General features: G+C 40.6%; 6 protein-coding genes and 1 long non-coding RNA gene across 9 annotated transcripts; 5 read left to right on the forward strand and 2 right to left on the reverse strand.

Moving 5' to 3' along the window:
* The first annotated feature begins 11,875 nt into the window (after positions 1-11,875).
* IFT56 (intraflagellar transport 56) lies at positions 11,876-61,494 on the forward strand. Its single transcript, XM_082778571.1, has 18 exons — positions 11,876-11,982; positions 12,077-12,214; positions 12,302-12,394; positions 19,814-19,928; positions 27,521-27,570; positions 29,233-29,378; positions 30,424-30,595; positions 30,991-31,065; positions 32,306-32,408; positions 33,813-33,868; positions 35,638-35,691; positions 36,125-36,188; positions 41,985-42,073; positions 49,975-50,058; positions 52,300-52,369; positions 54,931-55,037; positions 58,740-58,873; positions 60,212-61,494. The coding sequence occupies exons 1-18, from the start codon at positions 11,980-11,982 to the stop codon at positions 60,321-60,323; spliced, it is 1,665 nt and encodes a 554-aa protein (XP_082634697.1). The 5' UTR covers positions 11,876-11,979; the 3' UTR covers positions 60,324-61,494.
* Positions 61,495-73,344: 11,850 nt separating this feature from the next.
* Positions 73,345-128,018, forward strand: UBN2 (ubinuclein 2). Its single transcript, XM_082772068.1, has 17 exons — positions 73,345-74,305; positions 78,553-78,645; positions 84,400-84,501; positions 96,447-96,584; positions 97,652-97,764; positions 98,798-99,296; positions 102,636-102,706; positions 103,434-103,563; positions 104,894-105,012; positions 105,634-105,747; positions 106,700-106,843; positions 110,342-110,392; positions 110,906-110,948; positions 111,614-113,152; positions 116,563-116,809; positions 117,589-117,678; positions 118,775-128,018. Exons 1-17 carry the CDS (start codon positions 73,862-73,864, stop codon positions 118,822-118,824), a joined length of 3,987 nt encoding a protein of 1,328 aa, XP_082628194.1. The 5' UTR covers positions 73,345-73,861; the 3' UTR covers positions 118,825-128,018.
* Positions 128,019-128,691: 673 nt separating this feature from the next.
* On the forward strand, positions 128,692-129,297 carry FMC1 (formation of mitochondrial complex V assembly factor 1 homolog). Its single transcript, XM_082768446.1, has 2 exons — positions 128,692-128,933; positions 129,036-129,297. Exons 1-2 carry the CDS (start codon positions 128,796-128,798, stop codon positions 129,228-129,230), a joined length of 333 nt encoding a protein of 110 aa, XP_082624572.1. The 5' UTR covers positions 128,692-128,795; the 3' UTR covers positions 129,231-129,297.
* A 1,212-nt stretch (positions 129,298-130,509) lies between these two features.
* LOC309881888 (putative RNA-binding protein Luc7-like 2) lies at positions 130,510-163,998 on the forward strand. Of its 3 annotated transcripts, XM_082768414.1 has the most exons (11): positions 130,796-130,846; positions 138,459-138,529; positions 140,192-140,286; positions 150,529-150,627; positions 151,501-151,611; positions 152,252-152,395; positions 153,478-153,654; positions 155,868-155,959; positions 156,808-156,837; positions 157,718-157,912; positions 162,932-163,998. In XM_082768414.1, exons 4-11 carry the CDS (start codon positions 150,532-150,534, stop codon positions 163,122-163,124), a joined length of 1,038 nt encoding a protein of 345 aa, XP_082624540.1. In that variant the 5' UTR covers positions 130,796-130,846; positions 138,459-138,529; positions 140,192-140,286; positions 150,529-150,531; the 3' UTR covers positions 163,125-163,998. The 3 variants fall into 3 exon arrangements, with proteins under 3 accessions (XP_082624538.1, XP_082624539.1, XP_082624540.1); XM_082768412.1 differs by lacking the exon at positions 138,459-138,529 and having other exon boundaries at positions 130,510-130,846; XM_082768413.1 differs by lacking the exons at positions 138,459-138,529; positions 156,808-156,837 and having other exon boundaries at positions 130,511-130,846.
* Positions 163,999-175,110: 11,112 nt separating this feature from the next.
* Positions 175,111-178,550, reverse strand: LOC309880229 (cytoglobin-1-like; the record flags this gene model as incomplete). Its single annotated transcript, XM_082764857.1, has 3 exons — positions 175,111-175,239; positions 176,031-176,262; positions 178,456-178,550. 3 exons carry the CDS (start codon positions 178,548-178,550, stop codon positions 175,111-175,113), a joined length of 456 nt encoding a protein of 151 aa, XP_082620983.1.
* An 11,823-nt stretch (positions 178,551-190,373) lies between these two features.
* On the reverse strand, positions 190,374-195,499 carry LOC309874146 (heat shock 70 kDa protein 12A-like; the record flags this gene model as incomplete). Its single annotated transcript, XM_082752076.1, has 4 exons — positions 195,201-195,499; positions 192,783-193,007; positions 192,271-192,442; positions 190,374-191,419 (listed from the first exon to the last, which is right to left on the reverse strand). The coding sequence occupies exons 1-4, from the start codon at positions 195,480-195,482 to the stop codon at positions 190,374-190,376; spliced, it is 1,725 nt and encodes a 574-aa protein (XP_082608202.1). The 5' UTR covers positions 195,483-195,499.
* A 10,781-nt stretch (positions 195,500-206,280) lies between these two features.
* LOC309875047 lies at positions 206,281-209,444 on the forward strand. The gene is made up of 3 exons (XR_014316966.1): positions 206,281-206,381; positions 206,817-206,897; positions 208,252-209,444. It is a non-coding gene; the product is annotated as an uncharacterized lncRNA (long non-coding RNA).
* The last annotated feature ends 7,980 nt before the right edge of the window (positions 209,445-217,424 follow it).

Here is a 217,424-nt window from a genome sequence, read left to right on the forward strand (position 1 = left end):
ATCAATAGAATCTGATTCATTGGGTAAGAGAGACAAAGACGAGCTGTTGCACTGTGCTGTGAACATGAGAATTTCTGATACTATAGAACATCATGAGAGTGGAGAGAAGAAAAAGTAGATTAGTGAGTCTTATATGTAAAGCACAGAATTTGATGGGCCTGCCACAAACAAAAGCAAAGACTTCTGTAGGCCCAGGAAATAAGAAAGGTAAGACACCAATGCCCATCCAGTCATAGTACACTGGCTGCAGAATGAAGATAAAACCCCCAAGAACCCAGCCAATTTAATCCAAGGGAAAATTATTTCCTAATGTCTAATCCACCAGATCAGGAGCTTACAAGTGAAACAAACTAGCCAGATGCTTCAAAAAATCTTTCATCTCTCTTAAGGACACTGCTTCCTCTGTCTCCAGCTTCAACCATGAGGCAGGTCTCATACTTCAAAGATTAGTCATGAAGGGACATAGTTTAGAAACCTAGAAGTCAAATTATGCATGGAATGAGAAAAAAAATAAATAAATAAAATAAAAAGCCCTTTTTGACTTCTATAGGTGACTGTAGCATAAAACAAAAGCTTTAATTAGAAATACAGTCTTACAACAGAACTAGAAGTAATGGGAGCATAACAAAGGCAACGTAAATGACTGCCTTCCCATGAAAGAATGTGGTGACATGGAGAAGCAGAGCAAGAGATTAAAAACCAGGAAAAGATGAAAGATAGCCTCTCCTGACACCCCCTAGGATAAACCAGAATATTTATCTCAAAAACTTTAAAGAACATCTAGAACTACTTATTCTGTCTTAAGATTCCAGGTTTAATTAATTTCTAAGGAATACACTGCTAAAAAACTGGATCTGAATTCCTTGATGGATTATTCTATTATTCTGTGGTATCTGGGCATCAATTATTGTTATTAGCTTGTCAGAAAGGTCAAAAAAACCCCAGCATTAAATATGTTCACTATGTGTAAGTCAGTCTAAAAAGTCAGTTCTGAGGTGTACATTGGTAGCATTTGTAAAGCATTAACAGGTGATGGAAGTCTTCCCTTGAATCACTGAATACAAACCTGAAGTTCTTCACATATTCTGTCTTCAGAAGCACAAAGACATTTAACATTCAGGTAGCAAGGTCCTGCATTTATTTGTCTGAATAAATAAATACTGTTGATTCATTTATTGTTAATAACCGTAGTATCTATGCATATATTGCATAGCTGCAAAACATCATGACAATTCTATGTGAGTGTTTTTACAATCTGCGTGAGATTAGAAATACCAGCTTAAATTGTCTCACCAAATAACTGTATAACGTAATTTAGTGAAAAGCTATTGTTGGTTCCTGATTCTTTGGTGCTTTGTTATGCCCTCTGTTTTGCTGGATAATAAACAACCAGATTTTATTGGGTGTATTTGAAACAGATAATCAGCACTGACTTCCTGATCTAAACCTACTCTGAGTGATTCTCTCAGTCTTCTGGAATATTCACAGACATACAAAGAGTGGAACGGAAACCAGAAGAACAAAAACACCCACAGCGTTGTTCCTCAAGCTTTGTCAACCTGTATAAGATTACTCTCTACAGAATATTTTTCCAGTCCTATCTTATTGGTCGGAGTGAAAGGAATTTTCTCATTTCAATGATTTCTCTTTTACACAAGGTGCAAAACTCCTGAAAAAAATGGCAGTGATTGCTCAGCCTGGATATCTCAAAGTCCCTTTGTCTAGCAAGCTCATGCTGTAAAAGTGCAACTGTGTTCAGGATGAGGCACCAGCTATCTCCAATACCTTTGCCAAGTTCATTTTTTGGGCCTTTTCACTGGCTTGTAGTCTAATTTCATTTTTCCTTAAATGCAAATCACTATTTCCACTTGACCACTTGGAGAGGAGAAAATAGAATATATGGAATGGAAATTTCAGAGAACCCAGAAGAACCAAAAAAATACACAAAAGTATCAGCTACCACCAGTAACTCAAACTATTACTGTGAAAATTGGCACTAACAGCCTCAGTAAATCTGAAGACAAAGTAGACAGATTGCCAGCTCATCTTTCAGGTTTTTTTCTGTCCAAAAGACAACCAGTTTTCTAGCCACTATTTTGTGAAGAAGCATGCATTTTGATACAATTGTCTTTTTTTTTTTTCAGAATAAAGTATTTTGAGTGTCTCTTTAAATCAGTTTTTCATCTTTGCTGCAATTATCTGTATTTTCAATGTCACTTAATAATGATTGCTATGATCAATTTATCAACCCCACAATTTTACATTATTTTTTTTATTTTCTCCAGAATTGAGAACTTTGAGACTGCAAAATAATCTGAGGTTCCATTAAAATAACAGAGACTGCATCTCTATCAATGCATAATTGGGAAATGTGAAGAAAGGACGTTAAAAAAAAAAAAAAAAAAAAAAAAAAAAAACACTCTAAAAAGTCATATGAATAAAAAGAACAACAGATACATTTATATATTTATTTCTCAATTACTTTAAAACAGTGGGGGTTTTTTGTTTTGTTTCAGTGGACATGCTTACATTTTTGAATAACTAAGGTTGTCAATATTGTTTCCTTAAAATACAGAATTTGTAATACAGAATTTGTATAAGACAATCTACCTTGCAGCAGTGGCCATATTTAGCCAAATGAATAAATGTAGAAAACACTCAAACAGCATTGTTTTCAAGTTCTTCAGTGTTATCAAGGCTCATTCCTAAATTATTTTGATTGTCTAGGGCTTTAGCATCTTTTAACCCATCTTTAAAGGCATTTAGAAAATCATATCAAAAAAAGAAAATAGAGATGTTTCCATTTCTTTTTTTTTTTTTCTTTTCAGTGTTGTTAGAAGTTTGAGTCAAAAATTTGATTACAGACATTAAAGAAAATGCTACAGTACTGTCTGTGTTTATTTAATCCAGTTTGCCATAAGTCTAGTCTGCCTAGTATAAGGATGTCTTCTTTATTTTTCAATTTTTTTTTTTTTTTTTTTTTAATAGAGAAGAGCTAGGACATTAAATTATTTTTTTTTTTTCTATATTTTAAACAGTTGTTGACAATATTTCTACTATTTATATTTGGAATAAAGCAATGTTAATGATGAGAAACATAGCTGTAAAGCAGCTATGTTGACTTACAGAACTAAGCTTTTTTTTTTTTCTCATTGACTACACAAGAACATGGGAAAAAAAACCTTACTCTTTGGGACTGAAGTTATCTCCTGATAAATAACAAGCCTGTAAAACAGCAAATATGTGGGTCACGTGTTGCATGAACCTGATAACATGATAACACAGCATGCTCCTGATCCAGAACAAATACTGATAAGTAGAAATCCTAATTATATTGCCTTTTCCATGGGTTATCACAAGTTTAGGTCTGTCCTTGGAGTTCATAGCTGCTAACATAGATTAGAGTGGAATTATAGTACAGGTGCAAAGCACTGACTGTTCTCATCAGAAGCTACCAATCTAGTTTGAGGAAAAGTACAGACAAGGATAACAGAAGCTGTAATTGAGATTGCATCATATTAGAAGGAGCTTGGGTGGTGGCCCCGTTTTCCCATTGATCTATGTTGCCACATGCCAGAATATGAAGCTAAATATATCATATATCAAACACGTAGCTCAATGAAGAAAAGCTTCTTCCTCTTAACCCTTTCCCAACTCATACACAGTTTGAAGTGAATATTATTCAGCCATTTAACTTGTATTTTACTTAATCAAAGATTAAGAAGTCTTCCCTCTCAACTTCTGATTTTGCATTCTTTCTCTAAAGGACTGACCATCCCCTTCCTGTGAGTACCAGGCTCAATTGAGTCAGTCTTTTGTTGCTGTAAATCTGAATTACTCCAATCAGCAGCACAGGAGAAGAAAAATGAGATCTTGTGCAAAGATACAGCGGCAACTGGCATTAAATCAACTGAACAATCTCTGTTTTGATATTCAGTTTATCATATCAGGCATTCCTGCCAAACAAAAATGTTCTGTGGTATTAACTAATACAAGACATCAAACTCAGTGAAATATTGTCCTTTTTTAAGAGTAGAAAACCAAGGAGTTCTGACAATATTGTCCTTTTTTAAGAGTAGAAAACCAAGGAGTTCTGACAATTCAATCACAGACCAAACTTTGTCAGATAAAGACAGGATGACAGAATTTCCACTACTCATGAAAGAATTAGCAGGTGATCCTTGTGAAAAGAGCGACAATGCAGCTAAAGGCAGCTCTCAAAATCAGTGCTTCTGCCTGGGACCATTTTACCCAGATAGCTGAAAGCTCAAAAATGCAGTGATGACATTTAAAGTGAAATGTACAGTTCAGTAGAGTCAAACAATATTCTAATATTCACCACAGAAGAGCAAGCAGCCAAACGGAACCACGAAGCTGACCCTTAATGGACTTTATTTCTAGAGTGACAGGACATATTTTAATTTCATCATAAGAATTAGCCACTGTTCTAGGCACAGCAGGATACAGCTTTGTCAACTGACAAATGTAAGCTATCTGTTCTGTTTTACCTTACAAAGGTAAATGGCTCATATGTGTAATAATTTGTGTCTTGGACACATACTTAAGTTTCCTTAAGCTCTTTTTTATTATTATTAAATGTTTCACAGGTTTACACTGTGTGATGGGATGGAGTTATGAGATCTTCAAGCCAGTGCATCCCTATAAATCCATTTGGTAGTGGAGTACTGTGTAGATATTTCAGCCCGAGTCCTGGACCAGGAAAAGTGCATTTTCCAAGACATAGCACTTGCAATGGTTTTCTGACTTGGGTAAGTTGATGTTGATCCAGCTAATCATTCATTACATTTTCAGCTCTGAGACTGACTTGTGTTGGGGCAGTTTGGATCTGCACAATTTCCTGATTGCCATCTCTTAGTTCTGCATACCTAAACTTCCTAAGTGTGATGCTCAAATCCAATACAATATGGGGTGCTGAAAGAGCTGGCGGACATCATCGCGGAACCTCTCTCAATTATTTTTCAACGATCCTGGGAATTTGGAGAGGTCCCGGTAGACTGGAAGCTGGCAAATGTTGTGCCGATTTTCAAGAAGGGTCAGAAGGAAGACCCTAGCAATTACAGGCCTGTCAGTCTCACGTCAGTGCCTGGTAAAATCATGGAGAAGATGGTTCTCGAACTTATTGAGGCGCACCTGGGGGACAAAGCAGTCATTGGTCCCAGCCAGCATGGGTTTGTGAAGGGTAGGTCTTGCCTAACTAACCTGATTTCCTTTTATGATAAGATCACAAGGTGGACCAAGGGAAACCAGCTGATGTGATTTTTTTGGACTTCAGCAAGGCTTTTGACACGGTTTCCCATAGGATCCTACTGGACAAAATGTCCACCATACAGCTAAATAAAAACATCATACGATGGGTGAGCAATTGGCTAACGGGCAGGGCCCAAAGGGTTATGGTAAATGGGGCTGAGTCAGGCTGGCGGGCGGTCACCAGTGGGGTCCCTCAAGGCTCCATTTTAGGGCCGGTACTTTTCAATATTTTTATAAACGATCTGGATGTAGGAATAGAAGGTATTTTGAGCAAGTTTGCTGATGACACCAAACTTGGAGGAGTTGTGGACTCGAATGAGGGTGGAAAGGCCTTGCAGAGGGATCTGGATAGGTTGGAGAGCTGGGCGATCACCAACCGCATGAAGTTCAATAAGAGCAAGTGCTGGGTCCTGCACCTGGGACGGGGAAACCCTGGCTGCACGTACAGACTGGGCGATGAGACGCTGGAGAGCAGCCTAGAAGAGAGGGATCTGGGGGTCGTGGTAGACAGCAAGTTGAATATGAGCCAGCAGTGTGCCCTGGCAGCCAGGAGGGCCAACCGTGTCCTGGGGTGCATCAAGCACGGCATCGCTAGTAGGTCAAGGGAGGTGATTGTCCCGCTCTACTCTGCGCTGGTGCGGCCTCACCTCGAGTACTGTGTGCAGTTCTGGGCACCACAGTATAAAAAGGACATGAAACTGTTGGAGAGTGTCCAGAGGAGGGCTACGAAGATGGTGAAAGGCCTGGAGGGGAAGACGTACAAAGAACGGCTGAGATCACTGGGCCTGTTCAGCCTGGAGAAGAGGAGGCTGAGGGGAGACCTCATCACAGTCTACAACTTCCTCGTAAGGGGGTGTCGAGAGGCAGGAGACCTTTTCTCCATTAACACCAGTGACAGGACCCGTGGGAACGGGGTTAAGCTGAGGCAGGGGAAATTTAGGCTTGACGTCAGGAGGGGGTTCTTCACAGAGAGGGTGGTTGCACACTGGAACAGGCTCCCCAGGGAAGTGGTCACTGCACCGAGCCTGTCTGAATTTAAGAAGAGATTGGACTGTGCACTTAGTCACATGGTCTGAACTTTTGGGTAGACCTGTGCGGTGTCAAGAGTTGGACTTGATGATCCTTAAGGGTCCCTTCCAACTCAGGATATTCTATGATTCTATGATTCTATGATCAGCTTTTAAGTTACATTTACTAATTTGCGTGAATCTTCATGACAGGTTGGGTGCTGAAAGTATCAGGAACTTCTGAATGTGCAGCTCCCACAAGTCCATACAACCACAGACAGACATCAGTGGAAACTTAAGAAAGAGGTTCCCTTACCAAAATACAGTTCAAAATTACAGATCTTCACTTCACTGTTTGGAGTCTTTGATTCATATGACTGCTGTTTGCTGTCTTGTGGTAAGCAATAGAGACCTGACAAGAGCATTAAAATGCACCCATGATCTGTCATCTCTCTGCAGGCTAGTTTTTGCTGACAACTTACATATTTCACATTCTTTCATCATGGATAGTCTATTCAGGGCAGAATACGGTTCAGATGTTGCTGAATCCCCCAAAAATAAAAAAATTAAACAATAACAATAAAGAAGCAAATACTCTTCAAGCTCCTTGCTTTTATAGGAATCATTTTCCATTTACACATCTCAGGAGACTGCCTTTGTAGCTTTAGCAGGCGAATATTTCATTACTCTCACTTTTGCAAACCATTTCTCCTGAGATGCTGTCAGATGCATTTTCAAAGGTACAAGAGGCAGAACATGGTGAAGCATCATTATTGAAAAATCATGATCTTACCCAGACATTACAGAAACAGAAGCATGTGATTGTTGTTGGTACAAAGTCCACCTCACAACCTCTTGCTTTATTTAGCAGATGATTTTTTTCCACTTCTTGCCTTTCCTTTTTTCCCCTTTTATTTTTCTTTTCCTCCTTCCTCTTCTTTTCTTAAACCTCACTTTCTACTCTGTTTTTTTTTTTTTTAATTGTTGTTGTTGTTTTTTTGTTTGTTTGTTTGTTTTTTGTTTTAAATTAAAGCCATTACACTCTCTCGTGCTTATCTTGGGGTTTGATCACAGGTGTAGAACTGCCCTTTTACTGCTGTCAGTATAGGCCAATTCCCTCTCTCCCAGCAATTCTGTGTGGGAATAAACACGATCATTAATCATGCTACAGCTCACAGCTTCCAGCCTCCAAGATAATGCCACTAGCTAATACAATGGTGATGGCAAGAGCTGCATCAGTTTTCCAGCATTATTAATAGAGTAACTGAATTTATTGACTTGGTTATAACTATAAAGTGTCATCTTGGCATTTCATAGGAGGAAAATATTGTAATATCTGTACCCACTCTGATCTGCATCTTTGTAGTAAATGCCACACCAGACTTGCTACAAATATTTGATGCTAGTCAGAGTTCAGGATTAAACTACTTCAGTCCTCCCCCATAACTGACTTTAGTGTACAATAGTTTTGAATGGAGACTCCTACTGCTCTGAACAGACTTTAGACCACTCCTATATGCAGAGCGCCCACACCAAGCACCATAATGCCAAATTCTAGCATTTTACCCCCTACTTCCATTGACCCCACACAACATAAAGGTAGCAACTCTAGAAGTCAGGAAATAACTTAATTTTTGTGATGTGTTCAAACCCTTGGCCTACCTGTTAAGATGTGCAATTTGCAATTAGCAACCCTTCTGATGACAGTCTGTGATTTTGATTGACAGATAGTTGTGATTAGACTAGAAAATCACCAGCTATTGGGCTATCAGCATCCTGTATACACCTCAGTGTGTAAGCCAGCAGGGCTGGACACAAAATCACAGTCAAAGTCACCACCTCATCCTTTAATATTACTGTAGACCTCACACATGAGGGAATGATTTGACAGAGTCACATCTTTGCTTGCTGAGAACATGCTGGAAGAATTCTGTTTGAGTCATGCTGAATCAGCTAAGAAGGATCCTTGCTATTAAATGTAGCCTCCAGTTCTACTTTGTCTCCACTTTTATAATTGAAAAATAGACTGTAAGTCCAGTTAGAATAGATTTTTACTTTCCCATGTTGCAGGTGAGTTGAAGTTCAGTTGATACTAACCCATATGGAACACATTATCTTTTTGGAGGCAATGAAATTGCACAATAAAGAGGTGTGCTTGTATAAACAGTGCTTAGGGGAATTGCCTCCTGAAGCACAGCACCACTAAGGTCAGACTTCTCCCTTCTTAGTTCCCTCTGATGAGCAGAGAGCTTGCCACACAGAAACACCTCACATTTGTTCATGCTGCTTTCCACCGCCACAAAACATTTGGTCAAGAAAGTCCCCATGACAGTGCAGATAGATACTGGGACCCCACCAGTGCCATGCAAATAACAAGGAACTGGTTTGGCTGCTATTTTTATCTCACTTGACACCGTCCCCCTTGTGCCCACAGCTAAACCACAGGTACTGCATTTCTGTTAGCTCTCAGACATTACTCTGCTTTGGATTCACCATGTAAGAATTCAGGAAGCCACTGGGAAATGGCGGAAACCAGTGATGCAGTTGAGAGCTTTCTTTCATTTCTGTTAATATTTTGGCTGTATTTAGTATGTTGGTTCTTAGATCAGCACGATCTTGCAAAAGAATCTATATAAAAGATGATAGAAAGCAATGTAGTCGATACATACTTTCATTTTTATTTTTTTTAATAATAATCTTGTCTAATCATACTTGTGCTTGCATGGTTGTATTTCAGTCAAAAATATAATACCTCCAGCAGTGACATCTCTGCTCCTTCTGTTTCCCTTGTTTACCCAGTTTACTTTGTCATTTATATACTAAAAAAATATTAAATCAAAGTCTTCATTGTTTCCTAGCCTTCTGTACAGAACCAGAATGTTCCATGGCAGTACTGAAAATTACTGTGAGGTATTTACAAAAATTATTATTTTATTTCAGTTTGAAGTGAAGTACTTTGAGGCTTTGTTTAAGATCTGAAAGGAAAAAGACATCTTACAATATCCCTGTCAATCTACATGTTTTTCTTGATTTCATATGGTTTTGACGAGGAGATTCTTACACTTGCAAAGCTGTTCTGGCCTGCAGAACAATTATTTTATTTTATTTTATTTTATTTTATTTTATTTTATTTTATTTTATTTTATTTTATTTTATTTTATTTTATTTTATTTTTTCTGCTAGGGAATAGAAAATCCTAGACAACTGATAAGAGGATGGATATGTGTATTATAAAAATTAGTTTATATATACAATCTGGACAGCATAAAAAAAATAAAAAGCTTAAATCTCTGAAAAATAATTTCAGAATTATTTATGGAAAATGAATTTCCTCCTGATAAAGATAATACCTTACTTAATACAGAAGAGCTATGAAAGGAAGCCAAATCAGTGGTACCTAATCTTTATCACTTATTGACTAACTTGAAATTAATTTCTTACTTAAAAATCCTCTGTGGGAGAGTAGATTATATTCTTTCCTTTAGGAGAGAGGCCTGTGGTACGAAAACATATTCATAAGCAAGGGACATCAAGACAATGCTCCCAAGGATTCCGGTTGCAGCATAACTTCTCAGGGACAGTTGCAAGTACTGTATTTTTCAAGGGCCAAGCTGGTTTGAAGTGACTGGGAGAATGCAAACATAGGAACCATACTCTGAAGAAGTACACAGTTCTTTATTGCTGAACTAGGTTACAAATGGTTGCAGTGTGCCAGGATATATTTGTACCAAAACAAGCAAATAACAACAAAAGTCTCATTTCTTTCTGATGGACTGCAAAGTAATTTTTATTCTCAAGGAAACAGAAAAGCCAGAAATACCGATACTTCATTAAAACACTCCATGGACAGGTGTTTTGGGTAGTTGTCAACAGTAGCATAATTTATTGCTCCTCTTCACTGGAATTTCTAATGGTGCAATTAAGAAAGTATAAAAGAAGAAAGTCTGGTGAATTATATTGTGTGGTGTTCCTCTGTAATTAGAACAGATCTGTTCTATTTGCAGCAAACTGCAATGTCAGAAATGCTACAAGAAACAAGGTCACTACCAGGATTTTCCAAAGAGATCAAGTACTGTATATTGTTAAAATGTACACAACCTGCACACCTAACATTTTATATTATACTCTCAATTATCATGTTTATGGTAATATAGATGGAATGGCTACCATCTGGTAGTTTTTACCAGATCTGGTATTTTTTACCAGCTGGTAGTTTTTACAAAAAAATATAAACATCCATGTGTTATGACTTGTTGGCTACATAGCATCCTACCAAGAGAATATTACCAGCAACAATCCAGCAAACCATGATTCTTTATTGGAGCACATGAACAGCCCTGCTGAGTCAGCCAAAAGCTCCATCTGTGCTGGTGTCCCATTTCCAGCCCGAGGTTCCACCATGGGAGCTCCTGTTCAGTGTCTCCCTGACTGCTGAAGTTGGCCATGTGAGAGGATTCTAGCAACTAAAAATCCTATTTCTATTCTCTCTCCCTTTCATCATCTACAACCACCACAGGGCAGCAGGCACCAGACTTGTGCGCCACCTTCAGGGAAAGGCTCTTGTAAAGCTACTTGGTGGAAGTCTCATCACCACAAAAACAAAGAAGCACAGAAGAATAATGACAGGTGAGGAACCCCAAAAACCTCATTCACGTTGACCTAGCTCCTCCCAGGGCTGTCACAGGAGAGCAATCAGCCCATCAAGATCAACGGAAGAAGCTCTGTGGAGCACCTTACAGACTAAGGGGCAGTAGTGACTATAAGTGTATGAGACTCATCATGGGATGTCAGGGAAAAGCTTTCCGGGATTACACAAAATTTAGTATGGGATATTCAATAGGAGGAGTAAAGGTGGGAAAAGGGAGGGATCAAGGTGGTTTGGGAAGGAACCAGTATGGATGAATAAGGGGATAAAAGGGGCTGCCCATGTATAAAGAAAATGATGCATAATACACTTCTCTGGCTGTGCCCTGCATCTGATAGGCACAGTCTGTCTTGTCTTCATATTAAATTCCACTTCTAACTATCTTCTTGTACAAAGGGATTCTCTATTCTGTGTGCATGTGTGTGTATGGAGATTTTAGTGCCGGCAACTGGAATTAGACCACAAGTTGTTAGGGGTCCGTGTGTCCGGCATGCCAGCACCTGGAGACACTGAATGCATGCATATTGTGTAGGGGTGTCTGTCCATGTGTATTCACTAGTAAACATGGAGATGGTCTAACTGGCAAGGAGAACAAACGACCTGAGAGCCAAGTAGAGGAGTAGAGACCAGATACTAGAGAGGGTCTGCAAGATGATTATTGAAAGCACGAGGACCTCCAAGCCAAGCACTGGGGTGCCCATGAGGTGTGGGGGACAACCAGAAGACTCATTTACATGACCGTGCCTCTGTGCATGAGGCAACCGCAGCCCAGAGGATCAAAAAGCCAGCTCCTCCGGGCCTGCGGCGGGCGAGGCGGCTCCCTAGGCTGCCCCTCTTTTACCGGGGAGCCCCGGCGAGGGACCGGCCCCCCTCTGGCAGTGCCTCACCCGCACCCGCGGCGGCGGAACTGAGGGGGACGGCGTCCGCCTCCAGCCGGCGCCCGTTCGCCGGCCGCGCTCGGGCCTGCGCCTCCTTCCGCCCCGCCGTTACCGCGGCAACGGCAGCGGCAACGGCAACGGCGGCGGAGCGGGAAACGGGGAGCGCGGGCCCGGCGGCAGGATGGTGAGGGACGGGGCGGGCGGGGACGGGGGGGAGCCGGGCGGGGGGGGTACCCCCGGCCCTTCCCTGACCCGGCTCCGCTCCGCTCTCCGCCCAGATGCTCTCCCGGGCCAAGCCGGCCGTGGGGAGCGCCCCGGCGGCGGGAGACCGGCGGAGGAAGAAGGGGAAGAAGGTGCCGCAGCTGGAAGAGCTCCTGGCCCTCCGGGACTTCACCGGCGCCATCGCCTTGCTGGAGGTGACGGGTCTTGGTCGGGGAGGGTGAACGGCAGCCCCCCGGGGGCCCGGGCAAAGCGCTCACGTTCTTTCTTCTTCCTCTCCCAAGTTTAAACGGCACGTGGGGGAGCAGGAGGAGGACACCGACCTGTGGATCGGGTACTCTGCCTTCCATCTGGGCGACTACAAGAGAGCGCTGGAGGTAAGGGGAGGAGAGCTTGCTCCCCGAATAGGGAGTGGGGAACCTGGGCTGCGGGGATGACAGCAGGAGGATGTCCTGCACGGGGAACGGTCCTGCCAGCCAGCTAAATCACAGACATGTGGTAGGGAGGCAGTTTGGATTGGAAAAAGGTATTTGCCCATGAAAATAGACCTCGTGTAGTTATTTACTCGTATTTAATACTAGGCTCAGTAACCTAATTTGTCCCTTTTAATGTCATAGTTCATGTCCTCAATTTTCAATAAACTTTTTGCAATTAACTTTACACGATTTTGTTTTCAGGTTTAATTATGCCTTTGTCTTCATTGTGTACGTTATCTGTAATATACATAATTTTTTAATTGTCTGTAGAGGTTGATGTCTCTGGCTATTTGATGTACTTGATTGTTCTTCCGCATGTTTTCTTATATGAGACATATATATTTAATGGAATAAGACATTCTTATTCTCCAAAAGTTTTAAGTTACAAAGAGACATGTTGATTATTCAGACATGCATAAAATACCAATATTTGCACCATACAGTGTTGTTGTGTTACTTCTCGTGCATGAATCCATGTGTAATTCTTTCTCTTTCGTGTTGATTTCTGTCTCCAATGAAGCTCAGTTTGTTGGCAGTCAGTTTATTGTCAATGTCGCTGGAATCCTTTCCACAGTTGTGCCAGCATATTTCTCTACAGAAGTGTTAACAGATCTTGTTGCCTACTGTGCTTTGTAGCTTTGAGGGCTGGAATCAGTGTGCACCCCAGCACAGAGAGCGTTGTGGGGACTTGTGTGGTGGTACCCATAAGGCTGCATATAAGCTAGTGAACATTCAGAAACAACCCAGTCTGCCTGAGTGGTGGTTGTCTCATTGCTGCATTCCTACAGGTGTGAATTTCTGCACCCATACGAGGCTGTATTGCACTCTTTTAGTCCTATTTGTTTCGACCAATGTTAATTGGTGGAGATCTCCATTACAATTTGCTGTAAAGGTGTAACTATACTCTGAGAAAATATTTAACAGTCTTTTAACTTGCCTTCCCTGGGAGAAGTGTTAAAAACAGATGATTATTTGAAGTATTAACAAAACAATATAACCATGGTGAAATAGATTAAAAGACGAAATATCGTAATTGTTCTATAGATAACATTAGATGTTTAACTATAGTTAAACGTGATCACATGCACAAGATTAATGTGCAAGGCAGAAATGGAATTCTTATAGCTTCCAAGTTCACAATGCACTTTCCCCTTACTTTAAAAATTAAAAAGGAAACGTCTATTGGGAGAAGTTAGAACTGTTCACTGTAATTAAACTGATGGTATACATAGTATATAGAATGTATAGCAATAGTGTAGAACATAACATTAACTTAATATTCACGTTTAGAGTTGTCATTTAAAGATTTTGAATATAACAATCAGTGGCTTTACTTAGTTTATATCTAAATGTTAGGGTGTTAATAGGGAGTGGAAGTTTAAAAAGAGGAAAAAATGTTTGCATACAAACAAAGAATAGTTGGAATTTCTTCGAAATAAATTCTGCTCTTTGGAATACCTAGTAGGTGCTTATATAGCCAGAGCAGATTTTAAATGCTTCCTTCAATGAAAGAATAACAGTGTCATTTTTGTAGAAATTACATTGTCTGTGGTGTTTGATTCACCACTAGGTGATGCTATTGCTTCAAGCTTTTAAAAACTACAATCTGCTCTATTTTTCCATCTTCCCATCCTAGTAGGGGGAAAAAAAAGCCAACCATAAACCATGCATACAAACCTTTTTTAAGTGAGAGATCACAAGGCCTATCTTTTCTCCTTTATGATTGATTTTGGCACAGTGACAAATGCTAATATCTTTGTCACTTTGGTGTCATGTGGGAAATGAGCTTGTGTATCTCAGTCTAGTTTCTTTTGGGACTGAACATTGTGTTTGCAATTCCCAATGTTGTAGTGATCAAGGGAAAGAGTGTTGACTGTGGAGGCTGAATTCCCTTTCAGTTATCAGCTTCAAGGCTGCGGTGCAATGCTGTAGGCATTGGTGTATTCTCAAGGACAAATTCCTTGATTATCTGAACTCCTGGAGCATTCTGGAGTGTGCTGGGACCACAGTAAATGAGTCTGGAGAATTCTGAAGAATTTTCTAATCCTCATAGTTACATTACACACAGACCAAATGATTCACAATCCCAAATGCCTGCAAGTGACAACGTACATAGCCTGTGTCACTATAGTCCTAGTCCATAGTTTATATTCTTTATACCTGATGAGGCTCTTCAGAAATTCAGCTACTCAATATTCCTTTTATTTGTATTGATGCTTTCACGTGAGCTAGGCATGCTGGTTGCATGGCAACTTATGGAGAGGTTTGGGAATTGGGCTAAGGTGGCCTCCGTCACCTACTGGGAGAGGTGGGGAAAAAAGTGAAAAACAGACAGACCTGCAACCCCAAGAATACCTTCAGGGAGAATGGCAGCAATATTGAAAATGGCAGCACATTCAAATGTGGTTCTTTTCCTATCGTAGGCACACCAACTGTCAGTTTCTAGGCTGAACTCTAACTTAAGCCTGACTAACGTCACACTCCCCCATGTTAGCAGGTAGAAGCCTTTCTCAAAGGGTATACCACCAACACTTGTCTGGTGGGATCATCACTATTACTGTGCACCTGTTTACAAGTGACCCTGCACTGGACCCTTCTACCATTCACGGTGGCAGTTCCTCGCTGGGGACAGTCAGCTTCCTTCATACTCACAAACTGATTTTTTACTAACGGGGGGTGGCTAGAGACTTCTTGGCGTTATATGGCAACCAGGACCCCCCCTAGTCAATGAGAGGATCTAATTAGTTTTGTGGAGTCTTCCATCTCTTCTGTTCCTAATAGGGGAACCCCCCCATCTGTCTTTCTCACATGACTTGTTCGTAGCACTTATCCAGTGTCACCCGAGGACCAGCCAGAATCAGAACATCAGTCTGAATCCATTTCAGGGCTGCCTGTTATAAATTGAAGCATCCAGGACCTAAGAAAGGGAGCTGCTAGATATGATAATGCTTAGCCATTTCAGCCCGTCAGCTGCATGTGAGAGCAGAGCCTTCAATGCATTGTGAGATTTTGGCAGAAACAAACTACAGCAAGGGATTCAGGCAGGCTTTCCTATTGACTGCCTCCCTTCCAGCAGAGAATCAGGAGCTGCTCCACCTCTTTGCTTGGACAGGACCTCCTAGCTAACCTGACTTGACTCAGGATTGTTTCAGTCAAATAATGAAGCATGACAGGAACAGGAGTATAATAGGGTAATGGTTCACGCATGGGCAATATCTGGTTTTACTTGAGTGTTTCTGCTGGGACTATGAGAATACATGAACATGCATGCAATGTTCCTGGCAGCTGGAACTAGAAAGTGAAGGATGGATTTTTGGCTCTGGGAAGTTCTCTAGGCTTCTCTGTCATTACTATAATCAGGAAACAAGTATCTCCACACCTCCTTTGAGCACTTTTGAGGCAACTATAAGAGGCCCCTGTGTGTGAGCCTATTGAATAGCTCTTAGGACCAGCATTTATGAGCTTGGAGAATCCTGACCAGCAATGAGGCCAGCACAGTTCTGCTCTGCACCCTCAACATTGCCAGTAGGTGTCTGTAGTCATAGGCAATCTACCTGGCAGCCAGCTTCTTTGGAAAGGTACATTTGTCCCCTGCTAGGGGAGAGAGGTGGAAGGGAGTGGGGAACAAAAAAGCAAGAAGCTGTTATGGCCCTAGTTGGCAAAAATATGTCACAGGTTGACTGTTGGGAAGGCTGTTTGAGTGTGTTGGTTGGTTGGTGGTGTGTTGTTTTTTTCTGGCAAGGCAGATGAAAAGCTCCTGTGAAGTAGTTGTTGAGAGAATGTAACATTGAATGCCTTTTGTTGAGGGAAGGGGCAACAGCACATAGTCTAGGCTCATAGCCTAGAAGTACAGGGTAGAGAAGACTAATGGTCCTCATTTTTATTTATTGTGTTTCCATAGATTGACATTGGTACTGCTATAGCACTTTATTTATTGCTTGCCTTGACAGGCAAAGCCAGAAGATGACTTGTGTTTATGCATTTTGTCTTTTCTAATTAATCTCCCTGAAGCCATAGCCAAAAGAGACCTTTGGGTGCATTTAATCAGAATGGATTTTGAAAGATTCCAGATGGTCCCAATAAAGAGCAGGGGCCTGTCTCTGAGAGCTCTGTGACAGGCCTGTGTCAAGACTGAGCTGATCTCAGTAGGAAAGGCAGGCCTGTGTGTAAATGTTTGTTTGGTTTGTTTTTTAATCAATTAATTTATTGATTTATTTCAAAGTCTTCCTGAAGGACAGCTAGTGCCTGAGGACTAGGAAGACTGGGCTAGCATTCAAGGGCACACCTTACCAATAGCTTCTCTGTTTGGAAGTGCAGTTTGCTTTCACTTGGCAACAGAAAAAAATCTTTATGCTTGCACACTCTAAGCTTCATTGTTTTCAGCGTATGTCTGTTCTTGGAATTCTCTGCCCTTTGGGCATAGCTTATTTTCTGTAGTGATTTATATATATAAAATATGTGTCTTTGCCCCAGGGGAAGAAGACTTCCTCCCATAATGGCACAATCTGGTAGACTCTGACTTGGAAGGGGGAAATCCCAATTCATATGTTTGGAGGAAGAATACGGAGTCAGCAATGGGGTGTGTTGCTGGGAGGGATGAGAGGCTTATGCTGGTTGGGAATTATGGGGATTGCATTCTTTAAGCAGGTCTTGTGAGAACCTTGAATGACCTGGCCTGCTTTTGCCTTATTGGACATGACTGGATGGAGAGTGGGAGCATCAGCAGGAGGCACTTTCACTGGGCTGGTCCTTCCTAGTAATTTAACAGAAGCCTGAAGAGGAAAAAATAGCATCAAGGGATCTCCTTGGTTGTGTTTTTCGTACCTATTGTTATGCAGAGCAAAGATGTTTATATTTAGGAATGTTACTGGTAGCTGCAGTGATTTCTTGCTTCATTAAAAAAGTAGATTGAAAGATTTATCACTTAGTTTTTACTTTTTTTTTTTTCTCCACAAACAACAAGAAATGAAGCAATTTATGTAGCAGTATTAAGGGATATATAATGAACGTGGATGTGTAAGAAACATCAGAATATGGTATCCAGTGGCTTTCGATAGCTCTTGGCTGTAAATCTTCATATGAGAAAAGGTGAGGTTAGGCACACTTTAGTATATTTGCTCTAATTACAATTTTATGCATAAGGAAGTATTGAATGTGCCCAGTACTGACTTCAGTAGTCTCCAAACATTTCTGTTTGTGAACCTCTATCAGTAAAAAATTTTTGAGCACAAACATTTTGAGCACATATACAACATAACTGTTGTATATGTGTATTTATTATAAACTATATAAATGTACCAATGTACTATCAATACTAGCATTATTGATATGTACAGTACTACCATATTATGTAATTATAAAACATACACAAAAATAGAAATTAAAAAGATATAAATATGAACTAAACACTATTTTGGAAATACTCATTTTATTTGTTAATGATACAAAATATTTTCTTCCCACACCTCATTGGGTTATTGGGTTATTGCACCCTCACTTTGAAGATCACTTTTTAAATCTATATTGAGACACTACTTACAGATTTATAATAGGATATTTGACACTTGCTTCAGTAAGTATTCACAGAGATTTCCTGGGTGTTTTTGACTCCTCCTCTGACTGAAGGAGGAGTTAGGAAAGCATCAGAAAAGAGGGAGGAAAGGTTGGTTATGTTGATGGCATTGTAACTGTTACAACATTGACAAAATTCATGCTCCTGCAGTGAAGACTTATAATGTTGCTTGTCCCCATTGTCTGTTCCATCTCTCTAAACAAAAGAGGGCTGCTGAACATATCTTAGATTAAAATGTAATAGTTGTAAGAAGGACAATGAATTTAGGAATAAATTGGTTGATCTGAATAATCTAATTATATAGAATTATTTAGGTTGGAAAAGACCTCTAAGATCACCTAGTCCAACCTTTAACGTAGCACTGCCAAGTCCACCATTAAACCATGTCCCTAAGCTCCACATCTACACATTTTTTGAAGGCCTCCCCGGTTGGTGACTCTACTTCCTTGGGTAGCCTATTCCAATATTTCACAAACCTTTCAGTGAAATTATTTTTCCTAATATCCGACCTCAACCTCCCCTGGCACAACTTAAGGTAGTTTCCTCTTGTCTTACCACTTGGTGTCTGGGAGAAGACACTGATCACCACCTCATTATAGCTTCTCTTAAGGTAACTGTAGAGCCCGATAAAATCTCCCCGAGCCTCCTTTCTCCATCTGAAACAACCACTGCTCCTTCAGCTGCTCTTCATAAGACTTGTTTTCTAGACCCCTCACCAGCTTCATTGCCCTTCTGTGGACATACTCCAGCACCTCTATGGCCTTCTTGTAGTGAAGAGCCTAAAACTGAACATGGTATTTGAGGTGAGGCCTCACAAGAGCTGAGTACAGAGGGACAATCACTTCCCTAGTCCTGCTGGCCATAATATTCCTGATACAAGCCAGGTTGCTTGCTGTTGGCCCTCCTGGCCACCTGAGCACACTTCTGGCTCCTATTCAGCTGGCTATCAACCGATACCCCCAGGTCCCTTTCCACCACACAGCTTTCCAACCACTCATCTCCCAACCTGTAGCTCTGCTTGGGGTTGTTGTTCCCCAAGTGCAGGGCCTGACACTTAGCCTTGCTGAACCTCATACAGTTGGCCTCAGCCTATCCAGATCCTTCTGCAGCACCCTTCTACCCTTGAGCAGGTCAACACTCGCACACATCTTGTTGACCACAAAGTTACTGAGGGTGCACTCAATCCTCTTGCCCAGATTACTGATAAAGATTTTGAAGAGAACTGGCACCAGTACTGAGTCCTGGGGTACACCACTGTTGACCGGCCTCCAACTGGATTTAACCCCATTCACCACAACTCTTTGGGCCCAGCCACCCAGCCAATTTTTAACCCAATAAAGCATACACCCATACAAGATTAGAGCAACCAGCTTATTCAGGAGAATGCTGTGGGAAACAGTGTCAAAAGCCTTACTGAAGTCTAGGTAGACCATATCACAGCCTTTCTCTCATCCAGTGAGCACATCACTGTGTTGTAGATGGAGATCAGGTTCATAAAGCAGGACCTGCCTTTCATAAACCCGTGCTGACTGGGACTGATCACCTGTTGCCCTGTAGGTGCTGTGTGATGGCACTCTAGGTAATCTGCTCCATGAGCTTCCCCAGCACCAACATCAGACTGATATACTGTTAAATATATGTTGTTAAAAATTAAATACATTGTTAAATGATGGAAGAAAAAATGATATTTAATACACACCTATGCTTTTAAACAATTAAAAACACATCATCCCCCTCTTCTGTTACAGGAATATGAAGCCTTGACCAAAAAACCAGATTGCAATCCTGATGTTTGGGTAAACCTGGCATGTACCTACTTCTTCCTGGGGATGTATACACAAGCTGAACAAGCAGCCTTGAAAGGTGAGATGTATGTCTCTGATGGAAAGAACTATTTGTTGACTTGAACACTTAAAAGTGTTTTCCAGAGAAAGTATCTGGTGCTTTTTTTCAGAGGAATAAAGGATACTTTTGAGCTGTGTTTTTTGTTGTTGTTTTTTTCCATTCAACATGAGAGTTTTAATGCAGTTTGCTCCCTAAAAATAGCTTGGGCAGGTGGAGCAGCTGGAACTGAAAGAAGCATCTGGAAAGTAAGTTCTCTGTTTAATTTCTAAATACAAAACCCAGCATATGCTGACCAGCAGCAAAAAGTTACTCTTCTTTTGACTGATTCCATGTCTCTGAGCCAGTGCAGATGAAGCTAATTAGGATAGTGATACTATCAAAAAATAAGCATATGAGAGAATTCAGCATTCTCTTTTATGTGGACAAGAATTCTGTTTACGCAGTTTGAGTGACTTAGTAGGTGGTCTTACTGCCTTGTAGGTTAGATATTAGGGATCTGATTCTTCAAGACGTGGAGTTTGCTGCAGTCGCATTATTACGGTTCCACTCTAATCTGAACATGCATGGGATCATTGAAAAAAGAGAAATGGAAATTAGATTCCAAGGCAATTTTTACTGCCTAAAAATGTTTCTGCAGTTTAATTTTGTTACCCATCACTTTCCATTTATCTTAGTGATTTATATTGTTTCCCATTACCATTGTATCTCAGTGCTTTCTAAGTTGAATTAATAGTGATGTTCTCAGTCAGCTTCTGACTCTTGCCTTTTTAGGATAAGATTCTCAATGAGTCTTTCATTTTCTTTTTTGTTTCTTTCTTTAGTTTTCTAGTCTTGGGCTGAAAATAGTTAGAAAAGTGTATTTTCTGCTACTGTGGAGGAGCCCCTCCAAAGAGGACAGTTTTATGGCATTTTTTAGAAATAGTTAGATTCTGGTATCTCATTAAAGTCGTCTGAAAGAACATTCTGACCTTGATTCCCACAACTGAAAATGGTTTGTTTCCAAAAGTAAAGTTTCCTGCAGGGCTTTGTATTCTGTGTTGTTGATTTGTGATCTGTATTGTTCAAGAAGTGATCTGTGTTGTTTAAGAAGTGTGTAAAATTCTAGTATTCACAGGTAATAATTTTGTCTTTAAAGTACCACAAGCTTGAGGTTTGGGAGATTACAATCTAGGATTTGAACTAAAAATAACTGGACAATAGATCCTGAGGTTCACTATACCTAAACGATGGAGAAAGCAAGTGGCTGTGTCCAGTACCAGTTGGAGCCTGCTCATTGTCATCAGCTTCACATAGTGCGAATTACAGTAATCCATTCTAGAGATGACAGATGCACAGCTGGGCATGCATCTTTATTAGCTGTGAGCTGGAAGTGAGGAAGGTTAATGTTTCCCTGCCCCTCAGATCAGTTTAGCAGCATGGCGAGTGGTAAGGTACGTGGTGCGGTTAGTGATACTCTTAACCACTAACAGAAAAGGGCAGGAATATTAAGAAAGGAGTGCATGACACAGGGAAAGTAGCTGCAGGAGGGAACAGAAAATAGCTTAGTGCTAACACTGGCAATGTCAGTTCCTGATTTTTATGTAATTGTTTAAGTAGGGTAGCATGCCTGTTCTTGTAGTGAGATGCTAAGCCTTTCTCTTGAGTACTGTAATACTGATGCTTCCTGGCTACTTAAGCTTGGTGGGGAGGCAGTCCCAGCTGAAGATTTGTAATACTTGGAAGCTTTCAATGGAGAAAAGACAAGTGTTGTATATTCCCCTTTTTTCACTCCTGTCACTTTACGCTTTCCGACATTGTGGTTGAATCATTTTATTTTCACTCAAGATATATCGTCTTTCAGTGCTTTTAGGATTTTTCAGTTGCATCAGTGATGATTGTTAACAGCTAAAGCCATGGCATCTTGTGATTCCTTGTGTTGTTTTGCAAAGATCCAGAAGAAGCAAAATATTTTCTTGGGTAGTGGACACAACAGGTGATATCTCTAGAATATCGTTTATCCAGTACTGCCTTTAACACTGCCATCTGAATGACAGATATCATTTGTGTTGGGCTGCTTACCATTGCTGTTTCAGGATTATTGGACCTGAATTTGTGCATACTGTTTGCTGTTTATTGATGCAGTTGACATGTGAAGCCCCTGAAAGTGGCATGGTGCTAAAATAAATGAGGGAGAAATAATTTATTTTCAATTATAGTTCTGGATTTCTACAGTGTTGAAGTCTGCATGAAAGGGAACATAAATGTCAACTAGCTTTCTGGAATAGTTTTTCCACATAAAAATATAACTATCTAGAAATCAAATAGAAGTTCCTTCTTGCCACGTACTTTTGCTGCTGCTTAAGAAAATTGTTTGCTGTCTGAGGAAAAATATGCAGGACGTTTAAAAATTAGGAAATTAGGGTGAAAAGCCATGAGGTAATTATTGTATTTCACACAAGATAGATAGTTTGCATTCTCTTGTGGAGTGAGGTTTTGTGTTTACTTTATACTAAATGTGAAGTGTTCTCTCAGCTTGTCATTACTTAATTAAATCTTCTTGGTACATTCTCTCAGGAAAGAATAAATGTGTATATCAAAAGTCATATAAACCAGAATTGCTCCAACTATAACTTAAGAAGTATAACAAAAAGTCAGTAAAGAAGAATCCTTCTTTGAAGGTTTTTCATTATAGTTGTACTTCGTCTCCTCTAGGCTTTCTTCCAAATTCCTTTCCAATATTTCTAGCTTCTTCTTTTTCCCTGCTGTCCCTTTACATTATGGTTACTAATATTCCTGGTTTTGTGATGAAGGCAGAGTTACTTCAAGTCAGCTACTGTTGTTTTGTAGTCGTCCTGTAGCCAAGTTGCCAAGTGATGCTTTGTTTATTCCTTCTGCATCTGTGCTGTCATGCGTGGGTTGAACAAATGTTTTCCTTAGTGTGTGTGAGCCCATCCAGGCTTGGGAGAATGAGGCTGAAAGTCTTCATCTTGGCTTAATAAATAATAATTAATTGTTATTTTTTCATTATAAAACAAAATAGTTTTATGTGGCATTCCCAGGCCATGTGCCTTCAAGAAATAAATGACAAGGACCAGGAACTCAGCCTGGCACATTTGCCCAGAGAGCCTGGCAACCTAATCCTAGTATTTAAAAGCCTGTACTGTGCTCTCAGAAGCCATTGGCTAGCACTGCATTAAGAAAAATACAAGAACCAACAGTGTTCTGTTAAACCACAAAATATATGCCAGCAAATGTGATTTGCACATAAGTGGGGCTGCAGTTAAATCTGTTATGAAAAACAGTCTTTTTAGGATAAGCATGGAATTTTACAATTAAATTTAAGATTCATGCACAGACAGGGTTGTGTTGCTTAACCAGTCATGAGAGCATTCTTTTTGTTGTTGTTGTGTTTTTTTTTTTCTTTGTTTTTCCCTCCTTCTATTTTTTGATGGCAAAACTTTATAATTACTTTGCTTCTTCACAACTCTGTGTGTGTCAGCTCAGAATGTGGTTCAACTGAACAGTGAAACTTCTCCTTTCAGTCTCTACTGGAAGGAGCAGTATTGCACAAAAGCAGAACAGAGATGGGTTAGTAAGAACAGTGGCATTTTCCAAACCCATTTTGCTTATGCATGCACTAATGCTTGCCAGGTGTCAGATAGTTGTCACCAGTGAAAATGTACAGTTACAAGAGGGCATGGAAAAACTGCTGTGTTTTCTTTTTCTTTAGGCTGCATGTTCACCTATGTGCAAAATTATCTGCTTTCTGCTAGTATTGTATTTCCTGAGAACAGTAGTTCATTTTCATTGCATTTTAGCTGTATTTTTTGAAACAGCAGAGTTTGATATGTGGAACTTTCAAATTGCACAAGTGAAAATATCAGAAAATAGATATTTTAACTTTAAAAACTACTAATCTTATTTATTTTTTTTTGTTTTGCTTTCTAACACACAGTGGAATCTACTGAACGAATAATTTATTGTTTTTGTTTCAGTTATCTTCAAGTTACTCTGTTTAGGCACAACTGAGATGAAATGTGTATGTATTGCAAGTAACTGAGAATAGTTGAACTGACTTTTAAGTTTGAGAGAAAATAAAAATATTTTGGGAATGGGAAAATTTCAGAGAATTTCCTCTGCAGATTTCATGCAAGAAAATTTTGAACAGTTGAGCTATTCAAATATGTGAAAGTGTGAGCTTCGCTGTTGGACCGTGTTTTTTCCTCACATTTTTCCCTTACCCTTGCAATTTCCCTCCACCAACAAGACTGTGGTTCTGAGGCACAGAGAGTTTCATTCAGATGCTGTGTTCAGGTGAGCAAGGCATTCTTGCTGAGGAACAGTGGAAACAGGGTTTTCTCTGGTTTATACTTTCTGTGTTATCTGGGTGGAACTTTCTCAGAACTGTTCCATTCCTACCCACTCCCAGCTCTGTATGTTTAGGATGAGTTCAACACTTGTCAGCATGTGACGTGCTTCTGTAGAGTATGTGTAGGCATTATGCTTGCTAGATGGGTTTTGTTAGTGCTGAATGCGTGACCAACATTGCCTTACACCTTTACAAGAGGGCACAAATGCCAGATTGTTCTTGACTATGTTCCTCTTACTGCCTGTGGTAGTAACATGGAACCCACCAAGAGTCTGAGCTGACATTTCTGGAGAGTTTCACTTTTGTTTAAGAGTTAGTGAAGAAAAATGCCTTCACACTTATTGTGGTTGCTTATTATATTTTAACAAGTACTTCAAGTAGGTGTCCGTTCAATGTCAGCACATAAAAGACAGGCGAAGACTTTTAAGATCCACATCAACTATGACTTTAGTGCCTTGAACATCAGCACAGATCACAACAAAAAATCTAGCATAGAAATATTGGTGTGTTGTTAAACTAGAGAACCTGTCCAGCCCCTGCATGATGTCTTCAGGACAAGGCCAATACTAGACACTGGAGCAGGGTCCAGTTTATTGCACTGCAGCATTGTCATTATATTTGTTACGATCCTTAGATTGCTCAATGCTGAGTTAAACAGTCTCCTTCTTGAAAAAGTAGGATAGCAAAAGATGTTTGTGCTTCTTTGTGGCATTGATAGGTTGGTGACAATGAAATTTGATAGCAGCAAGTAGTAATAAAAGAACAAGCCTACTGTTCCTCAAAAAATCATCACCTCTGATGAGGCAGTTTTATCATTTCCTTCCCTTCTCCAGTGGTTGACAACAGCTATATCCGATACTTAGTACCAAAGTCTACCTGAAAATTAACGTGACCTTGTATATATGTCTCTCTGTCTTCCTCAAGAAATGCATTTGGCACTGAGAGAAAAGAAACTACTGATATTTAATGTTTCCATGGTTCTGCTTACTATATCAACAGGACTTCAACAGGACTACATTTTTTGGTTTATGTACCTCTTCTTACTTGGCTGGTATCAAGTAAAAGTTTCTTATTTTAAAGAATATCAAATGGATTGCATCATGGGATTTACAAAATAGGAGTTTTCATCCTCCTCCATATGCCCATGCATGCCACCAGAACTCTGTTTTTATCTTTTGCCTGTTTTTAGGTATAGGATTACATGGAGTAACTCTAGTTTTTGCCAAGAAGTAAATAATAATTTTAATGTCAGATCAAATGCCAGAATCAAGAGGGCAGCACTACAGTCACTGGTTGACCAGTGAAACAAGAATTCCTCGGATTCTTGAGGCAATGTCACTTGCAAGTCACTTGGAGTGGAATTAATGCTAAGACCTGTTCAGAAAAAGAAACAAAACCTACTCAAAGAAAAAAAAAAAAAAAAAAAAAAGGTTGTTGTCTGTACTGTTTGCACTGTGATTATACAATATGTTATTTTCAGTGTAAATTCCCCAGTCTGTCCTGCTTGTACTTTTGGAGTCTTTGATGACCGAATGTTTTGAGTTGTAAAAAGCAGATATGGTTGGTTTAAGTTTCACACAAAAGCACATGTGGGGTCCATGTGCAACCCTCTGAAACTTTGGTACTGAAACCTGTGAATTAATGCTGAGGCACATGGGGAGTTGCTGTGGTATCACTGCTGCCAACATTTTGAAGAACTTGTATTTAAATTAAGGTACTCTAACCTTCAAACTCAATGGACAAAATCATTTCTGGAATGTACTATGATGTCAATTATAATATTACTGCAGCTTACACAATATTGATTATAGATCAGAAAAACTTTCCATTCCTCAATAATTAGGCTAATGAGAATTCCCACATATATCGTAGATTGAAGACCATTTAGCTTCGTAACTACTTGATGCTCTATTAGTAATACTTTGCAAGACGTTTCGGCTTTGTGAGAACTCTCATACAACCTTTTCCTTTTGGTACTCCTCTGTTCTAGCAGTTCTTTAAAGGTAAAATTGACTGTCCTCTTTTTCTAGAATAGTTGGTACAGAGGAACACATTTTAATAAAACAGCTTGGAAAGGAGGAGTGGGAAGAAACAATTTCTGTGTCGAGCAGAAGTAGGTAGAGAACCTTACAGTGATGAGAACAGCCTGATTTTTATTTGGCATTATTCACTGGGTTACAGAGTTTCCTTATTATGTGGAGAACAAGTAAGTCTGGAAATCCCTCTCTAAACTGCTTTTCAAAAAATCTAATTTATTACCAGAAATTTCCATCTTTGAGAGGGAAGAGAAAGAGGTTTTGGTGGTTTGAGCCCTCTTTCATGGTTTAGGATGTCAGAAGAATTATAGCCTTGTGTTACAGGCCATTGCTTTGCTAACTCTGCACTTTCTTGGACTCATAAACACAGTAAGTAATTCTGCTTTTTGTAAAGATTCCATGTAAATCCTTTCTGTGGTACATGGGTTGCCAGCTGGTTGGTCTGAGCAAAAATGAGAGTGCATTAGCTGAGTAGGCTAAAAAAAATACAGGAAACAAGGGAAGGCTTTTTGGAAGATTGCTCACAAAAGAAGTTAATAGTTCTGTTGGCCAAGGACTTTTGTCACTCTCAGTGATGCACGAGGCTCTCTCTAGAGACTTAAAACTCCACAGTTAACATTTTGTGTCATATGAAGTGTATTAAATAGAATTCCTAAACCTGCTAGAGCAAGAAACTTTGTGAACTTCAGTGGCACTAGAGAGCCACTCCTCTCCATACATTAATTTGAATCTTATTTGCTCGGAGTACAGGATTCATTCATGCACCTTTTGTTCCTAAGGACAGAAATAATATTAGAGCTATGTATGCCAAAAGGCAGCAGCAATGGAATTTGCAATACCCTGAAAGTTGAAAAGATTCCTAGAATTATGAATCTCAATTTTCTTCAAATATTAAACATTGTAGAAAGAACTTCGGGTTTCTGTTGCTGCTTTCTTACTATATAAAAGATGCTGTGCTGTGTGTCACTTGTGCAAAAACACAGAATTAACCAGAAGGCCCTGCAGAGAAATGGTCATGTAATTCTTGAAGTTGTAAGTCTCATGGAAGGCAGAGGCCAATTAAAAAGTATTTTCATCAGGGATTTCAAACAAAATGGACAGGGAATGAAGATGGGAGGCAAGAAAGCATTGATTTTTGCAGGACTGTTGAGAAAGGGAGTTAATAAAAAAAAGATTTCCTATGTTGTTCTTTGCACAGATACTTACTTAATGAATCTTCCTTTCAGCACCTAAAAGTCGTCTCCAGAACCGTTTACTCTTTCACCTGGCACATAAGGTATAATGTCTTTTCTTCACTCACACTTCGTTTTGTTTTCTTTTCAATTTGGTAATGTGTAATTTATGCAGGCAACCTGGCCAAATAATTAAATATCTGTGGTGGCAGGAGAACAAAGGTTTTCCACAACCACCCCACTGTATTAAAATGTAGAGGAGAAAGTAAGTGTGAAAACAGGATCTCAGAATAATTGCCCTCGGCAAATATCTAAAGTCTTACCACCCATTTCATGTAAATCATAAAATAAGAACTCGATGGTATTTTTGATTACAAGGAACCTAGGATTTTAACAGAATCCCAAGTGTATAAGCCACTATTTTCTTTTTCTTTGAAGTATACCAAGATTTCCTAATGCAGCTGTGTTATACTTAGCAGTTTGACCAGAAAGGTCCATATGTTATTACTGGTCCTCTTAAGTTGTTCAGTATCCAAGAAGTAATACTGTTTATGGCATGAGATTTACTTTAATTTCAACAATTAAATGACTATTTCGCTTACCACACATAGCTGTCTTCCCTTAAATTTGGTTTCATGCCATCATGTATTATACCTAACAAGTAATAGGATACTGAAGAGACTGAGTTTTGGGTGGAAGAAAATACAAATACTGAGTGTTAGCTTTGATGCTAGATTCTCTTTACTTGAATCTCTGTAAGTTTATGGAAGTAATCTTTAAACGTTTTCGTAGTGGCATTGGCTCTTACAGATGCCTATGATAAAGAGAAACTGAATAATTCCTAGTTCGTATAGTTAGTATTTGGGAATAAAAGACTTTATGAAAGTATGAAGCACACTGCATTTAGTTCTGTTAAGCAGTTCTCTTGCCTTTAGACCAGAGTATCAATGTGTGACTGTCTCAAAAAGGGAGAAAGAGGATTCGAAGAAAAACAGAGCAGATAAATGTTTTAGATGAAGTTGAATAAGATATAATTTGTGTATAAGAGAAATTCATAATTCCTGCTGCTGAGATTAGCAGAACCAGCAAAGGGAAACACTGGAATAAGTGATTTGAGGAAAGTCATTGCTGAATAGCCTCAATTTTACTATTGTAATACAAGTATAAGATGATTGTTTAACTCTGGTGCTTGTTTTTACCCTTGTGTGTTTGTTATGCATTGAACGACAACACTTTTAAAAACAAAAGGTTTAGTTAAACTGGAATTTTAAAGCGATGATGAAAGTGAACTTGTTAGTGCTGTAAAGAAGTATTGTGAAGATTAATTCTTGCGTGTTGGGAAGGCTTGTGTTTTTCTGATGTTTATCCATGAGAAAAAAAGTTTTGGATCTATAAGCAGCAAACAATCAGCTGGATTGAATAGTAACTGTCAAATCTTGTGTTGTAAAATTCTGGTTATGGAATAATTAATTCAACTCTTCCCCTCTTATCCAGCAAGGCAAGTGACATGTAATTATGTCTAAGTCACACCTTAAAGGAAAATGTGTACTTAGTTTTAGCCTCATATTTATCTAGTTTCAGCTGGTCTGCCTTTTAATGTTTGGCTTTCTCCACCAGTCAAATTAACTTTGAAGTAACAGAGTTCTTCCAGATGTTAAAAATGAGTCACCTGCTACTTGCCAGCAAGGGCAAAACTAATCCAGCTAATTAACTTAAAACGTATTTCTCACTGAACTCTTCTGAGAATGTCACACCTTCTGTTTTAGTTCAGTGATGAGAAGAAATTGATGAGCTCTCACCAGAATCTGCAAGACATTACAGAAGATCAGCTTAGTTTGGCATCTATCCACTACATGCGGTCCCACTACCAAGAAGCTATTGATATCTACAAGCGCATTCTTCTTGATAATCGGTTGGCATCTCTTCTTTAAACCTTGCTGCAGTGTCTCTGGTTTTGTTGGTATTTAACTCCAGTTAGTTGCTTGCTTTCTGAAAGTAGGAATTTTCCCCAATTACCGTGCCCCTTTCCAAGTGCAAAATGTGCACAAGTTGCAGACCCCTCAATTTTGTTCATTGCAAATCATTGTTGAAAACTGCATGTTTAAGGAAGAAGTTAGTTCTCTATTGCTTTCTTTTAGTGATATTTTCTCGTAATTCATTCTGAGAGCCTTCTTTATTTTGTTACTTATTTCTTCTGAAATCACAAATGGTTATGTACCTGCTTTCTCTCTCATGTTCTTACTCTTTCTCTGATGACCAGCCTCATGACTCTTGCTTGTGATTGTTGATTCCTCTTTTGCTTGTAACCTTTCATATTGTCCACTTTTGACCTTGTGTCTGTCTGTATTATCCAATCGGTAAAATTCTTAGTGTTTATGTAGAGAACTCCTTACATTTCTTTTAGTCTGGAATTATTTCCATTCTACTTATCCTTCATCACACTGTTTTTTTCTATCATATTCTGCAACTTCTGAGTTCATAATTTAACAAGGAACAAAATGAATTCTTAAGTGGCTGGAAATATGGTTTAGTAAAATAGGAACTGCTGCCCCAGAATATATAGCTATCTTTTTGAAGTCCAATTCAGATCCATTCAGATATTTTCAGTTTTATGTCAGTATTAAATGTTTTTGCACATACTGCATAGAAAATCTTATTCTGCTGGGCCAAAAGTACAGTACTTAATTTCTGTGGATTTCCTTAGTGTGAATTACCACCTTTTCAAAGATTTGCAAACCAACAATTTTGCACGTAATTCTTTAAAGTTGCAATAGCTGACGTTGATAAAACTCATGTACATCTGTAACTGGATCTCTGCAATTTATATAACAATCTAGAGGTAGAAAAGTACCCAAAAAGCATTTCTCGGAAACCTCAATTTTGATGTGTTTGTAAAAGATGTATAGAATCTAGTAGATTTAAATGTTGTCTTTAATCCTCTTTCCTCTGCTCTGCAGGGAGTACCTGGCTCTGAATGTATATGTGGCCCTATGCTATTATAAACTGGACTACTACGATGTATCACAGGAAGTGCTAGCTGTTTATCTTCAGCAGGTTCCTGATAGCACCATTGCTCTTAACCTTAAGGCTTGTAACCATTTCCGACTTTACAATGGGAAGGCTGCTGAGGTATCTGTTGGACAGCCCTTGCTTGCCTTTGTTCAAGATCACTTAGACATTACTTTTCATTGTTATCTGTATTAATCAGTAATTTTGATAATGGCCTTTTATCGTGTCAGTGTGTCCTCTTAGAAATTCCATGTATTTCAGTTTCCCCGGTATTAAGCCACCTGTCCACATGCATGCACAGTGGTTTTAACAGTTTTCCTGGTCCACTTTTGACCTAGTATCTGTAAATATAACCCAGTTGGTAAAAAGAATCAAGTAGAATTGGGAAGGCACAAATCTTCCAGTGACCCAACACTGCTGGAGATGTTGTTGGATTTAGGACTAATATGAACTTTCATTTATGTTTGTGTGCTTTTTTGTTTTCTCATTAAACTTCTTGATGTATGTAAATCCAGGCAGAGCTCAAGAACTTGACAGACAGTGCCTCATCATCTTTTGAGTTTGGCAAGGAACTCATTAAGCACAATCTGGTGAGTAATGTATTTCCTGGATTTCGTATGGTCTGCTGTCATTTGTAGAGCTTTTCCTGATGACTTGTGAAAGGGAATATTTTGTGAACTGCAAACCTCTGAATCTCCACTGCAATATTAGTCCCATTCCAGAAAACCTACCTGCATAATCAATGTGCCCTCAAGTGTTTTTCTTTTTGTTTTGTTTTGTTTTGTTTTTTTCCCCTGGCATTCTTTCCTTGTCAGTTTGAGATGGTGTCATGTAAATAAGAATGTTGTTGCTTTTACCCCAAAGGCATATCAGAATAATTTATGGCCTGTAAGAATACCCTTGCAAAATTATTTTGTGAAGCCTAGTCAATAAAGATACTATAGAAGCAAGCAAGAGTGCATGCCTCTGAACTGTTATTTATGCAAATACAGTATCAGTGGAATTCAGATAATTGAGGAAAATGGTCTTTATCTAAAAAGTACTTTACAAGGAGTTCATAGGGAAAAAGATACTGATACAAGCCAAAGTATTTGTGTATTCTTTACTAAGAGTCACTAATCACCTGCTAGTGTTCCCCACAATGGTATTACTGGCACTAGCTGTTATTTAATGATGGCCGGTTGCTTGTTTTATCATTTTTCAAGAACAGTCATAACAAGCTAACTCTTTGTTGTTTGTTTATTTGTTTGTTGTTTTGTTTTCTTTGTTTGTTCTTGTTTGCACCAAGAGTTAAAACTGATTTCAGAAGTTAACATTCTTTATTTTGAGTGTTGGTCTTTTTGTCAGGAGGTTATTGAATCAGTATATTAGATTTTGTTGTAAGAACAGTCATGTAAGATTGAAGTATAAAGCATTGAGTGTTCTTGATTATTTTAGGATCTTACAGCATTCTATACAGATGTAAAGTTGTTAGCCTGTTTTTTTGTATACATGAATACATCATAAGCAAATTAGAATTTTGTACGTGTTCTCCTCACTTTTATTCGAGGACATATTCTTAAAAATGTGTTATGTATCACTGCCTTGAGCTGCTAAAAATGGAAATCAGTTAATCTCAGCTGATGGATTAAATGCTTAATATTCTTTAGAATAAAGATTGCTTCCCATATTAATTTTATTGTTATATTAAAGCAGGGATTACACTAATGCCAGTCCCATTGACCTTTTCCTGCTATTATTATAGGCCTATAAGAACTAATTTCATTGAATTAAGAGATCATAAACAGTATTCTAATACACAGGTTTTCAGTACTCTGCTTTTATCTGCAGGTTGTGTTTCGAGGAGGAGAAGGGGCTTTGCAGGTTCTGCCTCCTCTGGTTGATGTTATTCCTGAGGCAAGACTGAATCTTGTGATTTACTATCTCCGGCAAGGTAAATACACCTTCCTCTGGCTCATTCATAGCTTCAGGGATGACTTTTACTCATCTGATCAACTGATTACTCCTTGAAATGCTTTTCTTCTTCTTCTTCTTTACAGTAATATGTAATATTTAAAAGTCGTAATAGTGTATCTAGATCAGTTAAGAATTTTAGAAATCATTACTTCTAATGACTACAGCCATGTCTCCAAAACTTACAGGGTCTCTGGTAAAGATGTTCTGAACTGGAGTGACTGAAACACAAACTTGTGTCTCATTTTTTGCATTGCTTTAAGGTAGAGAGTTTTAGGGGTTTGGGCCAGATATCCAGTCTTAATCTCCTAGATTTGCTAGAGAGTTTCTGTCAGAGCCTGAGGAACGTAATTGTGTTAATGGTCTACACCAATGAAAACCAGGGCTGCTGCAGGGCTTCTTCTCATACCCTGCCAGCTACCGTGAGTAGTGTGATCCTGTTACTTGCCTTTGTGCCAGCATTTATGCTTGTGCAGGCTGGATGTTGGTGAGGTGAGCTAGTCCAAAAAAAACCACCCCAAAAACCAAAACCCTATTTCTAACTTTTTATGAAATTAGATTATTTTTGACTATTCTAGTACGTTGTGCTGGCTTAATATGTGACTGTTTAAGGGGATGGGTAGGAAAGCAGATGTGTTGGTCAGGTGTTGAATTCTAGCCTGGCAGCTCCAATGTATATTGCCTTAAGTCACCCTGGAATACTGTTCCCACAGTGTATGGCTGATATGTACCAGCAAAAAAAACATGTTTTGTTGATAAGGCTTGTTCTTATAGGCAGACTATAATGCTGTATTAACAAAATTTTGTCAGTTCAAAGGGCATCTTTGTAACATTTATGATCTTTTCAACTACTTATTTATTGGGGAGACATGAAGTTGTTTATTGAACTCAACATTTACATTTAAACGTCTGTACTAGTAGTGTTTCTTGCTTGTTAGAATTAGTATCAGGTAAGAGCTGCTGGATAGATTTTGAAATTTTCATAAGGAAAAGATGAAGTCTCCCTCCAGAACCATCTTACCTTATCTTCCTTGAGGGGTAAATAAATATGAGAAGAGATATGACAGGAGAGTGATGTATTTATTATCTTGACCTTGTACTGTTGAGAAGGTGTCCACTGGATTATGAATAAGGGGCCAAGTCATCTCTACTAGGAAAATTGTAGTAATAAAGAAGCTATTACTCACTCCATGTTTGTTATTTGAGTTGTAGAAAACCATCACCACTGTGATATAAATTCACAGTGATTTATAGTTACCTTTCTCCTTCTGTCTAAATGCTTTATTTCTTTGGCTGTGTATTGGGGAGCATTGTAGAGGAAGAGTGATTTGTTCTAATACAGTGTGCTATGGTTTGTCATGCATTCTAACATGTGGTATTTCAGATGATGTGCAGGAGGCTTATAACCTGATTAAAGACCTGGAACCTACAGCTCCACAGGTAATTGGAAATTGATGTCATGGTACATAAAGACAGAGGTTATAAATAGATATGAAATCTGCCACATACAAAACTGGTGTCATAAGGACAGCTTGCCCCATTCCCACTCTTAAAACTGTAGTGATTTATCCTTTTATCAGTCGTAGGCTTAACACTCATGTATAGAGTATTGTATGTATGTACATGAGTACGTAGCATGTTTAGTACTGCACACCTAAGAATACTACCTAAGAGTACTTCAACTAAGAATACAACTCTGTGTTCAGACTTGGTTCTAGGGAGCCAACCATTAGTTCATATTCAAAAGCCCTCTTCTAACAGTTCTTTGTTACTCCTGACTTGGTGATGGTTACCAGCCCTGAGATCTGCTACTTCAGATGCTCATGTGGTTTGTCCTGAAGCCATTTCAATAAAAATGAGCAAAATTAAATTAAACAGATTAAATAATACGGTTTTTCTAATCCTGTCTCACTTTTAACTGCAATGAGTGAAAACTGCTACTGTCATTTTCTTCTGTGGCTGTTCCAACATCTTTAGTCTCTGATTTATTCCTTTTTGCAGTTTGTTTTCCAAAGATCACATAGCTGGGCATGAAAGAGACCTTTCATGAGTATGTGTGAGGATTAAATGGAGGGAGGGAAAAGCTAAACCTTGAGCACAGATCTGGTGATTCTGTGCTGAGGATATCTTCTGCTGTTGCTTTTTACTTCCTGCATTTTTCACTAAAGCAATACTTACTTGAGCAGCTTTATGCAGGTATTGCTTCTTTAGCCTCTGTTTTCCCCCTGCACTTTTCCCATACATGCTTAGGATAAATGTCATTATATCGATCTTGATAACCCACTTGATAAATTTTGAAATGAGAATCTTTATGCTTTTTTTTTTTTTTTTCCATTTTCTCACTCACACTTGAAATGAACTCCCCATTAAGACTTGCAAAACTACTTGTATATCCTCCTGCAGTTCTTCTCAAATTTCCTCTTTGTCATGGGGTCTGTAGAATTTAATTTTGCATCTGTAAAAGAATTGTACTGAAATGATTACCTTGTATGCAGGCTAGTATTCTTAGATTGTTTCCTTACACTCTGTTTTTGTTCTTTGCACGTCTTTTTTTCCTCCTTTTCTCTGTTTAGGGCTGTCTGAGTTTATCAGGAGTACTTAGTACAACAGATTGATAGATAGAACTCTGAATTATAAAATTTAAACAAGACAAGTAAGTCTATTACACGCTGAGAAAATCTTGCTCTGTGAAGAAACCATCACCATAGCTCATAGTAGAGATTACAATGTACTCTGCTCCTATTCCCCGTTCAGTAGAATAGCATGAGCACAAACCTCTTGACATTTCTACCCTGATGAGAAATGCCATGCATTTTGGTGCATGGTTGGTGGTGATTATAGGTAACCAGTGTGCATACTAGAAGTGAGATCTGTGCATTAATATAACAATATTGCACTTGATTATTGGCCAGGCAATGGTGAAGCGGGCATGATACTGTGTTCTGTTGTAACTTCTGGTGCATCATCTTTGAGCATAATTTTTTATCAGAAAACACACTTCCTCTCTGCAGCCCAGATATTTAACAGTAGTGACTTGTAACCATGTACAACACCATGCTGAAGCACTTTTTATCATAATAACCAGCTATCTATTAAACTGAGTTGGGATAGAGTTAACTTGAGGAAGAAAATGGTGTACAAGTAGGCTGTTCTGTGTCTCCTGAAATCTTCCCATTGTTCTCTCTGATCCCCTTTACTTTTTTTTCCAGGAGTACATCCTCAAAGGAGTGGTAAATGCAGCTCTTGGACAAGAAATGATTTCAGTGAGTTAAACCCATGAGGTTCTCCAGCTTCTTCAACAGTAGGATGTGAACAGATCTGTAGGAACTGGAATAGATTGAAAGGGGCAGTCATTTCACATTTAGACTGCAAGATCTCCAAGTCTCATCATCTTCCTCCCTGCAATTCTCAGTCCATAATGAATGAACTGCAAATCTCTGTTACTAGTCCTGAAAATAAATCAAGCTGAATTTGGCTTCCCCATCCTGCTTCCACAACCCTGTTTGCTTTCTACTGTATTCCAGTGTATCTAGGCGCATACAGTGGCCTATTTTACCTTTTCTGGTTTTACTTCATCCACAGTTTGCCTGCTTATTGTGCTTCATTTCTCTCAACTATCTGTCCTCAAAGTGTATTTTTACTGTCTAATGTAGTATCAACTCTGGAACTCATGCTGGATTTTTTTTCCTCTCCTAGAGAGATCACCTGAAAATTGCTCAGCAGTTCTTCCAGTTGGTGGGTGAATCAGCCAGTGAACGTGGTATGTCTGAAATGTTCTTTCTCCATTACATAATCCCTCTTATGATATCCAAATATATACCCTCATATCTTCATCTGTTGACTGTTAGCTTGCTTAGTGCCAGGATTTTTGTTGCTATAATGAGTAACAGAAAGTCTAACTTATGGTGTAAAATAAATTTACAAGTTTAAATTAGAAGGCTCAATTTATTCTAAACTTAGTATATTAATTTGGCCAGAAAAGAGGCTATACTGCAAACTTCTAGTCTTCACTGATAGACATTGTGGCAGCTTGTCTTATATTAATAATATCCCCTTCATAGAAACAGAAGACAACAGCATAATTGGATGAAGTGCATGGTAGAAACACTAAGAGGTACAAATCTAGGACTGCTAATGAAAGCCTGCAAGCCTATCAAGTATGTAGAGTCCTAGCACAGTGTGTCCCTGGAAGTGAGGGATTAAAAGAGAGAGAGGAATTTGGCTACAGAGGGAAAAGGTGTCTCTGGGACTAACTTGCTGGTCTAATTAAAAATAAAAATAAAAATTAGGAAGCTATAAGTGTTAATATTATTCTGAAATATTTTAAACCAATCTGCAAAACAAGACAGAGAGGCTGAGATTTAAGATATGATTAAGGAACAAAAATATTGTCTTGTTAGGAAGGTGCTTTTCAGGGGGATAGGCAGGAAGGGAAACAGCCTGTGGGAAAGACTGGTACCATGTAAACCTGACTGGAAAAGTTAGTACTGCAAGCATTTTTCACTGTTATTCCCATTTAAAAACCTTTGTCACCTTTTTTAAAAATGTGAAAGAGTGCTGCCAGGTAGAGAAGAGCAGGTAACTCCTCTTTTAAAGGCAAAGTAGAATGATTTCTGTATCCTCAAATGAAGGACAGGTGGAGGGCAACAAACTGTAGAAAGGAAGAAGAAATAAACAGAGTTCAGTTGAGGTAGGACATAACAGAAAGCAAACAAATGAAAACCAAATATGCAAGTGTTTTTGTACAAATATTAGATGTTTTATAAGGGGATGAATACAGTGGAACACCTGCTTTTAGAAGAGGCTGTAGAACTAAAATCATTTAAAAAACATGATTGGAGGAAGGTAACATGTAGGATATTGTTCAGATTTAATCTCCAACTGGGTGTTACAAAGTAGATAATGCCAGTGGAGAAATGGTTGTAAGCATTACAGAAACCTCTCAAAGTAAAATAAATATGCTTTCTTTATCTGTGAGTAACATAAACCTGTTTTAAATTGCACACTCAGTTAATATGATATACATAGCATTGAGGCTAAATTATTCACCAACCAGCCCGGATGGCAACAGTGATTGACATATTAAGGAGCTTAGAGATTTTATAGATAATTATATAATAGTTTGAAAGTTCTGTTCTGCCCATGCTGTCCTGGTAGATGCAATGACATGGCATGATAGAGAGACAATAAACTTAAATGCTAAGTTTTCTTCTTTCTTAGAAGGAGCACACAAATGAACAGGTGACTTCTAACCAATACAGAGATTATTACGTAGAACTTGATTTGAAATATTATGATCAAAATCCAGTTCTATTACAATGATCTGAGTATAGTCAAATTCAAAATCCATTTGTTAGAAAAAGAAATTAAAAAAAAAAAAATCTCCAGTACTTAATTTTTAGAAGGGTAGTTACATAATATCCTTTCTCATTTGTAACAGAAAAACTGTAGTGAAGTAGCAGTGAAAAGGATAAAGCAAACCTAATACAAACACCTGCAAGAGCCTTTTTTTTTTCCCTAAAGAAAGGGCTCATGTTCATAATTAATAAGCTGTAAAATAAAGACATGACTGCCTTTGCCAATGGTACAAAATTACTCATTGTAGGAGGTATGAAAGCTTCCACAATGATGAAAGTTGTGAAAGAATATATGAGGCTGGATAATAATACGCAAATTAAATTTAGCTGTGATAAATACAAAGTAGTACATATGAGGAAAAAAACTTTATTTGCAAAATTATTAGGAGCATCAGAAAAGTTGAACAGTCATAGGGATTGATGAGGAAAGAGAGAACAAAACAAAAATCATTTCTGTGTAATTGTTACAGATATAGTTCTCTTTCTTGAATATTGGCTGCAATTCTAGTTCTTACATTTCAGAAGAATATGGTAGAACAAGAAAAGTTGTATAAGGACAGCAAGGATAAGGAAAAGGGGATAGCTTCTTGCATAAGGAGAGACCGTGTAAAAGAAGGTACATGGCCTGCAAGAGTGATGACTGAGTTTAGTTATGATCATGATACAGAACATTGTAAATGATGGGGTGAAGATGAATAGAGAAGCATTAGTCACTGTACCATGCAAAGCCCAAAGAGCATTGAAATAAATCATCGGGCAAGGTAGTTAAACACAAACAGCACAAATTCCTTTTTCATATAATACAACTTCTTGGATATAGAATCTTGCAAGAACTAAAAGATGTAAAGAAAGTTATAGAAGAAAAGTACATTAGCTGTTAAACTCGAAGTTTTCAGTTGTGGTTAGGAACCACAAATCTGTCAGAGCAGATTGTTGGATGCTGGGAGAAGCTTCAAAGGAAGTGGCATTATTTACCATAGCGTGTATTATATGTGAAATTAGAATATATTCTTTCCATAGCCATATATTCTTACTAAGAAAGCTTATAAGCCGGATAGACTTTGAAATACACTCAATACGATCATTTTAATGTTTTTTTAAAGTTACTTAGCTTATTAACCATTATGTTGTGTATTTGTGGTCATTTCTAATACGCTGCCTTTGTTTTGCTGCATTTAGAATGGAGAACAGACTTCTCACTGTTTGTACACTTGGGCTTTCACTAAGTTGCTAGCCATGTTATTCAAGCATGTACATCATACTTCAGCACTTCCCACTGTGCCAATCCTAGCAAGGAGTTGCATTGTCTGTTTGAGATCTTTATCAAATTACTTAGCTGCTTTTCAGCCTTAGAGTGGAAAAGTAGGTTGTGCTCACTACAGTGAGGAAAATCTTATGCTCTTTCTTTTCTTGGAACTGGGCCTACAAGGCTGCTGACTTCAATACGGATTATCAAAAAATGATTGAAATGAAAATGTGGAATATTTTCTCAAAACAAGTTTCCATCTTTCTGACTTGCTCTTGCTAACTGTACAAATCTTATGACTAGACGAAAAGCTGCAAGAATTTTTATTCTTGCATTGTTTTGCAAATATTCTTCACAGTTTATGAAGAATACTGTGTCACGTATTTGCAATGTCACTTAAATTGATCAATCAAATCTTTGCTGTTAATTACTTCTGTGACACAGAGGTTCGAGGAACATAAAGCAAACAGATTCATTCTGAAAGTCCTTTCCAACATGAGATGAAATGCTTAGATGTATTGTAAATTACGTAATTTAAGAGGAGAGGGGACATCCAGAAGCAAAACCAAAACAAAACAAAAGCAGGAAGCACAGCATAGCAGTCAATACTCACCTGTTAACTGCAATAAATAGCACACAGAACAGCAGCTGTGTTTTACTATTTAATAAAAATTCATAATCCCAAATGGCTCATGAAATAGAATTGGCATTACAAAGGAGGATATAACTAGACTTTTGCAGGTAATTCACATGCTGTAAGTAATCTTCTCTTAAGTGTCTCAGCTTGGTAGAAAATGAAACGGAGATCAGATTTCTGAGATAAGTTAAGGAGGAAGTGGGGCAAGAGGAATGTTAATGAAAGTAAACGGACAACAACATTTCCATTAAATACAGTGTTTCTGGTGCTGAACACAAGTCTTAGAAACTACCCTATTTACACTGCCAACATAGTGGAGAATGGCACTCCTTTCCATTTTCTGTGGTCTTCTTAGGACCAAGTCAGGCACCTCTGGTGTTGCATGGGAGGAATGAGACATTTCTTCTGGACTTGGTGCAGTCTTTTCTTTGAGGTATTCTTGGGTCACTCTAAGTAATTCTTCAGAGTGAGAACTTTTTCCTCTTCCTGCGTAAGACACGTGGGATGGATTAGAACTATAAAACTTTTGTTCATGTTATCCATACTATTAACTGCTGATGTGTATGACATTTACAGATGTTTTACTTTTTTCATGAAATCTTTCATTAGGGATGTATGGAGGATTATATGCTGGGATAACATAACTTCCTGCCAAAATGTGGATATGAGACTAGATACTAAAACACAGAAAATCTCTCATCATATATGGGAAAAGAAAAGCACGGTTCTAGTGATTCATTTTTACTGGGAAATATATTCTCAGTTTTAAGTCTTTAAATGTTCATTTGCTTTTTTTTTTGTTTTGTTTTGTTTTATTGTTGTGAGTTTGAGCCTCAAAAGTCAAATATGAGGGAAAAAGGGCATTCCTGAGGTACCTGCATTCTCATTGCAACAAAAAAGAATAGAGGAACAGAGGAAAAGTTTCTCTTATTGTCCCATCAACACATACATATGTCACAATGGGTATGCCTACATGTTAAAAAGGGCAGATGAATGCACAGGCCAGTCTCTGCTCCCAGGTAAATACTTCATAAATAACTAAATGATTCTCTTTAAATTTGAGAATTTAATGATGTCATTCAGCTATGGATAAGGATGGATTGTCCCTTTATGGAAATTACAGGACACCCACGCCCAGTATCTTCTGGCGCTATAAAATGAAAAATGAGAATATTTTGCTTTCTTCTGAAATATGTTTTAAGATCTTATATAAAGCTTTCCAGCAATAATTATTACCGTACGTTGAAAGGTAGAATTTGCAGCTTTCCAGTGGATAGCTATGCTTTGTGCTGTGGTGCAGAGTCAAAATACTGGTCTTCAGATATATATTTATGTATACAGAAAATATATTTTAATTTTCTGGTGAGGATGGATTGATGATAACTATCTTGAAAGAGCAGATTACTTCAGGGCTGTTGGTAGCCTTAGGATCTTAGCTCCTGTCACCTCCCCAAACAGCACAGAGCAGCATGTTCTCTAATGATCATTTGATGTAGTCATTTGATGTAGTACCCTACTTATGCTTATATCTTCCCAGCTGCTACTTGGGTTCATCCATCTCTGAGCAGTCTCTGCTGGCTGGATCAAAAAAGAGTTAGTCCTAGTAAACTTGCATCAGAATCTTGCTTTCAAATAGTGTTTCAGTAACACAGCTAGCAATTTCAGAGTACATGACAGCGAAGTTAATGACGACACAAATGTCTGGAAAGTTTACTGACACTCATTTGAGTTGATTCGTCTGACTTATTTATGGCTTTATATCTTGTGAGCAATGTAGTAATCCCAAATGTAAGAATATAAATGTTCATACTATATTTTAACCTGTGAATGTATTCGATTTTTTTGATAATGTTTTCAGTGTCTCCAATTTGCTCTCCTATTGGAACTAAAATTAAGTATGTAGAGCTTCTTTGTCCAGGATAAGTGAAGAGTAATTTTAAAGCAAAAATGGTATAAGGTTAGAGTAACAAATTCACGCTTTGTATCATGTGTTGTTTCCTAAGAGTCAGAATAATTCACATTAAAATAATGCTGCAAAGATTGTGTCATGGAAAAAGTCCTGTTACTTAAACAATTCATCTCTGTAGAATGTGCTGGTGAATGCAGTCTTGCAATAGTTATTGTATGCTGTAGAGAAAGTTGACAAGATGATCTAATAGCTTTTGTAACCTCTAGTGTAGTCCTTTTCCTGAAAAGGCAAGTTACACTATTTTTAGAAGTTAACTGCTTTCATAGTTGCCAGCAAACTTGACAGTGATTTCCATTACCACATAATTTTTAAATTCTACAAATCTTCATTTCTCTTTTGAATTTTAGATACCATTCCAGGGAGACTGTGCATGGCCTCCTTCTGCTTTCTTCTTAGGCATTTTGGTAATGTCCTGCTTTACCTTAACTCAGTCAAGGTTAGTATTTATTTAGCATTGATAGTAATATAGTGCATAGTATCACTACGTATGGAATTATACCGTACTGTGTGAAACAGCATGTAACCAGAAAAAGGTACAGAAACACAACAACAACAAAAACACATGAACAACAGCGGCACATAGTTGGTCAATACAGCAAATGGATCCAAATGTATAGAAGCAGTTTGTAAGGTGGCATTGTGCAGCATGGTGGAGATGGTGGTCTCAACACACTTGTAACTTAACCATTATCAGGCTTTCTGGTAGCATCACAGAAGAAGAGAAAGAAAATTAAAGGAAGACAATGAAATAATTTATGGATATTTATGGGGCTGGGCAGCATGGAGGAAAAAACACGTTTTTTTTTAAAGGTTTATCAAATGAGTGATGGAGATAATTTTCATTAGTTAAGGACTGGGGACATGAGTATGATGAACAAGAGTATGTAAGGAAGATAAGACAGGAAGGATCCTGGAAGTAATAAAGCTTATATATTATAGAGAAAACGGTCACTGAAGAGCTAAGATAATGTAGTGTTACCAATACCAAAGCAGTGAACTAAGATTGTTATTTTTGCAAAAGTAGTCTGAGTGGTACACTGCAGGCAATGTTGCATTTTTCAAAGTGAAAGGAGGAGTTTGCAGTTACCATACTGCAACACTATCAGATCACCTGTATGCAATGGATAGAAATAGTTATAACTTGCAGATAGAGTCTTAGAATGGTTTGGATTGGAAGGGACCTTAAAAATTGTTTAGTTCCAACCTCTCTGCCATGGGCAGGGACACCTTCCACTAGACCAGGTTGCTCAAAGCCCCATCCAGCCTGGCCTTGAACACCTCCAGGGATGGGGTGTCCACAGCTTCTTTGGGCAGCCTGTTTCAGTGTTTTACTACCCTTATAGTAAAGAATTTATTCCTCATAACTGATCTAAATCTACCCTTTTTTAGTTTAAAACCATTATTCCTTGTCCAATCACTACACTCTTGGAGCCCCTCTCCTGCTTTCTTGTAGGCCCCCTTTAGGAAGGCTGCAATGAGGGCTCCTTAGAGCCTTCTCTTCTCCAGGCTGAACAACCCCGACTCTCTCTCAGACTGTCTTCATAGGAGAGGTTCTTCAGCCCCTTGATCATCTTGGTGACCCTCCTCTGGACTTGTTTTAATATTTCCATTTCCTTCTTGTGCTGGCCCCAGAGCTGATCGCAGCACTCCAGGTGGGTCTCACAAGAACAGAGTAGAGGAGAAGAATCACTTCCCCTTGACTTGCTGGCCACACTTCTGTTGAGGCAGCACAGGATGCAGTTGCCTTTCTGGGCTGCAAGTGGACATTGCTGGCTCATGTTGAGCTTCTCATCAGCCAACACCCCCAGGTCCTGCTCCTCAGAGCTATTCTCAATCCCGTCTCTGCCCAGCCTGTATTCGTGCTTGGGATTGCCCCAGCCGAGATGCAGGATCTTGCACCTGACCTTCTTGAATTTCTGAGGTTTGCACAGGCCCATCTCTCAAGCCTGTCCAGGTCCCTCTGGATGGCATTCCTTCCCTCCAGTGTGTCAACCGCAGCACACAGCTTGGTGTCATTGGTAAACTTGATGAGGATGCACTCAATCTCACTGTCCATGTCACTGACAAAGATGTTAAATAGTGCTGGTCCCAATACCAACCCCTGAGGAACAGCACTCATTACTGATCTCCACTTGGACATTGAGCTGTTGACTGCAACTCTTTTGAGTGTGACTGTCCAACTAGTTTCTTACCCATCAAATGGTCCATCCGTCAAATCCATGTCTCTTCAATCTAGAGACAAAGATATTGTGGGGGACGGTGACAAATGCTTTGCACAAGTCCAGGTAGGCGATGCTAGTCGCTCTTACCCTATCCACCAGTTCTGTAACCCTGTTGTGGAAGGCCACCATATCTGTCAGGCATGATCTGCCCTTAGAGAAGCCATGTTGGCTGTCACAAATCACCTTATTTACCATATGCCTTAGCACAGTTCCAAGAAGATCTGCTCCCTGATCAATGATCATGAGATACTCAGTTATTAAATAAGATGTGAAGACACAGAGAAAGACTGGAGTCTCATTATGGAGTTAAATGATTGCAGTTTTGTTGCAGTGATGTGAAACTAGAGTAGTAAGAACTCTGTATTGGTAGGAAGAAGAATGAGAATATAAAAACAAACAATTAGGGAGATGCACTAGGTGAGAGAATTATGATGTTCTAAGGAGGGTGAGACCTAAAGAAAAAGCATGTGGTTGTGTTGGTGCCAAAAGCAGTTGATGGGTGAAGAATGACAAAGGTGTAATGTTTTTAAACTTTGTTTGGGAAGAGACCATGAAAACATCCCAAATGGTTGTAGCCATTGGAATGGCTCCACTATAGTGGCATGAAGAGATAGATACCCTTCACTCCAGACTGGAGTATGTGTGTGTGTAATTGGAGAACAAGAGCACTAGAAACTAGCAGTGAGATTTGTTTTGCCTAACTTAAGCCACCTAAAAGTCAGGCTTAAAAGTCTGACTTAGGTCCCAGGCTATAGTCAATGTGGACAGATGTTAATTTCCAGACAAGAATTCATCCTGTGTATTTCTTACACTTATCTTAAATGGAATGAGTCACTCCACAGAAATGCCCAGCTCTTTCCATTTGTTTTAAGAAGTTCTTAAACAACTAGTTCTAACCTGAAAAGGCTAAAGTTATATGAGATTAATCACTACCTCCAAGGTATATGGGAAGGCTAAGAAATCAGAGAGAGAATAGTAGCATCTTGGGAGGCAAATGGAGTCATCATTAATACTGGAAAATAAGGCATAGTTAGTGTTTGTAAATGAAAAAGCCAGAAGTGAACAAGACACTAAACAGAAATTAAGAGGGTGAAAGTGGGCAGTAGGTTGACCAGAGGGTAAGACAGAGTCATGAGATAAGTGTAACAGGGAGGGGATTAGGTGAGACAATTGTGAGGGTATAAAGGAAAATGTTGTAGGAAGGGTTTGAAAGAAAATCTGAAAGGAAAAAGAAAAGCACAGAATACCCGGTGTTACTTCATACTATGCTGGTAAGATTCCTTGAAGAGGGAAATACAGATCTAATGTTTAAAAACTGCTGGGAAGGAGACAGAAATAGTGACAGGCACAGGTATGCAAAGTTTCATTCTTGTTATATTTATCAACTAGAAGAAGGAGTGTTTATTCTGTTAGATTTGAGAGAAAATATTTTATGTGTGCATAATATATATCTGTGCAACATAAAAAGGTTGCAGTTCTGCTGAAACAGTCAATAAGGCTATATCAGAATGTGCCTGCATTGCGGAGCCAAATTATGGTGACATAGATGATCTTACTTCTGGCACTTCCAAATTTCTTAGTGTTTTCTCATGGGGCTTTTGTGTTCTTTTAATTTTAGCATTAGGTGTTACCACTGTACTAGGAAATACCTTATTGTATTTTATTGTTTTGCTGGTCTTTTGCTAATGGTGACTGATTTCAGAAATTGGTAGAGAAGTTCTTAAGCCTGATGTTGTTCGGTGATTTTGGAGATCAACAGGAAATCATGGCTGACAATACAGATAGAAGCAGTGCTGGTAGGTAAGAAGAAAAGTAGAGGAAGTTCTGTGTGGTTGTTGAGCTGGAAGTGTTCGAGCAAAATGTGTTTTTAGTATAGCCGAATGGAAGGCTTAGTTTCTTGGTTAGTGCTGTGTGACTTCTCCAGCAGAGTCAGGGATTGAGATCTAGATACTCAGACACAGTGTAAAACAACCATCTTTTAGGTCTGGATAGAATTGAAGCCAGGAGTTGGACTCAGTGATCCTTGTGGGTTCCTTCCAGCATGGGATAGGGAGGGGAAGGGCTATTTGACTGCTTGGTCTTTTGTTTAGGGGGTTTTCTTTGTTTGTTTGGTTTTGTTTTAAATTAGCTGTTTTGCTGCAAGTATGTATCGTTACAGTTGCACATTTATTACATATATATGTGGATCTCTGCTTGCAAACTGAACTCCTCCGCTCATAACAGCAGTTTGTCAAAATCAATCAGTAGAAAAGAATAATGTGCAACAAAAGTCTGTTTATATTTCACGTACAGGAAAGCAATGTTGTACATGCCCCTTTTTTCCATACTCAAAGATGCATTTCTATTACGTAAATTGTCAGAGGGTGGGATGTACTGTTAGGGGGCTCTTTCATAGACCACCTTTTAGAAAGCCACAGGCATGCAAGTATGTAGGTACGTATGATCTGCTTTTCCTATATCTTTGATCTGCTATCCAGGTTAATTCAGTGTTACATATTTTCCAGGATAATATAACAGTTTGAAGTATTTACAGGATAAAGTAACTAGGGAAGAAACCAAGAGCAAAACTTAAATGCAGCTAAGACGTTTAAAATAAAGCCAATTTAAGAAATATTGGCTATATATATGTATGTGTGTAAGCATACACATACATGTATGTTTATTGAAGCTAACAATGACTGTCAGATTTAGGAGTGTCAGCGTACTAACATTTTGTGTAAACTTGATTTCAGAAATTTGCTTGACTGCACATTGCTTACCACAGCATGGTACCAGCTGCAAATTATAAGCACTGTGTTTAGATCAACCAGGTGATGTCATTCAGTAATACTTTGATCTTTGTGTATAGCAGGTTAACCTAATGGCCACTTGATCTCTGGGACTTGTTTTATACTAGAGAGATTTAGTGTGATAATAACTGTAGTCCTTTGCTCCTACAGTATGTAACACTCAAATTCTGAATATATACATGTCTTCAGCACTTCAGCACTGTTTTGACCCATTTTTAGGCTAAGTTTTTTTTGTTTTGTTTTGTTTTGTTTGTTTTATCATTCCCTTAGTTTTCACAGTTGTAATGTGAATGCATTTGTAAGGGTGAAACAAAATATTAAGCTAAGTAAAGAAAGTTCAATATAAAAATGATTGATACATTTCATTCCACAGTGGTTTATGTTTGTTTGAAATACTGGACACTCCTTCCTGCAATACAGAAAGAAAGGTGATTCAGAAAATTATTAGAAATTGAAATATTGTCTTAAGAGATTTGGAAGATAAGTTATATTTGCTACAGAGAAAGTAAGAAAATAAAATGATACAAAATGAGGATTAGAATAAATGAGATAGATTTGAAACCTCCATTTGTATTCTGAGAGAATGAAAACAAGATATGGCTTGCTGGAATTGCAGTAAATTCACAACATCTTTCCTAAGAAAATTAATTTTGTCCCTCAGAACACAGTTGGTTTATGAAACTCATTGTCATATTTCATCCCCAAGGTTGCAAGTTTGGAAGGTTTTATAGATTGTATCTAGCAAGCTGCAGAATGATCAAGCTTAAGTAAAATATGTATTTCTTAATTTCATGAAGGGGTTTATAAATACTGGTACTTTGAGACATAATGCAGTTGATAAAGAGCAAGGACTAGGACAAACATTTTCGGCCTACTAGTGCTTTTCCTTTTGAGGTCGTTGATCCTCACAGTTTTCTAGCTAAGAGTAGCCATTAGTCAAATTTAGCTAGGTCACTCCTCCTCTTCACGTCACAGGGATGCAATTCGTTCTTCCTGTATCGTTTTAAAGGCAAGGTTCAGGTGACTTTACAGTAACCTTTGTGTTTCATTGACAGAAACCAACTTCAGTAGAATCTCTGCAGCTCTTTAAGTAGAGCTGTGCACTCTGTGAAGATAGTTGCACGATACTCTGTTAGGAAACACCACCTTCATCCATGATTGATTAAAAGCGCTGTAGGCATGAGAATGTGTCAAAGGACACCTTATTATAAATGTATTGCCAGCTGCCCTGAGGGTGACATTATAACACTGAGGATCATCTGAGAAGACATGCTAATTCAAGCTCAGCTGAGGTCTGGCCACAACGAATGCTTCATTGTTCAACTGGGTATCTGAGTGACTCATTGAAATGGATGTCTCTCAGAGCACAGTTTTATGGAAAGATTGAAGACCGGTAAAAAGACCACAAAAGGGTAAAGTCCAGGCATATAATTTGTCAAGAAAAAAAAAAAAAAAAAGAGAGAGAGAGACAAAACATTTAACTGTCCTGAATGTATTTTACTATGAACACGGGTTCATTTCTACCACTCTTGTTTTTGCAGCAGTTCTGGTCTCTGGCACTAATACAGCCAGGATAGAATGACAGTTTTGAGTTTGGTTGCTGACAGAGCTTCTTTTCAGTTTTAATTCAAAAATACAATGAGGCATATTTGAACAGAAGGAACTATTCATGCAGTAGAACTAGCATCTTGCTTACCAGCTTTGCTTAACCTGAGACTTGTGCTGATTCATACAAAACTATCATTGAGGAAGAATACAGTAAAGTGTTGTAATTCTCATATGGTGAAACCAGTTAACTCACCCTAAGGGTACTGAAATGTTTTCACAAACTGAGCTGGAGATTTCCCCACGTTGGTTCATCCTCATGCTTTCACACAGCTTGCTGTATTTGCCAGCTCTTTTGCACCTCAGCATGGACTATTTAGGTGAAACCTAGACATTTGGCAAATGTTGGCAACTCTCACCTCTCCTCTCAAGGCACTAGCTTGACTGATGTATGTGGGTGGACTAGGTCCGTACCCTTTGCAACTGCCTGTGACAGGGAAGGGAGGAGGTTCCTCAAGTGTCTCTGTGTAATGGAAGAAGATGAGAGCCCTGACAAAGGACCTTGTCCTTTGCTTTCCGTATCTTTTACACAGTCCCAACTATGCTTTTTACCTTCTCCTCACTCTTAATGAGGGAACATAACAAAGTTATCTAAAAACCGATCTTCCTAACATAAGTTTTTTTTCTCTTAATGTTTTTCTTTGTATAACACAGATATTTGTCCACACACTTTGCTGTAATTGTACCCAGGAAAGCTTTTCTTGCAGTAACTATGGACAGTGGACAAACAGTCTTGCTTTTTTTCATGGGTTCTTCCATAAACCTTGCACCTCTGCTGCGGGGCAGGGAACCTCAGTCCCATTCACACTTCTTGTTGTGGTATCACATTCTAGTTTACCTATACTAGGTCTGTCGGTGCAGTAGCGTGGTGACAGTGGTGAATCTAGAACATGTGTGGCTTTGAGTTATTTTGAGTTGTACTTTAATGTGGACATCTGACCATGATCAAAAATACAAGCTATTTGGGTCAAACACAAACATCAGGCTAATCGACAACTAAAGCTTTATTTCCTACTTCGGCCCGTGCTGTGTTTCAGAAGATATTCAGCCAGATGATCCTGATCTATCATTAACCAGGTGTGCCCTGTATAATATATTATGGGAGAGAAAAACCTAGTGTTGTACTAAGAGAAGGGTACCTGTAAACAAGACTTGAGCTTAAGGAAGCCCTATTACAACGTGTGTTCCTGTACTGCAGCTCCACCTCTATCCAGTGCACGTGTCACATAACCAGATCCACAGGATCTCTTGTTGAACTTTGAGAAGTCTTGGAGAAGCAAACTGTTCGTCTCCTTAAGCCATTAGAGGCTCAGCTGCCTATTTACCACCCTAGTGGTGAAGTAAGTGTTTGGGAGGTGAAAGAGACCATGGCAGCACAGCATGTCTTCACATGCACAGAGTGAAAATTACACCCATAAAAGCCACCACTGCAATTTAGAGCTTGGAGCGTTCTCCAGATCTCTCATGGTTAACACTGTGGAATGTTCCAGCTGTGTTTGTAGTCACGAATGTAGGATGGAAAGGCAGTCCATAATTTTCTACTCACTGTTTATAAATGTCGTATGTTCATAATGTGGGTTTTTCTTTTTCCTTCCTGTTGTCTCAATTGTTGTTGACTCAGATTTTGGGGGGGGGGGAGACGGTGTTATTTTTAATGTTATGATACCATTGGAGGTTGGATTTTATTTTTTTTTTCCCTTCTGTGCGGCTTTCTTTTCCAGAGTTACTTCTACAATGATGACACTTTTAACTTCAACTACGCCCAAGCCAAAGCTACCATGGGCGATTTTAGTGAAGCTGAAGAGGTATGTATTTACTTTCTTTAAAAAGCAACAATGGAAATGTTTCCCACATACTCCCCTATTTCCTTCCTTTTCTCTCTCTCTACATCTTCATGTTGGTTGAAAATAAGCAAGTTCTGTGGGACCTTCCTAGAGGAACTGAAACTCACAGTGAACATTGTTTAGAAAAGATTATCTTGCTAATCTTGTAATATGAGGTATACAGGGAGTCATGCCGCTTGTGGAGCGTCACAGGAGTGCTTTGCAGCTCACTCTAATTGATCAAAGAATGCCTTCTTAATCAGATTTCCTATGCTTTGTCTAGGATTCCAGGCAGTCCTATTGTTCAGATTGACTAAAGTATGCTGAACAAAAGACACTTAATAGTTAAGAGCTGCTAGGTATCCCTAGAAATTTGTGTTTAAAAAGCAAAAAAACACACCATCACCACCACCACAACAACAAAAAACCCACATTTTCTTCCTTTGGGAGATGTGGGAGGAGAAGAGGAAGTGCTCACTATCTTATTCAGCAGCATCCAGATGCAGCTGGAAGAGATTAACTTCTACACACAGCATTTTTTGTGTCTATGTGCAGTAGAAACTTAATTACAACTAAAATATGCAGAAGCAAATAGCTATTATGAAGATGGAAGCAACATTTTCCACAAGACTATCAGAAGACAGACCATAAAAAATACATGTAGTCTGAAGTGAATCATACAATTTTTTTCCCCAGGTTTTCCTGCCTTTTATTTTATTTTATTTTATTTTATTTTATTTTATTTTATTTTATTTTATTTTATTTTATTTTATTTTATTTTATTTTATTTTATTTTATTTTATTTTATTTTATTTTATTTTAACTCTTCGGGTCCCTGGACAACAGAGATCTTCTCCTTCCCCCCATTTTTTCCAACACGCCCCCCCTTAATTTCTGTGACATAAAATTGCATCTTTCTTTAAGAAAAATATCCCAGACTGTCAGGCAAAATGGATATATATTTGAATTCACCTAGTTTATTTTAGGTAGCTCAATGAAAATGCAGGTGAGTATCTTTTGAAACTACACTAGCAGACTATGCTGAAACCTGAGACTTCATAAAAATGATAATGCTGTAAGACAACTTCAGCTGCAGCCAAGCAACAAAGAAACACAAAGCTCTAAACTGCTGTTAATCCACATTTGTCCTACATTTCTTCTTACAAATAATTCTGTACAAACTTACATTATGTAGCTGATGTATTTAAATAACTGAATTATGTAATTAAATTGATTAGCGTGTCCTAGCATCTGATCTCTGACTGTGATGACACTTTCATACAAAGATTACCCCTTCCCCATCATCTCATAAACTTGTAAATTAAATCTACATATAGCAGTTTATATACATAACTCCTTAAACAGTTTACTTCCCTGGCATAATAAAAGAAAACCTATAACAAATTGCTATTCACAGTGATAATGCTTTTTATTTTTTTTATTAGGGTGTTAGCAGTGTTTAATCAATAAAAATGTCAGTAATTTGTGGAACTCACTGTTCCAGTACATACATCAGGAATACATAAAGGTATTTTGATTTTTTTTGCCAGAAGCATCCTAGTATAGTTATAGATATACTGACAGTGAGGCATAAGTATATTTTTTCTGCATATAAAGCCAGAGCACACTTTAAAATGTCTAGCTTCCCACATGCACACATCACATCCCTTTCAATGTAGAATGTAACAAACCTGTGTTTGTACAGTAAGTTACAAAAGACTAATGTTTAGCCTCAGAACCTTACTGAAACCGAAAGGCTAAGAAATGGCTTACTGCTCACCTAAAATGATCTCTGACATGTATAAGGAGGAAAGGCTCTTATATATATAGTGAAACTTCTGGTATTTCAGGATGATGCTAATTTAATTGCTTGCTAAACAAACGCATTCCAAATAGCTTTTCCCACAGGCCCAGTGTTCCTTTGTGCTGTTTGTGTTGCACGGCCGCCCACTGGCACTTGTTCAGAGGAGGCCGCACCCTCAGCACAGCTTGGCATTCTGAAGCTGCAGAAGTCCCCTGATAAGCATTGTAGTGTTTGAGACCTTCACCTACCCGACATAGCAATATACCCCCCTGCACTACACTTCCATACCCAACCTCTTTTCATGAAGCCGTTTTTTGTGTGGTGTAAGCCTTACCTGCACGCTGAAACGAGGCAGGTCTGCCTTCTGTTTGTTTAAAAGTACATGCAAATATAATCTTTTATTTTCCTTCTTCCTGCAGGCGTTCCTTTTGATCCAGAGTGAGAAGATAAAGAATGATTTTGTTTACCTTAGCTGGCTAGCTCGCTGCTGTGAGTCACTTTACTCTCAATATTGCAGAATACAGATCCTCCTCTATTGCATCAGTCTTGGCAATCCACTCTCCTAATTGAATTTAATGTTGTAGGTGGATTCAGAACTACGAAAGTGAAAAGCTGATTGCACTAGTTACAGTGTGGGTGGTTATTGCACCTTTCAAATGTCTGGCTTCACTAAGCAATTACTGCTTCAGTGCAGTGCTGTTATGGTTCTGTCAATGCAGCTTTGTCCTAACCAATGAACCTTTTTCCTCTCAATTGTCTACCCAATTGTATGAGTGAAGATTTTCTGTCTTAAAAGACTGGGTTACAAATCTAAATGTTCAGAGTAAAACACCAAATAGAAGGAGCAATGCTGGGTCAGGCCCAAGGGTCTGTCTGATTCCCAGAGTGGCCAGTGTCAGATGTCTAAGGAAGAGAAGCATCAGGCAAGCATATGTGGTATTTTTCATTGTACTGTGTTATACTTTGCATTGCCCAAACTCCAGTGCCCAAGGAATTTCCTTTATAATTTTCATCATGTTTTTTTCTTCCATGAACTTGCCCACTCCTCCCTTGACCAAAGTAAATTTTTGATATACTTAATGCTCTATAGCAATTTTTATTCAATATTTCTGAACCAGTTTTTAAAACATTGCAGAGTACACCTCATACAGATACATCCACAGCATCACATGCAAAATAGCATGGAGGCAGGTTTTTTCTAATGACTCAGCCTGAGACTTCCTAGGCTTTGTTTTCCTTACAGCATCTTAATACAAAAATGTTCTCTTATCATAAACAATTTTGAGTAGTTGTGCTTGGAATGTAAATATGTACGTTTCAAGGAATTTTGCCATATTGCAGATGTGGTTAACATCTCTAATGTGGTCTTCCCAGACAGGCACATAACACTTACAGATGCCTACCTATGATTCTATTTTAGGACATGCCGGTTTGTTTGTTTGCTTCATTAAAAAACATTTCATCATTTCATTTCTGGTTATATTTAATGTTTTATATGTGGCTTTTTTATAGGAGTACTCCCATTGCAAAGGGAGTACATGCTTGTTCTGTAGACAGTGTTCATCCTTTTGATTTTGCGCTATAGTAGTTCTTTGACATACATCTGGCAGTGTAGGACCAATTTGAAGGTTCTAACTTTTATAAAAGAGGTAGAATTAACACCATGGTATCAATTAAAAATTTTGTACCAATTTCATAAGAGTTGCTATTTATTCTCAGGTGTGCCTTTCATCATTCTGAATTCCTACTGAAGTTTCAGTAGGGATGCTGTATTCTTATCTGTCTTAAGATTTTGATTTTTCACTCCAAACAGCTGCTAGAATTCTTTGCAGTTCATTGATGAGTATAGTGATCTTTTAGTGTCAAGTATGTAAATTACTATTAGATCCTTCTGGATAAAAGCTGCAATGGAAATTACAAAGCGTTATAATACATTCATGTCAGAGTATGATTAGGTATTGAGTCATAAACAATTCAATCCTGAAGTATTTCCAAAGGGCAAAAAGCACCAGAGATGCATCTTAGACAGTATTTTTTGTTTTATCCTGTTGTAATACTTGTATTCTTCCTTCCAAATTCTTCATTAAGAGAAGGTAAAAAGCCATTGAATTACCACGGTAGTCCGTTTCTCTAGATAGATGGGTTTGTATATGGAAATGATGACCTGGCTGTTTTTTGTTGTGAATATTATCCAGAGCTGATGAAAGAAAAATCTAATTTGATGTCTTGCAGCTTCCTAAATTAGAAGTGCCTATAAATACTGTGATTTTGTGTTACATGTTTGTTATTGATGACTCCCACCTATTCTTCAGAAAATCAATTTTTAGAATTATTTATATTCAGATGTTCTAGTAGAATTTCTGCTAGTTGAGGTAGAAGATTCAGATTCTTTTATTTCTCATTGTGTATTAATAGTGATGTTTAAAGGCCACTGAAAATTTCCAGTCAAAAAAGGAAATTTAAAACTAGCACAAAATCTCAGGAATTTGAACACGTTTTTCTAGCAGATGCATACTGACACATTTTGTTATGCTTCTAGTCTGTACAGGCATTTTTTTCCACCACTCCTTTAGTGTGTTATAAATCATGGAAACTGAATGTTTAGATCGGAGTGGGCACCAATTATTAAAAACTTTATTTCAGTGCCAATTAAAATCTTTCTGTGTATAAGAACACAATCCTAAATCTCACCATCAAAATAGATTGCCCCAGTTCATTGTCCTGCTTGAAATACCTTCTCTGATGCTTTCCACTCTGTTTCTTATTCACATCTGAAATCATGCGATTTGTGCTTATTGCTGTATCTTTGAAATATGAAGTAAGATATAAACTCCATAATTATTCTTCTTGACATTGGTGTTCTCTGATGAATTGCTGTTATCACTAGAAAGGCAAAAGATAAGGATGAGTTTCCCTTCCCAACCTCATACACAGGGTGAGGCATGCATTTACATTGAGCAAAGAGATTCAGAAACATTTATTCCATCTTCCATTGAGTATTGTATGTGGCATATTCTCTTCATGATCCCAGTTTTTTGTTGTTATTGCAGATATTATGAATAAGAAACCACAGTTGGCCTGGAAGCTCTATCTGAAGATGGAGACCTCAGGGGAGTCCATTAACCTTTTGCAGCTCATTGCAAATGATTGCTACAAAGTGAGTCTCTCTTTAATAATTAAAAAAAAAAAAAAAAGTGGACCAGATGATTTCTTATGTCCCTTCCAACCAGGGCTTTTCCATGATTCTGTGATTTAGAGTTTGGTGTACAGCATGTTAATTCCCTGATGGCATTAACGGACATTTTTGTATACTTCACATCTTTGTCACCACTCGTTGCACTTGTTGTGCACTTGAAGTTGCACAACAGGGGCATGGTTATTAATGCAGGTAAGTTGGCAAACATTTTAACCTACAGGCCTTCTTGATAGGCAGTCCACTGATTAAAATATTGGCAAATTACTGCATGCTTGAGCTATTGATAACAAGAACAATAGTATAATTTACAACTTGGGATTCATCATTGATAGACAAGAAACTTAAAAAAAAAAATCTAGCATAGATTCAGAGATGCACCTCGTGCTGCATTTTTTTCTGGGACAGTGATACTTTTCCTTAAAGCTTTTAATGAGAACTGTCTATTCTTTTTTGTTAACGATAAGGAAATGGAAAGAGATTTTCCACAACCAGTATTTTATCTGCCCAAGTGGGGCAAAGAGACATGGTATATGCATGTAGTCATTAAGAATTAAACTAGTCAGTAAAAATGGTGGCTTACCCATCTACAGCTGGATCCATGCTAACATATTACAGTTCTTTTGAACTGTTTTTAAAGGAGACTCGAAAGAGATGAGGTTAGACTAAGCAATCTAACGTTTTTAAAAATGAAGCTAAACAAGCCAACATCCACTTTAGCAGGAATGCTTTGAACATTTTAGAACAAGATAAAATATATGCTACCTCACTTGTACTAAGCTTCTAGATCATGTTTACTAGTTCCAGTGCTCCATGCTAATATACTGCTGGCCCACCTCCAAATTCTAGTTTATACAAAGATATGTTAGTAAGTGAAGAGGTCTTGGGAAGCTGAATGCAATTCTGCCTCAATTCCTAGAATCTAATTCTTCAGATTGTGCCTATACACATTGAGACTTAGCTCAGATTCAACTTTGATGCTGTTCTGCAAAGCACGTAAAAGAAAGCTTTATCCATAGGATGTATATAGAGACTCATAAAGACCAACAGGTTTGAGAGGAGTATAAATGTAGGAGGAAGAAAAAGTGATTGTCCTGTACAAAGAGTACTGCTGTGCAAGGTGTTAGTAGACAATAACAGGATGCTCTATCAGGCATCTTCTCTACCATCTACCAGGAAGATTGCGCTTTTTGGGACCTAGAGAAGTAGCAGTGCAGTGACAGGAGAAAAAGATGGTTTTTGGAAGAATCATCGGGTTGAGGCACTGGTCATCCACATTTCAGAATGTGTTCACCAGAGCTGGTTTTATCAGAAGGTGGACCAAAGATATTTGAGGAGCAGCCATTTTATATTTAATTTTAATTACATATAGAATGTGAAGACAGATTGTAATTTTGTGATTGTGAAAACAGAGTAGTTCATTGCTTTAAGAAGGCAGATCTGAGAGGAGCAGAACACAGGTAATAGGTTTAAACTTGATGGAACTGCTTCAGTGAAGACTCCCAATTTAAGTGAATACACAAGAACTAGCAGCTATTAGGATAGGCTTATTAGAGATACATTAACAAAACTTGCCATCAAAGAGAAAAGATAGTAAACTGAGTTCTATTGAAAACGTCCCAATGATTCTCAGTTCAGCTAAGCTCTCCAAAGAGCAACAATACCTGCATACTGAAGAACACAACTATAAATCAGAAAATCTGCCTTACGATTTCAAAAGCATTCTTTTAAAACAGAGGGGATTATTTCAAGTATTCCATCCACCATCCCACACTAAAAGTCTTTTTGCTCAAGCAAGGGGCTGTTCCCTCTTGTATTTACCTTGGCTGCAATTTGTGAAACAAAGTTGACAGTCAGAACTTGTGTAAAATCTATCTACAGGCCATCTTAAGTCACATTTATATCAGTTGATTACTTTTCCTAAATTCTTCTCAAACCATATTGTACACTACAGGAGAAGCAGCTCCACACTTCAGATTTATCTAGAACTTTTAAAAAATGCACTGTCAGGACTAAATTTTTCTGGCTATTTATGTCTACATATGGCCACAGATGACCAAGGAATTTCATTTCAAAGGCTATCAAAGTATGTATAATTAATGCAGTGTTATAACTTGTCTTTCTACACTACCAGCTGTTTCTACCTTTCCCATGAACTGGCAAGGCCTGTATTGCTTGTGTCTATGTAGCATTCTCCAGTTGTTTCTGAAATACATTATACTGGAGGGCTGCAGACAGCACCATAGCTGTAACTTAAGAAGGTAGTCGTGCCAGTCTTCATTCAACAGAATGCTAAATGAATGTTAATGGAGCAAAGCTAACAGCTATCAGAGAGTAGGTGTAGCTGGATGTGCCATTGCTATCTATTCTGATAGAAGTTGTTTGATGAGGAAGCTGGCATGCAGGACTTCTGGCTAATTCCTTGCTTCTTTTACATGAAATAGGCCATCCTATCCATATAGGGAGCAGTATGTGATTTAAGGTGAAGCAATTCCTGCTTTTATGTGAGATAGAAAGAGGACATTAAATTGGTATCTGCTTAATGGACCTAAATCAGATGCCATTTTGGAGAGGTCAGTATTTCAGTAATTTCTTTTTAGCAGAGATGTCTGTTTACAGTGACCATATTTATTCCCATTCAGTTAAATCACCTGTGGTTAACATCACCATGTATGTGAAGAAAATTGAATTATTCTGTAATACCTATGCTTCTCCGAGTAAAGTATCCAAATATAACTCCCATAGCCTAACCTTTTTTCTTGTCAGATGCAGGCTTCCAGCTATCAAAGAATAGGAGGTTGTGTTCAGCCTACCTTCTGTGTGCGCTTCAGGGAAGATGCTAGACACAAACACCATTTCTACTTGGGCTTGCCCAATTGAAGAACATTCACAGTCATAGATAAGGTTGACATGAGTTATAATGACTTCAAAAGCCACAGTTACTGCAGTCACTCCTTTCCTACTGACTATTATCAACCAACTTGTTTCTTGTTCCCATTTACAAGTAGAGAACCTAAGGCAGAAAAAAATAGAGTACATAATCTTTCTATGCTTGGGAAAATTTCAGGTTATAGAGTCACTGAATCATAATTTTTACTGTACTGTAAGTACACTGAAATATAAAATTTAGCTCTGAGTTTAACCCAAAAGATGTCAAATACACCTTTGTGACCAACTCTAGATGAGGAAAACGGGTTTAGTTTTAAAATGTTTGGACTAGTTTGAGTTGGTATTGTATCAAGGACTTTGGTTGGTATGACTGTACTCATATGTATGACAACTCATACTTTAAAAGTTAATGCTGTTAGGGAGGAGAAAAAAAAGAAGTAAAGGTAGGAAAGATGTTCTGTTAGCTTTTGTTAAATGTATATGATCAAAACAAGAACAGTGCTGATAATAACCAATTAATAGAAGTTCACAATGCAGTTTGTCTATAGTACCTTCAAAGACGTGTAGCAATAATATCATAATACTACCTTTTTCCCTACATAGAACTGAAATGTGCTTGTTCTGTGTCACTTGCTGCCAGCAGAAAAACATAAAAATAAATGCATGTTGCTTCTATGACTTAATGCTCATTGCAGAAAACTGAACTCAGAATTTTTGATCCCCTTCTGAAAGATAGTCATAGAGTCAGGAATACATAATATTTCTCTTCTTCTGCAGATGCGTCAGTTTTACTATGCAGCCAAAGCATTTGATGTTCTGGAGAGACTGGACAGTAATCCTGAATACTGGGAAGGCAAGAGAGGTGCTTGTGTTGGTGTCTTTCAAATGATCTTAGCTGGCCGAGAAGCAAAGTGAGTATTCTTTGTTTTATCTGCATTTAGATTATAGTTTTCCTATTTCCAATTAGCTGTAAACTAGAATCTTAGATTTGAGTCAGTATTCTCATCTAGTTCTTCACTGACCTGTTGGTGAACAGAAACTCTGGCCAGTGGTTCTTTACGCAGTATTCAATTTGAAACATATCTTCTACGTCAACAGTTATAGAATATGTGGTAGAGAATATCTTATCAGTGAATGCTATGAATTGTTGGCAACCAAAATATATTGGTCGTGCTACTAGGAGGAGCTAAGTTATAAATGCAGTATGTTTGTATCCTGAGGGAAAAGACCTCATTTCATGTTGATAGCCTAAGAATGGAAAACTGTCCCATGACATTTTAAGGTTCATAGAACAGAAATAAGGAAGTGTTTGCTCAGCACTTGAGGAAGGACATTGGTTTCTCTAAATAATGAATAGGTGAGAGACCACTAAAATTTGCTTTCTGAAAACTGTCTGTGTCAGTAAAAGATACACATTGATGAAAGCTTAAAGGAAATGATCTCTTACTGATAATTTTGGTTTTGGCTCATTTCGTTGAATGGGAGAATGAGAGAGAGTAGTGAGGTTGTATTTAAGAACTGTTCCCTCGTGAACATTATGCTGTGATGCCAGATGGCCATTCTCTCCTGACCAAAGTTGCTATTTCGTACATGACTGGAAGGTGTGTATCTTGGCTTCTGTACGTTCCTTGTATTCCCTTCTCTGCTGGAATAATCTCATTAACTACAACACCCTTCAAGTGTCCTTTCTGGCAAGTACTGCAGTAGAAGCAGTAAAATATACATAGCTTGCCTGTTTTACATTATGAATGCAAGTTCTGGCTGTAAAGTAGCTAGCAAACTGCAGGTTCATACTGGTTTATCCTATTGGTATGGTTTGTTTCCATGCTATTTATTTATTTGTAAGGTATAAGGTGCTTTGGCACCATTAAACTAGATGTTGCCTTATTGCAGATTAGCAAGTAGCGTAAGAGAAAAATAATATTTTGTTTAGTTCTGGGGAACTGATTTGCAAGAGTAAGGGTTTACATATAAATGCGTACATAGACACACACACACACAATGCCAAACAAAGTAGTTACATTTTGCAGGTTTTTACTTTTAATTTCTCTCCCTGTTTCAATGCACACAAGACCTTTCCCCCTCCTAGGATCTAAACTATCGTGCATTTTTACTTAGTTCTGCTCTGCAGATGAATGGATCTCTCTGTCTAGGAACCATGTTTTGCAAAATAGTTTGGATGTGGGTGCTTGTTTATTGTATCAGTTGGTTCTCACACGCATTTAAATCTTCGCTTTTCACATTTGTAGAGAGACTCTACGGGAAGTAGTGCATCTTCTGAGAAGCACCGGCAATTCTCAAGTAGAATACATTATTCGCATTATGAAAAAGTGGGCCAGGGAGAACCGAGTCCCTGTCTAAGCCAGTGTCATAAAATGATCTGTGTCAACTACCATTTCGTTTGTGGCTGTAAGATGTGGGTCTTGGCTTCTCCTGTGCATTCCAGGTATTTTCTTCTTTGCAGGACTTTAGGACATCAAGCAGGCCAGCTGAGTAATGATGTAGTTCTGTGAGACTGCAAAGCATTCAGCAAGTACTTTTCATTAAAGTCTGATTGGTATTTTTTCTCTTATACCTATCTCTATTTCCTCATTCCAAGTTTCTCAGGTTTTTTAGTACTCATTCCAACAGTCCACAAATCAAAGTGTTCTTCAGATGTTCCCCAGATTTCCCTGCACAAGTGACTGGAGTGCTTTGTGGTTTTTGAAAAGTATGTCTCCTGACCTCTGGAGAAGAATAATTTGTTAATTGACTGAGACAAGTCTACTGCAGCAAGTGATGGAATATGGCAAGTAGAAAGCATGACTGTGACAACCAAAATAGGATATCTGATAACACATAAAGAATTAACATATATTACCTGCCTGGGGTAAAATACAAATCATATTTTGAGCACTGGCCTTTTCTGGATAAATCTCAGCAACTAAAGACTTCTCTTTTTTTTTTTTTTTATGTCTGTAAGGATTGTTTTCTTTCTTACTATTAATTCTGAAGATGAGAGTTAATCAGTGCCAAATGCCAAGATTCAGAATGGCTTACTTGCTTTCTAGGTTAGTAACAAAGCATCTTTTTCAGAGCACGGAGGTTTGACTGACTGGATTGTTCCATCTTGCTTTGAGATTTGACTCAAAACTCAAAATCAACACTGAAAACGTTTATCCGTGTTAATGTAATTCATGTGAGTAATTCATTTAGTTTCACAGTCTTACGGATAAAGGAACTGTTTAGAATCATTTTCTTCAGCTTTTACCACCCTAGTTACAAATATATTTATTATCCTTTTGGAGATAATTACTCTCATGTGCGCTAAGGGAGAGCAGTTAGGAAACACACAATTCTAAAAGAAGGCAACAGTTGTAACATAGAAATGTATTATATGGTTTGCAGTGAAAAAATCTTTGTATTTTTTTGTAAAAACAAAATTTGCAATTTGTAAATTTGTAAAATACTTCTGAAGTATTTTTGTATTGGAGGAGGAGTTTGAATACAATATTCTCTGCTATCTGTGCTTTAATTAAAGCTTTTAATTGAATCTGCAGTTGAATGTTGGTCTGTGTTGCTTCATGCTGAAGGAATTGAAATACTATATTCATTTTGCTGTGGAAAAGGGTAAATCTGTGACTGGTCATTAAATGTTTGTTCAGTAGTTATTCAAAGGCAAGCCAGTGGCCTTGGTCCTGATTTTACGATGGTTTGAAGCTGATAATAAGGAGACTGGGTGTATATGTTCCATATACACCTTTCTGCCATATAACATGTCAGAGTTTTTTTTACTGTTTTAAGCAAAAAATGTGGGCATCATCATTCAGATATTTGGAAGCACGCTGGTAGTTGTGACTATTTGCATTTACGTAAAAACCTAGAAAACTGATAAGCAACAATAATAAAGTCATTCAGCAGGGGTAGTGGCAACAATACACTGATTCAAAAGAGAAAGAGCAGCATTACGTATTTTCACTGAAAGCGGTTATGAAACACATTTATCTTGAAAAAGCCATTTTTCTCTTCCCTACCAGTTTAATTAACTTGGAAACAGATCAGGAATACTGCTGTAAGTCTTGGTACAAAGCTTCAAAAAATCATGTTGGTGGCTTTGTAGCAGATGTTAAATGCTTCTAATTACTTCCTTTATTGAAACTTAACCTGCAGGAGAGCTGCAGAGCAGCTCCAAATCCATTGCACACCATTTTAAATGTTGGATGAATCTTCTGAAGTAAGTGTGATGGCATTACAGCACATGAGCTTGGCGACTAACTTTAAATTCTTTGTCCACGACCAGTGAAGAAGTTTTTGAAAATGTCACCTTTGTTCACTGTAGTCACAAAGTCATATTTAATACACTAAGTAATGTGGATTTTAGCACAGTGCATTTTTTTGACTGATAATATTTATAATTTAAGGCATAAAGAACTGCGGACTGCAGGGTTTTGTCTTGTGCAGTGATGAAATAAAAGATATGTTATATATTGTCCTACTATTTAGAGTCTTGGTAATACAGCAGATAGGTAAGTACTATTAAAATGCAGAAGAAAAGTCCTGAAATATTGGTATTTATTTTACCTTTGAATTGTGTTCAAATAACGTCTTTCACTATTTAATCTGAAATAATATTTAAATAATAGAAGTGTGATAGAAGTTGCCTTAGCTGATGCAGAAAGGGAATAAAAAATGTCTAAAGCAGTTTGTCAGGTGGTTAGCAGAGCTTTATCCCTGGCCTTTTCCATATTTCCCCATACTGTAGGAATGTAAGGAGTTGCAGTAATCTAAATAGGGAGGAAGATGTGGAGAAAAACTGTAACAACAAAAGGGACTTACATAGAACAAGCACACAGTGAAGAATGCATGTGCAGAGTCAGGGAAACTGCTAAATTTATTGGGTCACTAATAAGTGAATATAAAATTGAAAACAGCAGTATTTCAGGTAATGCAATGAAAGAGAGACTAAGGCAAAAAAAATTGCTGCATCACTAGAATTACAAGGAAGAGTATGGAAAACACAGCTATTTCTTTATACTTTGAATAAATATCTAAATCTGGAAAATAGTACACACAGTGCACAGAAGGTACTGTGTTAGCAGTCATATCTAAACAGTGGCAGCTAGAGAAACCGAAACCAAAACACTGTGTAACTGCTTTTAGTTGGGTGCTGACCCATTCCTGGTAAATAAGGATGATGACCTTACGTTTGGTAATACCTCGACAACGTTTGTGCCAGTAATATCCAAGTGAATTATACTACAGGGTAGACATTTATCCTTTCTACTGCTGCGAGTTCCAGGATAAAATACACTTTGGCCAGCATCTGAACTGATACAATATAGCAGCAGCCCTCTTGTATTAATTCTGGAATCTAGCATATAATTCCTAAATGCAGCAGCAGCTGGATCCAAGTGATGTACTAATCTGGAGGTGGCAAGATCATTGTGAAACAAAGGTAATCTCATATTCCAACTTTGACCATGCACTCTAGCAGGCATTTAGGTCTACGTGGTGCCTTCAAGTTGAAGATCTCTCATTGATTTTCATAAACGAGTTGTCTAAGTTTGAATAAGGAGCTTGGCCATTAGATAAAAAGATGGAAAACAAACAGTTAAGTGTATAGTTGTTGTTACATGTAGTTTCACTAGATGGGAGTTATACATACAATGAAGAAAACACCTGTATTTTTGCTTTTTGGCTTACTCTTTAAAAAAATATTTCCTCTATTATCTCCAGAAATAATTTCCAGTCACCCTTTTTTCACTTTCATTTCCAGACTTCCTTCCCCACATTTAATTTATTCATATGATTCCTGATTAAGTAGATAACTACATGAAAGCATCACTGGTAACCATTAAAATCAAGCCTTCAGTGGACTACTAGATAATCTGTTCTGACCCTACATATTGTAAGGTGGTAGATTTCATCTGCTAATCTTTGTATTGAATCCAATAATTTGATTTTCCATAAAAATATTTGCCAGAAATGCTTAAAAGGTGGGTAATGAAAGATCCATTTGTTCAAATTCATAAATCACCTTTGTTCTTTTAAAAATGCACCTTAATTCTAGACTCATTTTGTTTGGCCTCATTTTCTATTATTTTCTTCTAGTGTTCATGTCTGCTATGTTAAATAGTCATTAAAGACTGGCGTTCTTGTTTTTGTTTTTGTTTTTGTTTTTCCCTCTTGAGGTATAAAATGCAACCCCATCAACTCTGTATTAAAAAGAACATCTCTTGTAAGGATGTTTTCCAGCTTGGAAAACTGGCAATCAGTTTGTCAACAGATTTTTTTTTTTTTTTTTAATGTGGCTGTGTAGCACTGAGGGTAATTTATCACTGTATGTGACACTGGAATATGTTCCTCCATACTGCTGCTCACTATTCTCCTACGAGTGTACTCAAAGACTGTATTCACATTTTTTGCCATATTATCACAGAGGGAGCTCACATTAAATTGCTTCTCAACTGTGACTTGACATCTAGGGTTTTTCCAGAACTATTATTTTCCAGGATACATTCTACCTTTCTGAAGAATCACCCTACCTTTAGCTCTAAGAAAAATGTATTTTGTTTGAATGCTATCAGTTTTCCACCTTACACACATCACTGCGTGCAACTATTTTAGCCTCATTCATTACTAATCTCTTTCTCTGCAACCTTCTATTAGTGCTGTTTTGCATTTATATCTGAATGATCATGGGATATGCTGAATCATCAATTCTTCCAGGACTCTACTAAGGTAAACCCCCAAAACATTCTGTTAATGACTGACAGCTACTTTTCACCATTTGTCATTCTCCACTCATTTAATGTGTGCCTTACTAATGCTGTTACGCTACTCTTTTAAATCAGCAATACATTAGAAATGTACGTATTGCATTTGTATAACCGCTGCACAGCTAAACTTGTAGAGGATCCATGTCATCAGAGTCAAGTATATTCCCATTCATTCTTTATTACATCAATTTTACAGTATCGCAGACAGATTATTGGAGATGGAGTCCCATTGTTTAAAGCTGCTTGCAAAATTTTAAAGATATTACTACTTTCCTTTGTACTTAGATCACATTTAGAAGCCAACCACCAAAAGCTTACTTTTGAGTTTGTAGGTTTTGAACTTTTGTTTCATTTGCAACAGATAAAGTAGGTACTTGACATCTCTGGGCAATGGTCAGATCCCAAATTCCTTATAGAACTTGCTTAATTGATAAATTACACTAGCATCTATTTATAGATTTAAAAATAAAAGTCTATGTTTAGTAAAAGCTTTGTTTTTTAAGAAAACTGAGTTTATTCTTCGAATTAAAAGAGAACTTCTGTTTCAATTCATACTTAGACTCTATTGTGCGTAATTGCCCCACATTATGTTATCTTTAAGGTAATTAAAAATAACAGATGTGGTAAAGTTAGTATGGCCTTTAAAATGTTTTTACAACTAGATCCTCAGGAACCTGCAACTTACTGTATTTCTTGTCAAAGTAGCTTATGGGATAGATTGTAGCGCTTCTCAGATGTAGCTAAATCAAACGGTGGGATATGCTGTCATCTCTGAATTGCACTTTTATGCAGTCCTCAAACTGCACTTTAAGCTGGCCCTTAACTAGGGAAGAGTGATGAGCCTCAGACTTCACTATCTGTTCCTTGATCACGGTAATCAACTTTCAAGTGGTCAGTTCTGTGAAAAACGACACACAACAGTGCAGAATTATATAGAATACAATATCATTTTAATAATACAATAACGTAGAGATGGCTTATGCTACATAGAAAAGATCCAGGCTTCAATTCTAATAGTTGCATTCCACATTGCAATACTACAGCTTTAATTTTATTTGCTGATTCTGTACTTCTTAAGAATGATGGGGTCATTATGCGTGTCTGCTCCAAAGCTACTGGTAATCTTTGCCTTGCCTCTCATAAGAGTGTGCATTGCCTTGCCTCTCATAAGGGTGTGCATACAGGTCGAGGCCATTATATGGGTAGCCATCATGTGATAAAAACTGATCATCTAACTTCGCAGAGCTGTTCAATTAAATAATATTACATGAAGTAAATGTCCCTCTATAACAGCAATCTACCTTTCTATCTACGAAAACTTTAGAATAATCAAATTGGCAAATCTGATAAACAAGGTCTTAAACTGTCTGGTATATTCGCACTACTGATGGTTATCAGAGTAATTGTATTCTACAAGTTCAATCTTACTTTTGTCCGACTTATTCATGAAGTCACAAGTGCTTTAGTTGTCACTGAACAAACTGAGATGGGAATTAGTTGTATAAAAAACAATTGGTTTTCCCCACCACTTAAAAGCAGAAGAGCTATTTTCTGGTCAGAGCAAAGTAGTTTCTGAGGCCAGTTTTACAAGACTTCCCACTCAATTTAGCTAGCTATTCTCAAACAGGTCTTGTTGTAGTTTCTGTTTTTCATTTCTGCATGTTTTCCCTTCCCTATCAAGTGTTTTCTCTTCCAATCTACCCACTAATATGTGACTGGCCTTACAGTGCTGTCATAAAGTTTTCCACCTATCTCTTCCTCCCCTCATCCCACCTCTTACTTGCCTTGCCCTACTTCACAGAAACATTCTAGTTAACATTTGTTCAAATTTATAAAATATGCTAAATCCTATGGAGGACTACAAATGAGTACGACGCTTACGAAATAAGTAACTTTAAAATCTCTTAAAACCATGAGGAAGTCTTCAGATAAGTACTCAATATAAGCTAAATCCGACTGTATAATTATTTATAAGTGTAAGGGGGAATTCTGTCAAGGCCGGGAAAATGGCATTTGAAATACAGCCATCATGCAGAAAATGTAGATTGTTCTCACAAGCATTTCTGGTATGTAGCAGCCGCTCTTCTTAAAATTCTCACTGCTATTGCTGCTACACTTTAATATTCTGAAAAGTTTTTAAATTTCATACATCTTCTCAAAATACAACATGAGGTGGTAAGAAAACAGAGTTTAATAAAATGCCATTTGTCTGTTTAAATTATTCATGTATGGAAAATCACTTTTCACGAGTAATTTTTCAGATGCTATTTTTAATATTGTGGCAACTCAAAAGCAGCTTTGTGTTGGATCTGCAGGCTTGGTATGTAGTTAATTCTTGGTGATGAATATGTGCTTTGCTTTTTGAAAGCAATTTGGCTTGGAAATAAAATCATGGAAGTATGAAAATGCTGAACTGTGCATGCAAAGTGTACCTTGACTATTCTGATCATAAGCTTATATGAATGTTAAAAATGTTGTAATTTGTTTATGCAATCACCCTCAGCTGTCTGTGATAACGTGTACTTATTTAGATATAGTACTTTATGTAAGGCAAAGCAGTTCCCAAAGTGCTGAGAGGCACTGAAAGAGGTGGTTAGGAAATTGGAGTTTTTGTAAAACCAGTCTGAAAGCCAAAAGAGAAACTAGAGAAGAAGAGGGAAAAAAAATATCTTCCAAGGTCACAGCCAAACACTACTTTGTATGCCAAACATTTCCTAGAAGGTTGTTTTGCAATCATGTAATATATATAATTCTCCTTTTTGGGAGGGTGAACATGCTTGAAAGTTGTTTCGTGAACAGTGACTATACTTTTAAAAAATACACATTATAGTATCTAATACATGAAAGCATTTTCTGATAATTACTAAAATATTTATATTTTACTAAACCCAGGAAATACCACCATGTGCGTGACCAAGGCCAGTCAGGCCTGCAGTGTGACTGGGTCCATTTTCATGGGCACCGTGCAGCAGTATTTGTCTTGTCCTAGGTCAGCACTTAAAAGAGAAACCTCAACAAGAGCGTCTATGGCACATTAGCTTTTGTATCGCTGAGAATTCCTTCCAGACCCTTTTACCCCATTAAATTACTAGTGCTTTTAGTGTAGAATTGCCATTCAAGCAGAGAATTCTATACAAAGCCAATCTTTCTTATTCACGTTACAGGTACGTTAGCTACTTAAAATTGTGACTCATAGATACTTGTGTGCTTTTAATTACTATTGGAAGAATAAAACCAGCAGACAGCGCTGTGAAGATAAGACAATAACCTGACTCCAGAGTTTCAGCCAGGCTGGTAATCTTCGGCTGCCTCCAGGGGTGCTGGCCTGATGGAACAGGCTTTTCACTCAGATAAGTATCCCATTCAGCAAGCATCTTTAAAGAAACAGGGCAAATGAGAAAAAAACATGAGACACATGACTCTTTCCTGAGCACATAATCCCTTTCAATCTCTGTAAATATGTAGGTGTTTTTACACTGTAAAAGGAGCAGGTATGAATCATAAAAGAGCTACCATTAAGGAAACCTTTCTAAAGGCAGCTGATTTTAAATTTTAAACTCAGCTTAAGCACAGTTCAGGTGACATTGTCACAATCAACATGTTACAGGCAGATGATCCTTAGTTCATTGAGTTCTGCTCTCTTTCTATATATTTATAATAAAAAAAAAATACTTTTGTGTGTGTGTGTGTTACTGGGCACTCCTCCACAGAATCCCGTGTTTATTTCTGATGTATTTCATCTTGCTACTCAAAGAAAATTCCAGGATTTTAGGTAAAAGGTTATTTTATCTTTTGTAGTTTGTTTGTTTAAATCTTTTTGTTACTACTTAGAAGTTTTTTTTTGTTTTTTTTTTTTTGTTTGTTTGTTTGTTTGTTTTTTGCCTTGTTCCTTCCTCTTCCTTAGCAAAAGGTGTATCTGCAAGGAGGAATTTCCTAGTGATTCTAGATCTCATACTAATCTTCGCTGCTTGGCAGAGTATCTCAGATGCTGATATTCCCTAATTAATTTCAGTTAAGACACAGAAGCCACACACTTCACCTAGGTTCATTCCTACTGGAGAAGTTTGCAGCTTGTTTGTCAGCCTCAGCTGAGTATTACCCATAACATTAGGAGAGCTTAAAGATGAAAGTTGCATACTTGTTCTAGCAAGGAATCTTAACAACAGAAGCAGAAACAATTATTAACAATTAAGTAAAAAATAAAATGTAACAAGAAAAATGTTCTTATCTTGCTAGTTAGAATTGATTCTGGTGCTGTTACCTGAGGGAAAAAATTACCAGCATTCTGCTTGGTAAATGCGCATACTTAAGAGCTGATGTTTAATGTTAGGTAGAAAACTTAAATCTCACCTCCTCTTCAGGATCAAAAGCTCTTCCCAAGTTTGCTTTTCCTTGACTGAGATGCAGTTCTTCTTTCCATTTTCTCTCACCATTTTTCTTGCTAACCTGGCTTATGCTGCAATTCCATGGCAATGCAGCTTTTGAAGCTTTGAATTTTCTCAGAGGTTCCTCTAAGTTATGATATTCTGGTTTTTATTAGCTTAGATTAAAGGATATTACAGTATTCTGTAGATCATAAAAATCACTAATCATGCAGCAGTAATGTGAGTTCGAAATTCTCTTTGAGAAATTACACGTGAACAGTAAAGACAGTAGATTTAGGTAACACTCACCCTTTGGCTGGCTGGGGAACTCACACCACTATGATATTCACAGTCCTGTAAATCCATTTGCTTTTGTAATGTGAAGACTTGCCCTGCTGAGATAAAAGCCGACATTCTGTTTTTGTCAGCTACCTACTAGATACCCAGCGCTGCCTTTTTTGCTGTCCAGGCACACAACAGTTCTAGAAGACCATTCTTGATTTCAGGAAGTGAAGCACCTAAATCCACTTCTAAAGGCAAAAACTGTTTTCAGCATGAGGCCTCTAGTTCCAAATTGCTGCTACTTGAAAAATAAAAGTTCCTGTTGTCATTGAAAATTTGAGCTTTTTTTCACTTTTTGATCTTTTGTTCAAAGCTGTTCTTAATATTCTTGAAACATCTCCAGTGTCTTATAGCCTCAAACTTTCACTCTCCAAGAAGTACGGTTTGACCAGTTCACAGGGTACAATATACCAATGCATGGGATAAAGTTGACCATCACTGTTCCTCTGCCTTGAAATAGTGATAAATAAGAACTATAACTGCCCTTCTAAAGTATATCCTAATCACCTGAAGCCAATACACTTTTTCTAGTCCTCAACATCTGATATTTCTCTACCTGCCTACAATCCTTCTAAAGCAGAGTCTACATAACTAAATAGAGAACTTTGGACCTTTTAAGGATGTGGTAGCTGGTGACAACTCTAAAAACATGTGCCTGATTCCAGCCTGGCAAGATTAAGTGGTACTTAATCCTACTTAGATAGGATACAGAAAGTTTGAGGTATGTTCTGCAGGAAATTGTATTTATAATTAGAAGAAGAGGAGAGGGAAGTATCCTCTGAGAAAAAGAAATTATTTTTTCCAGATTGTTTGTATGGCGTTAATGCTTGGTTTAGAGAAATAGAAGGGTTTTATTATTCCTTGAGCTGTGTTGTGTTCATTCTTCTGCATTTACTCAAAGTCTCTTGATCAATCTTGATTTCAGAATGGTCATGGCACTTGTTTTCTGGATCTGGCAGAAGACAACACAGGAAAAATGTAGGAAGGGAAATCAAGTCCAAAAAAAAAAAAAAAAAAAAAAAAACTGTATGTGAATTCAGAGAGCCTCATTACAAAAAATAAACAAGCAAGGAAAAAAAGAAAAAAAAAAAAAAAAACAGTAATGCCTCCCACATTGCTGGTGCAGCAGATTCTTGTGATGCAAAAGCAGCTGTAGCAAAGGCTACACAAACATCATCCTACCTGCAGCTGGAGCAACTCCTGACACAGCAATGAATGTTGTAGCTGCTGTGGTGGCAGTTTTAGAGGAAGGACCATGACAATCAACAAGATGCCTGGTTGGGACATAAGAAACCAAGGTATCAGGAAGATGTGGTGAGGAAACAACCCATGGAAAATGAGGATATTCTCACAAAAACAAAGCCCCAGATGGGTAGGGGTGTCCTTTGGAGACTTTTGAGTGGCTGGCACAGGCATGACTTGGCTTTCAGTACAGCTCCTACCTCACTGGAGGTTCCATTATAAAACACTTTTTTTTTTTTTTTCCCTACATTTTATGCACATTATAGAGCATACAAACAATATGTAGTCTGAGGCACGGCTAAACCCCAAAGAACAAAACAAGTAGCAGAACAGGAAAACAATGATTAGAACAAAAACAAATCTTCTTGAAACTGTTTGGTTCAGCACAAGCTGGTGTATTCAAAACGAAATGCATAAAGAACTTAGGCTGTAGTGGATTTGCTTTGTTTTTTTGGGAGTCTTTCTAGCTGCTTACAGCATCTTTTGCAAAATGTAATGATAACTTATTCCAGTGCTTGCTATGCTTGGATATGCAGCTGTTTCTTTCTGGTTTAGTTCAAGACACCAAGATACAGAGCCCCTGACAGTTAGCAACTGTCTTTGCTAACTTCACTTTAAATTCAGAGACTTAGAACTGTTATTTGTCTAGCTGTATAAACAAATGTTGAGCTTCATAAGAAATGTGTGCTCCAAGTTGATCAGAGGTTAGACAAAATAGATTTCTGATGATTTATTTGTCTAATTAAACTCCTAGAAGAGAGGAAGAAGAAGAGAGAATAAAAATGAAAGAGTAAATATCTACAAAAACTTTAGATGTGAAAGGCTGCTACTCCTATCAAAGTCTGCAATGTCTTAACTTAGAACAAATGGCTGTCTGCTATTTCCAAGAACTACTACTATTTTTCTCTGTAACTCTATCAAAGGTCTAATCGGTTATTGCTATCTGTCTCTTTTTTTCTTATTTAAAAAGCATGTTGCAAATCTGACCAGGATGTGGTTCCAAGTGTATCTACACAACAATCAACAGAATTTAAAGTACTGACTCTAGATGCAAGCCTCATTTTCTTGTGCTGTACCTATCTTACATTTGTTATTTCTAAATACGTCTTATGAGACTGAAAGATAGAATTGACTTTTAGGTTGGATACTTACAATGCACAGCTTATCTTCACCCTTTTCCAAGGATATGTGCACATATTACCTACAAACACAGATTGTTGTATTCCTGTTACTATAGTGTGCTTATTTCAGTCTCCAGTCTCCCATCTGGTAATTGAAAACAAGCATTCAGCAAAGCCACAGAAGAGCCCATGATTTCTACCTAAGACTTCTGCTTTCTGAACACTAAATTGCTCTTTTGACAAGGAAAGGCCCCCTTCTGTCATCGCAAAGCTTAATGACACAGGCTGTGCAGAAGCTTTGATGAGGAGTAGAATCTGCCTGGCAGGATCTGCAGGTCTGTAGCTTAGTGATGTTCAGTTGAGTCCAGAAACACATTGCTTATTACATGTCTCCTCCAATAGCTGCATGAAATTTTCAACAGGAGAACAGGTGGGATTTACAAATAATCTTACAAACTTGAAAGTCAAAATGTATTTGAGGAATATCTCTGCCAAGCTTGCTAGTTGCACTGGAACCTGCAAGGTTTTAAGATAAAACAAGTTCCTTTGACTACAAAGCTCAACAAAGGCTTTCAAAAGGACTTCAAAAGGACAGCCTGTTTCTCAGATCAGGTCAGGCACTCCACTGACTTCCTGTTGCAAGTAAGATTCTGGAATGTTCTCCGCTGTAGTGAACCAGACTTTTTGGTAACACCATTCCAGTGTCATGAATCTTCTCTGGCGTCTAGATGAAAGTAAGTCAAGTCAAAAAACTTAATACGCAGTAAGAAGAAACCATTGTGTGCTGTGATAAAGAGTGAAAAGCGGGGTAATGTTCTATATGGAATGGTCTGTTGTAATTATTCAAATACAGATATGTAAATCACACTTGTCTTGCATCACATGAGTACATTTTTAAAAAGAGAACAAAACTTGTCCTTCCCAGAAACACTGAGGCTACAGAGGAAAAAAATGTAACATTTTTCTGTCTGCTCCCAAACAGTTGGAGAAGACAGTGCATAGGAGGGTGTTTATAACTTCCTGAAACTCAGCAGTTTTGGTGGCATACCTCCGTCTGGAGATACCAGCACCCAGTCTGTCAAAGTAGGTGGTGACAGACTGAAACACTTGTGCACTTGCAGGCAGCTCTTGCTCGCGGAGGAGGGAGCCTCGCTGCTGCTCTTACTCTGCCTAACTTGTGTCTTGAGGACACCTCGCTCTCAACACCCCAGAACTGCTTCCCGTGACCAGAACTGGCACCCTATGCGCCCGAGGTGGCCACGGAGCTCCATGTCCTCGCAGGACCACCTCGCTGCCACTGCAGGCCCCGCCGTCCTGCAGAAGAGGCTGCCTCAGCCCAGGCAGCAGCATGGACAAAGCCGGTCCCCTCAGGTGGCCGCACAGCGCCTCGATGCCCGTGAGCCAAGACGCCTCCACACCGCCACCTCACAACCTGGAACCGACTGTTCCCCCCCCCCCCCCCCCCCCCCCCCACACACACAGAATTAAAGAGTCTCGATCGCTTTTCATATTTGGAGGTTTTTATTTTGGTGACTGACGTGCAGTCGCCGGACACCTCAGCGGGGTAGAGCCGCCGGCGCGGCCCCCCCGCACTCCGGTGGCCCCTGAGGGCGGGCCCGGCCGTTGGTCCGCCATTGCCCCGCGCGGCGCGGCCCCTTTAAGGCCCGGCCGGCGGGCGGCGTGCACATCGCCACGGCAACCGGGGGCGGGCGGGCGGGCGCGCGGCGGGCGCGGTGACGTCGAGGGGCGGGAGGAGGGCGGGGGGGGGAAGCCGAGCGCTGCGAGCAGCGAGGCGGGGCGGCGCCGCCGGCCTCGGCCGCCCGGTGGCGCATGCGCGGGCTGCGGGCCTGCTTCTATTTATGTGGGGGGGCGCCAAGATGGCGGGGGCGGCGAGGAGAACGTAGGGGGGCAGCTCCGACCGGGCGGCGGAGCGGGGGAGGGGAGAGGGAGGGAGGGAGGAGCAGCCGAGGGGGAGGGAGCGCGGAGCGCGGTGTCACCGGGAGGCGGGAGGCGGGGGCCGGCCGGCGGGCGGGCGAGCGGGGCGGGCGGGGGGTGGGGGGAGGCGGCGGAGGATGGCGGAGCCGCGCCGGGTGCCGTTGATCAGCCTGTCACCCGTGAGGCGCCGCGAGGCCGGGAGCCCGGCGCTGGAGCGGGAGCCGGAGCCGCCGCCGGGGATGGTGGCGGGCCGCGAGGCGCCGCCGCCGCCGGAGCCGCCGCACGAAGCCTCCCGGCCGGAGCCGCCGCCGCTGCCGCCCCGGGAGAGCGGAGCCCGCCTGGAGCCGCCGCGGGAGCCCCCCCGGCCCGAGCCGCAGCCGCCGCGGGAGCCCCCCCGGCCCGAGCCGCCGCCGCCGCAGCTACCGCCGCCGCGCCAGGGCAGCCGGCAGGAGCCGCCGCCGCCGCAGGAGGCGCTCCCGCTCCGCCAGACGGTCCGCCTGGAGGTGGTGCTGAAGGACCCCACCGAGGAGGGCTGCGTGGAGTTCAGCTACCCGGAGCTGCTGCTCTGCGGGGACTCGCGGGTACGGGACCCCCCCGAGGCCCGCGGGCCCTTCCCCGAGGCCCGGCCGCTGCCCGCCCCGACCTGCCGGGGGGGGGGGGGGGCGGCGCCGCAGGGGGAAGTCCGGCGGCCTCGCCGTGCCTCCGGCCTCCTCCTGGCCTGAAGGGGAAGGCGAGGCGGCGCCCCGCGGCTCCTGGGCTCCCGCATGGAGCTGGCGAGCACGTCCCGTGCCCCTGGTGCCCGGCCCTCTGCCCCTCGCCCGTTTCCTGCCCTGTGTCCGCAGTGCCTGGGAGGGTTTATTTCAGTTTTGCTTGGCCGCCAACGGGATGGAACTGTTACACTGCCGGGCCGTTTATTTCAGGTTCTCTGTAGGCTCTGGGCAAGTAAATGAGGAGTTAGTAGTCTGGCTCCGCTGTGAGCCTCGTGGAGCAGTGAAGTGCGCGTTAAGCAGTCCTGGAGATGAGTTTCTGCAGTCTGAGGAAGGGGCAGGAGCGATTCAGAGTTGTTGTTGGCACTGTAACCTCACCTGTAACTGTCAGAAACTTCACTCCAAAAGAAACTACTTCCCTTTTTCCTCCCAAACAGAAAATACTTCCTACTCGAGCTGCTTTGGTTTTTAAGGGGAAAAGCTGGTGCAGACAACTTAAAGAAGCAAGTGGCATCAGCCAGTCAGAGAGGCTCCGCTTTCAAGTAGGAATGAGAGATGCATGTCCTTAAGCTGGCCACACTTGAGCCAGTCACTCACAGGGAGTTAAGGACATGATAAAGTTGGAATTGATTTAGGTAGTTGTGGCTTCTCTTAATGTAAGCACTCAGTTTCAGAGAAAGTTCCTATCTTCTTGTAAAAGGGAAGGGGCAGCCGCTACTGACAAGGTTGTGGTAGCTTTGGTTGAAAATTAAAAGCAAATAGCAAGTACCAGTACTGATATTGTCAGTAGGTTTTTCAATCAGAACTAACTGAAGATTGGCTAAAACTTCCGTTTTATGAAGAAAAGCATTTTTAGATGATGCTGATTCTGTAACGGTACTTACCACTCTGTTTGCTTTTTTCACTGTAGTAGGAGGGATGTAGAATTGGATTGTTGTCAAATGTAGAAGACAGAAAAATCAATGGCTGATATTAATAATCCCTCTGAGATCTTCTGATACAAGTTAAAAGGTTGTTCCTTGTGTTCATCCTGTCCTACAGCTGTTGTGGGCAAACAGTGCCCACCACGACTCCTCCAAATTGTAGCAGTAGTCTGCTGCTCTGTGAAGTGCCATCTTTCTGAGTAGTTCCTGCGCAAAGGTAGAAGTTGTGTTAGTGTTTAGCAGTGGTTCAGTGTATGGAGGCTGACTTCTGCCTTTGGCAGTCTCAAGCTCTATAATTGCTTTTTTCTGTAGGTTGGTAATATGTTAATTGCATAAGTGGGGACAAAATGACATTTTAACATAGTTCTGATGCAAATTCAGTGTATTCTGGAGAGAGGGAAAGGGAAAAAAAAAGTGGATTTTTGGTACAATTTGAATCAGAGAAATATGCTTTTAAGATAGAAATAGTGTTAGAATTGTTTTATAATAAATTCAGTCTTTTTTTTTTCAGCTCTATGTAGAATCCAGATTGAAAATCAATAGATGGTTATGTCCCATTTCTTGCTGGACTGTATAGAAAAACAACTGATTATGTAAAAAGTGTCAGATGTTGTGTAGTTGTCCTTTCAGTTTAACTTCTTGCTTGTTACAGGGTAGAAACTGAAAAAGCTTCTTTGATGTGGTGTGGGAAGGACTTACAATCTTGTATCAGTCAGCATGAAAAGAGAGCGGAAACGCGTTTTGCTCACCCATAAAACCAGTGTATCAAGGTTCTTCTGTGGTTAAAGAACGTTAAAGAGGAGAATTTGCTCTGCATAGTGCAGGAGGATTAGGATGACAGAAGTGTGTCTCTTACCTGCTCATTCTCAGACCAACAAATTATGTAACCTGTTCAAAGTCCTAAAATAGAAACAATTAGGAAAGGAAAACTGATCCTGCTTGCTGAGTACAGTAGCTCTGGAAGAGAAAACTACCTTGTTAAAATGGAACTTGACCAGGAAACTTTGTCCCTCTGCCACTTTTCTACAGAATCTGTGAGGTTTTTCTCTTGAGCAGGTAGTAACTAGTTGGCAGTTAATGCTGTAGTTTTAAATTCTGAAATCCAGAACTCAGTTTATTTCTGTAATGAATCAGCTTGACATGAACAGTTCATGCAAACTTAGTTATGCAAACTGTTTTTGTAGGGTAAAGATTGATTGGGTTTTCTGAAGGCTATTGTTTGCTCCTTATCCCTTATAAGTTGCTCAACTTCCTTATAACTATTCCCATTTGAGTTCAGCGTTACATAATTAGGAACACATCTTTATCTTGTAGTGCTGCTTCAAGCTGCAGCAACCCGTAACAGTTTTCCAGAGGTCGTCCATTCCCATACGTCTGGGAAGGATGTATGGGAATAACTTGAAACATTGCTTTAATAGGTCCCTTAAACAGTTAAAAAACAAAAACAAACCACCAACAACAAAACCCACCAAACTTGCTTGACAGTATGAACATCACATTTTTTAATTCTAAAGTCGGGTTTTCAGCCTGAATGAGAACCTAGGGGAAGTGTTTACAATAAACTTGTGATGTCCTTGTCCTACTTTTTTTATCTTAAGAAAGACAGCATCCTTTGGTAGAGTTGTTAGTATAGTTCATGTTTTGGTAGGAATTATTTATGTAAAACTTCTGGCACGTGAGTAACAGAACAGTGTGGTTGAAGAGTTTATTTGCCTCTTTAACTGGCAGAAAGAAAAGTATGCCTCCTTTTCTGCTGGTGCATTTTGAAGCTTGCTGTGTAAAACTGAACGTGAAGTGGATGAGCCAGAAGCTCAAGTTGGTTTCTGCCAGACAGGCTGTGAAGGTACTGAAGTAGTAACGTCTTGAAGCTTCTTGAGTGGCAGAGCCCTTAGATACACTGCCAGGATTAAAATTTGCCAAAACTTAACTATTCAAAGCAGTAGTCAACTATGGCTTTGAGTGTTTGGTAGAGAGAGGAAAGTTAAAAAAAAAAAAAAAAAAAAAAAAAAAAAAAAACTTTAGTACTAAATTTTACTTGACCTCTGGCCTCAACTTGTCTTTATTTCACAATTAAAAAAAAAAAAGCCATTTCCCTAGCAGATGTGGAGTAGGTTTTCCCCACTAATGGAGGAAAAAGGGTGTTGCATGAGCTGAGCACGTTTTTTTTAAGTTTTATATTAAGTTACGCTTGCAAGAAATGTGTATGTAACCTATTAGTTGTTTCACATTTAACTATAACCCTCTTTTATGTTTTTTTCCTTTAAGTACTCAGTTTTCACACTGTGGGGAGGATCTTGCTCTTCAGAGTGTAGAGAATAGCTTTTTTGTTCCTGTTAGTCTATCGTGAATCTTCATTCATTGAGCAGTCTATGCATGCGGTGGAGTTAGTTGGCATCCATAAAGGCTTAACTTGATTCTGTCATGTTGTAGCATCTTCTTGCACCCTTCCCTGTACAAGAACTACAGTATTTTATATATAGGCTCTGATTTGAAGGTTGTGGCTCCATTCTTCTGTTGTACTTTTTCTGAGAGGAGGGGGGAAAAAAAAGGCAAAACTTGTCATACTCTTGATTATTGTTCATTGACTTCTTGTCAGTGAAAACTCAGTGTGTGCTTCCTGCTTATTTGTACAGCTGGAGTATTAAATCATTCTTCTGGCTGCTGTAGTGGCAGTCTTGTAATATTTGTGCTATGAGTACAGTTTTCTGAAGAAAAAAAACAGTAAGACTTCAAGGCATTAGTTATGGCTATGATTTTGCGTTGTAGTCTTCTAGTTGCTTTCTTGCTGATTAGCCTACCAGGTACACCTTCCATATGGTGTCTAAGAGGATCATGGCACCAGTAGGATAGGCACTAGAGTAAGTTGAACTGAGAAGAATTTAAGTGTAGGGGGAGTTCTTTCTCTGCAAGCTCCAATAGTACTAATTTTCTCTTATGCTTATACTTTTGGCTGAAGTTGTAGTGGAATACTTGAATATATATAACTTTGGGTCTCTTCTGTTTGTGCTCTCATTAGAAGAAAAGTAACTGAATGATAATTGAATGGGTTAAACTCATTTTTGGAGAATAAGCATTTGGGCGCAGTCTTCAGGATATAGAATTAATACTAAATAGTCGGTTTATTGACATTTCATGGTTTTTTATTAGATGCACTCTGCGCTTCGCTTGAAATTGAATGTATGTTTCTGCCTTTTTCAGAAGAAGTCAGTTCACTCAGAAGATCCTTTTAATGATGAACAACGTGAGCGGCATGAAGTGGAAATGCTAGCCAAGAAGTTTGAGGCAAAATATGTGAGTTACTGTACCTTTGTTAAACATGCAAATAATTAATCATGGTAACTTAGTGTGGCATGGATGTTAACGTCAGGGTTTTTTTCTTAAAGAGCTGCTGAAGTAATGTCAAATGATTTGTGTATATCTGAGCTGCTTGTCTCATTTATATTTCATCTAAGTAGCTTGAAGCTTCTACAAGCTTATTAGGCAAGTCTGCTAAATAGATCTGTCTATAGGATATTATAGCTTGTGAGGCTATTTTTGGAAAAGCTTCGTATATAAATACAACTGAGTAATAGATGCAGATCAATATTAATGATAAATACTGTGCTGGAGGGAAGAATTTGTACATAATGCTGTTGTGCACTATTGAACAGTTCTTCTGTTTGTGCTAAATACTGATGAATCGTGATGAATTTCTGACTAGTTTAGAATGCTTCCATAGGAAGCTGTTGTTAAGTTATCACTTGATGAGTTTATCTTGTAGCTGCCAGCTGCCTAAAGATACTCCGCTGAGTCCTGAAAGTGTAACATGAATGACTTGAACGACACTAGGTATTAATATAGAGGCTTTCAGTAATAAATGAAGGTAGAAATCAGTAAATGTTGTCTTAAAACCACACCCAAACAGGTCTTTAAGAATTCATATGGGTAGGGTTGGGTGATTAATTCTGAGCTGGCAATCAAAACTCATCATGCCTAGACACGTTGATATTCTGGATTACTAACAGAGCACCTCACTAATAAAGAAGGGAATCAACAGTCATTTGTATCTTTTAGTATTAATACACATATTCAAATTTTACTTTTTCCTAGGGAAGGCAAATTTCTTGCCGTGTCAGGTCTAAATATTCTGTAGAAGTAATTATTATTTCAGAACATGTTTGCTGTGATACGTAACAAAAGAAATCCTTAAAGTGAAAAGAATCAGTTTTGGAGGAATCGATAGAAACTTGATATACCCAGTATACTCTGAAGGCAGTTCCATAATACTATTTGCTTTTCATTTAAATGATAAATTATTTTCATGAACTTGAGAGAGAAATGTTATAATTGTACTTTTCTAGAAAACTAATTTCCATAATATAAGTTAAGGATTTTATAATGTTCTGAGACAAGCTGCTTAAGTATAGCAGATGAAAGCCAGTGTAAAGCATGAAAGGAATATATGTGGGACGGTATGGGAGTGGTGGAAGCAATATAGTTTTACATATACATTCACGCATCAAAGTTAAACATGTACATTTATGGACGAAGCGTGGTATTATTAAACTTATGAAAATTTGAGTTCAGTGCTCAGTTGCAAAAAAAAAAAAAAAAAAAGGGGGAGGCAAATATTTAGAGCCATTAGAAAAGCAGTAAATAATACCTTATGCTCCCTACTACCACAAAATTCTCAGAAGGGAAATAACTTCTATATAAAAAAGGACCTATTATTATATACTAGGACCACTAAGCATGGAGGGTGGTAAGGGGTTAGTAGTTCTTCTGTTAGGTGTATTCCCTGTCTTTTCTCTCTTCCAATACAAGAACCATCAGTTTCTACGTATACTTCAGGGTAAGAGGAATTGCATGTCTGTACACTGATCCAGTGTAATTGCTCATGCTCTGACAACATCCAGCCATCTTCTTGCTCCTGCAGTGAGACATGTGCTCCTTAGCTTAAACTAGAATAGAGATCCCATGATGTAGACATCCATTCTCTTAATCTCTCTAACGACGCTTTAATGTAAAAGTAATCACTAGTTGCATGAGAATGAAGAATTTACATAAAGGGCTATTTCTTCTTTAAACTAATTAGGTATTACTAACCTAAATCCATTTGAAATGGAGTCAAATGATCTTTTAAATCATAGCACGTGTGATTTTAAATCATAGCAGTTTAATGTTGATGCTGTAGTACTTATGCAATACGTGAAAAACAGTCATCTTTAAAGACTTCTTTTCAAGTAAATTCACATACCTACAATCGGTACAGTACTGGATATATCTTTCTGATACTAAAGAAAAGCCTATAAATAAGTAGTTTTGTAAAGCCAGGTGGCTTTTTTCTATGTTGTAAAAACATGATGTCGAATCAGATGATATTTTATATAATGTTAAAATACTTGGATCAAAACAAAAGTCCATTATTGGCAATATATTCCTGTCACGCTACTGTAACCTTATACTTGAAAACTTAGTGTGTGTTGATACTACTTCAATGTGCCGTTCTATTAATCTGCGATTTAATTTATTTCCGAGCCAAAGGCTGTGTTTACCATTCGTGTAGTTTTCTGCCATAAATCTGCCAGGCCATCTTCTGAGTTTACTGATGCTTAATGTTTTGTTCTGTGGCCCTGAGTACCATGATGATTGTTGTATACAAACATGGTTCGTGTTTAAACCTGTTGGCTTGATGAGTCACTTGGTACTCCATGGTTCCTGTATGGTGAGAAACAGTGAATTTCTTCTGTTCTTCTGCATTCTGTGTGTGATTCTGATGCTATCAGAACTCAGCCCTTTCGTTCCACAGCTGAAGTGTCTTAACATTCTGTTACTGTACAGTAGCTGTTTTGTTTTTTTTTTTTTTACATTCAGACATCCTTGTTGGTTTACTCTGTTCCTCTGTTCCTTTTTTTTTTTTTTTTTTTTAAATGAAAGGACATTAGCAGTAGGATGCCCTGATTTATCAGTGATACAGTGATGACTTCTGGTTTTATTCTCTTCCTTTTTTCATAAATCCTAATTCTTTCCTTTTTTGACCACTCTTGATTGTTGAGCGAATGTGTGACATGTGAATGACTCTAGTGCTTCCTGAGCTGCATAACAAATTGAAATCACACTGTATTTTTTGTTGTGGGAGTTACACTTCCTTTGTGTGGATTACCTTGCTTTTATTAACATGGGATTACATTTACCATTCAAAGTATTGAACAACTGAGGTTTCTCAGTGATTTTTCAGCTGCCTCTTGTATTTACTGTCCTGCGTAATTTATCTCTCTATCCTTCCTTCCCCCCTCTTTGTTGCTTCTGTAGCTGAATATAGTTCCTTGGTGAACTATTCATTCCTACCCTTTGTTTACCAGCCTTACACCAGTCGTTAATTTGAGTGGACCTTACCTCTTATCCAGTGATAGCTTGTTGCCTTTGAACACCTTGGGACCTTTAAAGTATTTGAAGTACAGTTTCCTTCTACCAAGATTGTTTTCTGCCCAGGAATGTGTATTCTTATGCTTGCTACTTTTTTTTTTTTTTTAACTTATATTAATATGCCCAATACAGAGAGAAGGTTTAACAACTCCTCCAAAAAAAAAAAAAAATAAAATTATTTGCCACCTTCTAGTCCAGTTGTGTAAGGGTTGTTTAAACTATATGTTATGTGCCATTGTTGAATTTGTGTTTGAGTCCCTGAACAGTTGCATGAGTACAGTTTGCATCCTCAGGAATTAAATGTCTCAATTTGCTCTAGTATCATGGCTCCTTATAATTTGGGAGAGAAAGGTTGGAGGATTTCTTTTTGGGAGAGGTGAAAGGCACCAAGGGTAAAACTTCCCCTAAGTTGTGTAGTAAACATTGATACAGAAAATCCCTTTGATTTTGCTGTTGTGATCTTAACATCCTGATTCTGCAATTTTTCAACATGCATCCTTAAACATGACTTTGTAAGGTCAGACCTTAAGGAAATTCTCAAACTACACATAAAGGAGTTCAGATATTTTCATCTGTTCCATCTGCGCAAAGCTTTTTATTTTAATCCTACTTTTATTCATTCTGCTCTTATGAGACTTTTTCATTTATTGATTTTGTCCAATATCTGCACTGTGTATTTATGAATAACAGGCAATAAGAATGTATTGAGAATCACAGAATCATAGAATATCCCGAGTTGGAAGGGATCCACTAGGATCATCAAGTCCAACTCCTGGCTCCACACAGGTCTACCCAAATATTCAGACCATGTGACTAAGTGCACAGTCTGAATGCTGCTTCAACTCTGACAGGCTTGGTGCTGCGACTACATTCCTGGGGAGCCTGTTCAGTGTGTGACCACCCTCTCAGTGAAGAACCTCTTCCTGATGTCCAGCCTGAACCTCCCCTGTCACAGCTTGACACCATTCCCACAGGTCCTATAGCTGGTCACTAAAGAGAATAGATCGGCGCCTGCCCCTGTGCTCCCCCTCACAAGGAAGTGGTAGACCGCAATGAGGTCTCCCCTCAGCCTCCTCTTTTCCAGGCTGAACAGGCCAAGTGACCTCAGCCACTCCTCGTACATCTTCCCCTCTAGGGCCCTTCACCATCTTTGTAGCCCTCCTCTGGACCCTCTCCAACAGTTTCACGTCCTTCTTGTACTGTGGTGCCCAGAACTGCACACAGTGCTCGAGGTGAGGCTGCGCAAAGGTGCAGAGTAGAGCAGGACAATCCCTTCCCGTGACTGACCATCAATGCCATGCTTGATGCACCGTAGGATACAGTTGGCCCTCCTGGCTGCCAGGGCACACTGCTGGCTTATACTCAGCTTAATGTCAATCAAAAGCCCTATACCCCTCTCTGTAGGTCTGCTCTCCAGTGTCTTACACCTGAGAGATTCTTGTTTGCTTGCAAGAGCACATGCTTTGCTTATAGGTACAAACTTAAACTCTGCAGTATATTGTTAACACGGAGGTGTTTGGATGCTTATGCTTATAAAAGCAAAGATGATAGTTCTTTTGAACAAAAGCTGCGTAGTCATTAAATTGTAATAGGATGGATCTTACAAATGGAGAGATTCATTCTAAACATGCCTGGAACTCCTGAGAAGCTTTAGGGGAGCAAGCCCTGAATTCATGGAAGAACCTGATACTATTTTAGTAAAGGTGGTGCCTTTTAGGAGAATTTTATCTTTGAGAATTCTATATGGACAATTTCCACAATATGCAGATGTCAGAACTAGGCCTTATATCATAAGCAGATTGCTAGTTTTATAGCTGTATATTATAGGTATGTCCAGGAGAAAGTAAACTTCAGTTTAACCTGAGTACTTTCCTAATATGGAAGTAATTTTAAGTCAAATTGAAGGTCACACCAAGCTCAAAGAGAATTTTTAGGGTAAGTGAATCTCACAGTCTGCACTGCAGTTTCTGGCTTTAACTTATTCAAATAACCCTATCATGTCTGGGCCGATCAACCAAGATGATTCTTGCATTTCAAAGGATTTCACTATAGTATCTTTTTCTTCAGTCACGTTATGTGAGTGCTGTAACTTCTTGAAAACTCATACACACCATATCTGCAAGTACCAGATCAATATTTTTCCGTTTTGGCTTAGACTTCGCTTTGCTGTAGAGAAGCAATCCATCTTGTGTGGGAGAGCGTGTTAGTGAATGCTAGGCTATTTTTCTTCTCTTGTAATGACCCTGTAGCATACTGAAAAACTTAACACTCCTTAAATTATCTCAGTCCTTTTATCACTAACAGAAGTTTTAAAAGCATGAGAAACATCTCTAAACAGAAAATGTTAGGAGTATTGCAGTCACCCAGAAACCAGGTGGCTAGTGAATACCTCTCAGAAATGATTCTGGAAAGGCTATTATACAGCATTTTTTAGCATATTTGTAGGAAAAAAAAAAAAAGAAAAGTTTTCTGGTTTTTATTCATATAGACTATCTTCAGGGAACTGTGACAGCAAGTGGAACTCTGCTAATTCCCTGAATGACTGTCCCTCCAGTGTCTTATGTTATGTAGACTTCAGTACTTTGCTTACTCTTACTCTCTTCTCAACTGATGTAACACTTTTTCTTTTCTTTTCCTCAGAGTGGAAAGCCCCACAAACATCGGAAGGATCGCCTGCAGGATCTAATTGATATAGGTTATGGTTATGATGAAACAGACCCTTTCATTGATAATTCTGAAGCAGTAAGTAAACCTCATTAAAGTAGCAATGAGAAATAAGTTAATTCTTTATTTTTTGATAAAGAGGAAAAAAAAAGGTGAGGGCAAATACTTTGTGCCCATGTATAACCAGTGTAAATCCAAACGGCCTGTTACTTTGGACATCTACAAAGTTTTTGGAACAAACTACATTTTTGTAGTTTGTTCAGAGAGACTCTCAGCAGAGAGATTCAGATGTCATTATGCACTCCAAGAATTAAGACAGCCATTACTATATTGCATATTTAATTTTACAGTTTTAGAAATGAAGTTATTTGTATTTGTGCACTTTATTTACTGTGATCTGAAATTATACTGTCTCTGTTATTTTCTTGTACTAGCTCTCTGGATTATTAGTCTAATACTGGTGTTAGATTTCCAGTATTAGATCAGGAGACTATTCTGCTCTCCAAAACCCATAAGGATAAGGTGGTAATTCTAAACATTCACTGAATGTGTCTGACAAAATTGAGATAAAATAGCTTGCTTGAAATGCAGGGTTTTACAGCTTATTTCATCTGAATGTTTTTCAGAAATGAAAACACATCTCAAATGAGGTAAGAGGAAAAAATGAATTAGGTGCAGGCAGTATCAGGCTATTTGGAAGCTTATAAGAAGGCACTTGAAGGTATCTTACAGGTGATATAGGAAATAATGAAAATGAGGAAGAAGCTTATAAGAACAAGTGGATGATAAAAGCTTTAGGAATCTCCTATAGTTCTTTGTTAGGTGCTAGGAAGGAATATATGTACCGTTCATTCAAGTAAAAACGAACAAAACCAACTAAAAAACACTACCTGACATGCTAGCCAGCCTTCAGTTCCCTCTGCTGAGTGACACTGGAGAAAGCAGCTATGATTGCTGCTGTGAAAAGAAGAGTGCTAGAAGTTTGAGTGGGAGAGATGGTGAAAAGGAATCCTGAGAAAAGAGAAGCATAGAAGTGAAGTGCCTTGGTTAACCTATATTATGCTGAGCCTTGGGTTGAATGGGGTATTAGGTCTGGGAAGGTTATAAAACTTAAGAAATCCTGTGAACACTGAGCTGTGAGGCTTCTAGCGTATAGCTGTTGCACTGAATGCTGCTGAGAACAGTATGGGCTACAGAGAAGGCATGCTGCAGAACTGGTACCTGCTTGAGCAAGAGAAGTTCAGCGATTTACCACAGTGGGAAGTAGGCTGAGCTCTTCTTTCCATATTGTTTTGGTGAAGTCAGTTGGAAGGCACATGAGCAAGTTGTGTGGAAAGTAAGTTTACTGTAGATGCTTATCATAGCTTGTATTTATTTGTCCTTTTTCCTAGTCTAGATTGATATTCACAATGTTGACTAAAATTTAAAATTCTTAAAATTTTAAACTCTTACCATATCCCTCAGCTTTTGGTTGTGCTACTGGGACAATATGGAGGCCTAAGACTGTTTGCTTTCCAGTGGTCTGATTCTGATACTCAGATGTTTCACTCTGGCTGAGAAACCAGTCAAGCCTATAGGCTTACTTGGGTTCTCACTCTTGCTGTAGACAACCATTATCACTTCTGATGTCGTATGATATAGGACCTAAGTTGTACCTTGATTTTTTTCTAAAATTCTTGTGACCTATCACAGATCTGATAAGTGGTTTGGATTAACATTCAGTACGTGTACAGGTCTCTGTCAGAGCTGTGTATGAATCTGTCAGGTTTGAGCACTTAGAAGGTGGCACAGGATGAGAAAACTGATGTTGTTCTTGTTACCAGCAGCAGATCCATTAGATTTGCAGGAGCATTTGCTTCTGATATCTCTTGTGAGACTCCTGCAAGAACATACAAAAGGCAGTTGTCAGAGGACCAGATGGTTGTGTCATGTGGTAGCTGTGGAAGCTACTGGGGAGAATAGTGTATTCTTTAAAGCTTGCTCTCCTGAACAAATCATTATGCCTAGTGTCTGCATTATAAATTCAGACTAGTGAGAGGACATCTCTTTTTTTCTGTCTTTCATTCCCATCTCTATCCACAGAAGAAAAAAGTATACCATATACCAGCTGCAGTCTTAAGTTGCTGTTGCAGAGCTTAAGGGTTCTGTAATGTAGGAGTTAAGTTCAAGAAAACCTCTCATTCCGTCTGTCAGATGCAAATGGGAAATGTCCAGAAGGAAAGCCTACGTGTCTGTTTTGCTCATCTTCTGTGTGTCCAGCTATTAAATCACTGTTTACCCTGAGAAATGCACAGCCAGGCCTAGCCTAGGTTTATTTCCTTTTGGAAGACGTACTTTCCTAAACATACAAAACCCTCTAATGTCCAGGACACAAACACTTGAGAATCATATGAGTACCTCTTGAAATGCTCCAGGATTGGAGTCCTGTTGTCTCCCTTTGTATCCTAGGAAAAAATAATTGGAAGCTTCCTTAGAGTTGTAGGCCTTTTTCTTGTCACAGGTGTGAAAGAAAGTCTGAAGTCTTTGGGACTGAAACATATTCTCTCTGTACCATTAGAGAGAGCTTCTTTCTAAAACCAACCGTTGAAGTAATGCTATAAAAGGCTATTGAATAAATGAAACCGGTAAAACTAGACCTGTTTTTAAAAGCAGGCACTTTAAGTGATTTAATTAATTCTGCTTCCTTTGGATCCATTTGCAGTTAAGCAATTTTGTGCACATAACATAGATGCATGTAACAAATTGCGCATGTAACAGTATTTGGTTTCTCCAAGGATCCAAGAATGCAGTCGTTCCTCTGTTTTTTTGAGGGGGAGGGACCAGGATCAAGTGCAGGGAATCTTATAATGACATGATTCTCAGGTAATGGACTTTAATATGGCTGGAGTACAGGCAGCTACAGGGTGTGTATTTCTGGAGGAAGGTTCTTGGAAAGCTCTGATAATAGCGGGCTTTTAAGGGATTTTTCTGGTCAGTGTCCTTAAAGTGCACTGGCACCTGTCCTTACAGAGTAGGATGGGCTTGGGACTAGGTTGCCAGTGCCCCACCTTCTGTGAAAAAGACTGTGTGAGATTCTTACTGCTCTTGCAGATTTGCTTTCATTGTTTACTCTGGAAAGAATCAGTACTTGTCTACTGCATATTTAAGACTTCAGCAGTATGGCGTCATTAAGACCATCAAAGTCTTTGTGGCTACTGAACACAGAAAGGTAAGGGCTCTTGAAGAGCAATTCAGTGGACTGAAACATGAAGCCAGCCAAAGGAAAACATTGGAGGGAAAGTACCTGGGTACATATTACCCTAAGTGACACAGATGATTCTTGCATCACTTACTCTTCAGACTTGTCTCCTCCTATGGGAATAAGTGCATAGTTACAGGTTGCTATTTGCTTTAGATGTATCTAGTATATATGCTGGTTTTTAACCTTGCCATCCTCGTTGGATAATTTTGTTAGCTTTTAAAGCCTGTTTAGAAGTGGCTTTTCCCCTCTGAATGCAATTGCAGACGAGTGGGAAATCTGTGCTTTAGGGTTGAACATTTTGACTGTATTAAGTCAGTACTGAACTCTTCCAGCTAAAACTTACAGTAAGACAATCTTGCAGTTGTTTATAGCTGTTCTGCATGAGCTAGACTGGCAAATCCTAATCTTTGCTTAACAGTTGACTTCTGCAGTAGTAACAGTATTTATAAACTGCAAACAAAGCTGTCCCTCCTCACTGTTTCCACTGCTTCAATGTTAAAAATGGGTAAATTGCCCAGGACAACACTCATTGCAGAATGGTGTTCTGTAGGTTTCTGCTTCCCCTATATTCTTGCACGAACACGTGTACACTTGCCTGTGCGCCTGGTTTGGCTGGGCTGCTTGCTTTCTTGATGAGCTCTGAATATTTGATCGGTTGCATGCCTTCATGACTATGTAAGCTTTATATTGATAGAGGTTCCAGGAGATGCTCTCCGAATTTTCTGCTGTCATACAGAACAGGCATCTGAAGTAATACATGGTGTTTAGTGAACAAGTGTGCTCTTATCTCTTACTTGTAGGTAAGAACACCTGCACATCCAAAGCAAAGACTGCTTAGCACCTTCCCCGTTGTTGGGTAGATGAGCACAGAGGGAGAACTGTGCACCTAGAAATCTGTAAGCAGTGTAAGTTGTCTTGAAGCAGCCATACTGACAGGAACTGAGGCAAAACACGAATGCCAAGGGCTGTGGAGGTGTTGACTGGGTAGCATGCAATTCAGTACTTCAGACACCCAAGGCCATATGTCGGTATTTAAACCAGTCTTCTATATTCATGACTTCACAGCAGTCTTCTAAGCGTTGGTATATGAGTCCTCTGCTGCAGCATAGAGGAAACTAATTTACTAGTGTTTTCTCATTCAAGGGAAGTTTTTCCAAAACAGGTACTTCAAATTAGCAAGAGCTCATTTCTGTTCAGCTACATCTTGCCTCAAGAGCTCAGACCCTCTTTAAAGGACAGCCTTTTGAGGTTTATGTTGATCTGTAGTAATTCTGAACACACTGGTAAAATAGCTGTTACCTATTTGGTTTCCCTGGAAGACTTTCTGTAATTTACGGGCTTAGTCTTTGCAAAAATTCTGTATCATAGTATACAGTTTTCCCTGTTTGCAGGATAAATTTGATTTGCTTCATCTTGTAATCTCTAGGCTTGTTAAAGATGTGGTAGATTTAATATCCTCTTCTCTCCCACCACAGCATCCTCTCAAGAGTTCTGGAGTTGTGATCTAAAACGTCAACCTGATTGTCAGTAGCAGCATCTTGTTCAAGAATCTCGATTAGCTTAGATGCTCTTTCCCAGTGAGAATGGTGTCTACTGGGAGAATGGCAGAACTCATCGTGGTTGTTGTAACTTTTACTTTTTTTTTTGTGGAGTCCTGGGCTAGATGATGTTCTAGGCCCACTTGATGTTGCTCTCCCATCCTTCCTACTTAAAGAAGCCTTTTTATACCTAGCTATGAAAAACATTTTTCTGAAACAAAAATACTGATTCTTAAACAAAATGACCCAAACTATTGATGTGCTAATGCTATAGAGGCTAATACAGGAGAAATGCTACATAGGTTTTATCATTAAACATTCTCTATGTTCGACTGAGAGATAAATTTAGTTTTTCTGTATTTTTCACAGGGGAAAAACTGCTTTTGTAGGCCTCTGTAACAAATCTCATCCTCGCTAAATATATGAGGGTGCATTAAAGTTCTGTTGTCTTTTTTTTTTTTTAAGAGATTCACTTATTAGCTGTTTCCTTGGCTATGATTTTGTGTTATTACTGTCCTGTCTTCCTTGTTTACTGTCACTTTGCCCAGTGGCTGGGGAGTAGTGCACAGTGTCACCTCTAATAAAAGATATCTTGCATGCTTCCCAAGTGTCTTCAAGGTAGATGACAGCTGACATGTTGTATGCATTCTAAAGAATACAGGGTAAACTTCTTTACTTTTTACCTCTCCTCCCTACAAGATAAATAAGGATGTAAAGCAGAGTACCAAACAAAGCAGATACTGTTCTGATTAATGCAGTACTATATACAACTGTATACTGTTGTGGTTTAACACCATGAGGGAGCCAAGCATCACACAGCTGCTCTCACTCCACCTTCTCAGCAGAACAGGAAGAGAAACTACAGTGAAAAAAACCTTATGACTTTTGATAAGGACAGGGGGATTGCTCACCATTTGCTGCCAAAAGCAACACAGACTTGACTTGGGGAAGATAAATTTATTGCCAATTAATAGCAGCCTAGAGTAGTGAGAACTAAAAGCAAACTAAAAACACTTACCCTCCATCTACCTTCTGCTTCCTTACTGCCACTGTACTACCCCAAGTGATGCAGGGGAATGGAAATTGCAGCCTGTCCATAACACTTTGTTTCTTCTCCTTCGTGGCCATTTTCTTCACTCTCCGGCATGGGGTCCCTCCCACAGGATGCAGTCCTTCCCAAACTGATCCTACGTGGGTTTTCCACAGGCTGTTCCAATATAGATCTGTACCATTGGACCTACCACAGGTCCCCCATGGGTGGCAGCTCCTCCTAGACCCCCTGCTCCTGCGTGGGCTCCGCTCCACGGGCTGCAGCTCTGGCCCGGGGCCTGCTCCTGCGGGGGCTCTCCATGGGCCTCAGCCTCCTCCAGGCCATATCCAACTGTTCCACTGGGGGCTCCTCCACCCATGGGGGGGCTGCAGCGTGGAGATCTGCTCCGTGTGGGACCCATGGGCTGCAGGGGGACAGCCTGCTCCACCAGGGGCCTCTCCACAGGCCGCAGGGGAACTGCTGCTGCCTGCCTGGAGCACCTCCTGTCCTCCTGCTGCACTGACCTTGGGGGCTGCAGGGCTGGTTCTCTCTACATTTTCTTTCCTTTCTCCAACTGTTTCTCTGCAGTATTTTTTTTTTTTTTTTTTACCCTCTTTCAGTATACTCTCACAGAGGCACAACCAGTGTTGCTTATTGGCTCAGGTTTGGCCAGTGGCAGGTCCCTTTTGGAGCCTCTGGCACTGGCTCTTAGGTGATATGGGGCCTCTCACAGAGGTCATCCCTGCTATCTATCTTGCCACATAAGCCCAGTACAAAAGTCTCATGCTCATTTTAGGAAGGAATAAATAATTTATTTTTAATCCCGTGTTCTGGCCTGTGTTTCAACCAGATACCTCAGGACTGTTCCATGTACTTCAAGAGCTCAGGGGGACAATTCAGAAACAAAACTCAGCATCTGCTTAGGTACTTGAAAAAACAGACATATCTGGCATTTGTAGTATTGCTTAAATTGGTAATGTTAAGGCCTTTGGAGTAAGAAGTAAGAAATAGTATTGCTAATAGGTACAGTACTTTTTTTTTTTTTTTCTTTTTTTGGTCAAACTTGATTTTTTTTTTGAAAAGCACAAAGTTTCTTTTCATGGTAATTGGAACTCCTGGAGGAGTAGATACTGGTCAAGCATCAACTCATCTTCATTATTAAGCAGTACAAGGAAGTTGAGTGTTTTGGAAAAAAACATACAAACATAGCTATTACTGTAATATAAAGCAGTTTTTAACTTGCCAAAATCATAGGTCTTTGATAAGAGCACTTGTCTGAAGTGTTGTAAGTGGCAAGTCACGTTCATGGTAAATGAATGGGAAAGGAGAGCGTAACTTTTCAATAGTGTTCTAGCAATTCCGAAACATGAAAGCTGGAGGGGTTAAACATTACACTGAAAGTACAGTTAAGTGTTTTTATTACAGCTAAATATGCAGTGTGTGTCAGAGCTCAATCTCAGAAGGAACCACGTTGAACAGATAAAGGTAGTCACATGAGTGGCCATGCATTTTATAACTTAGGCTGAAATATTTTCAAGGCAATAAGACTTTCTTCTTGGGTACTGAAGGTCAATTAGGCTATTAGCCTGACTCTGGTACTTGGTGGAAGAATACCAAAGGTGGTTGGGGGAAGAACAAAATAGGGCAATGTATAATACATTGATACTTGACTCAAGCTAGGCTGACAGATTACAATATACTAACTACTGCTAATAGCTAGGGGTATTCTAGAAGACTATTGTACACTAGGCTATCCTGAGCCTTGTGTTAATCTTTATTTAATAGTCTGTTATGCCTTATTCTGTTGTGCTTTGCCAGCTGTCCTTTGTCCCAGGATTTTAAACAAACAAAAAACTTCTTAACTATACCTTGTGGAAGAGGACCCTTCTTTAGCATTAGAAAGTTCTTCCTGCTTGTTTTTGATATCATCATGGGTTAGAAAAGCAATGGATTGTTCACCCTTAACCTTGTTCAAGATTACATTACATATTCTATTATGTTGTTTTTCTAGAAGATAGTACTGTTTTTGTCTGAAAATATATCATAGGGTCATATGAATCACAGAATGGCTCAGGTTGGAAGGGACTTTAAATATCATCTACTTCCAACCCTCCTGCCATGGGCAGGGATGCCACCCACTAGATCAGGTTGGTCAAGGCCTTGTCCAACCTGGCCTTGAACACCTCCAGGGATGGGGCATCCACAGCTCCTCTGGGCAACCTGTTCCAGTGCCTCACCACCCTCTGAGTGAAGGATTTCCTCCTAACTTCTAGTCTAAATCTCCCCCTCTTTTAGTTTAAAACCATTCCCCCTTGTCCTGTCGTTATCCGACTAAGCAAAAAATTGTTCTCCATCTCCCTGTAAGTATTGAAAAGCTGCAATAAGGTTACCACAGAGCCTTATGTTTAGGTTGAGTGTATCTCTCTCAGCCTTTCTTTATATGAGAAATGCTTAAGCCCTCTGTTCAATTTTGTGGCCTTCCTCTGGACCCATTCTAACAGATCTACATCTGTCTTGTGCTGGGGGCCCCGGACCTGGATGCAGTACTCTTGGAATGTCTAAGAAAGATTAGACCACTGGAAAGGGGTTAAACCATTTTCCTTAAGTAATAGGATCAGAGAAGAGCATCCTCTGATTTCATGCACAGAAAAAGCTAATTGAAAGCAAAAGTCTTGAAATGATTTCATCAGAAGATTCAGAAGTTGCAGAAGCTGCATGCTGTTTAACTGAAAATCCTGAAGAAACTTAAAAATGAAGTTTAATCTAGCTGTTGCCAATCATTCAAATTTTCTCTTCAGTTAGGGCAATAAGAAATGAGTTATGTTGGCGAGATACGAGGTACGTTGTGGTCTGTAGGACCCCCTTTTAGGTAGGTAGGTTGGAAACAAAATAAAATGTAAAGTTGTAAGTTATACCTCATTCAGTAGGTTGAGGAAAACTCAAAATTTGATAGAAGTAAATTCTGTCAAGGGTTAAGGAGAGCTGAATATCAAAAAGGTCTTTGAAAGTCAGATTAAATCCATAGTCCTCAGCAGAAGCTGTTGAAAACCTCAGTTGATAAGCTGCATTTCCACATCTTGCTGACCTTGTTTGCTGCTGGCTGTTATGGAAGTTTGTTCATCTGTATATTAACTGCAAAGACAGAATTCATTTGACTTGTTCCTATGGATCTGTGCCATGTAGCATGTTGGTCATACTAATGATCTGCAGCAATTCATGGCTTTCTCACTTGTGGACTGTCTTTAATCCTTACTTTTATGTTCTCCAGGGCTTCCTTTACTGCTCTGCAGCCAAGTCTTTACTTTGTTCCCCTGCATTTGTTCTTTACTTCTTACAATAATGGTCCCAGCTTTGACTGTGTGCTTTCTCCTCCAAACTTGGCAACTAGTGTATTCTTCTGGTTTGATCCCATATGGCCCCAACCTCACCAATTCAGTTTGTGCCCTGTCAGCTCAAAAGGGAAATGCCTGCTCTGTTAAGTACTGTGGATAATCACTTATTTTCTCTCTCTTTCATCTCCTTGTACTTAATGAAGCTGGTTCTGAGAGCCTGTGGAAAAACATCAGATTTCTCTGAAGTTCTTAACTAGCCTCCACTCTTCAGTTTACTTTGCACCTTCTACTTTTCATGATTCTCCTGGTCTCTTAGATGAACGGCAAGTCCATAACTAAATCACTTTGCTTTCAGTTTATCCAATTAAGTCTCTTGCTTTTTTGTACTAGTTTCTCATGTGATCTCAGGGTATTCCATAGATTCTGTCATTGCTTTTCGTTTCTCTTTACCTTCCTCTTCTGCATGTTAAGTCTTCCATTCCAAGAAGATAAAAGACGATGACTCATTGAAATTTCTAATCACTTACTCAGATCAAATTCACGTATGTCTCCAGTTGAGGCTGTTCTACCCAGCTTGCTTGTTTAAGTGTTTAACTGTTTTCCTTTTCTGGATAACTTTTTTCTTAATGTTTTTGGTAGCCTGGGCTTTTTAGTTCTTAAAGCGTATCTCTATTATTATCTTCAGTATACTTTCGTGTACAGGGGAAATGAACTAACCTGGTAGCTGATTGTGCTTCACACTGTGTGTGTTCCCTTCCTGTAAGTGATCTCAGATCTTCAGTTAAAACTGTGTGTACTTGACCTACTAATTTTTTCAACCTGTTGAATTCTGGCAGGTATTGTGCCTTAACAGGCATGCAGTGGAAGGCCTGCTGGTTCAAGCCTCAAAATAACAAGCACATTGTTGCCTTCTTGAGTATCCTACTTAATTGTTAATCATTTGGCCTTGCTACCAAATGTTTATTGCTTGCAGCTGTAATTCAGAATAGGCCTTTTCCTCTGCCAGAGTGTGTACATCTAAGGTGTGTCATGCTCTTACCCTTTCTTTCAGAAGAAGGACAGAAATTGATTTAGTCATTGCATTGTTATTGTATCTTTTTGGTATTTTATAACTCTTTGTAGGTCCTGAAAATGCTTCCTCTTTATCTTTGCTGGCAGCTTTGTCTCAGGCATTCTCTTCTTATTCTTCTTAACAGACCATAGCTTCCAGAATTATTTGTTGTTTATTAAGCTCACCCTTTTACCATTTTCAGTATTTGAAAACCAAGTCCAGTAGTTAGAATTTGGAGTAGTTCAGGGCAACTTTGACCTTCAACGTGCTGATAGCGACATTGTCAAGGCAACCTTCCCACAGTTTGCTTGCAAACACCGTTGTGGCTTGCTTTTTTGATACTTAGCATAAAACTTGAATATATCTATTCATTTTTCAGCTTTTTCAAAACTTTGCTGTTAAAAATATATTTCATAGAGATTGACAGATTTCTTTTTTATAATACCTGGAGGAAAATGTTGTAATCTGAAGATGCTGCGAGTTGAGAAATATAATTAATCCTATCCTCCACTTTACTTAATATTGACTACGTATACTATGTCTTTGACTTCAATATTTTTGATACAACTTTGTAATCCTAACTTGGCTAAGTACTATACAAAGTAGTGCTTAGAAGAGGTTGAAACTTCTTGTGGCTTTAACTGTCTAAACAGAATAAAAATACATTTGACTTTCAACAAAGCAAGTCCTGACATTGTAGTATTTATAGAAGAGGGGATGTCATGTTCAACATTAAAAATTGGAAATAAACTCGAAGATACTGTGGCTATGCTTGTTATGTTAAAAATGCTATCCTTGACAAAAGAAAACTACAGAACTTTGTACGAGAAACAGGTTTTCGAGCAGGCACTATGGTTAGAGTTGATAAGAAATGTTAAGTGTGTTGGAACAGTCTGTGTGTCAAATGCACTGCAGAGTTCTCATATTAATAAAAATCAGGAAAAGGATGAGCTTTACTGTGGCTTTCAAAGGAAAAAAAAAAAAAAGCATGTCTGAGGACTTTTTTATGCTTGTTTTAAGCACCTCTACTGTGTCAGTCTTATTTCCTGGATATAACATTCGATTTCATAAAATTTTGACATAGGTTAGGCTACTTCCATTGCAAAATGGTGGTGGTTCAGATTGATGTATTTTCTTGAAAATGTGAGAAATAAGCTCTGGAAATAAGTTCAGAGCTATCTTTTTCAGATAACTTAAAGGTCTGTGAGACGAGCGTGTGAGTATCAGAAGGTATTATTCGTTTGAGCTATACGTTTTCTGATAAAATTGAAGGACATTCAATAAAAGTTATGAAACTACTATTTAAAATCGATAGAGGCATTGTTTTCACAAAACTTGTATTAGACCAATGATGTCACTGGTATGCCTGTAAGGCTGTAGTAGACAGAGCTAATTAGCAATGTACCTGCCTAGTGTCAGGACAAAAACAACTCGTAAATAGTGAAATTGCTTTGTAGGCAGGTGGTATATCATTGTTCATATAGCTGAGGTGTCACATGGTTTAACCTTTAGTATAACTTAACGTGCTGTCAGAGAAAGAATTTTGGAAAAAAATGTTGAAAGGCATTTTCCTCAGGAGAAGCAGCCTCTGTGCCCATCCTCACTTCCTTCAGAAAGCAGTTTTTCTTAATGCTGAAATCTTTACTTCCAAGAAAAAGGCATTATTTTGGAAGTACAAAGGTGATTTGATGATATTAGAGTTCTAAGCACTAGCCAATAGGTTTTTCATTAAACTTCTGTATAATTTTTCATGGATAGGAACTGGTAAGTGAACTGCATGTTCATTTTATTAAGAGATGATGATAAACTCATTTTCTTTTTCCCTGTCTAGTATGATGAATTGGTTCCTGCATCCCTGACAACCAAATATGGAGGGTTTTATATCAACACTGGTACACTGCAGTTCCGCCAGGCATCTGACTCAGAGGATGAAGACTTCGCAGAAGATAAGAAGCATAGGCCACCTAAAGTGAGAGATTTTAATTATGCTTTTTATACAGCACTTAAAACTTAGTGGACACTCAGGAATATTTGATATGCTTAGGATGTCTCAAATGAAGAGACTGAAAGCAGACTGATACGCAATACTTTTTTATGACAATCTCTCTTTTGTGGATGTTGTATAAACAGTTAGGAAATAACTCCTGACATCCACAGGTTGTTCAGTTGTTGAAGACTGAAGTCTAACTTCTTGTTGAGGCAGGCATGCAAGTTGTGTCTATCCATCTTAAATAAGTGACAGTTGATTCCTAAATTTTATAAGAATTTAATTACATATGATGAAAACGTAAGTTCTCTAACTGCTTTTGTAATTCTGCAGGAAAAAAAAAAAAGGATTTGAAATTGTTCCTAATATTCAGCATAACACTTAAAGCAAAGTACCTGTTAAAATAAAATCAGAACATGGGAGTAGCTGTGTTAAAAGTACGTGTGCTGTCTTTCACAAACAGCTTACTGTTCTGTGTGCTTAACTTTTTTCATAGCAACCCGTATGGTGCTGTGATTTGGATTTGTAACTAACACAGCATTGATAACACAGCAGCGTTTCAACTGTTGCTGCATAACGCTAGCACTGTTTGAAGATTCTTTTTCCCTACTCTGCCTTCCCACTCTGCTTCAGCAAGTAAGCTAGGGATGGGCAAGAAGTTTGGAGGGGAAACTGCTGATGTAAATTAGTGAAAAATATATTCCATACAATACTACATTGTATTTTTCAGTGAAATTGGTAGCAAAAGGGCAAGTTCGGTTTTCCCAGGTGGCTGCTGCTCACGCTGGCTGGGTATCAGTCTGCCTATGCCTCCAAGTATTCTTCTTACTGAGAACGCTGAATTCAGTAACTTTTTTTTTAAACTGATGACAGAATTGTCAGTAAATGTAATTGCTGCTGTAAATGCAGACATACTGTTTGCCTTTACACACATCAGGATATTTTTCCTGACTCCAAATTGGAAAATGTAAGGAAAATGAAAGTTTTTTTTGCTGTAGAAGTGCTTTAGGATAGAAGAATCATTGTCCTTCGTTTAATCTGTTCTGTAGATAGCAAAGTTAAAAGAAAGCGAAGATCGTGGAATGAAGAAGCGCAAGCGGAAAGATGAAGGGACGGAAAAGGAGAAGAAGCCTCGGAAAATGAAAGTTCCTAAGCAGTTGGGGTAGGTTCCTTTCTTCAGATGAACTCTAGAATTGCGTATTAAGTTTGGTTTTGAGATTGCATGTGGTAGCAAGTTTATCATCGCTGTTCAGGATACTGTAATGTTAAGCTATATTTAGTAGCTAACAGGTTTTGATTTTGAATTTTTTTTTTTCTTAAGTAAATCCTATGAACTAACTTTCTTCTCCCCTAAAATTCTGAATGAAGAGTTAAACAAGGAAAGATGAATTATGGAAAACATGGAAATGTTGATTCTATGAATAACATTATCCATCATTGTCCTACCCACAGTTTTCTGACAGTAAGAATTGCATCTATCTTCTCCGCCTTCTAACGAAAATTAATTTCTTATCCCTAGGTTTTTATTCTGGGAAACTGTAAACATACCTTGATTATTATAATGTGTTTCTTAACACAGGAAAACACTCAAAGGTATTCTGAGGTTAGCCTGGAAGGATTAAGATGATGGGTTTTTAACTGGCTTCTGAAAAACTGTCCTTGAGTGAAAGTTGTCTTATTACGAATATTCAAGTTGGTATCGAAAATTTGTTGATAGCATTTTTTTATTAAGGTGATGAACTGGGGGGAGATGCTCAGTTGAGTAGCATATGAATGTTGACCCTGCATGTCAAAATTCTTAGCGGTGAAGAGAATTACTTTAACATATGCAGTGTGTCTAAACTTAAAGCAACCTGCCACTTGTTCTTCAGTTAGAGAGGCAAGTTCTAAGTGTTTTAGTGTACCCATAAGTTTAACAACTGTGCCAACTTCTCCACAATTGAAGTCTTGCGTACATTAAGGTAAATCTCATTTACTCTAAACTTAGTGTGCCCACAAAAAAAAATCTGTTGAACGTGACATCACATGACAAGCAAGGGTTTGAGATGATTGGTACAAGAGTCTGAAGATGGAAACACAAAGTACTTGTTTCCTGTTGCTAACTTTTTAATTGTACTAAACTCCCAAATTTTTCAAGGCTATTGTCACCTTTAACAGTCACATGCATTCTAAAGAAATATTTTTTTCCTCTACAGAGTAATGGCCTTAAATTCACACAAGTCTGAAAAGAAGAAAAAGAAATTTTATAAAGACTCACTCTCTCTGGCTGCCATGATCCGTAAATTTCAAAAGGAGAAGGAAGCCATGAGGAAGAAGGAATCTAGTCCAAAACCTCCAGTGACTATTGCAACTTCTACCCCTAGTAAAATTCCTTCTTCCTCTCTCAGTGCAGGAAATGATATCTCTGACTTGAATCTTAGGATCAACGATCCTGTCCTCTCCATTTTTGGTAGCACAAATGAACGTGAGCTCCTGCAAGAAGCTGAAAGTGCCCTGGAGATGTTGGGAGACATTGACTTTGACAAGTTGCTTGATGGCACTTCTGATGGCAGCCCAGTATCTGAGCTGTCAGGAGAAAATGGAAATGTCACTCAGGCAACCTACACCTCTCAGGTCATGACACCCAAGCAGGTGCCTGCCCTCCCAGAAGGTCTGCCTATGCTACTTGAAAAGCGCATTGGAGACCTTCGAACAGTAAGTATGAACTCAATGATGAGGGAATGCATTGAAGGATCTGAGATAATGAGGAAGAATTACTAGGGTCTGAGTTACTATCATTGAATTGCTGGTTGAAATGCTAAAAAAAAATGTAGAATTGATCTTAATGTCAGTCTTAATGGTTGTATTTATACTCCTGAAAATGGGCATAGATGATGCAGGTCAATTGTTGAAGCAGCGTTTATTTCAGAGGAGACATGGTTTTCTCCTATATCTTGCATGTACAAGAACTTGTGATGTTTTTTCCAGAATGGGAATATCAGTGTTATTTTAAATCGAATTATTAGTCAGTAAAATGAATTTGTGCTTCCTCAATTAGTTTGAAAAAACCCAAAATACTATTGCAGCTTGTGATCTAATGTCAGTCTGAAATTCTGCCTTTGTAACACAAAATGATGTTAACTTGACAGTTCAAAAGGAGAAAAATAATATATTCTTTTGGAAGGTTGGAATGGAGCCCAAACTTCTCAAATACTAATAAAAAGTATTAAATTCCCAGCTTACAAACATTCCTACAGCTTATTGAAAGGGGTCAGAGCTGATAAGGTATTATATGCTCCTTGTTTCAGTTGTGGATGTTATCTTAAGTTGAGAATAAATTTGTTGTTTGATTGTTCAGATTCTGATTTTATCTATTAAGCTTTTCCTTACTCAGAATAAGTTTTGAAGTAGTAGTTGAACTTTTTTTTTCCATTAAAATAGTTAAACAGTAGCAGAGCTTGCTTTGCTACCACTTAATGATAACCATAATGCTTATCTTAGGTGTATGCAAATGTTTTGTAGTGTTGTTAGATGTTTTAAAATGTACTTGTCTAAATATAGACAAGGATTAGTATTCTCTGAAATCAGATGATTTTGCCTACCTTTTGAATTTTCAGATTCTTTACTGTGAATGAGCAATAGCTTTCTAGCAAAACAGCAGTAGAATTGGATTAGACCAAGAACAAGGAAGTGTTTGTTAGTGGCCTTCCCAAAGTTCATGCTGCTTCAATGCTTTTTAAAATAAATAAAAAACCCATGCAGTTGGGAAAAAAAAAAAAAAAAAAAAAAGCTTTAATTCAGTGGTTCTTGGAAAACCTAACTCTACAGTCTTATACTTTTGAGCATGTTTTCTGAAAGTTTAGCCCTTGGTGAGCAGAGCAAGTCTACACATAGATTTGGGGAAGAACTAGACTGTAATGACTTAAGGGTTGCAACTTCCTTATCAAATTGCCATCAACAGACGTTACCGGTGAGGGAGAAAATCTTTTTAGAAAGGAGAAAAAAGAAAAATGGCTCCTGTACATTTTTTTCCAGACACTTATCAGGCTCATACTTTTAGTGCTCTTTAATGCAAAGAAAATTAAGAATCTGTAGACTAAAGTCAGTTCCATGAATGAAGTTGTTAGGTATCTAGATAAGATTAAAAGTAAATAAATAAATTAGAAAGCCACTGATTGTATATAATGAACACTTCCTGACCTGCTCTTGTAGATTAATGTCTTCTGGTCCCCTCAGTGTGCAATTCTGAACTACAGACAACATTGCACACAAGGAGGGAAGTAATGGATATGCTACTTTCTATTGTGATGGTAGCTGTCAAAATAATCTGTCTGTGGAACAACAACAAAAAAAAAATGATAGCAATGTGTTTCTTGAGTCTGGTGTAGTTTGCTTCAAAGACCAGCAACACCGTTTAGTATAATAGCTTAATGATGAAATTAGCTTTAAGATCTCCCTGGGAGAGAAATGTCAAAGCATCTTTCCTTCCACTTTATATAAACCATAAGGTAATAATCCTTGTTTTAATTATCCTTAAAGACACTGGATTTAATACTTTCAAACTTGTCTTTTTGGTATCTTTATCACTTGTAAACATCTGTAACCTTTCTTATTTTTTTAGCAGAGCAAATCCTTCAGTAATCTTAAAACAGATAGTACCATCCCCTCAGCAGCTGACTGTACAGTAGAAAGTAGTGAGCGGAGTGCAGTACTTACAGGAACTAAAAAAAACTCTGGTATATGTTCATGACTGAGATGGTAAAGCATTCAAGATGTTTGGTTACCTTACAGTTTCTGGATGGAGTAACAGACCCCTGTTTCCCTATGCAGTATAGAGTTTACATTCCTAGAAAATACTTAAATGACCCATGTATGTTTGAAATTAACAGAGAATAAGAAGAGTAAGTATTTAATAGTAATAAAGGAATGTGGTCAAGTTAATGCTTGAATTTGTAGTTTTTTAGCTATGTTGTTACAAGTTGATAACAAAATTTTTAAAGACCAGATTAAAGAGCCTTTTTAATTTGAATATTCTGTCGCATAGCATGTTGACTGCCTCTAATGTTTGTCAGTTGATATGATAATACCATGCTTGCATACATTTTTGCATGAATATCCTTTTCAAGCCCTTCAAATACGCTCTCATCCCAGTGCTAGAATATCTTAAGACAACAAGCTTCTCAGTGTTCGTTCTTTTGACTTTCATAAATCTGCAGAGTGAAGTGACACTGGAGAGGAGATTTTACTGATTTTTGTTGAATTGTTGAGCAGTGCAGGGAATTGACTTGGCTTTTTCACATGAGCTGTCATGGTTTGTGGAAAATATAAGTGATAGGAGCAAAGACAGTGATTCTGCATGGGCATTCCTGAGAGACCAGGGAAATCTTCAAAAAAAAAGAAGAATGTGTAGGAATAATCTTTTTTTTTTTTTTTTTTTTTATTTCGTGAGTCAGGAAAAGACCAGAGAGGAATACAAAAGAGTTAGTGGAACAGAGGTTTTCCAGTTTTCACTCCTAGTCTAAAGATAGAGAGTATGCTGGACAGCACCAGAATAGAGGGATGATGCAAGGGAATTGTGTAGAAATTGCAGGGTTGAGATGGATCTAAGAAAGCTGGAAAGCTGTAACTGGGCAAGGCACATTACACACAAACAAAGGAAGAGAGTAGGAAAGTGTTGATGAGTCATACAGGCAAGAGCATCAAGCAATGCTCCTCCTTTTAAAGTCATCAGTGATCATGATGTTGCTGGCTCTAAGCTAATAGAACAGCTCTTCTGGTTTTTTCTCTCCATGGTTATTGAAAAGACTAGTATGTTAACATCAGTGATCCAGGCAGTTTCTAAATAGAACGATTGCTTGCACTGGAGCAAGGAGTATTTATTTGAATATAATAGTAATTCTCATCTCTTTTCTAAATAGCTGAGTGTAGTAAGATTTTTTCCAAGTTTAAAAACATAAAACAAGAAAATTATATAGCTGTTAAAGTAAAGATACAAATGCTTTGGGGATAAAATGAGCTCTGTGAACCTTTTGTTCTTTATTGCTGTATTTTCAGGCCGCCAAGATGTTTGATGAAGAAGGCAGGAAGAAGTTTTTCACACAAGACATGAATAATATTCTGCTGGAGTAAGTGCTTATCTGTACAACCTTCCCTTTTTGGAAATGGGGTGAAAGGAAAAGTACAGAAGAGGAAGTATTAATGAGGTTGTTCCAACAAAGCCATTAAAAGTCAATGAAGGTAGATCAGTCTAAGCTAGTTACTAGCTAAAGAGACTTATATATGAATACAACTCCTGTCATGACTATCTGTCTGTCTTTATCCACTGTAAAGTGTTTTGTAGTGCCCTATGTCCTTGACTTCATGTGTAAAATTCAACAAAATTGCCATTTTTTCTTCCTGTCCCACATCTTCATAAATCAAAACATCTTCAGCTTTCATAAAGAAAAATGCTGACTATTCTTACTCTGTAATTCTTCAACTAAACGTTTAATATAGAGGGTTCTATGCTCTTAATACTAAGGAACAAAAAAGTAACCTCTAGAAGACAAGCAGCCAAAATTTTATCAAGATTGATGTGCGATGGTGGGAGTAAATACAATTTGTAAACACAGTATTCAACATTGCCAGGGAAGTATGTATCTGAAAGTCTTTTTCGAGTGGTTTCTTGCCATTAAGACTTCCTCCTTTGCTCAAAATTTAGTTTAACATATCTAAAAATGTGTCCCAAGCTGCTATTTCTGGTATGCATAGCTAAAATCTGTTATGCATACAAAGCTTCCTTAGGTTTTTGTTCAGTTGTCATCTTCATCTTGGAGTACCTCACTGGTTGGCTGTCTCTTGTTTGTTTGTCAGTATTGAGCTACAGTTACAGGAGATAAATCCTGCCATCCGCAATGGAGTGTACTCTCACCTTGAGGCTTTTGTGCCATGCAATAAGGACACACTGATAAAGCGTCTGAAGAAGTTACACCTCAATGTCCAGGTAATGGGGGGGAGAGTAGCTCCAGTGTGAGTCAGTTATGTAACAGTAAGGAAAGAATGCAGAAGAGAAGAGCAACAGCCCCCACTGTCTGCAATGAAGCAAAAGATTTTGGAGCATTTGCTAGATCAGCATAAATGCTTTTTTTCCTGTGTGAGTGCTCTTGTCACTACTTAAAGAACAAATATTTTAAGTATTTCAGACCTTTCTATTTGAGAATGAAATGCTTTCATCTTGAAAGCTGGATAGAGGGTAGATATCAAAGTAACAGAACTAGAAAGCCACAATCATGGTTATGACAAGTTGTAATTGCTATTGCATTTATTTTTGTGCCAAGAAAAAAAAGGTGGATTGATAATAGATGACCAGCCTATATTATTTGTGCAAATACACTGCTGTTGTGACCAAGTCTTACAAGTCCTTTATATCTCATTTGCGGTTGCTTTTTCCTCAAAGAATGTGTGTTTCTCTCGAATAAAAAAAAAAAAAGGTATCTGTGATTTGAAGTATCCTGACCTGGTTCTTTAGATGAGAATCAGGACTAAATCTTGCAGAGGATCTGATGATCATGTATGTAGAGATCTCAACCTGCTTAGAGGGAATAAGGTTTCATATGCTATTTCTAAATTAAGCATTAAGGTATAACAGCACATAGCATCCTAGTTCTTCTCAGGAAACAGTTATGATTAAGAATGTGAAGTTAGAATATGTGGGAAGATAATTTAACACATGTAGGGAAGTATATAGTACGATATCACTTTAATGTTTGGAGTTCTTAATATTTGGAGATGATTCTATAAATGGTCCTTACTTTTGAGGTATGTAAATTACATTTAATAAAAATAATCTATGCACAGACAATAATAATGATCCAATACATAGATTTTCATCATTACAGAGATATTTTTATACCACAGGTTTTTGGAAACTTGATTCATCAGATACTTATTTACAAGTGTTGAAATGCTCATCAGTCAAGTCATCTTGCTTTTTACCTCAAGTTTTCTTCCCTATTTTTATTAGAAAGGATTATTTAATGAGGTTGTGTCATAATGTTTTGGGATATTTGTGGCTTGTTTCCTTGTGCCTATCTTTCATCATTTCTGGTCTCAAGATTTCATTAGTTGTATGAGAGATTTCAAGTATATGCATTTTCTATAACGCTATTGCACCTCACAGGATTCGAGTATCACGTGGGCAAGTACAGCTGCAGTCAATAGCTAGTACTGGAAATACTGCCTGTTGGGAGTGAGGGGAAAATTTCTGTGAAACTTTCTGAGAAGACCTTTACATTACATCTAGTAGGACTACTTCAGTGTTTCTTTTTTCACAGGATGACCGCTTGAGAGAACCACTGCAGAAGTTGAAACTGGCTGTCAGTAATGTCATGCCTGAACAGTTATGCAAATATCAAGAGGATTGTCAGGCCCGCAATCAAGCTAAGAATGCCAAGTGGGTATTTCTGGAGTCTGTACATTTCCATTCTAGAGCTTACCGGAAGCTTGTCTCAATGTTATTCATTCTCTGAGTTCTGCCAAGTACTCAGCTCCAGTTTACAGGTGCCTGTAAGCTGAGTTGTGCAAAGTAGCTGGTATTATCTAAGTGATGTTATCACCGGACTTCAGAAAAAAAATCCCATTAACTGAATGAAATAGATCTTGAGGGAAAGAAATTGTAAACTGTGAGAAGGATACCAGAGATACCCAATGTGATGGATTAGTGGAGGGGAAGTAGGAGGATGGTGTGTCCAAGTTCGTGATTATCTTTTGTTCCTTTATATTGCAGTTGTTTCCATAAGAGTTAGCTGACTTTAGACTTGGAGAAGCATTAGTAGATAGATCAGCATCCTTGACAACATCCATATAGTGTGTCCTTTTCACTTGTGCTTGTCTTTGAGGACTGTGAAGCAGTGAGGAGGGGAAGATGAGCTGTTTACCCTTTCAGGAAGGGTATAATGAGAATCTGAAGACAGGTCTTTTTTTTTTTTTTGTTTACTGACATTTAACACAACACTCCTAATTAAATGTTTTGTCTGTAGTACAACTATAAAGTAAACAATTGTTCTAAATATAGGTCGCAAGCAGAAGATGAACGAGAGAAAAATGGATCAGAGGAAGATGATGATGAGAAACCTGGAAAGAGGGTTGTGGGGCCCAGAAAGAAGTTTCATTGGGATGACACAGTGAGGTGAGACAAAACTACCTTTGTCATCAAAGTTTTTCACTGACTTCATACAGGTGTGTGTGTGTGTTTTACAACATGATGGTGTTAAATAATTGTTCTTGGAAGAGCGTCATAGATTCTTATATGAAATGCTGAATTCTCTGTTTCCTTAGAGTAGATTTTACTGCAAAATGGGATTATCTAGATTTCAGCAATTTTAAGCGGGGTTTTAAGCAGCCAGAGCCCTTTAACTTAGAACTTGCATGGGAAATTACTAATTTAATTTTAGAACAAATAAAAATATTGAAAGGGGCTGGTGGGCTTCTCACATTGAATTTTTTTCATCCATAGTATGTTGTATGTTAAGACAGAGGGAAGCAATCTTCATGGAATATTGTATATATAATGGAATAAATATTTGTATGTATAAAATAGTACAACTAGGGCTGACCTGAAGGGAGCCATACTTAAAGATGAGATTTAATTTTTTTTTTCATTCACACGGCTTAGGAGGGTCAATGTTACTTAATTGTGTGCACTTTTATATCTTTTAAGGACAGTAAAATACAGCATCCTTGTCAGAAAGAATATTCCGTTGAAATAATTCAGTGTAGCGTGGATTTCACTTGCTTTCATATCACAGACATTTTCCATCTTAAACGAGGTCAAGGTAATAGTGAGCAAAGTGAAAGAAGATGTTTCAGTTATGAGGCAATGACAAAGATGTAAAACTAATTAAAAACGATGGGGAGGTGGGAAGGCTGAAAAGAGATAAGCCATGTAGTCTGTTGGAAACAGCAGCAGATCATACAGTGGTAAAGTTTATTTGGGGGAAAAAAGATTGGAGTTGAACTCTTTTCTACAACTGCAAGTGGACAGCAGCTATACAGCATCAGTGCTTCCATGTCTCAGTCTTTTTGCTAAGCTTTTGAAAAGGTTGTTTCTTTCAATATATCTATCGTGTTTCTTTTTGCAGGTCTCTGTTGTGTAATCTTGTTAAGATCAAGCTGGGATGCTATGAGCTAGAGCCAAATAGAAGTCAGTCTGCTGAAGATTACCTCAAAACCTTTATGGAAACAGAAGTGAAACCACTTTGGCCTAAAGGCTGGATGCAGGCAAGGTAAGATACCTATTTTTTATATTTATTCCTTTTGGTGTTAAACTGTTTCTTGAGCTTTATTTATTGAGATAGGTTTGACTCAACAGTATACTTTAATGTTGTTTAAAACTTTAAAATGTCAGTGGAAATAGAATATTTAAAAAAAAAAAAAAAAGAATGAAAGTTTTTAATAAATTAGATTTGTCATCTTTGCAAGCCCAAGAGCTGAAAAGATGCTCTTCCTTGGAGATCTATTGCTTTTATCGTCTGTTGGATAGTTAATTTGCTGAAGTTCATAACATAGTCCATGATGCTTCCTTGGAGGGAAATACTGAGAGGGAGAAAAGGGTAACTGGAGAGTTTTTCCTGTGATGTAAAATGATAAAGCCACGTTGCCAGTATGCTTTTAGTAGTCTGATAATGCAGTGTGATGTAGACTTCAGAATTATGAGTGGGAACTTCGAGGCTAGATTTTAAAAAACATTTAAGATGTTATGCTCTTATTTTGTGCATGTATTTATGTGCATGCATTGATGCTACAGTTCAAAATAAATCAGCTTATTGATGAAAACTAATACTTGATCTATAATGACTTGTTAAGAGAACAACCGTGCAAAGGGGGAAAAATAAAGTGGGAGCAATAGTAATCAAGCAACAGAACTGTTGGCCTCAAAGCCCAAGTGTCAACCATCTCCTTATAGTGTGTTAAACTCGATGGTTAGAACTGGAACATAAACCATTGTTCCTTTCAGCAGTTCTGCCAGAAAGGTGGATGTTCTCATTTGTTAGTGAAAGCAAAAGAACTTTTTGTTTGAAGACCTCACAGCATCAGTACTGGACTCGCTTCTGACAGGTTCAAAATACAATGTGATATAAATATATCTATATAATAATAAATAAATAAATATAAAAAAGCAGAAGGTAAAACCTCTCCTCACCCACTAAGGGAGGGCTTTTACCTTCTACTTAGATCCAATCTACTTTCACAGTATGGCTGAGTTTGGAAGGGACTGCTGGAGCTATTCTGGTCCAACTCAGCTGCTCATACAGAACCAGCTGGAGCCCAGGACCACCATGTTCAGGTGGCTTTTGCACAACTGTCCTAAGCAACCTGCTTTCTGTCTAAAAGCCTGTTTCAAGCAGTAGTAAGCAACTTTGAAACAGGCAATGACCAGAATAAAATGAATTGGTCAAAAAGAAAAGTTTGTCAGAAGATGTGATATAAGAAACAGAATTCTGGCTACAATGTGTACTAAGTAAATAATTTTCAATGAATTGTGTATGTAGGAAATAAATCTGTTTTTAAATCCTTTTTCTGTGAGGCAATAGTAAAAGTATTTTTCTTTGCACACAGAGGCTATATCAGTAATTGGGGGAAATGATGTTACAACATGGTATTGTAAACAAATTTCTACAGAAATGGTTCTAGATCTTCTGACTGGGGGAGTACTCTGCCTTGCTCTCTATTCAGGAAGTGACCTGTCAGAACTTGTAGGTAGCTGTGCATGGAAAAAGGAAAAGCAAATATTTCCTGTTGTCTCAGTGATAACTCCTAATATAAAATGTATTGTTCATATGCTGGATTCACATTTATTTTGGGGGGGATGCTAAGGTAGAGATCATGCTGAAGGCTTATATTTTTTAACCTTTGTATATGGCCTTGTGTAAGAAGAAACTATGTGAAATGGAGAAAAAAATCGGTAGGTCATTTTTAACGTGAAATACCGGTGTATTTCGTAGGGAATGCTTACAAATCAGAGTAGGCCTATAGTACTAGAACTTTGTGAGCTCAGACCAGAGGAAAATTTTCTTGCCTTTCCAAAGTTAATGTATTACATTCCGCATTCTTTATTGTAGAAGCATGAGGTATAGATATGCCTGAACTGCACCAAGTTCATTTCTTCATGTGTATCACAACTGTAGTGTAGCTCTGTCACATTACTTTTCTGTGTATAATTTCCATACTCAGCCTCCTAAGATTCTCTTACTGATATTCATGGATTTAAATAAATTCTTTTTTATCCTTAAGAATTTCAAAGCCTTTTTAGATAACATAACCCATTTATAAGTGGGCTGTGTATTTATTCCACATCTGTTTTTAAAAATGCCTGCGATATAAATGTGTATGTTTAAAAGAAGTGAAAAGAACAGAAAGGTTTTTTCCTTTTAATTCCAAGAGTTTCTCTTTTCTTTTGAGATGGTCTTGCAAGTGGGCTTGCAGCAAATTTATTTCTTACAGGTCAAACAGCACTTTGAAATCATGTCACAGAGGCAATCTCATCCTGACCTCTTTCATCAGCTGTTACAGCTTAAATACACGTATGCAGTGGAGTGATTGTTTTCTAAGCATGTTCTTGCTGCCTTTCTTTGTACTGTATCTTTGACTTCTGTTCCTGTGGCAGTTACGCTTTGTCTTAAACGTTTAAGGATAATGTCACAAATTACTGGTGTCTAGAATGCCCCCAAAATGAAAAAGATCAAAGAGTAGACAAAGCACCAGGCAGAAGGCATGGAGGAAAATATTTTGGCAAAGCCAGATAGGCCAGAAAGTGGCACATGACACTTGTAATGAGGAAAGTTCCTTCTGTTTTCTGATGTTTTTCATAGGCGTTCAGTAGTCTTTGACGGGGAGCAGTGTAATACAGATATGAGGTTTGTAGATACCTGGATTTTTTTCAGAATTGTTGCAGCTCTCCAGGATGTGTTTTCAGTGGTGAAAAGCTCTTGTTTAGACAGCTGTTCATGATGTGATCAACATGATGGCAGTGATGTAGAGAAATCTTGTCTATTTTAGTTTGTCTACCTGGAAGCAGCAAAGGGGGAGTGAGTTTTCATTAACTGTCCGTTTATAGCTGCATTTGGATAGCAAGCTGTAGTATAGATTCAGGTCAGGAATTGTTCTCACTTCCCAGAGCAGGAGTTGCTAACATTATTGTGGCAACTCCTGCCATTTGTGGAGCTGTATTGCTGGCTCTGTAGAAAAGTACGTGTGTAAATGCAGTGTAAAGTCGCAGAAATGGTACTCAGTGGCCTATACAAAATACCGAAGACAACTAGACACAAGCTTGTTTCCTGTGTTCTAACTTTACTATAGTAAGCTTAAAAAAAAAAATCTGCAAAACCCAAACCTGTGTTCCTGTGTTCAACATGTATGTAGAGGAGCTTAAAAAAAAAATACTTAATTTGCAATTTGAAATATCTTTTAGCCCTTGAGGACAGAGAATTCAAAATGTTGTTATTCTGTCCTGCTGGAGGAGGTGATACTGTATTATGTAAACTTCTTGGCCATTGATACACACATTTTGTATGCATACTTAACTGTTTTTTTACATAGCATTCTTCTGTTTATGCCTGTAACTCCACCATGGTAGCAATACAGACAAACTACTTGCTGGCTACTTTGGGGACAGATAATCAAGGGATTCTTCTAAAAATTCAAGAGTACCCTTGTATGAGGAGGTCATATGTTGACTGTCCCTGTAGAATCGCCTTACGTTTCTTTTCTTACCACTCTTCCAGGATGCTTTTTAAAGAAAGTCGGAGTGTTCACAATCACCTCACTGCTGCTCCGTGAGTATAGTATTGACAACTTACTAATATCTGTAGTTCATAGTATCTCTTCCCATCTTCACGTAATTTCTTTTTGGACAGAGGGGAGAGAAGGGAGATACTTTGGGATTTGTTTGAAGACTATTATAGATATTGTCAGTTTAGATAAAGCTCTGTTAAGATAAACTCCTAGGATTCTAGGAGGCTGAAACACCTTCATACTCTAAAGCTTCTCTAAATTTAGAAAGTACAAAACAAATACCTTAACCTGATACACATCAGGTTATATCAGCAATTCAGTGAATTTTGCATGATACATGACAACAATGGATTAACCATGTGCTTGCCCCCCCCCCCCTTTATTTTAAGAGTCTTTATTTTTTTCTATTTCAAGGATGCTTTTTTATAAAAGCTGGACCACAGTGGTCATCCTTCTAGTTTACTGGGATATAATCAGGGTGACGGTTGAAAATAAAATTACTTGTCCTTCGTCTTCTGATGCACATTTATCTCCTCTGCTTTCTTTTGATTTAGGGCAAAGAAGAAGGTGATTCTGGCACCTAAACCCAAAGTGAAGGTAAATGACTTTTATATGGCCATTTGATACAAACAGTTTCTTGCCTCAGTTCCAGGAAAAAAATATCTATCAGAAGGGTTAGCTAGTAAATGCTAATTTAAGGAAAATGCTGTAAGAGCTTATTGGTTTAAAGCACGGATTACCAAGCTAAGTAATACAAGACACTTCTATGTATAGCTTTGTGATATTAAGCTTATATAGCTTTTTGAAAATTGACTATGAAGAAGGAAATAGTTCCATTGAAGTTCCCTTTTTTAATATGTGGTTTGTTTGCTTTTGGCTTGTGTTAAATTCGGCAACACTGGAAGAATGTATGGTTGGGAGAATAGCATAAATTGATAGAGGTTTTCATTAGACATGATGAGGTGTTGTCTTAGCCTAGGAGCAATTTTTACTTAATGATTAACTATCCTGTTCTTCACAGCAGAGATTATTCTTAACTGTGGGGGGCACTTTTGTATGTGGACCAACAGCACTAGACTTTAAAATACAAACATTGAAATAGCACACAAGTATCTGACGTCTAGATATCTATATCTTAATATAAAAAATTTCAGGTCTTGGTTCCACTGAATGTACAGAATAATAGTATTAAACGAAAGAGGACTTTGTATCTATTCCAGAAAGGCTATTAAACTTGTCTTTTCTTATCTCTTCATTCTCAGGACTCCAGTCCAAAGAAAGAACAGAAAACGTGTACGTCTTCAGTCAATTCAACTTGTGCTACTACACTGAGTACCAGCGCACCTGTCTGCACCCCAGCCAGCTCTAGCTGCACGCCAGCTCCAGAGACTATCTGCTTGGACGACTCACTGGATGAAGACCTCTCTTTCCACCCACCATCACTGGACTCCATTTCTGATGCTCTGGCAGTTATCAATAATGGTGCCAAGGGATCGCCTCTTGGATCCACCATAGAGACACCAACATCCAGACCTCGCCCTGGGCTGAGGGAAGAGAAACTGGCAAGCATTATGAGCAAGTTGCCCCTGGCAACTTCAAAGAAAGTAGAGCCCACTCAAGCACCCCATTCATCAAGTCTTATTGCTGGTCACACGGGGCCAGTACCAAAGAAACCCCAGGACATAGTTCACACTGGTATCTCTTCAGGCCTTATTGCTGGATCTTCAATTCAAAATCCTAAGGTTTCCTTAGAGCCTTTGCCAGCCAAGCTACTTCAGCAAGGACTACAGAGGTCAAGTCAGATCCAAGCTGCTTCTTCCTCTTCACAGACCCATGTTTCTTCCTCTAAGACCCAAGCAGCTATTTCCACCTCCTCTCAAAGACCCAAGGATGCTAGTATCTTGGTATCATCTTCTGAGATTCAAGGAGGTTCTTCCTCAGCATCACAAATGACAAAGGTGCACCAGCATTCAGCTGTACAGCAGAAATATGTATCTCCTTTACAAGCAACTATTAGTAAATCACAGACCAATCCAGTGGTGAAATTGAGCAGTAATCCCAAACTGACGTGCTCATCACCAGTCATCAAGGCTCAAGAGAAGTCTGTAGTATATCGCCTGCCTTTGTCTAACCCCTCATCTGGAAGTGGCTCTCAAGTATCTCACCCACTGGTTTCTCGGACAACATCCAGCACCTCTACCTCTAGTAACTATTTAGCCAAGGCTATGGTGTCACAGGTTTCTTCCCAGGGTTTCAAGCCTCCCTTCTCCATGGCTGCCTCTCCTAAACCTGCTGCCTCTCCCAAGCCCACTGCATCTAAGCCCTCTGTGACACCCAAGCCCAATGCATCGCCTAAATTTTCATCTAAGTCCACCTCATCCCCCAGGCCTGCAACAACACCCAGTTCTTCCAGTTCAAGTGCACTAGTTTCCCAGAGTAGTCACTCCAGCAACAACCCCCTTCATAAACAAACCAGTGGTGTAAATATCAGCAGGCAGTCTCCCACAATGAATTTGCTGCCCTCTAATCGCACCTCAGGCCTTCAGCCTGCAAAGAACCCTCAGGCTTCTTCAAAATTGCCCAACTCTTCTCCTTCTGGAACTGTTGGTAAAAATAATTTGGGTGGAGTTGGAATGAATGTACCTGCCAGCAGAGGCAGTAACCTTAACTCAAGTGGAGCTAGTAGGACTAGTCTGTCTGGGGGAGCAGGAAGTGGAACACAGGGTGCTACTAAACAATTGTCAACTCCACACAGACCATCTTCTGCCTCAGGGTCTCCAGTTGTAGCAGCCAGTGTGCAGGTATGCATCTAACGCGTTTACATTTAAATCAGACATTAATATTTATCACGCTTTGAAAACAGGCTTACAATATCTTGATTTGAAAGTGAGTCACAAGGTTAATGTTTACACTTTACCTAGTATGAATGCTAATACTGATGAAACTAGTTCACGCTAGTAAACAGGTATTTCCAGCTGATGCGAAATCCAGGGGTCAGGGTGGAAGGAATCCTTACTGTAAAAGACTGGTTGGTCTGTAGTGTGAAACAGAACTCAATTTTGTCATTTTTTTAAGAACACTAGAAAAGGTGGGCTTTCTGTGGCTGTATTTTCAGGCAATGCAGTACTGTCTTGCATGATTAGATTTCTGTATTCTTGTGTATTTATTTATATTGATGGAGTTAACATGTAGAGCTATCTCGGTATGTTTGTTGCCAAGCTTTGTGGTTAGTTTGCAAAACTGGAGTTCAATTGCTTGTGGTTAGAGTGTAATGCAAGACATATTTAATATTTGCAAGGGCTTTTTTTTTTTTTTTTAGTATTTGTGATTAAGTATGTGTTTTATTTTGTAGGATTTAGTCAAATCGAATGAGAGGTCATTGATATATAAACTAGAAATTATTTAAGAGCTTGTGCAGAACTTTGGAGTTAAAAAGTAATATAAAACAAATATTTTGAAAATACTCTTTTTCTAAAACCTATGCAAACCTATTATTTGCCCAAAAGACAGCCTACTTTACCAAGCTGTGCTTTTTTCTTACTGGGAATGATTTAATTATTGAGAAGATTTTAGGTACTCCTCTGTTTTTATTGATCTCTCTATTGTGAAGCATGCATAACTTAAGTAAAGTTAAGAAAGGCAACATCACTGCAAATCAAAACCTTGTTCTACAGCAAACCAGAAAAGCAATGCATTTATCTGAATGGTATACATACCTATTGTTTCATGGTGGTGGTGTGTACGCAGCTTTTCATAATGCTTTATAATAATGTTTTAGCCTGATACCAGTTTTTCTTAGTACAGCTGAGTAACAGGAAGAAGATGACTTTCATGAGGCATTTCTGTGGTCTCTCAGCCTACAATACCTTAAGTCTGGTATGGTAAACGAGATGTCTAACAGGCTCTTATACAGCCTTCTCATTAATTTTGGGTACTTTGAATGGAGAGGAAAACAAACAAAAAATCACACAGTCTGTGTTCTGTGTAAGGGCCACAGAGGTATCACAAAGGGTCTACAGAAGAGCTGTGCCAGCTGTGGTGCACTTTTGGGTACTCCAGAAAGTGCCTGGAGGAAGCAAATGAGGCTGCAGCAAAAGGACTGGGAACAGAGTTTGAATCTGATGCAATTGTGGATATCCCATGGATATAGTTGCTGTGATGTGGAAGAAAATGTGAAATGGTTGTTGTAGTGCTTGAAGTTGATAGACATGGGAAATAAGTAGCAGTGTGTGGATGATGAGATGAATTCTGGCAAATCATTATTTTATAGAGACGCTGATCACCTGGGGTATGAAATGCATCTTGGCAGATAGTGATGTTGAAAAGAAGGACTGGTGAGAATGTGGTAGATAATCAATTATCACAGGTGTATACTGTAATACAGTAAAAGCGTTTTGGTATAATAGAAGGGGGCAAACAGAGGGACTGAGCAGCATATAATATCACCAAGTTAATTGTGACTTCACACGTGTTTTCTTCCTTGACACTTCAGAAGGTACTTTGATAACCTGAAACAGTTTTGGAGAAGTGGTACAAAGATAAAACATTCAATAAGACTTTTGCTACAGTGCAGACTGAGGCTCAGTCATTGTAGTATATTCAGGAGAAGATCAGAATCAAATTACTTCCCAGTCCAAGTACATTGAATGGGAAGAGATTTGTGATAACAGTACTTTTTTAGTCTTCCAGAATCTAATGGCTAGCTGGGTACAATGTACTAAGGAGTTACCCTTCTTAATACATTACATGAGACTGAAAGTGAATTTCCTTTCCGTTAAGGGCTTATAGATTTAATTCCTGATGCTGCTAATTAGAAGACAAGCTATATACAAGTTGCTCGTTAGAATCTACTGGTCTGCTTACATTGAAGATCAGACTAGATGATTTTGTGTTGGTAATAAAAATATGTTTGTAACTAGGAAAAGCTACATAGTGAATGGTTGTCATTTTTTGTGCATAGGCTTATTTTGAAATTAGCACTTCCAAAGGCTAAAGAGAATAACCATGTATGTTCTTATAAAGTCTTTCATCCATGGTTTTCTACTTGTGGGATGGAGAATGTCTTAGAAGCTGTCATTCCTAAGATGACATGAATACTTATTATGAACATCTGATCTGTAGTTGCTTAAATTTACAGGGATATGATTTTAAAATGTCTTAAGCAGTAACTTTTCTTTAGCAGCTTTCATCTAAACATCTTAAGACCGAACCTGGTAGTAGAAAATTTTTCTCACTGAGAGTTTTTATCACTTTGTTTCTGTAAACTAATACTATAGAATTCAATGAGATTTCATTTTCATTTTGAGCTCAGGTATTCATTAAAATCAGTTTTGGTTTTGTTTTTTAGTTAAGACTTGCATATCGAAATGCACAGGCTTGGAGTCCTGTTCAGTCTCTGAATCGTAATAGCTCAAATATCTGTAAAATATAAGCTTGAATCTGGTTTGAAATGCTTTCTATACTTCTTCTTTTGTGATAGATAATTTGAGAATTGAACATTAACATATAGAATTACTGTATGTTTAGTGAATGGAATTGTTAAATAGGAATGAGCAGGACAGCTGCTAATTACAAAGGAATTGATGTAATTTGGGAGCTGTTGTAGCTAAAATATTCTGGCTTAATCTCACATTTTCTTAAACTACAGTGAATTTAACTTGCGACTTATGTAGGGTGGTGAGAATTTTCCTTCCGTCCTTGTTGTTGTAACACATGCACGTGTGTTTGTGTATGAACACCTACCTATGTGTGTATATATGTCTGCATCTCGGTAACTTAAATTTTGTCCTTTGAAGTGTGGTGGTTCTTAAGTAAGTTCTTAAATACAAATTGGAGTTTTCAGAAATCCTTACTTCTACGTAACTTTAGAAATAGTTACCATTGTGTTAAGACCCATATTTTGAGAGGGGAGAGTAACGTGCTTCTAAAGAACTTCAGATCTGCATGGGATAATTTAAAGGAATTTACCTGTGAGGCTGACAAGAAGAACAAGACAGATGAACCATGCTGTCACATGTGAACGTGAGATATAAGCGTGCTTGTTGAGCAGACAAATAGTGGGAACTGATCCTAGGTGGATAAGTAGTATTTATTAATATTGTAATGTCCTTTTTAACAGGACCAGACTTAACAGTAAATAGCTGATTCTTATCTCCTTAGAGGATAATACTCAAAGCTTTAAAATCTTGAAGTACTACTTTTCTCTGTACAGTCAACAGCAGGAGCATCATTACTGGCTAACGCCTCACCTCTGACGCTCATGGCATCACCCCTGTCCGTAACCAGTCAGAATGTGACGTCTGCACCATTAACTCCTTTTGGGATGCTGGGTGGCCTTGTTCCTGTGACCGTGCCCTTCCAGTTTCCCTTGGAGCTGCTTGGCTTTGGGACGGACACAGCTGGAGTGACAACCACCTCGGGATCTACCTCAGCGGCTTTCCACCACAGCCTAACTCAGAGTGAGTGGAATTCCTCATCACACTATGCTGTAGGGAAAGATGCTTGCTGAATGTGGAAATTAAGAAGGAAAGCCATTCAGTTCTGAGACACTTAGATTTGGTTCATGAAAATCCCTAAAGGAGAGTAAATGTGACTTCTCTGTTAAAACTTTATGTAATTATCCAGATGTTATGAATCACCTTTGACAGATGATTAACTTCACTGTTAAATTTATAATATATAACTGCTTTTGTACATGCATTTTTGGGTTAACTTCTTCCTCTATCTTCAAAAAGAAATGCACCTTAAGATTTTCTCAATTTCACCATACAGATATGAGACTTAATACTGTGATTCATCAAAATATCCTTAGCTCAGTAATGGCTTAGATACTCTGATACCAAACCATTTTCTTACAGGAAGGGATCAATCCAGGTGGGATTTATTATTTGCAATTGCTTAAAAGAATTTCTTTAAGCTTTTAATCTGTAGCAATTTTGGCCTTTCTGCCAAATGAGCTAGTATGAAGAGTTGCATCCCAATAGTAACGCATGATCCTTGTTCTGACTTTTGATTAACCATATGTGAACAGGTCTGTTTTTATTGACTTGTATACCAGCCATCAGAATCCTATCAGGTATTATTTTTTGTTGCTGTTGAGATGTCTTCAGAAATCTGGGCAAATTATCATGTTATGATAGCTTTAATTTTAAAAATAAAAGCTTCCTATTTTGCTAAGGCTGCCATGGTTCTTAAGATTTATTTTCCATCTTTGTTTTTCTCCTCCTTTTTACCCCAGACTTACTGAAGGGTTTACAGCCAGGTGCTCAGCATGCAGCAACGCTGTCTCACTCACCTCTGCCTGCTCACTTGCAGCAAGCTTACACAGGTAAAGATACATTTCTCTTACTACTTTTTTAACTTAACAGATTTATGCCCTAGACTGAAATGCATACACCAAATTCAAAATTGGTTTAGAGAAGACAGAACAGGAACAAGCTTTGATAGCAGTGGACAGTGCAAATTCTATTATAGCAGTATTTTTGGAACCCAAACACAAGTAGAAAAACAACATTCAATGCCAGACACTAAAAAGCTCAAAAATCTCAATATAATAAAATATTTTATTATAGCAGTTTGCAAAACGTAAGCATTCAAATTCAGCCAATAGAAGAAAAGGACTGCTACATATGAGATACTATCATGATTTTTGCAGACTGTATAGTCTATACTGGGAGGAAAATGGATTGTTTTTTCCACTACATCTTAATATCTCATCTTTCAGCTAGAAGCCTCTTCATGATTCTTGCAGTTGGGTATGCATGTGTGAATAAATGTGATAGTTTTGTAGTGGAAGACCAATCTTCCCTGGGAATCTTATGCTTTAAGTTACATATTTTTGATTGAAAGGAGTAACTTGAAGTATAAAACCTTTCTCTGTTTGTAAAGCTTAGAGTTGGAAAAACTATCATAAAATTATAGAAGGTGGCAGAGTGTGCTCCTTTATTTGCCAGTAAAGGGAGTACAAAAGGTGGCAGTGGCACAGTGGATTCTTTATACTGAATTTGCAGTACTTGGCTCCAGAACCAGGGCAGTGTTGTAAGAGGCTGTGAAAACAAACTAATCACTCATGTGATATCAACCTTGGTTTCTTTTGTCAGTGAGTACCGTGGGTGGGCTTAAAATTCTCACAACGTTAAGACTTCTAAAGAAAAGATTGATTTTTTTTTTTTTTTGTAGTATCACAGGCTGCAACTTAAAATACCATGTCTCTAAACATCTTGGTGTAAAGCTTGATGTCTCTGGTTTCATCAGTCCTATTAAAAAAAAATAATATTGAAAATATGTAAAGTCCAACATGATATAAAGACAGTGCATTTTCTGATGATGCTAAGGATGAATGTTCCAAGTATGTCTTGTAAGTTACAAAATAAGTTTGTTCATGTTTTTATTCTTCCTCTTCTTTTCCTGTTTCTAAATTGCAGATGGAGGCCAAAGTAAAGGGGACACTAAGTTACAGCGGAAAAACCAGTGACTTCTAGACAAGCAAGGGAGCTGAAGCAGTTCTGGTTGGCTGACAGAATCTGCCCAGTTGGGAAAGTGCTTATTGTCACAGGGCTGCTGTTTCTGTCGATGTTTACATATTCTGATCCCAAGCACTGTGGTGAGAGGAAGAAGAAAAAGAAAACAATACTTGATCAAAGAGAGAAGGAAAAGGGGGACTGGTGCTCCTGGTCATGCAGACTGGTCATAGTTTGATCTTGCCTAAAGAAACAAACATTTTTTTCATCTGTTCTGATTGGCTTTTAAAAGAAATTGATTGTCAAACCCACAGCAGCACAAACATTTTTTTCTGGGTAATATCCAATAAAAAGTTGAAAGCGTGAGAGGAGCTAGAATAGGTCTCTCCATCCATTGGGTGAGGTGGAATCATGTACTTCACAATTTCCTGAAGTGCCCCGTATAAGATCATATGTAGGTCCTGAGTGTACCGTGTGGTTGTGGACCAAAGGTTATATAGATTAGAAGTGGTGCTGGGGTACTTTGTTGTATTTAAAACCTTACAGAAATGCAGTTTGTGATGTGGGCATTTTTTCAGCTTTACAAGGCTCTTTGGCTATAGAGAGCCTATGGATGTATGCAGTCTCATTGGTTCCAGAGAGCTATCTTCAAAAACAAATCTCCTGGTACATGAGATGTGAGAGACAGGCTACTGGGAAACCCTTTGCTCCTTGTTTATTTTTTTTGTTTTAACATGACTTACATAGGGAGGAAGGGTGTGTGGAAAATTTTCATCATACATAAAAAGGAAACCAACATTTTATTGGTCACACTAGCATTTCTTTCCCACATCCTTTTTTTTTTTTTTTTTTTTGAAGGCATGCTAGGACTCTTTCAGTCCCTCCATTTAAGTTTTCCTTTCCCTTGTGCTTATCTGCTACTGACATTAAGTAATGTTCTATCACATCTTTCATAAAATACAGTTAATTCTTTACCCATTCTAGATCTTCCTCATCTGTCATGTAACTCCTCCCAAAAGCCATGCATTATCCTGATTTGCTAGTAAAAAAAAAAAAAAAGCTGAATGTGACTTACTCCAGAGCCAGGTTAATACTGCTTCAGGCATTAGCCAAAGAGGAGTCGTTCAAAAGCGACCAGAGGTGCCTTCTCTTCTGGGGCTGAATGGATCGTCTCCAGCATTTCCAGCCCCTGCTGGCCTGGAGAGTCTCCAACCTGAACTCTTTCTTTCATGGTAGCACAAAACTGCAAAGCTGGCTATTTTTTTATAGCAATACATGGACTGGTTCATTTGTAAGGTTAGGAAGTATCCAGCACATGTTGCACTTTTGACACTAGGACAGAACTCTGCTGTAGAACCCCTTGCGCTGTTAGATAAAAGATGAGAGTGACAGAAACTGAAATAAATCCTAGGGGAAAGACGCAACTAAAATTGTATGATGCCCTTCTCCTTCAACCCTGAAACATTCCTGATCAGAGATGCTGAAATTCCTACTAGCTAGTCTTTCCAGTAGTTTGAGGTGGGTTTGAACCAGTGATTACTGGTCATCTCATCTTCCAGCGATACCTTGACCATGGATAATGAATCTTCAGTGTTTTTGCTAGATTAACTTATAGCTTTCAGGTTACTTTTACATGTGACTTATTTTTCTTAGACCAGAGAACAATTTCTTTTCTATTTAGAGCTCATTTTAATTTTATATAAATATATATATATATATACATGAATCTAAAATAATATATATTGTGTATTTAGTATAAAGATGTTGGGTTGAGCTCAGCAATAAATGTTTTTGCACAACACTTCTGTGAAAGACACATTGAATTAAAATAAGATTCATTAGTTCATGAATTTCACTCCATAGCATCAGCTAATTAGATGCCTTTTAGCTAATGCTAATGTTTCGTATGTGGCATGTTGATTAGATAAGCTTGCATCTTAGTCAAGGTTATTTAGAGTTGAAACATACAGCTACATAGACTCTTGCATTCCTACTAATGTGCAAATTCTATTGAACGTTAAGTACCACAACCTATTTAGATTGCAAGCCTTATCTGATTTTTCTTTTTCTCCAGGAAGGGTTGAAGGAAGAAAACTTTTTTTTGAGGCCTAAGAGAATGTTGATTTTTTTTTCTGAATTGTCAAACCTGATACTTTTTAACAACCTGTGTAGCTAAGGGAGTTGCAGTAGTTGAGCCATCAAGCAGCAATATATTAAAACACACAGAATAACCCACCAAAAAAAAAAATGTCCTAAGAGTTCTACCTCTTCTGTGTTTTCTTCATCAAAGCATCTCATCCAAATTTACATCTCTCGTCTTCATAGTTGCTAAATGAAACTTCAATTGGGAGACTTGTGGCCCTTTAGAATAACAGCACAAACTTTCTTTCAACGTCCCTCCCTCTCTTTCTGCAGGTACGACTCACCTTCAGTTAAGGGATATCCTCTCCAAACCTTGAGGATAGAAACTAGTCCTGTCTGTATGGCCTATTGAGCTTCTCAGTTTTTGGAAACAAGTAAACTGATACTGATGGTGAGAATTAAGATGACCATACAGTCTTCATGCCAGTTCAGACAGTCCCCTAGAGGGTAACTGCCTTCAGTCATTATACTGCCGAGCTGCTTTGGAATCAGCAACATAGTGATGAAGGAGTCGGTGTTGCCTTTTCCCTATTCTTCTGTGTTAAACCTATCAAGGCCAAATTAAAGGGAATAATAGGGTGGCTCCCAGAGACATTTTTGGTTAGCACAAACAGGATGGGGAAGTGAAAATTTTCTGCAGTGTCCAAATGCAAAACTAGGTTAATGTTTTACTATATTCTGCATAGCAGCTCTCCTAGTGACATTTCCCCCCAGTTTTTTACTACTTTTTAAGGGCCTCTGGTAATAAATAAACTGTAGTTGTACATACTAAGTAACCCTCAGTATTCACAAGCAATAAGAAAGCCAAGTAGAGCTGTCTTTTCCAGGCAGCAGGGCTGAACTCAGTTTGGGGTCTGTGTATGAGCTAGCATGTCAAGCTCACTGAAAGCCCCAAACAAATGCAAGCAATAATTTCACACACAGGTCTTAGATGTTAAAACCCTCTGAGTAATATTCTCTGCTACATGATCCAAAGTCCCCAAAGTCATGGTAGCTATTGTAAATCCTTTTGAGACACTTGCAAAGTAAGAAGGAAGGCGTCAGGCCACATGAAAAACAGGCTGCAAATTTCTGATACCTTGGACTGTAACTGCAGTGTTCTCCTACTCCAAGATGGCCTAAATCAGTTTGTCCAGCCTTCTCTGATGATTCAAGATACGAGTCACAAGTGTGGATGCTGTGGGTTTCACATCTGTTTTCTGCTAATCAGAAGTAACTTTTAATTACTTGGGTTCTACTTCTTGTTTGAATCCAATCAAAGTTGTCTGATGCACAGAATTGGGGGTGGGACAGGTGCCAAGAGCCTGTTTCCTTCCTCAGTCCCATCACCTGACCCTTCCTCCACACTCCTCCTCCACTTGGTGCAAGACCCTTGAGGACATGAAAACAGAAATCCTGCAACTCTCCCAAGCTGCCATCAGTTGTGTGAACCATTAACCCTCTGGGAGTCATCTTGGACTCCGACTAACTTTATCACATTTGCTGCTACATTCATAAAATGAACTTTTAGCTGTATTTATTAGCAAATTTTAATCTAGTTTACAGTTTGTTTGGTTTTCTTTTGAGTAGTTTTTGCCCACAGATGAATTAGAAGTATTGGGGTGTTTGGGTTTTGTTTTTTGTGGTTTTTTTTTTTTTTTTCTTTTTTTTTTTTGAGTGAATTGCTAAAGGCACAGTGGTCCCTCTCCTGTTTTTGTTTTGTTTTGTTTGCAGATGGAATTGCAGGAAAATCTGCAGTCAGGCTAAGCTGTGGAAGGCTTCCTCCCACACCTATCTTTAATCTTTTGCTGAATTAGGGGGAAATCACTAAAGGGACACTTGCTTTTTGTTTGTTTCATAAAATTATCCAGAAAGTGAAAGCAGTAGGTAAATGACTGATTAATTAACACTTTATGCAATTTTAATTTTATAGAAATTAAAAAGTTGGTAGCTTTTTGATTGGTCCTAGCTCTGGTGAAATGGCTGTTACCCTCCATGACTTACTTGATTCAGGCCTTTGTCCTTTGTTTAAGTGCCTTTTTTTATTTTATTTCCCTACCCTCTTAAACTGTTCTCAGAGATCCTGAAGTGCTGGAAGGCATTTTGGAGGAAAATCTTAAGCTTGCCAAGATAGATGGCTTTATGCTGTTATACTATTTTTCCCTTTTGTAAAAAAAAAAAGAAAAAAAAAGTGTGTAATGTATGTGACTTCATTCATAGCTGCTGTACCATGGCGTTGGTTCTGTATGCTTGTGTGCTTTCTTTCTCTCACGCTCACACATGTGTGCGCACACGTACATACACAGCAATATTCCCGAGAATCCCATAACCGTGTTCATCCTCCTACGTTCTGCTGGCGCTGTTAAACATTTGCATACAAAAGGGGAACGTTTGGGCAAAGGTGGCAGTACAATAAAAGCGTGCGTGTGTGAATGTGTAAACGTGTGTGAGAGAAAGGAAGTGGCTAATGAGATTGAAACTTGTTATATTTTTCTCTGGAGGTTTTAAATTTGGGTCTTAATTCACAAGTACAACTGACAACGTTAAATACCGGACTGCTTCACACTATTACTGAACTTGAGGCAAAGATGTGTGGCTAACCTAACTGAAAGAAGTGGGGAAAGAAGAAGGTTAAAATAGCTTGTAACAATTTTGAGTTGAGATGAACTGCAAGGAATCTTGTGTATGGCTAGCCATGCCTGCATGGCGCTGGTTATTGCAAGAATTCTTAACATTTACCAAAGTTGTCACTTCCTACCGGGTGTCACGCGTGAGAAGGAACTTGGTATAAACTGCAAGAATGCAGCTGCTCTTTGAAGTTAAACCTGACTATACTTCACAAGCTGCCTAAATCATTCACCTTTGAGTACTTTTCTCGCTGTACTTTTTCTTGCTGAGATTTCATTAATGGTTTGTTCTCTTAAAATAATGAACAGTAAGTTTGTGTATTGTTGGCTGCAAGTGAACACTCAAATAGTGTCTGTGCTTGTTTGCTTGTCCTCTGACAGAATCAGTGATCTGCAATAGATCTTCTAGTGATTTTAACTATTCTGTGCTGAGGATACATCTGACTTACTATTATTAGAAACATGCATATCTGAAATCAGCAATTCATTTCTAAACTTAAGGTAACATGTGAGCATCACTAGACTGTGCTTGTTCCGTGATGCTTCCACTGGGGGAGACCTGATTTTGAGTTGCAATATGAAAAGGAAGTGTTTTACCTTCTCTTTTCAGAAACCAGAGTAGGAATGGCTAGAAGAGTCCTTCATACTTAAGTGGAGAGCCCATCTAGAGAGCCAACAGTAAGGTACCAAATGCAACATGTTCCTGTGGCAGAAAATAGCCTAACTGCTATTCCAGTTATCACATTCAAATGAACCTGTTGAAATGAGGCCATTGGTAGATTTCTTTTACCAATCTAACAGTGCTGGGGATAGTACTATTGCTGGTAGCTTGGTCAGTTGGAGTGAGAGCACGTCCTAATCTGCCTTAGGTTGAGTGTGAGAGTTATTCTGTAGTTATCCACATCCACCTATGGCAGTGACTTGAGGTGACTGGGCTCTTCTGTTGCTGTTCAGTCTCTTTCAGGCATGTGTGCTCTTTATTCTAAGCCTATCTGAAAGATTGGAAGTCTACAGCTGGCACTGCTGGTTGACTGTTGTGGTGTTTTTAACACCTGAGGCTGTTCTGAAAATCACCATCAGTCTGCTGCTGCTTAAAAAATCACTGCCAAAATAAGCAGCCAGAATTAGCCTGGCTTAGCCACTGGAAATATAACCAAACGTTGTTGGGGAATGCTCTGGTTGTGGAGAAGTCTGGTGTGGCTCCATCATCCTTTTTCTGTGACCCAATGATTCCTTGCTGCTGTAATAGCCTTTTGGGGCCGCAGGAAGCCCCGCTGCTGCTATGTGTTATGCTGAGAGATCAGCATGGCCTGGAATTGGGGATGCACAAAAGATTCCCTATGGCCATTTTTGCACACTCCTTGTAAGTGATACTGTGCTGATCTTGTCAGTTGTCAGTAGTGGAGGATATAGGTCTGTTGTTTTGTAGACATTCTTTGACAGCTATAATTATATAGAGCAACTCTGGAAAAAAAAAAAATCACACTTCATGTTTTGTATCTAGAAGTGAATTTCAGCCTCTTCCCTTGCCATGTCTCCTCCTGATCATTTAGTAACCATTAACTAACAAGTTTTTCTTTATGCTGAAGTAATCCAAAACAAGCAGCGCACATTGCCTTCTATCATGCTTATTACTAAAGGTGTTTTTTTTGGCCCAGCAGCATGTGCAGATGTATTTCTTGAACAGATTCGGTTACATTTGTCACTGTCCAGTACCAACAGAAAAAGGCAAGAGAATCAACCCAAACCAGTCAGGAGATACCACTGCTGCAGGCCAAACCAAGTAGCTGCTGAGGCAGCCAGAGCTGCTTTGAGACTTCTCAGATTTCACCAGTGGAATGGGAGGTGGGGGAAGAAACTTTCTTGTGTTCTCAGCTTTCTCCAGATAAGGCCTTAGTTTGATTAGTAGTCACTAATATCAACTATGCAGATAAGTATTCTTTACATGTCTCAGTGTTACATGCATTCCTTCCCTCAGCTACCCTGTTAATACATGTTGAAGTTTTACCCAAAGAAAATTGAATATTTTTTGAATGTCTGTACTGCAGAACTCTTTTTGCTACAGTGAAGAAAGAAGTTTGTATTTCAAAAAAGAAACCCTTTTGCTGGTGCAACACCTAGTGTCAAGTGTCATGAAGTTGCTTCAAGAGGGAAGCTAAAATCACCTCTTGTGACAAGTCTTAGTCTGAGAGCTTTCAGAATATTCAGCTCTCAAAATTGGTTTAAAGAACCCGCAGCAATGTTGTTTTTTTAATGTACTGATTGGATTTGGGGAGAAGCTAATGAGATCCTGTGTTTCCTTCCAATATCAGAAGTAAATCAATTCCTCACTTAAATGAAGTTGCTTCTAAACAAGAGGAGGTATCAGCTACCCGGTAGCTGGATCTTCAAATAAAAGCTAATTTGTGATTCCCCGGGTATTTCTCGCTGATCTTTAGTCTTGTATGTAACTACAAATAACAATTTAGCTCAGAGGTGAGAACTGTAGTGTGTGTTTTATTGCCAGTAATTCCATCATGTAGCAATTAGTACCATGTTCTTGCATAGTTCTCAAGGTCCCTGTTGGAAATAGATGGAGAAATATTTTTGGACTACTGTTTAAAGAAAAAAATTTACAAAAATCATTAATGCTATTTTCCCCAAAAAGTCTACTGAGCAGCATTATATTTTAGCCGTTAAACTGTAGTACCCTTGTTCTGTGATTTGTCTCTTGTAGTCTTCTTTTTACTGAGGGTTAGAAGCATTTTGTGAGTAATCCTTAAAATGTTGGTATTTTCTAGCTTAAAGTCAGGTGCTTATAATAAAAGGCCATCTGTGATTGTAACGTCTGATGATAACAAAAGCACTATGTTAAGAATATTTCATTGAAAATACAGGTGCGGATTGTAAGGCCCTTCAGTTCTGCCTGGTAACGAGGCTTAGTCAAGAGCAGAGCTTCCACATCAATTCCTGCCCACCCAGCCAAGGGCAGTGGGGGTCCTCCCACAGACAGGTTTGGCCTCTGTATCCTTTGTTGTCACATTTGGCGTATATATTTTTAGCAACTTTGGATATAACCAGCTTAACCCTACCTGACTTGCTGATCCCCAGGAGAATGAAGGAGGCTATGTAAAGTGAACAGCCGAGAAACCAGTGGGCTGAGGGTTTTCCTGCCCTGCTCTGTGTGGCTTGGAGCAGTCAGTCAGTTGCCTGAGCATTTTGTTTCAAGCAAAACTAGCGTCCTTTGTAGTCCTCTTCTTCAAAGGAACGCACAGCTACTAAGATGGCAAACCTCTTTGAGTCGGTGATTCCTGTGATGCTGTACTCAGTCCCACGTGAATTTGTATCAGGTCACCTTCCTCCTTTTATTACTTCCGTATTTCGGATCATAGGGCTTAGTGACAGAGGATCCTAACAGCCACGTGCTTACCTGGTGAGCTCTCCAGAGAAACTCCCCTGCGAAATGCTCCCCTCTTGTGACAGCAAGCCTGAACAACCAAATGCAGCTACGTTTGGGTGATTAGCACCACTTTCATTTGGGTTTTAGGGAGGCGTGTTCCACTAACTTCAAGGGATACTGTGTTTTTAAATGTGTGATTTCCTTCCTCTCTCCTTATAAAACTGGACCTGAACACAAATTTTGAGTTGTTGCTTTTTTTTTTTTTTTTTTTTGGTAATAATCTCAGGACCTGAAAGATTGTAGCATTTAGTGTGTCTTAAAAATGATGTACTGTACCAGCCATGGATTTTGTAAATACACCTGTCTCCCTTTTTTGTATTTTAATTTTTTTAAGTGTGTAAGGCTCTTTGCCAGAGGAACTGGTGCCTGCTTAATTTCCATCCTGAACTGAAGCAGGAAAAAGAAGAAGCTGCTGCCACAAAAGCCTGCATCAGTTCCAAATGTGTATACTGTTCTGGTCAGTTTAATGGCTGTTAGTCCTTAGTATTATTTTTTTATTTTAATTGGGAAGCTGGTTTGTTCCCCTGCACATTCCCAGTTGTGGCTAGCAGAGCCCTATCAGGGACACTATAAATCTCTTGTGTGTGACTACTTGATGTTTTCACTCCTTCCAGATACTCAGGTTCGCCACCCCTGAGAAGTCTGATGTTCTCAGAAGTCAGGGCTGTTGGCCCTCTGCAAGAAGAGCTGGAGCATGTTTTTTGCTTTTTCAGTGCTCTGTTCCAACCAGTAACGGGGCTTGTGTCCTATGAACCTTGCAGATGCCACCAGCTTCACCACCTGTTCCTGGAGGGGCTTTCCCTCTTTTTCTTCTGCTTTCCTGAAAGGAGTGCAAAGATTTTTTTTGGCAGCAGTTTTGCTCTGGGATCCACGTTTAGACAGCAGACCCCTGTTCTGCAGTAGGAGCCTTACGCAACTGGGTGTAGCTGTTCCCTGTCCGTAATGGCGACAGGCTTTTTTCATGAGTGTACTTTTCTTTTTTTTTTACGTCATGTGTCTGTGCTGTATTAAATAAAGAGGAATGTACATATTAGCCCTGTCTGTGTTATTTCTCACAAAAAAATAAAGATGTGGTTGGGGATGTTGGGGGGCGGATCGTTTCTCTTTGTTGTTAAATTGGATGGGGGTGGGCGGTTGCTACAGCTTCCTTCAGCTGAGGCAACCCCGAAGCAAGGGCAGCACTTCCAAAGCGGTTTATAAGGAGGGGACCGTCCCTCCGGAGGCCGTTACTTCGAGGCCCGGCCGTGCCCTCCTCGCCTGGCCCTGCTCTGGCGGCTCATGGCGGCCGCCATTTCCCTGCTCCCCGCTCGCGGGCGGCGGGAGGCAGGCGGGAGGCGCCGCCCAATCAGCGCCCAGCGAAGGAACGAGGGGCGGGGGGCTGGCAGAAGTAGCACCGCCGCGCAACATTGTCCGTGGCAGCCCCAGTGGCCTAATGGATAAGGCATTGGCCTCCTAAGCCAGGGATTGTGGGTTCGAGTCCCATCTGGGGTGGATTTCCCTTTTTACCTTTTCTAAAAAAAATATTATTTTTATTATTATTTTTTTTAATTAAAAAAAAATATTTGTTTTTTCTGCGTCCAAAACGCAGACCCCGAAGCCCCCGCGACGGGGCGGTCGGGCGTTGCCCGGGACTTTCGTTGCACGAAGCTTCCCTGAGCACCGCCGCTCTCCCCTCCCCGCCCAGCAGGCGGCCGGGGCCCGGCCTCGCCGCTCGCCCCCGGCCGCTCGGGAGAAGCGGGGGCGCGGGGGCGGGCCGCGATCGCTCCGCTCGGCGCTCCGCAGCCGGCCCTGCCGCGAGATGGCGGCGCTGGGCTCCCCGCTGCGCACCCTCCGCGGGCTCCTCCGCGAGCTGCGGCTGGCGAGCGGCCCTCCCGGCCGGCCCTACCGGGACACGGCCGCCTACCGGCACCTCCTGGCGGCCTTCCGCGCTCACCGGGTACGGCGGCGGCCGCCGCGGCTCCCCCCCCCCTTCTCCCGGCGGCGGCGGCGGCGTGAGGTGAACTTCGCCTCCTTTAGCACTGTCGCCTCCTCTCCGCAGGTCACCAGCGAGAAGCTGTGCCGGGCCCAGCAGGAGCTGCACTTCCAGGCCGCCACCTACCTGTGCCTGCTGCGCAGCGTGCGGCACCTGGCCGCCCTGCACCACGAGTACCACGGCCGGGGGGAGCGCTCGCCCGAGGAGGTGGCCGGGCTGGTGGGCTTCCGCCTGCCCCAGCAGCCCGGAGGCAAGGGCTGAGGCGGCCGCCGTGCGCCTGCCGTCGGCTCCCCAATAAACGAGCCCCGGGAGGGGAGGCCCCGCTGGCTTGGTGTGTCGTGGTGCTTTGCTGTCGGCGGGTGTGGGGTGAACGGGGAGAAACAGGGAATCCGCTCCCCAAGGTTATCGAGGGTACCTGGCCTGCCTCTGGGTGCCCGGTGTGACAGGCGGCCACAGGGAACAAGGGGGGTTGCCTATAACGGAAAACCAGGCCAAAAACCTCATTGCTCTGTTCATGAGAGTTACAACTGTGTTTTCTTGCCCTAAATCTCTAGGTGAAATTTGCCCGTTTTCTGCAGGGTTTTCCTGCCATAGTCTGTACATTGGAAAATTCCCAATGGAAAAAGCCCAATTTCCCATTCCAATTTCCAAAGGAAAGGCCCTTTCTTTGGAGCATCAGAAGGTTCTTGTGAGTGCTGCTGGAGCACTTCCCACCTAGAAGATTTTCATCCATGGCAGTGACCTACTGATAATAACTCAAAATACTGCTACCTAATGAACTGCAACTTTCTGAATGTCTTGGCAGGGTTGACATTCACACTAGGCTTTTTATGCATGTTTCACCATGAATCCTGGGGCAGCTTCATTTATCAGTGAAATGACACCTGCTAGTTACACCAGATGTGTGAGCTGGATGACAATGAGTTACAGTCCCAGCAACAATGCTGTTTTGTTGTCCTGCAACCTGGAACAGCAAGTTTATTTTTACAAGGAAAGAAACACAGGCTTCAACTGTCAGAAGAGGTTTGTTCTGTGCACGACGCATAAGAAACCTGTACCAGGGGTGACTTACAGGGGCTATAAATGCCAGGCTGCGCTGTAACCGCGGGAGGAGCTTAATAAAGAGCCACCAACAAAAGCGCGCTCGGCTGGGCTTTGCCAGGAGGGAGGACAAAGCGCTGTCAGAAACGCGCTGCGAGCCGAACCGCTTCCCCCCAGCCCTCGCTGGCCTCCCCCGTTAGTGCCCAGCAGCCCAGCCCCGGGGCGGCGGGCGGGCGGAGCGGCCCCTGAGGGCCGGGGGGGCGGCGGGCGGCGCGGAGCGCGGCCCCCTAAGATGGCGGCGGGGCGCCCGGAGCGGCCCCCGCGTCACGGCGGCCCCGCGGGGCCTCCCCGCCAATCCCCGCGCCGCGCGTCGCGGCCAATGGGCGGGCGCCGAGCGCTCGGCGGCGCTGACGTCCGCGCGGGAGCTGGGGGAGAGGGCGGGGCGGGGCGCGTGCGCGCGGGTTTCCGTTAGCGCCGGCGCGCGCGCGTGGCAGGCGGGAGGAGCGGCGGGGGGAGGGGAGGCGGCGGCACCGAGCCGGGCGCGGGGCAGAGGCTCCCCCGCTCCGCTCCGCTCCGCTCCGCCCTCCGCGGCAGCGCCCGCTGCCCTCGCTGCCCTCCGCGTCCCCCCCGCGCCCTCGGCGGGGAAGCGGGGCTCCGCCCGGGCCCGCGCGGTGACGCGCAGGGGGAGGGCCTCGGGCCGCGCCGGGCCTCGGGCCTTGTAGGCCGCAGTCGGCGTGAGGCGGCCGGGCCGGGCCGGGCCCCCGCCGCGCTCAAGATGTCGGCGCAGGCCCAGATGCGCGCCATGCTGGACCAGCTGATGGGCACGTCCCGGGACGGTAAGCGCCCCCCGGCCGCGGCCGCGCTCGGAGCCGGGGCGGGGGCCGGGAGGGGGCCCAAGGAGCCGCCGCCGCCGTTGTCCGCCCGCCCTAGGAGCGGGCCCGGGGCCCCGCGGGGGCGATGCGGCCGCCGCCGCTCTGGAGGCCCAGCCCGGCCGCCGAGCGCTGCCCGCGGGGCCCCCGGAGAAGCGGAACCGCGCCGCGGCAGGGCCCGGCCGCGTGGCTCGGCCCCGCGGGGAGCAGCGGGCGGCCCCGACCGGGCGGGGGGGCGCGGGCAGAACAGCCCCAGCCCCCCTTCCTTCGGCCGAGCAGGGCTCTCGTGTCGCTAGGGCTGTCTGAAGTCTGACCCAAACCATCATTTCGGCCGGCTGGGTGGGTCTGCCCGCCGCTCTCTGAAAGGCAGGGTTTAGTCGCTCCCAGCGGATGAGCTCCCCCATTTTTTTTTTTCCCTTTGTTAAAAAAAAATAAAAATCCCATTTTAACACCTAGAGGCAGTCATCCCGAGACAGATAGGCACAATCAGCCTTATGATCGCTTTGCGGTCGCGTTGTGAATTGGAAAATTATCGCTGTGTACAGGCTCTCAGATTTATTTTTTTATATGCTCCACAGCAATGTTTGAACGGCAGCGATCCGTAAATGTAGATAGTGTGGCGACTGCTAGGGAGGAGGAAGCCCTGGTATGATGTGTAGTATCTCATTTATGAACGAGAGAATGCTGCACCTGAGGGTAGACTGTGATTACAGATGATTTTAGTGTTCTGCATGTTGTACTCTCTCAGGTACGCTGCGTGTTTGTTGAAGCTTCGTGCTTTATTAATGATTATCTGTGTTCCCATGCACTGGGTAGGATATATGAACTGGGATTTACTTTGCACAAGCCGGTCATCTCTTGGAACCGGGGCGATATGATCATCTTTTCACTTTTTTTGATAGAATTTAGAATTTTAAATAAACGTAGCAAGTTTTCACGTACCCAGGTTATCATAAATGCTTCCTGCTACATACTTACAGCTGTTCTAAACAGGGGCACGATAACCGCATAGGAAAATCACTGCTTAATTATGGAGAGGTTGCTTTCCAGTGCAAGGCCGGTTAGCAAGTAGTCAGCATGCAGGATCTGACTTGGAGCGTTTTTTTTTCTCGTCCGAGCAGATTTTGAACGCTTCCTGTTGTGGTGTGAGCACACAGCCTGGCAATGTAACATGGTGCTCATGAAATTCAGGGCTTCCCGGTGCTAGCACCCAGATGGCTGTCTCAAAAGGGTACCTGAGACTGTGCAGTAAGCTTAAAAGGGGTGAAGGCTTTCGCACTTTTTGAATGCGTTTTCCACTGGCGGTGGAAGAAGGGCGACTGACATGTGAGAGCTGCTTAAAGATGCTAAATGACAGTTGCACTTAAGACCTAAGCCAGGAAAACCAATCGTGTACCAGGTTTCCGTTAGCTTCGTGAGAAAGCAGGCGCTTTATTGATAACTGTATCGCCCCCACCCAACCAGCTTGTAAATCCAGAGCTGCGTGTGCTGAAGTCAAAGTGGCTTACTGAGAGGAAGCATCTAAACAAAGTTGGCAGGATTGGAGAGGGTAAGGAAAAAAGGCTGTTAGCAATACTGGCTTCCATTGTTGGATTAGGTGGTGAATTGGGAATATCAGCGTAACACCATTTTATTTCTTTTTTAAAAACAAAGAAATAAAAATTCCAGTGGAGCATTATTTAAACCAGAGTGCTCCCAGGGACTGAAAAGCATCCTTTTCTGTGAAGCTGGTACCCTAGTAAATTCAAGGCCAGGTTCAAGGTCATTGAAATATTGCTGGCCTTGTGAGTCGTGGGTTTTGGCTTCTTTTTTTGTTTCACTCCCCCATCACCTCTGACAAATACTCTTGTTTCTAGTAATATGCAAAACACGGCTTTTCATTAGAGTGTGGCAGTCCTGGCATTTCTTGGTGGAGCAGAGCTCTCATTTCCTCACCTGTCCCCATTGCCTTTTATTTTGCTCTGCCTGGCAATAGAACAGATCTTAAAATGCTTCTAAAAATACCGTTTCTATATTTTGTTCAAAATTACCAAAGGGCCTTTGAATTTCCCATTCAACAGAATGTTACCCTCTGCGTAGTCTGGTGGATTTTTTTGGTTGGTTCTCTTTTTGGGTTGGAAGAAGGACTTCAAATTAAAATCTTCAGTTATATTAGAAAAAGGCAGGTCAAACACTTGGTCTGAATTTGAGCAGCAGGGTAGATAGGCTCACAGTCATGCGACACCTCTCCATGCGTGGTACTTCACTCGCTGCCCAGTACCTGCCGGGGTGTGACGTTGGATGCTCTGCCAGCCACCCTGCTGGTGCCCTCCCGTTCCTTGGCGAGGCGGTGGAGTAGAAGGGACATGGCAGGTGCTCTGTAGGTGTTCCTGGCGAGTTGCAGTTCTTAGAGGTAAATGGGGATATCTAAAAATCAGTTGTATTGCTAAAGCCGCTATGGTGAAAGTGTTCTGTGAATGACAGGTAAAGAGAGCTCTGTGAAGCACCTGTGAAACCACATTATTTTAACATGAGTGGTTTGGTATTTTTCAACATCTTAAATAAATTTACCTAACCTGAAGTTCACTTGCATGCTTCTCTGATAAGAGGTAAAGACTGGGTTGGACATGGACCATACCCAAAAATAAGTAAATAAATGCTGCATAGATTGAGATGTCAGTAAAAAGCTGGACTAACTGAATACAGTCGTGACTACAGATGGAAAACAGCATACTCTGAAGTATGTCACTGCGGGCACTGATAAGCTGGCATACCTAGAGAGGCTTAAATATAAACTACTGAGTATGTAGCATGGGTTTCCCAAATATTGAGAAATAACGAGCGCTGAAGTGAAGTCGCTGACCTTACGTACTTGCATCCCAATGTTTTATTCATGTTATGCTGTTTTTTCACCATTAGCCATTAAACTCAATGGCTTTGTCACACCTGACAGTAGTTAAAAGGTTAGTTGAAGTTGAATTTATGGCTCAGGACCAGGGCTGTGTGAACTTGTCATTCAGAGGTACAAGGAATAAGCTGATAAAGCATCATTTTTAAAATGATTTCTTTTTTAGCTCAGAGGTTCATTACATATTTCTAACAGTATGCCTGGTTTTGCCATCTCTGTTCCCTGGCAAACATAACAGTTATCCTAGTGCAAGGATCATTCCCAAGTTAATTTGTAAGTGACTTCATTTATTAAAAGAAATGTTAATATAATTGATATTAGTACCCCAGGGGTGCGGTGTTTTTTTTTTTTAAGAGCGTAGCAGAACTGGGTAAGATTGCCAAGTTTTCCCTAAAAGGCCTGATCGTAAAGATCCTGTTTTGTCTCAAATCAGCATATCTTGCTCAACTAGTTGATTTTCTGCCAGCTTGGTTACCTGATCTGCCTCGCCGCGTAAATGCTGGAGTCATTGCAAGGAACAGGCTAGAAGCAGAGGGTGGAGAAGGGTCACTGCCTTGGACAGTGGTGTAGACTCAGATGAGGTCTGAATCGTCCTGTAACTCAAACACAACATCTTGAAACTGCCAGGACTCGACCCTTGCAAAGAAATGTTTTTTTTTTTTTTTTTTTTATACAACTGCCACTACATCAAAATGAGGTTATAGTCTAAAAATATGACCAACTAGCAGTTCGTTAGTCTTCTTTATAGACAAGGAAATTTGTATGTGCTTTTGAAGTTTACATGTGGTTGTGAAAGTGTTCTGCCAAGCTTCCTAACAAATATTATGCTATATGAATAGCAGAAGCTTTAATCTTTGGAGCCTTTAGATGTATGGAACCCATATGTACGAAGTGTCAGTCAGCACCTCTTTTGTTTCACCTGCTACCCCTTTGGGCTGAGCTGCTCTGTTTGGAGTGTTTGACCAAGTTCTTAGGTGTTAATAGCAAAGAGTTTTCTTGCTCTAGGTATTCTTATTTCAGTGAAAATAACATTTGGCATCTGTTCACATCTTAATCAGTTTATCAGTTTTACCCTAGCTGCTTTCAGTTAGTTATCTGTAGTCGTGGTTCCTCACGTGTGACCTTTCTGTCCTCTCTGTTGGGGAGAAGCTGAAGTGACACCCTGTGCTTATCCTAAAGTTACATTTGTTCAGCGAAGCTCATTATATGGTAACAGAAGCGCGAGCAAGAACTTGTAACCTATTTTTTAATTAGCATTTGTGTTTGCAGTGCTTCACTTCAGCAGACCAGCTTTTAAATTTGTGCTCACGTTTGCCTGTAGTGCTTTCACTTCAGCAGAACTTATCTTTATATTTCATTCCCATCTTGGAGAGCAGAGAGGGAAACATTAGGGGTCTTGCCTCCCTAGGGTAGGATAAAGCTTCTCAGCACCTTGAAGCTGTACAGCTGTAGCAGGCATGCAGGTGACAGACGGATGTGTTGTCCACCAAGAAGTGCAGCAAATATTTTTGCACGAGTAGTTACGATGGGTCGAGGCTGGTATTTTAAGGGTATATAGGTTATGTTTTCTGGTTTTGTAAATTTTGCACATGGAGGTGGAAGTTAGCGTGTGCTTTTGGGCTTGGTATGTTGTTGCCGTTACTGCAGGAGTGCTAGCCATTTGGGTAGCTTCAGGCTGAGAGCCAGGTTAGGGAGCCAGGAGCCTCCTCTGAGAGCTTGTCTTTCAGATATGGATCAACACCAAAATACAGGTGGAAAAACAGTATCTTTGGGTGTGAATTTCTGCAAAACCTACCAAGAACGTGGAATTGATATCAACTCAGAAATAGAAGCAACACACGCACTTCATGAAAAGATAACTTGTTAATCAGGAGTGATTTGGTGGCCTGAAGAGCAATGATTGTGTTCAGTGAATTGTGTGTATTTGCTGGATTCATTGTAAAGTTTTTGGTACTTTAGCCCTTAAAAATAAGGAGAACAGTGAAGGATTTGGGGTTTATTTATTATTATTTTTTTTACTATAGCTTTGGGACACTGTTTAGAATGACACTTCAGATGCAAACAGGCATATTCTTGCCTGATAGGATATCATTGTTACATTCTGCTTGTAATTCATTAGCTAAAAATGGTTTTATTGCACTAAGCATTTACAAGTATTAATTCAGTCATAGCATAAAACAGAAGAAATCCTGCTTAGAAATGTGTTACACTAGAAGTGTTATGGTGAAGGTGTGTCTTGGTGACAGTAAATCAGAATTAGCTGCCCATTCAGTCTGCAGTAGGAACAGGACCTTCTGTGACTGCATGAACCTCAGTTAAATAAAGATGCTGAGTACTTGTTAAACAAAGCTTGTTTTGCTGATGAAATTTGCTATGCAGCCTTTAACCTGATACTCCCCCAGTTAGCTATTCATGAATAAAGCTCTGAGAGTCCCTCGCCAAAATGGTGGGACTTCAGAAATCTGAGTGAAAACCCAACCGGTTTTGGCTGACGGAGCTTAATGCAGGAAGTCAGCAGTGTGAAGATGAACGTGCACGTTGTTGTCTTTGCGTGGCATGCACCTCTCGTTGAGGATGAGAGGTTATGCTTGGTTTCCAAATGGTAATCTCATCAGTGCGCTGGGATTGTTGTTGGGAGAAGGTTAGGATACAGGAGAGTTTTAAGAAAAAATACTGGGTGAAATAAATGATGTGCAGCTAATGCTAAGCAGTGTCAGTACAGACGTGCTCATTTTGCTGGTTTGTGATTAAAATACATGGGAATGACATTGTAGAGGCTTGTTAATAGGTTAGACTTGGGAGTTAGAGTGGATTGTAGTCACAAATGCATGTTGTGATCTTAGCCTCTGGATGTTCCTTAATCAGCTGTATGAATATTGATGTCAATTTTGTCATCAACATACTTAACGTGAACTAGAAAACCTCCTTTAGAAAGGTGACTCCAGCACTGGCATCTGTAAGATACAGTGCTCTGATATTTGCTTCCAGCATGTTGTAGATCTCAACATAAAACGTGTAAGTGTAGAAATTTCCTTTTAATACACTATGATGTATTATGATGTATTACATTATTGATTTTTATATATGTATATAATATATATAATGTAATACATTGTAGAAATGTGGTTTGGGCCAGATGCTTTGAGTAAAACTAAAGCTGCTACTTCTTGAGGGAAAAAAAATACATATTTTTTTCCATATAAATTTTATCAAACATGATTTTTTTTTTTTAATGGAGAAAATCTAATCAGAAACATTGGAGAGGCTTACGGTAATGGATGTTGCCTCCTTTGATTTCTTTAATGAGTGAGCCCTAAAGATCAAGCAGTTGAATACTCTGCTGTGCTTTAGAGGCTGGGTTAAATAAGTTGCTATTCTGAGCTAACATAATGATTTACCTATTAAATAGAACTTGTAATAAGATCAGAAATACTGGTGAGTGTCCTCTTTGTAGCTGTTTAAGGATACTTTTAAAATTTAAATGACTGCACCTACTTAGTCCTCAGGTGTATTATTTTCTTTCTACAGAAAATACAAAGCCTTTTCTAAGTCCTCATAAAGATTCCTTAGCATTCAGTTGGTAGCATGGCCACGAAGAGTGTACCAACTTGACTGTAGTTTAATGTGGAGAAGTACCACCTTGGCTATCTGACATACCACTTAAACCAAGTCCTGGGATTGGGAGCAGTCAAGTTCATGCCTCTGTTGTTTGAATTGTTAGAAGGCATCCGCAAGCCTCCAGCGAAAGGCTGACTGGCAGGCACAGAGTGGGTCTGTAGATGCTGTTTCCCCACTCAGCAGCCCGTGTAGGCCCCGGAGGCCATCGCCACCTCAAGATGATTCATCTGTAGATCAGCAGCAGAACATAGCTTCTGTCCCTGACAACATGTCTGCGCTATTTTAGGGGTATTGGAGCCCACAGAACCCGTGAAGAAATAAAAGCACTTTTTTTCTGAGGCTGTCAGACTCTGGAATGGGCTCCAAGAGGGACACAGGATTCAGTCATTGGTAGAACATAGGACACGGTGCCTTTTCTTTTTGATAAGCCTTTCCTGCTGGAACACCGTAGCTTGAAAAGAAATGTGAATGTGTGACTACACTATCTATAGACAGGAAAAGGTAAATATCTGGGTGTTCTGTGTGTGGGAGCCTCTCTGCAAGACTCTGAAGTGCTAGACCAAAGGCACAATGCAAAAAGATTGTCAGTTAAAGCACAAATGTGGAACACCACCTTAAGGCTGTCATTTGTTCAGTTCCTGCTGCCATTTTTTTCTGTGTCATCTTGTCCCAGTTAGCTAATTGTGATTATCGTCTAGCCCCTTAGAGGAATAGAGAGGGTATTGCAGCTGTAGTCAGTCACCAGTTGCGTTAGGAGGAAGAAAATGAATGACCTCTTGATGTTGAGGTAATGTCTGGGAAAATAATTCTTTCCAACTTTACCTAAGGAACCATATAAGTCTTTCGGCAATTTTCTAGTCTTTATAACTCCTTAACTCCTGATGGGTTAGTGCTATTAGGCTATCAGCTGTCTTTTTTTTTTTTTTTAATACTTTTCTTGATTTTGTTCATTTGTCTTTATATAGAAGAATCTTTACAGTCAACATGTATTTCTAGATGCTGTGTTAAAATTGCTGGCAGAGTCTATTATTCTATACAAACTGAACAATCTGGCCCCTTGTTTTATTTATAAAGGTTCAATGTATCTTTGCCTGCCTACATCAATCTGCAAGGGAGTGTCAGAAAGGCCCCGCATTCGCCGAGCCGTGAGTTATCGCTAACTTTTCAGATGTGTTAATGAATGTGGAACAAACGCAGTTATGTGTTTAAAAAAAGAAAAAGGAAAAAAAAGAAACAAATATGGATCCACCTCCTAAAAAGCAAAACAAAACTCAAAACTCTTTACTGCAGTAGCAGGCGTGATTATAAAGGGATTGCTTAATTTTTTAGTAGTGTAAATAACAGTGAACGGTAAGCTTTATTTCTAGAAAACCTATTGTTGAACTGCTTTGAAGCTGTCTTCAGCCTGTGGATTACTGGGTTTAAATGTTGCATTCTGCTGGCATATTAAGGATGTGGTATTCTTGGAAATTTTTGTTTGCTTAATAATCTGGAACTTGGCCCATCTGAAAATGTTCTATATTAGCATCCTATGCATAGAGCTGATATTTTAAAAATGCAATTACATAATAGTAAGAAAGGCTTGAATATGTATTTTTATTATGTTGTAATTACCTAAGTAATGAATTGGGCTTCTTGAATCGTATCATAGATTCAAAATTCTCAGCATTTCCAATCATGAAGCCATAAAAACAGCAAAATGTATCTGCACTCTTTAAAATACTTGATGAAATGGAAAAGGTTGCTATCTAAACTCATTATACGTCTTTTTTCCTCCAGCAGCCCTTCTTGCTTCAGTAATTCACCAGTAGGTTTTCGATGATTAAAGATTTTAACAAGTTGTTAATTTTTATGTATAATAGATAAATACAGAGAGAGATTAAGGTTTTATCATGCCTGTGTCTCAACAGCAAGAGAGCCATAGCAGCAATCTCTCTTCTGAATCTCAAAAAGTGACAATGACATTATGACTTGAAGGAAAACCCATTCCCTCCCTCACCCCCAAAATACCAGTTGGTCACTTTGATCTGAAGACTTCAGGTCTTGCTCCCAGATGGGGTCATTTAAACTTTCAATTGGCCCTCAGTGTGTGGGCAGGTTGATGCTTCTGCTGATGCGGGAACTACAACCTGCCATGATGAAGATGCAATTAAGATGTTCCCATCCCAACAAACAGCATGTAGAAAAAAATACGGTTTACGAGACGGTTACATACAAGCATCTGTAAAGTAACTTTGCACGTAGGCAAAGTCCATATGTTTGACTGACTTTTTTCAGGTTTGTAAGCATTTAAATTCATTCTTCTGCCAACTCTTTATGCTACTCCCATCAGAAGTAAGAGGGTGCTTTGCTTCAAAGAGCAAAACAATAAAATGAGTATCAGGTGGGATTCAGTGAAGACTCACCGTGTTTCATTTTCTTTGAGGCTGCTTTTATTTGCTAATTGTTGCATACAAATACATCACTATTTCATGCAAAATCTGAATAGAGCATTATATAGCTCATTTAATAAATGCTGTAGTAGCAAAGTGTTTTTAAACTAATATTCTCTTTCTGGTTTCAAGCACTTCTCATGCTGCATTTTTGAAGCGGAAGTATGAGAGGATTTTTAAATAGCATTGTAGAGCATTAAAATATGTATTTGGTTTTGGTTTTATTTGGCAAAGAAGCATACAGTGTTTTAAGTTCTAGTTTCCATAGGCCTTCACTGTGTGGCAGGGTAGTGTTAAAGCTTTGCATGTAACTTGCATAACATACTTGGCTTCTTCAGATTTCTAACCTGAAATACGTTGATTTCTATATTGCAGGTGACACGACCCGCCAGAGAATCAAATTCAGTGATGACAGAGTGTGCAAGAGTCACCTTCTCAACTGCTGCCCTCATGATGTCCTCTCTGGAACTGTACGTAGCTAAATACTGTTTTATTTGGATAGTAACGGAGGAATAGAATTACACTTATTCTTTGTAATATCTCTGTTAACATCGTGTTTTTCAGTAAATACATGTCTAGTGCTCTCTGATAGCATTTGTACCAACTTTTATGTAAAACATCATCACAAAGGCTTTTTTTGTTTTCTGTTCTGTATGCTAATCATTACATAGAAATTCATTATTGTTTGCTATAATGTATAAAGTCTAAAATACATGAAGATACTCATTATGCTGTAGCTGTGTTTTAACACTGGTACCATTGTAACTAACAGAAATACTCCTCTAAAATTCCATATAAACACGTAAATTATAAAGTTAATTTCCTAAAACTTCCTGTTGTACTGAGAAGGTATCCCACACAAATACTTGTATGGTGCTTTTTCTTCAGATATATTTTTGTGAAAGCAGTTGAAAGTTCAAATAATTATATTCCCAGCAGCTGAGATATATTGAACCTAAGAGACACAGTGTACAACATCCTGTTACTGTCCCATTTTTACAAATTCTACAGCAATTTGGAAAATGGCCATTTATGGCATATTAATAAATTCATTTGCTTGACTTGGATTTTTGAGTACTCTATATCAGAAGCTCCTATGCCTGAATATAGCAAACAAAGGGCTTTGGCACATGCCAGTAGCTTTTTCATTACACTGGTGCTTGACTTTGTGGTGCCTGATTAAGGTAGCTTATCCTTTGTGAAAGGAAGGCAAGTTGTATTGCGTTGATTATGGAAAAAGGATGTTCATGTAAGCAGTTATCTTAAAATATGCACAGGAACTTGCTGTATAGCAATATATATTTTTTTCTTTGTGAAAATCCAGTGGGGTTGCTTGGAGTCTTCCCCCCTTTTGTAATGCTTAGCTAAGTTCCTTTTTCTACCATGGCTGTTACTAAATGTTGAAGAATTTTAACCTAATGCTCTGTGATGGTAGAGAAATTAACAGTAGAGAGATGTAGTATGATGATACACAGAGTCTCATGTGCCTCCCATTCTTAATGTAGTACTTGAGTAGCTTTTCTCATTCACATTGGCACGTTTTCTTGTCCTGTGACAGAGGGGAAAGTAAGTACTAGAAAAGCATGTCTTAAGGATTATTTGAGGCATTATTGGTTTTCTGTGCCTAATCCTTCCAAGTGACTGACTTGATCGAAGCCTTTAATGAAATACAGACTAAAGTCCATTTGCAAAATGAAAAACTGAAATATGTAGTCTTGGTAACTGATTTACTTGTTATCTCTCCTTTAATGCTCTTCACAAGTAGATGTGATTTTTACATTACCACAACACTTCTGGTTATTCAAAAGGCTTCAAACATTCATGCCCACACTATGTTTTACTAATTTAGGCTCTTCTTGTACTGACAGACCTATAGGTACAGCCCATCCTTCCCACCTCTGAAGAATCCCTAGAAAAGCAGGCACAACTATATTTGTTAAATAGCACATAAAGAAGCAAACTAAATACTAGAACTGAACTAGAGAACTTAGTATTTGTCTTAATAAAAAAGGCAGTGGGATAGAAAAGGCCTTCTTGTTGAGCTCCTTTATAAGTCTGCTAGCTTTCTAAGTTATTTTTTCCCCATTCTTAAAGACTTTTTTTTTTCTTTATAGCAGAGATCTCTTTTATACCAAAATTCAGGCTTCTTGAAGTGCATGAGATATTTGGTATTCAGTGAAGATAATTCATACTAAAGATAGTGCATTGTAAGTGACAACAATTTGATGACGATGCTTTGTGTATCATTGCATGTGTGGTTTTATTGTTCAACTTATATCTGTGTTACTGCCCAAACAAAATGGGGAAAGGGAGAGAAGGTGTCTTCCCCATCTATTATGTTGTCTGGTGTTTTGGTCTTCTTGCAATGATCAGAAGAGCTTACTGCTGGGGGAAGATAGGGGACATAAATGTGTGCTATAAAAACGTATGAAGTCATAGTTCAGAATTCGCAAGACGTTACTGTTAAAAGGTTAATTAAACAGCTTTTTATTTTGGTGTAATCTGTATAAGCAAAGATTCCCAGAATGGCTGTCATTAGCAAGTAAGAGATGTTTATAATTACGAAAGCTCTATGTATCATGCAAAAACACCTCTTACGGTGCAAACCCATTCCTGTAGGTTGGGCCTGTCTACTGAGTCTGTTAGTTCTTGCTGAAAGGTCTTTTCCATCTTCTACTGGATTCTTCTGCTGCTGCTCTTGGAGTATTAAACTAAACAATTTATGCAGTGAATTTCCATAACTTACTTTCTTCCTCATGATGCAGTTAGTCATCAGACGACAAAACGTGTTCCATGATGTAATTCTGGTTCCAGAAAAAGTGACTGACTTAATGCTTTAAGTGGGAGTAGTGGAAAGGGACTTTTAAAAGACAGGTTTTACATGACCCATCCAATGTTCTGCTGTTCACCTAGTCATGAGTCTGAGGAAATGCACCTTCTGTCTTAATCACACAGCTCTTAAAAAGGCAAAAAACATGTAGTTTGTCTGAACAGTTTATTGTTGATCTGGAAAATAAATGTGGGGTTTTCTCTTAAGTTTTGATAGGAAGATTTTGATGCATCTTAGTGTTCAAGTGTAGGTGATGAGTATGGAGCAGCTTTTAGTTCAAAGCCAGAATCTTACGCTTCTCAAAAAAGAAAAAAGTTCTGTTGAGCCGTTTTATAAAGTTAAATCTCTTTGCTGACTGCATTATCAGTATAATGGGCACAAATTGCCATTTTTTTAAACTGTCGTAAGATTATCTGCCTTCCTGTGAATTGCATATTACTGTTCCCATTTGCAAAATGCAGATTTCTGTACTACTCCAATCCACCCACTCTTTGAACAGCACTCGGGGAAGACATTCACAGATACATGAGAAAAATGAAATAACTGTAATGAGTAAACTCTGTTACTTCAGTGTGTTCTTTTCCTTAATGGCCAAATACCCAAAACTCCACCAAGGAAAAGAGTGTTGATTTCCCTTGATGATAAAATCGTGTTCCCCAGACTGCAGTATGTATCAACAACAGTAGTGCACGCACACTTTTCTTAGGAGATTGGAAACTTACTCTGTGTTGTCTGTATTTTTGCATGCATCGTCTCTTCTTTCTTTAGATCAAGTGTTATCTCTTTATTTTTAAGAATACTGCATGAAATCTTCTGTTATTTCTGGATTTCTTAAGAACATTTGTGATAGTTTATTTTCCTCAAGCTTCTTTGATCACATTTAACTCTTGGTTAACATCAGAAACATTTCTGGAAAATTACTAAAGGTTTGAATTTTGACTTTTTTTACTAGGAGATTCCCAATGTCTACATTGGCAATAATGCACAGATTCTTGCTTCTTACAACTTTCTTTTGCACTTCTCTGTCTTGCTTCCTTGGAGTAGCTTGTTATGGTAAATTTGTCATTAATAGAAGCCTAAATATTTGACTTAAGCTGTAAAGCCATAAGAGCTAACTGCATTTTGAAATTTGATTCCAGGTGCTTTGCCACCAGAACGTCTCTTCTGTATGAGTTACCTTTTTCTTCCACCTTTATAAAGGGTAGTCTTGTCTAGTTGCCTGCTGATGAGTTTAAGTGCCTACATACTTAAGTCAGAAGGTTTTGTTTACATTGGTATTTCAAAGTATTTAATTTTTTTTAGGGACATGTTTTTGTACTACTAGCTTTCTGGTTTTGTAGACTTGAAAACTCTTAAGTCAAATTGTCAGAGGTATATCAATGCCCACAGGGGATGATTTTTGTTACTCCTTACGGAGAGATGGAGAAGATATTTGTTTTTCCTTTTGTCATCTGTTTCTAAGGACAGTGGAAGTGATGGACAATGGAAGATATAGATAGAACAGTGAGTCCTAACAACAAAAATGTAAACGAAGAATACACTTGTGGAGGTTGTTGTAAGTTAAAATCATAGTTCTGAACGTATTGTGCTCTGTGACTACCTGTATTTGGAGTTTGTGCGAGGCACATACTAAACTAGTAAGATCACAGAAATTGCTTTGTATTCAAGGTTGTAAAGCAGTGTCTCTTCAGAACTTGCCTTTGACAGTACGTCTCACTAAAGCTTTTGTTTTTAACTGAGTTTTTAATGTTTTGGTGTTCTGCTCTGTGAAGTTGATCACTGTCACTGGTTCACACGTGTAATTCAGTGGTTTAAGGGTTTGCTCATTAATTTCAGTTGGAGAATTTTATGAAGATAGATTTATAAGTCTTTAAGTTTTAGCTACTCTTAGTCTTTTAGGACACAGTAAATCATTGCCACTTAATTTCATTTTTTTCCTCTTAAAGGTTTAATGCTTCATTTTTTTAACCTTAATAAATGATGACACTCAGGTTTGCGTTTTTTTTTCAAACTGTTTTATGACTTTCATCATCAATACAAAATTTTTTTTTATATCTATATGTGTGTGTGCATTATGAGGTTAGGACTGAAGCTACATCTGCAGGAATCAGATGACTCCCTTTTAATGATGTGAACCTCTTAAGCAACGTTCTTTGGATAGAATCACTGTGCTGTCTCTGCAAGTTTTACAGAATGGATAAGAACGTGTTTTCTCTGTATGTTTTAAAGGACTAGCTAGCTGGGTACTAGTGAAAAGGATAGTGTGGTAAGATTTAAGGCAAATGCCTTCAGTAAAGTTAAAAGTAGTAATGTCCTAAGTATTTACAGTAACCTGCTAGCTACCTTTGAAGAGCCCAAACTGATCAATGCTTTTGCAGTAATCTATCTTTCTTATTAGCTTGATTGTATTTCCCTGTTGAAAAGAAAATGTAACAAATATTTTGTATGGTCTTGCAAAGTGTGGTTGAGAAACTTTTTTCCACAGGGAGGATGAGCTTTATCTCTTTTTTTGTATTTCTCTGCATTTGAGGAACATTGCTTTTTGCATTTTGTGTATACAGACCTCATTATGTTATCAGCACAGTCTTGCACTTAAGTGTATCATTTAGTGCTCATGAATTTATTTCACTCAGCTCTTCAGGACTTGTGCTGACTAAAACGGTATTAACTGAGACCTTGGTTTAGCAACTTACCTTAATACATGATTAAAATTAAGCTTATTAGGGGTGGAATTCGGCTCCAGATAAAGACATCTAAATTTAGGTTTCATTAGAGGAGCTAGTTGTCTAAGCTTGCATTGGAATCAGAGGGGATCTAGGCAGTGGAGCTTGGAGGAGAGGTTCAGTTCATCTCCACTGGGTGTTTCTCTCAAGGTAGGCTAAATCCATCAAGGCTCACTGACTGTACTGTCTAGATCCCTTTTTACTGTGGAAGAGCAGTTTGGATAGTTCACACACCTGCAGATGGGTGCATTTAAGTATTTGCATTTAGGTGTCGTAGTCTGGAATTGATTTCTTTGCTAGTAGTTCCACTGGCTCAGTGGAACTGCTTCCATGCGGAATTTAGCTGTGCGGATGTGATTATATCCTGCAGTGTTGCAGAAAGTAGGCATTCTGCTGGAGGGTATCAGTGTTTCAGTTTAGGTCTGATGTGATCGTGTAAATTGCTTTAGGCTTTGCAAATCAAATTAAATTAGCCTTGAGTAAGCCACCTCAATTCATAGTCTTCAGCCCAGTGGTGATGAATTTTGAAGTGCTTTGTTGTGACAGCAAGTGGTCACATCAGTCCCTTCAGACATACTCTTAATTTCTTTGACTAGTGCCACTAAAGTGAATTGAATGCACGTTCTATTTTAATGGGCTTAATATGTCTGGATGAAAGTTTTTTTTTTGTTTTTTTTTGTTTTTTTTAACTCTTCTATATGGTTATCTCGATTCAATGTTAATATAAAATCAGGCTATAAAACAATGCTATGGAAACACTAAAATATCTCCTTTACAAGCGAGGAATACTGCTGCTAGCTTTGTCTTTCAGTGAAGATCTATTCTAAGTCATTGAAGTCTTCAGAAAGAAAAGTAGGATTAAAGGTAGGGAGGTCTTTAAAGTATTATAATTCTGAAGATACCTGGAATATTCAGTGTTTGCTAAGGACTTTAATACCCATTAATTTACTATTTATCTGCCTCTTTTCAGCTCAGTATTTATTTCCTAGCAGTGAAGTCCTTCAAAAATTAATGCAGTTAATGAAGTGTGAGGACTTCAGTCATGCATTGTCTCCAAACTTCCTCTTCTGAGTCTGTGGTGCTTTCAAGAAGGGATAGGCTTTGTGGCAGGTCTGTAAATCTGTCAAAAACAAAACTGTTTCTGCAGATGAGAAGTGAATTCCATGATGAGGAAGATCTCAGCAAAGAATATCTGCATCTTTTTGACTGTAGCAAGGATGTTCTTGTTCTGCCTTGACGAGGGTGTTCTTGATAGCTGCCCTGACAATTTGATAAAGGGAGAGATCTGGTTCCTCCAGACAACTTAATTTTTCCAATCATGTCATAATTTCATAAACAAAAAAACTCTCTTGCTGCTTTGGTATGGATATCTTTTTAGCTGGGAAGAATTCTCTACAGAAGCTCTGTCCAGACTGTCATCTGTCAAAGCCTATCAAAGGTGCATGCTGGTTTTAGAAGCATTGATAGTATGTGCCACTATGTCACACTTGGCATCAACATCTGCGTTTTAAGTAGCTTTGGCTTTTCTGTGCTCTTCTTGTAGCCCATGTTGCGTGCATTCAGTAATCTAATCTTGGATGTCAAAGGAACATGCAGTATTTGTAAAAGCACCAAAATGAGATTTTTCCTGTAGGTTGCTCAAGACCTGAAAAAGAAAACCTTAGTTTCATGTTTCCAGAAACAGCATCATATCTGATAGTTTAGTCTGATTCAGTTACTAATGTCTGCAACTTTGAGTGCATGGGTTGTTTTTTTCTGTTGAGCTCTTTTTTGAGTTTCTGTGCTGCCTATGTCCTGGACCACCTCTTCCTTGTCTGTTCGTGGTGAACTTGGGTGATGATCTTTTTTCTGCACCTGATTTGATTGATGCAGAGCTAAGCATCAGCAGTAAGCCAGCTTTTTTTCTGTATTAACACCAAAGGCGTTCTCTCTGTCTTTCACAGATGGAACAACAGAAATGATTTCTGAATCATTTCAATATGAGATTTGTTGGGATGAAAGATGAGTTGTCTAAATCTCAGCTCTGGGAAATCAAATATCTTTAATTGTTCATTTAACAGTGGTTAAAAGAAGAAGAAATTGTTACAGCAAATGACTATCATGTTAAGTAGCAGGCAGTTGTTTCTTAAGCAAAGCTCTGCAAAAGCAGACTGCTAATGATACCCCTATGTAGTTGTCTAGACTATTTTCTAGACTAAACTTAAGCAATAGCTTTTGCCTGTAATAAATCCCCACATACCTGGAGAATATGTTTCTGTTTTTTTCTTCAGTAAAAACGCATAGCTGCAAAAAGCCCTAAGGTATATATGGCTTCATGTATTCAATAAACTTTAATTTTGTCTAGTCTGGGGGCTTTGTTGTTCGCCCCTTGCTTTGTTTGCTTTGCTCATTGGGACTCCTGTAAATCACTTTAAGTAGCGTAAGTCTGTCTGAAAATCATTGTGTGAGCAATGAAAGACAAAGTTTATGTGCATTCTTTTTAAGCCTTCCACAGTAGCTCAGTGTCTGAACATTAGGCTGTCTTAAAGCCACCTTCTGTTTCAAATACCACTGATCTTAACTGGCTGGCTACCAGTGCATGCTCTTTGCCTTTGAGGAAGGGCATGGCTTGGCACCAGATTGCAACATGGACATGTGGAAAAAGAAAATGTCTTCCTGTATTTTCTGGCCATTTCCATCAGCTGTCCATCTACTATGCAGATAACCATATTAGCCAAACTACATTATGAGTTTCTCTGTGGTTATCAAGGTCCTTGGCAATCCTGATCCAAAGTAGACTTTTGACAGTAATAAATCATCCCCAAGATGAATCCTCTTTGCCAAATATTCCTTACCGTATATCAGCAGAAGTGCTTTTTAGCCTGATCATTGTAATGTACAAGCTGGGTTAAGTTTTTAAACTTTTTTTATCTCTCAAAACTTCGTTTTGCTAATAGAGTATTTAAGACAAACAGTAGTAATACTTCTGTTACGTTACTTTCAAAGGGTTAGTCAAGACTAGTACTGAGTGCGCAAAGGAATGATTCCAACAATGACATGATTTTTTTAGCAGCAAAGCTAATGAAAAGGAGGCTGTTTCTCTTGTACGTACTTGTTGCTCGCTGTCTGTTAGCCATGTGAGTATTTGTATGACTGTGCTCCAAGCTGGAGCAGAGAGGTAGAAGGGATCCAATGCTTCCTTTCTTCTAACCTGGGCCATTATCTAACAATAACAAATCCTACATCACCTCTCCTCCACCCCCAGAAAATTGCAGCTAATATTACTGAATTATTCAAGAGTTTGTGAAGTGTAATCTTGGTACTGTTAAGAGATCCAAGCTGCTCAAGTCCACTATTACACTTCCCCCTACGTAATGTCAGCATGTCTGTATAGCTGCATAACAAATTGGATAGAGATACACTGCTGAAAAATTCTCTATTCTTGGCTTGCTAAGCTACATTTTGCCCAGTCAGTACCCTGAACCTGTGCAGTTTTTCAGGCACATGTGTTAGCACAGGGAGGCACAGCACAGTGATAAAGGAAGAGTAGAATTTTTTTTCAGCAGAAATGCTGGCTCAAAGTAACTTCCATTCTCTTGAGCTATGGATTTACAAGTTGGACTAAAGAGAAATCAGGAAATAGACTGATTTGAAGAGGTCAAATCCATTCCAAATCATAAAGTCAGCACAAAGTATGTCATGGTAGTGTCACGTGAATTCTCGTTTTTTAGGGTGTAATGGAAGAAATTATATATCACATACTTACTCTGTATGTAGCTTTCATATTGAAATAGCATTTTTTGGATGGTGTGATGAATTGACATAGACAAGCTTTTCCCAATTTTAGGAGTATTCTTGGGTGTCTTAATTTTTAGATAGTTATAAAATGTTCTTTCATACTGCTTTAATGGTAGTGAAATACTTTTCTGAAAGAATGCAGTAATGTTAGCATCTAATGACTTGGAAATTAGACATGATGTATCGCTCAGCTTCTAGGTCTTCCAGGTTTTGCATCACTTAACAAATTTGCTGAGGTTCTGTGTAGCTACAAAGGAAAGAGCTAATCTTTTTCTTTCCTGTTGAAGTTAGATATTCAAATAGCAGGTGACTTCCAACAGTTTCCAAGGTAACACTCATCTTTTTATAGAAAAACACAAATTATCAATTATGTTAGTTTTGGTTCTAAAACTGCTACTGAACTACAATAGGAGAGCTTTTTCTACTAGAGTTCAACTTCTATTGTTTTTTTAATGCTAAGAAAGGACCAGTTTTTCTTAAGTGAGCAGTGCACAGAACTAACTGAAACTATTGTTTTTAAGTGAAGCAAATAATAATCACTTTCAGTGATTATACCCTCTCTACAAAGTCACACATTGATTTATCTTTTTTTTTCCTAATGTTGTTTCCATTATGTATTGATTTTTGTCATATGCTTATTACTTTGTCTTGATCACCAAACAAACTTGCAGGAAACAATTTTGATTTCATCAAAATTCCTTTTTCTATGCAAGTTGCAAAATTCAATTTGGAAAAAAAAGTATTTGTTATACCTAGTAAGATTCTGGGTGCTCTTCTCAGCTGTATTCTATGTGAGATTAAAAGCTAATGATGTAATCTACTTACTTTAGTTTGTTCTTCCCTTTCCTTTGGATAGATTTGATTTTTGGCTACCTTTATATGCTTTGAGAAGATTTTTAAACAGCACTTACAGTGATGATGTGGTTGCAACTATTTCAGACGACTGTTACAGCAAGAACATGGAGTGTGCAGATAGATCAGGCCAAGCATTTGACCATTTAATTGCCAATTATTTTCAAGGACCTTGGTTCTCCTAAGCTGCTTTATTTCAATACAGGATGTTCCACTTCAGTCCCTTATATTTTACTGAAAGTTTAAAACAAAAAAAAAACAAAACTCTTTTGCAGGACAGTAATGATACTCTGTAATGCAAATAGCCATCATGATAGGATAAACTTTCCATTCTGTCTAGATATTTTTTATCATTCATAAATGTTTATTAAAGATCTGGGATTGTCTTGCAGCTTTTTAAAACTGTCCTTTTATTCCCATATAGGAGATGATTTTCTTCAGAATATTTGACTATTAAAGGAAATCGTGCTTACTTTGTTCCTTGTAACTCTTTTGAAAAATTATATTACTTTCCCTCTGTCTCTTTTCAGAGAATGGACCTTGGAGAATGTCTGAAGGTGCATGACCTGGCATTAAGGGCAGACTATGAAATAGCATCCAAAGATCAAGATTTCTTCTTTGAGCTTGATGTATGTATCTTGTCCTGGTGGAGAGAAAGCATAATTTGTGTGCCTAGAGCAATAAACTGAGCAACAAAAGTTAAGCTTTGGTCCACAAAGAAGGAGAACTTATGTGAAGTAGCTTTGTAAGTGGGGGCAGAGAAATCCCTCTACAGTTACGGGAATGTTTACATGCCTCTTCATGATTATATGAGAGTATTATGTTTGTATTGGTAGTCATTCCTAGGTAGAACTGTTAATGCCCTTTCACAAAAATAATTATCATAAACCTGTACGCTGTCTTCGTGGTAACAATTATCAAGCAAATGTCATGTATGCTTTGAAGAGAGTCTTAAATTCTCTATCTGTTAATAAAGTGTCATTTTCTCTTGGGAATAACAAATTAGATGCTATGTTTCAGTACACCATAGCTTGAGTAATACAGTTCCAAACTCCCAGCTAGGAAGTCTGTCTTCAGTATGGATAAAACATTGAGGGTGGTTGTTCGGGCATGGTGTTAATATGATTAATAGCTAAAAAACCTAGTGGAAAATATGTTACAGTTCTGCATGTATTGGCAGGATGAGGTGAACCTAACTATCCTTTGAAGAATTTTAATACATGTTATAAATGTCTGCTGCTTTTTCAGGAATAAGACTTAAGACAGATACATTTCCAAGTTTCTACAAATACTTAATGAATTTTGGCAGTATGCAGACTGGTTTTTAAAACGTTAGCATATGTTAATATATGTGATTATATACCGTAAGCAGCTAGTTTTTTGTTTTACAAAGATTTCACTAAGAAAAACTTTGAAAAGTTAGTCTTAAACCAGGAAATTATTAAGGATAATAAAAGTCATGTTCTTTACCATGTTGATTGGTGTTCTTGTTGATGTTTCAGGCAATGGACCACCTGCAATCATTTATTGCAGACTGTGATAGGAGAACAGAAGTGGCTAAGAAAAGATTAGCAGAAACCCAAGAAGAGATCAGTGCTGAAGTTGCAGCTAAAGTAAGCATGTAAAACTACCTGCTGAAGAGTTTTTTGGTGGTTTGTTTTTCTAAGGAACCAAATTTAGACTTTGGCAGACTATCCAATCTGAAAATTCATGCTGATGAAGGGTAAAAATAAGTTCTATAATAAACACGTAAAAAGCAAAAAAAGTTGCCTCAAACCTGTTTCTAAGGGAGAACCTGTTTCTCAGGGAGAGGAGAAGGCAGAGAAGAGACCTCTTTGATATTCTTGAGTTCAGAGAGCTTCAATCTCTGTGATAGGATTCCACATAAATGTTAGTAATCCTTGTACTTTTTGATTAAAATAAAAATCATTTTTTCTTCAAATCCATGCACAAGCCAGGAGGAACAGTTGTGTGAATACTAATTTTGCAAGACAGCAGCGTGAATTACTTGAAATCTCTGAACAAAATCATGCTCTGGAGTTGCTACATAGTCTTGGTAACCCAGCCTTTCTCTGTGTGTTTTGACATGAGGCAATTCTGTTTCCCTTTTAAACGGGGAGGTTATCTCTGCGTGCTTCCTTTAATTTCACCCTACAGATTTTGCATGTAATAATAGCTCAGTATTAGTTCAGATTCTTTTCCATAATTAACTTAAAAGCATTTCCCGCATTGAGCCTTTTTTTCTCTTTCAAGGCTGAACGAGTTCATGAATTGAATGAAGAAATTGGGAAACTACTGGCCAAAGTGGAACAGCTGGGAGCTGATGGAAATGTGGAAGAATCTCAAAAAGTAATGGATGAGGTGGAGAAGGCACGGGTAAAGAAGAGAGAAGCTGAAGTAAGTTGATTGTGTAAGGTTTGGGGGATAAAGAGGGCAGTATCCCAAATTAAATTGGCCAGTAACTGTGTAGTGCAAGATGCCTTAGCTACCGGGACTTCCTTAGCTAACTGCTTTATATAAACCAAGGAATTTGCTTTGTGGCATCCTGTTTGGGAGAAGTTTCCACCTTCAAATACACTCCTTTACTATTAAATTATACTAACTTCCACTGATGATGTGTTTACCTTAGTTTAGCTGTACTGGCTGGTAACATCTGTGGACATGACAGTCATGTCTGTCTGTGTCGGACTTGCTCATTTTGTTGGGTCTTGTGACGCTTGCCGTGGTAACCCCACTGCACGTTGAAGTGTGTTGGTGTGTGGCTCATATTGGAAAGCTTCAGTAAGGGGAGCCGTTTCAGACCCTGCTAAGTTTGTTTTCATTGAAAGATAGTCAATGGCTTGTGTATCAGGCAAGTCAATTTAGTCTTTGTTGTAATGTTCAGGTGGCAAATCTCGTCAAGAGCTTTTTCCATATCATATTTCACCAATATACTTAAATTCATAGAAACAAACATCTGCAGTTGCTTTAATGGTACCAGAGGGGTTGCTGGCGGTCTTGCTTGTCTGTCATCTGAGTGTTTGTAGGTAAATTTTGCTTAGGTAACTTGATGTTTAATTAGCATCTAAAATGTGGGTAGATTTCTCTTGTTTTAAACTGCGTTCACAATGAAAACGTCTAATATTTTTATAAAATATGTTAACATATAGTAATTTTTGTGTTAACATGTATTCAGTGTGTTTTCTATGAAAGTTACTCATTGTTCTAAGCAGTATAATCTGAAATAAAGATGATCACTCCACTTTGTTTAATATGCAAAACCATTTGGTAATATCCTGTTTTTACTACATCCAATCTTCAAAATGAGGAACCTGTACTTCATCTTTATGAGATGGTTGATTTATGAATGGGGTGAATTAAATAAAGGATGTGCTGATTTGCTTTGAATTCTGTCATCAAAAGTAATATACTCGTGGTAAAAATTTGTTTTTGTATTTTTGCACATTGAGAAGTAAGACTAACAAATTTGCTTTTCCTAGGAGGTATACAGAAATTCTATGCCTGCCTCTAGCTTTCAGCAGCAGAAGCTACGGGTTTGTGAAGTGTGTTCGGCCTACCTTGGTCTTCATGACAATGACCGACGTCTTGCTGACCACTTTGGAGGAAAGCTGCATTTAGGATTTATTGAAATAAGAGAGAAGCTTGAGGAACTCAGGGTAAATCATTCTTCTATTTCGTGTGTGTGCGTGTGCTCCTACTTAATAAGGCAGTCTTAATGGAATCTCTGGCTGTGTGATTTTTTTCATGTTACCTTTTGAGATAATTCGTTCGTCTATAAACACCGAACATGTTAATCTAATACCAATTGCCTAGATAATGTGATAAGATGGCCTCACTTGGACTAGTTGTATTAAAACACCTGTTCATAGTAATGCATCTTGGGAACAAAGAGTGCAATTCCACTTGTCAAATGGAGAACTGCATTCTGAATTAGTGTTGCTGGAAGTGTCTGTGTCTTGGAAGACTTGGGAGATAGACAAATGAACTTTACCTTAAGCCAGTTTATTGGATGAAAGTAATAATGAGACTCTTGAAAATACAAGAACATGTGACCCTAAGGGAGTGATATTTTACTTAATTAGGGATAAAATGTTAATAGGGCTGTTGTTGATATGCTGTGCTCAGTTTGGGTACCATTAAAGAGCACGTGCATAAAGAGGACAGTAATTCATAGCAAAGGATTCCAAAAAGATCTACAGAAATGTTTGGAGCTTCAACAGCCTGCTGTATGGTGAAAGACTACAGAAACTCGTTTATTTTATCCAGACAAATCATTTCATAGGCACCAACAATGGTTCTTTGAGTGGTTATCACGGCTTTTAAGCTTGACTAACAATAGGTGAAATGAGTTCCAACAACTCAAGGCTGTAGCTATCCACAGTCAAAATCGTAAAAGGTGTATATCTTGAAGTGAGGCTAACTGTTAAAATAATTGTTACAGGGAGGTTGCATGTTCTCCATAGCTTGAAGTTTTGAATCCAGTTGGAATATTTTCTTAAAAAACGCTACCTCAATCAGAAATCATATGCTTGAAGAAAAACTTACTGGAATTATATTCCAGACTTTTGGTATTCAAGAGGATGGACTTGGAAGCTTATGCCATTTATGATTTTAATATGCAAATTATGGACTTTAAGGCGCAATTAAGCATGTTACTATAGCAGTCACTAAAGAGAATCATCAAATGAATTGAAGCCCTAAAGCAAGGAGTGTTGCTGCTGAATTTGAGTGAATTGGCTTGATACTCATAATATTCCAGCTGTCTTGCATGGATACTGTGACTTACCCTTTGGAAAGCTCAACTCTTTCTGTTAACTATATTGGCAATTTAGGCTCCTAAATACAGTTGTTGTAATTCGAGCCTTAGATACCTAGAGGAGATCATGTGCATTTCCTCTCATCCCTACATGAAATTATGCAGATTCACTTGAAGAAGAAACCTTGCTTGTAGTTAAACTACTGATACTGTGCAAGGAAGTAGAGAGATAATTTGAAATAAAGGGGCTAATTAACTGATTATTTACAACCTTTGGAAAAAAATATGCATGGATAATTATGTCACATTCCCAAAGCATCAATAAAATAATCTTTTGAAGTACTTCTCCTAACAAAAAAGAAAACAATAATTATCCCCTCCTTCCTCAGAGCTCTCCTCAGAGATCTAATCAAGATGCTGCTGGGGCAATTCCACATCTCAGAAGAAGGTCTTTACAAAGAGTTGAATTTCTTTCATCATGTCCAGAAGGTGGCGAGACTTGGGTTTGGCCAGATCTCCAGTTGTGAGTTCCATATCTGAGGGCCCTCTACTGAGCGTGCCTTGTCCCCAGTAGTAGTGAGTTCAACCTGGGGGCTATCAGCTGAAGCATCCTTTCTAATTCTATGTGTACTGTTCACAACACAGAAACAAGTAGCCTCAAAACTAGGTATCAGCCCAACCAAGTCCTTTAAGACTAGGAGTTTCTTTATTTCAAAGGATAGCTGAGGGAATTAATACAATTCCTAACTACATCCCTCTTCTAATTCCCTTCTACCCTTCCCCAGTAGCCAAAATACGATAGGTTTGGCATGGAAACTTTCACGTTAAGACATGACTTCATGACTTACTGCTCTGAATTCCCCTTCATGAAAAACTTAATGTAAGTTTACATCTTTCAGGTCTTGGTGTAACACCCACGTATTTGCTGCAGCTCTTCTGCAATAACTTGTGTTTCTTGAAAAAAATACATATATATACACTGAGGAAGAGAGAGGGAGAAATATATACAAGGGAAAGAACTGAATATTAACTGTCTAGATTTTTTATAGCTTTTACACCTTCATTTGAGAAATTTTGAAGTGTAACTTAATGAATACATTCCTTTTCTTTTAGAGGATTGTGGCTGATAAACAGGAAAAACGAAACCAGGAGCGTCTGAAACGTAGAGAGGAGAGGGAAAGAGAAGAAAGGGAGAAACTGAGAAGGTAGGGATCTACTTCAATTGCATTTACATAATGTTCTATATAAGTTTAATAGAAAAACAACAGTATCCTTCATGAACGTTTGTTTTTTGTAAATCTGCAGAATCATGAGTTTCCCTTCCTTGGAAACTTAAATGTTTAACTCATTCAATACTTTTAATTCACTTAAAACCTAAATTATTTTTATAGAAAGCCTTTTCTTTAAAATCTACAAATATTGTTGTCTCTACACACTTGAACAAAACTTGAACAAATGCCTTTTACATGCGATATGTTTCTCAGGTATGTACCTTGTTTTTAGATCTGACAGGTGTTAACTTTTTTCCTTATTGGGAATTGTTGAATAGCATTGACTAAGCAAAGTAATTTGCTGTTTTTCTATGAAAATAGACTGTTGTTTCCAGGCTTTGTGAGGGTAGGGTCGAATGGGACCTGAACTGCAGTTCTCTTGACATACTGTCTTCAGAAGCTAGTAATGAATATTTTGAAATCTATTGCAGTCTGACAATGTGTCTTACAAGAAATAAGGGAGTACTGGCTCTATTTAACAGTAAGCTTTTCTTCTTGAAGGGGTGTGAATTAAAAAGCAGAGTAGATGCCCTTATCCCCATACACATGCACACACACACATACACAAAAAAAGCACAGAACAGAGTTGTTGGGGGATCTATTTCCTGATAAATGTGTTGCAAAGATGTTAACTTAAAATAAATGGCCTTTAACTTTTTTTGTTAGTAAAATGATAAATACAGTAAAGGCTCAACTAGTCTGACTTATTACTGAACTGTACTTTATATTTGATAATAAGACTCTGTAAGAAAAATTGATTTACCATTTTCCATTTGTTTCAGGTCAAGATCCCACAGCAAACATACCAAAAGGTATACAAATCTGCAAATGAGAAATACCACCAGTGATGCCAGCCTTTCACAAGCTGGAACGTTATAAATTTGTCTAGCCTTATTAATTTGAGATGTTCTTTACAGAAAAAGCATCCTGTTACATAGTTATCTCTGTGTTTATACAGCATTTAGCATTTGCTGTTGAGCTGTCTGTCTATTTTGTGGTTACTACAATACAATGTTTTATCCCTGATAACATTTGGAACGCAGAGAATTACTTTCTTCAAAACAGATGCTTGTGTTCAATTCCTTTTTGGTGAAAACCTATGTTCTTAAAGCACGAAGTGCTATGTTGACTCCTATTTATGTTGCCAGTTTTCTTCTATACCTGCAGTTGAAAGTCACCAGTGAGGTATTATTGCAAGGTGATTTAAAAAAGAAAGAAAATCAAGAATTTATATGGTGTTTAGAACCTTACAGGCTATTTCTATTGCAGTAGCTATGGGGAAAGGGTATAGTCCTAAGTTCTGAGAATATCATAATTACACAGCTTCTGCCAGATGATCCTTGTCACTGCATCAAAGTTCTAAAACTTGTCCTGATAAATGCAAGATTTTAAAACAAAACAAATACTTTTCCTTTCCAAAGCCTGACTTGGCTATGCTGTAACCATAAGTATAATCATAAATCAACTGTAAAACTGTCTGCTTTAGTAAAAAAAAAAAAAAAAAAAAAAAAAGTTTGTAGCACGTCTAATGTTGTTCTCCCCTCTTTGTTTACCTGTCATAGGGCAATGCAGTAGGTCTGAACACTGTGGGTTATTCTCTGTACAAATTTGCTTATGCATAGGGTGTAATATTCAAAGTACACTGATAGAATAGCTAGGTGAATGCAGTGTCTTAATTCCTTTCTGTTTTAGATCTAGGTCCCGAGATCGCCGCAGACATCGGTCTCGCTCAGCCTCCCGGGAACGAAAGAGGAGAACTCGCTCCAAGTCCCGTGAGAAACGCCATCGCCACAGGTCTCGTTCTAACAGCCGCAGCCGGAGTCGCAGCCATCATAGAAGCAGGCATAGTTCCAGGGAGAGAAGCCGAGAACGCAGCTCCAAAAAGCGGTAAATACTGGTCTGGAAATAAATGGCTTTTCCTACACGCATGGTCAGATATTTTTTTTTTTTTTTTGCACTAAATGAAGTTTACACTCAGTACTTAGTAACTTATACATGTTTTGAGACTGTCTCAGAATTCAGTTATACCCCTTGCATATTTATGATTTTATATATAGTAGTGATTTTTGTTGTTGTTTAAAAATAAAAAATAATAGGTCTTTGTATTTCTTCTCTTGTGAAGGAGTGATCCAGGGTATTGCTGTCATGCTGATAAATCTACACTCCAGGAAAGCTGGGAGTGAAGTGAAATAATTGATCTCCATTTGAACTTAGGGAAATAAGCAGTTTTAACTGTTATCCATTTAGTTTTCCCTTTGGGCTCATATTCCCAGTGGTGGAACCCATCTGTTGTGTACTGTGCTAGATAAAGACAAGTTTATTAGTGCCATTAAATAAAGTTGTTGTATCAAATATGAAGGTACTGCTTTGCGAGGAAAGTGGCTTGATCCCTTGTTGAAAGAATTACTGCAAAGAGCAGTCTGGGGCTGCTGCTTTTGAATGACTTGATTGCAGTCTGCTCCTGAGGGTTGCTGGCTTATTTTAGATGAGTGAGGTAAGCATAATTTAGAGTGTTAGAATTGCAAAACAAGGCTTCTGGTAGGGGAGGCATGCTCATAACCAGGATTCCATTCTTGTAAAGGTCAGCCACTGAGACAGAGATTTGAGTGCAGTGTAGTAGACAGGGTGCCTAGCCTTAAAACCCTGACAGGTTGTTGGCTTAATAGAAAAGAAGAGGTCCAATTTGTCCATACGTGCAGGTTTTAGAATTCAAATGATCTAGTAGTTTTACCTCCAAGCATGGAGAAGTATTTGTTGAATTTATTCAAGTGTGCTCTCTGCCCTAAAGGTAAGCTTTCTTCTTTCTAGATTGGGTGAATCTAGTTTGCAGTGTGCTCTGTTAAGAGAGCACAGAAGACAGAGTTGGTCCAAGCCTTTTGTTTCCTTCTTTTTGTGGCATATGAATAAAACATAAATGTTCAGCACTCTAGTTGATAAAATCAGTGGTGTCTGGTATTTAAAATTCTTCAGGATGTTCTGTCGTGTCCTAAAGTCAATGTTTCACACTCAGCAATTTCCACCTTAATTTTAGCCTGTCATCATGGCTATCTTCAAGACTGCCATTTCAAGGTGTTCACAATGGCAGATTAGCAAATCTTCACTTCAAACTTTGTAGTTTTTCAGTCTTAAAATAGACATTTTAATTTGTATCAACACATTTGTTTACTTGGATAAGCCACTGCATAAAGTGTATGCTCAAATTGCCTTTAATACTTTGACATCAAAGTCCAGCCTTGCAAGACCGAATTGCAGCACTTCAGAGAAAATTATACTGGTGGATTGTTCTGTCCTTCTCATCATAGTTGTTCAAACTCTCCAATTTGATAAGCACAAGACAAATGATGCATTATTTTTGTATGTTGGCAGAGAAATCTGTAAGAATAAAGAAATGGCATGAAGACATTTTGACTATTCATGCTATCCATATAATGTTAAACCTATCAGCTGTCAAAGATTACCTGAAAAAGGACAAGGTACTTTGAAGATGAAATCGGTGTCCTTTTACAAGACACTATTAAAAGATAAGCCCTTCAAGCTTTGTTTTTGAATGAGTAAAAACTTTTTGAATGAGTAAAAATACGAGACTTCAGGGTGCAAGATTTCAGCCTTACGAAATTCAGTACTGGAAATACTACTTCTGATGCCATTTCCCAACTTGAGAGAGACCTGCGTTAGAACAATTCTTGGCACGAGTGAGAGTCTTAGACTACTGTTAACTTTAGGAAGGTGTGTGCCATTATTAGTAGCTCATATGTCTTAATTCTCTAATGTCAAACAATAGTTGTTGAATTTAAATTATGTAAATTGTGCTTTCAAGAGACTAATGTATCCTTACAGCTATAGTCTTGCTTCACTGGAGCCAGGATAGTGATTGACTTTGCAGCCAGCCTCAATGCCTCCTTTTATAGGTGCCCTTCTAGCTGTTAAATCTGCTTTTTGCATGAATGTGGGAAAAAGTCTTCTTATCAAATACAATACCACTGTTGATGCCAGAATCCAAAATAAACCTGAACTTGTAGGCTCAAATATATCACACTTCTTGTTTCTTAAGAACTTTTTCTAATCCAAGAAAGTACATATTGCCAAATCCTATTTTTAAATATTTAAGTATTTTCTTCAAATGCAAATATAAAGTACCTTTATTCAAACCTGTCTTCCTTAATCTCAAAAGATTCTGTTGTCCAAAGGATTGTGGCCAAGTATAGTTTGGAAGAGAAAAAGACACACTCCAGCAAGTTGCATACTTAAAAAAGGAGTCCTAGCCTTTTTTTTTTTTTTTTTTTTTTTTGGGTGGCATAACCAAATAAAGTAGGATCTGGAGACTGTGGTGCTTTTGCCAGATCACGGAAGAGCTGATATCAGAAGCAGTAGAAGGACTGCTGAAAGCTGCAGCAGTGTCAGCACGTGCTGCCATTAACTGTGAAGACACTGAGAGAACTGTGGAGTTGTGGCTTCTCTATGGGAAGAGTCACAACGTTTTATGCTAATCTTAAAACCCTCAGTGTGATTTCTTTGGGCTTGGCTAGAGTAAAATACTCAATAGCATCATTAAAGTTCTTGCAGGCTGCTGATTCATGTTCTAAAAGCCGTTGAGATGTTTGTGTCTGTGTGCTTGAGCCCACTTGCAAGAAGCTATATATCAAGGGCTAATGATGTATGTAGATATTGTATGGACAAAGAGTATCTGAAATCATGAGATTTCACGTCACCTGGTTTTAGATGACTAGGTCACATGTAAATCTCAAGAGTCCCATTTACAGGCTCATCTGACGTATTTCTGCATCTATTTTAAAGTAGAAGCTTCTAGGGCATGATTTGTCTCATTTCTTTGCTTAATGTTAAAGGAATCTGGTTATCTTAGATGTCTACACTGCAGAGATTTAAAGCTGGGTGAGAAAATACTCAGCATTTAGACAAACTTTTTTAAAAATATTGTTCAGGTCCTGGTGGACAGCAGAATGAATGTTCTAGTCCTACGCTGTTCTCTGCAGTGGTAGTGAAGTGTTAAGTTTTTGCATTTTGTTTCTTTTGAGAAAAGTGACTGGGGCTGATGACACATCACAGACTGGTGCTTTTAGTCTGTTACCTCTTGGAATAATTGAAACTGGATACATTATACCCTGCTTTCCTAGAGCTCACACTAGACTGTCAAGACTACTTGGGATTTTTGTCCAAGGTCACTTACATTTTTTGTCCTCAGACCCAATGCAGGCATCCACAAATGCTGTCCTGGAACCAGTATCGCATGTTATAATAATTCGTAATTGTTGAACATTAGAAATACATGTGCTGCCCCACATATCTTGCAAATGTAGGATTTCTGATGAAGCATCTACTTGGTTGTTTGGGAAGTAATCCTTATTGAGCATGCCAGAAAATGTAAATCTAGTAGAGCCTCTGATTCTAGAGGTTATCTACACCTTGTCCTTGATAAAGGTAGGAATGGTATTTTAGTTCTGAGTATCCTTGTCTCTATTGCTTGCTAAAAGAATTGTACAAACTTTCACATCTTTGTGCTGTGATCCACTGAAGCCAGACTACCTTCTTGTCAGCTGATTAGAGCCTCACCTGTATGGAGCAGTGGGACAGCTGGACAAATGCATCTCACATTCTCCAAAAATGTATTGAATTAAAAGCCAAAGATGCTGATGATGGCTTTGTATCCTGTCTGTCTGCCTATTCTAGGATTAATTACTAGAATTAGTCTGAGTCAGCTGATTTTGGGGAGCATTATTACTTCTGCAGTAGACTTGTGCAAAATACTAGGGAAGCAGCTATATTAACTCTAGTATTAACTTCTTAATTAGCATGTAGTTTGTGGTATTGAATTACTTACTGTCTGTGTATTTCAGCACTTGCAAATGCTAAATCTTGTGAAAAACTATGCTGTAGGAAAAGTAATCTGTTTAGCTGGGAAACGATGAGAGGTCACTTTGTAAGCTTACAAAGGGACATGTATTGAAGAAGCATTTTGCAGACTTCTGGTTTGAAGCTTTGAGGTAATGACAGTAACTTACTCCAGGTGGAAAGAGTACAGTGTACTGTCCAATACAGCAGATATGTTGTCTAAGAAATTAGTAATTATCTTTATGCTAGGATGCTATTAAGATTTTTCTGTGAAAGTATGAACTTGATTCTTTTATGATTGCAGGACATCTTAAAATGAAAATGTAATGTTTTTCAATGACAAGCTTAGGTGCCCTCTGGAAGGGAGGGGAAAAAATAGTCCTTTTTTTTTTTTTTTTTTTTTTTTTTTCCCAATGCAGGCAGCTCATTTAATTTAAACCCATGTAGAATGTTTAATGCAACAGCTCTTTCTGGCTTCTTTGTAAAGGTTTTGGAAATGCCTGAAATTTGGAAATCCTATCTGGAAATTCCGACCTTCTAAAATCTTCAAGGGATGATTATTCTTACAAAAACTAAGTGGAGCGTAGGTTCCAGATGTGCTCTTGGTCATGTAATAGCCGCCTTCAAGAATCTCTACAAGTTAATTCCCCCTTTTTGATCAATTTCCCATTTTTAGGTACACTTTTTTTAAAAACTTGTAACTTTGATGCATGAGAGATGCTAGTCAATTTTTCTCAAGTTAAAAACTGCATATGAGAAATTCTGGTGGAACTTCTGATACTGCAAGGTTGAGGATGGGAATTGCAAGAGATTAAATGAAGCATATTGACCTTAATCTGGACTCTGTAATAAAAGTAGGTTAAATTTTGTCCCTAAACAGTATTTGTGTTTTGCAATTGAAAGTAGGGAAGGAAGAAAAGTAGAATGACTTATGATGTCTTCTCATATATTACATAAATCTAATGTTGTGTTGGAATAAGGAGAAAAATACAAAATCAGAATGCTGTTTGACCGCTGTGAATTCATGACTAATGAGAATTCTCAAACTTCACTTTTCAGATCCTCAAAAGAAAGATCTTCAAGAGACAAAGAACGTTCAAGAGATCGTGATAGAACATCACGTGATAAAGATAGAAGCTCAAGAGAGAGGTCACCGCGAGATTTCAAAGACAAGAAACGTTCTTACGAAAGTGCTAATGGCCGATCAGAAGACCCGAGGAGCTCAGAAGAGCGTGAAGCAGGGGAGATATAACTGGCTGTGTATATTCACCTGATCTCTAGCTTCCTATGGAGTTGCATACTATGGTTTAGTTTACAGTTGTTCAAAGGGACACCAGTGAGCAGTTTGAGACACTGATCCAACTATAGGGTAGATGTACAGTATATAAAAGTGGTTATAACTAAGTCAGAATTAAACCCCATTGATTAATGATGCCTAAAGCTGGGTCCTGGACTTCCACCAAGTTGTAAAACTTTCCTGAAAGATTTCTCTTTATTCAGGACAACAGTTTTATGTACCAAGATGCAGATCTTAATGTTTTTAATCTCCTTTCCAATACAAGTTAGTGAACAAATTATATTGTACTACTTGCCTTGGGTGCTTTTGAACCTTTATAAATTCTCCAATTCTGCTCCAGTCAAAACAGCAGCATTGAAAGGTTGTACTTTGGGGGAATTTTTTTGTTTGCTTTTTTGTAAGAGGGTGGGTGGATGGATATTAACTTTTATTCTAAGGTTATGTTCCCAGTGATTTTTTTTTGTTGTTGTTTGGGAACCTAGGAGTTGATTACAGTGGGAGCATTTAGACAAGAATGTGTGCTGGAGAAAGCTGAAATGTCTTTTTACAGTGCCTATTTAGACTTGGAAATTGAACAGCTGTTGCATTACATCTTTTTTTTATTTCTACTTTTGAAATCAAAGCCAGTCCCGTATCTGTACCACTTGATTGGTATGTGTTCAATATATTTGTTTTTTTTTCCATAAGGACTCTCTGCTTTTTCTTGTGGGGTGTAAATGGCACATCCTTAATTGTATTAAAACAAACAAAGCAAACAGCAGCAACAAACAAAAACTTAAGAACAAAAATAAAAAAAATAAAAAGGAAAACCACATTGTCGATAACTTAACGAGAATATACTGGTTTCTTAGGTGATTACTTAGCAGTTCAGTCACTTAAAACCTAACATGGTTATTAGAGTTTTCAACATGCTCTAGCAGAAGCAGTCTTTATGATCCCAACCCTTCTAAGATATTCAGAGGCAAAAATGTGGAATTGCAATGATCATGGCACAACACATGGTTGAGTTTTCAACGTTCTCTAGAAGGAGTCTCTATGATCCTGACCATTCTAAGATCTGTAGGGGAAAAAATGCGGAATTATAATTATCATGGTGCAACCCCTAACTCCTTAATGACTTCAGCTTGAAAAAGCATTACTTAGTTTAGGTGCAAGCTCCCTTTACGTAAAGGGCTTGCAGTGGGTTCTGTTGGACTAGAAGTGCTTTGGGACGTATAAATAATTCAGGCATGTCCTACCATCACGCAGAAGAACTTGGTAACTTCTTGAGATGGCACCACTCAGTTACGTAACATTTAAGAGCAATGTTTGTAATGATTATTGGCATTTTCAGCAGGTTCTGAAAATCTCTACCTGTCCTAATCCAAGGGCCTTTGTAGGCAAGTTAGTCGTGGATATATAATACAGCTGTGAGCTCAGTGTGTTTATTCTTTGATGTCTTTTCTGTAGCATTATAGTCAGAACATGTGGGTGATAATTTCCACAGTAGATAATCGAGAGCAATATTTCATTTGGCATTGAAAGCTAGAATAGCACCTTTACATCTCTTCAAAGACATATAAGCCATGTTGGATATATTCTCCACTTCAAATTCACATGTAGGTAAGCTTCTGTAGGAATACTGTAACAATGATGGCGACATACTTAGCACTTTTTTATTCACCCACTTCAAATCTGAATGTGGGTTTCCTTCGTGGCGATGTCTTGTGACTTTCTCTGAGGCCCATGACAAGTGTAAGCTACTGGTTTTTGTTCCTGTGGTACGAGCACACTGTAAGTGCTTGCTAAAATCTATTGTCACACTGCTGTTAATGGTATTGAAGCGGTTATTGTGACAAAAGGTGAACAGTGACTTCTTAAATGCATCAATGCATCTGCTGTAGCAGGATTGCAGATGAGTGGATTGCTAGCTCCTGGAATAAAAACATTCCAGAAGTACTGAGTACCTATCTCCCCATGCATTCAGTGACTAGAGATGCTGTATTTAGAACGAAAAAAAAATTCTACAACAAAATATTGCTTAGACTATTTACTACTAGCAAGTTCTGGATAACATGCCACTGATTTTACAAATCACTCTTAACCCTTTTGTAATTAAAAAAGGTGAATATATTTAGAATTAGGCATTTCCTTACAGGTTTTCCTGGGGTGGTGTGCTCCACAGTATCCAAGGGCTGCACAAATACTAAGCAGAGAGAAGGTAAGTCTTACTGCTGAATTAAAAATGGAAATACTGCCTTTGTCTGAGACAAGGACTGGAGTACAGTTAGGAATAGAACCAAATTAAGGTGACTGATAATGCTCTTCTGAAGCAAGAGAGCTAGAAAGTCTATCACTAAGTGAGACTGCTTTAACTGCATGTGTAAGTACTGGTCTTACAGTCTTGCATGAGAAACAAGCTACCTTAATTTCCATGAGGATGACATGGTCTTCAACTTCCCAGTCTCCATTAAATAGTTCAGCAACTGCTAAGTCATCTTCTGGTCTAGAACTAGGTCAGAAATACAATGGCTAGATCATAGAAGAGAGAAACCACTCAACCCAGGAACCCTGCTCAAGTATGTCCTATGGATAAGGGCGTGCTAACTTCACGTCACACTCAGTCCATACTAACTACAGCTTCCCATACTTAACCCCCAAGCCTATTTGCCCAGATTTTCCCCCTTCAGCTTCTTGCTTGGCTGTTGATTCATAGAAGATGGAGCCTGGGTGTTTGCACTTTCTGCTTGCACATCGCGTTGCCAGCAGATGTCACCATTTGTGATGATGTGGAGCGCCCATTGTGATAGTGTGGTGCTGTCACACCTTGGGGCAGAACTTGTGCTAGATACAACTCCAACCTGCCCCTGTATGTAGGCAGTGTGGGTCGTGTGTTTCTATTCACCAAGTGCCAGAGGCAGCGTGAGAGACCTGCAGGAAATCTGGGGCGTGCTGCTGTGCAGTGAGTGATGTGTCGCTGGCAGCACACAACGTGATCTCTTCGCAGAGAGATCTTGGAGGTATGTGGGATCGTGAAAGGCCATTCCTCTGAGGAAAACACCTTTCCTATCGAGCAAGAAAGCTTATTGCAGCGTGTCACTTGCCGAGGCGATCAGCTCCAGGGCAGACGTGTTCTGCAGGGAGCAGGGGATCGGACAGGCAGGGATAATTTTTCCAGCACCGAGCCCACTCGAGGGAGGTGAAAGAGGCGAGAAGGAGGCTTAGGTGGAGCCAGCAGCGCCCCCTCCCTGGCTGCTCAAAATCTGCCCCTGGGGAGCGCTGCGACCAGGACAGGCAAACAGGGCGGGGTGTGGCAGTTAGGGCGAGCAGGCAGGGCAGAGCGTTTTCCCCCCGGCCCATACGAACAACTCCTCTAACGGCGGTCTGCCACTAGCTCAGCTGCAATGGTGTACACCAGGCACCGCGTGCTCTCCAGGAAGTCTGTACACACCCAGACCGACTGCCCGCTCAAAACTGCGGCAGTTCAGGTCTCCGGGTGCAGGGAGTGCCTGAGCCTGTTGCTAGCACCTGCGGGGGGCAAAGAGACTGTGTGCGTGAGGTGCAAGCAGGTGGATGACCTGGTCTGCCTCGTGGCAGAACTCAAGGAGGAGGTTGAGAGGTTGAGGGATATCAGGGAGTGTGAGCGGGAGATAGACTTGTGGAACAACTCCCTGCACGGCCTGAAGGACAGGTACCAGGGTGAGACACCCCAAATGGGGTTGGACCCCCTGCCCTGCTGCTGTCGGGCAGAGGCAGGGGACCTAGGAGTTGAGGAGGAATGGAGACAGGTCCCTGCTCGAGCATTGCAGGCGATGTCCCCCGCCACTGGCCCCACCTTCCCAGGTGCCCCTACACAACAGGTTTGAGGCCCTGGAGACTGAGAGACCGGTAGCTGAGGAAGAGGCAGTAAGTCTACCCAGGAGGATGCCTGGGGTGAGGAAGTCAACTCCATGCCTCAGGACTGCCTCCACCAGGACAGAAAGAAGGGTGATTGTTGTGGGCGACTCCCTTCTCAGGGGAACAGAGGGCTCTATTTGTCGGCCTGACCCTACCCGTAGGGAAGTCTGCTGCCTCCCTGGGGCCAGGGTCAGGGATGTTGCCAGAAAGCTTCCCAACCTGGTTTGCCCCTCTGACTATTATCCTCTTACAGTAGTCCAGGCTGGCAGTGATGACATTGAAGAGAGAAGCCTGAAGACCATCAAACGGGACTTTAGGGAACTGGGATGGTTAGTGGATGAAGCGGGAGTACAGCTGGTGTTTTCGTCCATCCCTGCGGTGACAGGGAGGGGTACAGAGAGGAAACGGAAAGCCCACCTGATAAACACGTGGCTCAGAGGCTGGTGCCAACACAGAAATTTTGTGGATTTTTTTTGACCATGAGGCGCTTTACTCGGCACCCGGCCTGATGGCCGCAGACGGGTCCCTATCTCTAAGGGGAAAATGGATCCTGGGCCAGGAGCTGGTGGGGCTCATTGAGAGGGATTTAAACTAGGCGAGAAGGGGGACAGGGCTGAAACAAGGCTTGTTAGAGCTGTGCCAGGGGGAACAATAGCAAGGCTGGGGGATAAGGCAATGGCCCAGCTGAAGTGTATCTACACTAACGCGTGCAGCATGGGTAACAAACAGGAGGAACTGGAAGCCATCGTCCGGCAGGCAGGCTATGACTTGGTTGCCACCACGGAAATGTGGTGGGACCACTCTCATGACTGGAGTGCTGCTATGTCTGGCTATAGGCTCTTCAGAAGGGACAGGCAGCACAGAAGGGGTTGTGGTGTGGCTCTCTATATCAGAGAGAGTTTTGATGTCACAGAACTTGAGGCTGGGAATGGTAAGGTTGAGTCCCTATGTGTAGGATCAGCGGGAAGGCCAACAAGGCTAGTGTCCTGGTGGGGGTCTGTTATAGACCGCTGAACCAGGATGAGGAGACTGATAAGGAGTTCTCCAGGCAACTGACAAAAGTTGTGAAATCGTCAGCGCTTGTTTTTGTGAGGGACTTCAACTTCCCTGAAATATCCTGGAAGCACAACACAGCCCAGAGAAAGCAGTCTGGGAGGTTTCTGGAGAGTGTGGAAGATAGCTTCCTGACACAGCTGGTTAGCGAGCCTACCAGGGGAGGTGCCCCGCTAGACCTTCTCTTCACAAACAGAGAAGGACTGGTGGGAGATGTGATGGTTGGAAACTGTCTTGGGCAGAGTGACCACGAAATGGTAGAGTTCTCCATTCTTGGAGAAGCCAGGCAGGGGACCAGTAAAACCGCTGCATTGGACTTCTGGAGGGCTGACTTTGAGCTGCTCAGGACGCTGGTTGGTAGAGTCTCTTGGGAGGCGGTTCTGAAGGGCAGAGGGGTCCAGGAAGGCTGGGCGCTCTTCAAGAAGGAAATCTTAATGGCACAGGAGCTGTCCGTCCCCGCGTGCCCAAAGACGAGCCGGCAGGGAAGAAGACCGGCCTGGCTGAACAGAGAATTGTGGCTTGAGCTTAGCAGGAAAAAGAGGGTTTACAATCTTTGGAAAAGAGGGCAGGCCACTTGGGAGGACTATAAGGGTGTTGTGAGGCAGTGCAAGGACAAAATTAGAAAGGCCAAAGCTCATCTGGAGCTCAATCTGGCTACTGCCGTCAAAGACAACAAAAAATGTTTTTACAAATACATTAATGCAAAATGGAGGACTAAGGAGAATCTCTAGCCTTTACTGGATGCGGGGGGGAACTTGGTTACGAAAGATGAGGAAAAGGCGGAGGTGCTTAATGCCTTCTTTGCCTCAGTCTTTAGCGGCAAAACCAGTTGCTCTCTGGATACCCAGTACCCTGAATTGGTGGAAGGGGATGGGGAGCATAATGTGGCCTTCACTATCCATGAGGAAATGGTTGGCGACCTGCTACAGCACTTGGATGTATGCAAGTCAATGGGGCCAGATGGGATCCACCCGAGGATACTGAGGGAACTGGCAGAGGAGCTGGCCAAGCCGCTTACCATCATTTATCAGCAGTCCTGGCTATTGGGGAAGGTCCCAGTTGACTGGCGGCTAGCAAACGTGATGCCCATCTACAAGAAGGGACGGAGGGCAGACCCAGGAAACTATAGGCCTGTCAGTTTGACCTCAGTGCCAGGGAAACTCATGGAGCAGAGTATCTTGAGTGTCATCATGTGGCACCTACAGGGCAACCAGGTGATCAGGCCCAGTCAGCATGGGTTTATGAAAGGCAGGTCCTGCTTGACAAACCTGATCTCCTTCTATGACAAAGTGACACGCTGGGTGGATGAGGGAAAGGCTGTGGATGTGGTCTACCTTGACTTCAGCAAGGCTTTTGACACCATCTCCCACAGCATTCTCCTCAAGAAACTGGCTGCTCTTGGCTTGGACTGGCACACGCTTCGTTGGGTTAGAAACTGGCTGGATAGCCGGGCCCAAAGAGTCGTGGTGAATGGAGCCAAGTCCAGTTGGAGGCCAGTCACTAGTGGCGTTCCCCAGGGCTCGGTGCTGGGGCCGGTCCTCTTTGATATCTTCATCGATGATCTGGACGAGGGCATTGAGTGCACCCTCAGTCATTTCGCAGATGACACCAAGTTAGGTGCGTGTGTCGATTTGCTCAAGGGTAGGAAGGCTCTGCAGGAGGATCTGGATAGGCTGCACCGATGGGCTGAGGCCAACTGCATGAAGTTCAACAAGGCCAAGTGCTGGGTCCTGCACCTGGGGTGCAATAACCCCAAGCAGAGCTACAGGCTGGGAGATGAGTGGTTGGAGAGCTGCCTGGCGGAGAAGGACCTGGGAGTGATGGTTGATAGTCGGCTGAATATGAGCCAGCAGTGTGCTCAGGTGGCCAAGAAGGCCAACAGCATCCTGGCTTGCATAAGAAGCAGTGTGGCCAGCAGGGCTAGGGAGGTGATCGTCCCCCTGTACTCGGCTCTGGTGAGGCCGCACCTCGAGTACTGTGTTCAGTTTTGGGCCCCTCGCTACAAGAAGGACATGAAGGTGCTCGAGCAAGTCCAGAGAAGGGCGACGAAGCTGGTGAGGGGTCTGGAGAACAAGTCCTATGAGGAGCGGCTGAGGGAGCTGGGCTTGTTCAGCTTGGAAAGGAGAAGGCTCAGGGGCGACCTTATTGCTCTTTATAAGTACATTAAAGGAGGCTGTAGCGAGGTGGGGGTTGGTCTGTTCTCCCATGTGCCTGGTGACAGGATGAGGGGGAATGGGCTGAAGTTGCACCAGGGGTGTTTTAGGTTGGATATTAGGAAGAACTTCTTTACTGAGAGGGTTGTGAGGCATTGGAATGGGCTGCCCAGGGAAGTGGTGGAGTCACCATCCCTGGAGGTCTTTAAAAGACATTCAGATGTTGAACTTAGCAATATGGTTTAGTGGAGGACTTGTTAGTGTTAGGTCACAGGTTCAACTCGATGATCTTGAGGTCTCTTCCAACCTAGACAATTCTGTGATTCTGTGATTCTGTCTGTGAACCTGAGGGTGCTGGAGCAGAGCATCTATTATTTGAGATTTTGCTGACTGACACAGTTAAAGCTTCAAGGCAATTTTTTACTAGGCTGCAGGTGTACAAATAAAGCAAAAACTGCTAGTGTATTTCACTTAGAGCGGTTGAAATAAAATGACACTGCAAGTGTTATATGTGTCTCAGAAAGCTCTCACACTGGATTAGTCAAGGGAATGAAAAGTAGCACAGTACATAAGGTGGTACGTGGCTAGAGGATAGCGTGATACCAGAAACGAGGTCTCTGAGCGTGCCTGAGGTGCTTTTCTTGCTGGAGCAGAGGCGGCTGTGTGGCAGGGTGCTGACACCTCTGAGCAAAAGGGGCTTGGCCTGGTGCAGCCGCCTGATGTGGCCCAGCAGCGGACTCACCCATGGAGCTGGCTGAGGGCACCCTTCCTGTCTGTCCCCTTGCCTTGTCGCGGATCTGGGATTTACCCTCCTGTTACTACCGCACAAACCATAGCCCTGGATCCTGTCTGTCCAATCTATTTCGCACCAGCTCTGCACCTTCTGTTCTGCCCCAGGGGTAATGGGAGAAAATGCGTGTACCGACCCCCCAAAGCCTGTGCAAACGTGTATGTGACACCCTTAAACAGCCCTGGGGATGGGATTATCTGTTTAGCTGAGGGGAGAGTGGTTGCAATGTATTTTGAGGCACCTGGGGCCAATGCGAGGCAGCTGAGGGTAGGTACATACCCTGGGTGGGTACGGCCAGATTTCAGCTATGGTGAAAACTGCTTATTGCAATGAGGCTCCTCTGTGGTGCAGAAAATGACTTGGAGTGTGCTGCCTGCATAGCTGGGAGTGACGATGAATGCAGTTGTGGTCAGCATTAAACAAAGTGTAACTGCAAAATGAGCTACGTGCCAGAGGTCATAGCCCTGTATGCACCTGCAGCGCTGACAACCCTTCAGTTTTGCTGTTCATCCCATATTTCACATGCCACCATCAGGGTAGCTGCCTTTTGTTCAGCAAGAGGAAGAGACTGCAGTCCCTTCCCACCTCAGCCATTCTGTGATTCTTGATGCAGCGGCTTATAAAAAGCATCAGCATGACCCTCCGTGAGTCTCATGGTTCTTGCTCTTTTTTTCTGGCTTCGATCACTTTTTTTTCTATCTGCTTCTTAGCAATAAATTTTTGCACCGTGACCGCTGGTGCATTTCTTTCATTCTTCTCACTGAGACCTGGAGCTTTGGCTGTCACCACAGCCTGCAAAACCAGGAAAGAGTGAACTGCTGGGAGCCATATCAGCAGGTGGAAACAAAAGAGAGGAAGAAACGTTTATTCCTAGCGCCAGCTCTCCTCTTTATCCCTGCTTTCCCTTTGTGGGCACACAAGGGACAGTCACACAAGGGCAATTACAAAATTTCCTCCTGGCTCTAGCTTTTCTCCTCCTTTTACTGGGGTGACCATCATCCCGGGCAGCTTCCCAGACTCCTGGCAGCGCTGCACCCCACGCGCTAGGCAGGCAGGGTTGTCCTGCAGCGACACGGGTGGCAAACAGCCCAGCCAACAGCAGAAGTCACTGTCACCAAACAGCCCCTTCCCAGGCTGAAATCATCTGCCTAACGCTGACTGTAGCGAAGTATTGATGGTGGTGCGTGGTGAGGACAGCAAAGGTTAAATATTGTTCATGTCGCTGGCTCAGAGAGGCTGCGTGTCCATCACTAGACGGTGATAAGTGGCTTGGGGGCTTTGTGTCTAACCACTGCAACTTCTCAGAGTGCTGCCATCTTCCCAGGCTAAAGCTGGTTTGCAGCAGAGCAACGGGATAAAGAACTGCTGACTTCCAACAGGGCAGGGCAGCGACTGCCTTGATGGATGATGAGACCATAGTCGAGGTGTCAGCTCTGACATTTCAGAGCCATTGTCTGCCTTGTCCTGCAGTTCTGCCTCTGTCTGTAATGCAGTGCAGAGCTGGATTCCACTGGGGAGCAGGGTGGAGATCAGCAGCATCAGCAGCACCAGCAGCACCAGCAGCGTGCCCATGGCTCACCTGTGCCCGGGGGGCTGTGCAGGGGGAGCTGCACCGCAGCAGTGCTTCCTCCTGCAAAATGCTGCCAGGGACGCCAGAAGTCTGGGCTCTCCGAGGTGAGCGTACAAAATACTGCAGAACAACAGGGCTGCTATTTCTACTGTCCGCCAAGGAAACAAGTGGTTCAGTCGGGGATGCTGCTGGCTCATGCTGGGGAAAAAAAAAATCACTTATGTGACCTAGGCTTGTTTGATGCTGACCACGCGCAATCTGACTAGTGTAACCATGCCCTGAACTGGCTCAAATCCACTGCACTGCATGTGCCAGAAGTGCTTTGTAAGGCAGTTGAGGCTCTGCCGCTCCTCTCCTGCTCTAGCAGAACCTCCCTGGCACCCAGCACGGGGCAGAAACACTGTGGCATGTTCCTGCCAGGGCCGTGCCCTCACCACCTTCCTCCAGCTGTGCCATTGCAGCTGGGCACACGGATGCCCAGCGAGTGCAAGTTCCTGCTTTGTCACTACAGTGGATGATTTTTTTCAGACTTCTCTCACTGATTTGCCTGCGTTCCTTTATTTCTTTCCTATTCCCTGAATTTTACCAAAGCTGCCCCCACCCCAGCACCTGTAGGGAAGCACTGGAAGGTCTGAGTTCACTCAACAAAGCGGATGAACTGAATTTAACTGCATCTGCCTTTCTACAGTGTTTAGGTAATATTTTGAATCAGAAAAGTGTTTGCTCATCTCTACAATATCAAGTTTTACTTGTGGGGATGCTTTATTCCTCCAGCTACATGACTGGAAAGTGTTTGGATTTTCATTAGCCCAAGTGATAAATGTCCTCCATTAGTTCCCTCTCACACCCTTTCCCCTCTGTGGTATTTTTCCTGTGTTTGCCCTATTCTGGCTTTAGATACAAACTTTGCTGATTCAAGTTATCATGGGCACTCGTCATACAACCCACGCTACGTCACTGATTTGTTATCTCATTGAGACCTTTCCCTCTCTTCTTAAGCCTGAGCTTTTTTGAATGAGCCTTATGCTATCAGCTGCTGCTGTCAGGACCCTGTCAGCTCAGGATGTTGATGGCAAGAAGGAGCCTGCCATGCCAGGCATCCATTTCATGGCACATGGCCTCTGCAGGTGCATTACAACACATAAATAAAAAGGGGAGTTGCTTTGAGCATTTCAGAGTGTTAAATTTACTTGTTCTGCCTCTAAGGGATTTGAGATTTTGAAGATGCTGTGCAATATGCTTCCCGTTCTCCCCTAGCAGGGCAGAACATTGCACCCAGTAGAGCAGCCTGCCCTATCCTCCCTCTCTGGCAAGAGTTCATGGTCTGGACTTTGGGGTTTCAGCATCTTTTGCCAAACAAATGGGATGGGTAAAGAAAACTATGCATTGGATGAAGAGGAATTCTGCATTTTTAACCATTTACAAAATCATTGAATCGTTTCACTTTTCGTTTCCATTCTCACCATCAGAGGAGCCTGCTTACTGCGAGTGTGATGGGTGTCTGGGTGGTGGCTTGAGCTGGTTTTGGTACCCCCGGTACCACCTGTGTCCGTGCACTGTACCCAGCCACTGCTCCCGCAAGGCCTGTGCATTGCAAGGGCCTTTTCCACGCCACAAAGGAGAGGACACACCAGCTTTCTTTTTGTTTATTGTGTTACACTTAAGCAAAACAGCATGTGGTTATTTGCAGTTATCAGCTGATGATTTCACCACAGCTAAGGAAAAGCAATTAAACAGTTCTGGACTCGGTTAAGCTGAAGGGAGACACAGGCCTTGCGGCAGGAGAGGTAGTGTGGGCGACAGTGAGCTGGGTGTTATTGCTGTCTCCTGGGCACATGGCCAGAGCAATTTTCTGGGAGTAGCAGCAAGAAATACAGGCACTGCAGATGTCCCCACCTGCACTGGAAGCTGCTCTGAGTCACCTCTCCCCAAGCTGGGGGACTCTGTTGACCTGCCCAAGTTGGGACTGTCCCCGTCTCTTTTCCAGATGTTAGTCTCCTCCAAACATGGAGCACTCCCCCCTGCTCCCATTGCTGCGGTTCAAATGTGAAACTCCCATGTCTCTTAAAAAATGACCTCTACAAAGTCCCTGACCCAGGAAATGCTTCAAAATGGTCTTCTGCTCATCATTGATGAGGATGGAAAGGTAAAGAGCTGCTGGTTCTCTCTCTGGGCTGTTGCTGCTGAAAGGAGCAAGTCTTTCAGGAACAGCAAGCTTCAAGTCTTGGTCTTTAAATGTAGTCTCCAAGGACTGTAGCCAGAGGAACCCACTTGGAGCACCTCAGCTGCAAGGCATGTCAGGATTTGTTTGGCTTTGATGTATCAGCAGTTTTCATTTAACTGTGGAAACTCAGTTTGCTACAGAAATTATTGACATTAACACCTATAATATATTTTTTGCTTTTTTTTACTTTTTCGCTCTTCCAACTGTGGCTGGAGGCCCAAAAGCAGCGAATCAGTGCTAGTGAGAAGTTTGAAGAGGCTAGAGGTTGCACTTCCTCACCAACCCGCTTCTTTGTAGACGTTGTTCAGGTGAGTGCAGATTTCATTGGTCACCTTCTCAAAAGAGGCTTTGCAGTCTCCACCAAACTTCTCCTCCATCAGTTGCAAGATGATGTCACAGATGATCTAAACAGGGAAAAGGGAAGAAGCAGTGTGAAATTTCCTCCATAATAAATGAAGGCATGATAAAACATATTTTTAAGCTGTGTTTTTTGGAGAATGGAAAGGGGGTACAAAAGCAATTCAGGAGTATGTAGTGCGCAGAACTGGAAATAGGTTGTGGGAAATTAGATGCATCATAGAATTCACCCCAAATTGCAGTCACTGTTGTATTTTTAACCACCCCATCTCTATTTAATGTTGACTGCACTGATATACACAGTCACTTAAAGACTTAAGTAGAGACAAATGCACTCTGCTGGTGACTTCAAGTGGACTTGGGAAAGCCATTTGGTCCTCTATGTATCACATCTGTTTGTTTAGCGATGGCAATGCTGTTGCTGTTGTTGCTCAATACCAAGTGTTTCAGGTGTCCTGGTAAAGCTCAGTTGCTGATATTAGAGAGATATAGACATCATGGACTGAAGCTCAGTGTAGGCTGCTTTTCTGTGTCTTGTGATTAGATGACAACTGTTGCACTGAGAAAACCTGCTACAACTCATGGGCATGTCTGCAGCTCCCACCAGAGCAGACTTGCTTGTACATCAACTGCTGCACAGCCTTCTTCCCAACAGATGCCAGGCATCTCATTCCTACAGTCTTCCCGCACTGACCATCTCACCTTCCACTATCTCCACTCCCTGAGGCCTATATACATTTACACATACAAAGCCTGTTTTCTTCAGCTCTTCCACTCCAAGGGGAAGACATCATTCCATCACTACTATACCCCCCAAAGAAGATGGATGCTGGCTCACCCTGAAGTTTTTGGGGTCAACCTTGATCTGGGTAGCATGTTTCTGGCCAAGCGGGTTCAGTATCCCAAGAAAAGCTTCAGTGTTGTCCAGGTGCTGCACCATGTCGTTGATGGCGGTGAAAACCCTCTTGCCATGGCCCCTGACCTGATCCGACTGTTTCATCTCTTCGGCGGAGTCCATGCCTTTGAAGTGTGTGAAGTAGGACTTGGTATCTGGGTGCTCAGTAAACATCCTGTGGAGAAATGAGAGAGGGCCTAATCTGCGGACTGAGGTACCAATGCAGACACGAATTCATGTGCCAGGCCTTGTGTTATGTATTTGTTGGCCTTTTTCCTTCCCTTTATTAGAACAAACTCCTCTTTCCCATGCACTTTTTTGTTCTCCTTTGCCCTTCCCAGCCATGCATGACCCCTGTGCCCACAGCAGCCTGACCACTTCTTGTGTCTCCCCAGGGCACTTGGCTCACTGCTTCTTAAAACCACTGCCCTTGCTGCTGGCCTATGCTCTTCTGAGAGGGTCACTCACAGCAGTTTGACCAGCTTTACTTTTGCTCCCAAGTTTCACTTATTTCTTCACAGGGATGTGCAACTGTGGCTCCACATCCTAACGCCAGGAGGCACCTGAAACCATGCTATCTGCATGGAGCAGCCTGCCTGCCCTCTCCTGAATTAACTCCACTGCTCCTGAAGCAAACACCTCTTCGGAGTTAGGTGGAGATACAATCCACAGGGACATGGGAGCGCACTCAGGCAGGGCGAGTGTGACGGTGCACAGTCACAAGGATGTTCTGGACAGCAGATGTCTCCACTTTGATCTTAATGGGTATTTTCAAGGAGAAACCCACCCATTGTTTTTCTTAGTTAACCCCTTCCTGGAGTCCATCCCTGAGCTTTCTTCTGCTTGTGATGGATTATTGTTTGTGTACTCAGTACTGCTCATTTCATTTATTCAAAGGTAACACAGTTAGATGCCTCTCATAAAGGAATTGTCTTTTATAATATCTCAATTACAGTCACGTCAGTCAAGCTTGTAAGAAAACAGGTTACTTTGTTGGATAAACCAGTTACCTGCCTAAAACAGCATTAGCAAATTCCAGACTGCATTTCACAGAATCACAGAATGGTTGGAGTTGGAAGGGAACTCTGGAGGTTATTTAGTCCAAGCCCCCTGTTCAAGCAGGGACACCGAGAGCAGGCTGCCCAGGACCATGTCCAGGTGGACACAAAGATCTCCAAGAGGGGAGACTCCAAAATCTCTCTGGGCAACCTGTGCCAGTGCTCAGTCACCCACTCAGTGAAGTGCTTCCAGATGTTCAGAGGGAACCTCCTGTGTTCCAGTTTGTGCCCAGTACCTCTTGTCCTGCCACTGACAAGAGCCTGGCTCCATCCTCTTTGCACCCTCCCTTCATGTACCTATAAACATCGATAATTCCCCCCGAGCCTCCTCTTCCCCAGGCTGAATGGCCCCAGCTCTCAGCCTCTCTTCACAGGAGAGTTGCTCTGGTCCCTTCATCAGCCCTCTGTGGGGCTCTCCCCGGTATGTCCATGTCTCTCTTGCACTGCGGGGCCCAGAGCTTCTCTAAAGGTTGGGCTGGGTCTGTGGGACACTAAGACTAAACCTTCTACAGTAAAACACCCTGAGGAGCCAAACCACTGGATGCTAACACTTAATAACTGTACTTCTAACCCTAACTGTCCTCAGGGTATGTAGACCACAGAGGGAAAGAGCAGAGAATAACATTTGTTGAGGCACAAGGTGTGATATACAAGAAGACCAAAGGTAATGGTAAAGGTGTGCTGAACAGAAGGAGTATTTGGGTTGACCAGTGCACATGGAGGTGATGTAAGTCCCACCTGAGAAAGGGTATGTGAAAGGTGAATAGAAGAAACATGTGTCTTATGGAAGATGAGAGGAAAACGGGGTGAGGACTAAAAGAGGAAAGATCACAGGAGGGACAAAATACAATGAAACAGACGAGTTATAGACTGGAAAGGCTGAAGGGGACTCACAAGAGAAATACTGAAGATATACATGTGAAAAAAAATGATTCAAGTAGTTCAGAGGTAAAGGGAAATTGGGAAATAGGGCCCATGTTTTGTTCCTGTTCTGTTTTATACCATACTTTATTTTCTTTACCTTAAATACATCACTATTTACGGGGGGATTGGTAGGGTGCAGTAAAGAAATCATTCTAGTCTCTTCCTCCTTTTCCAGCCCTCTCCTCCCTTTCTTTTTGATTTTCTTTGCATGGATCCCTCCTCTGCACTATTTCCTCCCTGAAGCGGCATAAACCCCAGCAAAACAAAATGTTTCTGGCGAGGGCTGCGTCAAACATATCGCGAGGTGCTTCTAGGTGGCAGCTCCATCCTTCTTGCCGTTCCTGGCTGAACCCTCTGCGGTAGAGCGGGGTAGGCTTTTTCCTTACCTGACCAGCACTGCTGTCCCATTGTCCTCTGCATCCACATAGATCTTCTCCCAGGCACCACGGGCACTCTGCACCTCTGCTTCAGAGAAGGGCATGGTGGAGAAGATGCTGGTGAGGAAGGGCACAGGAGGGAGAACAGGGAGGCAGTGATGGGGTGGTTCTGCTCCAGGGCTCTCTTCAGGGCTCTCTAAATAGTGCCTTGGGGATTTAAGAGATCTTGAATGGTCTCTTTGTCTCCATCCCCATCGGTCACATTTCTGCGGGCTTTAGGGCTGCCTAATCACTTTTAATCAGGAAAGAAAGCAACCACATGAGGAGGGAGGCCTAGCACTCTGGCCTGGAGTCCAGTGCCAGAGCAAAGAGCTTGATGTCTAGGAGAGAAGGGGAAAAAGGGAATTTTCAATGTGGAAGAAAAAGGTAAATTCTCCTTCCCTCCTGTCCCCTGCCAAGGCCAGCACTTGGCTTCTCTTTCCCAGCTGCCATCCTTGTCTGAGCACTGATTTCCTGCTTTGTTCCCGAAAATGTTGCTGTGCTTGGGACACCCACCGTGGTGCCCTGCCTTCCCAGCTTCCAGCCCTTCTTGTTCTTGCACTCCAAAGATCCCTTTTGCAGCTCTAGCAGCTCACTCCAGTCCCGCTCTCATACCATGGCCACTGCTTTCCTCGCAGCCCTCCGGTCTGCATGAAGTTCAACAAGGCCAAGTGCCGGGTCCTGCACCTGGGGCGCAATAACCCCAAGCAGAGCTACAGACTGGGAGAGGAATGGTTGGAGAGCTGCCAGGCAGAGAAGGACCTGGGAGTGATGGTGGATAGTCGGCTGAATATGAGCCAGCATTGTGCTCAGGTGGCCAAGAAGGCCAATGGCATCCTGGCTTGTATCAGGAACAGTGTGACCAGCAGGGCTAGGGAGGTGATCGTCCCCCTGTACTCGGCTCTGGTGAGGCTGCACCTCGAGTACTGTGTTCAGTTTTGGGCCCCTCACTACAAGAAGGACATTGAGGTGCTTGAGCGGGTGCAGAGAAGGGCGACGAAGCTGGTGAGGGGCCTGGAGAACAAGTCCTACGAGGAGCGGCTGAGGGAGCTGGGCTTGTTCAGCCTGGAGAAGAGGAGGCTCAGGGGCGACCTTATCGCTCTCTATGGGTACCTCAAGGGAGGCTGTAGCGAGGTGGGGGTTGGCCTGTTCTCCCACGTGCCTGGTGACAGGACGAGGGGGAATGGGCTTAAGTTGAGCCAGGGGAGTTTTAGGTTAGATGTTAGGAAGAACTTCTTCACTGAAAGGGTTGTGAGGCACTGGAACAGGCTGCCCAGGGAAGTGGTGGAGTCACCATCCCTGGAAGTCTTCAAAAGACGTTTAGATGTAGAGCTTAGGGATATGGTTTAGTGGGGACTGTTAGAGTTAGGTCAGAGGTTGGACTCGATGATCTTGAGGTCTCTTCCAACCTAGAAAATTCTGTGAAATTCTGTGAAATTCTGTGGCTCATGCTCTGACTGCTGCCAGCTTTGGGACCAGGCAGGTCGAAGACACCACCAGTGCTGAATGATACCGTTGTGTGGGTGGTCGTGACAAAGCATCCATGGATAGAAGACATAAGGGGCAGGAAAACAGCCGGTGCACACGGGCCTGTTATTGTCATGGTCACTTGGAGGAGCAGGAGGCAAAAAAATCTCAGATTATCCACGTGGCACCCAGGCTTAACCTCTGGCAGGAATGTGCTGGTTAAGTCCAGGGCGCACACACAATATAGGGCTTAGGGGTTTGAGGAACCGCCGCTGCTGGATGCCGAGTGGAGACAAAACCTCCTATTGTTTGGGATAGTCTGGAGGAGGGAAGGAGTGGGCACGAGGCAGAAAAGTGTGTCACAGTGAGCAAAGCCATCCCGGTCCCCTGGGCAGATGGAAGGGGATGGTTGCAACCGCACGGGGACCTCTTGGTGGAGGTGTGTGACACCTCTGCTAAGGCAGCATTTAAAATACTGAGAGAGAAAGTACAGGTGCTTAACACAGCAGCAAGGTAGAGGCCAACCTCAGTGCCTTTGTAGCATGTTTCTGAACTCCTTCACCTCACACCCTGTGCTCTTCCTTTCCTCTCACCAGGAAGAGGTGAGAACAATGCACAGCAGTCCTTACAAATTTGTAGCAGTGGGGCAGAAGGGAAGGGTTGCCCCAGCTCCACCTCATAACCCATCTGTGTTGCCTGCCTCACCACACGGCACTGGCGTCCGTGTGCTCTGCAGCTATTCTGTGAGAAATTCAGGCCACAGCACCAGGTCTGGACATGTTTGTGTCAAAGGACTTCATTGGAACCAAGCACCCTTGTGCTTCCCTCTCCCTTTTCACCAGCGAAGAGTGGTCTCGTCCAAAGCCGCATGGCCCTCTGCTTTCTCATCCCCAAATCCTCAGAAAAATGTCCCAGATTTCAGGAGAGCCTGGGGTGGGGGGGTGAATGGGGACGCAGTGCTGCTGGCACTGCTGCCTCTGTGAAGGCAGGTGCCAAACCGTGAATGCCGGCCAGCCGAGCACAACACAACACAACACAACACAACACAACACAACACAACACAACACAGCACAGCACAGCACAGCACAGCACAGCACAGCACAGCACAACACAGCACAGCACAGCACAGCACAGCACAGCACAACACTGCCGTGGTGGTGCCAAAGTGCCAGCAAGAACAGAGTCACAGGGGGTGGTGGCTGCCAGGCCGGGAGCCAAAATACAGGGTTCCACTGGGGGGGGGGAGAGCCCAATGACTGATCCCAGAAGTCACCATGGTGTCTTCCCTAACATCCCTTCTCTCTTAAGCAAATTCTTAAGCAAATTTATATTCAAATGTTTATTATTCTCATTCAAAAGTGTGTTATTCTCATACAAATGTTTATCATTGTCATTCAGAAGTTTACCCACTCTGTTACCTAATGCTTTCCCCATCTCCCTTTCAAAGGCCAATGATGACTTCAACACCTCATTTTCTGATTTCAAAGCTGTATATTCCACATCAGAAATCAGTTTGGGAGCAGGAGCTTCCCTAGCTTCTTGCTGAGCACAAGACAAACAGGCGCTGAACACTGCACAGATTGCACCTTTACCTTTTCCCACTCCAATCTTTTGTGCAGCCTGACACTGCTTAATGCTTTCTACCACTTTCTCTTGATTTTTCAAAAATTTTAGGGCCCGCTCCTTCCCAACCTGGGAAGGGATACATTTGCCTTTTTGCAGCAGTTTATCCGTGGTAATCCTGCTGACTACACCAATTTCTCTGTCGTGTTAAGGGGCGCAGTCAATTAAGCGAAATAGATCAGGTTGGGTTCAGGGTACTGAACTGTCACGGTCACGGATTGACCAATAACGTAGCACACCCTCACTCTAGTCGGGTTCAATGAGAAATATCTCTTCTAGGAACAATGCAATTAAGTGCAGTTTATTACAGCAACAGGTACACAGGTTCTTTGGATTGCTGGCAATAAATTCACTCTCTGAAAAAGCAAGCTAGCATGCATCAAATACACAGGCACACAGCTTGGCTGTTAACACGTTATAAGGTACAAAGATTCTACAGAGGTTTCTGTTTCCCAGGGAGGCACTTGGTGTTCAAATCTTACCCAAAGGCGTCCCAATAGGGTAGGGGTTGGGGAGGGGAAGAGAGACTCAGCCCACTGACTGATCCCAGAAGTCACGATGGTGTCTTCCCTAACATCCCCTCTCTCTTAAGCCAATTTATATTATTTTTTATCTTTTAGGTGGAGATTGAGTGACTCTAGTCATACATACCTTTGTTATGACTGGTGCTAAATTTTCTCACTTTTGTTTAAAGGCACAGGCTCCGAGAAATTCAGAGCGTGTGCTCAGTGTGGGGTGGTGGCACCATGGAAGCAGGTAGCTTTTGGGATGGAGGTGTGTTTTGGAGTATTATAATGAGCAAAGTTTACCAAAAGGAAAGCATTTTGTCAAAAACATGGCAGGCTGTTGGCCCAGGGTAGCAAATAAGCAGCTTATCGGTTCCAATGTACCTTTCAGTTCCCATCTTATCACAGAGCCTGGCTGCAGTGTCTCCAATCCACTTCACTCTCTGTACAGTTCCTCTCAGAGTCAGCACACCAGGTTCCCCTAGTGTGATAACATCTAAGGTTAGAGGCCTAGGGAACGCTTAGGTAATGCAGCTATACTCCACCCCGAAAGCTTCTTCAGTGCTGTACATTCTCTTTAAAACGTGAATATTAGTTTAATTTTCCTAGTCGCCTTAGGCAATTACTCCTCAGAGCCGAAAGGGAGGGTTCCAATGGGGACAGCACGGAGCCTTTGGAGGAGAGCAGAGTGTGGGGTGCGTGCTCATGGCCCAGCTTCCTCCTGCCAGCAGAGCAGCAGGCCTGCCTCCTGGTGCAGCACAGCGCAATGGTGGCGGTTCTGCACAGCGGGCTTGCTTCCCTTTCAGTTTCTGAGAAACATCTGGCTTAGACAGCAGCTGACTGGCAGGCTCTGTGGCCCCGTGGGGCCATCTGCTAAGCGACTCTCTTAAGTTTCATGTTTAAGGGCAATAAGCCACTTTAGTTATTACGGAACAGCAGTTAATCCCCAGCTTGATAAATGCAATACATATCTGAGGAATTTAGAAAGTCAAGCAAAGAGAATTCTTTCTCCAAATAATGGGAATGTCATTGCTCAGTAAGACACTGGCAGTGTAGTAACAAAAGGGGGCCATTAGCCAAAAAGAAAACAGTACCAAAGCATATCCTTGGGGCTGTGCTGCTGCCCTCCTTGCCCCAACAGCCACATCTGGATCATGGTCCCCATTCTGGCTGCCCGTAACTGTCCTCCCCACAGTGCCACGGAAGGACTGATATGTCGTTTCACTGGCTGTCTGCACGCAAGCCACACCCAGAAGCAAAGAGCGCTCACCGACCCTGACTTAGATGTGTGGGAAAGATTATCCTGTGCATGTGGTGAACAGTCAGACTTGTTAGCATCACTGATAAGCATCGACCTTGTGCCAAGGGGCATTGAGCAGCCTACCCCTGTTTATCTCGTAATCAGCCTTTGCGGATGGAGGTCCTCAAGCTCGGTATGAGAGGTTGCTGAAGGAGGGAGTCTTGTGGTTGTGGGACAGCCCTGTTTTGGTGGCAGAAGAGAATCTTGACGGCCACGGTGCCCAAGTGAAACCTTTTGCTTCATTAAGTGTCTCCTAATTCCTAATCTGTTATATTCCTTATCTGTTATATCTGTCACCTTATTAAATATGTTCAACTTTGAGAAACTGTCTCAGTGGAAGTCCTTGGTGGTTCTCTGTGGGAATAGAAATGTTGTTTTTGCAGAGTTACATTGTTTAGAAGGAGGGAATGTGGTACTGAGATATGCTTACAGTGATAAGAAAGTTTAGCAGGCGACCTTGTAAAATGCAGACAATCAGACTCCTTAGGACAATTAGGTGAAAATCATGGTGTCAAGTCAAGTCAGATAAGTGAAGAAACATTACCACTTCAAGCAGTAAAAATGTCAAAAGAAATTTGAAATTTAACAGGCCGGCGACTGAAGGCCATGCATTGTTTGTGAAGCATCAGATAGATTGTGAATCTGGATTACCCACTCAGTGGGGAAACAGGGGAGGGTCCTGCCATCAAAAGGTATATAAACTGTGTTTTGGAACTAGTAGATGCGCTCTCTCCTGCTTGTGGGGCGCCCGCCATTGCAATCGCGAATAAATTACTACTTCACTGAGATCCTCGCCTGAGCCTAAGTTATTGGCTACGGAGTGTTTCTCACAATTTGGGGGCTCGTCCGGGATCCAGTCACCTACTGGGGAGCCCCACCACCGCAGCAGAAGAAGGCATGCCCCTCTGATTTCAGCGGTCCTGTGCATCGACGGTGGCGGTTCTGCGGAAAGCTGACAGAGGGCCCGAGACTGGTTAAAGAGGCAGGATCTGTGAAGTAGTGGGGAAAGGAAGAAGGTAGGCACTCTGGGTTTTTAAGAATCGATCCGGTAACTCTGTGCACAGACCAAGGTAAGAAATATTAAGTATTGCCTTGGGGGTCGGGTGATCTGGTGTATGGTAAGCCCTTGCACGGGGAAGTGTTGGCACTACACCAGGGGAATCTGGTGTACGGTAATCCTTGCACGGGGAAGTGCTTGGAAGTACACCAGGGAATCTGGTAAACTCAGGTGTGCGGTAACGCTGGCACGGGGAAGTGCTTGGCGGTACACCCCCATCTTTCAGTACGTTGGTGTGTGGTACACTGCAGAAGGGAAAATTCTGTAGCACATACTGGCGAGGGTTAGGAAAAATGGGAAAATATGAGTTCCAGGGGACAGGGAGATATCCCTGGGGGAGTGCCTACTAATAGTTCTTCCTGAAGAATGATAAGAAATTGGAAACATAATCCCAAAATTAGAGGGATTGTAAAAGAAAAATAATTAAAAAAAAAAAAAAAAAGGTTAAATATTGTGTATCAGTCTGGACAAAAGAACCAATTAAGGAAACAGCAGTATTTTGGCCAAAATATGGGTCCGATGAAAATTCAGGCTTTAAATTTATGTGTAAACAATAAGATTCCTTTTTCAGAGAAGGAGCCAAGTTATGCTCCCTATAATCTTAATATTGAACTGGTGGCAGCAGCAGTCACTCCAGGAAGGGAGATAGGGACTGTAATTAACACTGTCCCTAAAGAAGTATCGTACTCTAGGCTCTGACAAGAATTAGAACAAGGTAGAAGATATATTGAGAATTTTGCCTTCCCTGATACTAACAGTACTAACACTAACTGTGTATTCTCTTAGGTGAACTACCCCCTCCTCCTTACCAGCAGAGAGGTTAGGACTTTTAAGAAGGAGAGGAATTCTTTATTCGAGGACCTCAACAGCCTAGTTGAACAATTAGACCAGTTCCTACGACCTTATTTATACTCTTGGGGGAGGGAATTATGTCTATAAGTATGTTGTTTACAGGGAAAGAAATGTGAATGATCAGGAGGAGAGCTGCTATACAAGAATGGGAAAGAGCTCATCCTCCAGGACCAGGGGTAATACCGGCAGGGCAGAAATACCCACTTGCCAATCCTGGCTGGAATAATAATAGTGTGCAACACAGAAATCATATGAGAGACTTGGGGTCAGAATGAGAAAGTACTTGGGGATGAGACCTGATGACCCAGTATCCCAAGGGCTCTTGAAAGTTCATTGTGTGATTAAAGCCTTGCAAAATATGCAGAAAATGCTTCAGAAGGTGGGGGAATGTAGTGAACAGTCACTGGGGGACCCTCCTGCGGGAGGCCCTGGAGGTGTGTGTCTGGAGGGGAGATAAGAAGGAAAAAAAAAAAAAAAAAAAAGAGATCGAAACTAATGGTATTGACAGTGCAGCGGGTAGTGAGGCAGAGGGTTGGAGAAAGATGAAGAAAATCTTCAGGGGGAGTCAGGGCCAGGATGGAAAGGAGAGGAAGAGAGATGAAGGAATGGCAGGCAAAGAAGGCTGCCTGTGTTGTGGCCCGAGTCCTACCAGAGACATTAAGTGTGGCCAGGCTGGCCACTTCGAATAGGAATATCTGGAGTGGAAGAAGGAGGAAAGAAGGAAAATGGGATGAAATATGCTATATTGATATGTTGTTTCAGTATCTTGGAGGGAAAAGGTACGGAATTAAGTTGGACCCTGACTGAGCCTTTGGTGCTGGTATTAGAAAAGTACAGTCTGGAGAAAGATGAAGGAAGTGTTAAAAGGGTTGCTGAAGGTGTTAAAGGTGTGGCATGTCATATTTAACAGAGCTGTTTGAAGTTGAATGAGCAGGGAAAGGTGATGTAGGCATTATCTAAGTAACAGTCTAGAAGTTTTGGTATATTTGCATATTTGCTGTGGTGTTTGTTCAGTTTCCCAAGCATCGGGGAGGGGGGAACAGCCTGCTCCACCAGGGGCCTCTCCAGCGGCCGCAGGGGGGCTTCGGCTCCAGCGCCTGGAGCGCCTCCTCCCCCTCCTTCTGCACTGACTTTGGTGTCTGCGGGGGGGTTTCTCGCTCTCCCAACTGCTGTTGAGCAGCAGGTTTTTGTTTGTTTCTTTGTTTGTTTGTTTTCGTGGATGTGCTCTCACAGAGGCACGGACTGCATTGCTCATGGCTTGGCTCCGGGCAGCAGTGGGCCCCTTTGGGGCCAGATGAAATTGTCCCTTATCTGCCACGGGGAGGCTTCTGGGTTTTTCTCACGAGGGCTGCCACTGCAGTTTCCCACCCCCCCACTCACAGCCCCCGAACCTTGCCATCAAACCCAATACACTGGGGTAGCTAGGTCATTACTGACTTGTAAAGTATCAGGGATTAAATTAACTAATGAAACCCTAAAAAGTGATGGGGGTAGAAGGGGCTGGGATAACAGTGCCAGTTTTGGGGGATACCAAGCTAAGACTAGGGAATAAAATGATCGCTGGGCAATTATTGTATGTATCCAAGGCAGAGACTAACTTGTTGGGAAGGGATTTGATGATTAAATTGGGCATTCAAATAGTAAATTATTAGACTGGAATAACAGTGTAACTAATGGAGTGCTCTCAGGCCCTGAGAGCAAACGTATATTCACCTCTGACTGGAAAGACCCTGAAATGGGGGCAGAAGCAACAATATAGGTGGACAATTTTACCTTGGGGGGTTTACAGGGCCACCTATCTATATGGGTAAGTTTTAAAAAAGATTTTGGAGCAATTACAACCTCCCAAGGAGGTATTAATGTTACAAATATGTGGATCATTTTCTATTGTCAGGACAGGAGAAAAGAGTTGTGAAGAAAGCTACTAACAAGCTATTCAACTTTCTGGGAAAGCAGGGCTTGAGAGTATTAAAAAAAAAAAAAAAAAAAAAAAAAAAATCCTCGCCTGAGCCTAAGTTATTGGCTACGGAGTGTTTCTCACATTCTCCGAAACAGGCAAATGTTTGACTGCAAATACTTTCAACCTTGTGAAGCTGTTCCAATGAAAGCCCTTCGTAGGGCTCTGAAACAGGCAAACACCGGACTTTGGTAAATCCCCTTTAACACGATAGTGGGACCACTGGTTAATAGGCCCTGCGTGCAGGAGAGGTTGTAGAGGAAGCAACAATCCTGCAGCTGCTGAATTTAATTCTCTCCCAATGCATTGGGTTTCTCCTAATGTCCAACCAGGACATAATGGATATGTCACAGTCATGGTAAACACAGTGCTAAAAAGAAAGAAAGAAAGAAAGAAAGAAAGAAAGAAAGAAAGAAAGAAAGAAAGAAAGAAAGAAAGAAAGAAAGAAAGAAAGAAAGAAAGAAAGAAAGAAAGAAAGAAAGAAAGAAAGAAAGAAAGAAAGAAAGAAAGAAAGAAAGAAAGAAAGAAAGAAAGAAAGAAAGAAAGAAAGAAAGAAAGAAAGAAAGAAAGAAAGAAAGAAAGAAAGAAAGAAAGAAAGAAAAAGAAAGAGAGAGAAAGAAAGAAAGAAAGATTATTTTTTTTTTTTAAGAAGGAAAAAATAGCTATGAAAAAATATAGTCCTGCATGGGAAAGCACCTTACAATCTCCTCCACGTTGCTTTCATTAGTATTGCAGGTGTGTCTGGCAGTTCTCTCCTACATTGAGCACTGTGGGCTTGAGTGGAGCTGTGTTGTACTTTGCACTTGCTGAAGTACAAATTCAAAAGGATAAGAAAAATATGGAGTGCTCTGTTTCAAATTCTCCTTTTCGCTCTCCAGTGGCACAGATGGACTTGAAGCAGGTTTGGTCTGGGGACCATGCACTGCCAGACTGGGAGCAAGAAGGACAAAAATAACGGCATGGGGAATGTACAAACCATGTGGACCTTAATCACCCAGAATAGCCGTTACGTATTTTACAGAAAAATATCATATCACTCTATAGAAATCTACTCAGGTTTCTGCTGTGAGTATTTTTAATGTGCATTTAAGACTGTAAACATGAAAACACATGCACTGTATTCAAAATAGTTCAGCTTTTATACAGCATGCGGCATAACATATTTAGAGATTAATCCCCTGAATCCTGTTGTAATGACTGACAAGGATTAAGTAGATGGATAGCAGTGGTTCTAACACAGTCATTGCAGCTAACAAAGACTCCAATGCTGATTTTTAATTCAGTGTATCTGACTAACTGAGTATTAGCACCGGGACAGTTCAGCATTAGGCAGAGAAGCTATATCCTTAGTACACACAGACCATAACAGTTTTAAGGCTCGATTGGGTAGTGGACCTGACCATGTGTAGGCTCAAGGAAGTGTAATCCACCCCATGACTATAGTCATTTAAGCTTCATGACATTTGGAATGTATCAGGTATATCACATACATTTTTGGGATGAGGATTATCAAGTGTATGTATTTCATGTAAGGATACTAAATGTTTCATCATAGTCCAGAGTTTAACATACAAACGAATTGTTAGTATAAAGCGTACTGCAGCAAGTATTAGCCAAACAACAACAGGGTGAAGTATCTTGTTGAAGATTCCTGTGGCAGTTGGCGACCATCCAAAGAAAGTGTCCCACCAATGGTGCTGTTCATCTTTCTTTACTCTTTTCATCGGTCAATGTATTTCTTCTATATCATGATGGACAGTAATCAGAGTCTTTTGTCCATTTTCTCAAACTTGTTTCATCAATAGCTTCAAGTCTTCATATAACAGTAATTTCTTCAGCATGGTAAGGTACATTCCAATAGGAGCAGGAAGCAGATCATGAAGTAAAGTATAATTGGATGTAGTAAGATAACAAGTGGTGACAGGAACTGAGTAACTAAAATCACATCCTAGAATTTTGGTAAAGTTACAAACATAAACATTAGAGTGATTACTTGTATTTACAATAGTATTATCTTTGACTATAGAATCACAATGGGTTCTCATGCAAACACATCGTTTCCCAATATATACAAGTACAGTTTCAAGGGTTTCATTAGGATGTATCTCAAAGTGCCAAATACATTGTCCAGTATCAAGACAACTGTCTTCGGCTTCAAGCATGTTACTTTCACAAATGAAGCCTTTTTGGTCACACACAATACATGCATTTGCATCAATTGTTTGCCACTTTCTTCACTTACGATGGGCCCATACTTCATGTTCCTTAAGGTAAAGTGTAGTTCCGTTATGATTAAGTCCTAATGCAATGATTGGATAGACATTGGATACTGTGGCATTGCTTATGGTAAGGTCAACTTTGCAGTGGATGGAGTTAGGCCATTTATAATTTAGAAAGTAATCAGAGTCTTTTGTCCATTTTCTCGAACTTGTTTCATCAACAGCTTCAAGTCGTCATATAACAGTAATTTCCTCAGCAGGGTAAGTTTCATTCCAATAGGAGTAGGCAGCAGATCATGAAATTAAGTATAATTGTATGTAATAAGTTGGTAAGAGGTGACAGGAACTGATTACCTAAAATCACATTCTAGAATTTTGGTAAAGTTACAAATGCAAACATTAGAGTCATGAAGAAAGTTAACTGCATCCCAGACAGACCAAGCACACTTCATTGTTACATGCTTTTCCTGGGCAAATTTGGACTCACACAGGTCACATTTTGCTGAGCCTGCTCACAGGTGCTCTAGACAGGAGGGAAAGAGATGAGCTTTTATGGAAATAGAAAACATTAAGCCCAAGTCAGTGACATAGGGAGTATCTTCAGCTGGACAGCTCCCAGATGTCCCTGAATTACTTCTTCACAAGGTATCTTTGATCGGAACAAGAGCCCTTTAATTATACATAATGTATTTCTAAGTGATATTCTGAAGAAAACTTAAATCCATTTAAATATCTCCCCTGGCAGTATTAAACCTGGACTCCAGATAAAGCGACCTGATTTTGAATTAAGGGTAAGACTGGATAATAAACTTTATGGTCCATTTGCCTTTTACATTGTAGTAGTTGGTACCTACTACTTAGGCTGTCCCTTGAATTTGTTGTCCCTGCTGCTCTAAGAACCAAGCATTTACACTGCTAAAAAATCTATCACAATTGTCCGACTTTGTTTGGAAGTAATGTCTGTAGCTGTGGCTTTAATTTCAGTAAGCCCAAATTTAACATCCAGCCTCAGTTTGCGATTCTTCCCCAGTCTTGTGTCTGGCATTGGTACTTCACATGAGCCAAGCAGTTCCATCCCTTCCTCATCTACATACTGAGCACACTGCTTTTCTGTGGAGTAGAAAGCAAAGCATGCACATGTCTGATCTGGTTCTATTGGACGAAAAATATATTCAGCAGCTTCATTTATATTCACTGACTCCTCAATTCCCACCAATTTTTTGAAGATATCTTTGCAATAAACAAGCCCATTATATTTTGAGACATATCGTTTACAAAAGTTGTGGATAGCAGCATCAAATCTTGTGGATACTTTTATACCATATGTCCGAGCACTGATTCTTGAGGCAATGATTTTTGGATTGACTCCAAATAAAACAGCCCCTTTTGCAATGGCAGCTTGGGCCTCCATGGGACAAAGGACATGATACTTCTTGCTAAAAGCCTGATGGATTGCATCCCTCAAGATGATGCTAGTTGAAAAACCTCCCACAAGTAAAATGTACTGGACCTTGGCCATCTCAGGCTTGCCAAGGATTTCCCTCAAAGTACCAACAATATTTTTGATACTGTACTCAAAAAAGCTCTCCATTTTTTCATATGTAATCATGATCATCCCATCACACCATACAGCTCCTGTGACTTTTGTGAAGAACTGAGAGATCTCCTTCCTGCTTTCTGCCACTCTTGTCAAGTTGTAGTAGCAACGTATGTAGACTGCCTCCCTGCTGGCAGAGCATTTTTGTAGACTGAAGTTGTACATCATATGTTGTAATTCAGTAGGGTGTCTCTTTACATATTCATCCCATACACCATTGTCAAATATTTCTCTGAGGAATGCACTGAAGTTTTCATCCACTCTGTTGCCTCCCCATCCACCTCCAGATGCCTTGTGTAACTCCTTCAGATAATGGTTTTCCTGGATCTCATGTACTGTGATGTCTATTGTGCCACCTACACACATACACACAGACAAATGAAGTTAGATGTTCTCTCTGAGTTACACAAGATCCTTACTTTTCACTGAATATAGTCTTATTTTCTGAACTCCTGGGTCCCAAGTGTATTTTTCTGGTGCGTTCTTTTTCACATCTGCTCTCCTTCTCTATTGCCTGTATGCCTTTAGATTTCCTAAATTTAAGCACTAAATTTAAGTTGACTCTTGCCTTTTGTTACACAAGTTCCGAGTTAAAATGAACAGTGACGGTGAGACTGTGAGAAACCTGTGGTGCTCTTGATACTTTGGCAGTCTTTGTTCGCAATCACCAGAGTGCTCTTGGCAGTAAATTTATGTCACTCTAAAAAACTTCCACAGGAAACAACAGAAATTACTAAGTGGCGCTCTATCAACTATTCTTAATTATTTATTCTACAGGGCCTACTAGTCAATTACTTCGGCCAGTTCACTGGGCACTGCACTTGCTCCTACAGAGGAAGCTACACAACAGTAATTGGGTGTGTGTCAGTGGCCGGTGCTGGAACAGGGAGCAGGATGGAGTGGCATGATGGCAGGAGCTTGTGAAGCGACTGGCTGGCCTGAAGTGCTGGCCATCAGACACTCATTGACTTCCATTTGCCATGGATCAAGCCATTAGAAGACCTGTCCTTTCTTCCCATTTTGCTGCCTGCCCATGGGATCTCATGAAGAGAAAAATTAAAATAAAAATAGCATGACAATCACAGAAGTGGAGTTCAAGCTCTGGGACTGCTCTGCAGTCCTTTGGGGGCCTCTGTGTTAGACACAGCAAAACAGCCACTCTCCGCGCCCAGCAAAGATTGTACCTGTTGAACAGGGAAAACTTTACCTCCACAGTCAACAACAATATACTGGATCCCAGGGGAGTCTTCAAACTTTTTCTTGTCGTTGGCCTCTACGATAAACCCTTGTTGTGGAAGCTGTTTGCACCAGAGTGATGCAGCCTCTGGCTCCAGGGCAATAATCAGCTTCTCAGAAATCATGCTGGAGATGAGTCCTGCCTAAAATCACAAGAGAAGTGTCAGTTCAGGAAAGGTGGCAAGATCACTGCTGCATGAACACCATCTGCTAGTGAGGCTGTTCTCATCCACTCTGGAGTAATGCTTCTTGCACCACTGACCTCTGTGGGCTCATTTCTAGACAGTGGCAGGAGAAGGGGCAGAGCAGTGGTTGCTCCCAGCTCAGGACATCCCCCTACACACATATTAGGGGAGATTCATCTCCCTGATGGATAGAAATTTGAAATGCAGGTTGTTTAAAAAAAATAACATTTCCTCTTCCTTGATGGGTAAAGAAATCTGAGAAGATAACCTGAGGAAGTGGGATAACCACTGGCTTTACCTCTTTTGCTGCCAGCCGCATGAACTGCCTGGCAGCTGCACTCCATATGGCCGGGACAGTAATGACCCAGGTGATCTCCTGGGGGTCACAGACAGTGTGGAAAGAGGCCTCTTGGACAGTGTTTAGGGCATGTTGCTTCATGTAGCGTAGGCTTTCAGAAAAGACCATCAGGGCAGGAAGTGTCTTTCCATTGCTTGCTTCCATCTCCATGCCAGAAGTGACTTCCTACAATTGAGAGGAAACAGTAAAAATGTCTTGGGGTTAAATGTAGAAGTCCCAGTAACAGTTCTGTCCTCTTTACACTGAGCACTGCACAGAATGTGCTATAGAATGAGGTCCTATCTCCAAATCTCAGTAAATTCCCCCAAATGGCTTCATTATGTAGCTAACTGAAGTCTAATTGACACAGGTCAGCTACCAAACTTCTTGCAAATAATCTTTCAATAGGCAAAATACCCATGTGGTTGATAAGTCGACTGTTCCTCATGTTCCAACTTTTATAAAGACCCTATAGATCCTCCTGAACAGTAGTGGGGAGAATTGTACTTTCTATGTGACATCATCCTATATTTCCCAGGCATATGTACAGAGACTTCAGGTTGCTCCTATGCCCCAGTGTATGTAGTTAACAAAATATATACTGGAAAAATATACAGACAAATACCCCTCTGTTCTGATACGATTTATCTGTAATGTGTCCTCTTGGTTTATGGGCTTATGTGTCTGCCTGGGTGTATGTGAAACCTGAGGCAGGTGGCTGCTCTGACACTTTTTCAGTCTCTTCCAGGAGCCCCAAACTTCCTCCATCAGTTCCTGCTTCCCCGCTCTATCTAGAAATGTGGAAATTGTTGCCTGTATCCAAAGTTTTGTAAGCCAGCCTTTACCACATGTTTCTCTTTGTTCTGCTTCAGCAGCCACCAAAGATGGCTGAAACAGGCTGCCTAGCTGTGTCACCATCCCTAGAAGTCTTCAAAAAATGTGTAGATGCAGAGCTTAGGGACATAGTTTAATGGTGAACTTGGCAGTGGTAGGTTAAAGGGTGGACCAGATGATCTTAATGGTCTTTTCCAACCTAAATGAGTCTATGATTCTACGAAAGATGGCCCTAAATCAGAACAATCATCAACTGGATAAACAAATTAATGAACTTGGGACCCTTTACAGCCAATGGAGGTAAGTAGGCAGGTCCAGGGTCTGCCCAGCTATAATAGTCAGAAAAGGCACTGTGCAGCCACTGGAAGGAAAAGCAATCTATGTTCATTTTTACTTATAAAGTCATTTCCTATCACTGTTCCTGGCTCAGTCAACAGAAGGTGATACATTTTCTCCATGGGCACTTTTTGTGGAGATTCAGAAATAACAAGGTAGGTGTCTGGGAACTGTTGTTTCCCCCTCTTGTCTCTTTCTAATATTTCCCTTAACCATTTGCTCCGTGGGTACAGAGAAATGAGCTTGAACTAAAATCTCTCTCCAGAACCTCCTGCCCCAAAAGTGAGTGAGAGCCTATCACTCCATGGGTGACACTACGTCAGACCACATTGTTCACACCTTTCCTGGGGAGGGGAGTCCTTACGGCAGCCTCCCACCTCCCCCACACCTGGATCAGCACTCATTGCTTAGCACTGGAGGATGCTAAAGAGCAGACAAGGGACTTCATCTGGGGCTGACTCTGTTCTCTGGATTAGTAGCAAGCACACATCAAGTTGTAAGACTTTGTGCAAACACTCACCGTGGAGAAACACCAATTTTGAGGGCATACAAAGTAAAATGAAAAGCACAGAGCCAAAGTGAACTAATAAAAGCAGATGGTGACACTTAGGAAAAGTTAATCTCAATAGACAAAAAGCAGAAAAAGGTGGAAGACCTGTGGGAAGTGCTGTAGGACCAAAGAGCACAGACAAGGAAGCCCTGAAGTAGCATGATGTTTGGTTGAAGAAACCTTACCAGAAAAAGCCACGAACAATTCTGAACTAGCACAGAGCTGTCGGAGAAAAACAATAACTACTACTTGCTTGAAAGACAGACAGACACCCATAAAAATGGCTTGAGCACATTCCTTCAGGGGAGGGAAAGACAGGCTGACCCTGGGTCAACCCATCTTGATTACAAGAAACTTCCTTTGTTCTATGTACAAGACTGAGGTACAAAGTCCCAGAAAGAGGTTAGTTTCTCTGCTAAGTTCTAGAGCAGGGCAGTTTTTTGTTATAAACAAGTATTTGGCTTCAACGGGGTCTGCAGTCTCGTGTAGCTGTTAGCTAATTAAGAATGTAAATCATTTCTTGTTTATCAAAATGCCCTTTGACTTCTGTTCATTCATCTTGGCCAGCCAGATTACTCTGTCCCCTTCACCAATTCAACCCACATCCCTTAAATAAACAAATGGTTCTGACTTGCATTAGCAGTAATCACTCTACATACCTTGTTGTACAGTCTCATCTTGAAGTTCTGGAAGAAGTACCACTTGTCAGCTTCGCTGGAGGGCAGGCTCTTGTACTTCATCACAGCATCATAGCCAAATTTACTGAACTCCTTCTTCTGGTTGAACAAGATGCATGTGGGCGTCTTCGGGGTCTTGAGACCATGCTCCATTCCCCAGAACACCTGGCGGATTTGGTCTGTACCCGAAGCAAGGGAAAAACAGTACCCACTGTAGGACGTGCCAAAATCTATAGCAACAACAAAGACTGAATCGCTGGCCATGTTTGACAGCAGCACAAATACGCACAGCTCTGGGGTTACAGAGGAATAAATATAACAGATCGGGTTAAAATTGAAACTGTTCTGGCTACTACTGCAGCATGAAGCCACCCCCACCCTGTCTTTACTGGCTACTGACTGGAGGGAAGTTGATTCTGACATCAATTACAGGTAACAGTACCCTTTCTTGTAAAAGGGAGGGTTGAAACTCACAGTATGTAAGCAAGAAACTCCCTAGCACTTGCATTTGCTCTCTGCGCTCCTAGGAACACAGTGCTGCCATTCACTTGAACATTTTCTCCTCCTGTAACCTCATGGATGGACCTGGCTTTTTTTCCTACAACCAACTCGGGATGTGCGGAGGCTATATGGACACTTATCCTAGAGAGGTGACTTCAGAAGTTGACAGGTATGTTGCACAGGGGTTGTCTCCAGCCAAACTTTAAACTTAAAGTTCAAACTTAGACCTAGTAGGTCTGGGGGCTTGCAGGAAGGGAACTTCAAACATTTCCTGAGTGAAATATTTCAAACAGCTTTGTTTCCTACCTCCTGTCCTGTGGAGCTTCCCATAGGAGTCACAGGGTCAGTCAGTCTCCCATGATCAAATTCTGCTCCAAAGGATAAGGCACACCTTAAATGCATGTGAAAGGAAAATAAATTTGAAAGAACAATATAAACAGTGTAACAGATCCTAGACTTTAGGGGAACCCTCTCTGTACTCCTTTATTTTGAGGGGGAAGGCTGACTTAAATCTTAAATGCAGATTTTATACTGAAATGGTGAGTTCAAATTAAAAAAAAAAAAAAAAAAAGTGTCCTCAGTTAAAGGCTGGAAATCAAATAATATAGCTGAAAACCAAGCCGCTCAACTAAATAAATCCAAAATCCATTTCAGCGGGAGAGGAATGGGGAAGTCCTGGGAGAGAGGGGCAGGACAGCCCCTTGCAGAGGTCATGTAGATGTGGATCAACATAAAGCAATGCATAGGCTTCCCCTGATGCTGCCTTGCTTTGGGAAGGAGCTTGCTGTCTGCTCTACCTGTATCCCAGCTGCAGGAGCACCTGAACCTGGGATTGCCTTTGTGATAGCAGTTGATGTTTGGGATTCAAACTGGGAAACGGGGCACAGAGCAGGTTAGAAATTAAAATCACCTTGAGAACATATTGCTTTGTTCTTCTCTATTAAAAACAAAAACAACACATACCGTACAAAGTTGATTTCAGCACACCAGCCACCTGCATTTGTTCCCCACACTCTATAGTTCTGGGTTTTGTTTCTTTTCTGGGAGGGTTCCCTTTATCCTGCCCACTTCATCCAGCCCTAATGATTGCTCAAATCTTCCACCTATGTGTAGGAAACCCTGGCCTGTACAGTCCCCTGAACTGTGCTTGGCATCATGTGGGACAGGGCTAGCTCACTTCTGCCAAAACTGCATCCAGGAGTGTTCTGTGCCATCATGTGCCCTGGAGCCTGTATCCCGGCTCTGATCTATTCACTAGCATGGATGTAGCCATGGAGTATCTGTTCATGAGGCTGGCTGTCTTTTATAAGATACCTCTTTAGAGTGTGTGATCTTTTTTTCCCTTCATTTTAAGAATTCTTTTTTTTTTTTTTTTTTTTTTTTTTCCTCAGAGGAATGTTAAATACCTCATGGCAAAAATCAGCCTGTGGAAACATGACTTCAACTACAGAGGCCTTATATACCAATGTGATGGAAAGGCTGGAGAAGGTGGAAAAAGAACTTAGGTGAGTCAGGCAACCAGAAAATATCCTCATTCTGGTGGTCCAGAGTTATGGACCCCTGCAGTTCTACCATTGTTCTTCATGTTCCCAGCTTCTATGGCAGGGGGTGTTAGGACAATAGTCACCTCTTTGGCTGGAAGGGAAACTCGAGGGCTCTTTACAGAGATAAAAGTAGATCCATGTGGAGTGTTACCTACCCTAAAACCATAGTTTGTTGAGGCTGGCAGTACCACCAAGAAAAATACAACACAACTAGTTTCCAGCCTAGTGCCATCCCCTGCATGGCCCAGCTTTGGCATGCATGGGCTGGGACACAGACATGCTTAACCCTAAAAGGAAGGAAAGCAAACAAGCAAGCAAGAAAAGGTTTCCTGTGACAGTACAGTTTTGGGCATAAGTTTTCATGGTGCCCATATGTGTGCCAGGTTTCTTCTTTCAAAAGAGTGTTGTTCGATTCCCCCAACTTCCCACCGTGCCTTCAGCAGCAGAAGCTAGAGACCCGCAGGCCAAGGCAAGCTCTAGCATTGCTGACAGATACTTGGGAATATTACTGGCCAGGTTTGTGCAGGGGTGTCCGGAAACCATATAGTTGGTGTTTATGGAGCAATGCACACACAGGAACAAACACACTTCCTCCACAGTCTTTGGCACTGGAGCCAGGGAAGGCACAGCCCTTCCTCATAGCTCTGAGGGGGCTCTCTGCTTTGTGGGACAGAAACCCAGCAGAGGATTTGACCACATTCCTCTTTCAGCAAGGAAAAGCCTGGGTCTGTCCAAGCAGACAAGGCCTCCTTGTTGCCAGGGTCCTGCAAGCAAATCCTCTGAGCATGCCTCAACAGGAATAACTGTACTAAGCCTGAAAAATGTACTCTAAGTGGCCACACGTAAGTAGGGTGGGGGAGCTGGTTGGGACCCTGTTCCCTCTCCCTCCTGCCACAACTGTCCAGTGTGCTTGCTCTCTCTAGCTCCCTCGCTTCTCCAGCCTTCTCACTCGATTTCTCTACCAGTTCTGCAAACTCTGTTCCTCCCTAACCTGCAGGTGTCTTTTGTCACACCTTTTCTTTCTGTCCTCAGTCTGGCAAGAGTGTGCTATGTGAGAAAGCAGAGGGCTAACACTGGGGTCTGACGAGTGGTGAGAGTCCCCAGAGAAGAAATACCAATGTCCTGTCTGCAACCTTCTGAAAGTTCACCTCTGTTTTAGGGATACTGTCTCCAGATGATTTCCCTAACCTTGGGATACACTGAAAATGTTGAGAGAATAGTGCTTTCCCCGGGACTGGTATGGGCTCTCCATGCTTCCCAGTCCTTGCTGAACCTTGCTTCCAAAGGAGGGAAGACCGAGTCATTTGCAGGTTCTTCACCTGCTGGTGGCTGGCACTAATGCCCTACGGAGAGCAGTCCCTTCTCTGCCCTAAAACCAATGAGGGCCCTGATGAGGGCCACCATCTAGTGTATGCAAGTACAGGTTGGACAGGAAGTTACAAACAAGCTAAACAAGGGTGTCTCTGGCTTAGTACCAACATTTGTGGGGGCTCTATTGGGAACCCAGAGCCAGCTTACGGAAGCTGTTTAATCTGCATCATATAGCATACAGCTTTTACATTTTGAGAGTATTTTATTTGCAGTGCTAGCTCTGCCTTGTCCTTATACTCAGAATATCACAAACCACCTACCTGGCAAAACACAGTCTTTAGAAGTTTTGGTCCATAGGTTTTTTTTTTTTAATTTCTTTTTTTCATATTTTTTTTTAAATCAGCTAGAAGCTGATCAGGAACTGGAGGGAGGAATTTTAGTTTATGTATTTCATAGGTCTTTAATGAACATTTTCTTTCTTACTGACTGTAATGTGTCTTATAATTTCTTTCTTCCCCAATAGACTGATGGACAGTGAGAAGAGAGATTGGCGTGACAGAGTTGAGACTCGACTACAATTTCTGGAGAACTGCAACAAGTACCATGATTCTTTATTTTAAGAATATATATGAGGGAAAAATCATGTGTTGCTGCAACTGTCACGAAAACATACTCAACCTTGGTTATCAGAACTGTTCTGCAGGGTGGTCCAAACTTTCATTGTCCTGTTTGGTTTCACTTTCATAGATAGGCTTGAGATCCAAGACAGATTTGTCTTGGATTGCAGCTCAAGGTACAGGGTACATTACAGAAAATCAAGTCAGAGAGGAGTCAGAGAGGGAAATTCAGGGAGTCAGAGAGGAAAAATGACCAATGGAAGCATACTCTACCCACCCTGAGGCACAATGATGAGCCAGCCACCACACAAGAAACAAAGGCTCCCCTATCCCACCGGGCAGCCACTACACAATAGACAAAGGTTCCCCCATCCCACCAGGCAGTACAAGGGGACCTACGACAAGGGGGGAAGGTTTCTGCTTGGGTGGTAGGTGAGTCCTCTCCCTGCCCACCTCACCTTCCTGACTAGCCTTACGTAACAGGTATGAGGCTCTAGAACTTGACAGTCAAAACAGTGATGTAGATGAAAGCCCATCCTGGTTGGAAGGGATGCCTAAGGCAAGGCAATCTACCCCTCACATCACTACATCTTCTATCAAGAAAGAAAGTAGGGTTGTTGTCATGGAGAACTCCCTTCTGAAAGAGACAGAGGGCCTGATATGCTGTGCAGACCCAACCCACAGGGCAATCTGCTGCTTCCCTGGGGCTTGGGTAAGAGACATTGCCAGGAAAGTCACTCGCCTGGTACTGCCGTCTGACTACTACCCACTACTGTTTTTTCAGGCCGGTAATGATGAAGTAGCAAGGAGAAATCCAAGAGCAATCAAAAGGGACTTTAGGGCTTTGGGGTGACTGGTTAAAGGATCAGGGGCATAGGTCATGTTTGCCTCTGTCCTTCTGATAGTGCTTTAATCAGAGGGACTGTGTTCTACTGAGGTCCTTTGGTCTGCTCCACGAGGTGCTGTGTACAATGAGGTGCATTTGAAGTGCTTTTGCACAAACGCACTCAGTATGAGGAATAAATGGAATAAGCTAGAAGTCTTGGCTCAGTCCCAGAAGTACAATATCATCGGCATCAGCGAAACCTGGTGGTATGATGAGTCCTGTGACTGATGTGTTGCAATAATGGTTACAGGCTCCTCAGGGGGGACAGGCAGGGCAGATGAGGTGGTGGGGTGCCAATGTACATGAAGGAGGGTCTGGACTGTATGGCACTTGCAGTTGGTGATGGCAAAGTTGAGAGCCTCTGGGTAAGGATTAAGGGATAAACAAATAAAGTCTATTACAGACCACCCAGTTAGGATGATGACACTGATGAATTATTCTTTGAGAAACTAAGAAATACCTCGAGATCAGCTACCCTTGTCCTTATGGAGGACTTCAACTTGCCAGACATCAACTGGGATTACCATATGACTGAAATGAGCAGGTCCAGGAGGTTCCTAAAGCAACTCAGTGATAAATTCTTGGTGCAGGTGCTAAGGGAGCCAACTAGGAAAAGTGCCCACCTAGATCTGTTGCTGGAGAACAGAGAGGGTCTGGTGGGAGACGTGGCAATTGGCGGCTGTCTTGGTTTTAGTGACCATGAATCAGCTGAGATCTTCTTCTAGATCTTAGGCATAAAAAGAAAGTGTATGGCTGCTGGAAGCAGGTCAGGCAATGTGGAAGGACTACAGAGATGCTGTTTGTGTTCATAGGGAGAAAATTCATGCAGCCAAAGTTCACTTAGAGTTGAAGGCACACAGGTCTGTGGGAGACAATAAAAAGGGCTTTTTTTTTAATATGTGAATAGAAAAAGGAGGGACCAGAGAAAACATAGGTCTGCTACTTGATGGTGTGAGAAAAATCTCAATTTTCTTCAGACAGGATCTTCTGTGAAGCTATTTTATTCACAATTGCAGAGGTGGGTGTTCTGCCAATTAGGAGCACATTATAGTAAACAAATCATTACCTTTTATTCCCTATTGCTCAACACCTGATTACCTCCCCTGTTTCCTCATTGGCTGAGTACTACAGGTTCACAAGGTACTCAACACTCCTCTACACCATATATGCGCAAGTTTTCTTTTTTTTCAACCCTGCAAAACCACAACTTAATTTCTCACAGTGGGGATGATCACCTCACAGACAAGGACATAGGCAAAGTAGAGACATCTAATGCCTTCTTTGCCTCTGTCTTCAATGCTGATGATGGGCTTAGGGAACCCAGGTGCCCTGAGATGGAGGATTGTGACAGTGGGAATGTTGCACTCCTGTTGACCCTGAACATGTGCAGGATTTCCTGCCCTACCTGGATCCATACCAATCCATGGGTCCAGATGGGATCCATCCCAGGGTGCTTAGAGAGCTGGCTGACATCATCGCAGGACCTCTCTCAATTATTTTTCAATGGTCTTGGGAATCTGGAGAGGTCCCAGTTTACTGGAAGTTGGCAAGTGTTGTACTGATTTTCAAGAAGGGCAAGAAAGAGGACCCTGGCAACTACAGACCTGTCAGTCTCATGTCAGTGTATGGTAAAATTATGGAAAAGATTATCCTTGAATTTATTGAAGTGCACCTGGGGGACAATGCAGTTCACAAGGGGTAGGTCCTGTTTGACAAATTCAATTTCCTTTTATGATGAGATCACCCATCTAGTTGATCAAGGAAAACCAGCTGATGTGATCTTTTTGGATTTCAGTAAAGCTTTTGACACAGTTTACCATAGGATCCTACTGGACAAAATGTCCAGCATACAGCTAAACAAAAACATCACACGATGGGTGAGCAATTGGCTGACGGGCAGGGCTCAAAGGGTTGTGGTAAATGGGGCCACATCTGGCTGGTGGATGGTCACTAGTGGGGTCCCTCAAGGCTCCATTTTAGGGCCAGACCTCTTCAATGTTTTTATAAATGATTTGGATGTAGGGCTGGAAGGTGTTTTGAGCAAATTTGCTGATGATACTAAACTTGGAGGAGTTATTGGCTCTGTTGAGGGTGGAAAGGCCTTGTGGAGAGATCTGGACAGATTGGAGAGCTTGGCAATCACCAGCCACATGAAGATTAACAAGAGCAAGTGCCAGGTCCTGCACCTGGGACAGGGCAACCCTGGCTAAATGTGCAGACTGGGTGACAAAATGCTGGAGAGCAGCCCCGCAGAGAGGGATCTGGGGGTTGTGGTTGACAGCAAGTTGAATATGAGCCAGCAGTGTGCCCTGGCAGCCAGGAGGGCCAACTGTATCCTGGGGTACATCAAGCACAGCATCGCTAGTCGAATGAGGGAGGTGATTGTCCTGCTCTGCGCCTCTGTGCAGCCTCACTTCGAGCACTGTGTGCAGTTCTGAGCACCATAGTACAAAAAGGACATGAAACTATTGGAGAGTGTCCAGAGGAGGGCTACTAGGATGGTGAAGGGCCTAGAGGGGAAGATGTATGCGGGGTGGCTGAGGTCACTAGGCCTGTTCAGCCTGGAAAAGAGGAGGCTGAGGGGGGACCTTATTGCGGTCTACCGCTTCCTCACAAGGGGGAGCGGAGGGGCAGGCGCCGATCTATTCTCTTTAGTGACCAGCTATAGGACCTGTGGGAATGGTATCAAGCAGTGACAGGGGAGGTTCAGGCTGGACATCAGGAAGAGGTTCTTCACTGAGACGGTGGTCGCACACTGGAACAGGCTCCCCAGGAATGTAGTCACAGCACTGAGCCTGTTGGAGTTTAAGAAGCTTTTAGACTGTGCACTTAGTCACATGGTCTTAATTTTTTGGATAGACCTGTGTGGTGCCAGGAGTTGGAGTCAATGACCCATATGGATCCCTTCCAACTTGTGATATTCTATGATTCTAAATCATCTTGTGACATACACTTTCATTTCTATGCAAATACTTTTATGAATAGGTAATGGCTCCTTTAGCAAGAGCATTGCCCAAGATAAAGGCATCCAGCCCAACAAAGAAAGGAGAGGTGGTAAAAGCAGCTCTGAAGACATTTGGAGTAGATGTGTAGTCAGTCATGTTTTTTGTTTGTTTGTTTGTTTGTTTTGTGAAAACTGCCCTCATGAGCTAAGCGTGCATCAGTGGAAGACATGGTAGCTGGGATATGGAGAAGAAGGAGGGAAGTTGTTGATCATGAGTAAAGGAAAAGAAATAATAGCCTAATGAATCACATTTTGGGGGAAAAAAATAAATACAAACATAGATCATTCACAGTAACTAAGGCCAGGAGTGAATAAACTTCAAATAGTATAGCTGGATTTCCAAACCCTTCCTAAACTATAAACAGCTTTGTGGAGAAGAGGCTTTCCTATTGGGATTTCACTGAGGACAAGTTGTAGTATTTTAAAATTTCTGATCTTGTTTGGAGTATCAGTAGAGTCATTAAGGATTTGCAGATGATCAGTCATGGGTAGCCTGATAATGAGGACAGGCAAGCAGGAGAAACAGTCAGACTTTCTGAAACCATAGAGCTTTCTTCAGGAGTGACTCAAGTTCGAGACTTGGGTTTATGTAAGGCAGTGATTCCCAGACCCTGGACCTAGACTCAAATAAAGATCAAGCTTAGTCACTTGTGTGACTAAGTGAGTTAGTTTGCTTAATTATGGAAGGCTGTCAGGAAACCAATATAGATCCAGATCACACCTCTCACATTCAGGTCCTTATTCTTTGTTTATTCCCAGGTCTGTTTATTTAACATAGATTGCTTCTTCCATTTCTAGGCAGAGTACAGTATCTGATCTTTCCAAGATGCAGGAGACCAGCAAACTTGACCCTCCTTACAACCAGCAACAAGGGAGCTCTCTGGAGTAAGTGCTGGGATTTTCTGAATTTGCGCTTCTCAGTATCCTCCTTTCACCTAGAGCCAGTCATTTTCCTTCAATAAACGTACTACATTTACCACCTCCAAATTCAGACAGTCTCTGAACACAATATTTCTGCATGCACTAATGAAGGTAATTTAATTGACAGCATAGAGACTTGATGGAATAATTCACAAGATCAAAATATTAATACAAGATGGTATACCTTACTCTGAAAGGAGCAGAAAGAGCCATGGGACAAGAGGTGTCCTTTTAATTAGAACTGAATGTATTTGCTCTGAGATCTAAAATACAGAAGGAAACATAACCTCTAAAAACTGGTGAACGATAAGGAAAAAACAAAACAAAACAGTTCTATGGTGTGAGTATGTGATAGACCAAATATCTAGGTTGTCATTTAGAAAGGGCTTTTTTAAACTCTAGCAGTATCACCTAAAGAATAGGCATTGGAGATGGGAGAATTTCGCCCACTGGAGAGAGACTGCAATTACCCAGATATCTGTGGAGAAAGGAATTCATGAGGACGGAAACTCTCGGAAGAGTTTGGGATGTTTGGTGCTGTTTTGATATTAAAAATGAAGAAAACTAGAGAAGAGATGAGCGTAGATACTAACCAGTGGAGAATACTTTTGGTTTTTTTCAAGCCCATTGTCTTTCTCTTGTCTCACCTCTGATCCTCACAGCCCCACCTCTCTTTCTTGTGTTGTAGATAGCTCTGCCCTTGCTTTGAGTATAAAACCTAGGTGGGGGCTTACAGGGGAGGTTGTTAAGCTGGTTATGTGGAACCCTTCCTGGGTGCTCTGCGCCTTCCCACCGCATAGTGTTTTTGCTGAAATGTTGGTGATACCACAGGAGCAAGTCTGCTGTTATCCAATAACCAAACACAGATGAAGAGACCTCTTGAAATAAATCTGTTTCAGAGCATTTTCTGGAAGGGTCACCCAAAAAGAGCTTGAGGAAGAAAATCAGAAGATGAAAGAGAAGATCAAACAACTAGAGACACGGTAACGTATATATTCAGATTTCTGATGCAGCGTGTTTTTACACTGAAAAGCCACACACTTCTTGCTTTCTCCAGTCCTTAGAGACTCTTTTTTTTTCTGAGCAGGCAGTGCAGGCACCTTCTCCCCAGACTTTTGGCCTGTCAGCATCTCTTTATAACTGATTCCTGGAAGATGGATTGGGTTGTTCTACAAAGGGAAGGAGATGTTCCCAGGGTGAACATGTTAATAAAAAGAATCAGTGTACAAAGACATAGTCCAAATACTGCTCTTTGATCACATGCAAATCACATTCATTGATCACTGTGACCATGCAAAATTGAGACATGAAAGTACTCTTTCCCACACAAAAGCTGCTTACCACCCGGTATGGTATAGCTGAGAAGTGCATTGTAGAAAATATGGTATTCCTGAAATAGATTAATCAAAATAGTTATGCTTATTCATTTTTTAATCTTGTCTTAGTTAACTTTTTGAATATCCTTCTTGCTCTAGATACAACGAGCTCTTGTCTAAAACAATGAGCATGCACAAGCAATCAGAGAACATGAATGACCCTTCACGCTTGTCTGCTGTAGTGCAATTGTATGAGAAGCTTAGGCTACATGACTGGGAAAAATTCAAGAAATACTCAACCAACATGACATATAAAAATGGCAGAAACATAATTAAGGTTTGTTTGTGTCCATTTTATCAACCTGAATCTTATCAAATTGATGTGCTATAGCCAGTACAGCAGGCTTTGAGTATTTAGTACTTCTATATCAGACAGGATTGGGTACTATGTTACTGTCTGTTATTTACCAGTCCAGCAGGGCCTATGTAGTGATGTAGAGAGTAAACTGACAAAGACCTGCCTCCTCCTGCCTTTCCAAAAGGCATGTTCAAATACCAGTCCCATTTATCACCCATATTAAGGACAAGTGGGAAATCCGTCTATTTTTCTTATGGTTAATGCTTTAACTACTAGATAGAACATCCCATTCTGATGTCTGACTCTTTGTTCTGATTCGGAGATGATCTAAAGGAAAATAGTAAACCTTAAAGGACAAAACTGTGATGAAACCATTATTATCATTGATTGCAATGGCAGGGACCCACAGATGCTGAGGAATGGGCTTCAACATGCAGACAGCTCATTGAAACAGTTTATTTCCCAAGTATTAAAGACATATTTCAGTCAATTAGGGACCCTGCAATTTACTCTAATGCTGATGTGTTTTCAGCCCATGTTTCTCACACCATGCTTTCCGTTTCACTGTGACTGCTGCTCTGATCAGCTGTTGTTTTTCTATTGCAGAAGCTATTTGACGCCTGTGAGAAAGACATAGAGACGAGAAAAAAAGACATATTTAATGTCCTTGATGTTTTGAATTACGCTATGGCCAACTGCAAACAAGTATTTATTTTCTCTGTGTAACTGGGACCAGGCGGTGGGATAACGGGGCTATCTGTGCCTGCCATTCATTTAGAGCTTAGTTTCTGCAAGGGACACTGTTAAAGTATACTGGTGATGACAGTGGGGATGTCATGAGCTGAGAGGGATGGGGGAGTGGAAAGTTGATCTTCAGCAACCCTTCTGTGTCCCACAGACATATGCTGCATGTCTGAATTATGTGGCTGGCTGAGGCACATAAACAAGTGCAGAAGACATTTCCCAGATGCATATTGCTTTTATAGGACCTTCCTCCAAATCTTGAAACTGGAAGTTTCTCCATTGCTGATTGACATGATCTGGGAAACACAATTTTCCCAGATTATTTCCCAATACACTCAGGGGCTGCACTGCTGGCATCACATGCTAAGCTTGCTTTGTGCTGTCTTTGGTTTGTAGGAGCTGATGCCAATTGTAACAGAACTCTTAAGAAATGCCTATTTCCAACAGCACTCAGACTTTTACAAAAAAATTACTAAGGTAAGTAAAGATACAGCCCAGAAATAGGGGCAAAGATTCAGTTTTCTGGTTATGTCTGTGCAGTTTTGTACAAAACAGGACAGGTCTCTCTTCTTGGAATTATTTTCCACTTGTAGAGAGGGTCTTCTTTTTGGCCTGTTCTCCCACGTGCCTGGTGACAGGACGACGGGGAATGGGCTTAAGTTGCGCCAGGGGAGTTTTAGGCTGGATGTTAGGAAGAACTTCTTTACCGAAAGGGTTGTTAGGCATTGGAACAGGCTGCCCAGGGAAGTGGTGGAGTCACCATCCCTGGAAGTCTTTAAAAGATGTTTAGATGTAGAGCTTAGGGATATGGTTTAGTGGGGACTGTTAGTGTTAGGTCAGAGGTTGGACTCGATGATCTTGAGGTCTCTTCCAACCTAGAAATTCTGTGATTCTGTGATTCTATCCCGTATACTCCCACATATACCCACTGGCATGCACAGAGATACATGTAACCTCCCCAGAACTGCATCAGGAGCAGTGAGGAACGGCAGGAGAGGCAGGGCAATGCCCTCCCTAACGAGGGTGCAGTCCTACCAGGTGAGCAGAGCAGGGCTGGTGATGGTGATGGTGATCAGGGTCAGCCACAGAGTAGCAATCACCAGGCAAGCCCAAAGTGATGGGGCAAGTCAAAGATGAGCTGAGAATTCAGTCCATGGGTCAGAAAAAATGGTACAAGACTGGACACAGGCATCCCTACATGATAGCTCAGGCAAGCACCCAGCCAACACCAAGCTTGAAACAACTGCTGGGCTGACAGGCAGAGGCCATGTGGGTAGAGGCCCCTGCTGAGGCTTCTCATAACTTCTTATATCACTCTTTCAACCAGCCTTGTTGTTTTTGTAGCATGTTATATCAGAGCAGACCCTGAACACAAGCAGTGTTCCCTTGGAGATGCAAGGGAAAGCTTGCTGTTGGTGTGTTCCAAGACCCCTTGCTATACAAATGGACTATAGTCTAGTGTTTTTTATCCAGGAGATAGGCACATATGAAGCTTCCAGAGAGCAACTTCCTCCTTTTGAAGCTTGCTGGGCCTTTTCAAAAGCTCAGCCTTGTCAAGGACTCTGCAGAACTCTGTTGAATACGAGGAAATACAGACAGCTTCTGGTTGCTGGAACGTTCCAGCATCCAGGACTTAATAAATAAAAGATTCTTTAAGGTGACCCTGGGACCCCTGCCTGTCCCACTTTAACACTACCAGCTTTCACAAATGAAATTCTTCAATGCTTAGCTCATGCGGAGTACCTGCACAGAATGAGCACAGAGGGAGGCAATGTATGCTAATCAAAGTAACACTATAAGGCTTTCACAACTGTTCTCATTTGATTTCCAGCAAGCTGTTACTCTGGACAATGATGTTCAAAAACAGTTTGCACTGAAGTGCTGCAGAGTTTATTGTCTGATGCTTCTTCAGAAGTCACCAGTTAAAGCTGTCTGGTATATACAGGAAATCCATCCTGAAGAGTTAGAGCACGTGGACAAGAAAGACTTTGAGCACTGGAAGAAACCAGAGCTTCTGTGGCCCATATTGAAATCTGGGGAAGAACTTATTGCAAAAGGTGTAGTCTGGGATTAAAAGTGACGTGACTTTTGAGTTAAGATACACACTTAAATGGCTATAAGAAGATGAAACAGCTGCTGTGCAATATGTTGCTTTTCTTTCTCACATGAACACTCTGCTTTCCATACCTAGTTAAATGAGCATGGCTTGGGATGCTTAGGATAAACTGCTATTCACAAACAACTACTAAAAATGGAAGATGTTTGTCTTGGTGGCATGCATGCATTTTATGTAATTTTAGTTGTCACTGTCTAAACAGCACTTGTGTGAGGAGAGAATCTGTGTTTGTAGCCTACCTTATCTGTTCTTCATAGGTGCTTATGACCTTGTCAGATAACACTGGGGATCTCAGCCACGCTGTGGAGGCACCTGCCTCCTCACCAACTGTGGGCTCCTACTCTCAGCAGCTCTGAACTGCACTTTGGCAATGGTATCGCTACCCTCCCCTGTATCTACACCCAGTGCACAAACTGCAGGCTCTTGCTTTTTGCTAATGAAAAAGCAATGAGGATAAAGATGACCTGCTGGGAAAAAGGTCTCTCTCTAGAGTAAAAATGTACTTAACTGAGAAAGAGAGCAAGGAACTAAAAAATAAATGAACCAGAGCTCTCAGAGGCTACAGACTCTTACAAGACATGTGTTCATAGGTATATAGACACAGACACAAAAGCCCACTCTTGTATACCAAAAGGTTACTTCTGTTCACACAAATGCTGCCTGCCTGCTAGTACTCAGCTGCTTTCCTCTGTCTATATGATTTACTGCTCCATGGCCCTTCAGCTAGATACTCTCCATAGCTCTAAAAGGTATCTTAAAGTTGCATTTCACAGTGTAAAGGGATGAAAAGAGGCAAATATATGTTTATCAATGTATGTGATGAAATTTTCAGTGAGAATCTTTATATCTACAAATAAAGAAGAATCTTTATAATGAGAATCTTTATATCTACAAATAAAAAACAATGGAAAACCTGTTGTGTGCCCTCCAAGACCTTTTCTCTGGTTCTGCTTTCTAGTCCAGCAATTTTTGTTAGTTTTCTCAATTGCAGAAACTCTCCGGCATTTTCTCAAGGGGCCCAGGAAGAAGGGTAAATTTCTCTGCAGCTCTCTGCTGCAAGCAATGTTCACTGCTTCTCTCAGGATTCCAGCATTCTGTGAGCATGTTGCAGGTCACAGAACCTGACAGCATGAGCTGGGATCCAGGGATGATCTGAAAACCTGGCTTTCAGAAAACCACAGTATTCTGAGAAACTGATTGTAAAAGACCTTTACTAGAAATATTTATTATGAAATAGAGCAGCTGAATTAAAATTACTTATACATCCTATTTCCTACAAATTTAGCAAAAAAAATAAAGAACCACAATAGTAAGCTTTACATTCCTCTTAAGGTGTTGCAGATGAAGGTGGATAGTACATTAACGCTTGATTTTGTCCAGGCTTTAGAAGGTAAATGACAAGGAAATTGTACTGTATTAGCAAGTAGGACATTCAGTGCGACCCTGAGCCAAACACCATATGATTTTTTATGTGTAATAGTACATGCTCTTATGCTCCATTTGTTGCCTGCTTATGAATTTTATTAGCCTAATTTTTAGGACCCTGTGTCTCCCTGAATCAGTCTGGTGCTGTTCTGTGGATCAACTTTATCTCTGAAGCTCACTGCTTCTACAGCTTCTCATACATGTACATGGCCCTTTCCTTTGATTTTTTTTTTTCTTTCCTTAACATTTTTTTTTTTGTCTTTAGGCTGGAACATTCAAATTACAAAGCTTTATATTTCAAAGGCTGATTCAAAGGCCTCCAGAAGGCTACAAGCACTGTTGCATTCTTTCTAGCAGGCTTCACACACACTCGCTAGTCTCTCTTAACAGCAGGAGTAGTCTTTTTGCCCTGTTTGTACAGCATCTAGCAGAGTCTAGCAGACCTGGACTCTGAGTACTGCTGAAATACCTTTCTCTGTTACATGTGCTCAGCTAGTCTCAAAAGATCAACAATTTCCCCCTCCCTGCAAAAGGTTTCATTTGGCCTAGAGTGCAGTAGCCAAGGCTGCTTCCTTCCTGCCCAGATACAGGATTTTTAACTATTCACTGCAGACCAGGTACTTCAGGTGTCTCTGTGCGTGAAATTTTCCTACTGCCAGACATTCAAATCTCCTGGTGCAAAGGACAAGATCCAGCCTGTGATTCAAATTGACCTCTCTTCCAAATCTTGACATTATATTTGAGAGTGAAAGAGAAAGGGAAGAGAAGGGTTAACAGCTGTGTCTGCTGCTGTGCTGTTTTGAGATATCATATAGCTTCTGACCAAGGATGTCAGCATATTTCCTGAAGAGGTGAGTCCCATCTCTTTCCATTTCATAATAGCATGCAACCGTGAAATAACCTAGTATTGTCTTCCCTTCCAACTTTGGCTCTATACTATGATTAAGAGGCATGGAGAAATGCTACTGCTACCTGAAGGGAAATGTTTTTCTACCAAAGCTTCTTCCACCCTGTGCCTCGTGGGGACAAATAGATTCTTCCACAATCTGACTGAGAAGTGTTTTCTGTTCGCCACCATCTCCTCCCCTTCCTTTTCATCAGTCACCACTATCATGCAAAAGCTTTCCTTCACTTGGTCTCTTTTGCTATCTAAACCAAGCTGAGATGGTTCTGATCTAGACTTCGTGGAAATTTTGGTAGAAACCCTGAGACCCTATCCCTGCTCATGGATTCTTCATCTAGGCTGGTGGAAGGTAAGTCTGCCCATACCTGTATACCTTATGTCTCTCCGATGGGTGGCAAAGGATGAGAGTCTAAGTTTGCTCATCACTGCCAGAGACATTATGTTCTGCAAGACAAAAGCTCCATACAGATGAATTCACACAGCCAAGGGGATTAGATCCTTGGCCTAGCATCAGGAAAGTATTATTCCATTTTTACACTATCATCCCAACAGTGATGCAGGATTATTCCTGGAGCTGAGGCACAATGGCTTTTTTTCAGCTCTGTGGGATGTAACTGGTTGCCACCTCAGTCCCTCAGACTTTGGTGGGAGATCTGTCTGTCTGCTCCCACCAAAGATCCAACCTAGGTGTTCTCTTCCCTTCTGTTGTCCTGAGAGGGAGAAGAGCCTGTTCCCAGCAAAAATTCAATGTAAATAAAAATTAATATCATTCATATCCTGGTAGAAATATTATTCAAAACATCAGCAGTCTACTCAATGTTCCACTTGACTAAGAAAATAGTTTTGCTGTATCCTCACTGAAGCAAAAGAGGTAAAGGTTAGCTCGTACTATGGAGACATAATGTTGAATAATAACATAACCAGTGCAGCAGACTGAAGCATTCCTCAGTTTCAGGGGTCTTCATAAGAGGTGTCTCTTCAGGCTGTTGTATGGACCTTGTTATTCAGCTTGCATGCCAGTGAACTGCAAGGCCCGCTGGGACAGGTAAATGGAAAGCATCCTGCTTCTGTCTCCTCCTGCCCAAGCCCGTCACTATTCTGACTCGGAGAATCTCTGCTCCTGCTCTCTATGCCCCATGCTCTGAAGCAGCAACATCCCATAACTCAATGCTTCTGGTCTTACACCGCATTAGCTAAGTCATTGGGAAGAACACAGCCCATCAAGCACAGTATAGCCAGCCGGTCGAGGGAAGTGATTGCCTCGCTTCAAGTACTGAGTGCAGTTTGGCGCACCATAGTATAAGAAGGACATAAAACCATCAGAAAGTGACCAAAGGAAAACCGCAAAGATGGTGAAGGGTCTAGAGGGCAAGACATAAGAGGAGCAGCTGAAGTCCTTTGGTTTGTACAGCCCAAAGGCTGAGGGGAGGCCTCATGGCGGCCTGCAGCTCCCTCACGAGGGGAGCAGAGGGGCAGGTGCTGAGCTCTGCTCTCTGGGGACAGCGACAGGACCCGAGGGAACGGCATGGAGCTGGGACAGGGGAGGGTCAGGCTGGGGGTTAGGGAGAGGGTCTGCACCCAGAGGGTGGTCGGGCACTGGGACAGGCTCCCCAGGGCAGTGGTCACAGCACTGAGCCTGAGGGTGTTCAAGAAGCATTTGGACAACACTCTCAGATGAATAGTTTGATTTTTGGGTTGCCCTGCATGGAGCCAGGAATTGGTCCCAATGACCTTGTGGGTCCCTTTCAACTCAAGATAGTCTGTGATTCTATGATGTCTGAGGTCTCATAACCTTGTGCATAGCTGCCATCTATTGCTCCCTAACCCAAGGAGACCGAGTTTCTGGAAAGCAGTATATTTTCCATCAGAGGAAAACTATGCCAGTAGTTATAATCCACAGAAGTCTGCTTAGCTGTTTGCTGTGGTTTGACCTTTCCCTCTCTGTGTGACTCCTTTCTATTTATTTCACACATGCAGTGAGCTTTGGTAAGAGAACACACAGGGCAGCGAGCCACAGCTCCTCTTCAGATGCCTTAGACATGTTTGCAGTGTCTTGTCACACTGAGCACATTCAAATAAAAAGCAATTGGTGATCAGTTTGATGTTCTGGGGCATAAAGGACAAAGTCACAATAAATTCTGCAGAAGAGATTGGAGGTCCAAAAAACAAGTTACACTGTCTTGTCTTTTTCCATTAGTCTAGGCATCTAGGTATTTCTCCCATTATTCTGACAGCTTGGCAGCCCTGGAGGTGTATGTAAGATGGGACAAAGCCACCCTGGGACATCACTCACAGATTGTCTCACATTCTGGACCTTGATATGACTTACAACAGGAATGCCCCATGCACTCCATAAAATAACAGCAAGGGTACAGAAGAGAGCAGGCTAAAGGATGTGCACAGTGCGAGGGCAGTCAGCACTTGGGATTTGTCTCTTGTCACTCAGTCTCTTACTTTCTGATAGCTGGAAAGGACCAGGCTTCGTTGGTTCAGACAGGTGGAGAGAGACAGTGAAAGGAGATGTTTGGCTCTGAGCAAGTCCTGCTACCCGTTACAAGAAAGTGGTGCAGCCAGAATCCAGGAGGCTCAGCTCTTGGAAGGAGGCACGAGACAGCTTTGTGAGTATCCAGTGGGCCCTACTTAGATCGTTAGAAGTACCTCGTCAATGCTATTAGTGGAGATACTGGGTGAGGTCCCCGGGATGTATTTCAGTCATGTGGTTTTGCCTACTGACTCATGTCCCTAGGGGCACTGCACAGCTCTCATTATTTATTTTTTAAGGACTAAAACAGTGAACGGTTTTTAACTCCATAGGCATGGAAACCACTACACCACTGGCTTTTAGTTTTGAGTGATTACTTGATTTAGGATGCCCCTGACACACACGGGCAAAGCAGAGGCAACAGTGGAACAGAGGAACTGAAGAGGACTAAAGCTCCTCTTTTAAGATTGGTTTGGATTACATTCTTGACCACATACTCTGAAGGCAATCATGAAGATCAGGGACCTAAACATTTCTAACATGCTAAACAGATTATTGCTTGGCTTCTTCCATTTGTTTTCACTTCAGTGAAAACACTTCACTTTCACTTCACTTCAAGGCTGTGCTTTCAAGGCTGGAATATATGCCCACATCAGTAATGGAGTTTAATATTAATAAAAAAAATAAACTTTGAGGAGGAAAAAATCAGCTGAAAGAAGAAAGACACCTCTGGTTGGCAACAGAGCTCTTTGTACTTAGCTAAGTAAGGACAGTGTTTGTGCAGTTAGTATACCTGATCACGTCTCTCTTTAATAAGGGAAGGCACTGCAGACTGGTGGGACTCTTTGGGCTTAGTGAGCAGCTGCTGCAGGCATTGCCAGTGGGTTCTGGTTACTGGGAACAACTGACAAAAAGGGCACAAACGCCATGAAGTGAAAAAGCCCTGCAATTACAGCCAGGGAATCACTATAAAGTTAAAAAGTTCCCATCTATGATTAGATTGAAGAATAAATATTCAAAAAAAAAAAAGAAAAAAGAAAAAAAAAAAAAAAGAAAAAAAAAAGAAATGGAAAAAAGAAAAAAGAACTGCTAAGGTTTAAATTTAATACTAGCAATAACCAGCAGGTTTTAAAGAACAAAGACAGTCTTTGTCCAGCTTCTTAAAAATGAAATTAGTGGTAGGTGTCTCCATGTGGAAATTCTTCTTGGACAAACCAGTATAACTGACATTGAATATACAGCCTTTTACTGAATAGTATCTGCCCTAACTGAATAGTATCATACCTTCCCAGACAGTTCTTCAATTTGTCAGGCTAATTTTGGAAGCAGGTTCTGCTTGCTAATGTTTCTTCATCCTACCCACAAAGGATTCAAAATTTGGACTAAAATTTGAGCATATTCTGCTCAAGTACACCATTAAACAAACCAAAAGGGCTGCTTGCTGCAGAAACATCAACTGAAATCGAAAGTAAAAGAACAGCACTAAAAAAGCGGAACTGATTTCCCTTTAAATAGGTGTGTCAAGTAGCTCGCTGCATAATTTTTAGTAATATACGCTTACTCAGTAATAAAGCTCAAAATTTAAAATACTTTGAAAAGAGACTCTCTTTAATGAGACATTAAATAAAAGCAACAGATTATAGCAGACAGGCAAAACAGTTACAAAAAGCAGTGTGCTCAACCTATGATGGATGTGTAAGAAGTTTCATTCACAATCATTGCAGAACTTCAAAGCAAGGCAAATTTAAAGCTTAACTAAAATCTCATGCCAGTCAAAAAAAAAAAAAAAAAAAAAAAGGAAAAAAGGGTTTTGTGCTCACAGTTTTATATATATATATATGTATATACAAATATATATATGTATATACAAAGATATATATGTATATACAAAGATAGATAGATAGATATATACACACAAAGTTAAAAATAAGGAGGTCTCAGGCTTGAGAGCCTGAGGCACAGCACGCAGTGTGCCAGCTTCTAACCCTGACACGTCCTGCTCTCTTCTGGATTACATCCAACGCAAATAACTGAAGGACTGCAGCAGAGAAAAGAGAAGTTGAAAAAATAACCAGGGCTGCACATTTGCTGGTCATTTAAACGTTTACCACAATAAGAATATCCCATTATTTCTGCAAATGTTTGCTGTATTCCAAACTAATCCCAAATCTGGCCCTTTCTCTTTGTTTGTATTTTTAAGAATAGAGTTTGTTCCTGCTAGGTAGCATGCATATTAATAAATAAGTGTTTATAGAGAGAAACAAGAGAGAGAACTCAACCTTATATTAACTGACATCTCTAGTGTAACCTCCAAAAGCATTAATGTCTCTCTACCTTCAAACTGGACAGAAAAAAAAGGAAAATGTAGTAAGCCAGGAGATTGTTATTAGTTATTAGGGTTCTGCTTCACTGTACAAAACCTGACATAGAAAAATTACCCAAGCAGCAGCTAGTTCCCTCTTGAGTTTAATTACAGAATTGCTCGATTGCTTTCATACAAAATATTTCTGTGTCATCAGAAGGGAAGGGAGGCCTGGGCCCTTCCCCAAGCAAATATTTGACTTCTCATTCACAGCTGAAAGAGGGAACTGGGAGAGAACGGTGAAAGCCGAGCTTGTCATGTCTCACGGCAAGAAACTAACCCCCAGCCAAGAGACCCTGTGTAAGTCGCACAGCCAGAAGTGGGGGGAGCTGCAGCCTGTACTTTTCCCTTTTTAATGTGCTCTGTAGCCAAGAGCTAAGGTATATAAGGTGCTGTAAGAGAGCACAGGGGGGAAATCAGTGGGTGCTAGATTAATATGACCTACTTGGGAAGAGTTGGCATGGTTTCTGTACAAAGACTTCCAAAGCTGTGCGTTTCTTTGAGAAGTCTGCAAGCAGGAGCATACTACTTGGTTGGTCTAATCCCCCTGGATTTCTCAAAGCTTTTGAAAAAATCTTTCACCACAGGCTTTCAAAGCATCTAAGCAGTCACGGGATGAGAGACAGCCTGTCATGAATAAATGATTAGCTAAAAACCAGGAAATAGAGGGGAAGGGTAAATGAAGAAAAGCCACAAGTGGAGTATGGCTGGGGTCTGTGCTGGGACCTGTGATGTTTAACATAGTTGTGAGTAGTCTTTAAAAAGGGTGAGCCAGGAGATTACAGTTTGCTGATGTGAAATTATTTGGGGTCATGAAAGTGATGAAAGGACTGCAGAATGATCTAACACACAGAGCAGCAATAAAATGTCGGAATTTCAGTGTGTGTTTACATAAAAGGGGTGTTTACAGGGGAAAACAATTCTCACCGCACAGACAAAAGGACAGGCTCTCACCTGATCGCTATTGCTCAGCAGCAAAACTTGGGGGTCTTGACAAAAGATGCATAAAATTATCAGGAGTGATTGAAAAACAAAATCTGGTATTAGGAATCATTGGCAAATGAGTAGGAAACAAGACAGAAAGCATCTGGATTTGCCACTCTGCATTTGTGAGTGCTTGTTCTGTTCTAATTCTTCCCTGAGTGTTGGCTTACAGGGTCTGCTTTGGTTCACTTGGGTTTTTACCTCCTGGAGGAGTACAAATCCTCCACAAACGACGCAGATGAGTTTTTTGTATTTGGGGAAACGGCACAGATGCAGGGTGACGGGCCTGACACTAGCGCGCACCTTCCCAACCCTATTGTCTCCCTGCAGGGGGGGAAACACTGGAGAGATGCTTTAAGTCTGAACCACGGGCGCTGCTCTTAAGCTTACAGGAATGTGCTCGAAACGTGCTGTTGCAACAGCGGGGTTATTTTTTTGTTTGGGTATTTTTTGTTGTCCAGCCGCCCCCCAGGGCCCCTCAAGGCCCGCACAAGATGGCGGCAGGGCCGGGTCCGTGTCTGTTGTTGTCACGCGAGACACTGGGGTCGGGCAGATCGCGGCTCCCGGGCATCCCGCGAAGTAAGCGGGTCACCCTGGGGCGACCTGTACCCGCGCAAAAATTCCTCTCACATCAGCAGTGAGGACCCGGGCGTCACCCCGGGTCGTTATTTTCCTTACTCATAAGTTTAAGGCATAACGAAACGGTGTGCGGCTCGCGGAGAGGGCTCTGC

The sequence above is a fragment of the Aythya marila genome (assembly GCF_965140915.1).
Source record: "Aythya marila genome assembly, chromosome: 1".
NCBI lineage: Eukaryota > Metazoa > Chordata > Aves > Anseriformes > Anatidae > Aythya > Aythya marila.

Coding starts and splice junctions, on each gene's coding strand:
- UBN2 (XM_082772068.1), top strand. CDS start 73,862: ATGGCGGAGCCGCGCCGGGTGCCGTTGATCAGCCTGTCACCCGTGAGG. Junction 105,013..105,633: donor AATCAAGCTAAGAATGCCAA/GTGGGTATTTCT, acceptor TTCTAAATATAG/GTCGCAAGCAGAAGATGAAC. Junction 105,748..106,699: donor CATTGGGATGACACAGTGAG/GTGAGACAAAAC, acceptor TTCTTTTTGCAG/GTCTCTGTTGTGTAATCTTG.
- LOC309881888 (XM_082768412.1), top strand. CDS start 130,786: ATGTCGGCGCAGGCCCAGATGCGCGCCATGCTGGACCAGCTGATGGGC. Junction 150,628..151,500: donor ATTTCTTCTTTGAGCTTGAT/GTATGTATCTTG, acceptor TTGATGTTTCAG/GCAATGGACCACCTGCAATC. Junction 153,655..155,867: donor AGAAGCTTGAGGAACTCAGG/GTAAATCATTCT, acceptor CTTTTCTTTTAG/AGGATTGTGGCTGATAAACA.
- FMC1 (XM_082768446.1), top strand. CDS start 128,796: ATGGCGGCGCTGGGCTCCCCGCTGCGCACCCTCCGCGGGCTCCTCCGC. Junction 128,934..129,035: donor CGGCCTTCCGCGCTCACCGG/GTACGGCGGCGG, acceptor TCCTCTCCGCAG/GTCACCAGCGAGAAGCTGTG.
- IFT56 (XM_082778571.1), top strand. Junction 12,395..19,813: donor ACTACAAGAGAGCGCTGGAG/GTAAGGGGAGGA, acceptor CTTCTGTTACAG/GAATATGAAGCCTTGACCAA. Junction 55,038..58,739: donor TTGCAAATGATTGCTACAAA/GTGAGTCTCTCT, acceptor CTTCTTCTGCAG/ATGCGTCAGTTTTACTATGC.